Source organism: Canis aureus, chromosome 12 (genome assembly GCF_053574225.1).
Source record: "Canis aureus isolate CA01 chromosome 12, VMU_Caureus_v.1.0, whole genome shotgun sequence".
NCBI classification, from domain to species: domain Eukaryota; kingdom Metazoa; phylum Chordata; class Mammalia; order Carnivora; family Canidae; genus Canis; species Canis aureus.
Genome location: NC_135622.1, coordinates 3,945,768 through 4,204,262, shown reverse-complemented (window position 1 = coordinate 4,204,262; position 258,495 = coordinate 3,945,768). Strand labels below are relative to the sequence as shown.

The window sequence follows — 258,495 nt, the reverse complement described above, 5'->3', positions numbered from 1 at the left end:
AAGTAAGTATATTGTAGGTGATAATGGGATAGGTGCTACGGGTGGGGAAAAGGGCAGGAGAGAGGGAATTGGGAGTGTGGTACAGAGGTGTGGATGGGAAAGTTGTTATTTTATGCGGGGTAGTTGGAGAAGCCTTCATTATTAAGGTGACATTTGAACACAGACCTGAGGAAAGTGAAGCCAGTTTCAGGTTTTACTCTTAGTGAAATGAAATCATTGGAGGATTTTGAGGAGTGACATGACCTGACTAACTTTAAAGGAATTCCCTGACTGCTTTTACAGAATAGCTTGTAGGGGCAAGGAGTATATGCAGGAAGATGACTTAGGAGCCTATTGCAATAATCCAGGTGAGAGATGATGGTGGCCTGGACCGGGTGGGAACTGTGTAGCTACAACTTCAACTGAGTGAGTTCTGTAGTGTGCGGTTTGGTTCTCTGTGACCTATGTCTCTAATTTCATTTGTGCCCTAGAATATAGTTTTGGGTTTTTTTTTTTAAGACTTATTTATTTATTTGAGGGAGAAAGGGCAGTGGGGAAGAATCCTGCAGTGGGGCCTCCCCCTACTCCACTGAGCATGGAGCCTCACTTGACTCCGTGCTTGATCCCTGGACCCTGAGATCATGACCTGAGGTGAAATCAAGAGTCGGCTGATCAAAGGTCTGAGCAACCCAGGAGTCCTGCTGGGAGACAGTTTTGGCTAATAATGGCTAACAAAATGTGTGAGTGATGGTGCCCTGCCTGCCACAAAGAAATAAAGGAAGAACATTGTGCTGAATGTTAAAATGGAAGTCTTTTGGGTACTGGAGGCTCCTTTGAGGAAAGAGTTTAGGAAACAAGGGTAAGAATCAACAATCAGAGAATGTGTAAGCTCTTTGACATCATTAAAGAAGTCCTAACTATGCCAACAGCCAGGAATACTGATCAACTGTTGAATGACTAATTGTTGTAAGAAATCAATAGTATAGGGGCGCCTGGGTGGCTCGGTCAGTTAAACGTCTGCTTTCATGATTCCAGGGTCCTGGGATCAAGTTCCACATTGGGCTCCCTGCTCCACGGAGAGTCTGCTTCTCCCTCTCCTCCCCGTTCATGCTCTCTCTCTTAAATAAATAAAATCGGGGATCCCTGGGTGGTTCTGCTGTTTAGTGCCTGCCTTCAGCCCAGGGCATGATTCTGGAGACCTGGGATTGAGTCCCACATCAGGCTCCCTGCATGGAGCCTGCTTCTCCTTCTGCCTATGTCTCTGCCTCTCTCTCTCTCTCTGTGTCTCTCATGAATAAATAAATAAAATATTTAAAAATAAAATAAAATCCCCAAAAAAAAAAATCAGTAGTAGAAACATTTTATAACTTTAAAGGGTATGAAGAGAACTCCACCACCTTGCAACACTAGAGCAAATCTCTGAAAGAATTCTATAGTTAGTGCTCCCATTTCCAGAAATATATTCCCCATGCTAAAGAGGGAATGCCCATATTAATTTGGACAGTGTTAGAACATTTTGCTGTCCTCAGCTAACACACACATTTCTAGAGTGAATAGAACCCATAGCTGTGGTCTCTTATATTTGACCCATCTTGATAATGATGGGAAACCAAAGCAGCAGTGCAAATAACCTGGATTGAAACCTTAGAATTCCATTTGCACTTGCCTCTACAACATATTAGGGAGGGGTCTGAAAGCCAGTCCAGTTTGATATATTGAGGAACCCTAACACTGCTGCTAAAACTACCCCAGTCTTCGATAGCCAACTTAGAAAAATTGAATCCTCTCCTTATGGGTTTCTAAGAAAGAAGGTCAAAAGTTAACGGAAGTCCAAAGTTGGGCATTTCACAGTTAGGTAGCCAGAGACTGCTTCTTTTCTACAGTTTATGGAAACACTTAATTTGCTTCCTTGGCTTATGGTTTCTGCCACGAGTTGAAAATTGAAACCACCTGTAGCTTGGAGAGTGTCAAGGCAGAGAAACAAATGATTTCAACATGTCTTCAAAAGCAGTGATCCATGGGTGCCCCTCTGCCATTGTTTTGCTAATATCTAGACCCAATCACCAATGCTCAGATTCAGTGTGAAGCTAACCTGTACTTGTCAGAGTGGGGAGTGGAGAAGATTATGAGGTCAGTCCCAACAGAAAACAGCTTCGTGGGAACAATGCCAGGTTTCTTTAAAATGAATATCATCCTCTCTGCAACATACACTCAGGGTGGTCCAAATCAGGAACTCAAAAGAAGCTACTCGTTTAGGAAGACACAAGAGCTAGAAAAACAATGGAGAAATTTTCATCATCCGAGCATCTCCCAGCCCCAAAAGATTAACAGCTGATTGTACTGAACCTGGGAGGCAAAGAAGTCTACATGTATGGGTGGGAATATAAACATAACTTGATGGGATAAGAATGAGTAACTTGATGGGGAAATCATCATGACACAAAGGGCAAGTGATCTATGTTTGACTGGTGGCAAATAAAAAATGGGGAACCCAGAGGCTGCTGCTAGGTTTTATTTAAAAATATTTTTGCTGCGATGCCTGGGTGGCTCAGGGGTTGAGCACCTGCCTTCAGCCCAGGGCATGATCCTGGAGTCCCAGGATCAAGTCTCACATCGAGCATCCTGCGAGGAGTCTGCTTCTCCCTATGCCTGTGTCTCTGCCTCTCTGTGTGTGTGTCGCTAATGAATAAATAATACAATCTTTAAAAATAAATAAATAAAGCTTATTTTAAAAAACAAAAATAAAAATATTATTTGCTACTTCCTTAAGTTTAGAGGAGCTGAGCGTTTTCCTAGTGGCTCAGAAAATCCTCACAAGGTGAGAAATAACTGGAGGAAGTTTTCAGACTGGGTTTCTAAGATGAACGTTGCTCATCAGCCTTCAGTAAAAAGCAGTTGAAGGTCTCTGTCTTCCAGATATATTTTGCGAGAAATGTATGAGCAGCAACTTCATCAGTCAAGACTTCTCTGTGAGTTGCTGTATGATTTCATGGAAAGTAATAATTTAGTTAAACTTTGAATTTAATTAATATTATTTAAGAGACACCCAGAAGCAAAGCTACATTTGTTTCATCTGGGTTGTTGCTACGGAGTTGAGCAGGTATGATTATCAAATAATTAAATTGATTCCATAAAGCTTCATGGAAAAATTAATTGGATTGCTTTATAGACACATTCGTTATGTGGCTTTTTCACTATAATAGATTGCAAAGTAAAATTTAATTAAAATTTCCTTTTTTCTCTAGGATACATTCTTTTCTAATTTAGCAGTGTTTGTATTTTATTATAGTCATGAATAATTTCCAGAACACGACTCAGACATTAAACAACTTGATTCATTCTTTTGAAAGACAAGAGGAATAATATCATTGTTTCACAGACGAAGAGACTCACATAGCCTCCAGAATCTAGTATTAAATGTTTCTGGTGTAGATAAGTGATCACATCCTTGGGGTTTCTTCTTGTTGTCAAATATGTACAGTAGGAGTTAGAGGTAGTAAGGGCCGTCTCCTAAGACAGCCAGAGATTCATTTTTAATGTCTTTTGTATTGCCTGAGACAAAGATAGTAAGACCTGAAAATGTGAAAGTGCCAAGATTCACAAATTTAAAATAATTTTATAGGAGGAAAATGGTTTAGCCTTCATTCATCCAGGAAATAGTTCTCATTTTTACATTTGTGTGTAAATGCATTGGTGTGCAAGTCCTTGTGAATCATGTGAGTTTCTCCTTTCCTATGCACTCTGCTTCCTGGGAGCCTCTGGTCTCTGCTTCTCCTATTCAGAGATTTTTTTTTTTTTTAGAGATTTTATTTATTTATTCATGAGAAACAGAGAGAGAGGCAGAGACATAGGCAGAGGGAGAAGCAGGTTCCTGATGAGGAGGAGCCCAATGCAGGACTTGATCCCAGGATCTGGGATCATACCCTGAGCCAAAGGCAGATACTCAACCACTGAGCCACTCAAGCGTCCCCTATTCAGAGATCTTATTCCTAATCTAGGAAAATGGATCTTAACCTTTTCTGCATCATGAACCTTTTGAAAATCTCTATGAGAGATACGGATTATCTCCCTCGGAAAAATGCACATTGGTACATGTATGTAAAATTTTGAAATACTTTCAGTCTTGAAACCCATTTGTGTGCTTCTATATGAACCCCAGAGAAAGAATCTCAGGCTCTGGGTTCATTGGATAAGATCCTTCACTCCCTGTCTTTCCAGAGAAGTGATATATTTCTCAGTAATCATATGAACATGTGTGCTTCTACTCACTCTGACAAGGGGCTTGTTATTACTATCATTATTAAGCATTTATTATTATTATTGTCTTTATTTGTTTTTCCTTTATCTTTGCCCAAGACATTCTTCATATCTGGGAAAGCCCAGGAACCTCAAAGACTTGGAAGCTGACCAGATGGTCTAGCTACCTCAGCCAGTTGACTTAATACCACTAGAACTGAGGAGGTTATCCCCAGTTCTCCAAGTGTACAAATACACTGGCCCTCCTGGGATGCCTGGCCCTACCTCACCTGATTCATTGGCTGTGGCTCATTGAATATTCATGTGCTCTCTACATTTCCTAGCTCCCCTTGCAGCTGTATTAGGTAGGGCCTCAACGTTGAGTCCTGGCACATGGGAAAAGAAGTGTAAGTGATGGGTTACTCTTGGTGCAGGGCACTTAAAGGTTGGTGTGGCTCCTCTCTTCCCATTTGGTGAGATGGTAGAACAAGATGAAAGCAGCTTAGATCCCTGAGTAACCCCAGAGAGGAGAGCTGAAGGAAGTCATGAGTTGCCTAATATACCCTGGACTTCACCAGAATGACAAGAAACCTTTATTGTGCTAAGCCACTGAGATTCCAGGATAAATGTGTTAATTCAGCACACCCTGATTACACTGATAATACACTGGTATAAGACTGGATTTAAAAAAAAGAAATTGCCCCAGAACACTTTTATGGCTAAGAATGGGAGTCAATATGGTTAACTTATAGAACTTGACATTATTATTATTATTAGAGAAATGTTAGATTAGAGATATGTTATTAGATACATGGATTATTAGAGATATTACTGGTTATTAATATTAGAGGTATATAAGATGCCTAGGATGATACTTGGCTTATATAACTCCATAAGCAGTGACTTTTATTGTTAGTTCTTAAGATATCCTATATCATAATGTAAGTATTTGATGGGACATGATAAAATTTGATTACATTCATGGATAACAGTCTCCTATTCTGATTCTTTCCCAGATTTCTCACCTTAAAGTATCTCTTCAAAATAGTTTGGGTCTTGGGCAGAAGTATCTTTTATAAAATTGCTAGAAGGAATAATTTCCAGGAAATCAGTAGTTTATTATCTTTAATCATCCAAATGCTTAGTAAAAGCCTATTATTTCTTCCATATATTAATGAACAAAACAGCATAGAAAGTAACAATATTACCAAGTACAATTTTGTGTGGTCCAGACATTTACAGAATAGAATATATAAAACAATGCTAACTGTGTGAGACAGACAGTATATGGAAAGAGAAAAGAAAGCTCTCTGCAGGCTCAATTCTTCAGAGAAAACTTCTTGAAATGAGTGGGGCTCAGATCTTGTCTTGAAGCATGGGTAGAATACGAAAAAATAGGAAAAGGAAGAAGGCAGTCCAAGTGGACAACAGAATGAGCAAGGTATTGATCAAACCCATAATAGTCAAATAAAATATTAGGTTGATTAGTCAAAATCTCTGGAGGTTTTTTTGCAGGCAAAAAAAAGCAATCCAACATTGGCAATTTTCTGTGTTCAAATTAATAAAAGTGGCATTTTGGAGTGGTACACTGGAAGTTTCAACTGTATTAGTAATGTTTTCCTTTTTAAAAAGATTTTATTTATTTATTGAGAGAGAGGGAGAGAAAGAGAGAGAGAGCATGAGGAGGGGGAGGAGCAGATGAGGAAGGAGAGAGACAGAAAATCTCTCAAGCAGACTCACATTGGGTGTGGGGGCCATGCACAGGGCTCCATCTCCGGACCCTGAGCTGAGATATGACTTGAGCTGAAACCAAGAGTCAGATGTTCAACTGACTAAGCCTCCCAGACGCCCCAGTAATGTTTTCTTTTTTACACTGAGTGGTAATTACATAAGATCCTTATATTATTTCTTTTTTTTTTTTTTAAGATTTATTTATTTATTACTGAGACAGAGAGAGAGAGAGAGAGAGAGAGAGAGAGAGAGAGGCAGAGACACAGGCAGAGGGACAAGCAGGCTCCTTGCCGATGTGGGACTCTGATCCCGGATCCCAGGATCACGACCTGAGCCGAAGGCAGTGCCCCAAACGCTGAGCTATCCAGGCATCCCAAGATCCTTATATTACTTCTTATTTCTTGTGGTTATTAAATATTTTACAATTATCTCATTAAAATAACCAAAAGAAAAATAAAATAAAATAACTTAAAGAAGAGCAAAAAAGAAAGTTAAGTCTTATCAAATAAATTAAGGAATCCCATTAGGTAGCACTCATTCTCTTTAGGAAAATAACCCTTGGTTTTCTCAGTATTCTCAGACCTTCTCTTTTTTCCCCAGTTTTCCCCCAAATGGTTTAGGGGGCAAGCACAGCTTATGTAATTGTATGACAAAGGAGAGAATCCAAGAGACCCCTAAGTGCAATGTTCTTTGTTGTGGCCTTTGGGGCACCATCCCTTCCTCACCTGGCCACTGCCTGTCCTGCTGGTAATTGCAAGTGCAAGATAAGATTCCAGACCATGCGGATATAACTTGTGATCTGGCCTCCCTTTGGTTGCTCAGGCTTCATGGCTGTCTCTCAGCCTCCCCTCAGCTCTCTGGCTGTACAGATTCTACAAACTACAGTCTGTCTCTGAGGCCCATTAACTGTGGCCCTGCTTGGTGGAGGCAGGTGATTCACTCTGTAGGCTTCACTATTGTGTCACCTTGCTCTAGCTTGCTAAGATCATCCCTCCGACCAGTTCCTCAGCCAGATACCATGGCTCTTACTGACAGCATCACAGAAAAGCCAGACCTCAGGGCCTTTGGTCTGAGTACACTTTTACCTGATGTGCTATACCAGAGGAAGATGCAGAGCATCCTCTCAGGGGCTCAGATGGGAGCAAGTCCCAGCTGTTCCTACCAATCACATGATGCATCTCATGATCTCTAGACAGAAGTCTGGAAAGGAGAAATCGGGACATCTGACAGTTTTTCCTTTCCCCCTTATTCTCTCTCCTACTCTTTCATCCCATTATTCCACAGGACCAACAACCATAGGCTTCCTGTCTTTCCTCCAGTCTGTCTCCATCTACTCCTGAACAGCAAACATCACAGCCTGGCAGTCATACCCTTTGGGAGAACTTCCTGAGTTAAGCTGGTATCTTCAAGGAGTCAAATAGACCTTTTTTTTTTTTTTTTTTTTTTTTTTTAATCTTGAAAGGAATTTAGGAAGTAGGAAGTCTTCTTTCAAGCCACTAACCTGGCCTAGAAATTACTTGTTTTGCTATAAAATTCTATTTTGAATGTCAGAGCTGAATCTTTCAGTATCCTCCCCACTTCCTTCTCTAACAAGTCCTTATCTTCTCAAGCAGATGGATGCCAAGGGCCAACTAAGGATAAAGTCATTTATTCATAAAGGAACAAGGAGAGCACATTGATTTTTAAAATATTACTTTTCTAATTGTACTAAAATTCTCCACATCCCCTGTTCCTTCCTTCATAGATCTCTGACAATTGCCTCATGACAGGTCAAATTCTGTGATTTATTGCCAAAGGGTGATACTCAAAATGTTGAACAATCAGCTGAATAGCATCCCTGACCCATGATAAACATATAGAGGAAATAGAACCAGTTAAGTAAGTTCCCAGTGTTTGCTCTTCCTCTCTCACAAGGCACATCTGTGTATAGCTTCGAGAATGTTTTACCCAGGAGCTCTTCTTCCTCAGCCCGTGTTTGGAGTGACTCCCTCCTGCCTGGTAGGCAAGATCTGTGGAGTGTGCCTGGTGCACATCAGATGCTGGTTAACAAGGCATGATTTTAAGGAACATAAACTATCTCATTGATGTCACAACTGCCTTTTAGGCAGGAGGTCTTCCGGGGTAAATGTTCAGGCCCAGTACTCTGGGAGTTGGTGAAAAGAAGTGAAAGGAGAGTCTGGCTGTAGTTGAGGAATCATGCCAAGCACTAACTAGCTCCTCACTTAACCTTGTCTAAGCTTTGTGTCTTCAACTGTGAAACAGGATTAAAGAGAATTCACTGACCTAATGCATGTAAAATGCTTAGCACAGAAAAGTGTTGAGTCAATGTCAGCTATTAATGTAACCATGAGTAATGTTTATTATTATAATAATTTTATTGTTGTTGTTACTGGACCAGTGCCCCTTTATTGACTATGAGGAGTATTTCCCTGACTTCAGCACCCTTAGCCACACGTACCTGTGGGATTTCTGATACAAATATTGAACTGAATATGACATGAATGAATGATGAATGAATAAAGCATGTGTATGCCAAGCAACAGGGTAGTGAAGAGAAAATTCAGTCACAGACCACACCCCTGGTTAGCACAAGAGAGATCTTTCCCTATACTGAGAAGGACCAAAGTCAAATTCAAGTACTACAGGCTTTTTTTTTTTTTAAGATTTTATTAATTTATTCATGAGAGAGGCAGAGACATAGACAGAGACTCAACCACTGAGGCACGCAGGTGCCCCACTCCAGGCTTTCATATTAACTATACAGGATATAAAACTTTAAAAATAATCAGCAAGGGGAAAAAAGAAAAAATATATTTTAAATAAATATAAATTAAAATAAACCAAAAAAAAAGGAGTATTTGATTACATAATATCCCAGAAACCCAAGCTTTCTAGGACCGCCCTGGAGACAGGGTCTTCAGACACATTTGGAATGTGGTGGTAAGCCTGGGTCACGGAAGAGAAGAGGCACTGTAGAAAGGGGGTAGCTTGGCAGAATTGCCTTCATATTTTAAGTTACAGCTTTCTTTACTGAAGTAATAGTTTTAAGGAAATAAATCATTCACAAATCATTAATAGCAGATGCCGAGATGGGAAGATGATAAGCAAGAAAGATAATTAAAGCCTGTGTTCTTTGAAATGAAATAAGTATGGAGGCTAAATTGGATGACTTTTCAAACCTTTTCAATCTCATCATCCTAAAATAATTCTACTGTCTAGTGCAGAGGTTTTCAAACATTTTTTGACATCAAGCCCCTAAGAAATTATTCTGCATTTCGACCTGGTACAGGCAAACACACATAGTTATCCTCTCACAATACAGCTGTCATGAAAGAATATCGATCCTTACTGAGTAATACTTTTATTTTATTTTATTTTTTTAAAGATTTTGTTTATTTATTCATGAGAGACACAGGCAGACAGAGAGAGGCAGAGACATAGGCAGAGGGAGCCTGACGTGGGACACGATCCGGGGTCCCCAGGATCACACCCTGGGCCAAAGGCGGCGCTAAACCGCTGGGCCACCTGGGCTGCCCCTAATACTTATATTTTAATTGTGAGTCTTTGCTTCCCTCCCTCAATTTGTCAAACTGATTTGCCACTGGATTTTCCCCTTCCTCCCTCCCTCCTGTCATGCTTTCTCCCTCCATCATTTCTTGTCAAACTGATTTGCCACTCGCAGTTGAAAAAATATAGGTGTAGCGGGGTTTCCTAATCGTTAAATACTTCCGTAGGCTGTTTACTGTCCAGGATGCGGTAGAATTCAGCAAGCTGCCCCGAAGGACAGCTTCCAGGTTCGGATTTCGTCTCTAGCATGGAAGAAGTCATTCCCAGGGGACCTCGTTTTCCCTACAGGACAGACAGGAGCATCAACAGAAGTGCAAGGTCGAGGACAAGAAACATTTGTCTAGTGGAGTGTATCTTATGTTTGTTTGTTTGTTTTTTAATTTATTTATGATAGGCACACAGTGAGAGAGAGAGAGAGGGAGAGACACAGGCAGAGGGAGAAGCAGGCTCCATGCACCGGGAGCCCGACGTGGGATTCGATCCCGGGTCTCCAGGATCGCGCCCTGGGCCAAAGGCAGGCGCCAAACCGCTGCGCCACCCAGGGATCCCAATATCTTATGTTTTTATATTAACTTAAAAAAAAGAAAGTCTCCATGTCCAGTATTTAGCGCCACCGTGCACCTCTAACAGCTAACCCGACACACAACTCGATTCACTTCCAGGCGCGGGAAACTCCCCCCCGGGAGCCGGGATCCCGCGCTGCAGCCGACGCTCCGGCCCTTCCTCGGCCTCGGGTGAACTTTTTCCTGCAGCTTGGTGGAAGGTTACCTCGGAAGAAAATAGTCCCCACCGTCTAGAAACTTTTCAGGGGTAAAGAGGACGTCGGACGTGGGAGCGAGCGGGCTGCTCCGACAGGAGCCGCAGGCCCTGGACCGCCAGCGGGGCGGGGCGACGCGCAGGCGGGGGCGGGGCCGGGGCCGGGGCCGGGGCCGGAGCCCGCGGACGAGGCGGGGGAGCCGGCGCGGAGGGGAGGAGGAAGCCTGAAGTCCCGGACCGGGCAGCCTCTGTTGAGCGTCCGCCGCCCGGGAGGGGGCGCTGGCGGGCGGGGAACGGGGGATGGTGCCGAGGTCTCCGCCCCCCGCCCCCCGCCCCGTTTTCGGCCCCCCCACGCCTCCCGCGGGGAAGGTGTAGTCCCGGGTCGCCTAGACCCGCCTCTTCTTAATGATCATTTCTGTTCGTCGTCGTCCTCTCCGGGCCTCAGCCTGCAAGAAGGGAGCCATGTTGAGAGTGCAGAAAACGAAGTGACCTGGAGGAAAACGTGATTTAAAAAATAGTGGGGGATCCCTGGGTGGCGCAGCGGTTTGGCGCCTGCCTTTGGCCCGGGGCGCGATCCTGGAGACCCGGGATCGAATCCCACGTCGGGCTCCCGGTGCATGGAGCCTGCTTCTCCCTCTGCCTGTGTCTCTGCCTCTCTCTCTCTCTCTCTCTGTGACTATCATAAATAAATTTTAAAAAAATTAAAAAATAGTGTTTCCTACTTCCTTTTTCTCCCTCAAACGACTGTAGATGTAAGTCACACGTGGAAAGCCCCCAAGGTCAGGCTTTCCAAGTCTGTATCCCGCCTTCACCTGACACTTAGAATAAGATTTTGGTACAATGATGAGGATCCCTGGGTGGCTCAGCGGTTGAGCGTCTGCCTTCGGCCCAGGGCGCGATGCTGGGGTCGCCGGATCGAGTCCCGCGTCGGGCTCCCCGCGTGGAGCCTGTTTCTCCCTCTGCCTGTGTCTTTGCCTCTCTCTGATAATCTCTCATGAATGAATAAATAAGATTAAAAAAAAACAAAAGATTTTGGTGTGATGGTAATTTTGCCAAATGGAAGTCGACTTTGTAAAACATTACCTTGGTAAGTAATGGACATTTCCATGGGTGAAGACTGAGTTTTTGCTTTTCCTTCTAATACATGTCTCTTCTTGGAGCGGGTAAGGTTATACCTAGGTCAGCCCTGGTTAATTCAGATTATTTTTAAAAGATGTCTATAGTAGGTAATTTACCTAGTTTCTTATAGAGATTTAGGGAATTTTGCTTTATTGCTACATCCATTTTAAGTATCTTTTGCTGGGCAGCCCCGGTGGCTCAGCGGTTTAGCGCCCCCTTCAGCCCAAGGCCGGATCCTGGAGACCCAGGTCAGCCTCCCTGCATGGAGCCTGCTTCTCCCTCTGCCTGTGTCTCTCTCTGTCTCAAATAAATAAATAAATAAATAAATAAATAAATAAATAAATAAAATCTTAAAAAAGAAAGAAAAAATAGCATTTATACGTGCTTGGGTAGCTCAGTTGATTAAGCTTTGCTTAATCATGGATTAAGGATCCATGATCCATGATAAGGATCATGAGATCAAGTCCTATGAGGGCTCCATGCTAGGCAGGGAGTCTGCTGGAGATTCTCTCTCTCCCTCTCCCCCGGCCCCTCCCTGTACTCGGGGCACTATCTCTGTCCCTCTCCCTCCCATTCAAATAAATAGATCTTAAAAAAAAATAGCATTTAGAATTTCACATGTATATGGTCTATACCTTGCTATATATCATAAATCTTTATGAAATGTAAATTCCTAAAACATAGGGGCTCTGTTTTATTCTTCGGTGAAATGGAGTTAATCTCCTTGTAGTGTTATGCATTTTAAAGGGTCTAGATGTAATAGGGCTTCATTAAATGTCAGCTATTCATATTGTTTATCTTGATATCCTCCAAAGTGCTTTGCATGTGGTAATAAGTATTGGTTGGGGTCGCCTGGGTGGCTCTGCAATTGGGTGCCTGCCTCCGGCTCAGGGCATGATCCTGGAGTCCCAGGATCGAGTCCCACATCAGGCTCCCTGCATGGAGACTGCTTCTCCCTCTGCCTAGGTCTCTGCCTCTCTCTCTCTCTCTCTCATGAATAAATAAAATCTTAAAAAAAAAAAAGTACTGGTTAAATGAATTAACATGCCATGTCCCATACTATACAAAGGAAAAATACCAGGATGGGAGCCCTCTAGCACAGTGACTTCATTTCATCACTGAAGCTTGGTATGAAGGTATCCATCCTGCAGTCCTTTTACCAGATGCAGGGTCTCTTGACCTTGGAATGTGGAGCACTTCAAATTTTCAGGGAGAAATAAGCAGGCCTAATTAACTAGCAGAACCTAACCTCTTGTCAGGATGGAACTTAAGAAATTTGTTTAAATATGGAAAAGCTAAGCTCACTTGACACAGATTGTGGGGTGGGGTGTGTGTGTGCTATGTATTATTCAAGTTATGTCAAAATCGATTAGTGGACCCTGGTTTCCATTATAACATCACTCATTAGCGGAGTGATGGCTGGGAGCTCTGCAAGTCACATGATTTAATGAAGGAATTGACTGGATTTTCTTTGTGTTTCTGCCCTTAGCCATATTCAGTTTTTTGTATATTTGGAAAAGGTGAAAACAGAACGTGGAGATCCAGTTACTTTAATGCTGTCAGACTGCTAAGTGGTAGAAACTTTTTGAAGAGATTTACTGAGCTGTTGAATTAGTTGAAAGACTTTAGTGAATTAATTTAAAAGGTTCTGAGAGATAAAACATGTCAGACCCCTACTGGCTTATAAAATTGTTCTTTCCTATTGATGTGACATGACAGCTGAGCACAGTTCATGTCCAGCTGCAGGGGAATAAAATAAGGATAGTGCTGATGTGTTCAGAGACATGCTAGTGCTCAGCTCCATCTGGCCATGACAATGGAGTCACCTGGGCCCCATGCTCATTTTCTTCTGCTCAAGCACCTGAGCTCATTAGAACCAAAGTCAAGGTGCTAGACTGTTTGGTGAAATGAAGTCAGGACTACAGAAGAGCTTTACAGATTTTGATGAGTAGGTGTTATGTTTCATGTTTTAGTTGTTAACTTTTGGAATGCACACCCGGAGCTAGCCCTCAGTGGTCAAGCCAGATCTGTGCCACTGTTTCCAGAGTGACTGAACTGAAAGCAGACTATGTCTGCAAGGAGACAAATATCCCTGGAATGTTCGAGACAAGTAGATGAATTGCAGAATATTCTAAAATTTTTGACCAGTGTTTGGTCCCAGCTGGTATAGAAAGTACATTCTTTTTCAGACAACAATGAAGTCAGCACTGTCAAAAACGTCAGCCAATATTGAAGCTGCAAGCCATCATCATTAATATATACCTGTACTCAGAAATTGAATATGCTGTGGTTAAATATAACATATTCATCCAACACATATTTATTAAGTGCTAGACTTTGGAGATGCCTCAGTTCTTATAGTCTAAACAGTGCTGTTCAATAGGAATATAATTTGAACCACCTATGTAATTTTAAATTTTCTAGTAGCCACTTTAAGAAAATTAAAAGAAACCAATAAAATTAATATAATTTTTTTAAAAAGATTTTATTTATTGGGATGCCTGGGTGGCTCAGTGGTTGAGCCTCTGCCTTTGGCTCAGGGTGTAATCCTGGAATCCCTGGATTGGGAGAGAGACAGATAGAGAGAGGCAGAGACACAGGCAGAGAGGAGAAGCAGGCTCCCTGTGGGGAGCTGGACGTGGGACCCGAGCCCAGAATCCTGGGATCACGGCCTGAGCCAAAGGCAGAGACTCAACCACTGAGCCACCCAGGGGTCCATGATTTAATTTTTTAAAGATTTTATTTATTTATTTATTCATGAAAGGCACAAAGAGCGAGGCAGAGACATAGGCAGAGGGAGAAGCAGGCTCCCCACAGGAAGCCCAGTGAGGGACTCGATCCCAGGACCCTGGGATCACAAGCTGAGCCAAAGGCAGATGCTTAGCCAATGAGCCACCCAGGCATTCCAATAAATTTAATTTTAATACTATATTTATTTCACCAAATATGTCTAAAATGTCATTTTGGTATGTGACTGATACAGGAATTATTATTATTATTTAAAGAATATATTTATTTGAGAGAGAGAGCACAAGCAGGGAGAAGGGCAGAGAGAGAGAGGGAGAAGCAGGCTCCCCACTGAGTAAGGAGCCCAATGCAGGGCTCCATCTCAGGACCCCAGGACCCTAACCAGAGCCCAAGGCAGATGCTTAACCAACTGAGCCACCCAGGTACCCCAAAATTACTATTTTTTAATAACTAATTATTTGGGGAGCACTTAGGTGGCTCAGTTAAGCCTAGAATCTCTTTTTTTTTTCTTTTGAGAGCGAGTGTGTGTACAAGCAGGGGGAGTAGCAGAGGGAGAGGGAGAAGCAGGCTCTCTGCTGAACAGGAGACCAATGTGGGGCTTGACTCCAGGACCCCAGGATCATGACCTGAGCCGAAGGCAGACACTCAACTGACTGAGCTACCCAGGCACCTCAAGCCTTGACTCCTGATTGGACTCAGGTCAGGATCTTCGGGTCATAAGATCCAGCCCCGTGCTGGGTATGGAACCTGCTTGGATTCTCTCTCTCCCTCTCCATCTTCACCCCTCTCTCTAAAAAAAAATAAATAAACAAAAATAAAATTAAAAACATTTTTTTTAGTAATCTCTACATCCAATGTGAGGCTTGAACTGACACCCCATGACCTATTTAGAAATTATTAATTAAATAATTCTTTGGAATCCAGTTTTTCTAATTTGGTATTTTACACTTTGAGCACATCTCACATTATATTTGCCATGTTTCAGCTACTCAAAGCCACACATCACCAGCGGTTACCATATGGGGCACCCCAGGTCTAGAGGGAAATACAGATGAATAAACAGGTGATTTCAGTGAAATGTAGCAAAAGCTATGATAAGACAAGTATAAGGTACAGTGAACATATACAAAGGGCTTAGTCCCTTCAGTTCATCCCGAATCTCATAATTCTCTGTGCAGCTCTGCATTTTTCCTGTAGCTGTTCTTAAGCCAAGCCAGCATCTCTCTTTCCCAGACTTGCACAGCAGCCTCCAAAATTGTCTACCTGCATCCACCCATGTGCTTCTCTGTGGGTAGAATGACCTTTAATTTTTTAAAAAAATTTTAAAATAAATTTTATTTTATTTATTCATGAGAGACACACACAGAGAGAGGCAGAGACACAGGCAGAGGGAGAAGCAGGCTGCATGCAGGGAGCCTGACCTGGGACTTGACCCTGGCTCTCCAGGATAAGGCCCTGGGCTGAAGGCGGCGCTAAACTGCTGAACCACCCAGGCTGCCCTTTTAAAACATTTTTTTAAAAAGATTTTATTTATTTATTCATGAGAGACATAGAGAGGCAAGGGGGAAGCAGGCTCCATGCAGGAAGCCCGATGTGGGACTCAATCCCAGGACCCCCGGAACATGCCCTGAGCTGAAGGCAGATGCTCAACTGCTGAGCCACCCAGGCATCCCTAGGGTGACCTTTTAAACATGTGCATGTGATCATGTCACTCCACTGCTTAAAACCTTAAATACATGAAAGCCCGGTGAACGACTGTTAAATGATGGGCATAAAGCACCTAGAACACAAGTTCTGCTCACTAAGTTCAGTTCTCCCTACTTCTCCCTTTCACTCATTCTGCCTCATTCTTCCCTCTCTGGTTCCTTCTCCCATCTGCCTCTCAGCCCCAGCCCCTCTTCCTCTTTTTATCATCCAACTGTCTCTTATCAGCTGATTTTTTTTTCTTTCTTGCCTTCTATTTTTTCTCCCTTCTTTATTTTCCTTCTTCCTTCCATCCTCCCTTCCTCTCTTTCTTTCTGTAGGCTCAATGCCCAACATGGTGCTTAATTTCCACCCTGAGATCAACAGTCGTCTGCTCTACAGATTGAACCAGCCAGCCACCCCTCTTCCTCCTGCTTTAGTAGAATTTAAATTTTTTCTTTTTTTAATTTATGATAGTCACAGAGAGAGAGAGAGAGAGAGAGAGAGAGAGAGGCAGAGACACAGGCAGAGGGAGAAGCAGGCTCCATGCACCGAGAGCCCGATGTGGGATTCGATCCCGGGTCTCCAGGATCGCGCCCTGGGCCAAAGGCAGGCGCTAACCCGCTGCGCCACCCAGGGATCCCAATAGAATTTAAATTTAAATGGGGTTAAAATTTTGTGCTATGTTATTTACTTCTGTGGTTCAAGTTCTTCACTTAAAAATCAGAAGAGCTTGACCCTGGGTCAGGATTAAATTCAAGTGCTTTTTTTCCCCCCAAAATAGTCTTCAGTTCTTTTTGTAGATTAGAGACTTCTTTAGAAAAATACATATTAGGGGCACCTGGGTGGCTCAGTAGGTTAAATGTCTGCCTTCAGCTCAGGTTGTGATCTCAGGGTCCTGGGATAGAGCCCCATGTTAAGCCCCACCTTGAGCTCCCTTCTTGGAAGGAAGTCTGCTTCTCCCTTTCCCTCTCTCTCTTCTCCTCACCACTTGAGTTCTCGTTTTCTCTCTCTCAAATAAATAAATAAATAAATAAAATCTTAAAAAGAAATAAAAATACATATCACCTTCTCCTTCTGGGAAGAAAACAATCCCCTTTAACATTTTGTAGAAGAGAAAATAGTGTAGCTACTTAAAACAGGATCATCTAGTGATTTGAAACAAGTCAGAAGAATCCAGGCACTTGCCCCCACAGTACCTTTTTTTTTTTTTTAAGGTTTTATTTATTTTATTCAGAGAGAGAAAGAGAGAGCACAAGCAGGGGGAGCTGCAGGCAGAGCAAGAGGGAGAAGCAGGCTTCCCGCTGAGCAGGGAGCCCAACATGAGGCTCCATCCCAGGATCCCAGTATCAGGACCTGAGCCAAAGGCAGATACTTAACTGACTGAACTATCTAGGTGCCCCAACAATACCTCTTTTAGGTAGATTGCTGCTGACTCTTGGCCTTAGAGCAGTGAGGCAAATTAATTATGCAGTGTTGGGAGGATCCCTGGGTGGCTCAGTGGTTTAGCCCCTGCCTTCAGCCCAGGGCATGATCCTGGAGTCCTGGGATCGAGTCCCACATTGGGCTCCCTGCCTGCTTTTCCTTCTGCCTGTGTCTCTGCCTCTCTCTCATGAATAAATAAATAAAATCTTTAAAGAATAATAATAATTCAGTGTCTGTAAAAGTCAATAAATAAATGAAATCCCCAATTAATTAAACCTTCAGGGTACTGAGAGCTTGCAGTAGTTTCCTTAACTTTGCACACTTTCTTTTTTTTTTTAATAGATTTTTTTTTTTTTTTTTTTTTTATTCAGAGAGAGAGAGGCAGAGACACAGGCGGAGGGAAAAGCAGGGACCATGCAGACAACCCTATGTGGGACTCGACCCCAGGTCTCTAGGATCACGCCCTGGGCTGCAGGTGGCGCTAAACCGCTGAGCCACCCGGACTGCCCAACTTTGCACCCTTTCTTTGGAGGACTAGATCCCTTGTTTGGAGGAACAGCCAACCGAAGCGTATGGGCTGCTTCCTTTTACTTCTGAGAAAGTGGATTTATGTCTCCAATATAGAGAACTCTGCCAGGTGCCATCACTTTTTCTATCTCCAGTGAGAGCAAGAAGAAATCATGTAATTACAGAAGGAAGAAAGGAAGTTATAATTCAAGAAAGACTTCCTGCTGCCAAGCCATAGTAGACACCAACACAAAACAAACGAGGGAGGATCTCATCCTAGAAAAGATGTTTCTGTACAGGAAAAACAAACAAAAAACAAACAAACAAACAAACAAAAAAACCAACCAACCCTGAAAGGCTTGGGCATTCAGATTCAGAATCCACAAACATTTGTTGAATAAATACTATACATAGGGTGCATCTTTCTACTATTTAATATTTGAGCCTAAGAGAAACTCTTCAACTTTTTCCCAAATGGAATTCTATGCTGGAATGATATCCTGCAGAATAAGGAGCAACGACAGGAATACTTTAGTATTCATTATGTGTCAGCCACACTCAAATTTTAAAAACCCCAAACTAAAGCACCTGACTGGCTCTGTTGGTAGAACATGAGACTCTTGACTTTCGGTTTGTGAGTTTGAGCTCCATGTTGTGGGGTAGACTGTACTTAAAATAAAATTTAAGGGCAGCCAGAGTGGGTCAGTGGTTTAGCACTGCTGCCTTCAGCCCAGGGTGTGATCCTGGAGACCCTGGATCGAGTCCCACATTGGGCTCCCTGCATGGAACCTGCTTCTCCTTCTGCCTGTGTCTCTGCCTCTGTGTCTCTCAAGAATAAATAAAATCTTTGAAATAAAAAAAAAAAAAAGTGAACTTTGCTATGTTACTCTTCCATGATTCCCCATCATTTACAGGCTTGAGTTAGAGTTTTGTCATAAAAATCCCATAAGGTCATTCACATTCCAGGCTCTTCCTACCTATTGGGCCTCATCTCAGGGCCAGATGGATTAACTAAATTCAGCCTTTTGCACTTGTGTTCCTCGTCGAGTCTTCCCAAAAGAACCAACATCCATCTCTCCCTCTTGTGGCCACAAGACTCACTCTGAGCTTTGGCAAGGAGTGAGGAGGAAGCTGGAGCAGAGGGCTAAAGTCAGCAGAGGGCTTGGCTTATCCCAGAGGGCTTAGCTTATCCCATCTGTGGGAGGAAACTGGGGTATTCGAGAAGAAGGAAGGTTGTTAGCAAGTTCAAGGGAACCAAACTTAGCTTAATTTCTAAGTCCCAAGTCCATCCCCAGAGCTAGGTGTGTCAGCCTCTCATAAAAATGAGGTCCAGAAAACTCTAGGAGGTTGATAAGACTTTCCTAAGTATGATAAGGGCCTCTCAAGAGAAGAAATGGGAACATAGTCCCCTCCCTCAAGGAACTTGTGATGGAATACATCCATTGGAGCAATCATCAGGCAATATTATATATGGTTAAGAGCATGACTCTAGAGTCAGACTGTCTGGATGTGAATGCTGGCTCTGCTACTTACTGTGTGACCTTGGGTAATTTATTTAACTTCTCTAAGTTTCAGTTTCTATACTTTAAATAGGAGTGATAATGCTACCTACCTCATAAGATCATCATGAAGATTAAATGAGGTAATTTTTAAAAGTAATTAGAATAGAATCAGGTATATAATAAGTGCTTCAGTGCTTTTTAAATAAATAAACATATGTAATTAGAGATTTCTAGATAACATATAATAACACTCATTGTGTGGCTTAGCTCCAAGAGAATTCAGAATTTGGGTGCCTGAGTGGCTCAGTTGGCTAAGCTTTTGACTTTTTTTTTTTTTTTAAGATTGTATGTATTTATTCATGAGAGACATGCAGAGAGAGGCAGAGTCATAGGCAGAGGGAGAAGGAGCTTGATGCAGGACTCGATCCCAGGATCTCAGGATCCCAACTTGAGCCAAAGGCAGACACTCAACCACAGAGCCACCCAGGTGCCCCAGCTTCTGACTTTTGATTTCAGCTAAGGTCTTAATCTTGGTCATGAGATCAAGCCCTGCGTTGGGCTCCATGCTGGGTGTGGAACCTACTTAAAAACAAAACAAGAGGGACGCTCAGTCAGTTAAGCATGTCCTGTGGGCTCCCGTCATGATCCCAGAGTCCTGGAATGGAGTCCCACATGGGGATCCCTGCTCCGTGGGGAGCCTGCTTCTCCCTCTCCCTCTGCCACTCCCCCTGCTTATGCTCTCTCTCTCTTTCTCTGTCAAATAAATAAATAAAAATTCTTTTAAAAAAGATACCTTATTTAATATGTTTTTTTTTTTAATTTTTATTTATGATAGTCACAGAGAGAGAGAGAGAGGGGCACAGACACAGGCAGAGGGAGAAGCAGGCTCCATGCACCGGGAGCCCGACGTGGGATTCGATCCAGGGTCTCCAGGATCACGCCCTGGGCCAAAGGCAGTCGCCAAACTGCTGCACCACCCAGGGATCCCCTAATATGTATTATTGATTCATTAACATTGAGCTCATGACCAAGAGCACTATGATTCATGCCTGAAGGGAGCTTATCTAATATAAGCTCTATAAGACACACTGAAGTTTTCTTGGGCTTGGGAATGCTAGATAGCCCTTCAGCATAACAGTTGGGGGCTATTTTATGTTTATTTTTTTTAAAGATTTTATTTATTTATTTGAGAGAGAGACAGAGAGAGTAGAAAGAGAGGACAAGCGGGGATGGGGATGAGGAGAGGGGTAGAGGGAGAGGGAGTAGACTCCCTGATAAGCAGGAAGCCAAACACACAAGGGGCTCCATCCCAGGACTCTGGGATCATGACCTGAGCTGAAGGCATATACTTAACCGACTGAGCCACCAAGATGCCCCAGTTGGGGGCCACATTAAACAGTGAAATCACCAACAAAACCAAAAAAAAAAAAGTGAAAAACATGACACTGCAAAGGCCAAGAATAGGACACTTGCTTTGTTGGACCTCATCTGAGAACTAACCTGTCCTGTGACTCAAATTGTTTGCTGCTCTGTACATGTTTATGGATGACCATGAAAAGATTATGAGTATTGATTGGGGGCTACTAGTAACTTTTAGCAAGTAAGCAAATTGACAAATATAGAACCCACAAATAATGAGGGTGAACTGTGTTTAGAGAGAGGACTGGCTTCATGGCCATATGACCTGTGCAGTCACACAGAGCTGCATCCAGTTTGCATAGGTATAGCTACATATATAAACACAAACACTTCAGCATATCTTGACATTACTGTTAGACACTATATCCACAGTAGCATTGCTGCTAAGCCAAAGGATATTTGTATTTCAAATAATGATCATTATTGCCTTGTCGCTCTCCAAAAAGTTTGTACTGATTTTCACTCCTAGGAAGGATATTTGAGGACTATATTTTCTCACAGCTTGCCAACTCTGTACATTTCCAAACTTTAAAACATTTGCCAATCTGATCGTTGTTGTTTTATTTATTTATTTTTCATTGTTGTTTTAATTTGCATTTATGTAATCATGTGTAAAGTTGAACCTGTTTATGTATTAGTCTTTTTTCCTTTACTCTGTTGTAAATTGCCTGTTGCTATCCTTTGTTCTAATGCTAGAGGTTGTTTGCCTTCAATATTAACTAGCCCTTTGCTTATTATATGAGTTATAACTATATTATCTTTGACTTATGAGTCTTTTGATTTTATTTGCAGCTTTTGGGGGGAAATTTTTTAAAGCTTTTATTTATTTATTTTAGAGAGAGCATAAACATGAGCTGGGGGAGAAGCAGACTCCTCACTGAGCAGAGAACCTGATGTGGGGCTTGATCCCAGGACCCTGAGATCATGACATGAGCTGAAGGCAGATGCTTAACTGACTGAGTCACTCAGGTGCCCCTGGGGGGGTACTTCTTAATCCCCTTCACCTATTTCTCCTGGCAACCATCAGTTTTTCTCTATATTTATGAACTTCTTTATGTTTTATTTTGTTTGTTCACTTGGGTTTTATCTTTTAAGATTTTATTTTTAAGTAATCTCTATACCCAGTGTGGGGCTCGAACTCACAACCCTGAGATAAAGAGTCCCATGTTCCACTGACTGGGCCAGCCAGGTACCACCATTTGTTTTGTTTTTCAGATTCTACAAATAAGTGAAATCATGATATTCATCTTTTTCCAGCTGAGTTCTTTCTTTTTTTAAAAATTTTTTTAAAAGTTTTATTTTTAAGTAATCTGTACACCCAATGTGGGGCTCAAACTTACAACCCCAAGATCAAGAGTCACATGCTCCACTGACTGGGCCAGCCAGGTTCCCCTCTGTCTGACTTCTTTCACTCAGCATAATACCCTCTAGGTCCCTTCATGTTACCCCAAATGGCAAGATCTCAACCCTTTTTGTGGCTGCATAGTATTCCACTGCAGGCATATACCACATCTTTCTTATTCATTCACCTCTAAATGGACGCATAGGTTGAGAACCTTGTCAATGAGAGATATTTAAATTTTTAGTTGACAGTTTTGATGTAGAGAAGCTGGGAGAGGAAGACATCAAGGTAACATAGTGTCTTTCCCAGGCTCTTCCAGTGGGACCCTCTGAGTGGTAGGTTCCTCGCCTACCCATAAGCCTATAAGCTTAGGGAGAAAAAGTTTCAAAATCAAGAACTTAGGGATGCCTGGGTGGCTCAGTGGTTGAGTACCTAGCTTTGACCCAGGGCATGATCTTGGGGTCCTGGGATCAGGTCCTGCATCGAGCTTCCTGTGTGAAGCCTGCTTCTCTCTCTGCTTCTTCCTCTGCCTCTCTCTCTGTGTCTCTTATGAATAAATAAATAAAATATATTTTAAAAACTAAGAATTTATTAGTTTACTGTTTTTATTTTATTTATTATTATTATTATTTTAAATAAACTCTACCCCCAATGTGGGGCTTGAACTCATGACCCTGAGATCAAGAAGCACATGCTCTACTGACTGAGCCAGCCAGGCACTCCTACTTTTAATTTTTTAATAAACAATATATGAATTGTTTCAGATTTATAGAAAAGTTACAAAAAAACATAAGAGTAAGTGTTCTCATATATTCTACACCCAGTTTTCCCTACTATTAAACATCTTATATTAGTATGGTCCATTTATCACCATCAGTGAGCCAACAGTGCTACATTATTATTACTAAATCTCATGCTTTACTCAGATTTCCTTAGTGTGTAGTCTCATATTCTGTTTCAGTTCCAGGACACCATTTAATATTTATTCATAATGTCTACTTAGGCTCCTCTTGGCTGTGACAGTTGTTTCCTGCTTTCTATCATTGTCATCCCACATCAATTCATGGCTAATGGGAGCAAAACCCTCTTGGAGCCAGCTATGCCCAAGATACAGATTTAGCAAAAAGCTGACTCTAGATCCTGATCTCTGCTCTCCGTCTTGCCTCCAACCCCCTTACCCTGAGGCTCTCAGCCATTCCCACCTCCCCATACATTCAGTCCAGCACCCCATTCATTCCTCCTTTGCCTTCTGACTTCAACACACTGAAGGTAAGTCTTCCTTTGAAGTAAAAGGCTGGTTTCTAGCCTTCTTTGCAAGAGGTTGGGGTCACCCCCACATATTCGCATAAGTTTGCTTTATTCGTTTGTGTGTTTTGTTTTGTTTTGTTTTGTTTTTATCCCCTTAATCAGGGTAGCTAGCTGGTTTTCTTGGTAGCTAGTTTGTAGTAAGGTTCTAAGCAAGGAGTCTCTTCTTCAGATACTGGAGACACAGAGACAGGGAAGCAGAAAAGAGGAAGCAGAAAAGAGGTGGACTGGAGAAGTTAATGACCCTGGTTGGTACGTGTCCGAAGACTTGTGAGATGCACAAGTGCAGAAGTCCTAAAGCAAGTTAGCTTTTGCACACTGACAAGAGGTCAGCATTTACAGCAGAGATGCAGAGATGGGAGAGTGAGCTTCCTTTGAGGGTGGCAGTAGAAAGCATGAGGATGAGGGAGGAGAGTGGAGAGCAGAGGAGAAAGCGTGGTCCACAATTAGGGGACTGGGACGGAGGGCTTGTGATGGAGACAGGGGAGGGACTGGAGCAGTGGTGTGGACACCCATGGAGGAGAGAGCAAGGAAGACTAGGAAGCAGAGGAAGGAGACGGTGGAATGGCCTTAATTTTCTCAGCAGACAGTAAACATCCAGTAGACATCCAGTAGAAGGAGCTCTGAAAAGAAGTCTTCAGTTTCTGAGCTCAACTGTAGAGGGAGGACAAGGGGACTTGGAGCCATGGGGTATAAAGTGATGCAGGCAGTGGCGAATAGAAAGGAAAGGGATAGGGCAGCAGCCACAAGTTGCAAAAAGAAGGGTAAATGGTTCTCCTCTCCATCTTTGAGGGCAGAAGGAAAGTATTTCGAGAGTGAATAAATGAAGACAATAGAGGGGAAAAGGGAAATTGGTGGAAGGCAGGTTCTACTTAGATCCTTGTTGTTTCCCTGCCTCACTGGGATGTAAGCTCACAAAGGCAAGGATTTCTGTCTGTTTTGACTTCTGCAATATTGCCAAGAGCCTGGAACAGTGCCTGACAACTGGTGGGTCTTCAAAAAACATTGCTGAAGAACAGGGGAGAATGGGAATTATTAAGTCTGGACACTGGAAAGAGACACTGGCTTAAGAATGAAGCATAAATGAACACATGTATCTCTTCCTCTGAGACCACAGGGAAGATTGAGCTGGGGATAGATAAGGAACTCATGCCTGAAGCCCTGGGCTGGCAGACATGGTACCAAATGAGGACGGATTGCAGGCTTGTCAGGGAACTGAGGGCAAAAATCTCCCCTGCTTCCATCCAGGGCAACCAAGAGCTGGCCTAGGACACCAGCTGGGCTCTTTTCCCAGCCCTGTGCATTCCTGCTGAGTCCTGTGCACAATGAAGAAAGCAAACTGACAGTGCAGTGACATGATTTTGGTTAATGAACCACTGGTCACCTGCCAAGTGAATGGGAAGTTGTTTTTTTTCTGCCCACTTTTGTAGAAAAAGTTTTTTAATGAATGATTCATCTTGTCTCATTACCCAGAGTACAAATTTGTGACCTGTTAACAAGAGATTAAAACCCAGGGAGGGGGGCACCTGGGTGACTCAGTCAGTTAAGCATCTGCCTTTGGCTTAGGTCATGATCCGGCGGGAGGGGGGGGGGTTGTCGGGGAGGGAGTCGTGGGATTGAGCCCTGCATTGGGCTCCCTGCTCAGCGGGGAGTCTACTTCTCTTTCTCTCTCCCTCTGCCCCTCCCCACTGTTCATTCTCTCTCTCAAATAAATAAAATCCTTTTTTAAAAGATTTTATTTATTTATTTATTCATGAGAGACACAGAGGGAGAGAGAGGCAGAGACACAGGCAGAGGGAGAAGCAAAGAGCCCGATGCAGGACTCCAGGATCATGCCCTGGGGCCAAAGGCAGGTGCTAAACCGCTGAGCCACCCAGGATCCCCCTCAAATAAATAAAATCTTTAAAAATAACCCCCAAAAAACAAGGAGAATATATTCACCCCCATCTCCTCACCTCCAATTTCTGGTGGATGGACATGTTCATTATCTTGATTGTAGCAAGGATTTCATGGGTACAGATATAGATGCAGGTATATATATATAAATACCTGTCTAGGGCAGCCTGGGTGGCTCAGCAGTTTAGTGCCGCCTTCGGACCAAGGCCTGATCCTGGAGACCCAAGATCAAGTCCCACATGGGGCTCCCTGCATGGAGCCTGCTTCTCCCTCTGCCTGTGTCTGTGCCTCTCTCTGTGTCTCTCATGAATAAATAAATAAAATCTTTAAATAAATAAATAAATAAATAAATAAATAAATACCTGCCTATATATCTCAAAACTATCAAATTGTACATTTACATTTATGCAGTATACTGTATGTCAATTATACCCCAATAAAGCTATTTAGAAAAAGGAAAACAAAATTTCATATAAATTTTTTTATAATTACAGAGTTAGGGTATTTAATTTGTGCATGCTTACTTCCATATATCTATACAAAGAGTGTCATTGTAGGAATCCCAGAGCCACACACCAGGATAAACCAACCACTTTCTGGGGTTGTGGGTTGTGGGTGGGGGTAAAGAACTGAAGAGGAGAAAGTCTTCCATTAGCTGGGGTGAGAATGTTGTGTTCTTTTTGTAATTCCTTACTTAGCTGGCTGACTCTCTCCTTGAGATCATGCTCTCCTTGTCCCCATCAATATACAGAAAACCCTCCCTTTTACAACCTAAAGAGAAAGATGTTTTTTTTCCTTAGGGGTGTCAGTTGCTCTGCCATTCTGCTGGTCCCAGGGTCTCATGTCCTAGTCCTCCTGTGGTGAACAGAACTTGAGAGATACCAGTACAGTTCACTGAATGGATGTATCAATGACCCAGTCTCCCTGTCCCCAGGACTCAGTGATAAATGACACTCTTGCTGAGGCCCATCTAATTTAAACTTTTCTAAAAATGTTTTGGAAATTATGTCCACAGGAATCAAATTTAAGTGGCTAAGGATTTAAATTGCTCCAAACTGGAAGTGCCTGGGTGGCTCAGTCAGTTAGGTGTCTGACTTAGGCTTAGGTCAGGATCCTGGAATCAGCAGGGAGTCTTCTCTCCTTCTCCCTCTGCCCCTCCCCCTGCTTGTGTGTGCGCATGCACGCACGCTCTCAAATAAATAAAATCTTTTTTTAAAAAATAAAAAAAATGTATTATTACCAATTGGTCTCTGCCATTGCATTGCACTCTTAGGGCTTTTATGCCAGACAATATGCAGAAAACAGTGCTGGGTGTTGTTCTTAATCCCAAAGAGGCAGGATTGGATCTTGGTCTTGACTTTGAGATTCAGAAAGGTTGAAGACTAGAATTCCTGAGGCAGAGGTGACAATCAATATTTGTGAGTTGGAACTAGTCTGCTTAACAGAGTGCATTCATCAGTAGGGAGGGTAAAAGTCAACTCACTTCTTGAGCTAACAGACCCCCAATTTTTTTTTTTAAGATTTTAAAAAGATTTTAAGATTTTTTATTTATCCATGAGAGACACACAGAGAGAAGCAGAGACATAGGCAGAAGGAGAAGCAGGCTCCCTGCAGGGAGCCTGATCCCAGGACCCCCTGGGATCACGTCCTGAGCCAAGAGCAGATGCTCAACCATTGGGCCATCCAAGAGTCTCTAAAAGGCCCCAAATTTACTAAAAATCTCCAAAGGATTTCAGGGGGACCACGGAGGCAAAGGTGCCAGTAATTGCTATCTAATCCTTCAGGCTTTGGCTAGACAGCCATCTCTTCAGAGAGACTTCTCCAACTACTCATCATACCTAGTCAGCATCATGATGCCCTCTGAAAATGTTCTTTTTTTTTTTCTTTAAGATTTTATTTATTCATGAGAGACAGAGAGAGAGAAGCAGAGACACAGGCAGAGGGAGAAGCAGGCTCCCTGCAGGGAGCCTGATGTGGGACTCGATCCCGAGACTCCAGGATCACACCCCGGGGCTGAAGGCAGGCACTAAACCGCTGCGCCACTGGGGCTGCCCTGAAAATGTTCTTCATAGCACATTTCAGTATCTGTTTATCAACTAATTTACCTGTTTAGTTTCTGTCTCCCCTGACACAGGAGCAGGAATGTCACCCAAAGGTGACCACATCCTTATCCTAGGAACTCCTAAATATGTTACTTCACATAGCATAAGCAACTTTGCAGATGTGATTAAGTTAGGGATAGGGACCCAAAGGTGGGAAAGTATTCTGGTCCAAAGGGGCTCCATGTAATCACAAGTTTTCTTCTAAGGTGGAAGAAGGAGAATTACTGTCAGTGAAGGAGATGTGACAACACAAGAAGCAGTCAGAAAGTGGGAGAGAGACTTGAATATGTTTCGTTGCTGGCTTTGAAGATGGACAAAGGGGTGCCTGAGTGGCTCAGCTGGTTAAGTGTCTGCCTTTGGCTCAGGTCGTGATCCCAGGGATCAAATCCTGTATAGAGCTCCCGTTCTGTAGGGAGCCTGCTTTTCTCTCTTCCTCCCTCCTTCTCTCTCTGTCTTTTGTGAGTAAATAAATAATATCTTAAAAAACAAAGAAGATGGAGGAAGGGGCCATGAGCTAAGGAATGCAAGCAGCTTCTAGAAGCTGGAAAAGACAAGGGCATAGATTCTCTCTGAGAGCCTCTAGAAGGAATGCAGCCCTGCCAACAACTTGATTTTAGGATTCCTGATCTCCAGGACTGTAAGATGATAAATTTATATTGTTTAAAGCCACTAAATTTATAGTAATTGGTTACAGCACCCATAGGAAATTAATACATAGTATCTGATGCATAAATGTATGTTTATTGATCAACTTCCTTATATCTGGACTCCAGCCTATAATAAAAATAATACTGGGGCACTTGGTTGGTTCAGTTGAGGGGCACATTTGATTCTTGATCTGGGGGTTGTGACTTCTAGCCCCATGTTGGGTGTAGAGATTACTTAAAATAAAACCTTTTCTATGTCTTCTTCCAGATTTCATCTACATAAATACACATTTAAAAAATCTTTGTGGGGTGCCTAGGTGAGTCAGTAGGCTAGCACCTAACTTTTGATTTTAGCTCAGGTCATCATCTCAGGGTTGTGAGATCAAACTCTGCATTGGGCTCTTAGCTGGGCATAGAGCCTGCTTAAGATTCTCTCTCTCTCCCTCTTCCTCTGCTCTGCTGCCACCTTAAATCCAATCAATCAATCAATCAATCTTTGTGACTGTAATGTGTGTGTATCTGTACACACATATATACATAGTTTTCATTTTTCTATTTAACATTATTGCCTGGATGTGTTAGTTTGGGTCCTTTGGGAAAAGAGATGCTGAGACAAAATTAGGAATTAAGGAGTTTGGGGCACCTGGGTGGCTCAGTGGTTGAGCATCTATCTTTGGCTCAGGTTGAGATCCCAGGGTCGTGGGATTGAGTTCCATGTTGGGCTCCCTGCAGGGAGCTTGCTTCTCCCTCTGCCTGTGTCTCTCATGAATAAATAAAATATTTTTTAAAAAAGGAATATAAGGAATTTATTAAGGGTCACACCTGTGAAAGAGGGTGGATGCAGGACGGGGCAAAGGAGAGCCTCCAGTCACCATGCCCAGGGCAGAGGCCTGGGGCAAACACTGCCAGTACAGGAGTCCCATGTTGAGCAGAAATGGACAGATCCTAATGCCCAATCATGCTCCATCATTGGCTGGGGTTGCTAGGAAAGAGGGTGCTCTCAACTTGAATGTAATAGTGAATCCTGAAGGTGCTATAGCTGGAAGGGGGGAGATGGCTGTACTTCTGACAGCTGAACAAAAAGTTCTTTGCTATTCTCTCTCTCTCTCTCTCTTTTAAAGATTTCATTTATTTATTTTGAGAGAAAGAGAGCATGTGTGTGCTCGCCAGTTGAGGGGGTGGTTGGGTAGAGTGAGAGACAGAATCTTCAAGCAGACTCCCCACTGAGCATAGAGCCCCACATGGGTCTCAATCCCACAATACTGAGATCTTGACCTGAGCTGAAATCAAGAGTTAGATGCTCAACTGACTGAGCCACCTGGGCGTGCCTCCTCCACTTTTTTGTCTTAAGATTTCACTTATTTATTTTGAAAGAGAGAGAGAAAGAAAGTACTATCTTGAAGGGAATCCAACTGGGCACCTCCATGGCCTACTGCCCACCCCTGTGTCCTGTGGCTTCACTTCTCCCTACAAATTGGCTAAGTGTCTGTGGGCCTCTCTTCCTAAGGAGGAAAGCACAGGGCAGTTAATGGGATAAACCACTGTCCTTGTTGCTGCCATTAGTCGCAGGGCTGCAACCAGTACTCATTGTTTCTTTCCTCACCGCTGTACATCCTCCCTTGCCTGCAGCCATGGGTTCTACTGTTCCCAGTGGCATTCCCAGTGCTGTGGCTCAAGCCCTGATTCTGGAGATGTCTGAGGTCCCTTGGCAGGTCAAGGTTGCTGTGCTTTTTCATTCATGGTCACAACTAGACAAGGGAGGATCAAGAGGTGCCCAGATAGATCACCACAACACTTTTTTACTGGGATGCCGTTAAGTTACTGGACCTTCATCCTGCTCCTAGCTTTGTCAGAGCCATCCTATCTCTTCCCTGATCAGGGTCAGTTATCTCTGACACCACAGTAAGTTTCTGCCTGCTGCTCCCTGTACATATATAAGAGGCCCAGAGTGCCCAATGTGGCAGCCGTAGTGTGTAATTTAATGTGGTCCTTGTGGAAAGAGCACACCTCTTTGTGGACTAGAGATTCTAATCCTGCAGAGCCCAGGGTTCCAGGTACAGGGAACACAAAGTCCACTAGGAGGTCACTGAGAGTGATGGTAAGTGGATACTTTGGTCTAAATGTTTGTGTCCCTCCAAAATTCATAGACTGAACTCTAAAGCCCAATGTAATGGTGTTAGGCGGTGGGGACTTTGGGAGGTATTTAGGTCATGAGGGCAAAGCCTTCAAGACTGTGATTAATGGCCTTATAACAAGAAGACCAAGTTAAATCCCCTCTTCCGTCTGCCATGTGAGAACACAGTGAAAAGATAGCCTTTTATGTGCCAGGAAGTCCTTACCAAACACCAAACTTGCTGGCCTCATGATCCTGGACCTCCCAATCTCTAGAACTATGAGAAATAAATGCTTATTGTTTATAAGTCACTCAGTTGGTAGTATTTTGTTATAGTAGCATGAGCTGAGTAAGACAGTGGGGCTACTCCTTTCCTGCTCCAGAGGTAGATATCTTTTGGGTCAACCTGGTTCATGGTCCAGAGCAGTGTTTCTAGAGTAGAATGTGTTGCCTTCACAATGTGAAGAGGCCTCCTAAGTGCTGGGATTCCTTGTCATAAGAGATGTAAGATGTAGCAATTTGTCTTTTACTTCGGAGGGGATGTCCTGGCATGTTCTTAAACACTGGACTCCTAAAAACTTCTCTGGTTTTGACATCATAGGCCCCAGAATCTTTGTAGGGATTATCTTTCACACTCTGGAGCATATGTGTCCCCACATAAAGTTACTGAAGCTTAGAGTAGGCAAGCTACTCTTGCTGCTCCTGACTGATCAGCATGACGTCATTAATAGATCACAGAGATTTTCTGTAGGATGTTCCAACAACAGTCCAGACTATTTCTGACTAGATGGGCTGAATCCATTGTAAACTGGACTTTAGTCAGAATTCTACTTATTACCCAGCCCTCATAAACTCCACCCAATAGGGGGCTGAGACAATGCTTCGGGTCTCCAGATATCAGAATCAACCCAGATCATGTGTCCAAGAGTCCAACAGTTCTCAAAATGCCTGACCTGTTCTCTCCTCTGTTTATAGTCACCTGAGCAAACCATCATAAATCTCTTTTTGGAAAGACTGGAGAATTACTAATAGTATATACTCACCGTGGTATTCCCAGTCTTGGAAACCTAGCCACCTCTTTAACCAATGCATTTTGGGTTTGAAAATGGACTCCGGTTGGGGAACTAGATGAGATCAGGATTTTTTTTACTGGGACTTCCATCCTTAGGTTCCCGATTATCTATTTTTTGCTTTCTTCCAATGACATATATTCAGTAATGCCCATACCTTGACTTCCCATCTATTTTGCCCCTTGGGATGCCATGTTCTATTAACCATCTCCACAACTCTGTGTCAGGCTCCCTGGGCTGTCACTATGACCTTGCCAATCATTAGGATAATTGTAACCCTGGGCTTCTGGCAGTTAAGTTTAAGTGCTGCCACTTGGTCTCTATTGCTATTGCTTTGGGACTCCTTTATCTCTGTTGCTGTATAAGAGCCAAGCTGTGACAACATCTCCTTTTTTTTTTTTTTTTTTAAATTTTTTTTTTTATTTATGACAGTCACACAGAGAGAGAGAGAGAGAGGCAGAGACACAGGCAGAGGGAGAAGCAGGCTCCATGCACCGGGAGCCCGACGTGGGATTCGATCCTGGGTCTCCAGGATCGCGCCCTGGGCCAAAGGCAGGCGCCAAACCGCTGCGCCACCCAGGGATCCCTGTGACAACATCTCCTCATATTAACTCTGGTTTGCAGAAGAAAGCCACACTGAACTTCATAGTGATGCTGGTACTGCCCTCACCAGCACATGCCTTTTTTTTTTCCATGTTTATTTTTTTTAATAATAAATTTATTTTTTATTGGTGTTCAATTTGCCAACATACAGAATAACACCCAGTGCTCATCCCGTCAAGTGCCCCCCTCAGTGCCCGTCACCCATTCACCCTCACCCCCCACCCTCCTCCCCTTACATCACCCCTAGTTCATTTCCCAGAGTTAGGAGTCTTTATCTTCTGTCTCCCTTTCTGATATTTCCCACACACTTCTTCTCCCTTCCCTTATATTCCCCTTCACTATTATTTATATTCCCCAAATGAATGAGAACATATAATGTTTGTCCTTCTCTGATTGACTTATTTCACTCAGCATAATACCCTCCAGTTCCATCCATGTTGAAGCAAATGGTGGGTATTTGTCATTTCTAATGGCTGAGGAATATTCCATTGTATACATAAACCACATCTTCTTTATCCATTCATCTTTCGATGGACACCGAGGCTCCTTCCACAGTTTGGCTATTGTGGACATTGCTGCTATAAACATCGGGGTGCAGGTGTCCCGGCGTTTCATTGCATCTGTATCTTTGGGGTAAATCCCCAACAGTCACCAGCACATTCCTGATGGCCTTAGTAAATGAGTTCCTCTAGATGCTCCATAGAACATTCTCTGGTAGAGCTTCTGGTCTCTTATAATTGATTCTAGCACATGCCCACTTCTTTGAGCTATGTAATCCTTTCTTCTCCCAAATGCCATGGTGATCCAGGCAGATGAACTTCACCCAGCAAAGGTTCCTCTATGTTTCCAGGATGCACTGGGGTAGATCCTTACCAGGAAGTTAAATTCTCTCCCAAGAGTGCAGACCCCCGGTGAGTAAACTGTCCCTTATCCAGTCTTGTATTTCAGCTTCTTGATTAAGCACCAACCCCATAGACACTCCTCAAATCATACCAGTACATACTGGCTAGTTCTTATGAATACAGAAGTTCTTAGGCAGCACATGCAGTTCTAGGGGTATAGTCCCTTTCTTCCCTCATTGGGACCAGCATGTTCAGCATGCTGGACTATGCTGTAACTTAACCTTAAATAAGGTCTTGGCAGTCAGGAGACATCAGGGCAGATTCTGGCAGGAGAGAGGTCCCTTGTAGTGTCTTTTCACATGGAGGGAGCACTTGATCTTAACATGGAGATGCGGGCTCCTTCTTAAGGCTCTAAGGGTCCAGAGGAGTGAGAGCCCAAATTGGGTGGGTAGGGGGGCACTACTTAGATACCTTCATTCTATGTGATTTGGAGACCCTACTCTTCCACCATCTTGCTCCTCCCCCTCTATATCGATACCTTCATTCTATGTACCAGAGTCCCAGGTCTTCCCAACCAGGGCCCTGACCTTGATTACAGATCTGCCTCCTGGAACTCTGTTAAATCCTGAGTTTGGTCCTCAGCCTTTTTTTTTTTTTTTTTTTGTACTCTCTAGCTGCTATAGATAAGACCTCTTTGTAACCCATCAAAGAGGCTGTCTGGCCTTCACAGTTAATTTTCAATGTTTGGTAACTGCTCTCAGCTTTTATTATCTCTTGGCAGGGCTCAATGCAACTCAGTAACAGCCAGCCAATTCCATTGTCTCTGTATTCACTTCTACTCCTCTGCCTACCCCATATGCCTGAATTGTTACACCACAGAAACATTTTCTCACTTCACCATCAGTGAGAACAACTGGGCCACCATCTTGTGTCAGATTATCTATAGCCCACATACTATCTGGGAAGGGTTCTTATTGCCAGCTAGGCAGTGAATAATGCAGTTCCCCAACTTATCTGATTGGTTTTTCAGACCACTCCTGGAAACAACTTGAGTCAACTCAGGTGGTCTGGGAAGCAGATGCTGAGGCAAAACTAGGAGTGCAAGAGGTTCAGGGATATTAATGCCTGTGAATGGAAAAGGTTGTGAGGAAGCAGGAAAGGGTACAGAAAGCTTTCAGAGAGGATTCAGATCTGATACTCCTATGAGGAAAGGATGTAGGAAGCAAAATTGGGCAAGGAGAACTTCAAGCCATGATGCAGATCCTTCCAAGCTCGAGTCAACCAAATGGAAAGTTCCAGAGCCAAGAGTGTCTGATAGATAAGTCCAATAGTGAGCAGAAATGGCCAAGCCTTAATCCCCATATCATGCCTAGTTATCAACTAGGGGCTGCCCTGGGGAGAGTGGGGCCTTATCTCTGATACTGGTAGTTGATGACAGACTCTTTGTCAAAGGAAAATCTGAGCCATAGGATCTCCATGGCTCCTACTCCAGGTATTTTGTCTCTGATTTCAGTGCTATGTCCATATATCATCTTCCCTTTCTCTGCATTTGAGATACACATAAAAAAAAAAAAATCACATAAAAAATCTCAGCAAATCCGGCAATTGCTGGGACCCTGCTGAAACCTCTTGCCACAGTGGACTGGGAGAGGATTTGGGGCTTCAGGAAAGTGTGTACAGGTTTAAGCTGCCAAGCTTCTCTGCCTCCTTCACTGCTGAGAAAAGGAAAGCAGGATGGGAGGGTGGAATCAGCTGTTGTTTGGGTGTGTGGAGGCAAGCTGGCGCTCTCCTCAGGACAGCGCCTTGACAACTCAGAAAGAAAAATTATGCAGAATGAATCTGTTCCTTTTCATTTCACTTGGAATTGGAAATATGTAGCCTTTTTGCTCTTTTTCTTTTCTTTTCTTTTCTTTTCTTTTCTCTTTTTTTAAGGATTTTATTTATTTATTTATTTATGAGAGACAGAGAGACAGAGACACAGGCAGAGGGAGAAGCAGGCTCCACCCAGAGCCAAAGGCAGACGCTAAACCGCTGAGCCACCCAGGCATCCCTTTTTTTTTTTTTCTTTTAAATGATACTTTTATTTTGAACGTCTACTGGAGACTTTGGACATACTGGAATTTGGTTGCTCAGAGCTTTAGAGGTGGGGCAGCTAGGAGGACAAATGGGTGAGTGTAGGACTACAGGAGAAGCTTGGAGATTAGGCTCTCCCTTGTTAGGGAGTGACTGATTAGACTGAAAAGGTTGCTTGGAATTCTTTGTCCCAAACGGTTACCCTGTTAAAAATCAGATATGGTTATACATCCTCATGTTCCCAGCCCATGATAAGGGAGGAGCTGGAAGACAGAATATGACTCTTTCTCCCCCAAGAAGCTCAAAGGAAACAATGTAATTATATAATCTGGGATCATTTTCTTAATTTTTCAGACAAAGCTCCTTCCCAGAGATTTTAGGAGACTTGACTAATATTGTGGATTTCCCAGAAGTAAAATCAGAATACAGATCTCTGACTCCTGACTCAGTGCTCAGCCTCAATGATGTCCACTTATAAAATCTCTGTGGAAAGAGTGGATGGAACAGAGAAATGAAATATCTTTGGGGAACTCTTGGAGATCCTTAACCCAAAGGCTAGAAGAGTATATCAAGTGAGTACATAAAGTGACCCTTTCTTACTATCTTCCCTAACAACACCCATAATAGAAATCTTACTCAACCAGGAAAAGCTCCAAGTGTTAGTATAATTGCATGTTATTATTGCTCTTGAAGAGCAAAATACTTGTAAACAAAACTCCAGAAAGAAATGATGAGAAGTGTGCTAAGGGACATCAGGTGAGTGGTCCCTTTCTCTCCCTTTGCCACCACTCCAGTGTAGGGATTGCCACCTCAACCAAGCCTTGCCATTGCATTTATCATATTGACCTGGATTAACCCTCTTAAGTACTGTTCACCTTCTTGCTCAAAAAACTTCAACATTTTCCATTACAAATAAAGCCCACATTCCTTACCCTTATTTTTAAGACTTACCAGAATGTACCTCTCTAGTCTTATTTCTCACTATGTCCCAGTCTCTTTGATTAGCCTGTAGGGGCTCCTCTCAATTCCCACAACAAACATTATGCTTTCTTACCCCAGGGCCTTTGTGCAATATCTGGCTCTCATTCCTCCTCCCCCTTCACCTACCTGTTTTCTCAACAATCAGATTAGATACCATCTCTTTTAGTTGAAAGGGAGGCTTTCCTGGTAGTATTTCATTTGAACCGTTTACTTGGCACTTATTGTATGCTTCTGCAGGTTTGTAGATAATTCCAATAGCTCCCAAACTGGTTTACAAAATCTTCAGTCCTCAGAATAACCCTTCTTTTTGGTAGGTTGTGCAAGGTGGTGAACCAAAGTGATCCGACCCAACTTCAACTCCCCATTCCTTACCTGGTCTTCCAATTTAAGCTCCAGAACAGAGACTTCACCTTTCCCTGTAGGTTCAGGTTTGGACTGCTTGCTCACACACTCTCTCCCCTTTATTTCTTGCATCTTGCTCACTCTTTTGGCCTATTCTCAAAATATAGCCAAGTCTGTCCTCCCTAAAAACAAAATTAAACAAACATAAAACTTCCCCTTTTAGCCTGTTTATCTTTAAGTCAAGATACCTTTTTCCCTTCTCTTTTCTTGATATGCTTCTGTTGTTAAAGTCTGAGCTGAAGGTCTGCCCTCTGGTGAGATTTATATCTGGAAGATCAGTGATACATTCAAAATGTTAAATTCCCATTTCTTCTCCTACTTCAACAGCTCTCTTCTATGGACTTTTCCACCTATCTCTGAATTCTCCATCACTGACTTTTGTGTTTTCCCCATTTATCCCCTACTTCTCAAGATTTGTTCTTTGGTCCTCTTGGCAAATTTGCATATCCCGGAGAATGAGTCTTAGATCTGTTTCTAGCCTTACTTCTAAGCTTCATTTCCTACTTTGTATGTTTGTGTGCGTGTGGATAAGTGGATGTCCCACCTACTTCTCTAACACGGCAAATTCCAAAGTTAATTTATTGTCTACTTCCTCTTCTGGGTCTACCCCAAGTCCCTCCGGTCTCCAGTCCTTCAATCTCAGCCAATGGCATCACCTTCTTCCAGTTATTTATCTTTATTACTCTTTCTATGCAGTCTTCCCTGCTGCTGTTTAGGAACTGGCCACAGATTAACAGGTAATCTTTAAGACAGTAATTTCAGTAGAGTTGTTAGTGGTAGTAGTGATTGCCTGGAAAACTCAGGGTTTCCCAGGAATGAACTGTAGGACAGGAATTTGGTTCCAAAATCACTTCTTGGTGAAAACTTCTCCAATTTACTTAGGATTTTCTTTTTTTTCTTTCTTTTCTTTTTTTTAAGATTTTATTTATTTATTCATGAAAGACAAAGAGAGAGAGAGAGAGAGAGAGGGAGAGGCAGAGACATAGGCAGAGGAAGGAGCAGACTCCATGCAGAAAGCCCAACATGGGACTCAGTCCTGGGACTCCAGGATCACTCCCTGAACTGAAGGCAGGCGCTAAACTGCTGAGCCATCCAGGGACCCCTGGATTTTCTCTTTTATACCATTTCACAAAAAGTACAATTACCCACTTGAATATATATCAATGTAATTTATTCCCTCTTCTGAGTATTGTATTTGCTCTGCTTTCCTACCTTTGCCATATTTATAAACTGGCCAATTTTCCCAAATTGTAACATTTCTTTTTTTTTTTTTTTTTTTAATATTTTATTTATTTAGGATAGTCACAGAGAGAGAGAGAGAGAGAGAGAGAGAGAGAGAGGCAGAGACACAGGCAGAGGGAGAAGCAGGCTCCATGCACCGGGAGCCTGACGTGGGATTCGATCCCGGGTCTCCAGGATCGCGCCCTGGGCCAAAGGCAGGCGCCAAACCGCTGCGCCACCCAGGGATCCCAAATTGTAACATTTCTTAAGAAGATACCACAAACTCTGGAAAAAAACCCCTTAATGTTACTTTTACTACCTATGCCTGATGATGGTGTCCTTCTGAGATTGCTTTCTTGAGGAACAGATGACACAGATGGAGACTCTGGCCTCCTGGTTTTCCTCGTAATCTGTGTCCAGGGTGCTGGAGTAGGGTGTCTCCTTTGCCACCCTAACTTTATATTTACTACAAATATAATAAGTGTCCTAATTATTAAGGTGTTACCCATGAGACTTGAGGAGGTTCCACTTTTCCAATATCTGGGTCAATTAACAATCTCCCATTTCAATTTTTTTTTTTTTTTTTTTTTAAATCTTCCCAGTGGTCTGGAGATAACAAGTCCTGGAGGGATACTTCCTCTTCCGCTCCCCACCCCCACAACTTTTTGCAGTTTCCTCCCCTAGGCTCTGGCCGGTTTGGTTACTTTAATCTCGGTGTAATGATTCCCTTGGAATGCAAAGACTCCGCATCCTAGTTGAGGAACTGGTAGGTGGACTTTACCCTCCAGGACCCACACCTAGCTTCGGAAGGACGGGGGCAGAAATGAACGTCAGCATGCGCACCAGACTGCCAGCTGCATTTAAGATTCCTTTTCAACCCTAAATAGGTACACAATAAATATTTGTTAGGAATACTATGCAGAGCCCAGCAAGGTAAACTAATCCCTTTTTTACATATCTCAACGGTTAAAATCTTAGGAAGGCAACTTTAATGCTGTTTAACCACAGTCAGCGTAGTTTGCTCAGCACCCCTGACCTGACTACTCTTCTGGGGCCTGAGATCAGTTCCTCTTCTGGAACGGCTCAGCTCTACAATGGATTCACAGTCTGGGGTTGAGTCCCCTTTTGTTTAGAGCGAGGGTCATTCTTATTCGTTATAAATTTACATCCCCTTTCAATGTAAACTTACACTGATGTTTACCCAGTTTCCATTCATTCAGCAAATTAAGCGCCTCCTGTGTGCTGGTCCCAGTAGCAGGCATTTGGGGAATCAGCGAACAGAACAAGAGATCCTTTCCCTGGTGGCACTTAACGTGGGACGGGAGACAAACGATGAATACGATTTAAAGAATTTAAGTATGTAATTTGGGAAATGATAAAAAAAAAAAAAAAAAAAACCACAGAGGAAAAGGTATCAGGCTGGACCACGATCTACGGAGGCCAGAGGACTGGGGGCTGCGCTGAGGCTGGGGAGAGCTGGGGAGGAGCGGCGAGCTGGAGTGCGGGGCTCCGGCGTCCGAGGACCGGGGCGCTCCCCTGCGGAGGACAGCAGACGACCTGGGTCACGCGGGCTAGGTGAGGGCGGAAAGCGGCCTGAACGGAGGAGGAGGGCCGTTCCCCAGCGCCGCCGAGAGGATGCCCAGCCTGGGGCTTCCCAGCCACACGCCGCAGCCCCGCGCAGCCCCGCGCCCCCAAGAGGGCCTCCCGCGGCCCCTGCCCCCCGGCCCACGTGACCCGGCCTGGGACCCCCGCCGCGAGGCCCGACGGCGAGCGCCCCGCCCCTCGCGGGAAGCGGACCAACCCGAGGAAGGGGAAGGCGGGGCGGGGGGGGGTGACGGCCCGCGGGGGCGGGGCTCCGGGGGGGCGTAACAGGTAGGTGGGGGAGGGAGCGCGGAGGGCCGCCGGGGAGGGCCGCAGGGGAGGGCCCGGGCACAGCCGGTGCAGTGCCGCGGCTGCAGCTCGGCGGCAGCGGGAGCTCGGGCCCCAGCCCCGGCCCCAGCCCCAGCCCCAGCCCCGGCCCCGGCCCCGGCCCCGGCCGGAGCCCGCGAGCGCGGAGCCCGACTGGGGTGAGTGACCACGGAGGGGCGAGGGCACCCAAGAGGCGAGCGGGCCTGGGGGGCGAGGGGCGAGGCGGCGTGAGATGCCCTCCTCTGGGCACAGGTGCTGCCCTGGAGAGGGGTGCGGGGTGGCGGTGGGCGGAGCACTGACTCTAGGGACCGTGTCGGGGAGGGCACTTGAGACCAAGGCTGCTCTTCGGACAGGAAAGCGTCTCGGGGCCAGGTTATCGCTGGAGGTCAGACGCCCGTCCCAGGGGCGGAATTTCTCTCGGGGACCGCAGTGCTAGGGGGAAGGAGTTAGTTTCAGCTGGGCGAGGGGGGCTGCTGCCTGAGGGCAGAGACCTGGGGGGAAGGCGTCCAGGGGGGCTGCTGCGTGAGGCTCAGACATCAGGGGGAAGGTGTCCAGTGCTGCTGCCCTGAGGTCCCGTGCCCCCCCCCCCCCCCCCGTTCTGAGCTGGCGCTGACACCTGCTTTCAGGCTCTGAGATGTCCCCGAGTCGTGGTGGTATCTTGCTCTAACATTCACCTATAGGTGAAGAGGCTGAGGGGCAGAACAAGTAGGCACCCCCATCGCTTTGAAACTATTTAAACCTTTCAGTTTCTGTCTGCCTTTGCTTTGATACCTGGGAGAATTGTCCCTTCTTCCTCTTGAGAGAGTGCTCTCCAAGAGAGGGATATGAGGAAGTAGAGATCCCTAGGCCTAGAAATGTGTGAAAATACTTTCTAATGAGGCCTCTTTCAGGGGCTAATGTCAAACCCCCTCTCCCCAAGCACACATGCCTCCTTCTGTGGTTCTAGAATGGGGCCATTGGGTGAGGTTTGGGAGCGTAACCAACTTCCTTGAAGCCTCCCAGAAGATCCCCATTACTCCTTGAAACCCCACATGGCATCCCCAGCTGCCTGACCACGATGGCTGTCAGACTGGCAGTAGGCACCAGTGGTGTGGGAAATAGACAGGACTCCCTTGGAGACCACAGGACTAGGGGAACTAGCACCTCTAGGTCTCCAGGTTGGATGAGAGCTGCACATTGGGGCTGAGACAAGACTTCTGAGGCAGGTTTCCTTGCCTTAGGCACATAAGGAACCAGAGCCAGTCTTAGCTTGGCCCCTTTGATGCCCTGCCTGAGGAAAGTGGTTGTAATTGGGAAATAATTAGCAACCGCTATGTTGTCCGCAGGCTGCCTACACGTGCCTCTGCACCTCTTCTTTCTTCCTTGATATTTAGGAGTGGGGGGCTGGCCCTACAAGACTGCTAATCCAGAGATTTGCCTGACCCTAAGAGGATTCTAGCTTCCCAGAACCCTTTCTTCTTTCCCCAGGCTGACCTGCATGCTATCAGCCCTGTGGGAGGTGAAGAAAAGGTAGGGCTGCTTCTCTTCGTGCCAAGGAGGTGAGAACTGAGGGCCAGGGAGTTGGCCTAGGCAAGTGTGGGATGCAACTGGGGAAACTTGAGAGGGAGGGGTAGGGGACACAGAGTCTTCCTGTCACCTGCTGGCCTGTCACTCACCAGGTTCTTTTCCCTTCTGTTCCTCCCTGTTCCTCTCCACCTTCTGCCTCCTCCCTCAGGGCCTTGGCCTTGGCATCTCGGCTGGACAGTCCTTGCCCATGGTTTTGCCCCCTGCCTCCTCTGTACTGTGGAATTTCTCTGGTCTGCTTTATGAGCTGCCACTGGAGTCTCCCTGGCCCTCCCCTTCCCCTTGCCTCTCAAACCAGTCCAGCCAGTTTGCAGGGCCCAGTTTGTCATTGTGTTTTTTCCTCCACTGGCCAAGCTGCTCTAGCCTGGCTCTCAGGTTTCTTTTTTCAGTGGACTGGGCCAGGAGTCCACTTGGAGTGTTTGTGTTTTTGTTGTTGTTGTTGTTGTTGTTTTTGTTTTTATCCATGGGGAACCATCTTGTCTTTGTAACTCTTTCTGAGAAAATAGCCAACTGATCAAGGTCACTGAACTGTCCTTTTCTATTTTAACCATTTACTTCCCTTGTTACCTCTGAAGAGTCTAATTTCTATACCTCTCATTCTTCCATTTTCTAAATCTGCTGATTATGTGGCATCTAGCCCTGCGTATATCAGTTCTTCCTCTGCACATGCCAAACCACCCCACCCTAACTTTCTGCCACCCCACCCCCACTTTCTGCTAGAAGCCCAGGGACTGTCACTCCCAGTTGGAAGCCAGATGCTTATGGCTGGGCCAGAGGTGACGGAATTGGGGCAGGGCAGGCTAATGAGTAACCCAGGGAAAAGTGGCTGCCTGATACAGGTGCGCAGTATGCTTCCTCTCCCTACAGGCAGGAATGGCAAGAGGCAGACAGATGAAGATGAAGTTAAATTAACTTGTGGCCTGGGCTCTTCCTAGAGCATAGTTGGTGAGGAGTGCCCTGGTTGCCTGCCAGAGGAGGGAAGAGCAGGAGCAGGCTGTGAGAGCGAAGCTTCAGTACTCCAAGTTTCCTGGCACTAGGGCACTGTTTACCTGCCTCTGGGGCTTACGCAAGACCTTGGAGCTGCACCCCAGGCCACGCCCCACTGTCCTCTGTAACTAAAGGCGGATAGGTTTCGGGTTTTCCATGTTGAATCATTTAGAGCCCTGCTTCCCGACTCACCCCAAAGATCACTTCAACCCTCCTTCAACCTTCCCACCTGTTCTGGGACTACCATTCCCTTGGAAATTAGGGAGTCATTGGGACCTGGGGAGCACGTTCAGCCCTACCTCTGAACAACTTGGTGTCCTTGGGTGAGTGAGGGGCTATACACTCTGCTGGGCCTAGCCTGGGAGCTCCTTGACCTGAATCTGGAAGATCAGTAGATGTACTGACAGAGTAGAGCTGTATTATGAATAAATCATGTGACTTCAGAGAGCTGGCAGTCTAGGCACATGGTTCCAAAATTATGAATGGGGCAGAAGAGAGGTCTAGTTATGAGAGCAAATGATAAATGGCTGTGAGGGATCACTGGGTAAATCTCACCACTGCTGTGCAAGTCTGCCTTGGTTCAGGATACAACCTTTAACAAATATTTATTGATGCATGCTGTGTCACCAGGCCGTGGGGCCACAGGAGTCAGCTGAGAGCTGTGTTCTTTGCCCTCTGGGAGTTTATAATCTAGTAGGAGAGACAGACAGGAAACAGTCATCACTCTGATAAGTATATAAAAATAAACTGTGGCAGAGGCACACAACTCTTGATCTTGGGATTGTAAATTCCCCACATTGGGTGTAGAGATTACTTAAAAATGAAATCTTTAAAAAAATAATAAACTGAGGCAAATTCATTGAAGGACAAGTGTAGAGCATATAACATGGTTTTGACCTAGTTTGTGGGAGAAGGTCTTTGAGAAAGGCTCTAAGGAAGTGACATCCTTCTGTGAAGGACTTGAAATAAGGAAGGTCCTGCTGAAAGGAACAGCATGTATGCAGGATAATGTTGGTTGTCAGCTTTGTAACAGACATAGTCATGCTGCTAGGTATGTTTCATGTTTCATATCTTGTCGTGTTTGCCCCCTCCTTTTTAAAAGATTTTATTTATTTGAGAGAGAGAGGAAAAAAAAGTGAGTGAGTGGGAGGGAGAGGGAGAGAATCTGAAGCAAACACCATGCTGAATGCCGAGCCCAACATGGGGCTCCATCCTATGACCGAGAGATCATGACCTGAGCTGAAACCAAGAGTCTGATGCTTAGCTGACTGAGCCACCCAGGGGCTCCTGTTTTCCCTCTTTTTATTAAAGTGGAACCTAAGTAAATTAAATGCAAGAATCTGAAGTGCGGAACATGATAAAATTTTTACAGCTGAATATGCATGTAATTATTATTGTCTAATTCTCACAGATAATACCTTTTTAGGTATTATCATTATACTTATTTTACAAGTGAGGAAATTGAGGCTCAGAAAAGTTGTGATTGCGCAAGGTTGTATATATCTAATGAAGAGCAGGGCTAGGTTCCTTTTTTACTGGATGAGTGGTTTGGATAACTGATCCCTTTGCCTCAGAGCTTCTTTCTTGATCCATTCTCTTACCATTCTAACAAAGGACCCTGCCAACCGGGATCCCTGGGTGGTGCAGCGGTTTAGCGCCTGCCTTTGGCCCAAGGCGAGATCCTGGAGACCCGGGATCGAATCTCACATCGGGCCCCCGGTGCATGGAGTCTGCTTCTCCCTCTGCCTATGTGTCTGCCTCTCTCTCTCTCTCTCTCTCTCTCTCTGTGTGACTATCATAAATAAATTAAAAAAAATTTTTTTTAAAAAAAGGACCCTGCCAACCAATTATCCTTTTGTTTGGAGTATCTACGGTTGGTTAAAGTCCTCCCCAATGTTGGAATGGTGGAAGGACAGGGATCCTTTAGTTCAGGGTGGGCTTGGAGGTGTTCGTGAACCTCTTGAGAGTCTGTGGTAAAAGTCTGTGTGGACTGTTTCTTGGGGGGCAGTAGTGGGGGTGGGTGCATTACTTTCATCAGTCTCTCAAATTGAGTCTCTCGAACCAAAAAGAAGAACCATTGCCAATAAGGGCTCCTCCCTCCCGGTTCCTTTTTCTGGAGTGGAAGGGCTGAGAATGCTAGGAATGTTCTTCCCACCAACCCCATTCTCACCTGGAGCAGGGCCACTCCATCCCCTCTCACCTTCCTAGCAAGTCTATAGCCTCTGAAGGGGGCCTTGCCAAATTTTCTTGGCCCAGAGCTCCACTGGGAGATTGAACTGGGTATGTTTGTGTGTCTGACTGGCTCATTGGATGCTCCTCCTCCAGGTTGGTGCTAGGCTGTGGTGGAGATTAGTTGCAGGGCTGGGGAAGCTGGAGTTTTTATTTGCTTCAAGGAGAACCTGCCCTTCCCAGTTCTTGGAGCCAGAACATACCTGGAATATATTCCATTTGCCAACCCTAATCTTAGGCTAACACCAGCTGGAGGAGTTGGCCTGTGGGTGGTCCTGGCTCTGGCCTTCAGGTGGGACAAGTCTGCCTGTCCTAGGACCTCTTAGGCTGACACTCTTTTCAATGTTATTTAAATTTTTTTTGAATAAGCAATACATCTACATGGTTCCAGATTTAAAAGGGACAGAAGATGCACAATAGAAAGGTAGTTACTCTCCCCTGCCTGTCCTTAGCCCTTAGTTCCAAGTGGCATCACTGCTGTCCTCCCAGAAATGGGATGGCATACCTTGGGGTGGGGGGGTCTTCTGTATTTTAAATAGGCTCTGGGAGTAGAGGGCTGCTTTTCTTCATTGGGATAGCGATATGTTAGGTGGGGTTTGGGTTCTGCCTTGATTGGGTTTGGAGGAGGCACACCGTAGTATATGTGTATGTGTGAAGATCAAACAAAATCATTAAACTCTTGACAAAGCCAGGTCCCTAGGACTGTATAAGAAGAAATGGATTCTTCTAAGTCAATGGGTCTCAAAATCTGGACCAGCAGCATCAGTATCACCTGGGAACTTGTTAGAAATGCAAATACAGACCTACTGAATCAGAAACTATGGTGATAAGGTCCAGTTGTCTTGTGTTTTCATAGGCCCTTGAGGTATTTCTGCTGCTCAAATAAAATATGAAGACCACTGTTCTATGTAGAAGGAATGACAAGGCAATAAGCCACACAAAAGCCAAATAGGTGGAGGTTTCTGGGTTTCTACTACCAGTCTCTCAGCTTTAACTGTTTTCTTAAATTTCTAGGATCCCTCCCATTCATGGAGCAGGCATCCACCATGGCTGAGCCCCGGGGCCCTGTAGACCATGGAGTCCAGATTCGCTTCATCACAGAGCCAGTGGGTAATGCAGAGATGGACACCCTGCGTCGTGGTGGACGACGTCCTGCTAAGGATGCTAGAGCCAATACCTATGGAGTCGCTGTGCGTGTGCAGGGCATTGCTGGGCAGCCCTTTGTGGTGCTCAACAGTGGGGAGCAAGGTAGTGACTCCTTTGGGGTCCAGATCAAGGGGACCAACAACAGAGGGCCTCCAGGAGCTCTAAGCTCTGACTCTGAACTCCCTGAAAGCACCTACTCTCATGCCAAGGAATTTCCTGCCCGCTCACAGGGCAGCATGTCTGATGAGGAGCTTGGGGCCCATTGGAATGGAAGGCTACTCCGATCCCAGTCCCAGGCATCACTGAAAGGCCCTGCCCCTGTGAGTCCGAGCACCAGGAGCACTAGCCTGCTGCAGCTGGCCCCTGAAGTAGCTTCCCCAGGGAGCACTATTGACACTGCTCCCCTGTCTTCAGTGGACTCACTCATCAACAAGTTTGATAGTCGCCAGGGTGGGCAGGCCCGGGGCCGCACTGGCCGGCGCATGCGGACACTGCCCCCTGAACAACGCAAGCGGAGCCAAAGCCTGGACAACCGGCTCCCACGGGATACCCTTGATGAACGAGAACATCAGTTCCCTACCCATTGGACTCCTAGCACAAAGCGTGACAGCCACATGGGCAACTCCAAACAGTCATCCCAGAATCAGGGCCCTCTTGGTGGATTTAGCTGTTCCCGTCAGACCCAGGACTGGGTTCTTCAGAGTTTTGAGGAGCCACGGGGGAGAGCCTGGGACCCTGGCATGCTACAGGTCAGACCTCATTCCTCTGTGGGACCCAATAGCCCTGGAACCCCTTGCCAATTTAAATAACTTGAGGCAGAAAGTTTCAACTTTTGTCCTCCACTTTATCCATCTACTTCATAGGTGGTATTCATGTGTACAAGATACTTCCATGGAGGGATCCCTGGGTGGCTCAGCGGTATAGAGGCTGCCTTTGGCCCAGGGCGTGATCCTGGAGACCCGGGATTGAGTCCCACGTCGGGCTCCCTGCATGGAGCCTGCTTCTCCCTCTGCCTGTGTCTCTGCCTCTCTCTCTCTCTCTGTGTCTATCATGAATAAATAAATAAAATATTTTTTTTTAAAAAAGATACTTCCATGGAAATGGAACTAACTATGAAATCTGCCTTCACAGCATGAGAGTTACTTGTTACAGCTCTGAATCATGTTACTAGTATTTGCTAGGTCTGTAGCATAAGTAAGACAGGCCTGGTAAGATGAACAGCTTTTGGTGCTCTTGTCAGGAGTCTCCTACCTTTGTCTCCCACTCAGGAGTTTAAGTGAGTGGGGAATGACTTCTTGGAGGCAAAGTTAAGCCTGTTTATTTACAAATTCTAGTATGTTAACTGTCGTTAGTAATAAGTAACTTGTCCCAGAGCTCACAGCTAGTTGAAATCTGCTTGTCAAATAGAATGTGGCTTGCAGGAACAGTGAGAGATGTAGGGATGCCTGGGTGACTCAGTGGTTGAGTGTCTGTCTTCAACTCCGGGCTTCCTGCATGGAGCCTGCTTCTCCCTCTGCCTATGTCTCTGCCTCTCTCTCTTTCTCTGTCTCTCATGAATAAATAAATAAAATCTTAAAAAAAAATAGTGAGAGGTGTACCCTGCTAGGACCTCTCCTGGGCCTGCTGCTCAAGCCTCAGCGGTGTTGCCTCTTTTCCCCCACTTGAAGCTTGTTCAGCATGCTTGGAGGGCCTCGTCTCCTACCTACTGTTTCTGCGCTATCTGAACTGCACACACGCTTCTGACTTAATCTTCCTATTTCTTGGATTTATGTTTTGCAGTTCAAATCAACTCCAGACCTTCTCCGAGACCAGCAGGAGACGGCCCCACCGGGCAGTGTGGACCATGTGAAGGCCACTATCTATAGCATCCTGAGGGAGGGGTGAGTGGGGGCCCTCTCAACAGCACAGTCACACGCCTCCCTTCTTTTCCTCCTAGCTTCATTCCCTATCTTCCCTGACTTTAGCTCTTCCTTCCCTCATCTCTGCTACCTCTTCCCTCCCTTAGCCTTTGTTTCTAACCTTTTATCCTCCAGAAGCTCAGAAACCGAAACCTCTGTGAGGAGGAAGGTCAATTTGGTGCTGGAACAGATGCAGCCTCTGGTGGTGAGTGGCCATCTCCTGGTGGGAGCAGGAGGCAGGGTTGGGCCTCTGGGGTCTGGGGTCTGAATGTTGACCCATTCCTTCCCACCCTGTCTCTGGCAGATGACTTCTGGATCTGCTAAGGGCCTGACTGGGCAGAGTGAGCTCAGCCAAAAAGTGGAGGAGCTACAGCAGAAACTGGATGAGGAGGTGAAGGTGAGGGGAGATTGGAGGAGCAGGAGGCATACAGGACACGGGAGAAACTGTGGCCTCGGCTGCACTTCTAAGCAATGGGATGCACACTCGTATGTTGTGACACAGGGACAAGAGCGTGTGCTGGTCCCACCAAGGACTTCTTGGGTTCTCTGGAGCATGGGGAGAAGAGCACATTCATCGGGGCTCTGACCTCTTCCATTCATTTCCTTTGGAAGTTTTTGTCCTGGCTTTGTGCTCACTAGTTGTGGATGCCTCGAGCACATAGCTACCTCAGTCCTTTTCACTGGTGTCATGATGATGGCAGTACCATCATTAATTGAGTATACGTACTTAATTTATTTGAGAGAGCATGAGTGGGGGAAGGGGCAGAGGCAAAGGGAGAGGCAGACTCCCCGTTGAGTGGGGAGCCAGTCCCAGGACCCCGAGATCATAACCATGACCTGAGCCAGAATCAGATGCTTAACCACCTGAGCCCCTAGATGCTCCTATTGAGTATGCTTCCGGTAGCAGGTGCTCTCTGGGAATATGTAGTAATTATGGTGTTCTTGTAAAGTAGGTGTTGTGGGCCCTTTCATGATGAGAAAACTAAAGATCAGAGAGGTTAAGTGATTGCTTAAGGTAGTAAGTCACAGAGAAGGAATTTTAAAATTCAGATCAGCCTTATGCTAAAGTCTGTGAACTTCCTTTTAAAAAACATAACCGGGATCCCTGGGTGGCACAGCGGTTTAGCGCCTGCCTTTGGCCCAGGGCGCGATCCTGGAGACCCGGGATCGAATCCCACGTCGGGCTCCCGGTGCATGGAGCCTGCTTCTCCCTCTGCCTGTGTCTCTGCCTCTCTCTCTCTCTCTCTCTCTCTCTCTCACTGTGTGCCTATCATAAATAAATAAATAAATAAAAATTTAAAAAATAAAATATTAAAAAAAATAAAAAATAAAAAATAAAAAATAAATAAAAAACATAACCGTGGGGCACCTGAGTGGCTTGGTCGGTTGAGCACCTGACTTTTTTTTTCTTTTAAAGATTTATTTATTTATTCATGAGCGACACAGAGAGAGACAGAGACGGAGAAGCAGGCTCCCTGTGGGAAGCCTGATCTGAGACTTGATCCCAGGACCTCGGAATCATAACCTGAGCCAAAGGCAGACACTCAATCACTGAGCCACCCAGGCGCCCGAGTGTCTGACTTCTGATTTCAGCTCAGTTCATGGTCTCAGAGTCGTGGTATTGAGTCCTGTGTCGGGCTCTGTGCTGGGCATGAAACCTGCTTGGGATTCTCCCTCTGCCCTTTCTCCCAACTTCTCTCTCTCTCTCTCTCTCTGTCTAAAAAAATAAAATAAATAAAATAGTTTAAAAAAATACTGCTCCCACCTCTCACAGTATTGTCTCTTACATGTAGTTAGTACTCAGTACATGTCGAATTGTAACTCCTCTTATTTCCTAGAAAGCAGTATAGTGTACCAGTTAAGTAGTCAGCTGTGGAGTGAAACTGAGTTCAAATCCTGGTAACTGTTGGCTGTGTCCGTTTCGTGGGCATGTCCATTACATGTTCTAAGCCACTATTTCCTTAACTGTAAAGTGGGGATGATAATTGTACTATGTTACTTATCTGTGGCTGTGTAATGAATTACCTCAAAACCTAGCAGTTTGGAGCAGTTTGAAGCAGTCATCTCCTGGTGTCTTGAGGGCTCAGAATCTGGAAGCAGCTTAGCTGTTACGAGTTTCCAGTCAAGGTATTGGCTGGGACTGTAGTCATTAGAAGACAGTGGGTGTTAGCTGGAGGCCTCATTCCCTTGCTGTGTGGACCGCCTCATGGGGCTGCTTGAGTGTCTGCACGTTATGGCAGCTACCTTCCCCAAGGGTGAATGATCCCAGAGAGAAGGTAAGGAGGAAGCCGCAGTGCCTTTTTAGGACTAGTCACTGGAGTTCCTTATGTTTGTTAGAAGAGTCCTTAAGTCCAGCCCATACTCAAGGGGAGAGGCTTTACCCTTTGAAAGGAATGTCAGAGAATTAGTGGACATACTTTAAACCATCACAAGTCCCCAGGCTTGTTAAGAGGATTACATTGCAGATAAGAAACACCGGGTCCATAGTACAGTGCCTGTCATGTAGTAAGTATCAGTAAACGTTAGACATTTGCATCACTCCTGGTCCTTCTGAGAGGCTTTCCCTACTCTCCACCTGTTTTACTCTGCCTGCCTTTTCCAGAAACGGCCGAAGCTAGAGTCATCTCGGCTTGGGCTGGAGCGGCAGCTGCAGGAGAAGGCAGAAGAGTGCAGCCAACTGCAGGAGCTGCTGGAAAGGAGAAAGGGCGAGGCCCAGCAGAGCACCAAAGAGTGAGTACAGCTAATGGTGTGCATGGGGCTGCTTGGGGACCAAGGCCAGGGTTGGAAGTACCCCCTGGGTGAGACATGGAAAGGTATCTCTAGAAGCTAGAAGGGGCAGACAGAGATAGTTTTTTTTTTTTTTTTTAAATTCTTTATTTATTTATGATAGTCACACAGAGAGAGAGAGAGAGAGAGGCAGAGACATAGGCAGAGGGAGAAGCAGGCTCCATACACTGGGAGCCCGACGTGGGATTCGATCCCGGGTCTCCAGGATCGCGCCCTGGGCCAAAGGCAGGCACCAAACCGCTGCGCCACCCAGGGATCCCCAGACAGAGATAGTTTAAAGATAGGACCTTTCTCTCTTTACTTTCTCTATTGGTGATGATGATAGTGCCTAAGTTGGGTTACCTGGATTTGCCTCTTTACTTTAGGCTCTAAATCTGCAAAATAGGTTAATCATAGTTCTTACTTCACAGGATTGATCATTCAGCATGTATTTTTGCAATCAATACTGTGTGGCAGGCACTGATCTAGATTCCAATGAACCATTCAGATGAAGAGCACTGTTCTCTAGAAGCATAGTTTCTACCCAGGGGTGGGGGGAGCCAGACAGTAGTAAATAATGAACACATCAGGTAAGAAAATTTGTAGCATGTGAGAAGGTGATAAGTAGAGTAGGTCAAAGCAGATCAGAGGGCCAAGAGTGGAGGAGCAGGTTCCAGTATTAAAGTGGTCAGGGGTGATCCCTGGGTGGCGCAGCGGTTTGGCGCCTGCCTTTGGCCCAGGGCGCGATCCTGGAGATCCGGGATCGAATCCCACGTCGGGCTCCTGGTGCATGGAGCCTGCTTCTCCCTCTGCCTCTGTCTCTGCCTCTCTCTCTCTCTGTATGACTATCATAAATTAAAAAAATAAAAATAAAAAAAGGATCCCAGGTATTGACTGCTGGCTGGAGGCAAGCCACAGGTTCCAACTCTTTAAAAAAAAAAAAAAATAAAATAAAGTGGTCAGGGGAGGCCTCCTTAAGATTTGAACAGAGACTTGAAGGACGTTGAAATGGATGAATGTGTGTAAAGTGTTTAGAAAACTGCTTGACATGTGGCACGTGATGATATTATCTATTAATAATTATTAGGCTCCAGAACATGAAGCTCCTTGTGGACCAGAGTGAAAGGGTACGATGTGGGCTGGAGGCCCAGGTGAAGGAGCTGCAGGACAAGCTGAAACAGGCCCAGGAGCCTGAGCCTGCTAAGGAGGCGCTCATGAAGGTAGGCAGTAGGATGGCTCCTGTGGCCTCTGTTTTCTTTCAGTAGAGCACCCTCAAGTCTGCTCATCTCCAGTGTCCCCAGAGTATGTACAGTATGCAACTGATTATGGGTACCCCTTAATGTGCTTTCAGACATATTTGATAGTGGGGTGGGGTTAGAACTCAGAACAGAGGGCATCTTAGAGGGCAGAGAGCACCTTGTGCTGAGTCTAACAGGTATGAAGTGCTCAATACATATTTTTGATGGACTAAGTGAATGAACAGACAGGCAGATCTGAATAAAGTTCCTCTGTTCTTCCACCTTCATTTCCCCAGGACCTGTTAGAGGCCCGAGAGCTTCTGGAAGAGGTCTTAGAGGGGAAGCAGCGGATGGAGGAGCACCTGAGACTGCGGGAGCGGGAGCTGACAGCCCTGAAGGGGGCCCTGAAGGAGGAGGTGGCCTCCCGTGACCAGGAGGTGGAACATGTCCGGCAGCAGTGCCAGCGAGATGCAGAGCAGCTTCGCCGGAGTATACAGGATGCAACCCAGGCATGTGACCAGAGCAGGGGCTGTCAGAAGAGGGCATCCCCCCAAGAAGAGGCTTGAGGTCTCTTGGTATTTTGGGACTTTCCTGGTCGTAACTGGAACTCCCTCTAAAAGACACACATGAGATGCATTGAGAACCTTGGCCAGAAGACCTACAAGGTCTCCTTCTACAAGGGCAGAGAGGGAATGCAGACGAGGAACACCATGATAAATAAATAGGGGAGGCTTCCTGTAAATGACAGCAGGGATGGGGGTGGGGGTGGGGGTGGAGCTATAACCTGGGGAGAGCTTTCTGCTAGCATTGCACCCAGCATCACTGGGCTATCATGGTGTGTAGCTGGTGTGATGCCCTCTGGGCCTGATCCTCCCCTTCCACACTTCTACTTTGGTCTGAAGTGCGTTCTTCCCTCGGAGCCTCCTGGCCCCCAACTGCCTCCTTCCCTAGGACCATGCTGCATTAGAGGTGGAGAGGCAGAAAATGTCAACCCTGGTGCGGGAGCTGCAGAAGGAGCTGGAGGAGACCTCAGAGGAGACAGGGCATTGGCAGAGCATGTTCCAGAAGAACAAGGATGAACTTAGAGCCACTAAGCAGGAGTAAGGACTTTGCCTCTCTCCCAGTAATGCTTATCTGGGATTCCTATATCCTGCTTTTCTACCCATGCTGTGCCCTTTACTCTGCCGAGAGTGGGTGCCGAGGGTGGGTGCCGTCCATTGGCTTCTGGGGAGGTGGTTTGCATTGTCCTGCTAACCTCTGCCAGGCAGTTGGCCTGACCTTGTTCCCTTTCCCTTTGCATTCACCTGGCTGGATTCAGACTCCTGCAGCTGCGGATGGAGAAGGAGGAGATAGAAGAGGAGCTTGGGGAGAAGATAGAGGTCTTACAAAGGGAATTAGGGCAGGCCCGAGCTGGTGCTGCAGATACTCGCCAAATGGAGGAGCTTAAGAAGGTACTTGGAGGGACACCTGGCTGGCTCAGTCAGTGAACATGAGACTCTTGATCTCAGGGTTGTAGTTTGAGCCTCATGTTGGGTGTGGAGATTACTTAAAAAAAAGGGGGGGGGCAGCCCTGGTGGCACAGTGGTTTAGTGCTGCTTGCAGCCCGGGGTGTGATCCTGGGGACCCGGGATCAGGTCCCATGTTGGGCTCCGTGCATGGGGCCTGCTTCTCCCTCTGCCTATGTCTCTGCCTCTCTCTCAATCTCTGTGTCTATCATGAATAAATAAAATAAAATCTTAAAAAGAAAAAAAAAACCTTTAAAAAAAAAAAAGGAAGCACTTGGAGTTGGGGCATGGAAGGGCAGGTTGGGGTGATGGGCACTGACCTCGCTTACCCATGAGGGCCTCCACACTGTGTGGCTGCCTCCTGTGTTTGGTTTTCAGGACCCACCTTGCCTGTTCAGCCATCTCTCTCCCCAACACATTCTGATGCAGTTGGGCTCTCATCGAGTATACATGTTTCTAATGGAAAGGACTTCTGGTTGGGTTCTAGCCAGAGGCTGCTGGCTGCCTCCCAAGAAACCTCATGGGGAGCAGCATTTAGATGGATTTGTGAAACTCCAGGGTCATTTTTGCAAGCTTGGAATTTGGTCTGCACAGGGAGAGCTGATCTGTTGGAAGAGGCTAGAAGTGGGATTGGGGGGCTTAAGGGGAGCGGGCAGGGGGATGGGCTCATTAACTACGTCTATGAAACAAACATTTACAGTTAGAATGCCATTTTATTAACTTGTGCAAGCGTCATCACACAGACTGGAATATTTGCATTGGCTCAGCCAGCTGACCTACTTGGGAAGCCAAATCTAATTCAAGGGCTGCTTATAGAATCTAGAGGTAGGGAATTCAATATTATATCATACATGGGTGTTTTATAAATGACAAGGTCATCAAATTGAAGTGAATACAAATAATTTCTTCATGTTCCTGGTATTAGTTTATGAAGGACAAGAAAGCAATTCATTATTTTTGATGATTTAGAAACTTAGAAAATATTTTTGTTAGTATAGGGAACTGGCATTTATGGCCTCCCGAGGATCCTTCTAGGTTTACAGTTCTTTGATTCATTATGCTGGATATGTAGTTGGTGCCCATTTAATGAGTATTAATTAATCAGTGTGTGTTAATCATGTCTTTACCATAACACTGCCTACTTGTAATCAAGGTAATCATATTTATTAAATGAGTAAAGAAGTATAGCTCTAAGTGATGATTTTCCAGATAAATAAAAGTCCAAGCTTATGCCAAATACTTGGTGGAGAAAAAAAGTGTTAACCAAATATACTTTCAGTGATTGTGAAATGAAAAGTGCTCTTAAATTTTTACTATGTTAATATGAAGTTAACAGATACCAAGGATAGTCTGAAGTCTGTTTGCTGTATTAGTTGACATAATAAACTTGGACATTCCTCTGGACAATCTCAGTGATTTATTATGTGAGATGAAGCTTAAAAGCTAAAAAGTAATACTAGTGCTTCATTTATCTCACATATGCAGTGTATTTAATTAAGTACTCACTCAAACAACATACATATGAGAAAATATTCCCCATCCAATGTAGACCCCATGAGGTCCTGTTTTTTCCTCTATAGTTAGTTTTGTTAGTGTCATATGTTGAAAACTCAAAAAATATAAACTTTCAGCCTAATTATGGTATTTTCTGAATTTCAGAAGTAGCTAATAGCTAAAGAACTAGAACCAGAGCTCATATTTTAATTTTTAAAAAGATTTTATTTTTACACCCAATGCGGGGCTCAAACTCACAACCCCAAGATTAAGAGTCACATGCTCTACTGACTAAGCCAGCCAGGCGCCCCAATATTTTAACTTTTTAAAAAAAATAAGAGAAGCACCACTATTTATTGTGTAATATGTTTTGATTTTCAACATATTTTCTTTTGTTTTTGAAATAACCAATCCTATTTTATTCAAACTCTCATCTACTCTCACTGCGTGTGATTTCTTTTTTATGGACATTTATTTCACGTGACATAGAATTTACCCTTTTATTTTATTTTTATTTTAAAGATTTTTTTACTGGGGCACCTGGGCAGTTCAGTGGTTGGGCATCTGCCTTTGGCTCAGGGCATGATCCTGGGGTCCTGGGATTGAGTCCCATATTGGGCTCCCAATGGAGAGCCTGCTTCTCCCTCTGCCTGTGTCTATGCCTCTCTCTCTGTGTCTCTTGTGAATAAATAAATAAAATCTTTAAAAAAAAAGATTTTTTTACTTTATTTGAGAGCCAGCAAGAGCATGAATGGGGGTGTAGACTCCCCACTGAGCAGGGAGCCCAATGCAGGGCTCCATCCTAGGACCCTGGGATCATGACCTGAACTAAAAACAGATGTTTAACCCACTGAGCCACCTAGGTGCCCCGAAGTCACCCTTTTAAAGTGTACAATTTAGTGGTGTTTAGTATATACACAAAGTTATACAACCATCATCACTATTTAATTGCAGAACATTTTTATCACCCCAAAAAAGAACCCCATCTGCATTAGCAGTCACTTTTCCCAGCTGTTTGCAACCACTAATCTACTTTCTGACTCTACGCATTTACCTGTTCTGCGCATTTCCTATAATTGTACTCCTATAACATATGGCCTTGTATGTCTGGTTTCTTTTACCTAGCATAATCTTTTTTAAGGCTTCCCAATGTTGTAGCAAGTATCAGGACTTCATTATTTTTTAGGGCCGAGTAATATTCTATATGGATATATCATATTTTGTTTCTCTGTTTACCAATCGATGGACATTTGGGTCACTACTGTATTTTAGCTCTCATGAATAATGCTGCTGTGGACATTCGAGTGAACATGTTTTTTGAGAACATGTTTTCAGTACTCTTGAATATGTGTCGGGATGGAATTCATTTTTTTTTTTTTTAATTTTTATTTATTTATGATAGTCACAGAGAGAGAGAGAGGCAGAGACACAGGCAGAGGGAGAAGCAGGCTCCATGCACCGGGAGCCTGACGTGGGATTTGATCCCGGGTCTCCAGGATCGCGCCCTGGGCCAAAGGCAGGCACCAAACCGCTGCGCCACCCAGGGATCCCTCGGGATGGAATTCATATGGTCACTCTATGATTAACTTTTTGAGAAACTGTCAGACCATTTGCCCAAGTAGCCACACCATCTTTTGTTTCCCCAGCAGTGTAGGAGAGTTCCAGTTGCTGCGCAGTCTGATGGCCCTGGCTGCCTCCTGGTGCCTTGCCACTGTCCCCTTTTCCTTCTAGGAGCTGCGCCAGACACAGAAGGAACTTAAGGAACTGAAGGAAGAGCAGCAGAACCAGGAGGTGGCTGGGCGTCACCGGGAGCGGGAATTGGAGAAGCAGCTAAAGGTTGAGGCTGATCGAGGCCAGGGGTTGGAACAGCAGAACCTCCAGCTACAAAAAACCCTCCAGCAACTGAGACAGGACTGTGAAGAGGCTTCCAAGGCAAGGGGAGTGGGCCCGGGGCTTAGGAGGTGGAGGCTGAGGGGTCTGGAGGGCCGAGGAGCCAGAGGGCATGGAAAATGACCTATCATGGGTATGTACAGACCAGACCCTTGTCCTAGGTGTGTGGTTAAAGTAGCCAGGGTTTGGCAGGGAGGGGGTGGCAGGGCTGTACCTGCTGATACCCACTTCCTCTGCAGGGGTGGGATCCTCAGGGGCACTACCACTGTTGTGGGCTCTCTTTGGGGTGGCTTCCCTGATACGGTAGGTGACCTGGAGCCCCAGGGTCTGAGCTGCCACTCCCTGAACTGGCCGCAGGCTCAGGTGGCAGCAGAGGCAGAGGTGGCGGTGCTGGGGCAGCGACGGGCAGCAGTGGAAGTGACACTTCGGGAGACCCAGGAGGAGAATGACGAGTTCCGACGGCGTATTCTGGGTCTGGAACAGCAGCTAAAGGAGGCCCGAGGCCTGGCAGAGGGCGGGGAAGTGGCAGAGGCAAGGCTTCGGGACAAGGTGCAGCGGCTAGAGGTCAGTGCCCTCTGCACATCATTGGCTTCCCCCTGGCCCTCCTTCTTCTCACCCCTGGGTCAATACTCCAGCTAAATCCTCAGCTATCAGTTTTGTTTTGTCCCCGGTGTGCTTCTATTTGCCTTCCCAATTCAATGTTAAACTTGGGCTTATTTCCTAGAGTGTGCTTTGTTGCAAACGTCTTGCCCCTTGTGCTGGTATTTTTGTCTCTTATCCCCCACCCTATGCCTTTTCTTTTTCTTGATTTCTTTGCTAGTCCTTTGGAGCCTGTTTTCACTGCCTACCTTTTTCATAGCTCGCTTTCCTTCCCTTCCATCTACTCCCCTCCAAATGACTTCTGTCTCCCCTCTCCCAGGCAGAGAAACAGCGGCTCGAAGAGGCCCTGAATGCCGCTCAGGAAGAGGAGGGGAGCCTGGCAGCTGCCAAGCGGGCACTGGAGGCCCGGCTGGAGGAGGCCCAGCGGGGGTTGGCCCGCCTAGGGCAGGAGCAGCTAGCACTGAACCGGGCCCTAGAGGAGGAGGGGAAGCAGCGGGAGGCGCTCCGGCGGAGCAAGGCTGAGCTGGAGGAACAGAAGCGCTTGCTGGACAAGACTGTGTGCCAGCTCAACAAGGAGGTGGGGCATGGGGTGGCCTGGCTCTTAGGAGGAGGCCTAGCTCTTAATGAAGCTTACGTTGGGGGAGGGGGATAGGGTCGGGGTCAGAATGGTCGGTGGTGTTTGCTTTCCTCAAGTTAATTGCTGGGGAGGCAGAATCTTTGGAGAGGGGTGTCCTTCCTACTACCCCTCAGTGGACAAGAGTCCACCCCGATATCCCATCCATGGTGGTCTTGATCCTTGGGGAGTGTTTCCTGGGATTCTTCCTTACATGTCTGTAAGACCTGAACACAGGAATCTTTATTACTAGAATTTTCTGTTTGGAGTAGGGAAAGGAAGGGTCTAGGATCTCTTCCTAGATGTCTTTAAGACCTAAACACAGGATTTTTGTGGGTGAAATTTTATATTTGAGGGAAGGCAAAGAGAAAGGAAAAAAAGGAAATAAATTGCATTTTTTTCAGGTAAGGTTCTCCTCCTAATCTCTTTTTAAAGCTAGAGCAAACATACATATTTTGTCAGTTCTAAAATGCACATTGCCATCATCTCCAGAGTTGACTTGTGCCTTATGACTGTGTGTTATAGTTCAGTTGACAGGTTTGTTTCTTTTGTTTTTGGTTTTTGGTTTTTGTTTTTTTTTTTATGGTACATCTTCCAATCATTGGCATCTTGGGTTTGTTGAAATTTGGTCATTTAAGGTTTACTTTGTATCAGACACAGTTATAAGTAGTTTACATAATTAATATAATTCTCACAAACAATCTTGTGATGTAGGTACCGTTATCTTCCCATTTTACAGATGGGGAACTGAGACCCAGAGAGGATAAGTAACTTGCCTTTTGCCACATAGCTAATAAGTGGTAGAGTCAGGATTTGAACCCAGGCCATATGTGTATTATTACTTGCCATACTAGGGACCTAGGCCTAGGGGAGAGCTGGGGAGGGTGGCTTCAGCAGTAAGAAGAATCTGGGGGAGTCTGGGCTTAGAGGAGGGTGGGGAGGGGGGACTGGGTTTAGAGGAAGGACAAGAGTATAGTGCTAAAAAGGCTCTTTTCATCCCAGCTGGAGCAGATTGGGAACGATTCTAAGCAGGCTCTGCAGCAGCTCCAGGCCCAGCTGGAGGATTACAAGGAGAAGGCCCGGCGGGAGGTGGCGGATGCCCAGCGTCAGGCCAAGGAATGGGCCACTGAGGCTGAGAAGAACTCAGGGGGGCTGAGCCGGCTTCAGGATGAGGTAGGAGCAGAAGTGGCAGGGGGTAGAAACCCTTCCAACGTCCTTGGTTTAAAGGTCACTGCCTCTTTTTTTTTTTTTTTTTAAGATTTTATTTATTTATTCATGATAGTCACACAGAGAGAGACAGAGAGGCAGAGACACAGGCAGAGGGAGAAGCAGGCTCCATGCACCGGGAGCCTGACGTGGGATTCAATCCCGGGTCTCCAGGATCGTGCCCCGGGCCAAAGGCAGGCGCCAAACCACTGCGCCACCCAGGGATCCCTTTTTTTTTTTTTTTTTTTAAGATTTTATTTATTTGAGAGAGAGTATAAATAAAATATTAAAAAAAAAATCCTAGGGACGCCTGGGTGGCTCAGTCATTTAAGTGGCTGCCTTAGACTCAGGTCATGATCCTGGAGTCCTGGTATCAAGTCCCACATCTGGCTCCCTCTTCCAAATCTGGCTCCTTCGTCAGTAGGGTATCTGCTTCTCCCTCTGCCCTGCCCCCCTGCTCATGCTCTCTCTCTCTCTCTCTCTGTCTGTCTCTCTCTCTCACCCTCTCAAATAAATAAATAAAATCTTGGGACACCTGGGTGGCTCAGCGGTTGAGCATCTGCCTTCAGCTCAGGTGTGATCCTGGAGTCCCAGGATCGAGTCCTACATCGGGCTCCCTGCATGGAGCTGCTTCTTCCTCTGCCTATGTCTCTGCCTCTCTTTCCATGTCTCTCATGAATAAATAAATAAAATCTTTAATAAATAAATAAATAATATCTTTAAAATAATTTGAAAATCTCAACACTGCAATGTTAGTGGAAATATGGTAACAGAACCGAGGCATGTCTGACACAGAGTAGGTGCTTTAAATATGATGGCTAGTTTTAATGCTTCACAATCTTTATTTATTAAAAGAATTTTTTAATAAAGGTTTTACTTATTTAATCATGAGAGACATAGAGAGAGAGGCAGAGACACAGGCAGAGGGAGAAGCAGGCTCCCTGCGGGGAGCCTGATACAGGACTCTGTCCCAGGTTCCTGGGATCACACCCTGAGCTGAAGGCAGATGCTCAACCACTGAGCCACCCATGTGTCGCTCACAATCTTTTACAGTAACAACTTGTTATAATTTTGTTTTGTGATTACATAACCCTCCCTTTTTTTAATGTTCATCCCTTTTTGTTAAAAAAAAAAAAAAGTCCCAGTACCCAGCCTGTAGCCCATATCACTTAAATCATATCTCCTAGGGCTAGGACCTGGGATCCGTTGTCTAAAATCTCCTTAAGTGATTCTAGTTTGTGTAGAGCATTCTAAAGCAATAAAGAAAATGGACTAAGAGCTCCTGCCTGCCTGCTAGATAGGATGCTGCCTGATTCCTGAATTGTTGAATAAAGCTAGCTAGATCTTCAAAGAGAAGACAATGGACTAAACCTCAGCCAGCCTTTTATTATTACCGTGCTCTGGAGATTTAAAGATCATCAGTGAGGAAACATTGCTCCCCACCGGGCAGACTGTTCCCCCCACCCCCACCCCCAGCTCTCATCAGTTGCATTCTCCCTTCCACTCAGACCCAGAGGCTCCGGCAGGCCCTGCAGGCATCCCAGGCTGACCGGGACACAGCAAGGCTGGATAAAGAGCTGCTGGCCCAGCGACTGCAGGGCCTGGAGCAAGAGGCAGAGAACAAGAAGCGCTCCCAGGATGACAGGGCCCGGCAGCTGAAGGGTCTTGAGGTGACAGCACAGGGGGTGGTGGGGGAGGGGCGCAGGTGGGACTTCTGTGGGGGAAGGGAGCTGGACACTCCAAGCCCCCTTTCTATGCTAGGTACCCAAAGCAGGTAGCCCACAGCTGATGGATTTTGTTTGAGCGCAGTACTTTCAATGACTCTGAATCAATTGCCAACGTTTAGAAATTTATACGTGTCATTTATATATTCTGATTTCTGGTTCCTTTTGTACATTTGGAAAATATAGTAAGACTGAGCTTCTAATCCTGAGCTGTCTGCATGGCAGCAGTTGGCTGGAGCTGAGCAGTAGCCTCTCCCCTTTGGAGTGAATAATGGTCTTCAGTTTGCTATATTTGGCAGTAATAATATAATAATAACAGTGACAATAGCAGCATTAAACGCTTACATGTTATGCCATCTGCCAGGTACTGGAGACTCCTTTAATTTTTTTATTTTTATTTTTATTTTTTAAACATTTTTATTTATTTATGACAGTCACAGAGAGAGAGAGAGAGGCAGGGACATAGGCAGAGGGAGAAGCAGGCTCCATGTACCGGGAGCCCGACATGGGATTCGATCCCGGGTCTCCAGGATCGCGCCCTGGGCCAAAGGCAGGCGCCAAACTGCTGCGCCACCCAGGGATCCCCTGGAGACTCCTTTAATCCTGAGAATAACTCTGTGGAATAGGTAGTCTTTTCTCCATTTTATAGACTAGGAAAACTGACACACAGAGAGGTTAAACACTTTGACCATGGCTCTTCTGCTAGGAAGTGGTAGGTCTGATTTTCAGACCCAGACAGTGTGTCTCCAAGAGACCATACCCTTGGTCTCTCTCCATGGGACTGCCTGGCTTGAGTGCACTTCCTTCATCTGAATCCTGGCGCTTCGGGTTCTGACTCTCTCCAGCTCAGCTTTGGCTCAGGCACTTTGGCTTCTGACTGTTTTCCCATTAGGGAAATAGGGCTGCCCCACTGAGGAATAGATTCTGGGGCAGAGACCAGAGGAGGCATCACCACCCTTTCCTCAGTGCCACGCCTGGTCAGCAGAGGGTGCTAGCTTCCATGGTGGCTCCAGGCAGGGGCACACACCAGCTGGTTATGGGGACATGTGAGACAGAAAGGTCTGTGGAGGCTAGGAGGAGGGTCCTGGTTGGGGGTTAGCATTCTGGTGTCCAGCGTGTGGGGCAAAATTAACCTGTTGTTCCCATGCCACAGGAAAAAGTCTCACGGCTGGAAGCAGAGTTAGATGAGGAGAGGAGTACCGTGGAGCTGCTGACAGAGCGTGTGACTCGTGGCCGGGACCAGGTGAGTCCTTTCTTACCCTTCCCCCGTGCCCACCCCTGACTGCAATACCTTCAAAAATGCCTCCAACCTCCCATGCTTTGTAATCTGGAGAATTCTGGCTGCTGAATCTGTGCATGGCTCGTGCTACTTCAGGGTCTCTCTGCTTCGGGCCAGGTGGAAAGAAGCCAGGGATTTGAGTGGAACAAGAAATCCTGGTAGCCTGGGATACTCTGACCTGAGCCCAGGCTGCTTCCCTTCAGAAGGGATGCTAGTTCCTGGTGAGATGGAGGAGGCCCTGTTTCGATTCTGTGGCTCTTCCCATTTGACTAAGCTGTGATTTCTTAGTTGCCTAAGAATTGCTGGGATTCAGAAGGCATCCTACTGTTTACTCTCTGTCTCATATGGTTTACCTGGCTGGTTCATTATTAGCCCTCCCCAAATCTGACCCCTCTCATCTGTCCCTACTAGGTAGACCAGCTGAGGTCAGAGCTCATGCAGGAGAGATCTGCTCGACAGGACCTGGAGTGTGACAAAATCTCCCTAGAGAGACAGGTGAGCAGAGGAGTGAGGAGTCTTGGGGATAGACCCTCAGAGGTAGGTGAATGACCATAGGAGGGATCAGAAGTGGAGCGTGACCATGAAGACTTTCTGTCCCTCTCAGAACAAGGACTTGAAGAGCCGATTGGCCAGCTCAGAAGGCTTCCAGAAGCCCAGTGCCAGCCTGTCTCAGCTTGAATCCCAGAATCAGGAGTTGCAGGAGCGGCTGCAGGCTGAAGAGAGGTGATGTGAGCCCATCCTTCCTCTCTCCCTCTGGCCTTTTCTTCTCTGAGGTTTTCTCCATCTTGCACGTCAGACATGGCCAACCTAGCCTGATTATTAGGGGGAATCTTTTCTTTTGGGAAAGAGCAGAATGAGTTGCAGAACTTCTGGAATGTGAATGACCTCTTATCTCTCTGGTTCTTTGGATCTGCCCTGGATCCTCCCTATTGTGACAGGACTGAGAGGAGTTCATGGAGGCTGGAGGGGGCCAAGTAGGGTTTCCTTTAGAAATGGAGATAGCCATAGACATCCCCCCTATCACACCTTCTTAGGGAGAAGACGGTCCTTCAGTCCACCAACCGAAAACTGGAGCGGAGGGTTAAAGAGCTGTCCATCCAAATTGATGATGAGCGGCAGCATGTCAATGACCAGAAGGACCAGGTAAGAATGATAGCCAGGGCCAAGCAACCATATGGTAAGCATATACTGTGCTTTTGCTTAAAGGCCAAGGGAGGCCCCATCTCATAGGTCTTTCCAACTTCTACTGTCCTTGTATAAGGTCAGAGACTAGATGGGAGGCACTGGATTAGAGCAGGCATAGTGCATTGAGTGTCATGATGTGGTAGGTTCTCTTTCTAAGTGTTATATGTGTATGAGCTCATTTAACCCCCAAAACCAGCCTGTGAAGTTAGGGAACTTGCCCATGGTCATGACATATTTCTGGGGCAATGATCCCTTGTCAAAATAGCTATGGGGGAGGGTCCCAGTCCATGGTAGCAGCAGATGCTTTTCTAATGTGGGGTTTTGGTATCCTGCCCAGCTAAGCCTGAGGGTGAAGGCTTTGAAGCGGCAGGTGGATGAAGCAGAAGAGGAGATTGAGCGACTGGATGGCCTGAGGAAGAAGGCCCAGCGTGAGCTGGAAGAGCAACATGAGGTCAATGAACAGCTCCAGGCCCGGATCAAAACCCTAGAGAAGGACTCCTGGTATGGGCTGCTTTTCTGCCCCCCTGCTCAATCAGGATGGTTATGCAAGAAGGGAATGAGCTCTCCTGCACTGAATAGGGAGGAGGATCTCTGAGATGGGACTCTGCAGTCCCTCCTTCCTGGCTGGAAGCCTGGATTATTCTTTAGTAGTTCAGCCCCCAGTCTATACCCCATCTCCCCAGATCTCAGATTGGTGGGGGATCTTGTGAGTACCTTGAGGCCTTAGAACAACTGGGAGTTTCCTTAGCGTGAAAAGCATGATTGTCTGAATCTTTCTGTCTCCTTCCCTTACAAGTATTCCTCTCTCTGACTCAGGCGCAAAGCCTCCCGTTCAGCTGCTGAGTCAGCCCAGCGTGAAGGGCTGAGCTCGGATGAGGAGTTTGACAGTGTCTACGACCCTTCTTCCATTGCATCGCTGCTTACGGAGAGCAACCTGCAGACCAGCTCCTGTTAGCTTAGGTCCACAAAGGACCAGAAACTGCACTTGAGGCCTGCTCTGGCCAGGCCTGCTCTGCCCTGCCAAGCCTCAGATTCCTCATTCCTGGAGGGGGACTTGATTATTCAGCCCTAAGACCGGGAGGGGTGTGAGTGATGATGGTAAAAAAGGCATCAGCATGAAGCTGGTAGACAGGCTTGCCTCTGGAGGAGTGGGTATTTTAGGCCAACTGAGCCCTTCCCTTAAGTGCTGATCCTCCTTCTCCTCCCTCATAACAATAGGATGACCAGCATATAGGCCAAGGGGGATTGAGCAGGATAGGAAGGGATAGACATTGCCACGTACATAAAGCTTTATTTCTTTAGCCCTTACCTCTCAGGCTCAGGGAAATACCTTTGTGATTTTGCTCCCTTGACTCCTGCAACCTGTTTTCCTCCCACTCTGGAGCAAGGTAAAGAGAACATTATAGGTAATGGACACACTGGTGTGGCTCTATCCGCTTGGATGCTCCGCTTTGCACAGTCATGGGACGCATATGGTAGTCTCTGTTCCTTTCCACTCATATATTTTGCCTTCCCCAAAGCCAGAGGATCCAAGGGATCTGTTCTCCCCCTCCTATCTTCACCATTCCTACCTTCCTTCTTTCCTTTTGGTGCCTTAGCCAGGGTGAGGAGATAAGGATGCTCTTCTTACCTCTGTACCTGCACATTCATACCTCTCCAAGGACCAGCTTGTCCCCAACCAGGGCCCTCAGCTTTTCCTGCTGCCCCAGTCTAAAGAGAGCTACTGGTTCCTCGGCTGATGAGCCTTTGGGGGAGGGACTTTGGTAGGACCATGATAAAGTGGTGGGCTTGGTTCTGCTCAGGGTCTCTATCTTTCCTCCTCTTCCTCTGTGACAATGGATGTGTTTGTTTATAAGGGGGTTGCATCTGGGAACCCTGATAACTGTCTACATGAGTCTGAAAAGCAAAAGTCTTCCTTGTGGTTTCTCTGACCCAGATGTGCCTAACCTCAGTAGGGAACCAGGGGACCCTTATTATCTCAGGAGCTTGGACCTGATACGGGGCTTCTTTCTTGGTAGAAATGGGAAGAGGCAATGGAGGATTTATTCCTCCCTTGGGTTTTGGGGAGAGCCAAGCCCTGTTGGGGAGAGAGTAAGGGAGATTATTTACCTCTCATATTTCCTAAGCAGGCTCTGTAAGGAGCCCGGGTGAGGAAGAAGGCTGTTTTCACCAATGACTTGTAATTTCATGATTAAAAAAAAAAAAAAAAAAATTCTATTCTGCAAATTAGATATTTTCTCCCAAATCAACCTACCCTTGATTTTATTTTAAATAAAATATTAAAATTATATATCTATACTGAAATCCTTAAATTCTCATTCTTTTCCCTCGCTTGTTTTGAGATCTGTTCTACAAAGAAACCATTTTTACTATATAACTTAGAGGCTGAAGCTGGGGTTTTCTTTACCTCACTTTTTAGAGGGCCTTTACAACAGATTAGATGGAACCTAGGGAACCTGTGTTTATAGCACCTCCATTCTCTCCTAAACAACCTTCTGGGAATAGAAAGGCCAGTAAATGCTGTCTCTGAGGGTTAAAGGAGACAGACCAGAACTGGATTTTATGCTCTTGGGGCACAGGGATATCCCCAGCATTCACCTCCCAGTATAAAGACATTCATTCCTATCTGGTATGGGACCCAGTTCCTACCTGGGAGGTAGCAAAATTTCTGTCATTCCTGCTCTTGTGTTGCCTTGAAGAGAAAGCTAGCTGTTTGTTCATCAGAGCCTATTGCCAGATTCAGGGGCACTGCCCACTCAAGAGCGGGTCAGACCATCTGCCTGCTTTCCAGGTGGACCACAGCCCAGTGGAACAGCCAATCTGCAGAGAAAGGCAGGGTTGAAAGAGACTCCATCCTTGGCTCTCCTGTAAGACTTTAAAATGCTAATCTGGGTTTGGGGAGCAGATGCTATTGGAAATTGAGGCTCATCCTTTCTCAAGAATACACAATCCTTTTAAGGCAACGTGTCCCGCCTCTCCTAACCATATAAGTGCAACTTTGATATAATAGCTTCTACATAACAAGCCCCACCCAGAGCCAAGCTGGCTTTGACTTTGGCCTGGGCCTCCTGCCAGGGCAGGGCACCTGCCAGACTGGCTTGGGCCAGTCTGAGTAAGTTGGCCTCTGGTGCCTGCATTTCTACCGTGATGGGGGAAAGTTTTGCTCAGTTCCACAAAAGTGGCCTATATATAGGGAGAGGAGAATGTATGGAAGCTTTTTTCCAACTTGTCCTCTCAGGGGCAGGCAGGGTAATTCTCTTTCACCAACAGTGACCTTGAAGTTGAAAAGGCAGCAGCAAGATTAACGAAGAATATTTGAGATGCAAGCATATGGGCTAGGCAAAACCCCAGTTGAGCACCCTCAGGTAGCCTCATAAACACCTTTATGTCTCTGGGAGCCGACCTGCGAGTCCGGAAGCTCCCGGCCACGCCCACCCGCTCCTCGGCTCGCTCTCATTGGCGGGAGGCATCTGGGGGCGTGTCCAGCCGGCAGCCCCGCCCCCGACGCGTCTATACAAGGGGGCGGTTCCACGCGCGCCCGCCTAGAAGGCGCCGGACGGCGGGGCGGAGGGTAGCTCCGTGTGCCGCGACCCTCGCGCGAGTAGGATGAACGGGACGCGGAGCTGGTGCACGCTGGTGGACGTGCGCCCGGAGGGCCCGACTGCGGTAAGAGCCGCCGCACTGCCTGCCCCGCCCGGTGCTCCCGGTCTCCAGTTCGGTCCCTCCTGCGCCTCGCGCCAGGCTCGCTGACCTCGCCTGGGGCCGGCTTGAGGCCGTCGGCTCTCGCCGCGCTTCTCTTTCTCTTTTTCTGCCGCCGCGTGGCGGGCAGTGGGGGTCGTGGGGGTCGTGGCAGGAAGGCCGTTCGGGGACTCGGGGCATCCCTGCCCCCTGGAGGGCTCTGCGGCTCCTCCCGGGACCCCGCGCGGGGATCCATTGCGCGCCCCCCAGGCGTCCCGTGGGTCGTAGGAGGATCTCTGTGTTGGGGGCTGTGGGTGTCCGACGGGGAGGTGAGGCCTTCTGTGGTTCCTGTGGTCTCAGAGGCCCTCCCAAGAACTTAATGGTGCTTTGGGTGGTCAGTAAGAAGACAAAGGATACGGAGTAAAATCCCAGGGCTTGAACCGAAGGGTGGGGCGGCAGGTCTCCAGGTACGCCCAGGTGGCCAGGAGCTCCCCCTTTCGCCAGGAGGGATAGGGCTGCCCGCTTGCGGGTCACCACTCGGCCCCGATTTCTCCTTCCCCTTGCAGCTCTCCTGGTTCCCCAACCCCCATCGGCCAACCAGTGGCTCCTGGGACGGTTTGTTCACCTCGTTTCCGGGTCTAGCTTCCAGGCCCCGGGCAGGTGGATGCAGGAGTGGCCAGAAACCGAGGCGGAGGGAAGGGAAGTGACCCGCGGGAGCGCTTCCGGACGACGTGCGGGTTGAGGAGAGGGACGGCCTCCTGTGCTAAGTCTCACTCCCTGGCTCCCTGGCCCTGGTTCCTCTCCACCCCGGATGACCCTATGGTTTTTCCTCTTCGAAGGCAGAGGACGGTACCTTGTGGCTGCTTCTAGGCTTTGCTGGGGAACTTGACCCAGAATACGTGTGTACTGTCTCATGGATTTTCAAGCTATTTTGGGGGGACTGAAATAGGAGCCGAGGTGATGGGAAGTGTGTATCCTCCTTTCCCCCTCCCTTCGCTCTGTATCTGAGTCCCTTCCTCGCATCTAGTCTCAGCATGCCCCCTGAGGGAGCTAACCCTGCTGCACCCCAATTATGGCTCTTCAGAATAACTCGTGGGATAGTTTCTCATTTCAGGTTTAGGGTGCAGATGATCACTTAATTCTGTTCACAGTCTCCTCTCCATTTCTGTCCAGTCTATGAGTGTTTCTACCACATTACGGGTCGAGCTACTGCCCAAACCCCCAATCCTTCATTTTTGGTAGTTTGCCAGTCTCCTAGCAATAAAGAAATCCATCCTCTATTATGTCAGCCCCCAGACCTACTACATGCTCTTGCTCACTGTCTTGGAATGGTTGAGGTAGGGAGGCGGGTATGAGGAAAATACAGGAGAGGGGTGTTGGGTTTCTTTTTGCTTATTGTAAAAAAGAGATCTGGGAGGGTCTTAAGACCAAGGTATTGGTACTGTTGAGAATGATTGGACACACTCTTCTGTCCCTTGATGTTTTGTTGTTCCTTGCCTCATGGGGGAGAAGTAGTCAGTAGGAAAATAGTGCCAAATAATTAAAGAATAAAGTAAATTCTTTAATTCAGTCAGTATCCAGCTATGAATTAGTTTGAACCTAATCAGAGATGTTTAGAACAAGGGGAAATAGAAACTCCCTTTATTCCTTTTCCCTAGGCTGGACATGAGAGGTATTGTACTTCAAAGCTGCGAATGAAATAAGCATTACTGGAATCTGTTCTTGGAGACATTCCTGAGCTGTTAAGGACCGGGAGGAGATGGTAAACAATCAGTCAGGAGACAGGCTTTGTCCCTGAATTCCTCTCCTCTGAGCCAGCGCTAGGTTAGAATTTATGGCTCTGGACAGTCCCCAGGAAGCTGTAGTATATTCACACCATGGAGTGAATGGTCAGTGTGGGCACCAAGTGAGTGATTGAGTATGCAAATGAATAGATGTTTCTCCTGGTGTCAGCAGTGTAGACAGTTTAATTGATTTGTATGTCCTAGTGGGAGTCAGGACCCTGGGACTCTGTTGATGTTTCCCTATCAGCCAGGCCATGTGCCTTTTGGTGCATCACACTTGGATGTGGAAATATGGCTAATATAGTCTTTGGATTAATTTTATTGTTGGAGGCAGATGCAGGAGGTACAGTGAGCCAATGTTTTTCAAACTGCAGATCATCACCACCAGTGATTTAGGACCCTAGCATTAGAAAAGAAGTGGATTCCAATTATATGACATTCTGGAATAGGCAAAACTAGAGACAACAAAAAGATCAGTGATTGCCAGGAGTTTGGAGGGTAGACGGGAGATGATTAGAGCACAGAGGATTTTTTTTTGTCCTAATCCACAGAATGTACCTTATTCACTTTACTTGAGTGTACCCTAAGGGGAACCATGGGCTTGAGGTGATTATGATGTGTCAGTGTAGATTCATTCTTGGTAACAAATACACAATTCTGGTGGGTGATAGCGGTAATAGAGGAAGCTATGCATGTATGGGGGTAGGGGACCCTGAGAAATCTCTGTACCTTCCTGTCCATTTTGTTGTGAATTGAAAACTGCTCTAAACAAAATAAAGTCTTAGAAAAATAAGAAATAGAATCTGCGCTATCAGAGTGTTAGGGTGGATATTTTTGGCAAAAGTTTTGTCTCAGCTATATGTATGTATACATATTATATATGTGTGTGTATGCTTATTAGATCTTGAGGTAAATTTTTTTTTTTAAATCAGAGGAGTTTGCAAGGCACTGTAGTAAGTTATACTGGCAAATGGAAGCACAAACAAACCTCAGACATTTTTATTAGACATTCCCATTAAGTTCCTTTGGTTATAAGCAGCAGAGAGGAACTCTAGCTAACTTAAGCAGAGGAGGAATTTATTAGGAGAAAATGGGCAGTCACAGAATTTAAGGGAAAGCTTAAAAATTCTGAACCAAGGGTGCTTGTATTGGCAGCACATGCACTAAAATTGAACCAATATGGGGAAGATTAGCATGTGCAAGAGTGACATGCAAACTCATGAAGCATTCCCTGTTTTTAAATGGTGTTATATAATAGCGTTGTATAGTGACAGATGGTACCTACACTTAGGGTGAGCATAGCGTAACTCTAGAGTTGTCAAATCACTGTGTTGTATGCCTGAAACTAATGTAACCTTGCCAATTATACTTCAATTTAAAAAAGTGAACCAGGAAAGTCTTGGATCTGTATAAGTGGAGGGTTTCTACACCTGAGTGTATTGGTTCCAGCTCTTTTTTGCCATTCTGTTCAAGGTTCCAAGGAGAGGGTGTCATTGGTCCCTCACCCACCTTGTAGGGCAATGTAGGGTTCCTTGATTGATAAACAGTCCCGCCAGATTATCTAGTAAAGGAGGGAGATTGTCCAGAGCAAAACCAAGTGTTGTTACCAGTAGAGGAAGATGGAAGTTGTGTAGCAAAAGCAACAGAAATTCACTACATTAGACTTTGGTTTGAATGATCTCTTTCTTTTTCTTTAAAAAAAAAAAAAAAAAAAATTAGGTAGGCTCCACACCTAATGTGGGGCTTGAACTCACAACCCTGAGATCAAGAGTTGCATATTCTACTGACTGAGCCAGCCAGGTGGGCCTCTTTTTTTCTTTATAAATTGTTTTTCAGGGCAGCCTGGGTGGCTCAGCAGTTAAGCGCCATCTTCAGCCCAGGGCCTGATCCTGGAGACCTGGGATTGATTCCCCCGTCAGTCCCACATTGGGCTCTCTGCATGGAGCCTGCTTCTCCCTCTACCTGTGTCTCTCATGAATAAATAAATAAAATCTTTTAAAAAAAATGTTTTTCAACCAAGGGAATATATGTACATGATTTTAAAAATATTTAATATTATCAAAAGGCTTTAGAAAAGAAAATAGCAAGCAGTTTCCTGCTCCAAACCCTGTCCCATGGAGACACCACCTTCAACTCTTAGCACTCTTGTTTGGTGTTTAACCTCATGTTTCTAAATAATATGCTTCTAGTGATGCTTCTTGATTTATAGGTTTTAGACATCTATTGGCTTCCTGCTGTAGAAATTATAGGGAAGTTTATAGTCCCGCCCCTTACACACTCCCTTTCTCTTCTCCCATCTTCCCAGTGTATCTACATCACAATTTTTGGCTAAACTATGATTTCTATTTTAAGATTTTATTTATTTACTTGACAGAGAGAGAGAGCACACAAGCAGGGGGAGAGGTAGGCAGAGGGAGAAGGAGAAGCAGGTTCCCCACCAATCAGAGAGCCCGATGTGGGGCTCAATCCCAGGACCCTGGGATCATGACCTGAGCAGAAGGCAGATGCTTAACCAACTGAGCCACCTAGGCTCCCCTGAACTATCATTTCTGTTAGTAACATTGTGGTTAAGAGCCTGGCCCTGGGAATCTGATGCTAGAGTGGGGCTGTAGTCAGGGCTTTGATGTTTGCTTTGCCTGAGATCATTTCAGTAAATTACTTAATCTTTTCAGTCTTCGTTTCCTCACATGTAAAACAGGGCTAATAATTGCACCCTTCTCATAAGGTTGTTGTGAGGATTTCTTTTTTTAAGGTTTTTATTTATTTAAAAAAATATTTTAAAAAATATTTTTTATTTATTTATTCATGAGAGACACGCACAGAGAGGCAGAGACTAGGCAGAGGGAGAAGCAGGCTCCCAGCAGGGAGCCCGATGTGGGACTCAATCCTGGGACTCTGGGATCACGCCCTGAGCCAAAGGCGGGCGCTCAACTGCTGAGCCACCCAGGTGTCCCATGTTGTGAGGATTAAATAAAATAAAATGTATGAAACATTAAGCACCGTGCCTGGCACATGATAAGTGCTCAGGTGTTAGCTCTTATTTTCTGTTTGCTCTTCCTACTGGCATAAATGAGATTGTTTTGGCCTCTCATGATACCCCCCACCCAAGGGATGGAGGAAGAGTATGAGAACTCCCTGGTCTGGTCAAGGTTTGCTCCTTCTCATCGTGTTCACATTTATTCTTATCTGTTCCTTTCCCCTTGCCTCTGCCAGTAGAGGGTCTCGAGGATGAGAAGAGGCCTATAGTGCACCCAGATTAACCTTTGCTGGTACCATCTCAGCCAGGACTGGTCTTAGAAGAGTGATGGTTAGGGTTCCTGTTTAAGCATCCTGCTCTAGGCCCCTTTCCTTTTCCTCTTTTTCCTGACTCATGGCCTAGGCAGCTTGATGTCCCATGATGGCTCTTTGGTAAGATGATTCCCTTTAATACTAATCTTCCACAGAATCTTTGCATTTTTTCCATCTTCTCTACTTTTTTTGTCTTGATCAATCTTGGCTAGGGAGTTTCTCTCAACGCTGGGGTGGTTTGGAGTTTTTCTGTCAGCTATAGCTTGAACCTTTTGTCTTTACACTGGAATAGATATTATTCCTTTAGGATCTCAGAAGCTGAATTAGTTTATTTTTTATTTTATTTATTTTTTAAAGATTTTATTTATTCATTCATGAGAGAAAGAGAGAGAGAGAGAGAGGCAGAGACACAGGCAGAGGGAGAAGCAGGAAGCAGGCTCCATGCAGGGAGCCCAATGTGGGATTCGATCCCTGACCTCCAGGATCACTCCCTGGGCTGAAGGCAGGCACTCAACCGCTGAGCCACCGAGGCGTCCCCGCTGAATTATTTAATACCAAGTCCTGAACTCCATTCCTTAAAAAGAAAAAAAAAAAATTTTGTTTTTTAACTAAAGCTATGATTTATTGACGGTTTACGATGGGCCTCATTTTTTTCTGTAACTACTTTAATGAGCCATAATTCATAGACTGCGCAAATAATCCATTTAAAATGTACAGTTTAGTGGCTTTTAGTGTAGTCATTGAGTTGTACAGTCATCAACACAATCAATTTTAAAACATTTTCTTCAGCCATAAAGAAATCCTAATCCATTAGCAGTCACTCTTCATTTTCTCTTAACCCACTCACCCAGCCCTAGGCAACCATTAGTCTATTTTCTTTCTCTGAGATTTCCTGTTCTAGGCATTTTATGTAAATATAATCATCTAATGTATGATCGATCCTTTGTGACTGGCTTCTTTCAATTAGCATGATGTTTTTATGGTTGATCCATGTTGTAACAGGAATCAGTATTTCATTCCATTTAATTTAATTTAATTTAATTTTAATTTTATTTTTTAAAGATTTTATTTACTTGAAAGAACGGGAGCGAGCACCAGCGTGGGGGGTGGGCAGAGGGAGAGGGACAAGCAGACTCCCTGCTGACAGACATGGGGCTCAATCCCAAGACCTTGAGATCATGACCTGAGCCAAAGGCAGTCAACCAACTGAACCACCCAGGGCCCCTATACTTCATTCCTTTTTAAAACTGAATGATAGGACACCTGGATGGCTCAGTGGTTCAGCTCTGCTTTCGGGTCAGGTCATGATCCTAGAGTTCAGGGATCGAGTCCCTCATCTGGCTTCCTATAGGGAGCCTGCTTCTCCCTCTGCCTATGTCTCTGCCTCTGTGTCTCTCATGAATAAATAAATAAAATCTTAAATAAATAAGTAAACCTGAATGATATTCCATTGCATGGATATATTATCACATATGTTCATCATGGATAAGTGTTGGTGGATGATTGGGTAGTTTCTATTTTTTTGGTCTATTATAAATAATGCTGCTCTGAACATTTACTTACATGTTTTTTGGGTTTATTTAAAGGTTTTATTTATTTGAGAGAGTGAGAGACAGAGCATGAGAAGGGGGAAGAGAGGGAGAGGGAGAAACAGGCTCTCCACTGAGTAGGGCTCCATCCTAGGAACCCTGGGATCATGACCTGAGCTGAACGCAGATGCTTAACCAACTGAGCCACCCAGGTGCCCCTCCCCCCCTTTTTGTATAGATGTATATTTTAATTTCTTTTGGAGAGACTTACCTATGATGGAATTGCTGGGTCAGATTATTTGGATTTTGACAGAGGATTCCTCTGGACTCATTGAGGCTTATTCCAAAGAATGAATGAATTCTTAAATGGTGAAAATATTGGCTCTGTGACACCAGAGTAGGGAAGAAACTCCTGGGCAGAGGAGGAGCCTTTCAAGTTTGTCGACTGTCGTTCCTTCCATTCATGACACCTGTCCCAAGCTTAACCCATAAATTCCTCCTTACAACATCCTGTCTCCCCCATTCATTGCCAGGTTCTTACTTTCTAGAGAGGCCTGCCAGGAATTTGGGGCATCCTGAGCTCTGCCAAAGGATCTGGGATAGGAAGCTTACCCAATCACCTGGCATTTGGTGTTTGTCATATTTTTCTGGGGTGGGGGATGGGGTGTTCACCCAGATGGTTTCGGTTCTAGACACATGTGTTCAGAGCAGGTGAGACAAGCTTCCCCGCCTGCTAGTAATTATGGTACATGCCTCTTTGGGTCACAATGCAGAGTCTTGTGAAATACTTTTGTTTCCTAGGGGTGGGGAGGTTTAGTTAGGGGAATAAGTATGTGCCAGGAAGGCTGGTGCCTAGATTAAGCGTGGCCAGCAGGGGCAGGAAGAGGAGAAGAAAATATAGGGTATGGTGGAGATGGGTAGATGAAGGAGGAAAAAGGAAATGATCTTCTAGGGTCTGGGGGCACAAAAATGATAAATGATGAAATAACGACAGAGGGGAGGGGGAACTGCCCCTTCATCCCGGGCTGGCCGTGCACTGGCAGGTTTCCTGGAGAGCCACTGGCACAGCAGGAGTTGAGCATTCAGGAGCCCACCACCCTCCTGTACACATTCAGTGTGTGTGAGGCCTCTTATGCCCCAGCGGTTCTGTGGGCCAGGTCTCTAGGTAATGAGAAAGGCTACCCCATGTAGGGTACCACCCTAAATCCTTTTTGTCATTTCACCTCCCAATCACCCCAGCTGCCTCTCTGCCTAGTGCTCGTCCAGCCCATGCCTCTGGGCAGGTAGCTGGACAAAAAGTAGACACCTGTTTTGTTGGCTAATCTGTGGGAAGGAGTGGAATACTTCTTTGTATCATACTTAACAAAGGGCCATCTCTGGCCTAGAGAGCCCTGTAAAAGGCCAGAACCAAGGCTGCCCAAAATCTGAGAGTGTAGTGGCAGCCCAGACAGGATAAGCTCCAACCACCCCATCTGGCCCTCTGTGACTTTATTGGGGCTTTCCTTGTCCTGGCCTCTTGGGAGCTGGCTATTCTCATTACTCAGAAGGGGACACCTGAGGTGGCTGCTGTAGCCGTTTGAGACTGCATACATTTCGGGTGGGAGAGGGGATGGGACTGAGGGACAGAGTGAGGGAGGAATGGGTTACAGAGTGAAGAAGAATTAAGGATGCTGGTTTCCAGCTCAAGGACAGTATTCACTGCCCTACTTCTTCTTAGAAAGACCCTTGACCTCACCTGCCACCCATGCTTCTGGCCCCCTTAGCAGCCTGGGGAATGGGAGCAAGGGAAACATTTTCCCATAGATCTGTCCCCTGGCACATGAGCCTGGGGTGTGAGAACCTCTGGGGCCTCCCTCTTTATCTCCCTATCCTTTCTCCTCAGCGCCTTGATCTCTAACCCTTCAGCTATGTGTTTATCCCCTCCCCGCTCTGAGAAGTGACTCACAGCTGGAGATTTGTTTGAACAGAAGCAAGAGGCTGCCTGTAATTTGGAGGTGGCTGGGCTTCTCCCCGAGAATGTTTATGAGGTTAGAGGCTGCTTACCTTGTGAATAACTGCTGCTTTTTCCCTAGAGAAGAAGGCTCTACTTTCTATCTTGCCTTTTGGAGAGTCCCCAAGGAGACTACCCTGCTAGACATTTTGGGGTGTTCCTAAAGCTCCCTGGGACCTGCTCACAGCCCTGAGATCATTCCAGCTCCAGAAAACAGCTAGTAGCACCTTTCAGAGATGGGCCTGGGTTTCCCTCCTTAGGTCTGGGCTGGGGTTGTGGGTTGAAGTTCATGGCCTTGCAGACTGGCTTCTCTGGTTTTGGAGGCCAAGGTGCCAGAGAAAAAAATCCTAGATTTGTTCACAGGCTTCATGTAGATGGTCTGGCTCACCCACCCTCCTCCCCATGTCGTCCCAGAGCTCCTTGGGAAAGTAATGCTGTCTCACGTATGTGGAGTGATTTATGGTTCCAGAGCACTTTCACACTATCTTGCATCTCTACCTGTCTGCCTTAAATGTAGGCAGGGTACATATTATCACTACCATTTTGCAGATAGACACCAGGCCCTGAGAGATAAGGTGACTTGCTCAAGGACTAATAGATTTCAGTTTGACTTAGACTCCACCTCCAATTCCAAGTTTAGCGCTTTTTCTTGCCTTCTGTTTATTTAAATGTGTTACTAGACCAGGCTGCACAAACACATTTTTGTTGCTAAAGTTTAAAACACTGTGGCTTAGTCGGTTAAGTGTCTGCCTTCAGCTCAGGTTGGGATCAAGCCTGGTACCGGCTCCCTGCTCAGCCAGGAGTCTGCTTCTCCCTCTCCCACTGCCCCTCTGCCCACTTGTGCTCTTTCTCTGTCAAATAAATAAATAAAATCTTGGGATCCCTGGGTGGCGCAGCGGTTTGGCGCCTGCCTTTGGCCCAGGGCGCGATCCTGGAGACCCGGGATCGAATCCCACGTCGGGCTCCCGGTGCATGGAACCTGTTTCTCCCTCTGCCTGTGTCTCTGCCTCTCTCTCTCTCTCTCTCTCTCTCTCTCTGTGTGACTATCATAAATAAATAAAAATTAAAAAAAATAAATAAATAAAATCTTAAAACAAAACAAAAAAACTGTAGAAGTATGAACTGAAGGTTCCGTTACTCCTTTGTCCTTTTTTTAATATGTATAAATTTAGTGCTTTTTCCCATGTGCTTACATTCTAGAAATGCCCTTGGCATCGTGATCAACAGCACCGACTCTAGAGCCCCAGGACCTGGGTTTGAATCCTGGCTCTGACCCTTGTTAGTTATAGGGCCTTGGGCAAGATACTTAGTGTCTGTGCCTTGGTTTTGTCATCTATGAAATAAGGATGTTGATAATAATATTCACCATATAGTATTATTATGAGAAGTAAATGGATTAATGTATATAAAGCATGTAGAGCCCAGTAGGGCTCAGCACATAGTAATTGCTATATATGGGAGTTGGCAATTACTATGAACATATATGTGTATGTATATGTACTTAAATAGGAAGTCATATTTTATGAATTAGTGCCTTGCTTTTTTCCTTCTTTATCTTGGAGATAATTTTCTGTCAGTTCACAGAATTTTATTTATCAGCAGTGTAGTATTCCATAGTGTGGATAATTCCATACCTATGAGTGAGTGGGTACTTATGTTGTTTCCAGTTTGTAACTGTTGTTAACAGTACCATAGTCAACAGTTTTACACATCTGTCTTTGGGCAAATGTGTGTGGATTTTCATAGGGCATATTCCTAAAAGTGGAATTACTAGGTTAAAGGGTTTACAAGATGTGCAAATACTTTTTATTTTTTTTTAAATTATTTAAAAAAATTTTTTTTATTTATTTATGATAGTCACAGAGAGAGAGAGAGGCAAAGACATAGGCAGAGGGAGAAGTAGGCTCCATGCACCGGGAGCCCGACGTGGGATTCGATCCCGGGTCTCCAGGATCGCGCCCTGGGCCAAAGGCAGGCGCCAAACCGCTGCGCCACCCAGCGATCCCAATACTTTTTATTAATATTGCCAGATTAACTTCCCAAAATACTTGTATAAACTTACACTCTAACAATAAATGAGATTACTCTTTCTCTCTGCACCCTTACCAATCCTGGATATTATCAGGATCTTTAACATTTGCCAATCCATTGGTCTATAAATGTTATTTCTGCAGGGTTTGCCTGAAGAAAAGGCCACTGGTCTACTGAGAACAAGAAAGAAGGCTTGTGGGGATCCCTGGGTGGCTCAGCGGTTTAGCGCCTGCCTTCAGCCCAGGGTGTGATTCTGGAGGATCAAGTCCCTCATTGGGCTCCCTGCATAGAGCCTGCTTCTCCCTCTGCCTGTGTCTCTGCCTCTCTCTCTCTGTGTCTCTCATGAATAAATAAAATACAATCTTTAAAGAAAAAAAAAAAGGAAGGAAGGAAGGAAGGAAGGATGGAAGGAAGAAAGAAACAAAGAAGGCTTGTATATATGGGAAGTTTTAAGGCATAGCCATAAAATGGACAGCTGTGCACTGAACACTCAGCTTAAGAAATAGGACATAACCCAGGTGCCTGGGTGGCTCAGTTGGTTGGGTGTCTGTCTTTGGCTCAGGTCATGATCCCTGGGTTCTGGGATCAAGCCTGTGAAGGGGTTTCTGGTCAGCTGGAACTGGTCTTCTTCTCCATCTGCCTCTCTGCCCTGCTTGTGTGAGCTCTTGCTCTCAAGTAAATAAATAAAATCTTTAAAAACATGAAAAAGAAAGAGAACATTATCAATCTTTTTGAAGTGCCTGGGTCCTGCCTTGTTCATAACCGTCTGCTTCTTCCACAGAAGTGATCACTGTCTCAAATTTTGTGTTTATTTCTTTGCTTTTTGTTATAGTTTTCCTACATGGATAAGTGATATAGTACTTAGTTTGGCATGTTTTGAACTTTATATTCATAGTTTTATCTGTATTCTCTAGCCTTTTTTTTTTTAGGTTTATTTATTTATTTAAGTAATATCTACACCCAGTGTGGAGCTTAAACTCAGAACCCTGAGATCAAGACTTGCATTCTCTTCCAGCTAAGCCAGCCAGGTGCCCCTTCTATATAGCTTGCTTAGTTAAACTTACCATTAATTTGAAGATTCATTCATGTCGATGCATGAAGCTGTAGTTCAGTTATTTTCACAGATGAATACTAGTTCATTGTACTAATGTACCAGAGTTTATTCATCCATTTTCTTGTCAGCAGATCATCTGGGCTGTTGCCAGTGTGTAGCCACTACAAACAATGTTGCTGTGAACATACATCTGCAGGTTTCCTTTTTACACTTATTTATCTTCTTTTTTTTTTTTTTTAAAGATTTATTTATTTATTTGAGAGAGAGAAAAAGAAGAAGAGCATGAGCCAGAGGGTCTGAGGGAGAGGGAGAGAGATTCCAGGGACTGAGCATGGAGCCTGATGGGGGGCCTTCATCTCATGACCTTGAGATCACCACCTGAGCCAAAACCAAGAATCAGAGGCTCAACTGACTGCACTACCCAGGCTCCCCTACTTAAATCTTTTAGTTTAATGAAATCCCTGCCAAATTATAACTTGTTTTGTTTTATTTTTTTTATTGTTTATTTTTTATTTTTTTTCTTGTTTTGTTTTAAAGATTTTATTTATTTATTTGACCGAGGGGGAGAGAGTGCAAGCAGGGGGAGCGGCAGAGGGAGAGGGAAAGGCAGGATCCCCTGCTGAGCAGGGGCCAGGTGTGAAGCTCAATCCCAGGGTCCTGGGAGCCGAAGGCAGATACTTAACTGACTGAGCCACCCAAGCACCCTGAAAACTCATTGTTTTTATTTTTTTTATAGAGAGTAGACTTTAACTTTTTAGGTCCATTAATTTGTTTTAAACATTTTTAAAAATATTTTATTTATTTATTTATTGAGAGAAAGAGTGAGAGAGAGCATGAGCATTAGGAGAGGGAGAAGCAGGCTTCACACCGAACCAGAAGCTCCATGTGGGGCTTGATCCCAGGACTTGGGATTATGACTCAAGCTGAAGGTAGACGACCAACCGACTGAGCCACCCAGGTGCCCCACTTATTGTTTTAACCAACATTTCTGGTTACTGATTACTGATGAGGTTGACCATCTTTCATATATTTTTAAATTTTATATTAAAATTTTTTTCCAATAATATATCTTATTTAACCCAATATATACAAAGGTTATCATTTCCATAAGTGATCAGCATAGAAAGAATTCAATTTTTTGTGCTGTGGCTTTGTACAGAACATCTCTATTTGGACTGACCACATTTCAAATGGTTGATAGCCACATGTGGCTAGTGGCTGCCACATTGGACAGGATAGTTCTTGATAGTAAATGACTTGACTTAACTGACCCAATTCCCTATATTCAGAATAAACCTCTACTTCTAGTCATTGTCCTCTTTTAGTCATTACCTACTCCCATCCTTTAGGGGTAACCGCTAGAGTGACTTCTAAAGTATGTGTTAGTTTTGCTTGTTTTTATACTTTTTATATAAGTGGAATCTTAACTCTTGTGTCAGAATTCTTTTGCTTAACATTTGTGTGAAGTTTATTCACGTTGTGTACAAGTTCATTCTTTTTCATGGTTGTACACTGTTCCATTGTATGACTATATTGCAATTTAAATTTGTCCATTTTACCCTTTTTTTTTTAATGTGATTTTAGGAGGCACCTGGGTGGCACAATTGGTCAAGCGTCTAACTCTTGGTTTTAGCTCAGGTCGTGATCTCAGGATCATGGGACTGAGCCCTGTGTCCAGCTCTATGCTCAGCTCAGAGTCTGCTTAAGATTCTCTCTCCCGGGGGATCCCTGGGTTGCTCAGTGGTTTGGCGCCTGCCTTTGGCCCGGGGCGTGATCTGGGAGTCCTGGGGCGTGATCTTGGAGTCCCGGGATAGAGTCCCACATCGGGTTCCCTGCGTGGAGCCTGCTTCTCCCTCTGCCTGTGTCTCTGCCTCTCTCTCTCTCTCTCTCTCTCTCTCTCTGTGTGTGTCTCTCATGAATAAATAAATAAAATCTTAAAAAAAAAAAAGATTCTCTCTCCCTCTACCTCTGCCCATCCTCCCAGTTCATGCTTGCTCATGCACTCTTTCTTTCTCTAAAATAAACAAATAAATACATCTTTTTAAAAAATGTGGTTTTAGAGGCACCTGGCTGTCTTAGTTGGAAGAGCAAGTGACTCTTGATCTTGGAGTTGTGAGTTTGAGCCCCATGTTGGGTGTAGAGATTACTTAAAAATAAAGTTTTTAGGAGCCCCTGGGTGGCCCAGTTGGTTCAGGGGCTGACTCTTGGTTTCAGTTGAGGTCATGATCTCGGGGTCCTGGGTTCAAGCCCTATGTCAGGCTCCATGCTCAGCATGGTCTTCTTGAGATTCTTTCTCTCCCTCCCTTTGCCTTTCCTGCACATTCTCTCTCTCCCTCCCTCCCTAATAAATTAAATATTTAAAAAGTAGAATAAAATCTCTAGGGGCACCTGGGTGGCACAGTCAATTAAGGGACCAACTCTTGGTTTTGGCTCAGGTTGTGATCTCAGGGTGGTGAGATGGAGCCCCATGTCAGGCTCTGTGCTCAGCATGGAGTCTGCTTAAGACTCTCTCTCCCTCTCCCCCTCCTCCCATGTGCTTGCTCTCTCTCTCTCTCTCAAAATAAATCTTAAAAAAGAATAAAATCTTAAAAAAAATAAAATTTGGGTTTATGTGTATATGTATATATGTATTTATTTAAATAATCCCTATATCCATAATGGGGTTGAATATACAACCCTGAGATTAAGAGTCTCATGCTCAAAGGATTTATTTAGCCAGTCAGGTGTCCCTATCCATTTTATTCTTGAACATTTGGATACATTCTAATTTTTGGCTATTATGAGAAATGCTACTGTGAACATTCTAGCATCATTTTTTTTATGGGTAGAATTTTTTTGATTTTGGGGGAAACATAGGTATGCATTTCTGTTAGTAGTAGAACTACTATGTTATAGGGTTTGCAAATATTCCTCTTTGGTAGAGGTTTCCAAAGAGATTATGATAATGAGCATTCCCACCACCAGTGTAGGAGAGTTCTGATTGTTCCATAGCCCCTAGCACTTGTTTTTTGTTTTCATTTGTAGTCATTCTAATGGTATTTTGTAGCATTGCCTTGTGGTTTTAGTTTCTAGTTCTTTGATAATGATGACTGAAGATACTGAACCCTTTTCCGACGTTTATTGACCGTTTGGATATCCTCTTATGTGATGTGTCTATTGAAGTCTTTTGTCCATTTTTCTGTTGGGCAGCTCCTTTCTCTCCCTTTCTTTTCCTCCTTGCCCTTTCTCTCTTTCTTCAAATATGCTTTTTATTTTGGAATAATCTTAGGTTTACAGGAAGGTTGTAAAAATATTACAGAGAAGTCTTACACGCTCTTCGCTCAGTTTCCCCCAATGTTAACATCTTACATTAACCATAGTACATTTGTCATAACTAAGAAAACTAATGTTTTAGTTTTCTATAGTAAAGCCTTAAACTATAGGCTTTACTTGGATTTCACTGGTTTTTCCACTAATGTACTTTTTCTGATCCAGGATCCAGTCCTGTATATCATGTTGTAGTCTTTTTGTTTCGTAGGAATTCTTTTTTTTTTTTTTAAAGATTTTGTTTATTCATGAGAGACACACACAGAGAGAGAGGCAGAGACACAGGCAGAGGGAGAAGCAGGCTCCAAGCAGGGAGCCCAATGCAGGACTCGATCCTGGGACTCCAGGACCACACCCCGGGCCGAAGGCAGGCGCTAAACCGTTGAGCCACCCAGTGGTTTCGTAGGAATTCTTAATGTATTCTGAATATTCTTTGCCAGATATATATGGAATAAATACCTTCCACTCTGTGGATTTCCGTGCACTATCTTTTGATGAATGAAAGTTCAAAATTTTAATATAGTCTAATTTATCAAATATTTTTTATGGGGAGGATATTTTTATGCTGAGTTTAAGGAAAGTTTTGCCTTTTACATTGAAATCTGCAATCATTTGAAACTGATATTTGTATATAGTGTGAGGTAGAAGATAATATACATCTTTTTTTTTTTTTAAGATTTTATTTATTTATTCATGAGAGACACACAGAGAGAGGCAGAGACATAGGCAGAGGGAGAAGCAGGCTCCTTGCAGGAAGCCCGATGTGGGACTTGATCTTGAATCCTGGGATCACGCCCTGAGCTGAAGGCAGACGCTCAACTGCTGAGCCACCCAGGCGTCCCATATGACAGATATTTTGAAGAGGAGCTTTACATCGAAATTTGAGGAACTGGAACTTTTGTATATCTATGTGTTTTAGTCACTGTGTTTTCACTTAAGCATCTTACCAACTAATACACTAAAGCTGAGGGAGAATAAATCAATACACACAACAAATGAAAGCCAGGGTCAGTGTCTGAGGCCAGGTCTAACTGCTCCAAATGTGATTCTTTTTCTGCAAAGAAGAGAGAATGTCAGTTGGGCTTGAGGGGTAATGGACCAAGCAATAACTTTGGTGGTGATCTTGGTACTATTGTGTATCATCTCATTAGAAACTGTCAAAAGAAAAGTTGTTTTCTGAAATTAAAAAAATGAATATATAAGAAATAAAAAGAATTTGATAATAATCTACAGAAGTGGGAGCAGAGGAGAGGGGGCTTAGGTTGAATACCTAAGTTTAATTAGTTTATTCAGTGGCATACTAGTGGCCTTTAAAAGCCAATTAAAAAAGAAAGGATTTTATTTTATTTATTTATGAGATATACAGAGAGGCAGAGAAAGGGGCAGAGGGAAAAGCCGGCTCCTCATGGGGAGCCTGATGCAGGACTCAATCCCAGGACCCCAGGACCACGACATGAGCCAAAGGCAGATGCTCAACCACTGAGCCACCTAGGCGCTCCTAAAAGCCAATTAAAAAAAAAAAAAAAGTGTTTATTCATGAGAGACACAGAGAGAGAGAGAGAGAGAGAGAGAGAGAGGCAGAAAGATAGGCAGAAAGATAGGCAGAAGGAGAAGCAGACTCCATGCAGGGAGCCCGATGTAGGACTTGATCCCAGGACTCCAGGATCATACCCTAGTCTGAAACCAGGCACTCAACCACTGAGCCACCCAGGTGTCCCTTCTAAAAGCCAGTTTTGAAGAAAGTTTAGTGTGATGGAAATTAATGATGAAATATTAAAGGGAAAAAAGCAAGTACATAACTTTGTATGGTAGTATATTAAAAAAAATAAGTGTAGAAAAATTATGAGGAATACACTAACATTTTAATAGTGGCCATTTTGAGGTAGTAGGATTACAGATACTTATTTCCTTCATTATATTCTTTAATTTTTGTCCCTGAAAGTATTAATTTTTTGTTATCTAATTGTAGATTCATATGCAGTTATAAGAAATAATAGAGGGCACCGTGGGTGGCTTAGCGGTTTGGCGCCTGCCTTCTGCCCAGGGCCTGATCCTGGAGACCCGGGATTGAGTCCCACATCGGGCTCCCTGCATGGAGCCTGCTTCTCCCTCTGCCTGTGTCTCTGCCTCTCTCTCTCTCTCTCTCTGTCTCTCTCTCTGTCTCTCATGAATAAATAAAATCTTAAGAAAAAAAAAAGGAGGGATCCCTGGGTGGCGCAGCAGTTTGGCGCCTGCCTTTGGCCCAGGGCGCGATCCTGGAGATCCGGGATCGAATCCCACGTCGGGCTCCTGGTGCATGGAGCCTGCTTCTCCCTCTGCCTGTGTCTCTGCCTCTCTCTCTCTCACTGTGTGCCTATCATAAATAAATAAAAATTAAAAAAAAAAAAAAGGAATAATAGAGATCCCCTATACCCTTTATTTCATTTTCCTAAGTGGTAACATCTTGTAAGACTATACCATACTATCACAACCAGGATAGTGACTTCATACGGTCAAGGTAGAGCACATGTCCATCACCACAAAGATGCTTCATGTTGGAGCCTACATGCACTTGCTTTTCACTCCCATCTTCTCTTTACCTCCTGGCAACCGCTAATTTGTTCTTCATAATTTTTTCGTTTCAATAACGTTAAATAAATGGAATCATACAATATGTAACCTTTTGTGATTGGCTTCTTTCCCTTACCATAACTCTCTGGGAATTGTTGCACGCATCAATAATTTGTTCCCTTTTATTGCTGAGTAGTAATTAGTCCATGATATAAATACAACACAGTTTGTTGTCTATATAGAAGGGTATCTGGGTTGTTTCTAGTTTTGTAGTATTACAAATAAAGCTGTTGTAAACATTAGTGTACAAATTTTTGCGTTAACCTAAGTCTTCATTTCTCTTGGATAAATGTCCGGGAGTACAATTGCTAGGTTATATGGTATTTGTATGATTAGTTTTTTTAAAAGACTTTATTTATGGGGATCCCTGGGTGGCTCAGCGGTTTGGCGCCTGCCTTTGGCCCAGGGCATGATCCTGGAGCCCCGGGATCGAGTCCCACATCAGGCTTCCTGCATGGAGCCTGCTTCTCCTCTGTCTGTGTCTCTGCCTCTCTCTCTATCTGTGTCTCTCATGAATAAATAAAATCTTAAAAAAAAAAAAAGACTTGATTTATTTATTCATGAGAGACACACACAGAGAGAGAGAGACAGACAGACAGACAGACAGACAGACTTAAGGCAGAGGGAGAAGCAGACTCCATGCAGGGAACCCAGTGTGGGACTCGATCCTGGAATTCTGAGATCACGCCTTGAGCCAAAGGCAGACATTCAACTGCTGAGCCACCCAGGCTTCCCTGTATGATTAGTTTTTAAAAAAACTGCCAACCTTTTCTTTTTTGGCTATGTCACTTTACCTTCCCACCAGCAGTGTGTGAGCGATCCAGTTTCTCCACACTCTTGCCAGTATTTGGTGGGTGTCACTGTTTTTTGTTTTGGCCATTTTGATAGGTGTATAATGGTATCTCACTGTGTTTTGTTTTGTTTTGTTTTGTTTTGTTTTAAGATTTTATTTATTTATTCATGACAGACACAGAGTGAGTGAAAGGCAGAGACACAGGCAGAGGGAGAAGCAGGCTCCATGCAGGGAGCCTGACGTGGGACTCGATCCCGGATCTCCAGGATCACACCCTGGGCTGCAGGCGTCACTAAACCGCTGGGCCACCGGGGCTACCCTCAATGTGGTTTTGATTTGTATCTCCTTGATGACATTGAACATCTTTGTATGTGCTTATTGACCATCTATATATCTTGTTCAGTGAAATGTCTTATGTCTTTTAGCCATATTCTAACAAAATGTTAAGAAATAGAACCTTTATGTTCATGAGAGATACTGGTCTGTAGTGTTTTCTTTCTTTAAAAAAAAATGTCCATCTGATTTTGGTACCAGAGTAAGACTAGCTTCATGAAATGAATTGCAACGTGTTTCCTCCTCTTTTGTTTTCTGATTGAGATTATGTAGAAATGGTGCTAATTTTTTAAACATTTGGTAGAATTTTCTAGTGGAACCACCTGGGCCTGGATATTTCTGTTTTAGAGAGATTTAAAATGATGAATTTAATTTCTTTAAAAGGCTATTCATAGTACCTATTTCATATTAGGTAATTCGTGGTGGTTTGTGTTTTTTATTTTTTTATTTTTATTTTATTTTTTTTTTTTAATTTTTTTCTTTTTAAATTTATTTATTCATGATAGTCACACGGAGAGAGAGAGAGAGGCAGAGACACAGGCAGAGGGAGAAGCAGGCTCCAAGCACTGGGAGCCTGATGTGGGATTCGATCCCGGGTCTCCAGGATCGCGCCCTGGGCCAAAGGCAGGCGCCAAACCGCTGCGCCACCCAGGGATCCCTGGTTTGTGTTTTTTAATGAATTGGTCCATTTTGTCTAAATTGTCAATTTTTTAAAAAGATTTTATTTATTTATTCATGAGAGACACATACACACACAGAGGCAGAGACACAAGGAGAGGGAGAAGCAGGCTTCCTGCAGGGAGCCTAATGTGGGACTCAATCCTGAGACTCCAGGATCACACCCTGGGCCAAAAGCTGCCCAACTGCTGAGCCACCGGGCGTCCCTAAATTGTCAAATTTATGTTCATAGTGTTCATGCTTTTGCATCTGCATGGTCAATAGAAATAGTCTGTTTCATTCCCGATGTTAGTAATATGTGTCTCTTTTATTCTCTGCCAATCATGCTAGAGGTTTATCAATATCAGTGATCTTTTCTGAGAACCAGCTCTTCGTTTCATTGACTTTTCTTTATTTTTCTGTTAAATTTTATTCATTTCTTGTCTTTTTTAGTTCCTTCCTCCTGCCCACTTGGGGTTTAATTTGTTCTTCTTGATCTGAAAGTGAGAAACCTAAATTGTCGATTTGAGACTTTTTTCTTTTCTGATGTATATGCATTTATTTATTTTTAAAAGTAATTTATATGTCCAATGTGGAGTTTGAACTTATGACCTTGAGTTCAAGAATTACATGCTCAGGGCACCTGGTTGGCTCAGTTGGTTGAACATCTGGCTCTTGATTTTAGCTCAGGTCATGATCTCATGGTAGTGGGATTGAGTCCCACATTGGGCACCTGCCCAGCAGGGTGAGATTCTTTCCCTCTGTCCCTTCCCCTACTTGTGCATGCTCTCTCTCTCTCTCTCTCTCTCTCTCTCAAATAAATAAATTTTAAAGAAAAAGAGTTGCATGCTCTACTGACCAAGCTAGCCAGGTACCTCTCTAATGTATGCTTTTAGTGTTATGGCTTTCCCTCAGAACTGCTTTATTTATTTTTAAGATTATTTATTTATTTGAGAGAGAGAGAGCAGACCAAGCAAGAGGGAACATGAATGGGGGGCATAGGGGCAGGCTTCAATGTAGGGCTCAATCCCAGGCCCCTTGGATCATGATCTTAGCCACAGACAGACACTTAACTGACTGAGCCACCCAGGTGACCCAGAACTGCCTCAGATATGTCTCACAGAGTTTGACATTTTGTGTTTTCATTTTTATTTAGTTGAATGATTTTTAAAATTTTTCTCAAGACTTCCTTATTTTTTTTTATGTTACTAAATATCTAATGTGTGCGTGTTTTTTTTTAAGATTTTATTTATTCATGAGAGACAGAGAGAGGGGTGGGGGGAGGCAGAGACACAGGCAGAGGGAGAAGCAGGCTTCATGCAGGGAGCCTGATGTGGGACTTGATCCCCAGTCTCCAGGATCATGCCCTGGGCTGAAGGCGGCGCCAAACCGCTGAGCTACACGGGCTGCCTTGTTTTATTTTTTTTAATTTAATTTTATTTATTTGAGAGAGAGAGAAGAGAATGGTGGGAGGGGGAGAGGGAGAGGGAGAAGAAGCAGACTCCCTGTTCATTGATTGTGGATCTGGACACAGGGTTCAATCCCAGGACCTGGAGATCATGACCTGACCTGAAGTTAAATACTCAGCTGAGCCACCCAGGTGCCCTTGAGACTTCCTTTTTGACCCAAGAATTATTTAGAAGTATTGTTTAGTTTCCTTGTGTTTAAAATTTTTCCTTTTATCTTTCTGTTATTTCTAGTTTGATTCCACTGTGGTCAGAAAACATACTCTGTATGGTATCAATTCTTTCAAGTTTGTTTGTTTTATAGCCCAAATTACTGTCTCTCTTAATGTATGCTTTATAGGTACATGCCAGCAGTGTGTACTCTGCTGGTGAGGGGAGCATCCCATAACTGTTGATTAGATCCCTCTTGGTTGGTGATGTTGAATTCTTAGGTATCTGTGCTGATTTTAGTCTACATTCTATTAATTGCTCAGAGATGCATGTTGAAGTCTCCAAGTATAATTGTGGATTGGTGTATTTCTCCTTTCAGTTCTTTAGTTTTTTCTTTTTTTTTTTTTTTAATTTATTTATGATAGTCACAGAGAGAGAGAGAGAGAGAGAGAGAGGCAGAGACACAGGCAGAGGGAGAAGCAGGCTCCATGCACCGAGAGCCCGATGTGGGATTCGATCCCGGGTCTCCAGGATCGCGCCCTGGGCCAAAGGCAGGCGCTAACCCGCTGCGCCACCCAGGGATCCCTAGTTTTTTCTTCACATATTTTGCAGCTTTGTTGTTTGGCACCTATCTATTTGGGATTGCTATATCTTCTTTGTGGATTGATTCTTTTACATTATATAATGTCCCTCTCTGTCTCTGGCAATTCTCTTTGCTCTGAAGTTTACTCTATCTGATATTAATATAACCACTCTTGCTTTCCTTTAATAATGTTTGTATGATATATCTATTCCCATCCTTACTTTTAACTTGTCTATATGTTTAAGTATGTTTCTTTTAGACAGCATGGATTGATTCATATTTTTAATCCCCTCTGCCAATCTTTGTTTTTTAATTGGTGTATTTAGACCACTTGATATTTAATGTAATTATTGGAATTGTAAGTCTGCCATTTTATTTATTATTTTTTCTTTATTTTTCATATATCTGTTTTATTTTCCTTACCTTATTGTGGGCTACTTGAAAGCTTTTTAGGATTCTTTTTTTTTTTTTTTTTTTAATTTTTATTTATTTATGATAGTCACAGAGAGAGAAAGAGAGAGAGGCAGAGACATAGGCAGAGGGAGAAGCAGGCTCCATGCACCGGGAGCCCAACGTGGGATTCGATCCCGGGTCTCCAGGATCGCGCCCTGGGCCAAAGGCAGGCGCCAAACCGCTGGGCCACCCAGGGATCCCCAGGATTCTATTTTTAAAAAAAATTTTTTAGGGCAGCCCCGTTGGCGCAGCAGTTTGGCGCCGCCTGCAGCCTGGGGTGTGATCCTGGGGACCCGGGATTGAGTCCCACATCAGGCTCCCTGCAAGGAGCCTGCTTCTCCCTCTGCCTGTGTCTCTGCCTCTCTCTCTCTCTCTCTGTGTCTATGAATAAATAAATAAAAATAAAACCTTTAAAAAAGTTTTTTAATGATTTCTCTAGGTATTACACTTTTATAAATATAACTTACCACAGTCTACCGGTGTTGCCATTTTACCAGTTTGAGTGCAGTATAGAAACTTTACCTTCCTTTACCCTCTCTCATTTGTAATAAAATTAAATATTGCCTTTGTATATGTTTATTTTTGTATCTTTTATTTATTTATTTTAAAGATTTTCTTTATTTAGAGAGTGAGAGAGAGTGTGGGGGGACGGGACAGAGGGAGAAGGAGACAGAGAATCTCAAGTAGATTCCCCACTGAGCATGGAGCCTGAGTGGGGCTCGATCTCATGACCCTGAAATCATGACTTGAGCTGAGATCAAGAGTTAGAAGCTCAGGGCAGCCCCAGTGTCCCAGTGGTTTAGCCCCTCCATTGGCCCGGGGTGTGATCTTGGGGACCCCGGATCGATCCCACGTCAGGCTCCCTGCATGGAGCCTGCTTCTCCCTCTGCCTGTGTCTCCACCTCTCTCTCTCTCTCTCTGTGTCTCTCATGAATAAATAAATAAAATCTTAAAAAAAAAAAAGAAGCTCAGCCTGCTGAGTCGCCCAGGCACCCCTCTTCTGCCCTCTTCTGTGTACATTTAGAACTGAATCAGTGTTATATTTTTTTAAAAAGATATTTTATTTATTCATTCATGAGAGACAGAGAGAGAGAGAGAGGCAGAGACATAGACAGAGGGAGAAGCAGGCTCCCTGCAGGGAGTCCAATGTGGGGCTCGATCCCCAGACCCAAGATCATGCCCTTAGCCGAAGGCAGACACTCAACTGCTGAACCACCCAGGCATCCTGACAGTGTTTTAATTTTATCTTCAACCATCAAACATGTTAGAAAACCTGAGAGAAAAAGGAAAGCCTGTTGTATTTAATGATGTTTTTGCTATCCATGTTGTTTCTTTCTAAGATTCCAAAGTTCCTTTTGTATTGTTTTCTTTCTGTTTGAAGACCTTTTTTTTTTTTTTAAGATTTATTTATTTACTTATGAGAGAGAGAGAGAGAGAAAGAGAGAGAGAGAGAGGCAGAGACACAGGCAGAGGGAGAAGCAGGCTCCATGCTGGAGCCCAATGCGGGACTTGATCCCGGGACTCCAGGACCGCGCCCTGGGCCAAAGGCAGGCGCCAAACTGCTGAGCCACCCAGAGATCCCCCTGTTTGAAGACCTTTTATAGCTGTTGTTCTATTTTATTTTATTTTATTTTATTGATTGAGTGAGTGAGAGAGAGAGAGGGAGAGGGCTCTAGGGGTGGGGGTGGGGGCAGAGGGAGAAGGAGTGAATCCCAAGCAGACTCTGCTAAGTGCAGAGTGGCCTGTGTGGGCTGGATCCCAGGACTTGAGCCAAAGTTAAGAGCTGGCTGCTTAACTGACTGAGCCACCCAGATGCCCCATTTTTTTTTTCTTAAAGATTTTATTTATTTATTTATTCCAGAGAGAGGGAGTACAAGAGTCAGGGGAGGAGCAGATACTGAGGCAGACTCTGCTGAGTGCAGAGCCCAACATGGGGCTTGATCTCACAACCTGGAGATCATGACCTGAGTCCAAATCAAGAGTCAGACACTTAACTAAGCCATACAGGTTCCCCTACAGCCATTCTTTTAGTGTACTCTATTGATAAGAAATTCTCTGGGATCCCTGGGTGGCGCAGCGGTTTGGCGCCTATCTTTGGCCCGGGGCGCGATCCTGGAGACCCGGGATCGAATCCCACATCGGGCTCCCGGTGCATGGAGCCTGCTTCTCCCTCTGCCTGTGTCTCTGCCTCTCTCTCTCTCTCTGTGACTATCATAAATAAATAAATAAATAAAAATTTAAAAAAAAAAAAAAAAAAAAAGAAATTCTCTTAGTTTTCTTTTACCTGGGAACATCTTTTTTTTTTTTTTTTTTTTTAATTTTTATTTATTTATGATAGTCACACACAGAGAGAGAGAGGAGAGAGGCAGAGACACAGGCAGAGGGAGAAGCAGGCTCCATGCACCGGGAGCCCGACGTGAGATTCGATCCCGGGTCTCCAGGATCGTGCCCTGGGCCAAAGGCAGGCGCTAAACCGCTGCGCCACCCAGGGATCCCTACCTGGGAACATCTTTGTTGTGCCCAAGATTGCGAATCCAAGAAACCACCGAGGAGCTGACACCGATGCAAGCGCATGAGGGTTTATTAGCGAGCTCGAGCTTGGGTCCAAGTATACCCGACACAGCGGAGCAGGGACTTGGGGCCCGAAGTGGGTTACAGCTGGGTTTTTTATAGGCTGGTCTAGGGGATTTTCAGAAGGGATGGAGGAATTTCTCAAGTTCTGTTTACATTCTGATATGGGGCTTAGGGCATTGAGCTCTGTTCTCATTCTAATATGGGACTTTCTACCATGGTGTGGGCTCTGTTGTCTTTCTGATATGGGATTCCCTGCCGAGGACATTGAGGACATTCCGCAGTTTTTCCCGTAAAGTTCAGCTCTTATTCACAGGGGCCTAAGATGGCTGTACTTGTGCTAATGCTAAACTTGAGGTGGGATGGCCTTAATTTTTCTCGGCTTCCACATCTTGATTTCTTCCCTCATTCTGGAAAGAGAGTTTTTTGGTCATAGGATTCTTGATTACGAGATTTTTTTCAGTACTGAAAAATACTATGCTATTTTCTCCTGGCGTTGGTTTCTAATAAAAAAATCTGCTGTTTATTCACTGTTTTCCTCTTATAAGTAAAGTGTCTATTTTTTCTCTGACTTGAGAAGAGTTTTTCCTTGTCTTTAGTTATCAGAAGTTTAATTATGACGTATCTTGGCATGATTTGGGGGTTCATCCCATTTGAGATTTGCCCAGAAACTTGAATTTGTGGGTTTATGTCTTTTGTAAAATTTGGGAAGTTTTCAGCCATTATTTCTTTGAGTATATTTTGCGAGTTCCCCCACTTTCTCCTGTCCCTTGGGGATTCTGACAACAGGTGTGGGTGAGATGACCCCTCGGAGGCCCCCGTCTGGCCTATTGTCTGTGCTCTTTCAATTAGAGTGCCTGGCTTTATACAATAAGCCAGACTTGATCTTCATTAGCTGATAACGCCTTTATTTTGCCTGAGGGATGTCCCAGCTTTCTTTCCCCAGCTGTCTCCAGGTAGAGAGAGGTGTTTTAACAAAAAAGCATATTCTGTGTCCTGGGGGAAAAGAGCAGCTACTCTGGCTATTTTGAAATCATTTCCTCTTCTTTCTTGTGTAATGTTCTCTAGACCTAGATGTCCTGGAACATCATATGCATTCAGAAAATACCTGTGTGAGGACTATGGCAGATAGCAGCCCACGAGGAGTTAACAGAGGGAGCAGTTCCTCATGGAACATTGAAGAACTAAGAGGCAGGTGCCACGAGAGGCCCCATGATACTGAGGGAGCTCAGGGAGAGGACAGGTTGTTTCCCACTGGATGTATGGAAGTGTCACGGAAGATGTGGCTACTGTCATATAGTTTGGCGGGAAGGATATCATAGTTTAACTCTTGTGAAGTGCATCAGTAGCTTCCTGACTGTCAGGTGCAGGAATCCTGGATTGGGAGTGCCTTCTTCAGGGCTGGGGAAACAGGAATCCACACACTGTGCTTCTTGGACTCTGAGGGCCAGGGGAGCTAGCCCCTCTGGAGGTATGTGGAGCAGCATCCTGTGTAGGCTCTGCTGTGGTATAGAGAGCACTGTCAGAGGCCCCAGGGACATCCTACCACCCAGGAGTGACTGATGTTAGGCAAGCTAATGTCACCTCTCCAGACTTCAGCTTTTCTTGTCTGTTAAGTGGTGATAACAAGACCCATTCCGCAGGGCTGGCAGAGGTATACCTGTACCAGGAGTGGACTGTGAAGGTAAGGGGTGATTGTTGCTGTCCTTGTCATTATTAGGGCAGCGTGGACATTCTCAGGCTGACTCTACAGAGTGAACTGACAGGAGATGAACTTGAACACTTAGCCCAGAAGGTATCAAGGTTTCTGGTGGGGTGAGGCCTCTCCCTCAGCCAGTTCTCCTTCGCTGCTGACCTCTCATGCCAGTGCTGCCAAGAGCCATCTTTGCTGCTGTGCAGGATCACCTCCTTTCAGACATACCACCTGACCTCAGCATTGTGCACTGCTTTGGGGGATGCGGAGACCCCACTAAAAGTAAAACTAACCTGCAATTTCTGCTAATTTTCCCCATCCAGTGTTGCTGTTGTGTAGCTTCTGGTAGAGGTTCTGGAAATGAATTTTTGGAGGGGAAAATCAGACTAACCCGTTAAATCTTTTGAGGAGCAGGTATTCTGCATTGGTCAAGGGGCAGAAGTTCTGGGCTTGTCATGATTTCTGAGCCATTTCTCTCTCTTTCTCCTTCTCTCTCTCTGGCAGGTGGGCAGGAAGACCTATGCCATGGTGTCTGGCCATTCAACCAGTCATTCCCTGGCCTCAGAACTGGTGGAGTCCAATGATGGACATGAGGAAATCATTAAGGTAAGCTTAGTTTACCTCCACTCTTCCCTCTCTCCTCTTTCCCCTTGCAGGCATGTGAGAGGGAGCAGTTGGCTTTGCCACAGGGTTTGACTAGGAGGAACCAGACCTGTAACACTAGTTCCTGGGAATTTCCTGGAAAGATCTTAATTAACACCAGGAGACCACAGTCAGTGTATAGTGACTTTGGTGCAACCCAGCCCTTGGTGTGAGGATGGATGGGATGACCTTTTTAGGTGCCTATCCCACTATCCATATTTAGCTGCTGGAAATTGTCAAGACAGGTGGGAAGTGTGTTTGTGGAACTTACTTTTTTTTTTAATAAAGATTTTATTTATTCATGAGAGAGACACACAGAGAGAGGTAGAAACACAGGCAGAGGGAGAAGCAAGCTTCATGCAGGGAGCCTGATGTGGAACTTGATCCCCGGACCCTGGGATCACACCCTGAGCCAAAGGCAGATGCCTAAACCACTGAGCCACACAAGCGTCCCACTATTTTTTTTTTAATAAAACAATTTTTGTTATTTCTTTTTTAAAAGCAGCTCTTTGAGATATAATTCACATACCATACAATCGATTCAGTGAAAGTGTACAATTCAGTGGTTTTTAGTATGTTCACAGACTTGTGCAATTATTACCACTGTTAATTCCAGAACATTTCAGTCACTCCTTCCTTTTCCTGGCAATCACCAAGCTATTATCTATCTATGGATTTGCCTCTTCTAGACATCTCACATAAATGGAATCATATAACATGTGGCCTTTGTGTCTGGCTTCTTTCACTTAGCATAATAATTTCAGGATCCAGCCATGTTATAGCATATGTACTTAATCCTTTCAGTGTTTAAATAACATTCCCTTTAATGGATCTATCACGTGTTTTTACCCACTCGTCAATTGATGAACATTTAAATTGTTTCCACTGTCTAGCTATTATTTTTTTTTTTTTTAATTTTTATTTATTTATGATAGTGACAGAGAGAGAGAGAGAGAGAGGCAGAGACACAGGCAGAGGGAGAAGCAGGTTCCATGCACCGGGAGCCCGACGTGGGACTCGATCCCGGGTCTCCAGGATCGTGCCCTGGGCCAAAGGCAGGCGCCAAACCGCTGCGCCACCCAGGGATCCCTGTCTAGCTATTATGAATATTGCTGCTATGAATATTCAAGTGCCAGTTTTTGCGTGAACATATGTTTTCAGTTTTCTTGGTATATGCCTAGGAGTGGAATTGATAGGTCATTTGGTAACTCTATATTTAAGGCTTTGAGGAACTACCAGACTTTTTCTCAAAACATTTGTTCCATTTTATACTCCCACCAGCAACATAGGAGGGTTCCAATTTCTTTGTAGCCTTACCAACACTTGTTATCATCTGTCTTTGATTATAGCCATCCTATTGCATGTGAAGCCATATCTTGTAGTTTTCATTTGCATTTCCCTGATTACATGCTTTCATATGGATATTGTCTATTTGCATATCTTCTTTGGAGAAATATTTATCCAAATCCTTTGCCCATTTAAAAATTCAGTTGTGGAAAAAAAAAAAAATTCAGTTGTGGAGACACCTGGGTGGCTTAGCAGTTGAGCGTCTGCCTTCAGTTCAGGGCATGATCCCAGAATCCTGGATGGAGTCCCACATCAGGCTCCCTGCAGGGAGCCTGTTTCTCCCTCTGCGTATGTCTCTGCCTCTCTTTCTGTATCTCCCATGGATAAAGAAATAAAATCTTTAAATAAAAAAGTTAAAAAAAAAAAAGTTTAGTTGTGTTTAGGGGCACTGGGTGGCTCAGTTGCTTGGGAGTCTGTTTTTGGCTCAGGTTATGATCCTAGGGATTGAGTTCTGCATCATTCTGCATTGGGCTCCCTGCTCAATGGGGAGTCTGCTTCTCCGTCTGCTCCTCCCCCTGCTTGTGCTCTGTCTCTCTCTGATAGATAAATAAAATCTTTAAAAATAAATAAAAATAAATAAAAATTCAATTGTGTTTAAAGTGTTTATATGTTAGGTACAAGTGATAACTGTGACTACACTTTCTTCATGGTGTTACCTTTGCTATATTTGAATTTTAAAATAGCAACGAATAGTCCAAAAGGATTACTCTTGGTGATTAATTGAATTTAGCAAAAAGTTTGGACGTATGAATATTATAAATAAAACATTGTCATCTTTGTTAAAAGAAGTTATTTGTGTTTTAATTTTCAAGATATGAGAGTTCCTTATATATTCTGGATACTAACTAGACCCTTACCAGATATATGACTTGGAAATATTTTTTAAAAATTTTCCCACTCTGTGTTTTGTTTTCTTTACTTTCTTAATGATATCCTTTGAAACAAAAGTTTTTAATTTGATTAAATCCAATTTATATATTTTTTTCTTTCATTGTGCTTTCGGTGTGATGTCTGAGAAGGTTTTGCCTAACCAAGGTCACAACGATTTATTCCTATACTCAAAGAATTATAGTTTTAACTCTTACAAATAGGTCTGTGATCCATTTTAGGTTGATTTTTGTATATGGTATAAGGAAGAGCTCCAGTTTCATTCTTTTCCATGTAGATATCCATTTATGCCAGCATCATTTGTTGAAAAGACTGTTCTTACCCCATTGAATTGTCTTGGCATCCTGTCAAAAATCAGTTTAGTGTATTATTATTGTATTATTATTGTTCTGGACTCTCAATTGTATTCCATTGATTTATGTGTCTCTCCTTATGTCAGTTCCACACTGTCTTGATCACTGTAATTGTTATTTTTGTTAACATTTTCTTAATATTTATAATATTGTTATTTTTCAGGATCCTTTTACCTATTCAGAGTCCTTTGTATTTCCATATGCATTTTAGGATCAGTTTGTCAGTTTCTGCAAGGAAGCCAGCTTGGATTGTGATAGGAATTACGTTGAAACTGTAGATCAGTTTGGGGGTTTGCGGAGTAACACCATTTTAACAATATCAAGTTTTCCAATCCATGAAAATGGGATGTTTGTTCATTTTTTTAGGCCTTCTTTTTTTTTTTTTTTTCAACAGTGTCTATAATTTTCAGAATACAGGTCTTAAACTTTGTTAAATTTATTTCTAAGTATTTTTTTCTTTTTAAATTTTTATTTTAAATTCAATTCAGTTAACATATAGTGTATTATTAGTTCAGGTGTAGAATTTAGTTGCAAAGAACACCCAGTGCTCATTACATTCTGTGCCCTCCGAATGCCCATCACCCTGTTACCCCATCCCCCTACCCACCTCCCCTCCAGCAACCTTCAGTTTGTTTCCTAGAGTCTAGAGTCTCTTATGGTTTGCCTTCCTCTGTTTTTGTTTTTTGTTTTTTTAAAGATTTTATAAAGAGAGCAAGAGAGAGAGAACAAGCAGGGGGAGTGGCAGGCAGAGGAAGAGGGAGAAGCAGGCTCCCTGTGGAGCAGGGAGCCATATGCTGGGGCTTCATCCCAGGACCCCTGGGATCATGACCTGAGCTTAAGGGGGAAGCTTAATTCACTGAGCCACTCAGGCGCTCCTGCTCCTCCCCTCTCTGTTTTTATCTTATTTTTCCTTCTCTATGTTCATCTGTTTTATTTCTTAAATTCCACGTAAGAGTGAAATTATATATTTGTCTTTCTCTGACAAAATCGTTGACTTTTATCTTTTATTTCGCTTAGCATAATACCCTCCAGTTCCATCCATGTAGTATTTTTTTCTTTTTGTTGCTCTCATAAGTAGAATTGTTTTTAAATTTCATTTCAGATTGTTCCTTGCTAGTGTATAGAAATACAATTATTTTTTGTATATTGATCTTATATCCTACAACCTTGCTACAACTTCTGATAGTTTTTTAGTAGATTCCTTACGGTATTCTATATACATGATCATTTCATCTGCAAATGGAGATAGTTTTTCCTCTTTCTTTTCAATCTGGATGCCTTTAATTAATTTCTTTTTCTTATTCAAAGTCATTGCATGGCCCTTAAAGAAAGCAAAACTACCCCATAATTCTACTGATGTAATCATTATTACTACTTTATTGGGTATCCTCTCAGATATTTTTATATTTGTCTGTATTTTTTCAAAAATTAAATTGTTTTATATACTATTATATACACTGTATTCTACAATTTGCTCGCTCCCCCCCCCCACCAAACACTTTAATGATTTAATGTAGGTTTATAACATCTTCTGTGTCTATAAATGTAAGTGTCTGGTATTCTTTTTTTTTTTTTAAGATTTTATTTATTTATTCATGAGCGACACAGAGAGAGAGAGAGAGAGAGGCAGAGACACAGGCAGAGGGAGAAGCAGGATCCATGCAGGGAGCCCGATGTGGGACTCGATCCCGGGTCTCCAGGATCATACCCTGGGCTGAAGGTGGTGCTAACCCACTGAGCCACCCGGGCTGCCCAGTGTCTGGTATTCTAATGGCTGCATAGTATTCTATTATGATGTACCACAACTTAAATAATCCCCCATTGTGGGCCATTGTGCCTATTTCCATTTCTGCAATCATAAACAGTATTTTGCTGAACATATGTTACTAAATTGCGTATGTGTTTTATAATACAGGTATTAAATATTTTCTTAATTGTAAAAGATTCAAGAATGTATAGAGAAAAATGTGTAAACCTTTTTACAACCTCCTTTGTACAAATTTACGTATATATGTGAGTGTTCGTTTATGCCAGTTTGGCTATGCCAGTTTATCTCATTAGGATAAATTTCCAGAAGTAGGTTTGATAGGTCAAAGAGTAATTACAGCTCTAAGCTTCCTGATTTGAATCATCAAATTGCCACGCAGAAAGGCAGTAACAATTTACCTTCCCACCAGTAGTGTAGGAGCCTGCCCATGAGGAATTAACCTCCCAGGAGGTCCTTTTTTTTTCTTTTTTTAAAGATTTTATTTATTCATAAGAGACTCAGAGAGGGAGGCAGAGACATAGGTAGAGGGAGAGGCAGGCTCCCAGCAGGGAGCCTTATGCGGGACTGATCCCAGGCCTCCCCGCCTCCAGATCATGACCTGAGCCAAATGCAGATGCTCAATCACTGAGCCACCCAGGTGCCCTCCCAAGAGTTTCCTTAACTAAAGAGTCTTGTTTCCCTTATTGCAGGTGTACCTGAAGGGGAGGCCTGGAGATAAGATAGTTCACGAGAAGAATGTCAACCAACTGAAGAGTGAGGTACAGTATATCCAGGAGGTGGGGACCCCTCCCTTGTGGGAACCTCTCAGTTTTTTGGCTCCCATCTTTTTTTTTTTTTTTTGTATTTATTTATTTGAAAGAGAGAGTACCATTGGTGGGGATGGTGAGAGAAGCATATGGGAGAGGGGAGGAAGAAGTAGACTCCCCATTTGAACAGGGAGTGCAATGCAGGACTCTATTCCAGAACCCTGGGATCATGACCTGAGCAGAAGGCAGATACTTAACAGAATGAGCCACCAAGGCACCCTGGCCTTGTGGGATCTGGTTCTCTCCCATCAGCTTCCTTCATACCGAAACCACCACCATGCCGCCCCCTTGAGTCAAGTATCATTTGTGACCCTTCCATTAATCAACAAATATTTAACTACTATGTGCCTAGCACTGTACCCTAGCCATCCTCTCTAAACTGCCAACCTCTTTTCCTGACCCTCACCATGACTCCTATTGGCACCTGGGCACCTGTCATCATGTACCATATTACATGTTTGTTTCACTCATTTGCTTTTTGTGTCTCTGCAACAAGAATGTTGCCTCCAGCAGCACAGGGTTTTGATTTCCTTCGTGTAGGCTTTGTTTCCTGTTTGTGTAGGAGGGACTGTGCTGCAGCCCCATTTGCCTGGGGTCCCTCCTTCCCCCAGCCAGTGCTAAGGCCAGTACCTGGCTCACAGGAGTATGGGTCAGGGACAGGCCATAGTGGGTGAGTTGGTACGTGCTCTCTTTCCTTATCCCAAAGCTAAAGCTTCTTGCCCTCCTCTCCCAGGCCCAGAATTGCCTGCAGAAGCTCCAGGAGGACATAAGTAGCAAGCTTGACAGAGATCTAGGAGCTTCTCTCCATGGACAGGAACTACAGGTAATAGGAAATGGTCAATGGTTGGGTCCACAAGGAAGAGGCTGTGCTGGGCAGTCCCATTTGCTGGTCACACAGCAGATGCCGAATCTCACATCACTGCCAGGAAAGGAGAGAACACAGGCAATGTTGGCTTCTCAGAGCACTCACAACCTTACTAATGCTCTCCAGTTGATGGGCACCTGTGTTTACACGTATCAGCCTCTGTATAAGTATACCTGTTTTGAAAACAGTGTATAAAAATGGAATTTATGTAAATAAAATTCCATTAAGTTATTGGCAAAACCTCTTCTATTTGAGGATTATGGGATCAATGTTTTTGCAATCCAGAGTCTTATAAAGCAAACAATTACCTATAAATGCAAACTTCTCATAAGTCAATCCTGCTTAATTGGGGTGACACCTGTGGTGTGAATTGAAATTTTGTCTGTTTGTGTGCATAGCTGTCTCTATCTGGCACCAGAAGCTCCTCAAGGTAGGGTTCACCTCCACTGCTGTCTCTGTATCCCCACACTTGGCACAGGACATAGGATGCAGAAGGTCATCAGTAAATGTCATATTGAACTTGTTGAAGGGTCTTTTTGAGATGGATGGATGATTCTGGGATACTGTATTTCAGTTTTTCTAAAATTGGAGGCTAGAAGTGCCCTTAGGAGAACAGAACCATCTCTTCTGTTTGACCCTCATCCTTCTTTAGATTCTGAGTTATATCTCCTTCCTCTGCATTTGATTTGGGGAGTTGGGGAGTCTCTCTCCAGTAGCCCCCACCCTCATCCTCCTGAGCGAAACGATGACTGTACAGCTGGTGGCAGCAAGGCTCCTCCTTGGTGTGAGCATGCCTGTGGCTTATGTGGTCATGCCCCCTACTTCATTCTGCTGTGATCCAAGGTAGGGCTTTCATGGCTATGCTCACATCTGGCTGATGGGAAATGCCTTCTCAAGTGACCAGACAACCTGATATGCTCTGAGACTGGCCCAGAAGTCCGGGGCCCTTGTTTGCACAGACCAGCAGTCATTTCATCACATCAAGCTATGGGCTATAAAGGATTGCTGCAAAGGCCACTTCACCTTTTGCTTTTTGCTTCATCAAACCCCAGGATCTCTGAGAGGGAAGGGAGACTCGTTGTTGGTGGCAGGCAGCCTGCATGATCTCCAGTCTGTAGAAAGGTTTTAGGCCGAGGTTCCCTTCATCCTCCCTACAAAGCCGGAGTATTCCCTTTTAAGGCCACACACATGCTTCTCCACTCCCTCCCCTCTCGATTTTCCAGAGCACTCAAAGTCTTTTTTCCCCTTCTGGCCTTTCTTCCTTCCTGCCATCCTTTATTCCTTTTCTTCTTTCTTCTTCTTTCTTCCTTATTCCTTCCCCTTTTCCTCCTTTACTTCCCCTTCCTCTATCTTCTTCTACTTCTTTCTTTCTTTCTCTTCCTTTTTCTTTTTCTTTTTCTCTTTTCTTTTTTCTTTCTTCTTTTCTCTTTTCTTTTCTTTTCTTTTCTTTTCTTTTCTTTTCTTTTCTTTCTTTTCTTTTCTTTTCTTTCTTTTCTTTCCTTATTTATTCATGAGAGACACACAGAGAAAGGCAGAGACACAGGCAGCGGGAAAACCAGGCTCCCTGCGGGGAGCCCAATGCAGGATTCAATACCAGGACCCCTGGATCGTGACCTGAGCCAAAGGCAGACGCTCAACCACTGAACCACCCAGGTGTCCCTCGCCTTTTTCTTTTATTCTATCTAAGATTTGAGACCTTAGGAGATTAACATTTCGAAGTTGGTTGTTTGGGCAGTTTTAACAACATTTTACTTTTCTTTGAACAGATGGTGTTAGAAAAGCCAAATGGATTAAATCCAGGCCCCACGACCCTGTATAGCAGCCCACCTGAGGTAGGTAACAGGGGAAATAGTAGTTGACTACTTCATAACCAGGAAGCAGGATATCCTCCTCTATGATCCCTTTGTTATTCCTCTTTCTTGCTCCGTAAATATAAGAGTAATGTATGCTATAAAAATTCAAACAATGGAGAAACACACAAATCGGAAATTCTCCTTCCTCAATTCCACTCCTTTGAAGGGTCCACTGTTAACAGATTGAGGTGGGTGGATCCTTTTAGAGCAGGGCTCTTAGCCTTTGCTGTCTACTGGAATGGCCCTGGCAGCTTTAAAGGAGACAAGCCTGTGCCAGCCCTAGAGATTGTAATTTCACATGATCTTAGCCAAAAGGCCGAGAAGCGATTAGATTGTAATTTAGTTGATCTGAGATACAGACTGCTGGCTCAGTGGGTACAACATGCAACTTTTATCACATTTTATTTATTTATTGAAGAAACTGGCAGGGGGATGGTGAGGGAGAGGCAAACTCGCTGCTGAGCAGCAAGGAACCCCAAGTGGGGCTCAGTCCCAGGACCCTGGGATCAGGGCCTGAGCCAAAGGGAGCTGCTCAACCCACTGAGCCACCCGGGCACCTCCCTCATTCTTTTGAATAATGACATAGTAGTATTTCTTTCCATGGCTGTGCATATTTGTTTGTTTATTTTTATTTTTTTTAATTTTTAATTCCAGCATAGTTAACATATAGTGTTATATTAGTTTTAGGTGATTCAACAATCCTATGCATTACCCAGTGCTCATTGTGGCTGTCCTTTTTGAAAAAAAAATTTCCCCCAGCTTTATTGCAGTATAATTAACAAATAAACATGGCTATACTTGTTTAAAAAAAAAAAGCATTTGTTATATATTTTGTTTTTTTTTTATTAAGATTTTATTTATTTATTCATGAGAAACATAGAGAGAGGCAGAGACATAGGCAGAGGGAGAATCAGGCTCCATGCAGGGAGCCCGATGTGGGACTTGATCCCAGGACCCCGCGATCACGCCCTGAGCTGAAGGCAGACGCTCAATCACTGAGCCACCTGGGCAGTCCATTTTTTGTGATTATGTAATAAGATATGTTATTGTAGAAAATTTATGAAATTCAGAAACACAGAAAAGTGAAAGAAGAAAAAAAAATGTCACTCAGATACCCAGAGAAAAACCACAGTTTAAAATGCAAATAGAAAAAAAAAAAAAAAAAAATTAAAAAAAAAAAAAAATAAAATAAAATGCAAATAGTGGGCAGCCCCGGTGGCTCAGCGGTTTGGCGCCGCCTGCAGCCCAGGGCCTGATCCTAGAGACCCAGGATCGAGTCCCACATCGGGCTCCCAGCATGGAGTCTGCTTCTCCCTCTGCCTGTGTCTCTGCCTCTGTGTGTGTGTGTGTGTGTGTGTGTGTGTGTGTGTCTCATGAGTAAATAAATAAAATCTTAAATAAAATGCAAATAGTATTTCAATAGCAAGATTAAACTGTATATAGTATTTCTTTCTATTTGTTTTTTTTTGTTTGACTGGGGTTGTTTTGTTTTGTTTTTGGATTGGTTTTTTTCTGGCCCTTCAGTGTAGGGCTGAATCAGATCTACCCAATATGTTCAAGGCATATTATCATCTCATGTCATAAAGGCCTTTTACATTTTTTAGGGTTTTTGGTTTTTTTTTTTTTTTTTTTTTTTTTTGCTCCTCCCCTCCCCAGCCAAAAGGTATACATTCTAATATATTCAATGTATGATTTAAATATGCCTATTAGTATGTTTTTAGTTTTCATAATGGATTTGTGCTATATTTCCATTGTTTCCCTTTTTACCCAACACCATGTTCTTAGGATCTAGCCACATTGCTATGCCTAAACCTAGTGCGTTTCTAACTCCAATGTGTATTGTTTTATAACTTTTTTTCTCTTCAAATTTTAACATGAAACTTTTCCATGTCATTAAACAAGTTTTATAAGAGCACCATTTGAAATAAGCACATAGTAGTAATGCTCCAGGAGCCTTTTCAGTCATTCTCACTGCCCAGCAGCTTAGGTACCGATCTGGGCGAGTTGACCGGATAACATCCTGATGGCTAGATTTTGGCATGTTGTAGTTCTAGTCGTTCACGGTAAACTTGCAATTTGGATTTTTTTCCCCTCCTTCTGAATCGCCCATATTTGGCAAATATGCTGCTGGCAACAGGTTCCAATAGCACCTGGTGCTATATATTCAGCTCTTTCTTCTCAGAAGCTCTAAGCCCTGCTGGGTATTATCTTATTTTTGAGGCAGCCTATAAGGCAGGGCATGATAAGGAGTCTTCTTGCTGCTGCACAGACAGAGAAATGAAGACCCGCTGGGCTTAGTGATTGCACAGCCGCCGAAACCCTGTTGTCTGCCTCCCAGTTGAAAGTTCTGTGCTTCCTAATGTGCAAGACAGGGAGAGATGTTTCAGTCAGACCCGCTGGGAGCTGGTAACTGAAACGCCTGATGCCTGTGTGGCATGGGGGCAAGACCCCACATGCCAGCTCAGCGCTAACCACCAGCCCACGGTTGGGTGTGTCTGGGGAAAGACTCACTGTAACCTCGATGAGGACACCTTTTCTCACATCAAATCAGATTCCTGGACTCATTGGGTGCTTTTGCTCTAAATCTGCCTGTCCCGTCAGTAACCCTTTATATGCTAATCTTTGTGCCAGATGCAAGGAAGACCAAAGGTGTGCCTGGGGATGCACCTCTTGTGGTGCATATGGCATAACCCCTGCCCTGGGGGCACTATGGTCTAAAGGAGAACACGTCCCTGCTCTCAGAACACTCTAATCTATGGAAGCAGGACATATATGTGAGGATGGCATAAGCATACCTGCTAATCAGTTGACACCTGTATAAAGATTACTGAGTGTCTTCTAAAATCATCAAATGATTTGAGGCTAGTTGAGTTCCTTAGGATATGAAGAGAGTGATTTCGTGTGAATAACTCAGAGCTCCTGGGTGTCTAAGACTGACTCTCCCCCTGAGTGATGTGAGAGTGGTCTGGACAAGAGGGCGCAAGCATATGTGGTGGCGGACCTTCTCTTACACAAGCACCGTGCCTTCAGCTTCTCTTCCCTTCTCTGGTTATAGGTCGACGGCTATATAAACGAAGATGTCAAGAGCTTGAGGAAGACCGTGCAGGACCTGCTGGTCAAGCTGCAGGAGGCTGAGCGGCAGCACCAGTCAGACCGTGTGGCTTTTGAGGTGAGATTTGGGATTCAAAGAGAAAGTACCCCAAGTGTTGGGCTGCTGGATACAGGTGCCAGTGACTTTTCATGGACTTCATGTCTTTCTGGCTATGTGCCATCCACTGGAACAGCTAGGCTTTGAGGCCTGGGCACCTTCCCATCTGCTTTTTTGCATTCCTGGACATTTATAGTTTTTGCTGTTGAAGGCTAGCCCATAGTTTAAAGGTTGGCGCTTGGTTCTCTACTGAAGTTGAGTGGTGGTGCTGGTCTAGGATAGCGGGTAACTCGAATCATTTCTCTGAGTACGACAGTAAAAATTACTGGGCTCTAGGCACCATGCAGGCAGGGACTGTCGCTGTCAGGTCACCCTGCATCCCCATGTCTGACATAATGCCTGTCGTAAGGTGGGCACCTCTTAAGTGTGGATGGGATGAGAGGATGGACCAGTGTGGTTGTAGAAAGATCTGTGTCCATGGAGTCAGAGGACTTTAAGTCTAGTTTTGACTTTACTATGCAGAGCTCTGTGATCTTGAATGAGTATTTCAGTTATTACAAAAGTAATACTAAATTATTATGAAAGATTAAAAAAGCACCAAAGTCTGTAAATAGTGGAAACTCCCCATTATTAAAAAGTGTGTGAAAAAAAAAAAAAAAGTGTGTGAGATCTTCATCTTGCCAGAAAATTGAGTATAAAATGAGGTACACTGGGCAAACACTAGGCTTCTGTGTGAGGTTAACCATCTGTTATCCATTATTGTTCATCCACATGTGAAGTATTTCTGTGTCATAAATATGTGATGATAGGATGTGCCCTGCCCAGGCATGCCAGGAGCTGGTGAAGAAGAATGAATGCCTCTCTTCCCTCGGATTGAGAAAGAGAATTTCTGAGAGGGATATGGAGGGGAGGAAGAAGGCACAGGGATAATCAATTGCCTTTAGAGATGATCATTTATTTGAGCAAGTAATTTAACGTAAGTATCAGGTCCAGATTATGTAAAAATGAATCATTTTAAGTGTACCTTACAGAATTGAGTGAGGTAAGATGTGTAAGTATATTTATTACTCTGAAGGATTTTGGAAATAGAAGACACCCTGTTTTTTCCTTAGTGATCGATTTAGTTAAGTGGGTTTTCCCATCCTAAATAGTCTGGACTTAGCATGATACTGAGATGAGTTTGGTCTCAGAACAAAGTGGCTGTGCAGTGAAGGAGTTTGCTTCATGTGCTTCAGATTCCACAGCCTAGATAATTGGGTTGACTATGTGTCATTTTGGTGACCAGCTGTTCCCTACCTTCTTGGTATACAAGAGGAGGAAGGGGAGGTTGAGGCTGTAGCACTGACTAGACTGTGAATGTTGGAGAGAAATTTCTATCTTGAGAGGCCTTATGAATCACTTGTCGGTTTGGGCCATACATGGAGGTGTCTGCTAGCTCTGGGTTTCAGTGCTTGAACAAAAGGGTCCAGAGTCAAAGCCTGAGGCCAGGGGATCCCTGACAGCTGTGCTACCTGCCCACGGTTTCTTAGCAGGGGCTGCCGTTGGTAAGTAACACCTGCCTGCAATAAGAGGTACCTCTTGGGTTATTTCCACTTTTGGGGTAGGTTGGCACACACCCTCTTATGAAGAAGAGGTTCCTTCAGGGCAGTGCTGATTGGAGCAGCAGGACAGATGTGACAGAGGAGTATGTTTTTTTCCTTTGTGATCCTATAGCTGAGTGTGGGGATCAGCCCATGGCCCGATAACGCTGTGCTGAGTACACATCGACCTGGGTGCAATATTATGTACAGAAATGAGAGGTTTTGTTTTTATGTTCTTGTCCATGGGGCTGACCTGTTCCAGGCTAATATGGGACCTTTGGAGGCTATTCTGTCTTTGCTAGTGAATTAGACTCTCTGATCTACTTTTCTGAACCAGGGGATAGCAAGGGCAAGATTGTCAATTACTGAGAAAACCACCTTCCAGTAAGCATGGGTTTTCTGTTCTGTGAGCAGCAGTTTGTTGTCAGGAAGGGTTTGTGGAGAGTTTGCTCTGGACAGGGCTGGTGTGTAGCATGGACATGTCCCATCACACATCATCCTGTGCTTTGCTTTCCCTTCTGTGATTCTGACTTTGGGAGGAGTCAGACAGTCTCCTTTGGTGTTCTGTTCTCCTGGGGTTGCATGGGCTTTGGGGAGGTTATATGGCTTCTTCTTCTTTTTTTTTTTTTTTAATTTAAGATTTTATTTATTTATTCATGAGAGAGGCAGAGACGAAGGCAGAGGGAGAAGCAGGCTCCACACAGGGAGTCTGATGTGGGGCTCAATCTCAGGACCCCAGGATCATGACCTGAGCCAAAGGCAGATGCTCAACCACTAAGCCATGCAGATGCCCCACGTGGCTTCTTTTTTCGTAACTGACTGGGGAGTCAGTGTAGGGTAGCTGGGAAGAATTGAAATGGATGATGAGGTCACTGTGTTCCAGCATTGGCTCTGTTATTCCCCAGCTGTGTACCTTGGGGAGGTCAGTTGACCTTTAGTTGTGAAAATGGAAGATTGGACTAGATGAAGACCAATTCCACTTGTGATATTATCGAGCAGTAACTGTGTGCTAGGACTGTGCCAAGCTCTGGAAATGGAATGGTACTCAAGGTCCCTGCTGGTGGCCTACAGGGGAGTGCACACAAGTGACTGGGCAAGATCCACTTGGTGCTCTAAGAGGGGAGGACACACAATGGAAGGACTCCACACTGGTATAGAGACTTCTGGAAGAAAAGATATCTCAAGCTGAGACCTGAAGTTGGCATATGGGCGGAAGGGAAGGAAGGCAAGTTCTTCCTTAAGTTTTCATTCAAAAATTCTGCTTCTGTCCCTCCCAAATTGGGTTATTGTCTTTGTTAAAGAGCAGTTCTTCCTGGTGCATGGTTGCCCTTCCAAATGCCATTTTGGCCTTTATATGCAGGCTGCAGAATTGCTGGCTGTGAGGATGAGGAAGAGTGGCGACTCAGAAGGAAGGATGTGGAGATGTGCTCCCCTGGATTCTTTGCATTTGCATTTGTAGGAAAGCCACACCCAACCCTCAGCTTGGGTGGCACTGGCTGACTAGGTGGGGGGTGGGGATTGTTGAAGAAGTCTGCCCTCTGGAAGGTGCTTATGGGTTCCAGGTGTCACTCTAAGGTAAACCTCTAAGGTAAAGATCAGGGGACCTGGGGTGTAGTTGGTTAAGTGTCTGACTCTTGATTTTAGCTCAGGTGTGATCTCAGGGTCGTGAGATGGAGCCCCATGTCTGGCTCTGTGCTCAGGGCAAAGTCTGCTTAAGACTTTCTCTCCCTCTCCTTCTGCCCTTCCCCACACCCCCTCACTCTCTCTCAGATAAATAAATAAATCTTTTAAAAAATTAAAAAAAAAAAAAAGTAGAGCTTGATCAGCTATGTGCCAGTGAAGCCTGGAAATGGAGATACCTGCTGGTTTTCCAAGTCATTCTAGAACTGTGAATGAGAGAGGGTGGCTTCCCCTCTCCCATCATTGCGCACAGGGCCCTGGGGGCTTCCCTAAGGTTTTTATCCACATTTGCTCTTTCCCCTCCACCCCCTTCACGCATCCCCATCCTGTCTTAGGTCACACTCAGCCGGTACCAGAGAGAAGCAGAACAGAGTCAAGTGGCCCTTCAGAGAGCGGAGGACAGAGTGGAGCGGAAGGAGGCAGATGTCGGAGAGCTCCAGAAGCGCTTGCTAGGCATGCAGGCGGTAATTGTTGGAGTCCTGCCTTCAGGGCCTAACTCCTGGCGGGTGGGGGCCAGTTGGAACCAGTGGTGGTCCTGAGATTGACTGAGACCCCGTCGTCTGCTCTTCTGAGCAGCTCCAGGAAAACACTTCACAGATTTCTCAGCTAAGCTCAGCCCATGCTAATTAGAGTTGAATCCATTTGCATTTCATTTGAGTTCTTGTACACCTGCCCTCTATGGGCTTCTGAAGGGTGTTCTTAAAAAATGAACTCTTAAGGAGCCTCTGGACCTGGCTTCCGGGGACCAGCAGCCATAGCCGGCAGGTGGTCCTGGATAAGGCAAGGCCAAGCTGTCCGGATAGCTGGGTGAGGCTGGGAAGTTTCTGTGTGCTGAGGGTGGGAAGGGTTCTCCCTGCCAGGGGAGGGCGCCCCATCAAACCAGCTTGGCCTGCTGCTCTTTGGAAGCTGTCCCAGGCCCAGTAGGGGTTGAGTCCCAGCCCTCAGGCGTCTGTCACCCCAAACACAGAAACTGTCATCACCTCCTTATTCTAGATTCTCTTCCCTTTGGCCCATCCAGGAGCATCAGGCCTTACTGGTGAAGGTTAGGGAAGGGGAAACAGCCCTGGAGGAACTTCGGATCAAGAACACTGACTGCCAGGCAGAGCGAGAGAAGTAAGGGCCCTCTTCGCCAGAAGCTGCCAGAAGCTGCCAGAAGCTGCGGTGTGTGCAAGGGAGGGCGGGCCAGCAGCCTGCAGCTCCAGGTGGCCAGGCCTGGGGAAGAAACTGGTGCTGATGTCAGATCTTCCAGCTCTGACTCACAGTGTGGCTACGCAGGGTGGGGCCCCGCCTGCCCCGGGGAGATACTGTTGGGGAGGCTGCCATCTCTGGGGAGTTGTCTTCCAGGGAGTAGGAGCCTAAAGGAAAGGCTTGCGAGGTGTCGGAGCCAAGGTCAAGGGGGAGCTGGTGAAGTCCTAGCCGTTGTGGCACATGACTCCTCAGGTTGTCACGTTGGATGTGGATGTGGTATTACTGCACCACAGTTTCCTCCCCCCCAAACAAAGACCGGCTGTAAATTACTTGAGGGTAAATCAGATAACTTCCTCACAAGTCATGCTTCGAAAAATACAACGAGTAGCTTCATGAAGAGATTCTGAACTTCCTGTCGCTGAAGCTGCTTGAACTGAGAACCAGCTGGCAGCAGTGGCCTGCAGGGGATCCCTGGGATCCCTTCCTCTCCATGGTTTTTACAGATTCCCTCTGATCAGAAATCAGTGAAACAAAGAGCAGTAGGCTGTGTTGGACCTTTAAGAATTTGGAAATTCTTTGTGCTGTTGGCAATTAATAAATAAGATCTCAAATCATAAAGTTAACAGCATGTTGGACCTGCTCTCCACAGTGTAAGTTGGATCTTTTTAAGTTCAACAGATGTCACCTGGAGGGCCTTCTAAGGCATTCTAAGACTGCACAGTTGATGGGGCAGCATCTTCTCTCCTTTCCAATAACCTCAGTCTAGGCATGGGAAATGCAGACATTTTATTGTAGCCTCCTTTTGGGCTCAGCAACATTTCAGAATTGTTTTAAATTACTCAGCACTCTCTTTCTCAGTCTTGGTGCTCATGGGCAGGAGAGGAAGCAGCAGGAAAAACAAAAAAGACCCAGATAACCCAAAACAGAGGCATGGGAATGGCAAGTGACAGCCATGCATCAAAAATGTTAATTTTCTAAATAAAAGGAGACTGAGCAGTAGGGCACCGGAGAGCTGAGGGTGGACTCCTAGACTGTTTGAGGCTTGGGGAGGATGTTGGGGCTCAGATTGCATTGTGCCCGGCCCCCACCCTCACCGGGAGCACCGCCCTCCCTCTGGCACTAGCACCCGTCTGCTTCCTCACTTAGGAGCGAAGAGGGCACCAGCAGTGCTTCAGAGGTCTGAACTTCTGGACCCTCTGCGTAGTCGCCAGACCTCTGGGGAGCTTGGCCCAGTTTAGAAAATGCAGAGGACATAGGATTGTCTGGGAATCCCAGGAGACTTAGGAACATACTCGTGTGAAGAGACTCTAAGGATCCTTAAATATTACCTCCCTCTTGACACAGAGTCCTTTCCAACAGCTCGATGGCATTGGGTATCTATACTCCCAGCTCCCACTTTAATATTTCCAGGAATGAGGAGCTCATCACACATGAAGCAGTCCACTTTCTGACAGCTTTAATGCTGGGAAAGTCTATCCTGTGTTAGCATTAGGACTGCTTCCTTGGACATCTACCCATTGTTTCTAGTTGTACCTTCTAGAGCTTTCCAAAATAATTTATCTATTCTTACCTCTCTGAGCTTCAGTTTCCTTGTTCAGACGAGTGGATCTCTAGGGATGCTTCCCCTGTGCTCTTCCAAAGTGTCCCAAGTACCTCCTCCTCACGGCAGACCGCTGAGGGACCAGGCAAAGGGAATCCAGTTCCTGGAAGCCCCCAGGCCCAAGTCTCTATCCCATGACTGCCTCAGCTTTCTGATCTTAATCCCCAGGGCTGCTAACCTGGAGAAGGAAGTGGCTGGGTTACGGGAGAAGATCCACCACTTGGATGACATGCTTAAGAGCCAGCAGCGGAAAGTCCGGCAGATGATAGAGCAGGTAAGCAGAGTCAGGTCTTACCCGGCTTCGGTTGCCCTCTTGGGAAGCCACCACAAGGAGCCTGGCCCTGTTTTCCTGTCCAGTCCATGCTTTTGCTGTTCATTCCCCCAGAGAGCATGGCTTATTTTCTTATATGAGAACACTTAGGGCTACCAATTACTAGGTTTGAGTGATTAGAATTCGCCTTTCTCCCATCTTTCCCCTATGGTGTTACTCATTTGCCTTCTGTTTTCTGATGAGAAAGAGTTAGTCTCTCTTATACTTTGAAGAGCGCTGGTAAATGTATAATTAAGTCACAATAAACTCCCATACCTGTGTACAGATTATCAACCTTTGTACCTCATAGCAGATTTTCTGCTGTACCCCATCTGAGCTTTAGGGTAACATACTCAGGATATGCCATTTTGCAGCATTGTTTTGAGAACTTTAAATCCCTTAGCTGGGAGGGCGTATTTGCTGCATGTCCTCCACGAGAGCTAGGATTTTTCTGTTTGGTTCACTACTGTTTCCCAGTGTCTAGAACAGAGTTTGTTACATAGTAAACAGTCAACAAATATTTTCTTTTCATGAGAGAGAGAGAGAGAGAGAGAGAGAGGCAGAGACATAGGCAGAGGGAGAAGTCAACAAATATTTATTAAATGAATAAATAATTTGTACTTCCCGGGGATCATCTGGGTGGTCTTCTCACAGCCTCCCCTCACACCTGGGATAATCAGGAGCTCAGTATTGACCGAAATGAGGCTACTATGGAAAAGCCTAAGCAAGTTATGTGGGAGGTGCAAAAGTCTGCCTTATGTCTCTGCTGGCTCCACAGCAGCAGGGCAAAGTTCGATGAGTGTGTACTGAGTCATTTCAAAATGAACCCCATCGTCTCCCACATCTTTGTAGCTCCAGAATTCAAAAGCTGTGGTCCAGTCAAAGGACACCACCATCCAGGAGCTTAAGGAGAAAATCGCCTACCTGGAAGCAGAGGTCTGTGCACTGGGCAGCCCTGGGAAGGGAGCAGAATCTCAAAAGACAGAACTCTACATAGACATAGAGAGGGAGAGTTTCCAGAGGCGTCTTTGTCCTGTGTGCCTGCTGCTTAGAAGTGAGGATCTGGGATGATTGTTGCTGTTCAGTTCAGCTGAGTCAGTGTTGTCTGAAAACCTTCAGGGAGTCACAGTGATAAAATCTGTCCCCACCCTGAAGTGGCACATTGTCACCATGTGAGCCATGTGCCACAAGCTTAGCAGAGGAGGTGCCAATGGAGCTGGCTGTGAGGAGGAGGCATTCTGGAGGAGTGGTCTTGTCTTCTCCACAGCTAAGGTGTTTTTGACCAGCTCATGAGTTTTTTTTCCTTTTTTTTTTTTTTTAAGATTTTATTTATTTATTCATGAGAGACACACACAGAGAGAGGCAGAGACATAGGCAGAGGGAGAAGGAGGCTCTATGCAGGGAGCCTGATGTGGGACTCGATCTTGGGACCCCAGGATCATACACTAAGCCAAAGGCAGACACTCAACTGCTGAGCCACCCAGGCATACCAGCTCATAAGTTCTTAGTCTACCTTCTGCCTTTCCCAGAAGCTGGGGAGGACAGCAGGGAACGATCAGTATTGTACTCAGTCCTTGAGGGAAGGAGAGCAGGAGTGGCAACCAGAGGAAGAGGATGATCCAGAGTGGTGTGAAGACGAGGGATGAGGGCAGAGGGCACCCTGGCTGTGGCATGCATGGTAGGGGTGGCAGTGACAGTGGCACAAACAGAGGCAGAGAGCCCAAGTGAGCTAGTGAAATGTCACAAATGGCTAGCCAGCAAATGGCCACCCCTGCCTCCACAACTTGTATTACAGAACTTAGAGATGCATGACCGGATGGAACACCTGATAGAAAAGCAAATCAGTCATGGCCACTTTAGCACCCAGACCTGGACCAAGACCGAGAACCTGGGCAGGTGAGCAGGCATGTGGGTGCTGGGGCCTAGGTGAGGAATGATGGAAGAGGCACAGAACCATGGGCAGGGGACCTTTAGTGCTGAGGCCAGGACAAGGCTCCTGTAAATCCCACTTAGGCTCCAGTGTCTCGTCTGACCTGTTCTCCATCTGAGCCATTCTCTAACCAGGTCAGAGTAAAGCCTGACAGCACAACCCCAAGGAGGCCCACGAGCAGCCTCTAGATGAGTCTGGGCCCTCTGAAATGGTTTGCAAAAATTACAAAGGTGCAACAAGTGTGTATTTCCAGAGAGGGGCCTTTTGTTTCTAAGAGATTGACAGAAAGGTCCCAGCCTTTGGGAAAAAAACAAGAATCCCAGCTCTGCCCACTTCTCAGCTGTTTCACTGCTCTCTGTGTTGTCACCATCCCTGTTCCTCCCTCCCCCAATCGTCACTCAGACGTTGGCAGCAGGTGCTGCGCCAGAGAGGATGCTGAGGGGGGCACCCGGGGGCACCCGTGGGAGAGGGGACTGTGTGCAGGGTGGGCGACAGGCCGCACTCGCTGCTTCTGACTCTCTTTCAGTGGGAGGATATCCAAGCCCCCCAGCCCGAGTAAGCCCATGCCTCTCATCCGAGTGGTGGAAACATGAGCGAAGGAGCCGAACACTGCTGCTGCTGCCGCCGCCTCTCGCCTATGGAGAAGCCCAACACCCCTGTAGGCCGTTTCCCTGACTTTGACTTCCTGACTAGTCCCTGGCTACGCTGAGGGCTTGCGGTTCATGCGTCCTGCTGTTTCCAAACTCCTGTCCCTGGGATGCTGGGCCGACAGAGGATGAACAGCTCCTGGTCGCTACAGCCCCTGGGAGGACGTGAACCCGCCAGCAAGAGCCAGGGCAATATCCTTATTTTCTCGTTCCTGTTTTTCCCCTGTAGTGGCCTCCCTTCTCTTGTAGCCTGGGGTCAGCTGCCTCCGAACCCACCCCCTCGCTGGGTCAGGAGAGGTGACAATATTTGCCTCCCCCTAAAAGCCAGAGGCACCGATGTCCACCTCACTGGGAGGGTGTCCCCGGGGGAATGAAGTTCCCTCTACAAACACAGATCAGTTCTTAGTAACACATTGTTTGTTTTTCTACTTGCTCCACCCTCAGCCCTGCCACCCAGGCCTGCAGATTGACATGGGGGACCTGTCATGGTCTGGGCCAAGTCAGTGAGCCTCAGCTTTGACTGGCCAGCCTGGTCTTCCTGGGAGAAGGAAATGTACATTCCAGGAGTAGCTCTTAGTGGACAGATACTGTAGGGCCAAGGATAGTCGTGTATGACTTCTCTCTGCTGGGAAGGCTCCCAACATCTTTTCGGGTTTCCTCCTAAGATGCAGTGAGTGCAGGATACACCTCAGTCTTCTTGCTCAAAAGCCTAAAAACTGTTTTCGCTGGGTTATATCAATCTTTGTGAAACTCTGATTGTATTTATTTTACTAAATTATTGGTGCTTTTCCATACATCTCACAATTGATTTAATACCAGAGTCTTACAGCCTTCTCTTGTGGTGTTTGGATTTGCTCCATGCTGAGAAAAATGTGTTCCCAATGGAAGTAAACCTTTTTCTTTTTCTTCTACCTGCATCTCTTCCTTCCTCCTCCAAACCTGATCTGACCCTCAGGAGGGCAAACATATTTACCCTGAGGCTTTGGGGTCTGACTGTATGTTGTCTGGGGGAAAGGGGTGATCAGGACTCTTTGGGGGGAGTGATTGAATTCTTCCCCTAAACCCTCTGCACCCTCTGCTCCACAATCACTCTGTGTTCCCGGCTCTGAGTGACCCTGACACTCATCGTGTTTTCCTTAGGGCTCTTCCTGCAGCCTCCAGAAGGAGATAACCATCAGAATGTGGTATTGTGGGGCACAGAAACATTCAGAGTAAACATGCATCAAGTCTTCAGGTTCTACTTGGCTCAAAACCTAGAAGACTGATCTCTGTGTGTCGTGTATCAGGACGGGGCTGACGTGCTGGCACTGTCCAGAATGCTGTTCTGGTGTTCCTCACCCACATTCCTCATCTGTAAAATGAGGGGATCAGACCAGATGATTTCGATAGGCCCTCTGGTTCTGATGTTTTTTTCCCATGGCATATTCTTTGTATGGCAAACTTAATAAAATTGTTAATGTGTCTCTTTGCACTGCTGGCCTGTTCCCCTACCCCACCTCCCACCACCCCCAACTTTTCTGGGAGGATGAAAGAACATGATTTTAGTGCCCGTTGAAGATGGCCACCTGGCTGTCTGCATCTGGAAGGTGTGGACCAGACACCCGAACCACAGGACTTTGTGGCGTTCAGAGGAGTTAGAATGTCCCTCTTAAGCAGCTCAGCTTTGTGGTCTGAGTCTTCATTGTAGGAGATGGTCCCTAACTTTGAACTTGTCTGGGGTGGTGGACTGTGCGCCCTATGCCTGGCCAGTGTGAGTGCTCCTCACTGGAGGAATTGGTCACAGCAGAGGTCCTTTGACCGCTTAGAAATTCACCAGGCAGCACAGGAGGAAGTAGAGTCACTCCACATCCTTTGCAGAAACGCCAAGCACTCTGGAAATGCTGACAGGAGCCGGTTAAGGGTTTCCTGTTTGGCTTTCTCTGAGCACCGTTCAATTAGTCCACTGATCTTTTTCTTTCTTTCTGCCAAGAATGCAGTTGACTGCAGCCCCCTGGGGAATAGCCAAATTTACGTGAATCCTTTCTAGACCAAAGGAACTAGAAATGCGGCCTTTTTATCCCTGGCCACTTCCTCCTAGCTCCCCTTTCTCCTTCAATGCAGAGAATGGAAATTTTTCACTTAGGACTTTTCTTCCCTCTTCTGCTCATCAGCTGATTCACACCCCAGGTTTCAGAATGCATTGGATGGAGACCTTCCATTCCAGACCTGATTGTGTCTTCTAACTGCCCAAGGTTCTGTTCTCTTCTTTTACAGTCTTGATTGGCATGGGCCTATATAGACTGTGCTTTTCACAAAGTATGAAGAGGGTGGAAGCAGGGTGGGGTTGCCTGTGGCGCCAAGACTTGCAAGGCTGGAAGGCAGGAGTGAGTGTACTGCCATACTGGAAAGGGAGGCTCTCAACCCTGGCCTTGAGGGCTTGGTGGGGTGAGCAGAGACTTAGACTGGAGGTGATGAAGTGGTCTGGAGACCAGAACTGGAGTTCTGAGAGTCCTTGAACCAAAATATGCCTCTGCTGGACATTTGCCACAGTTTGATTGTATCACCATGTAAAGGAGCAGGGGCTTGCTCCAGGGGCTAAGGAGGGTCTATGGGAAGAGGAAGTAGTCAGAAAGGTGGTTTATTTATACCTTTTCTATGGAGAGCAGCGACAGGAGGAGGGTGATAAAGCCCAGAGCCTGAGGAAGGGCGAGGTGAGCAAGCTGCTCCTGATTTCAGCAACCTGTTTATTACCTGTGTTAGGTCACTGGTAAGCCAATTCTTCTGCGCTGCTTGAGTATTTTGTGGACGGAAGATTGAATCTGCTTGCCTGGGACCTTTGCCATCAAGGTCTGTTTCTTTGAGCTGGATGCTGAGAGCTGCCCGGACACGCAACTGTCAGCAGCCAGCTTCCTGCAGATCTGGTGCATTGGCCCCAACGTGGGAAAGCAGCTTGCAGGAGCACTCCTTGCTTTCTGAGCAAGAGCCCCTATTCCTGTGTCTCTTCACATGTCCCCTTCTGCAAATAGAAAAGGCCTGACATGGCATGTCCCCAAGAGGTGCATGGCAACTTTTTAAATTTTTACTTATTTTCATTTTTATTTAAATTCCAGTTAATATATGGTGTGGTATTCGTTTCAAGTGTTTCAAGTGTACAATTCAGTGATTCAACACTTCCATACAACACCCAGTGCTCATCACCTATTTAATGATTGCATCCCCCCACCCATGGCAACTTTAAATTTTTCTTTTTTTTTGTCCCCCCTCTGTCCGCCCACCCCACACGGACCTGCCGCCCAACTTTATTTTTTTTTTTTTAGATTTTTATTTTATTTATTCATAGAGACAGGCAGAGACACAGGCAGAGGGAGAAGCAGGCATCATACAGAGAAGCCCGACACAATCCAGGGTCTCCAGGATCACACCCTGGGCTGCAGGCGGCGCTAAACCGCTGCGCCACCGGGGCTGCCCGCCGCCCAACTTTAAAATTTTATTTTTTTTTAAAGATTTTATTTATTCACAAGAGAGGCAGAGACACAGGCAGAGGGAGAAGTAGGCTCCCTACAGGGAGCCGGACACAGGACTTGATCCCAGGACCCGAGGATCACACCCTGAGCCAAAGGCAGACACTCGACTGCTGAGCCACCAAGGCGTCCCACAGCAACTTTTTAAAAAAACTAAATTTCTAAAAAAAAAAAAAAAAAAAACAACTAAACTAAATTTCTAAAGCCCAAAGGTGATTTGTGCATCTTCATCTCTATTCAAAAGAATCTTTCACCATGAAGTGTTCCAAGATTTACCTTGGAAAGATGCTCTGATAAGATACAGCTTAAAACAACTTAATTGACGAGAAGGGTAGCATCCCTTGGGGTTCTGAAGCAGCTTTAAGGAGATCTTCGGGAGGTGTTGCTGTTTTTTGTGGGGCTTCAAGTAATCCCTGGGCTCCTTTGTTCCTCAATGCCAAGTGGCAGAGCCAGGGCCTGGGCTTCTTCAGGCTCTGACCTGACAGCAGATGTTAGCCTAGGGCGGTTGGCTTCTTTTCCATGCTTTGATTTAGTACTCTGGCTTCACAAGGAGAAACTGTGTCCTGTCTTCCATGCTCCAGTTCTAAGCGCCATGGTCTTGAAACTCAAAGTTGGAGACCTAAATACCTTCCAGACCCTCTTTCTCCAGACTGAAGACAAAGTTGTTTTTTACAGGTAAGTGATTTCGAGCTCCACCTGTGCAGAGAGTTGGCAGTGAGACTTCTTTGAACTCTGAAATGTGTGTGGCCTTTCTGCTGGAATCTTCTCTTCTTCTGGAGCCTTTCAGGACACAGGACTGAGGGTAGATGGTGACGGGATAATTAATTTCCTGACAAGGTGTTAGTCACCAAGTTGTAGAACACAGGATCTCAGATGACAGCTAGGGAGGAATGAAGCCATTCACCCTCATCACTTAATCTGTCAATTCAGTGCTGCGTAGACATCTAGGCCTTTCCTCCCACTCCCCACTATGCTGGGTACTATGTCTACAGGAGTCTGGGGACCCTTCAACCTATTTTACGTCTATTTACATGTGTGTGAGTGTGTGTGTGTGTGTGTGTGTGTGTGTGTGTGTGTTGGTTGGTGCGTGAGCTGAGCCATCCAGGTCCCCCAGGACACTTCACTTCTGACACTCCTGGTCACCAAACGTGTAGGATTTTCCCCCATACCAAACCACTGAGGACACCTGCTGGGTGTCTTGCAATTTAACTCCATTCTGACATGATTTGCCTGGAGACACGTGTCCATCCTGTCCCTCAGGATAAGGACTCAGTCCACAAGGCTGCCCCCCACTGCAGATGCCAGTCACAAGTAGCAGGTCCCCCAGGTGCCTACAACTTCTGTCTGACTTGGCTACAAACTGGAAGTTCCCACAACCCCCTCATTAGCTTCGATGAATTTGCTAGAGTGGATCACAGAACTCAGGGAAACATTTAAGTTTCCAGTTTATCACAGGACATGATAAAAGATACAGATGAACAGCCAGGTGAAGAGAGAGATACCTAGGGTGTGGTCTGGGAAGGTCCCAAGTGCAGAAGCCTCTGTCCCCATGGAGTTGGAGTGCATCACTCTCCTGGTGTTTGGCAGCCTGAAAGTTCTTGGAACCCTATACTATTGGTTTTTGAAAGCTTTCTCAAATAGGCATGGTCAGTTATTAATTCCATTTCCAGGCCCTCCCCTCTCTGAAGAATGGGGGATGAGGCTGCAAATGCTAAGTTTCTAATCATGGCTTGGTCTTTCTGGGGACCAGCCCTCATCCATGAGCTTGCCCAGAGTCGCCTCACTAGAACAACGATGCTTCTGGTGTTCTTTTATCCCTTAGGAATTCACAAGGTTTCCAGGAGCCCTGTGTTAGGAGCCAGGGCCAAAGACCAAGTAATTAGAGCAAGAAATATTCCTCATGCTCTTATCACTTAGGAAATTACAGGAGTTGTCAGAGCTCTGTGCCAGAACTGGGAGCTGAGACTAATATATATAATTTTTTCTATTATCTCACAACTGGTCTAGAGGGCTGACCTCTCTCCTTGAATATATTGTAATCTTAGGATAAGGAGGACAGAAATTGACTACCTTCCAAAATATCTCCCCTATTCTATACTTTATGTTTGTAAACAGTCACTCTCTTCAGTGATTCAGGCTAGAGACTTGAGATTTTTTTTTTTTTTTTTTTTTTTTTTTAATTTCCTTGACAGAGCACAAGCAGGGGGCGCGTCAGGGAGAGGGAGAAGCCGACTCCCTGAGCAGGCAGCCTGATGGGGTCTTGGGATCATGACCTGGGATCATGACCTGAGCCACCCAGATACCCTGAGACTAGAGACTTTAAAGCCATCTTTGATTCTTCTTTCCATTCCTTTGTCCTTTGTGTCCAGTTGGTCAACATGTCCTAATGTCTCCTAGTTTGAAAAATCCCTCAGACTTGCCTCTTCTTGTGTCTACAGCCTTGTCTCAGCCAGTCTTGAAGGCTGGATTGCCTCAGAAGCAACGTCTGCCAGTCCTCTAATTTCCCAGTCTTTCCTACCCCAAGCCCATCTTCCTTACAACCATCATTTGAATCTTTCCCAAATGCTAGGTTCATCCTATCAGCTGAGGTTATTCAGTCCAGATAAAAAGAGGCTGTTGGGAAACAAGACAGTCTCCAAAGATGAAAATCTCTTCTGTAGGGAGAGGGGCAGTTTTACCTACCCTCCTCCCCGCCTGGCTCCAGAGGGCAGAACTCAGGTCTGTGTGTGGCTTTGGTGGGACACAGCCAAGAAACAAAAGGATGCACTGACAGAGAGTCAACTGGACTGTGATATCCAGTTGGCAAGTTTCCCCCATAGACACCAGTAACAGCCCAATCGGAAAACACCCTGAAATATAAAATACCTGGAAGTTGGGGTGCCTCTGTGGCACAGTTGGTTAAGTGTCCCGACTCTTGACTTCGGCTCAGTGGGCTCTGTGCTCAGTGCAGAGTCTACTTGGGTTTCTTTCTCTCTCTCTCTGCCCACCCCACCCCTGTGCTCACTCTCTCTCAAATAAATAAATCTTAAAAAAAAAAAAAATAGAAATCGTCTTTATTGGAAATGTCAATTATCAATATGAAGACAATGACCAAATTTTGTTGAGAAATATGGGAAAAGTCAATGAAGAAAAGGTTCTCTGGGTGGCATAGTTAAAATTGTAAAGATGTCAATTCTTTCTTATTTTCAGGCTTCATGTAATACAGTGAAAAATCCCAACAGAATCCTATTTAGAATTGGGTATAATTTATCTGGAAGAATAAACAGGGGAGATGGCAAAGAAAACGTTGAAAACAGAACTTAATTGGGAGGAGTATGAGCCTTGGCAGATAGTAAAACATATAGCTCACACATCAATTAAACAGACTGGCTAAGCAAAAAGACCCAATTTTATATTAGGATTTAAAAAGAAAAATCAGGAGAAAGGCATTTGAACAGTTGGTTAAAATTTGGGGGATGAAAAAAAAATTGGGGGGATGGGGGGAAGGGGAAAGGCTCTATTCTTGAACAGTACACCTAAATAAATTCCAAGTAAAGTAAATATTACAAGCTAACTAGGAAAAAAAAACTCTGAGAGGAGATCCTCAGATTTAAAATTTAGAATTTTAAAAGGTCGTGAAGGTATATGTCAATTACACCTCAATAAAAAAATTTTAATTCATATAAATGTGAATTCTTAATTAAACTAAAGAAAGCCAAAAGAGGGATGCCTGGGTGGCTCAACGGTTAGGCGTCTGCCTTAGGCTCAGGGCGTGATCGCGGAGACCTGGGATCGAGTCCCACATTGGGCTCCCTGCATGGAGCCTGCTTCTCCCTCTGCCTGTGTCTCTGCCTCTCTCTCTCTCTGTCTCTCATGAATAAATAAATAAAATCCTAAAAAAAAAAAAAAGCAAAAAGAATGAGGAATTATTAGTGACAAAGATGATGAAAATGTAGGATTTTTATTGATAAGCTCAAAAAATTGATAAAAATACGAAGATCCCATTAGACCACGGGTCAGTATAAGAATGGATAGTTCATACACATTAAGCTCCTACTCTGTGCAAGCCACCTAGCCTCAGACTGAGGATTCAGGTAGGGTGATAGCAGTGAGACAAGTGTGTCAAGTGGGATAATGTGGGTTGCAAGTCCAGTTGGCTTAAGCAATAAAGGATCAGTCTTATGGTTCAGGTAACAGGGGGTGGAAAGTCAGAGATGCTTTAGGCCCTGGCAAGTGTTCACAGAGTATTTTGAGGTCTCACTAAAGATCTGGGGGATCCCTGGATGGCGCAGCGGTTTAGCGCCTGCCTTTGGCCCAGGGCGCGATCCCGGAGACACGGGATCGAATCCCACGTCGGGCTCCCTGCATGGAGCCTGCTTCTCCCTCTGCCTGTGTCTCTGCCTCTCTCTCTGTGTCTCTCTCTGTGACTATCATAAATAAATAAAATAAAATAAATAAAATAAATAATAAAAAAAAAGATCTGGGTTGTTCTCTATCCTCTCTCAACACAAGAGGTTTGTTGCCATGCTTCTTCTAACAGTGTAAAATGGGAAGTGTGTCCGACAAGAGAGAAACGGGTTAAGTACGTGAGGATGCAACCCCCCTGGAATATTGTGCATGCACTACAAATGGCCTTTATGAAAACTATGTTGCATCAGGGAACAGTGCTTAGAATGTTAAGTGACAAAAAGTAGGGCACAAAATTGTATGGGCGCTTACTACAGCTTTGCAAAGGGCTAGCAATAAATACTCTGAAACACTCACCAAGCTAGGGCAGCATGGTTTTTCTGTTTGCTTTTTATTACCTTGACCTTTCATTTTCCAAATTTCCTGTGGCCTTCATTCTTCTCCCTCCAGCAAGGCTGCTTCCCATGCTGCCTCTGCTCATGCGAGGACCATTCCTGTCTCTGTATGTTTTCTGGTGTTATTTCCTTCACCTGGAATGTCTTCCTCTTTTTTTTTTTTTTTTTTTTGTAAGATTTTATTTATTTATTCCTGAGAGAGGCAGAGACACAGGCAGAGGGAGAAGCAAGCTCCCTGCAGGGAGCTTGATGTGGGACTCCAGGATCACAATCTGAGCCGAAGTCAGATCTGCCTTCCTCTTTTGACCTGTTAGCCCATTAGATATTTCCTGACACAAGAATATTGTGTTAGCATCTGGAAGATAATGTACATGAAAACACTTTATAAAGTGCTTTACAGATATTAGTTTTTGTTAGGAATTAAAAAAGAAGGGAGGATGATAAAGAAGCCTATCATTTGTACAGTATTGTGCCAGGTGCTAAAAGGGAGGTCAGAAAGGAAAAATCCAGAAGCTTACAATCTTGCCAGGTGGATGCAGGGGTCGGTGGGGTGAGGGTGGGGGTGGAAACGTGGAAAGTTAATGTGAGAGGCAAGTAGTGCTGTGAGAGAAGGGTAGGGAGGATGTGGGGTTAGAAGCAGACCCTGGGGGCACCTGGGTGGCTCAGTGGGTTAAGCATCGTCTATCTTCCTTCAGCTCAGGCCCCACATCAGGCTTCCTGCTCAGCAGGGAGTCGGCTTCTCCCTCTCCCTCTGTGCTCTCTCTTTCAAATAAATCTTTTTTTTTTTTTAAGATTTTATTTATTCATGAGAGAGACAGAGACATGGACAGAGGGAGAAGCAGGCTCCCTGCGAGGAACCTGATGGCGGGGACTCGATCCCAGAACCCCAGGATCATGAGCCGAAGGCAGACGCTCAACCACTGAGCCACCCAAGCATCCCAATAAATAAATAAGTCTTAAAAAGAAGCAGACCCTGAAGGATTTGAGCAGGTAGGTTCCAGGAGAAAGGGCAAAAAGAAAGCCGAGTTAGAAAAAATCAGCCTGTGTGGGGGATGGTGAGCATAACTGAAGAGTCTGGCTGGAAAAGTAGTGGAGGATTAGAAGGAGGGAGAAGTGGCTAGTCTGGACTCTAACTTCATAGCAACAGGTCTCCAATGGAGTTTTGTTTGTTTGTTTGTTTTTTCCAATGGAGTTTTTTAAAAAACTAGTATGTAGGTTTCAGGTAGGGGGAGGGCAAGGATCTTCCTCGCCTGTCTTGTTCAGCACTGAATCCCTATTGCATAGAAGAGTAGTACCTGGCATACAGTAGGTGCTCAATAAAGATTACTTGAGGGATCCCTGGGTGGCGCAGCGGTTTGGCGCCTGCCTTTGGCCCAGGGCGCGATCCTGGAGACCCGGGATCGAATCCCACATCGGGCTCCCGGTGCATGGAGCCTACTTCTCCCTCTGCCTGTGTCTCTGCCTCTCTCTCTCTCTCTGTGACTATCATAAATAAATAAAAATTAAAAAAAAATAGCCTTAAAAAAAAAAATAAAGATTACTTGAAGGGAAGTGGGAATGAAGGCTAATCCCAAAGAAGCGGATGACACAGATTGAAAAAGTAAAGGCTGGTGGCAAAGAGACAGGTTAACAGACCGTGAGGGCCCTCCAGGCATGAAGTAATGAAACTGACCTGGAATAATGGCCATGGAGCTAGAAAGTAAGGAAGGGACTGCTGTGAGAGTCATTTGGAAAGATCAGATAGTTCTTGGTGACTGATCAACTGAACGCAGGACGTGGCAAGAAAAGAAAGATAACATCAAGGAAAGTCACTTATGCTTCAAGAGAGCCTGGGTTCCTCTTCCAAAATGTCTTCCCAGAATTCTCAAGCCTGTGCTGTGTATTCCCTTTCTGAACTCAACACAAATAATCTGTATCACCCTGTTTTAAGGTGTAAATATTATATTCCAGAGAATGCATATGTCTGTTTCCCCAACCAGACTGCAAGCTTTTATTTATTTATTTTTTAAAGATTTTATTTATTCATGAGTGGCAGAGACAGGAGAAGCAGGCTCCATGCAGGAGCCCAATGCGGGACTCGATCCCAGAACTCCAGAATTATGTTCTGAGCCTGGGGTAGACACCCAACCGCAGAGCTACCCAGGTGTCCCAGACCGCAAGCTTTTAAAGGTCAGAGGTATCTCTAATCCCTTCAATGCCTGAATCTACTACTGCCACAAAGTAGATAGATGCTCAAGAAGTCTTTACTGATTTAGAAGAAACCTGTATTCTCATCTGTGCTGAAGAGGGCGCTTTACTTCCCTTGTGTTTTCTTTTTTTTTAATTGTTTTCATCTTCTCTTAGTTGGCTCCAGGGAGTGAGAAGGAGGCACATCCTGAGTCCTAATACTTTCCCCATGGAAAAGTCAAGTGCCAGCTATTGGCATTGCCACCAGCAATGAAGGATTTCATTCATTCATTTGTTCTTATACTGGGTTAGTCATAGGGGAATATTGTAGCATAGAATCTAAGCTCAGTGGGGGCTTTGGATCTTGCTTATAATCTTAGATCTATCACTTACTGGCCATGTTGATTTGGAAAACTTATTTAACCTCTCTTAGCTTTAATTTCTTCATCCATAAAATCAAGATGATAATGTCTACCTAGTAACATTTACTGAGTGCTTACAGTGTGCCCAGCACTGCCATTAGTTCCCACTTTACAGATAAGGAAGAGGATATACAGAAAGAGTAAGGATGTATAGGTAGGAGATGTAGAACCAGGGGTCAGTTATAGGCAATCTGATCCCACAGCTCTTGTGCTTTGGTGCTGTGCTTTATAACCTCACAGGTGGGGCAGTGGTCAACACAAAGCCATGTGGGAGGATCACATGTCATGTGTCTGGCACACAGTAGACACTGAGTATGCTAATTATTGTTAATATTTTTGAGCATCTGGGCAGGTCGGGTGGCTCAGCGGTTTAGCGCCGCCTTCAGCTCAGGGGGGGTGCCATCCTGGAGACCCGGGATCAAGTCTCATGTCGGGTTCCCTGCATGGAGCCTGCTTCTCCCACTGTCTGTGTCTGTGCCTCTCTCTCTCTCTCTCTCTGTGTGTCTCTCATGAACAAATAAATAAAATCTTAAAAAAAAGACAATCTAAATAAAAAAATATTTTTAAGCATCTAATATGTCAAAAGTAGAGACATGGGCTTTGGGATGTGAACAGGAAAAGATACAGACTCTGCCCTCAAGTGGCCACCAGTTTAGTAGTGCCACCACTATTTGTGGGCCAAGAGGCAGACAATCATAAACCATCACTGCTCAAAGAGACCGCAGAAAACCATAGAACTTCCTCACTTTACAGGTGAGAAAATTGAGGCCCAAAGTGGAGGTGGGAGTGGGGGTGAGTCACTCAAGGTGAAAGCTTGGACAACAATCTAGATCTACACTGGAATGCTGTGTCCTTGGCATAAGAAAATGTCAAAAAAAAAAAAAAAAAAGTAGGAGATGGTCCTTATCCAAGGCCTGTGTGCACTTACGAAGCAATTTCCCTTGGGGAGCAGAAGACGGGGTGGGGGAGTCACTGACAGGTGGAGAGAAATCTATTAGATCTTCTCTGTTCATCTGGCTCACCAAGTCTGCAAATTTTTTTTTAATTTTTTTAATTTTTATTTATTTACTTATGATAGTCACAGAGAGAGAGAGAGAGGCAGAGACACAGGCAGAGGGAGAAGCAGGCTCCATGCACCGGGAGCCCGACGTGGGATTCGATCCCGGGTCTCCAGGATCGCGCCCTGGGCCAAAGGCAGGCGCCAAACCGCTGCGCCACCCAGGGATCCCAAGTCTGCAAATTTTTAGTATCATCATGTCTTTCTAAACTTCAAATGGCTACTCTTCTCTTCCTTCCTTGTCTTTCAGTGAGGATGGGAGTTTCATTCCAGACTATTTCCCTAACTGGGATGTGTCATTGACCAAGTAACACAATCTCTCTGATCCTTGGGCTCCTTCTCTTTAAAAAAAAAAAAAAAAAAAAAAAAAGCCAACAAAATTGGGGTTGGACTAAGGTCCCTTTCAGCTCTAAAATGACATGGATCTTGTGGGGAACGCTTTCAGAGCAGCACATTCACTCAGTAAACCTGAAAAATAGAGGATGTTTTGTTTGCTAAGTGAAGGTAGCACTGCACCGCATGTTGTAGGCACCAGAGGGCAGCAGGTCCTCCAGCACCTGGGCAGGTGGCCATGGTGGGCCCCACAGGAAGAGAAGCAGCAGCCTTTCTCCTGGACCTTGCCTAGGGCCCCAGAGTTTCCCTGTTGTAAAGGCCAAACTCACTTCTTTTTTTTTTTTTTTTTCAAACTCACTTCTTTAGCTAAGGGCAGCCAGCCAGGTTGCCAGCCAGGTTGGGGTGAGACGAGGGAGCAATTTTGCAAATTAAGTCTAGCACCAAAAAGATGAAAGACCAGGCCTAAAAAAAAATTGGATTCTAGGAAAGTAAATATTTTATGAAAAATTTTAAATGCATCCCTGTCCTAGTTTAAGTTGCCTAAGCTCACATCATCAGAGGCAGAATTTTGAGAAGAGCTGGGAACATTTTACAGGCTGATAAAAAGTTTGGCAGGCTAAAAGGTGATTTTAAAAACTTATTTGTGAGGCTCATGGGTTAGATCAACATTTCCTAAAGCTACTTGAGAAGTTTTGGTTTATTTTGCTCATGTTTAGTTAGGCCTTACTCAGGAAAGAATTAGTTCTGGAAGTTTCCAAAGAGCTCAGCCAAGCCATCACTATTTTTTTTTTTTTTTTCTTGAGAGGGTTAAATAACCCAGATTATCATGTGTCATTGGGTGAAGAGTACCAGCCTGGACACATTAATGTGTGGAAAGGAGAGGAAGTTTGGTGAGGGTGTTGAGGAGAGCTGGGTGCTGGCCTGGCTTATCCTCCAGAGTTCCAATCAACAATAATCACATTTCATACATTTTTAAAAAATTTTATTCATTTATTCACGACAGACACAGAGAGAAAGAGAGAGGCAGAGGGAAAAGCAGGCTCCATGCAGGAAGCCCAATGTGGGACCAGGTCTCCAGGATCAGGCCCTGGGCTGAAGGCGGTGTTAAACCGCTGAGCCACCCGGGCTGCCCTCACATTTCGATCACCACAAAAGCCTGTAGATTCCAGATGACCTGCCCAAGGGCCTTTTCAAATGTATAAAAGACCTTGATTCCTTGAAAAGAGAGTTCCCATTGTAGATTATAATTTTGTAAAACTTCTAGACCACCCATAGAACAGACTTACCTGGAAAGATTACCTTGCTTAATTACCAGCAGTAGAGGTAGAGCTTCAATTTCTTTTGCCCCCACCCCAGGGCCATGAAGGGGTGATGGGATTAAGCTGCCCACTGCCTTACTCATTCAGCCTCATTTCTGGACCTCTACTACCCTGTGAGTTTCCAAAACACACTGTGTCTTTCACCATTTCTGCTTTTGCATATGCTGTTCCCTCTTCCTGTCATTCTTTCCCTCCCCTTATCCTTCTAACAAGCTTCTATTCAACCTTCAAAACCTCACTCAAATGACACTGTTTGGTGAGGTCTTCCCTGACTCCCCAGAGAATCCCCAGACTGTTAATCAGCACTCCCATAGCAGCTGGCACAAAACTTATCCCATTGTACAGTAATTGTTTTCATGTCTGCCTCTCCCCCCAGACATGAGAATTCCTAAAGGGCAGGGCTGATGATTTATCTCTATGTCCCCAGCCCTGGCTCAGTGCCTGACATGTTGTGGATACTCAGTCAATGCCAGCTGAACAGAAATGGATTCTCTTTCCTGTAACTGGCAGAGTGTTTTGCAAGATGACTAACCAGGATCATAGAACTAAACAAAATCATTCCTGAAGGGAGCCCTGGAGCACTTGCCTGGTATCAGGAACTAAATGCAGAAAACTGCTAACGTTCAATGTTTGTGCTTTGGAGGGCACACAGCATTCAAAGCTTAATGGAGGGCATTTGCCTAGAATCTATTTTAAGAAGAAGATTACATGTAAGGAGAAATTTTCTGATCATGTGATTACGCTCTGGGACATGAATTTAAGGGAATGGCGGGTGCTCCTGTTGAAGATCTTCACAATCTATATTTTTTGGAAAAGACTTACGAGTGAGTAGGTTAAATATGAACAGAGACTTCTGATTACAAGTTTATATAACAGAATTGCCCAGCTCTGGGCACTGGACATGGGGTGGGGCTTTGGTAGCTTCCAGTGGAATGACGTGGCCCTCCATGAATGGGTGTTGGGGTTGGAAACAAAACTGTCACTTCTCTGCACAGCTCCTCACAGCTTTGCCTCATTTGCAAACATCTGAGAGATTAGTAAATATTAGTAGATACGTGTTGTCAGTAAATAGACTTTGTTAGAGCTGTCGACACCTGCTGGTGCTAAGTGTGCTTCTCTCTGGCTCTGAGTCTTTCTCTCTGCCTCCTTGTCCCAAAGGCTCTTGGCATGGATGTGGGGAGATCCAGCTGTACTAAAGAGGACTGAGAGACAAAGGAAGAAAGGTGCAGGTAAACTCAAGGGGAAAGTAAGTGGGTATTGCAGTTGGTTGCATTCTGTGCAGGGGATTCCCTTGCAGGAAGCTTTTGGGGGATGGAATTTCTTGATCTGTATGTCAGTCAAAACAACAGTGTGTTTGAGAAAAGAGGGAAGGATGACACACGAAAGGGAAAGAAGTGATTGCTGAGGCTAAGAAATGATTCTTGGGGATCTCTGGATGGCTCAGCTGTTTGGCACCTGCCTTCAGCCCAGGGCATGGTCCTGGAGTCCAGGATCAAGTCCCACGACGGGCTCCCTGCATGGAGCCTGCTTCTCCCTCTGCGTGTCTCTGCCTCTCTCTGTGTGTTTGTCATGAATAAATAAATAAAATCTTTAAAAGAAAAAAAAAAAGGAAATTATTCTCACCCACAAAGTGGGCAAGAGTTCAACATAATGGTATCAGAGAGAACCATGAATTTATATTGCTTTTCATTATAGGCTTTTTCAAGTTTAGTGCAATTCCTTCATTGTATATCTTAAATAGCATATTAGATTTTTTTATTGTGATAAAATAGACATAACATAAAACTTATCATTCTTTTTTTTTTTTAAGATTTTATTTATTTGACAGAGAGCAAGAGAGCACAAGCAGAGGGAGGGGCAGAGGGGGAAGCAGATTCCCCACTGAGCAGGGAGCCCAACATGGGGCTCCATTCCAGGACCCTGCAATCATGACCTGAGCCAAAGGCAGACGCTTAACCTACTGGGTCACCCAGGCGCCCCAAAACTTACCATGCTAACGACTTTTAAGTGTACGATTCTGTGGCGATAAGTATATTTTCATTGTTGTGCGACCATCACCACCATCCAAGTTGAAGAAGTTGAACTTCTTCAACTTCCCAATTGAAAGTCCATACCCATTAAACACACTAACCCCCCTCATATCCTCTTCCTCCAGCCACTGGCAGCTACCATTCTGCTTTCTTTCTTTTTTTTTTTTTTTATTTACTTATGATAGTCACAGAGAGAGAGAGAGGCAGAGACACAGGCAGAGGGAGAAGCAGGCTCCATGCAGCGGGAGCCCGACGTGGGATTCGATCCTGGGTCTCCAGGATCGCGCCCTGGGCCAAAGGCAGGCGCTAAACCGCTGCGCCACCCAGGGATCCCCCATTCTGCTTTCTGTATAAATTTGACTACTCTAGGAATCATATAACTGGAATTATACAATATTTGTTCTTTTGTGACTTGTTGGTTTCTCTGGCTCTTCTTTGAGACTCATCCATGTTGTAGCATGTGCCTCACTGTTTATTACTATTATTATTTTTAGAGAAGAGGGAGAGATGGAGGGAGAGGGAGAGAGAGAATCTTAAGCAGGCTCAATATCCAGTGCAGAGCCCGATGCAAGGCTCGATCTCACAACCCTGAGATCATGACCTGAGCCGCAATCAAGAGTCGGATGCTTAAATGACTGAACCACCACTGTTTTGTAAGTGTACCCTACAAAATCTTATTTCTTAAAGCATCTCCATGTGTAGATTGTGGGTAGCATCATCTCTAGTTTACAGTCAGAGAAATCAAGTTGAAGAGAAGTGCATCAGATACAACTGGCTGCTTCTCTGAATCCATATTCCCCTGTACTCTCTCCCTCATACCCTTCTTTCTTTCAGCAGAGCCCCAATTGTGTTATCATATTTACTGGCAAGCCATGCTAGGGACTATTCTTAGCTCCATGAGTAACTCCTGATTAGTTTGGATCAATCTAATTTTAGGTCCTTTGCCAATGATTGGTTTAGACGATACACCTTCGGCCAATGAGACATGAGAGAAAGCTGATGCAAGACTTTTACAATTTCTTTGCTTTTACAGATAGACACAAGAAGAAATTTCCTATTTTCTGCTTCTCAAAGTGGCCGTGTGCCTGCGTGATGCTTGGAGCTCAGCAGCTATCTTGCCACCATGGGAGGAGTTAGCCAAATGTTGAGGTGGCAGAGAGAGATGGAAGGAATCTGATCCTTGATGAAATGAATAAGCTGTTGAATTAATCAACATGGAACTCCCTACCTTAATCTTGCTATTTGTTTGAGGTCACAAATTTCCTATTTAAAGCACTTTACTTTTTTAAAGATTTTATTTATTTGAGAGAGAGAGAGAGAGAGAGAGCGCGCGTGCACAAGGTGGGGGAGGGTCAGAGGCAGAAGCAGACTCCTCTCTGAGCAGGGAGCTTGACACCAACACTGAGTGATCATGGGACTCTGGGATCAATACCCGAGCCAAAAGCAGACGCTTAGCGGACTGAGTCACCCAGGTGCCCCTTGTTTAAAGCATTTTTAAATTTTCTCTACTTGCAGCCGAAAACATACTGAATGACACGTTAAGGATTACAGCTAAACAGGAATGCAGAGGACCCAAGTCTCACTCCCCTTTTCTACTGGATGATGCTAATGACTCAGGATTGGTCTTTTTACTATGCAATCTCCCAACCTATTGTATTATTTCTGAACTGTTGGCTCTAGGAAGTGATTTCTGGGGAAAAGGACCCCTGGAAAATTAAGTTTCGTTTTGAGGAAAGAGTGGGGGGCACTGGAGAAAATTAAGAGAGACACAGATAACAGAGTGACAACTGCCTAAGGAGTTACAACTGGAAGGATGGTGTAAAGTGTTATGTGGGAATGACCCTCTGAAACATAGTGGTCGGGTGTGGTGAGAGGGGATGACAGAAAAAAGCCAGCCAGTGTGGCTGTAAGAGCCATGGAGCTTTTCTTTCCAATGGGAAGCCCAGCAAATCTGGGAGAGGTGGTATGTAGCAAACTGGACAAGGCATGATAAGAAGATGGCCGGGTGAAGGGCATGAACCACCACAACTACAGGACGCTAAGAGAGAAGTAACATAACTACATACCAAGCTGATACCAGTGCTCACTTAAGCCTGTGGTAGATTGTACTGGCTACTTTTTATAGTTTACCCAAAAGCTTTCTTTTGACATGTGCCCTGGGTATGGGATCTAGGTTTGGATATAGTTTTCCATTCTCCTGGCAACTTTAATTGTTCCAGGTGATGGGCACATGACTCAATGGAGGGCCAAAGTCCTGCCCTGAGATTAATATATGAATTCTGAGAAAAATAAGGTGTTTTTTGCTAATAGATAAAGAGAAGCAGAGATGAACAAAAATGAAAGGCAGATGAAAAAGAATTAGGTCGCCCTGAGTTCTGTCTGACCCTGAGGCATTGGTTCCTATGGCACTTGGCTTGAATCCAAGAGCCATCCCAATGCGGAAGATTATATTTTTCAGGGATGGCCATGCTGATATATCCCAGCAGCCATACTCTGATTAAGCTGCAAAATTGACACTCTTCTCATCTAGTGGTGGTTGTGTCTGTGTCCCCTTCATTGTACTTGGGCAGAACTTTGTGACCACTTGGACCAAAATAATATGGTAGAGTGATGTCATGTGACTTTCAATGCTGAGTCATAAAAATTTCATGCACTATTGTTTTATTCTGGAACATTTGATTTTGGAACCCAGACACCATGCTTGAAGAAGCCAAGAAGAAATCACATGAAGAGGCCATGTGTGGGAGTCAGGTCAACAGCTCCAGCTGAAGTCCCAGAAGCCAACCAGTCTCAATTGCTAGGAATAAGAGATTCCCAGATGACCTCAGCCATCCAGTCACCCTTAGCTTTTGAGTCTTCCCAGCTGAGGCCCCAGGAACTGTGGGGGCAGACATCAGTCAACCCTATGTGTCCTATCTGAATTCCTGACTCATAGGGTCCATATGCATAATAAAATGATGGTTTTATATGCCACTAAGTTTTGGGATGGTTTGCTATGCAGCTACAGTTAACATGAATACCCAGTGTCCTTCTTAGTTATGTGCAAAAAATTCTCTTTTTTGCTTAGGCTGGTTTGAATTAAGTTTCTGTCACTTGAAAAAAAAAAAGTTTCTGTCACTTGCAACTAAAAGAAATTTGATTCATAAGCCCTCTAGTCTGTAGATGTTATTCACTTGCAAATCAGTTACTCAATTTACAAAAAAATAAATAATTTTTCATATGGTCTTTCTTCATGGAAAAAATACTCTGTAAAACAGTGAGGAGGATAGAAGAGTCAGAATTAGTCTGAAAAAAGGGCCCTCTTTTTGTTTTCTTCAACCCATGAATCTGTGGGTAATGACATAGCCTTATTGCCTCACGTAAGCAATTTAATTTTTCTTCTTACTGTTGAGGTCTAGCCACTGATCTGCTGAGTGACCTTTGATGTCATGATACATTGCTGAGTCTGTTTCTGTTTTTAGAGGGTGGTAGTGGAGAGAGCTATTTCTTCATCAGCAAAATGAGGGAATGGGGCTAGATGTGATATCTATTAGTATATGTATCAAAGATAATAATGTACTAAGCATTATGTCAGGTGTTTTCCACATATCACTCATTTTACTCCTATACAGCAGCTGTTATTAGCCACTTTCTGGTTCTTCTCTAGACAAGACTCCATCAATATTCCTCTTGTGCCTCTCACTCTCCTACCCTCTGAGGACACAAGTCACATGTGACACATTCCTTGTTTTCCAGAAACTTAAAGGTAAAGCTAGACTAGATATTAAATTATTTTGGTCTAAATTGAGTGGCACACCATAAATACAACCAGAGTTACATTTGTTATCTCCTGCCATGTAACAGATGACCACAAATTTAGCAGCTTAAAACAACACACCACACATTTATTATTTCATAGTTTTTGTGGGCCAGGAGTCTGGACCCAGCTTAGCTGAGTCCTCTGTAGTCTCACAAGCCTACAACCAAGGTATTGGCTGGGCTGTGTTCCTTAAAGGAGCTCAGGATCCCCTTCCAAGCTTATGTGGTCATTGGCAAAATTTCTTGCAGGCACTGGACTGAGGGTCCTATTTTCTTGTTGTCAGCTGGGGGCAAATCTCAGCTTCTAGAGGCTCCTGCAGCTCCCTGCCGTGGGCCTTCTCCATAGGCAGCTTTCTTCTTCAGAGCCAACAGGAGACTCTTTCATCCTAGTCTGCTAAAAAGAAGTTATATAACGTAACTTCAGCATAAGAGTGACACACATCACCTTTGCCACATTCTATTTCGTAGAAGAAAGTCACAAGTCCTGCCCACAGGCAAGGGGAGATTACACAAGCGCGTGACTCACTGGGAGGTGGTGGTGGGGGGTGTCACTGGAAGGTGTGTTTGCCACAGGAATTTAGAAAAAAAGATAAGTCAGAGTGAATTGGAATCCTCAAGGGAGGCTTTATGGAGGGCCTTAAGCTAGAGCTTAAAGGATAAGTAGAATTTAGACCCAGAAAGAGGAAAAGAGAAGAGGCTGACCACCCAGGATCAAAGGACTATATACATATGAGCAAAGGTGTGAAGGTCAGGTACTCATTTAAGTTAATGCATATACAGGGATCCCTGGGTGGCTCAGGGGTTTAATGCCTGCCTTCGGCCCAGGGCATGATCCTGGAGTCCTGGGATTGAGTCCCACCCACATCAGGCTCCCAGCATGGAGCCTGCTTATCCCTCTGCTTGTGTCTCTGTCTCTCTCTCTCTCATGAATAAATAAATAAAATCTTTAAAAAAAATGCATATACAAAAACCTAATGGAAACCTGCTGACTTTTTACATCACAAAGGATAGGAGGAACTTTTTCTTTTTTTCTTCTTAAAGATTTTATTTACTTATTTGAGAGACAGAAAACCCATGAGCACAAGTGGGAGGAGGGGCAAAGGGAGAGGGAGAAGCAGACTCTGTTGAGCAGGTAATGACCCCCAGGATAGAGAGCCAAAGGCAGATGCTAAATTGAGCCACCCAGGTGCCTCCCGCCTTTTAAAAAAAAGATTGGGGATCCCTGGGTGGCTCAGCGGTTTGGAGCCTGCCTTTGGCCCAGGGCGCAATCCTGGAGTCCCAGGATTGAGTCCCACGTCAGGCTCCTGGCATGGAGCCTGCTTCTCCCTCCTCCTGTGTCTCTGCCTCTCTCTCTCTATATATATATTTATCATGAATTAAAAAAAAAAAAAGATTTATTTATTTATTTATTTATTTAATTTATTTATTTGAGAGACAGTGAGCCAGGGGTGGTGGGGGGAGGGAAGGGCAGAGGGAGAGGGAAACAGAGTCTTAAGCAGACTCATGCTGAGCACACAGCCCAGGCAGGGCTTCATCTCATGACCCTGAGATCACAACCTGAGCCAAAATCAAGAGTGGAATGTGTAATGGACTTAGCCACCCAGGTGCCCCAGAACTTTTTTTTCTCTTTAACCGAAAAGAAACTGCGTAGCGAAGAGAGTACTGGCCATAGTGTCAGAAAATTTGGGTTCATGGTTCAGTTATGCTATAAACCAGCAGTATGACTGGGGCCTTCTGGTTAGCTAAGGTGGTTCCCTGTGGATGATTCTATTAACACGTCTATTGTGAGGACTAGGTAAGTAAGCTCTAGGGTGGGAAGTGCTCTGCAAACATCCTGGGTCCCATTTCCAAAGGCAGCGTCAGTGAGTTCCAAAACCCCAGTCTCCCCAAGGCTCTCACTCTTGGAATCCTCTTTATCACTCTGTCACCAGGTTTCTCTTGAGGTCTCCTGAATGTCTCCAGGGAGGCACTCTCCAGGTTCTGGCCTTGGCACCCCAGTCACTTTGTTACCTGCTCTGCCTTGGTGCACTCCACTTCCACCACCCACCACCTGGAGCCCACGCTCACCAATGCATGCCCTAGCCATCCCCTTCCCCAGGGCCAGCCTCACAAGTCCAAACCATTACTCATCCATCCCTCCTGGATGCCCCCAAGACCCCTCAAATCCTTTGTACCAAGAACTAAACTCATTGTCCTCCCCACAAGTCTCTTCCTCTTCTGCTTTCGCCTGGTCTTGGGAAATCACACCACAGAATCTGGGCCCTTAGGCCATTCTTTTCTGCCCTGCCCTCACACCTGAGCTCCAATTGGTGCCAAGTCCTCTCCGACCAGTGAGGCCTCTCCCACCACAACTGCCAAGCCTCATTCTCGTCAATTCCCGGAAATCACAGCACTTCGGTCTTAACTGATCTTCTGGTCCACACTTCCTTCAGGATGAACTTCCTCAAGCACAAATTTAATGTCTGTTCTGCTTAAAAACATTCTCTCTCTCTCTCTCTCTCTGTGTGTGTGTCTCCCATGAATAAATAAAGTAAATCTTGAAAACAAAATCATTCAGAAGGGGATGCCTGTGTGGCTCAGCAGTTGGGTGTCTGCCTTCGGCTCACGGCATGATCCTGGGATCTGGGATCCGGTCCCACATCGGGCTCCCTGCATGGAGCCTGCTTCTCCCTCTGCCTGTCTCTGCCTCTCTCTCTGTATCTCTCAAGAATAAATAAATAAAATCTTTAAAAAAATAAAAAATAAAAACATTCAGAGGCCTCTAAATACTTGAGAATAAAATTCAAACTTCTGGACACTATATTCAATATCTGAAATCCTCTCAGATCTGATTCTTGGGGGCACCTGGGTGGCTCAGCAGTTGAGTGTCTGCCTTTGGCTCAGGTCATGATCCCAGGGTCCTGGGTCAAGTTCCACATCAGGCTTCTCTTGGGGAGCCTGCTTCTCCCTCTGCCTATGTCTCTGCCTCTCTCTGGGTCTCTCATGAATAAATAAACAAAATTTAAAAAGCAAGGGATCCCTGGGTGGCGCAGCAGTTTGGCGCCTGCCTTTGGCCCAGGGCGCAATCCTGGAGACCCAGGATCGAATCCCACGTCAGGCTCCCGGTGCATGGAGCCTGCTTCTCCCTCTGCCTATGACTCTGCCTCTCTCTCTCTGTATGACTATCATAAATAAATAAATAAAAATTTTAAAAAAATTTTAAAAAGTAAAAAGATCTGATTCTTCCCCACCTCCTCTGTCCCTGCTGCTTCAGTCCTACTGAAGTGCTGGCAGTTCTCACATTGCATGTTCTTTCAAATCTCTTCGTTTGAATGCACTGCTCCCCTTGTCAGAAATACAGGACCACACCATTCTTCTCTGCCTTGCCAACCTTTTTCTTTTTCTTTTTCTTTTTCTTTTTTTCTTTCTTTCTTTCTTTTTTTTCTTTCTTCTCTTTCTTTCTCTCTCTCTCTTCTTTCCTTCCTCTCTTTCTTCCTCTTTCTTTTTTTTTTTTTTTTTAATTTTTATTTATTTATGGTAGTCACACAGAGAGAGAGAGAGAGGCAGAGACATAGGCAGAGGGAGAAGCAGGCTCCATGCACCGGGAGCCCGATGTGGGATTCGATCCCGGTCTCCAGGATCGCGCCCTGGGCCAAAGGCAGGCGCTAAACTGCTGCGCCACCCAGGGATCCCTTCCTCTTCCTTTCTTTCTTTCTTTCTTTCTTTCTTTCTTTCTTTCTTTCTTTCTTTCTTTCTTTCTTTCTTTCTTCTTTCTTTCCTCTCCCTTCCTTCCTTCCTTCCTTCCTTCCTTCCTTCCTTCCTTCCTTCCTCCCTTTCTTTCTTTCTTCTTTCTTCTTTCTTTCTTTCTTTCTTTCTTTCTTTCTTTCTTTCTTTCTTTCTTTCTTTCTCTCTCTCTCTCTCTCTTTCTTTCTTTCTTTCTTTCTTTCTTTCTTTCTTTCTTTCTTCTTTTTTGCCATTTTCATCCATGATTGCTCAGCCTATTTGCTGTTCCGTGTTCAAGGCCCCTCCTGTGGACACTCTTGCCAGCTTGTGTGGGCCTCCATCACAGCTCTTATTACTCTGGAGACCCAAGGCCTCTGTTGTAATGTTTTTTTTTGTTTTGTTTTGTTTTGTTTGCTTTTGCTCTCTTGCTAGATTGAGTTCTCGAGAGCAGTAATGGTATTTTATTTTAGTTTCTTTTCTGATGCTCTGATCACCTTTTCTTCCAAGCTGATCCTTTCTACATATTTTATGCATTTATTTTTTGAGTAGGTAACACATTCATCTGTCTAAAAATTCAGAAGTTACAAAAAGTTACAGAATGAAAAGTCTCCTTCCAACCACTGTTCCCACTCCAGCTGTCCAGTTCCTCTCCCCAGGAACAATCAAAATGATCAGTTTCTTGTGAATACTAGAGATAGAAATACTTTAGAGATAAAAACATATCATTCCCCTTTTATACAAAAATGCTATGATATTCTACAGACTGTGCTGTACCTTGTTCTCACATATGTACTGTATCTATGGGATCATTCCACTTTAGCACATAAAGAGCTTCTTTTTTCTTTATTTTCAGTCTTCCATTGTGGTTGCATTCCAAGTTAACCAATGAGCATTAGGTTATTTCCAGTCCTTTGCAAATACAGAAAATACTTCAATGACTATCTTCACAAAAATGTCACACTTCACACATGTACAAGTGTGACAGTAGAATGAATTCTAGAAGTGGAGCTGCGCCAGATCAAGAAGTATGTGGTATTTGTGAGTTTCACCATGTCCTATTGCTCCTCATCGAGTTTGTAGATAACATCTTCTTTATCTTTGTATCTCTAGCCACCATTGCAGAGTCTAGAACAGAGCAGGCATTCACTACATTTTTTTTCAAATAAACAAATGAAAAAAATAGCTCTTTCAGTGGAAGCTCCCTTTTTCTTTTCTTTGAGGCCTTTAGTGGATAAATTCCATCCCACTCAGAGCTCAGTTCAAATCAAATGACTGCAGAGTATTATTGTATAGCAAAATCCTTATTCCAATTTGTATTAATTTCCCTATTTGTGCAATTAATTGAGACCCTTCTTCATTAGGTTGCTTACAAAATAAGGTTATACTAACTTTTATGTTCCAATAACGGAATCCTCATTCCACATTTTAAGACATGTCTTAATTATTCTACTACTCTCTTCCCCCACATTCCAAGCAATTACTAGAAACCCATACATAGTCCATGAATTCTTTCAGGGGGTTGTTTGCTGCTTTTATTTTTATTTATTTTTAATTTTTATTTATTTATGATAGTCACACACAGAGAGAGAGAGGCAGAGACATAGGCAGAGGGAGAAGCAGGCTCCATGCACCGGGAGCCTGACGTGGGATTTGATCCCGGGTCTCCAGGATCGCGCCTGGGCCAAAGGCAGGCGCCAAACCGCTGCGCCACCCAGGGATCCCCTGTTTGCTGCTTTTATAAGTCACCAGACCTCTCTGTGCAAGGTAACTTTACTTTTCTTTTTTTTTTATGACTTTATTTATTCAGTTTAGAGGTCAGAGAGCAACAAAGGAAGAGAGGGAGAGAATCTGAAGCAGACTCTGCACTGAGGAAGGACACCCACCTGGGGCTTGAGACTAATGACCTCAAGATCAGGACCGCAACTGAAATCAAGAGTTAGATACTTAGGGATCCCTGGGTGGTGCAGCGGTTTGGCACCTGCCTTTGGCCCAGGGCGCGATCCTGGAGACCCAGGATCGAATCCTGCGTCGGGCTCCCGGTGCATGGAGCCTGCCTCTCTCTCTCTCTCTCTCTCTCTGTGACTATCATAAAAAAAAAAAAAAAAAAAAAAAAAAAAAAAAAACGACTGAACCACCCAGGTGGCCCACTTTTACTGACTTTTTAAAACTACGAATCCGTTACTTCTCCTGGATTGTTTACTAGCTGTGTGGCTTCTCTACGCCTGGTTTATTCATCTATAAAATAGGGCACATTACTGAGTTGTGAAGACTAAATAAAATTATAGATGTAAAGTGCTCAGAATAATGTTTGGCACACAGTAATGTTGAGAGAAACAGTCCTTCATGGGTCTGTCATGCTTCTACCCATCTTCCTGGGTATGCCAAAATGCAAGACCCTGACTGCTTTTTACCAGGGTCATTTCTCAAGATTGTGTTTATAGTGAGCAACTTTAAGGAATAAGGTAATGTCTCTCTCCAGCACAAAGAATAGGTTTGCTCACTGCTTCCTATAGAGGACAGGTTTCCCAAACCCAGTGTTCTTCAATTGCGACGTAAATCCACCAAGTAAGTGCACATTCATGTGAGCCCTCCCTGTCATCCCCATAAAACGTGGGGGAAGAGGAATTGACACCAACCTGCTGAAGCTCATGTCGCTTCCTGTGTCATAATAGTCCTTTGTCTCTCATCCAGGAATTCTGTCTTTTGTTAGCATCCACAAAACAGTAACAGACTAACTAACTCACTAGCCAGTCAGGAGGGTAAAATGAAATACCAGACTTGAGTACTACATGCTTCAGTAAGCTATTTTCATTATTTTTGCTCTAGCTCTTCTTGTCTTTGCTAGGCATCCTACACACACTATCTGTGAGTGTGTGTTTGGGTAGGTAGCTGACAAACATCAACTGCAGCCATTGCCAAAGATTTCTACTGTGTCTGTTGTGGGAAACAAAATGAATTAGAAATAAAGGTAACTTGGGGCACCTGGGTGGCTCAGTTGGTTGAGCATCTGCCCTCTGCTCAGGTCGTAATCTCAGGGTCCTGGCATATAGCCCCACATCAGGCTCTCTGCTCAGTGGGGAGCCTGCTTCTCCCTCTGCTGCTCCCCCTGCTTGGGTTCTGTCTCAAATAAATAAATAAAATCTTAAAACAACAACAACAACAACACTTCAAAATCGTTGCCCAATTTAAATTACTGGACTCCTCTAATATCCAGTTCTACATCACTAAGGCCATAGTCTTTTTTGCATATACACACACATATACATATTTTTTGTATAGTTGGAACATAGTTTTTATGTAGTTGCAATACATGAAAGTTGCGAAAAAAGCAGCCCGGTGGCTCAGCGGTTTAGTGCCGCCTTCAGCTCAGGGCGTTATTCTGGAGCCCCGGGATTGAGTCCCACGTCGAGCTCCCTGCATGGAGCCTGCTTCTCCCTCTGCCTGTGTCTCTGCCTCTCTCTCTCTCTCTCTCTCTCTCTCTGTCTCTCATGAATAAATAAATAAAATCTTAAAAAAAAGAAAGTTGCGAAAAAATAACCGGGCCTTAGTTCCTGTTACCTAACAGCGGGATGACTTTGGGCTCTCTATGGTTCAGTTTCCAAATAACTGAAGTAGAGAAACGAATTCATGATCCTGCCAGCTCACAAGGTTGTTGGGGTTGTTGGAATAAAATAATGGATTCATGTGAACACAAGCTATTGAACAAATGAGTTGTTATAATTTAAGGCTGCAACTTAAAGCTGTCGTCACAAACATCAATTTATGCACATATTATTGTCTTAGAGGCTAAGAAATGAGTTAGGAAATGAAAGAAGCAAAAACGCGCCCCAGGTCAACAGGTTCATCAGTCGGCTACAATCGGTGCTGGCTCAGCGGCTCAAACTACAACTCCCGGCAGGCTTTGTTCCTCAACGCGTCACGTAACCTCCGCTCGGGCCCGGGCCCTGCCCTCTCCCCCGCCCCCACCGTCCAGAACTCCAACTCCCAGGAGGCTCCACTGGGCGCAACCGTCAGTCTCCCCTTTCCCCCCGCCGGCAGCTCTGTGGCCGACTCCGGTCCCGCGGGCGGCGGAGCGGGCGCGCGCCTGGGGGTCGCACGGCTGCTGAGCGGGGCGAGCGCGCTCGAGGAGGGAGTGGAGGCGTAGGAGGGCGGGGGTACGGCTCGCTCGCTCGCAAGATGGCGGACGAGGACGGGGAAGGGATTCACCCTTCAGCCCCTCACAGAAACGGAGGCGGCGGCGGCGGCGGCGGGGGGTCCGGGCTTCACTGCGCGGGGAACGGCGGCGGGGGAGGCGGCGGCCCGCGGGTCGTACGCATCGTCAAGTCCGAGTCCGGCTACGGCTTCAACGTTCGGGGCCAAGTGAGCGAGGGCGGGCAGCTGCGGAGCATCAACGGGGAGCTGTACGCGCCGCTGCAGCATGTGAGCGCCGTGCTGCCCGGGGGGGCGGCCGACCGGGCCGGGGTGCGCAAGGGGGACCGCATCCTGGAGGTGTGAGTATCCGGCTGCCCGCCGCCCCGCCCCCTCCGCCCGCAGCCCCTGCCGCCCGCTGGCCGCCCCGTCCCCGTCCCCGTCCCCGTCCCCTCCCCCTCCCCACGCGCCCCCGAACCGGCTGGGTCCCGCTCAGGCCCTTCCGCCTCCCTCCCTGTGACCCGTCAGAGCTCCCCCGCTGCTCTTACCTTCCTGCCCCCCCCCTCTCCCCCCCGCACGCTGCCCTCTGCCCCTTCTGCCCTCGCTGACAGCGTCTCTTCTGAGTCCGCTCCCGGCCTCCTCCCCAAGTTCCCATCTTCAACGTCGTAGTTTCTTGTCCACCGCTGCCGTCCGCCCCGCGGACCGTCCGTCTGGCTTCTGCACCAAGCAGCCAGGGCCTGCGCCGCCGCTTCTCTCCTTTTGCTCTCCTCGGTTACCCTCGCTCGGGGCTAAGCACCCCTGCATTTTTCTGCCCTGCGGAGTGTCCTTTCCCCTCCCTCTTGGAGCCACGCTCCCGCTCCCGAGAGCGCACCTCCTTCCCCGACCCTTTGTGAAGGCACGCCTTTGCGTTTGTTTTGTTTTGCCGGTTGGGGAGGGTGTCTGGCCGCTGGTTTCTTTGCCCCGTTGTACCGTATTACACCGGGATTTTGCACCCAGCGTCGCCTGTCTCCACGTTCCTGGGAGGGCAGCATCCCTGCCCTGGCCCATCTTCACTTCTGCACTAACTCCTACTTCTTTTTAGTGAGATTTGTGGTGGAGCTCTCCTTCGTCCCGACTTCCCCCCGAAACTAGACCCGTCTTTTGGGTCTTTGACCTCCTCATTTTTTCAGGGCATGCCCCTCTATTCTCTCTTTCGCTCTGTCCTCTTGTGCTCCCACGCTCGACTTTCTTCATCCTATTCTTTATCCCCTCCGGGCTGCTTTCCTTGCTCTTCTTAGGTTCCTGCTGCAACCCATCCTCTTCCTTACTGCAGCCTCTCCCTCCCATACTCCTTCATCCTTCCTTCCCCCCAGCATCCTAAAGCTCTAGCAGGATGCTGCCTTGTCTTGCAGTTTCTGTGCACACCTCCGCTACTCTCTTACCGGTGTTACCTTTGTGGATTTGTACTTTGTATTAAAATTTGTATAGTGGTGGCTGGTAGGTGGCATATGCCCTCATTACCTCCATTCTCCTCAGCAGCCCTCAATCTTGTATCTCTTGCCTTTTTACTGAACCTTATTTTTTCACACTTTGGCCCTCTCCCTCAGTACTTGGATTTGCCCTCATGAAGTCTTCCTTATTTTTTGTAAATGTTATTTTAGTTATAATTTCTACAACCTCCAGTCTCCAATAAAATAGTAAGTTTGCTCAAGGTTTCAACAAGGTTAGTATCTTGAACATCTGGCCTATAGAGGAGTCCATCCCTTTTTATTTACCTTATTCCCCCTGCCCTTACCTTGACATTCTGTTTTTTTAAAGATATCTGTCTATCTATCAGAGAGAGTGTGTGCACAAACAGGGAGAATAGCAGGCAGAGGAAGAGGGAGAAGCAGCCTCTTCACTGAGCAGGGAGCTCTGAGCTTGGGGATTGATCCCAGGACCCCGGGGGATCATGACCTAAGCTGAAGGCAGACGCCTAAGTACTGAGCTATCCAGGTGCCCATTTGACCTTCTTACTCAATGATATTCACTCATTCTCTTTCCTCTTACCTTTCACCTGAAGAAAGAGTAGCTCACTAAAGTAAGTTTGGAGCTATTAAAACTTCCGTTTATGCTTTCTTTTTTCCTTTAATGTTCTACATGCTCTTTTCTTATTCTCTGGTAATATGTTCTTAATCTTTGAGAGCCAGGGTATTCAGACTAGAATGCAGTAGTGACCAAAATTTTGCTCTGTACCTGGGCATATAATTCTTTTTTTGCTAGATAACTCAAAATCTGTGGCTATTTCCTTCAGATAGAAGCTCTTGGAATTGTCATTTTCCTTTTCTTTTGCAAGTTAACTTTGGATCCAGCTGTTTATTTTTAAATTTAAAATTCAAGTATTGGGATCCCTGGGTGGCGCAGCGGTTTAGCCCCGCCTTTGGCCCAGGGCACGATCCTGGAGACAGGGGATCGAGTCCCACGTCGGGCTCCCGGTGCATGGAGCCTGCTTCTCCCTCTGCCTGTGTCTCTGCCTCTCTCTCTCTCTCTCTATCATAAAAAAATAAAAAAAATAAAATTCAAGTATTTATTTGAAATTATAAATTTATCATAAAATTATAAATAATTTACTCTTTATAAGAGTTAAAAGAACTAAATGAAAACAACTCTGTAGGGGCAGCCGGGGTGGCTTAGTGGTTTAGCGCCACCTTCAGCCCAGGCGGTGATCCTGGAGACCTGGGATCAAGTCCTGCATCGGGCTTCCTGCATGGAGCCTGCTTCTCCCTCTGCCTGTGTCTCTGCCTCTCTTTCTTTCTCTCTCTCTCTCTCATGAATAAATAAATAAAATCTTAAAAAAAAAAAAAAGAAAACAATTCTGTAGATGACTACAACTAACATCAACCATTTCAAATATATATATATATATATATGTTTATATATCAACTAACATAGTAGCTTCTTGCCTTTATTATAATTTTGTAGTGAAGTCTAGATATAAATTAGGTATTGTAAGGGAGACCTCAGATGTTCCCCTAGGACAGATGGAAGGACTTGTGTCAGGCCCATGTTCCAGTTCAGGCCCATTCTTCCTTCAGGGGAGAAAATAGTGAATTTTGGCACATACTTGGTGGTGAGCAGAGACTGTCTTGAAAAAGACCACAGAGTGGCCAGGACAAAAGAATACTCTTTGCTTAGAGAACCTTACTCTGGAAGGTTGTGATGATCAGACTTCTTCCTAACAGTGGTTTCTCACCTTCCAACTGTATTTTGATTCCAAATTCTATGAAGCTTCTTTGCTACTATAGTGGAAATGGTGGTGGTTACAGTATAGAGTCAAGCAAGTTGGCAAATTCTCAAAAAAAAAAAAAAAAAGTTGGCAAATTCTCTGAGACCTCAGCTATACAGTCTCTTTCCTTTTTCTAAAGTCTGCATCTTCTCCTTAGGTTTTCTTTTCTTTTTTTTTTTAAATTAATTTTAGAAAGATTTTATTTATTCATGATAGACACACACACACAGAGAGGCAGAGACATAGGCAGAGGGAGAAGCAGGCTCCATGCAGGGAGCCCAATGTGGGACTCCATCCCAGGACTCCAGGATCATGCCCTGAGCCGCAGACGCTCAACTGCTGAGCCACCCAGGCATCCCCTCCTTAGGCTTTCAAGTGAGAGGAGGAAATCCGTGATCAAACATGATTCTTCAGAGATATCTGGGTCTGCTACTTGTTTTGATTTTGGTTAGGTTGATGCTAATTTTCCTAAAGCATTCTTTAGTCAGCACTCCTTAGGGCTTTTCTGTCTCCCACAAATTCGTAAATTAATCTCTCTGTTGTCTCAGGAAAGTTTTGCATGTTATTGAAGTGCTAAGTGGGGTCAGGGTTAGGCATAGGTAGATTATTATTGTGTAGACATAGTTTGCATGAAGTCATAGGTGGATGTCTGGTCCTTGATGATTGCTGCTTAAGACTTGTCCCTATTTTAGACACTTTCCTCCTGTACACAAATTATTCCAACTTTTTTATATTGTGGTCCTTTGGACAACTGATTGAGATGTGAAAAGAATAGAGTAACTTTGAGATTTAAGAGACTAAAATCTTGGACAAAAGTCAGAGCTTGTATTTCTTTTAAAGTCTGCCTACAAAGGCCTTGTCCTCATTGAATCTTAGAACAGTCATTAAAGGGGGATTCCCCGGGTGGCTCAGCGGTTTGGAGCCTGCCTTCCGCCCAGGGTGTGATCGTGGAGTCCTGGGATCAAGTTCTGGGATCGAGTCCCGCATCGGGCTCCCTGCATAGAGCCTGCTTCTCCCTCTGTGTCTCTGCCTCTGTGTGTGTGTGTCTCTCATGAATTAAAAAAAAAAAAAAAAAAAAAAAAAAAAACAGTCATTAAACTAAATTCAGTATGGTTCTGTTTGTCCTTTCTCCCTTCAAAACTGACTAGACTTTAACTGGTTTGGGAAAGAGAGATGTTGCAGGGCTTAGTAGGGTATGAACAAGCCCTCTGGGCTCTAAGTTTTACTGCAGATGGAAAGTTTTGTACTAGCAATGTTAATCTCCACCTTGTAATTTTTCCCAGTATAACACATCGAGAAGGTTTCCCTTTGATGTGTATATACCTGGAGGTATGCTTTCAAAAAGTAGAACCAAAATAAATATGTCTTTGTACTAATTATATAGTATATGAAGTAACATTTAATTAACTTCAGGTTAATTTTCTTAAGGTAAAGTATTTCCAAGGGCTCTTGATTGATTTCTTGGGTGCCCTTAGTAGGGGTTTAACATGCAGTAGATATGGTTGTGGTACCATCTATATTTTTAAGGGATTAGGTTTGTGTGTTGGCTAGTTTGTTTTATCTCTTTGGTATTTGGGTAGTGTGGTCTTTAACAAGCCAGTAAGATTGGCTTGCAAGCGTTTAAAATCATCATATATTTGTGCAGGGTAGAGTATGTGCTTTCCCTCTTGATAGCTACAAGATAATATACCCATCAACTTTCCCTTGTTAAAGTTACACTTGCTCTTAGCCAAAAGGCCAAGAAGCAATTCTCTTGTTAAAGTAATCCATAAGAAAAATTAATGCTATGTATATGTATGTATGTATATGTTTATTGGGAGTTCAATTTAATAACAGGAATATCTCATGGTCTTTTTTTTTTTTTTTTTTTTGGCTTCATTTAATGTGAAGTTTGAGATAAAGAGCGTGGTGCCACAAGAAGCATTTTTACAAGTTAAGTGTAAGTCATTTAATGTTGACTGCTAAGTACCTTCTCAGGAGAAAGCATTCTCAATTGTAGATGAATTCTGTTTGGCCCAGATTTTCCAGGTAGGTTTTAGAAATGGTGTTTGAAATCATGGTTATTGGTCAAAGGAAAAGTGTATGGTAGTGATTCTTAAGCTTTAGGGAGCATAAGAATTACTAAGTATGTTTGTCAGAAACATAGTTTCTTGGGCTTACTGTTTATATATGATTCAGTAGGTCTTGGTGGAGATTGGCTAGAAGTCCTTATTTATTATTTTTTTAAAGATTTTATTTATTTATTTGACAGAGAGAGAGAGCGTACACAAGTAGAGGGAGGGGCAGAGGGAGAAGCAGAATCTCCTCTGAGCAGGGATCTGGACACCGATCATGGACCCTGGGATCATGACCTAAGCCAAAGGCAAACTCTTAATTGACTGAGTCACCGAGGCGCCTCCTAAAAGTCTTTTTTACTCCCTTTGCAACCTGTGTACCCAACCTGTACCTGGAGCAACCCTGCAGTCTAGGCCTTGAAATCTTAGTCCATTTTATCTTTGTGGTTATATTGAGAGTCATGAGCTAAGACTGTACTAACAAAGAGTAATTTTAGGCTCTTGAACTCCAGCCCTTAACAAAATCATTTCAGTACGATAGTGGACTATTTATATGTGCTCATCTAGATTTTATTGAATCTTCCTTAATGTAATAAAGATGTATGGTGAAGAGGTAGAACAAGGTAATAAAAATCATTGTATCACTTTGCAATTTTTTTGGTTAAAGATTTATTTATTTATTTATTTATTTATTTATTTATTTATTTATTTATTTAAGAGAGTGCATGAGAGAGTGGGTGTGAGCTCGAGGTGGGGGTAGTGGTGCAGAGGGAGAGAACATCAAGCAGACTCTGCTGAGCACAAAGCCCAACTCAGGTTTTGATCTTACCACCCTGAGATCATGACCTGAGCCAAAATCAAGAATTGGACATTGAAAAACAACAGTGGGATATTCAACCAACTGACCCACCCAGGCACCCTCACTTTGCACTTTATGTAGTGTGTTAAAATTTACACAGTATTTTTACATTTGATTTTTACATTTTTACATTTGATTTTCACAACAGTTTTGTGAGATTGGGAAAATATAAATTCCTTGAGGATAGGAGCTACATACATCTATGTTGTTTTCCCAGGCAAACATCTAGTGGCCCATATGGAGTATTAGTCAATAAATACTTAATGAATGTATGAGTATTATTTGTCCCTTTTTCATAAGAAAAGAAACTGGTGTTGTAGTAGCGAATGTTAACCAGAATTAAACCCAGGTCTTTGGATTCTGAATCCAGTATATTTTGTATATCTTTGTTTTCTCAGCTTTTGTTGACTGTTAATAGTCAACTATTCTTGACTGAATAGTCACTTAAAATTCAATCGCATCCCTATAAACTTGGATAGCAGTTGAGCTTTGGGGTTTTTTGTTTGTTTCTTTCTTTGTTTTTTAAAGATTTTATTTATTCATAGATAGAGAGAGAGAAAGGCAGAGACACAGGCAGAGGGAGAAGCAGGCATCATACAGAGCCTGACGTGGGATTCGATCCTGGGTCTCCAGGATCATGCCCTGGGCTGCAGGCGGTGCTAAACTGCTGCGCCACCGGGGCTGCCCTGAGCTTTGGTTCTATTGTAAAATGTAACTGTCTCATATCTTTATTAACCTGGTCTCTCTGATTATTAAATTGGGTGGGTGACAGGGAACCAAATCGGCTATTCTTTGCCCTTGTTTGTTGATACCTTTATTGGTTATCAGCAAAGAGAGCCTGACATAATTGCAGCCCCAGGAATTCCTTTTAATTCCCTAAGTAGTTGAGGTAGCAAACAAAACTAAATTTGAAAATAGCATTATATTCCCCTTGGAAATCACTTCCACAACATTGCTGTTACCAGGAAAAGATGTTGTTAGCACCATGAAGATGTGGCTAGGTCATATAAATTATTGTGAAGAAGGGTTCTCTTTAGCCCACACAGACTGGTTTGTTTTAGGTGAGGGTTTGTTACCATGCTCTCAAAGATAATTATTTTTTAAGATAAATCCCGTTGGGAGTAATTCTTATGATAAGCAAAGAGACTCAGTTGACATGCAGACACTTAAAATTTATGATCAACTGTCCTATGCTTTGGGAGCATGACCTGTGGTGAGTTTGTTAGATGATGGCATTACTGACACAGTGGATATTGTGGTGGTTTAGGTTAGAGCCAGTTGAGATCATTCCTTTTGACTATCAGCTGTATAGATGATTTCTGTGCTTTACTTGGGCAATCCCCTAAAAACCTATGTATGGGTGGTGCAGTTCCAGCCCCACACATGGAAAAAAATATTTAGAATTTTTTTTCAAAGTAGGTTCCATGCTCAATATGGGGCTTCAACTCCATGATCCTGAGATTAAGAGTTGCATGCTCTACCAACTAAACCAGCCAGGTACCCCCAAAATAGGCAGCTGTAAAATATTTTTTAAAAACTTGCAACTTTCTGTAAGAGATACATTTTATATTAGAACCAATATAAATGCAAAAAAACCCCACCTGAAGCAAGTTTCACAAAACCATATGTAGTAGTATCTTGCTTCCTGCCATTTTTTTAGTCTGTTCAGTATTTCGGAGTTTTTTGTTTTGTGATTTGAAGCTTGATGGTGGTCTACATTAATTTCATGACTATTAGGTTATGATCCATTGTTTGAAAAACAGTGATACAGGGCATCACTTATCTGGTGTTTGCCCACTATCACTTCATATTCAGTCTGGTTTCGAAATTAAGTACAAACTATGTGTAAATTACTGTTAGGCTTGTATGAGTCACAGAGTCTCTGCATCTCTGCCCTTGAGAAGCTTACACTGCAGTAGGGAAGTGTACAATTTACTGTGTGTAAAGCAAATGAATTGATGAACATAAAAGAAAAACAATGGGAGTTTTAGTTTTTTTATTAGTTTTTAAAACATTTCTGGTTCAAACTTAAGGCATTTATTTATTTATTTTTAAGATTTTGTTTATTTATTCATGAGAGACATAGAGGCAGAGACACAGGCAGAGGGAGAAGCAGGCTCCCCACGGGACTCAATGTGGGACTGGATCCCAGACCGCGGGATCACATCCTGAGCTTAAGGCAGACATTCAACTGCTGAGCCACTCAGGTGTCTCCACATTGGAGTTTAAAGAGTGAATATAGTTGAGATGATTGGTGGATAGATAGGTCATAAAAGACTTTTAAACTGATTGAAAGGACAAGTGTAATTTCAGGAGGCAGAGAAGGGGGAAAGATTTCATAGGCTGAGGGAACTGATTGAAGGGAGGAAGACATGCAAAGTTCTTGGGATAACAAAGAATCTAAAGTTATTTGTAGACAATTGTGCTTGAAGTTAAAAAGGGTTTTGAGTGCAATACTGTCAAGTTTGGATTCTGTTCTGTTTTTGAGGTCAGAATATAATTACATGTGCATTAATACCTAGGACTCCCTGTGAATTTAGTTTTTATTTAATTATTTACCTGAAGAGGTTGAATAACTTCCAAGGCCAAAAACGAAAATCACTATTAGAAGAATTTCAGAGCATCAAGTCTCTTGGGCTGTCTTGTACTATATAAAGAAGGGAACTAAGAACAACTAAGCTCTTAACACCCAGAGCTGGGAACAGCTGCTAAGGAGCTGGTTGCCTTTAATTTGTGTATGTTTTACCTCACAATCTAGTCCAGCTTGTTGAATATCCACTCCTCAGGTTTTTTGTTTTTTTGTTTTTTTGTTTTTTTAGATTTATTTGAGAGAGAGGCGCAGGGTAGGAAGGGCAGAGGGAGAGGATCTTCAAGCAGACTCCCTGCTGGGTGCAGGGCTCCACACCAGGCTCCCCCCCAGATCTCATGACCCTGAGATTATGACTGGAGTCCAGATCAAGAGTCAAATGCTTAACCCACGGAGCCATGTAGGCACTTCTCTTTAAGTTTTATTTATTTATTTTTAAAATTTTTATTTATTTATTTATTTATTTATTCATTCATTCATTCATGAGAGACAGAGAGAGGCAGAGACACAGGCAGAGGGAGAAGCAGGCTCCATGCAGGAAGCCTGATGCGGGACTTGATCCTGGGACTCCAGGACCACGCCCTAGGCGGAAGGCAGGTGCTAAACCACCGAGCCACCCAGGGATCCCCCTCTTTAAGTTTTAAATGAGCATACTTACTGTTGTGTTCACAGTTGATTAAGTTTGATCCTTATGTGCTGCAGGCCCACTGTGCTCTGCCCTATGATGTTCTGTTTTAGCTGTTCTAAGAATTCCTACTCTGCTCCTCTGATTTGAAGATGCCTCCTTTAATTTAAAGCTTTTGTTTCTGCATACAGTATATTGTTGGGAGTTGAGGGGACTGAAGACCGGCAACTTAAGATAGTACTAAGGTTTATACCTGCTGTCTCCCTTCAGAATGAAAATCCATATGAAGGTCCTTAAAATAAGAATCAGTGATGACCACAAAGTCAATTTTTGCTTTCTCTCAGAAGTGTGAGGGGTACTTCAGGATTAAATTGTGTGATATGGTATTAGTCAAATAATAGGTAGTATGTATGTAGTCTCTTTTGTTTATTACTTAATGCGCTCCCTGCTAACCAAGTAAGGTTCTCATATTAGTTGAGGAAATACACCTTTCTGCAAGGTATTAAAGTTGCAGAGTAAGGAACTGTATTTGAGTACTCTTATGTATACTTTCTTCCATGAACTTAATGTTATTATGAAAACATCTTTTAAAAAATGATTTATTGGGACGCCTGGGTGCCTTAGTGGTTGAGCATCTGCCTTCGGCTCAGGGCATGATCCTGGGGTCCTGGGACCGAGTTCCACATTGGGCTCCCTGCATGGAATCCGCCTCTCCCTCTGCCTATGTCTCTGCCTTTCTCTCTCTCTCATGAGTAAATAAATAAAATATTTTAAAACAATGACTTATTTTTGCTTAAGCTATCTAAAACTGTAGCTTCTTATGTCAGACCTCAGAGCAAAACTAGAATGACAGATTTATGTATTCTGTGGACTTGAAACAAGTAATGAGTTTCCTTCTCTTTGGAAAAGTACAGAGTGTCTGTAGAGAGTCAGCTGCTTGTGTGGGTATTCTCCCAGCTGTGTTCGGGCAGCTGATTACTCTCCGAGAACTATTCAAGGAGCTTAACCCGGAAGTTGTCTTTTTTTCCCCCCAAATACTGCAGTACTTTTGTATTTATATGTCTGTCTAGTTTTAGTTATGTTTATATAGTATGTTTTAAAAATTGGGTGATTGATTAAATTAATTTTTGGTGATCTTGAAAATGTCAAAGTTTTGGAAACTTCTTCCACTTCTTTGCTGATCAGTTTAATCATCTATAAATTCTGTAACTTGTAAAGTGTGTTGTCTACTGAATGTACCATGGATTACTTAAAATTTTTTTACCCAATATTATTGTCATTTTGATTTTGGTAGGGTTAAAAACAACTTTCTGAATCCATTTTCTCAAGGTATGTAACCTGCGTCTGTCTTAGCAATGAGTTTTGTTCTCTGGCTGGTATTTTGAACCCAAGGAAATGTGACACTTTGATGAGTTATGTGCTGGTAGATTATTTTAGATTTCCCTACCCTGCCCAGTTATCCTTTATATTGCTGATTCAGAAAAGTTCTTACTATACCTTTTTTTCTTGTTCAGTGTGTTAAAATAGACCACAACTTAAACTGTAGTTTGTGTTCCTCAGCTTCCAGGAGAAAATTGCCCATATTTAATTTGGATTAAAGGGTAGTATTTGGTTACTAAAGGACTGTATCCCTTCAAAAGTATATCTTTTTTGTTTTTTAAGATTTTATTTATTTAGGGATCCCTGGGTGGCGCAGCGGTTTGGCGCCTGCCTTTGGCCCAGGGCGCGATCCTGGAGACCCAGGATCGAATCCCACGTCGGGCTCCCGGTGCATGGAGCCTGCTTCTCCCTCTGCCTGTGTCTCTGCCTCTCTCTCTCTCTCTGTGACTATCATAAATAAATTTTTAAAAAATTAAAAAAAAAAGATTTTATTTATTTATTCATGAGAGACAGAGAGAGAGGCAGAGACACAGGGAGAAGCAGGCTCCATGCAGGGAGCCCGGTGTGGAACTTGATCCCAGGACTCCAGGATCACGCCCCAGGCCAAAGGCAAGGCGCCAAACCACTGAGCCACCCAGGGATCCCCAAAAGTATATCTGTTGATATTAATTGTTGTTGTTATGAATTCTTAAAGGCTGGCTATCATAGATGAAGGTATTTTTGAGCTTTTTTTTTTTTTTTTTCTTCCAATAGTAGTGATCTACACTTTTTTCTGTATACTTATGTATAGTACCTCTTGAGAGTAATTGACTATTTAGGAAATAGGTATTAGGATTCAGGGTGTAGGCTGTTATCTTAGAACAAACTTACCAGATCACAGGAGTAGTTATGCTTTTAATTACATTATGTAGTAATCCAGAAATAGTAGTGAAATAGAACTTTTAAAAAATTAAGATTCCTTCTTTGGTAATTTATGTCAGTTGCAAGCTAAGGTTGTTGATAAAACTGGTAGATTTTATTCTTTAATTAACTTTCACTGTGATCAGTATACCAAATTAAAAGCATTTTGGGGATTGTATTTAACTTAGCCATGTAGGCAGTGGTTCAAAATAGAGCAGATTTCAAACTCTTTGAGTTGGTGTTGGGAAATGATTTAGAACTGATTGTTTTCTGGTGAATAACTGAAGGAGGGGTTCTCAGCAACAGTAGTATATGTAGGAGGCAGTGTCAGTTTAGGGAAACCATATGGCTAGTAGCAACTTTCTTTTATCTAGCATTCATTATCCCACAGTGTAAAGAAGGAACCCATTTTCATATCCAGCCTTACATTTAAATAAAACCATGAATTGCTACATGCTGATCAAATATTTAAAGACAAAAATTGAAAAACAAAATCCTATCAAAACAGAATAAGTTAATGTTACAATTTTATTTTATTTTAAGATTTTATTTATTCATGAGAGATACAGAGGCAGAGACATAGGCAGAGGGAGAAGCAGGCTCCATGCTGGGAGCCCCATGTTGGACTCGATCCTGGGATGGTGGGATCATGCCCTGAGGCCAAGGCAGATGCTCAACCTCTGAGCCACCCAGGTGTCCCAAGACTTGAGCTTTTTAAATGTCAAAATGTTTATTTCTTACTCCTTTTCACCTCATTTGACTATCCTTGGAGTTAGTATTTATATTTAAACATTAATATCAATTAAGTTACTTTTATTTTCAACATCTTTGAGTAAAAGAAAACAGCTTCACTTTGAAATTGCTTAAGTAATTGAATGCCATATTTTACTGAAGCATTATTTCTACTACCTTCCCATAATAGAAAGCAAAATGATCACTAGTACTAAAATTTGAAAAATGTAGAGCTTGCATAATGTTTTTAGTACTTCCCCCTAAACAGTGAAACCAGTATAAAAGTTAAAAATAAGGAGTGGAATTAAGAAAGTGCATGAAGGAGAACCATTATTGGATGTTTTTTGTGCTAGCCTTAATAATTTTTTCATACATTCAGGGAAAAGTTTGAATGAATGCTTACTACCTAATGAACATGGGATTAGACACTGGGGATAGAAAGCTGAATAACATGTAGTCCATGCCCTTAAGATATTTATGGTCTGGTGAGGAATGGGCAGAACAGACAATTTGTTGTTGGAGTAAACCCTGGGGAGGCTGAGGAAATAGAGATGGCACCTGACCAGACTGGGGTTGGCAGGGAAGGAAAGATAGAAGCCTCAGGTCATCCCCCACCCCAGGACATTTTTAAAGCCCAATTGACCTGATGTCTCAAACCTCCTCTCCTCTCTCCTCCCAATGGGATGAACAAACCTAATTCCTTCGGTTCCTAATAAGTACTTTTTTGCCCCAAGTTATCTGAACTAGTAAATGCAAGTACCCAAGAACCATGTGCATTTTAACAGAAGGCTCCCAGACAAAATGTACTAAAATTATAAGGACTATATATAGTTTATCACCCAAACCAAGACACTTGAAAATGACAGAGGACTGTGAATTATGCCAGGACAACAGATATAAAATAGGTGTGTCCTGGCAATCTGGAACATAGGTCTGTATAACTTTAATGATTTAAATATAGAACGCTTCCTTTTCTTTTTTTTTTTTTTTTTAAGATTTTATTTATTTATTCATGAGAGACACAGAGAGAGAGAGAGAGAGTCAGAGACACAGGCAGAGGGAGAAGCAGGCTCCATGCAGGAAGCCCGATGTGGGACTCGATCCCGGGACTCCAGGATCGCGCCCTGGGCCAAAGGCAGGCACTAAACTGCTGAGCCACCCAGGCGTCCCTAAAGAATGCTTCCTAAGTGGAAGTGAAATACTCTTTTAACTCTTTTAAGCTGTGGCATTTTTCTTTTCTAGCTTTTTATTTTATGTTTTAAGTAATCTCTATGCAGAGTGTGGGGCTTAAGCTCAACCCCAAGATCAAGTCCTGTGCTCTCCTAATTAACCAGCCAGGCACCCCACTAAGCTGTGGCATTTTTCTGATTTGAAGATTTCAGATCTTTGTTTGATTTTCATAACACAAAATGGAATAGCTCACTCCATCTTGTTATTGAATTATTTATTTACTAAGGAGTCATGATAAAGTCCTAGTCTTTTGGTTTAGAATTTTAGTGTTTGACACCTGAGGTTAGACCCAGTTTGGTATACATTCTTTTGAGATTTCATTCTTGATTTTTTAAAATTTAAAACACTTAGTAGGTTTTTTGTTTTAGAGTAGTTTTAGGTTCACAGCAAAACTGAGAGAATATAGAGATTTCTGTATACCTCCTACCCCTACATGTGCATAGCCTCCATTATAAACATCCCACTAGAGGGGTTCATTTGTTATAGTTGACGAACCTACATTGAAACATCATTGTTACCTGGAGTCCATAGTTTACCTTAGGGTTCATTCTTGGTGTTGTATATTCTGTGGATTTGGACACATTTATGACGACATATATCTACCATTATAATATACAGGGTGGTTTCACTACCCTAAAAATCTCTGTGCTCTGCTTATTCATTCCTCTCTTCCCCTGAGGCCTGGTGACTACTGATCTTTACTATCTCTGTAGTTTTGCTGCTTCCAGAGTTTTTATATAGTTGGAGTCATACAGTATGCAACCTTTTTAGACTGTCTTCTTTCATTAATATTATACATTTAAGTTTACTTCATGTCTTTTCATGGCTTGATGGCTCATTTATTTCTAGTGCTGAATAATACTCCATTGTCTGGATGTACCACAGTTTATCCATTCCTCTAATGAAGAACATTTGGTTGTTTCCAAGTTATGGTAATTATGACTAAAGCTTCTATAAACATCTGTGTGCAGGTTTTTGTGTAGACATAAGTTTTCAACTCCCTTGGGTAATACCCAGGAGCATAATTGCTGGTTCAGATGGTAAGAGTAAGTTAGTTTTGTAAGAAACTGCCAGACTGTCTTCCGAAGTGGCTGTACCATTTTGCATCCCCACCAGCAATGAAGGAGCATTTCTGTTAATCCGTGTTCTTGCCATCATTTTGGAGTTGTCAGTGGTCTGGATTTTGGTCATTCTGATAGGTGTGTAGTGGTATAAAATTCATTCTCTAAATTATAAAAGTATTGTAAATATGTAGGAGAAAATTTGGAGACTAAGGAAAAGAAAAATAATCCCCCACTTTATCATCCTAACAAAACTACTTTGGGTATTTTGGCTGTTTTATTTATGCATTTTATATGAAGATGAAATCATACCATCATGTATAACCTGTAATCTAATTTTTAAAATTAATACTTTATTTTCCAGAACAGTTTGATTTACAAAAAAAATCAAACAGGTCCCATATATCCTTCTCCCACCTCTGCCATATAATTTCTCCTTTTGTGAACATCTTACATGAGTAAGTCCATTTGTTTAAGTTAACCAGTACCGACATGTTATTACTAACTTATGCCCATAATTTATTCACATTTCTTTGGTGTCTAGTCTAATGTCTCTCTGTTCCAGGATCCCATCCAGAATACCATAGTACATTTACTTGTCATGTCTTTTTAGACTTGTTTTGACTGTGACAATTTCTCAGTGTGTTTTTGATGACTGACAGTCTTGAGGAGTATTGGTCAGGTGTACTATAGGATGCCTGACTATTGGATTTGTCTGATTTTTTTTTTTTTTTCACAATTAGACTGAGGGGTTTTTTTTTGGGGGGGGGGAAGGAATATTACAGAGTTGAAGTACCATTTTCATTAGTTCATACTATCATGATTTGTGATGCTGATCGTCTGACTGGTTTCTACACTGCAAAGTTATTCTCATCCCCTCTGCCCTACTGTACCCTTTGGACAAGAGTCACGCTTTGTACAGCCTACACTTGAGGAGTGGGGAGTTATGCTCCCCTATTCTAGAGTGCAGTACCTGTATAATTTATTTAGAATTGTTCTGTGTAGGAGAAGGATGTGTCTTCTCGCCTATGTATTAATTTTTTCAGTCATTTATATCATTATGGGCTCATGGATACTTATTTTATAATATGGGCTATATAATCTGATATTGCTTTATTTTATTGCTCTAGTTGTTCCAGCTTTGTCCATTGGTAGCTCCTTTCAGTTGGCCCCTGTACATTTTTGCCACAACCCCCATTAATGTTTTGTTTTGTTTTTGAGTACTTATTTACTCTGTGGCACTACAAAAGGCTCCAGGCTCATCTTGTATATTTTCTTCCCTAGTCCCAGAATCAACCATTTCTCCAAAGGGTCCTAGTTCTTTTTATTGGGGAATGGTATTAGAAACCAAGATCTGGGCACTAGGTGTGGTGGTTGCTGCTAGGGGATAACTTCTTTCAGGTCCTCTCAGCTGACAGCAAAAAATATATGTGTATATATTAACCCCTGTATATCACATATCTATAAATATTTCTATATGTAACCTTCTGTATCTATATTAAGTTAAACATGACTTCTAATTCCATTACCATATGGATCTTTTTGTCACTCTCCCTTGTAGACCTGTACCAATTCAACAGTTAGAAATTTGGCTCCCCACATTCACCATTCATTTACCTAATTGTTCAATTCCAGTATACATGTATAGCAATTGTTAATATGTACCCTGGGGAAGCAATTTTATCGACTAGAGAATAGTACTTCTGTGCAATCCCTTCATTCCAGTTACTTAGGTCTGTACCTACCTCCATCAATGAGGTTGTTTGAAATACGTTTGAAATACAGTTAGATTCTTTTTTACAGTCTGGGATTCTCTCAACCTCCTAGCTGATTTTTTAAAAATTTGCGTACATTAAGGTTTACTCTTTGTGTTGTAAAGTTCTGTAAGTTTTGAGAAATGCATTATGTCGTGTTTGTGCTGTTACACTGTCATACAAAATAGTTCACTGTCCTAAAAATCCCCTGTGCTTCACTTATTCATCTTCCCCCTCCCTGGCAACACAGTGATCTTCGTGTTTTCCAGAATGTCTTATAACTGGAATCATACTATATAGCCTTTCCAGATTATCTTCTTTCCCTTAGCAATATGCATTTAAGGTCTCTCTCCTTATACCATATCTTTCTGTGACTTGATAACTTATTTCTTTTTATAACTGAATAATATTCCATTGTCTGGATGTACCACAGTTTTGTTTATCCATTCACTTATAAAGTAAATCCATTCACTTATGGTTGCTTTCAGTTTTTGGCAATTATGAATAAAGGTGGTATAAATACTTACGTGCAGGTTTTTGTGTAAATATAAGCTTTCAAGTCAATTGAGTGAATACCTAGTAGTGTGATAGCTGGATCTTGTGGTTGAGACTATGTTTAGCTTTTTAAGAAACTGTCAATTTGTTTTCCAGAATGGCCATACCATTTTGCATTCCCACCAACAGTGAATGAGTTGCTCTTGTTCCACATCCTCATTAGTATTTGGTGTCCTTAAATCTTTTTTATTGTAGCTATTCAAATAGGTGTGTAGTGGTATCTTGTTTTGATTTGCAATTCTCTAATGATGAATGAAGTTCAATAACTTTTCATATTCTTATTTGCCATCTATGTATCTTCGTCGGTGAGGTGTGTCTGTTCATATCTTTTGTCCAGTTTGTAGTTGGGTTGTTTTTTTTAATTGTTGAGTTTTAAGAGTTCTTTCTGTATTTTGGATACAAGTCCTTTATCAAATATGCATTTTCCATGTTTTTCCCCAGGCTGTGGCTTTTCATTCTCCTAACAATATCTGTCACAGAGCAAAAGTGTTTAATTTTTTTAAAAGATTTATTTATTTATTCATGAGAGACACACACAGAGGCAGAGATATAGGCAGAGGAGAAGCCGGCTCCTCACAGGGAGCCTGATGTGGGACTCAATCCTGGATCTTGGGATCACGCCCTGAGCTGAAGCCAGAGGCTCAACCGCTGAGCCACCAGGCGTCCCAAGTTTTTAATTTTAATGAAGTTCAACATAGCAATTTTCTTTTTCATAGATCATGTTATTGTTGTTGTATATAAAATCTCTTTGCCATACCCTAGATATTCTCCTTGTTACCTTTTAGAAGTTGCATTTTATAATCTACTTTTTTTTTTTAAAGATTTTTTAAAGATTTTATTTATTTATTCATAGAGACAGAGAGAGAGGCAGAGACACAGGCAGAGGGAGAAGCAGGCATCATACAGAGAGCCTGATGTGGGACTCGATCCAGGGTCTCCAGGATCATGCCCTGGGCTGCAGGCGGCGCTAAACCACTGCGCCACTGGGGCTGCCCATCTACTTTTTAAAACAATTTTTATTTATTTATTCATGAGAGATACAGGCAGAGGGAGAAGCAGGCTCCATGCAGGGAGCCCGATGCAGGACTCGATCCCAGGACTCCAGGATCATGCCCTGGGCTGAAGGCAGGCGCTAAACCGCTGAGCCACCCAGGGATCCCCTATAATCCACTTTTTAAAAAATATTTTATTTATTTGACACAGAGTGATAGAGCAGCATCAGAGGGAGAGGAAGGAGAAGCAGGCTCCCTGCTGAGCAGGAATCCTGATGCCGGGCTCAATCCTGGAACCCTGGGGCCCTGGGACCCTGGGAGCATGGCCTGAGCTGAAGGCAGATAGTTAACCACTGAACTACTACTATAATCTGTTTTTAGCATAATATTGGCTCAAACATATTTCTAGATTATTTTCTTCATTTCTGTAATTTTAAGTGATTGCTTTATGGTTCATTTGTGCTATAATTTTCTTAACCATTCATCCCTCTATTATTGACTTTTTATTAGAACAGAAATTTGGAAACAGTCCAACTTTTCTTTGTTGAGTATTATTTCATTCTTTCAACATATATTTGAGAGTGGTCTACATGCCAAGGTAAAGTTCTTGCCCTCTTAGAGCTCCTATTTTGATGTTTTCCTTAAGATAAATTTTTAGTAATGCCATTTTAGTTGAAAAGATAAGAACATCTTTATGACTTCAGATGCATATAACCAGTAAAATTGCTTTCCAGAAGAATTTTACCTATTTATGTAGTTATTGTTTCATTTTCCATGTAAGTTAACAGTAAAAGTACTGAGATAATCGTTTTGAACTTTTTAAGTTGTTGATAAGATTTGCTGTTGATTAGAAAAAGCTCAAACATTTTAGAAACCTTTGGCCATTTACATTCTCTTTTCCCATCAATAAATTGTTTTAAAATGTAGGATGCAAAATGTTATTATTTTTGAAACAGATTCCAAAAAATTTCTTTAGTGGTCCAGAATAGTAATTTTGCATAGACATATCCAAGCTTCACTTCTTGTGACTATGTTCATGGCATATGCGCTTGTTTGAATATCTTATCCCAAGAGTTAAGGGCAAAGTACAGCATGATTGCTAAGACAATTAGTCAATAAAAATATTCTCTGACTTTATTGTTTGCCTAAGTAATATAGCAAGGAGGCCGACTTAGTTGAAAAGGAGCCAATCTAAGCCAGTCAGATGACTTAACTGCAAAATTGGAAAGGACAGATTTTCACATTTCAGTAGAGTAGTTCCTTATTTTTATATGGTCTAGTGTCTAGTATTGCTGTGTACCCACTAAGTGACAATGAACCAGTGAAAAGTCAAAGGAAATGTCACTCTTCTGATGTGTCAGGAGTCTATTTTTCTCCAACTTGTGAGTCTTCACCCACCCAATTTCCAAAAAGATATATTGTGGAGAAAGTAGGGAGGTTATTTAAAAAGCTTTGTGTAATTGAAGATATAACAGGTATGTAAAATTTTTAAGAATTACCCATAGTTCTAGTCACTCTAACTCAACTATTTTCTTATTTTACACATTGTACCTTTTCTTGGGCAAAAATATATTACATGCTTATAATCACTATAGACAATATTTTGCATTTAACATAATGTAAGGATTTTTCCATGTTATATTGCACATAGTCTTTATAGATATTTTTTAAGAATAACTGGTCAAGGGTGCCTGGGTAGCTTAGTCAGTTAAATGACTGACTCAGGGCTCAGGTTGTGATCTCAGGGTTATGAGATTGAGCTTGCACCAAGTGCAGAGTATGCTAGAGATTCTCTCTCCCTTTCCCTCCCACTCTGTTCTACCCCATGCTCGCATGTTCTCTCTCAATAAATAAATAAAATCTTAAAAAAAAAAATAAACAAAATAAAAAGCCAGAAAAAGAATTGTATGGTCCATTTGCTTGATGTACTTCAGTGTCTTTATTCAGAGTAATCTAAAGTAGTAGAGGGATTATGATGGACGACTGTTTCACATTTATAAATGAGGATATTGTAGAATAATTTTTAATTTTTTAAGATTATATTTGTTAAGTAATCTCTATACCCAGTGTGGAGCTTGAACTCACGACCCTGAGATCAAGAATTACATGCTTTAAAAAAAAAAAAAATCACATGCTTAAAGATTTTATTTATTTAAGGATTTTATTTTTAAGTAATCTGTACACCCAGTGTGGAGCTTGAACTCACAACCGTGATATCAAGAGTCGCTTGAGGCACCTCGATGGCTCAGTTAAGCGTCTTTTGGGTTCCCTGCTCAGCAAGGAGCCTGCTTCTCCCTCTTCCCCAGCTTGTGTTTGTTCTTTCTCACTCTCTCTCAAATAAGTAAATCTTGAAGAAAAAAAAAAGTGTCATATGCCCCACCGACTGAGCCAGCCAGGTGCTCCAGTAATTTTTATTTTTATATCTACTTCATTGAGGTTTAATTTACATACAGTCAGATGCACACATCTTGAATGCAGAGTTTGAGTTTTGACAAAGGTATAGACCCATTTAACCACCACCCAATCAAGATATAGAACTCTTCTATAGTTTTTGAAAGCTTCCTTGTGTTCTTTTGCATTCAGTATTTACCCGTCTCCCAGACAGCCACTGATTTGATTTTTACCACTGTAGAATAGTTTTGCCTATTCTGGAACTTCAAATAAGTGGAATCAAATAAATCAGACCCTTTTCTGTCTCGCTTCTTTTGCTCAGTTTTTGAGATTCATCCAGGTTGTTGTGGATACCAGTAGTTGGTCCTTTTTATTGCTGAGTAATAGTCCATTGCATAAATATGTCACAATTTTTTTTAATCTGTTCACCTATTGAGAGATATTGGGCTATTTTCAGTTTTGGACTTTTATGAATAAAGCCTCAGTGAATACTCAACTGCAATTGTTTGTGTGGATATGTTTTCACTTCTCTTGGATAAATACCTAGGAATGGCATTATTAGGTCATATAGTAAATATGTGTTTAATTTTATAAGAAATTGCCAGATTGTTTTTGCTTTATGCTCCCATCAGCAATGTATGAGAATTCCAGTTCTTCCACATCTTTGGCAAAACTTGATTTTGTCCTTTTTTTTTATTTTAGCCATTCTTGTGGGCATGTAGCCACAGTGTTTTAATCTACATAATTGAAAACAAATCATATTGTTTGCATTTATAGGAATTTATTGTCTATTTTTTTAATGGACTGCCTTTGAGGGACTAATTGCCCTTTAATTTACTTTCTTTGGAACACCTGGGGTGGCTCAGCGGTTGAGCATCTGCTCTTAGCTCAGGGTGTGATCCTGGTCCAGGGATCAAGTCCCCGCATTGTCTCTGCCTCTGTCTGTGTCTCTCATGAATAAATAAATCTTTTTAAAAAATTTACTTTCTTGAATGTCACAGGGGGTCAAGATAATATTCTGCTTACTATCCAGAATGGCTCCTTGCTGTGGTACATTAAGTGATTAGCTCTGTCATATTTCCATCCATAGTTTTAGTGTATACAGCTTCCTTCACAGTATACAAATCCTGACTATTTAGAACTTTTTTTCCCCTGCATTTTGGGGTGTTTATATTAGCTTTACAATTTCCCCAGCTGGCTAACTTTTAGTTGAGTAAAAGTCTTAATCTAAAGCCACTCCCATTAGCTAGCTAAAGGCCCCTAATTGGGCCAGATTTTGGTCTTATGTAAAAAATGAGAATTTTATTAAAATTATTAGGTATATTTTTATAATGCTGAAGACACAAAGAAAATTTTGGGTATCATCTACTTACAGAAACAAGATTTTTGGTTTTGCAGCACCTGGGTGGCTCAGCAGTCGAGCATCTGCCTTTAGCTCAGGTGGTGATCCCGCAGTCCCGAGTTTGAGTCCCACATTGGGCTCCCTGCCCAGAGCCTGCTTCTCCCTCTGTCTGTGTGTCTCTGCCTCTCTCTTTGTGTTTCTCATGAATAAATAAGCAAATCTTAAAAAAATTTTTGGGGAGTCTTATTTGTGGATTGTTGGGAGTTTTTTTACTAGCCTTCTTTTTTTCCCTCACATTTTATTATGAAAAATTTCAAACAGAAAAGTTGAAGGAAATGCACAGTGAATACTTGCATAACTACCACCCAGATTTTATAATTAACATTTTGCTGTTTTTGCTTAATCACATATTTGCTGAAAATGTTTTGATAGTGTGTTTAAACCATGCCCTTTCTTTATGGAAGAATATAAATGAGTAGGACCCATTGGGCAGTAGTTACTTTTTGTGTGGTGTATGGTTAGCTGATTCTCTGATGCAGTGGTCTTATAAAGGTGATTCCCTTCTTGTAATGGATCAGCATAAGTTGAGAGCTCAATCATTTCCTTTAAAAAAAAACAAAAAAAACATTTTATTTATTTATTCATGAGAGGCAGAGACATTGGCAGAGACAAAGGCAGAGGGAGAAGCAGGCTCCATGAAGGAAGCCCAATGTGGGACTCGATTCCGGAACTCCAGGATCACGCCCTGAGACAAAGGCAGACGCTCAACTGCTGAACCACCCAGGCGTTCCTCAATCATTTATTTTCAAATGAATTCCAGCTAGATTATATTACAAAAACAGAAGAAAGGCAAAGGAGGTTGGTGGTAGAAAGGATTTGTGTCATCATGAGGCCAACATACTACTAACCTGCTTGCTCAACTGATATATGAGTAACTATCATTTATTGAGTGGTTACCTTCTAGAGCTTTATCACATTTTAGTTCTCATTCTGTTAGTCATAGGTATTATTAGCACCATTTTATGGATTGGGAAACTATGTTAGTGAGATTGAATAATATCTGTTAAATGGCACAAGTGATACTCAAACCCAAGCCTGTCTAAAACCTGTGCTTTGAACCAGAAGTCTACTGCTGAAAGTTCCCTTTATTGCAGAACTTACAGTTTACATTTATGTCTTTAGAATTGTCCAAATTGGACCACACTTAATTTGAGCTTGGTATAGTGGCATTCTTGTGGAAAAGAGATCACAGAAACATTTTTATGATTGTGAAGGCCTCTTAATTCTTGAGGAGGGAGGACCTTTTTTGAAACTAGACGTCCTGGGGTTTTTACTGACCTCATTTCATTCTCTGAAGAATGAAGGCATTTCTAGCCTTCTGTGAAATTGTGGAATGTATAGCATTCCTTCTGTAGTTGAACCATATAAACATTAGCAAATGTGCTTAGAATGTGACACTGGTAGTTACCTTTCTCTCTCTCTCTTTCTCTTTCTTTTCCCGTTTATAAAGAGGTTCTTGGGATGATAGCCTATTTGAAGCTTGGTCTTACTGATAAAGAAGTGAAACTAAGCAAGCTCCCTTGCTCCCTGGCTCTTGGAATAAGACTCACTTAAGTTTCTCTGATGACTTTCACGGCTTGTTTTTGTGACTTTAAGAACAGTGTATTTTTCTAACTTAAGTGAATGGGTGAAGGAAATGTGCATTGAAAGCAGTAGTTCTTCACCTTTCTGGAGGTTATATGCCCTCTTTTGAAGTCAGTGGAAACTGTGGACCCCATCCTCAGGGGAAAAAATATGTATATGCACAAATACAGTTTTACATACAAATGCTATAGGTGTTCACCAACCCCTGACCTATTGACAGAGTACCCAGATTAAAGATCCTTTAAAGGGAAAAATTGGGGAGCTGGAAATGAAGATTTGAGCATAGTTAAACTTTTTTTCATAAATGTGCATCTCATAAAATTAATTGTACTAACATAAAAATCTTGTTTTAGTATCCAAGATGTTCAGTTTCTTTTTTTTTTTTTAAGATTTTATTCATTTATTCATTGAAGACACACAGAGAGAGGCAGAGACACAGGCAGAGAGAGAAGCAGGCTCCATGTAGGGAGCCTGATGCGGGACTTGATCCTGGGACTCCAGGACCACGCCCTAGGCGGAAGGCAGGTGCTAAACCACTGAGCCACCCAGAGATCCCCTGATGTTCAGTTTCTAAAGCGAGTTTTCCCCGCTTTGTTGAAAAAATACTGAAGATATTCATGTGTAAGCTAAGATTTTTAGGGTTGGACGAAGTTCTCTGTGTTGATTTCTAATTTTTGCTTTTTCAATTTATTACTTCTACCAGCAAAATATTTTCTCAGAACTAATAAGGCTAAAGATTTAGATGAAATCCTTTGGCAATCCCCAACTTCAAGTTTCCATTTCTTCTTCAGCTAACATTTCTTCAACAGCTTCACAGTACTTCCTTATACCTTCTGATGTAAATGTTCAGGTATTGTTCCCAGTGAGTTAACATGTTTCATTACATTAATCCTCACAGCAGTCCTTGTAGGGGCTTATTATTGTCCCCATATTACAAATGCAGAAAACAATTATAAGAAATTTTATTTTATTTTTTAAGATTTTATTTACTTATTCATAGACAGAGAGAGGCAGAGACACAGGCAGAGGGAGAAGCAGGCTCCATGCAGGGAGCCCGATGTGGGACTTGATCCCGGGGCTCAAGGATCACACCCCAGGCTGCATGCAGCGCCAAACCGCTGTGCCACTGGGGCTGCCCTATAAGAAATTTTAAATGACTTAGTGAAGACCAGTGCCTGTTCTAAAGGCAAGGCCAGGATTTGAACCCATAGCTTCAAAGCCCATTTTCTCTCTCTTATCATCTGGCTCTGTGATCAGAGTTGACCATTTTTTTCTGATTTCTAGTTTGACCTGATACAAATTTTAAATATTCAAATTTCCATCAGTGGAAGGGGTGCTTTTATTTTCTTCTATAGCTAGCCAATTGTAAAATTACTGAATATTTTTGTGTTAGACTTTAGGTTGTGAAATGTCTAGAGTGCTGAATTTATTGATTAGATTGTTAAACCCAAGTAGAAAGAGGCTTAGCTGAGTCATCTCCTGCCTGTTCTGTTTATATAAATGGATGTTTCAGATACCAGAGTCTGATAGAGACAATTCTAGTGACTGAAAAGTCTGTGGAAAACTTGTTACTAAATTTAGCATCATTTTCAGGAAGGAAAAAACCTAATGGTTTGGAACTGAAAAGAGCTTAACTCTAAAGGGTAGATAAGCTTTTATCAAATTGACTAAAGGCCAGGTGTATGTTTCCTAACTCTCATGGGATAGCCATGGAGGGAACCTGCAGGCCAGGTAGCTGCCTAGTGGTTTTTGCTGAGACAGCAGGAAGGGGCAGCATTATAGGAAAGTAGTTCAGTTTGCTAAGTGAGTTTTGTGAGACTCAGCATCTTTCTTGACAGAATTACCTTTCTTAAACCTTGTACTTTTCCTAGTTGCTGCCTTTTATCCAGTGAAACAGGGAAGACAATGAGTAGGTTGATTTACTATATAATTTAAGATGTAGATTTTTTTTGGTTTAAACTGATGACACAGGGCTTTAAGTGAGATAGCACAGAGGCGAAAGAAGAGTAGGTAAAATGCTGAGAGATGTGATTGAGAGGACAAAGGAAGTTGATTCAGATAATGACATTTCAAAATTGCCTTTTTAAAAACCAAGTGATAGAAGAAATTGTGTGTATGAAGATAGATAACATTTAACTCCCAAGGTGATGAGACTTGGTATGAAGGTAAATTAAGTTGACTGATTTGGAGATAGACAGGGTGAAATCAGATCTAAATATAAGAATGATCTTAAGTCATACTTTTTGAGTCTTTACAGATTATAGGAATGCATTTTGTAAAAAATTTCTTCTAACAGAAATTTCAGGAGGTTTAAAAAGAACTTAAGTACAGTTCAAATAGCAGCATTGTTAAAAGCCACTTTGTGTTGTATACATGCTTGGTTAGGATGAGGAAATTAGCTTTGAAAGCTTTGTTTCCTCTGCAGCTTCACCATGTGCTTTCCTGAAGCTATGTGTGGGATTCTAGCATAGAGGAAGGGCAGGTCCTCTCACCTGTTTCCATTTTTTCTTCCTGCCATAAATTCACAGACACTTTTTTACATTATGATCTATAAAAATATAAACAGCTTTTGTGGAACCAAATTAATCTTGATTTTATAGTTCATATTGTGTGACACTAGAGTGGGGGCAGGAGGGTGGAGATATAAGGTGTTTGGACCCTTCTGGTTTATGGGATTGTTTTTTTCCCTTTTTCCCCTTAGGAACGGCGTGAATGTTGAGGGGGCGACACACAAGCAGGTGGTGGACCTGATCCGAGCAGGCGAGAAGGAATTGATCTTGACAGTGTTATCTGTACCTCCACATGAGGCAGATAACCTAGATCCCAGTGACGACTCGTTGGGACAATCATTTTATGATTACACAGAAAAGCAAGCAGTGCCCATATCGGTCCCCACATACAAACATGTGGAGCAGAATGGTGAGAAGTTTGTGGTGAGTGTCAGCCCAACTCAATCCTCAAAACATTGAGCTTTTATTCCCCCCCCCACCCAGTCTTGTCATTTATAATATATATTAGAGTGCTAAAAGTAATCACCACAACCTAGGTCAGCTCATCTACCAGGAAGGTGGGTTCACACATAAATAAAAGACACTGACCATGATGTTTTGCAAGGGGTAAAGTACACTAATGGAAACAATTTCTATTTCTGCTTAAATATAAATTCGTTTTCTTTCCAGACAGTTTTATGTTTGCATTCTGGTCTTTTGTAAACGTGCAAGTTGGTTTTGTTTGTTTTTATTTGATCACCATATCTATTTGCTAATAGCAGTCTCTCGCTTACTGTTGACTCTCTAGAGCTATAGAGCTAGTTTTAAAAGATGGTGTCTCCCAAAACATTTGGGTAATATGGAGTTTGTCCACATCAGAATCTACAGGTGCCCTACACTCCTCTCCACCACATCTTGTTCTTTTTCATTTTCTTTCAAGATACCTGTGTGAATGATTAATTTGAGTTTTCCCCAAGCTCCTCATTATACTCTGAATACAGTTCACATGAACTATTCTATATATTTCCAACCTGTTGCTATTGTAGATATGCAGGAAAGTCCACCCTGAGTTCTGGGTGATATGTGCCAGCCCCTTTTTTGAGTGCCTTTGCTTGTTCCTCAAAACCTAATAGCTGCTGGTAACCTACTCTACTTACTTTTTCCCTTTCTCTCTCTCTTTTTAAACTTTTTCTCTTGACTGAAGTATGCTTTATTTGCCTTTGATTATTTGAGGATTGTTGATATAATGAGAAATTCATTATTCTTTGTAGACAGTGCAGTGAGTTCTGTTGGATATTGGCAGACAGACTACATGTGTTTCAAGCTGAACTACTGATTGAAGTTGCAGTCTTGGAAACTGAGATTTGTTTCCCATATAGGAATGAGCCACAGGACATTTATGGTAAATTCTTAGTGGGGAGATGAGAAAAGCGAGCAAAGAAGCCAGAAAAGTTCAGAAGGATGTAAAAATGTTCGACTGCATTCGTAATTTAGCTGGTGATGATAGCATGTAGCACAGTGTTCTCCAGCTTAGTCTATGGATTCCCAAAGCCATTTACCCAAAGTTTAGAGTTTTGTGTTTTGGAGGTGCTATGTTTTGAACCATAAGGCATGTAAAACATAGAAACCAAGGTCAGCTCCTAAAAGTAGAACAGATTAGATGCTGAGACCTTGGGAATGTATGTAGACTTGAGAAAAGGAATGAATTATCCCTTTTAAGAAAATCAACGTTATTGAGCATAATGTATCTGCATTAACATTCACCTACATAGGGGATCCCTGGGTGGCACAGCGGTTTGGCGCCTGCCTTTGGCCCGGGGCGCGATCCTGGGGACCCGGGATCGAATCCCACGTCGGGCTCCCTACATGGAGCCTGCTTCTCCCTCTGCCTGTGTCTCTGCCTCTCTGTCTCTCTCTGTGTGACTATCATGAATAAATAAAATCCTTAAAAAAAAAAACAAAAAAGGGATCCCTGGGTGGCGCAGCGGTTTAGCGCCTGCCTTTGGCCCAGGGCATGATCCTGGAGACCCGGGATCGAGTCCCACGTCGGGCTCCCGGTGCATGGAGCCTGCTTCTCCCTCTGCCTGTGTCTCTGCCTTTCTCTCTTTCTCTCTCTCTCTGTGTGACTGTAATAAATAAATTAAAAAAAAAAAAAATTAAAAAAAAAAAACCTTCACTTACATTAAATGTCCAGTTTCATGAATTTGGGTAAATGTACGTAGCTTTATTTTACTTTCTTTTTTTAAAGATTTTATTTATTTATTCACGAGAGACATACAGAGACAGGCAGAGACTCAGGCAGAGGCAGAGGGAGAAGCAGGCCCCACACAGGGAGCCCGATGCGGGACTCGATCCCAGGTCCCCAGGATCATGCCCTGGGCTGAAGGCAGACACTCAACTGCTGAGCCACCCAGGCGTCCCTGTACATAGTTTTTAATCACCATCACCACAATCCAGATACAGAATATTTTCACCACCACAGGAAGTTCCCTCTTGACCTTTTGCAGTCAGTCCTCTCCCCATAATACTACCCCTATTGACCGCTATCAGGTTCCTGTTAGTATATTTTGCCTTTTCTAGAATGTTAGATCAACAGAATCACATAAGTGGTTTTTGGTGTCTGGCTTTGTTCATTTAGTGTAGTCTTTTTAAGGTTGATACGTGTTGCGTATATCAGTAGTTTGTTCCTTTAATTGCAGTTAATTTTTAATTGGATAAACTTTACTGCAATTTATTTATCCAGTGACTTGTTGATGCATGTTTTGGTTGTTTCCAGTTTTATTATGACTGAAGGTGACATGAAATAACATTAATATATGGGGCTTTATGTAGATGTATGTTTTCATTTCTCTTGCATAGCTAGAAGTGGAATTGCAGGATCCTATGACACATGAAACTTTAACCTTATAAATAACAAATTGTCAAACTTTTCCAAAGAGGCTTTACGATCTTAACATTCTCATCTGCAGTGGAGTTCCAGTTGGAGTTCCAGTTGTTCCATAACCTCTTCAACACTTGGTAATATCAGTTTTTTAAATTCTAGGCATTCTAGTGGTATCTCTTTCTAGTTTGTTTTTTTTTTAAGATTTTATTTATTCATGAAAGTCACAGAGAGAGAGAGAGAGAGAGGCAGAGGCACAGGCAGAGGGACAAGCAGGCTCCCCACAGGGAGCCCAATGCGGAACTCGATCCCAGGACCCTGGAATCGTGACCTGAGCCAAAGGCAGATGCCCAACCACTGAGCCACCCAGGCATCCCCCTCTTTCTAGTTTTAATTTGCATTTGCCTAATGACTCATGATGATGAGTTTTTTTTTTTTTTTTTAAGATTTTATTTATTTATTTATTTGAGAGAGAGAGAGGGAAAGAGCACAAGTGGTGGGAAGAGGCAGAGGAAGAGGGAGATAAGCAGACTCTGTACTGAGGAGGGAGCCTGACTTGGGGCTCCATCCCATGACCCCAGGATCATGACCTGACCAGAAGGCAGATGCTTAATAGAATCAGCCACCGAGGCACCCCAGAGTTTATTTTCATGTACTTAGTAGCCATCCTTATATTTTCATTGGTTGAAGAGTTCAACTTTTTTTTCCCATTTTAATTAATTATTTTTTTAATTTTTATTTATTTATGATAGTCACAGAGAGAGAGAGAGAGAGAGAGAGAGAGGCAGAGACACAGGCAGAGGGAGAAGCAGGTTCCATGCACCAGGAGCCCGACGTGGGATTGGATCCCGGGTCTCCAGGATCGCGCCCTGGGCCAAAGGCAGGCGCCAAACCGCTGTGCCACCCAGGGATCCCCTCGTTTTAATTAATTTTAATTAATTTATTTTTAAAGCTCCTATCTATTTATTCATGAGAGACAAAGAAAGGCAGAGGCACAGGCAGAGGGAGAAGCAGGCTCCATGCAGGGAGCCCGGTGTGAGACCTGATCCTGCAACTCTGGGATCACGGCCTGAGCTGAAGGCAGACACTCAACCACTAAGTCACCCAGGGGGATCCCTGGGTGGCGCAGCGGTTTGGCGCCTGCCTTTGGCCCAGGGCATGATCCTGGAGACCCAGGATCGAATCCCACATCAGGCTCCCAGTGCATGGAGCCTGCTTCTCCCTCTGCCTATGTCTCTGCCTGTCTCTCTCTCTCTATGACTATCATAAATAAATAAAAATTATTAAAAAAAAAAAAAAACTAAGTCACCCAGGCATCCCTTTATCCCATTAAAAAAAAAAAAAAAGATTTTATTTATTTGAGAGACAGAGTGAAAGAATGAGTGGGGGGAAGGGCAGGGGAAAAGGGAGAAGTGGACTCCCCACTGAGTGTGGAACTGATGGCAGGGCTTGATCCCAGGACCCTGAAAACATGAACTGAGCTGAAGTCAGACGATTCATCTCTTAACCATCTGAGCCACACAGGTGCCCCTCCCAGTTTAAAATTTAAATTGTTTATCTTCTTATTTTGTTGTTAAGAGTTCTTTATATATTTGGAGTCTTTTTTTTTTTTCTTTAAGATTTTATTTATTTACTCAGAGACACAGAGAAAGAGGCAGAGACCCAGGCAGAGGGAGAAACAGTCTCCATGCAGGAAGCCTGATGTGGGACTCGATCCTGGGATCCTGGGATCACACCCTGAGCTAAAGGCAGACACTCAACCACTGAGCCACCCAGGCGTCTCTGGAGTCCTTTATCAGAGAGATATTCTTTATTTACTCATGAGACACACAGAGAGAGGCAGAGACACAGGCAAAGGGAGAAGCAGGCTCCATGCAGGAAGCCTGATGTGGGATTCGATCCCAGTACTCCAGGATCACGCCCTCAGCTGAAGGCAGACGCTCAACCACTGAACCACTCAGGCATCCCCTTTTTATTTTCTGTTTAGCAGTATCTTTCAAAGAACAGAAATTTTAAATTTTGATGAAGTCCAGTTTGTCTGTTTTGTTCATTTATGGATAATTCATGTTCCAAGACATCTGTCTAACCCAGGGACACTATCTTGTAAAAGTTTTATAGTTTTTTTTTTTTTTTTTTTAAGATTTCATTTATTTATTCATGAGAGACACAGAGAAAGAGGCAGAGACACAGGCAGAGGGAAAAGCCAGCTCCCCTAGGGGAGCCCGATGTGGCACTCAATCCCAGGACTCAGGGATCACGCCCTGAGCCAAAGGCAGATGCTCAGCCACTGAGCCAACCAGACATCCCAAAAGTTTTATAGTTTTATTTTTGTTTTTGTAATAGCTTTACTGAGGTGTGATACATACTAGCAATTGTATACCTTGAGTGTATATAATTCAGTGGTTCTCCCTTTGTTAGAGTAGTGCAGCCATTTACCATAGTCAATTTTAGAACATTTTCATCACCTCAAAAAGAAACACTATACTTTTTAGCCACAATCCTCCAAACCTCCCATCTGCTCCCTATAAATCTTTCTGTCTCTATAGATCTGCTTATTCTGGACATTCCATGTAATGAAATCATTTGTGTTCTCAGAGTTTATCCATGTTGTAGGATGTATCAGCCAAGTAACATTCCATTCTCTGGACATACCACATTTAATTTATCTCCAGTTGATGAACAGTTATTTCTACTTTTTGACTGTTATGAATAATGCTGTTTGGAGTATATGTATACAATTTTTTATGTGGATACATGTTTTCATTTCTCTTGTATATTACATAGAAGTGAAATTACTGGGTCATATGGTAACTCTTATGTTTTAACCTTCTGAGGAAATGGCAAACTGTTCTCCAAGAAGTGGCTCCGTCAGAGTTTTCACTATTATGTTTAGGTCTGAGGTCCATTCAGAGTTGATTCTTGTATCAATACTGTATGGTATATAAGTGTTAAAATTTTTTTCCCCCATATAGATATCTAGCTGTTTCAGCAACTTTTGCTGAAAAAAGAATATCCTTTCCTCATTGAAATACCTTGGCTTTATTGTTGAAAATCAGTTGAACATATATATATATATAGTTCTATTTCTGTATTCTGTTCCAGTGGTTATATCTGAACTTTCTTTTTTTTAAGATTTTATTTATTTATTCATGAGAGACACAGAGAGGCAGAGACACAGGCAGAGGGAGAACAGGCTCCATGCAGGGAGCCGATGTGGGACTCGATCTCCGGACTCAAGGATCACGCCCTGAGCCGAAGGCAGACATTCAACTGCTGAGCCACCCAGGCGTCTCTATATGTGAACATTTCAATGTTTATGTTATTTTGAGATTGTCCTTTGTTTAGTGTCTTTTCCCTTAAAAATGAGTAATAGCCTCCTGGTTCTTTGTACAGAGAGTAACTTTGGATTGTATCTTGGATATTGTGAATGTTGCATTGTGTAGGCCCAGAGTTCTATGATGGTCCCCTGGGAAATGTTGATGTTTTATTTTACCTGGTGATTAACTGTAAGCTATGCCCCTAGTTCAATTCTTTCAGACTTTTCTGTGCTAGTTTAAGTCAATTCTGCATGTGTATTATTCAGAGAGAGATCAGTGTGAGAAGGATGTGGTGTTCATTCACAAAATTAAGGCATCCTTTTCTCTGTTTCTCTCCTCTGGAATACCCTATTCATTCTGGTGGCAGTTACAGTTGCCTAGAATCTTTTCTCTCTTCCCTTCAGTCAACAAATGTCAGAATTTCTGCTGGAATTTAGGTTTCCGAACTTAGGTTACTTTGTGACTGCTGCCTACTATCAGGACAAAGGCCCTGAAAACAGGAACTCCCCCCACCCCACCCAGCCCCGTGGGGGTCTCCAACCCTCTGCAGCCTGCCTGCATTTAAGTGTAGTATTCAGAATTCTTAAGTAATTGATTTTGCATTTTGTCCAGAGTTTATAGTTACTGTTACTGGAAGGTTGTTCTGTAGAGGACTCTTCAGTTCTATCAATGTTTTTTGTTTTGTTTTGTTTTGTTTTAATGTATAAGAAACTTGCCTTCTTGATGAATTGGCCCCTTTAATGTTACAAAACATCTCTTTAGCTTTTGTAATACTCTTTGTTCTGAAATCTCTCTGATATTATCATATAGCCACTAACCTCACCTTTTTCTTTTTTTTTTTTAATTTATTCAGGAGCAGCCCTGGTGGCTTAGCGGTTTAGCGCCGTCTTCAGCCCAGGGTGTGATCCTGGAGACCTGGGATAGAGTCCCACGTCAGGCTCCCAGCCTGCTTCTCCCTCTGCCTGTCTCTCTCTCTGTGTGTGTCTCTAACAAAAAACAACAACAACAACAACAACAACAACAAAATTCATCTGAGAGAGAAATAGCATGAGTGGGGTCAGGGGGGAGCGGCAGAGGGAGAGGGAGATTCTCCCCCCCCCCACCAGCAGACTCCCCACTGAGCATGGATTCCCAACACAGGGCTCCATCCTAAGACCCCAAAATCATGAGCTGAAATCAAGAGTCTGCCACTTAACCGACTGAGCCACCCAGGTGCCCCTCACCTTTCTTGTAGCTATTAATTTTCATTGCCAAATTGCATAAAGAAGCAAGACACAGTATATGCTGTCCTAAGACACTCACCTTAAGTACATCTATTTAGATAAGTAAAAATTAAGTGAATGGAAAAGATATCCAATGAAAACAATAATTATTTGGAATGTATAGTCTACTTATAATTTCATTTAATTATTGTATAGTCAGCTTTAAGTCTACCATATTACTCTTTATTAACTATATCTTATGTTCTTTATTCCTTTTTTCCTTCTTTCCAGCCTTCTTTTTGATTAGTGGAGTATTTTTTTAGAATTTTTTTTTTTTTTAAATAATCTCCACATCCAACATGGGGCTTAAATCTACAACTTTGAGATCAAGGTCGCATGGCACTACCAACTGAGCCAGGCAGTCCCCCCAGTGGAGATTTTTTTTTTGTTTTCATTTTTGTTGTTTTTTGTTTTTTCAATATTTAATTTATTTATTCATGAGAGACACACAGGCAGAGACACAGGCAGAGGCAGGAGAAGCAGGCTCCACGCAGGAGCCTGATGTGGGACTCCATCCTGGAACTCTGGGATCACATCCTGAGCCAAAGGCAGAGGAGATGCTCAACCGCTGAGCCACCCAGGCGTCCCTGTGTGGTTTGTTTTGTTTTTGAGAGAGAGAGAGCACACAAGGAGGGGCAGAGTGAAAGAGAATCCCAAGCAGGCTCCATGCCCAGCACAGAGCCTGATGCACGGCTCGATCTCACAACCTGGAGGTGACCTGAACCAGAATCAAAGTCAGACACTCAACTGACTCAGCCACCCATGAACCCCTGGGGTATTTTTATAATGATTCTGTTTATGTCCCAATATTATATTACAGATAAACTTATTTTATTAGTGGTTGTTTCAGGTTTATGGTATTCATCTTTAGAAGTATTACCTTTAAATAATACAGTATTACTTCTCATATAATAAAAGACTTTTACAACAGCATATATCATTTCCTTCTCTCATCATTTGTTCAGTTGTCATATATTTTACTTCCATGTGTATTATAAATTCCATGTTACTTATCATTGCTTTAAACAATTCAAGAGATTAAAAATGAGGAAAGAGTTCTTTTATATTTAACCACATATTTACCATTTCTGGTGCCCTTCATTCCTTTGTGTAAATTCAATTTCCATCTGGTCGCCTATTCCTTCTGCCTGAAGAATTTCCATTAATATTCTCATGGTACAGATTTGCTGGCAATGAATTCTCTTAGCTTTTGTTGGTCTGAAAAAGTCTTTATTTTGCATTTATGTTTGAAAGATATTTTTACCTGGTATAAGATTCTGAGTTGATGATTTTTTTTCTGTCAATACTTTAAAAATGTGACTCTGTTGTTCTGGCCTGCATAGTGTCTGACGAGAAGTGAGAGGCCTGCTTGTTTTAGTTTTTGTTCCTCTCTATGTAATGCTTTAGCCCCTTTTAGTTACCTTCAAAGTTTTTAAACTTCAAAACTAAGTCTTTCTTGGTATTTATCCTGCTTGGAGTTTCCTAAATTTTATAGATCTGTGGTTTGATATCTTACTATTTTTCAAAAATTCTCAGTATGTCATCAGATATTTCTTTTTTTTTTTTTTTAAGATTTTATTTATTCATTCATGAGAGACACAGAGAGAGAGAGAGAGAGAGAGGCAGAGGGAGAAGCAGGCTCCATGCAGGGAGGCCAACGTGGGACTCGATCATGGGTCTCCAGGATCATGCACTGGGCTGAAGGTGGTGCTAAACCGCTGAGCCACCGGGACTGCCCTCACCAGATATTTCTTTAGCTGTGTTCTTTTTCTCTTGTCCTTCTGAGATTCCAATTACATGTATGTTAGGCTGTTCAATATTGTCCTACAGCTTTTGGATGCTTTATTTATTTTTTCTTTTTTTCTTTTTTTGCTTTATTTTTATTACCCTGTTTTGTTTTCTTTTTTTTAATAGGATCCTATTTAATTATTTATGAGAGATACAGAGAGAGAGAGTGAGAGCAGAGACATGGGCAGAGGGAGAAGCAGGCTCCTTGCAAAGAGGCCGATGTGGAACCCAATCCCGGGGCCTGGGATCACACCCAGAGCCAAAGGCAGACACCCAACCTCTGAGCCACCCAGATGTCCCTACCCTGTTTTTTTTTAATGCAAAAATTCAGGTTTTATTTTTACTTACTCTTATGTTGGTGGGAGCTGATTTTCAGGAACTTATAGGCAAACAAGAACTTTTCTACCTCTTAGCTGAACAAAAACATGCACAATGTGGCATTATCATTAGGCAAGACATGCTTTTTTACATTTCACACAAGAATACAAATGTCCAGATTACTAAGGAAACCATCTTTAGAGGAAATGTTTAATAAGCATATTTTATTTAAATAAATCCTCCAGGAGGAAATGGGAGAATTCACTGTCTTTACTTAGAAGGCAGCTGTTAAGTAGTTATCCGTGCAGCTCACCAACATTTCTTTTTTGGAAACATCAATATTTCCACATCACAGTTCCCAAAATGACTTTAAGAGTCTTAAAATTCTGTGTCTCCTTTGGCTTGCTTCTCTTTTGATGTTCACTTCATATGATCATCTCCATCTTCATAAATTTCTTTTAGCAGGTTCATCAGTCCCTCATTAGGATCTATTTCAGTGTCATAGGAGGGCTTTTCTTTCTCTTTACATTCTTTTTCAATCTGAGTCAGATAGTCCCACTGTGTGTTTTCTGCTTTCTTTCTACATTAAAGAAGAACTGTATCTGTCCTGACTTTTTTTGAACTGCCTTCCACAGAGCTGGGTTTTAAGAGATTGTTCACTATCATGGAATAACTCTCTTCCCATTTAGATTCTTTACCAAAAGATCAAATCACTTCTCTGTGAGATGCACTTGCACATTCTCAGTGGGGACTTGAACTCCAGTTAAGGTAATTTAATTTTCACAAATTTATCTGATTGATCCTATCTGTAATTACTGATTTTCACTGTATATCCTGTTGTAATGGGAGCAACCATAGCAGCTGGCTTTTCATTGTCAAAAAGTTCTGCCTTTCTCTGTGATTTCTGCTGCATCTTGTTCTTGATTTCTATCTTGATCTTGGATTTTTCAGCTTTAAGGGCATCACATACTCTTTTTCTATTGGCCTTTTCTAGAAGTACCTTCACCTCTTCTAGATCTTTCTGTAGCTCTTCCAAAGCTGAAGCCATGATTGAGCTGATCAGGCAAGGCCCAAGCTGCAGCCACACAGGGGAGAGAACTGTAAACACTGCACAGAATATGTTCACCCGGACATAGGCCCCAGCTGCACGAGTCACATTGCCCAAGCTTGCATGCACACCCAACCTAGCAAGACCCGGCCTGCCTCCCCCCAGGCCTATTACCCTATTTTCAAGTTCACTGATTATTTCCTCAGCTATGTCTAATCTACTGTTGAACTTGTCAGAAAAATCCTTCAGTTCTGATGTTGAGTTTTTTACTTCTATCATTTCCTTTGAAATTCTCCATCTATTTATACATGTTGTCTGCTTTTTCCATTAGATCTTCTAATGTATGAATCATGGTTATTTTAAGGTCCCTGTCTGATGGATTTGACACCTATCTCTGAGATTGCCTGTCTCTTGACATAAGTGGGGTTTTTTTGTCTTCCTTTTTTGTCCTATAAAATATGAATGAGTTCCAGGCATCATGTGTAGAAAAGTAGAGACTGAAGTAAATAGTATTTGAACCCAAAAATATGCATATGTCTTCTGTTAGGGGATTGAGTCAGTAGGTTCAATTTGGGTATTGTTTGGCTTTTGGTACCTTTATTGTGCCATAGGCTTCAAATCCCTTTAATAATAGGCTGCTTTGTGCTTAGAGTAGGAGCTGGGATTAGAGGCTCTGTTTTTCTGTGTTCTGCTCACCTTTCCCTCCCAGCTTTTAGCCACGCCTGCATGCCTGCACCACAGACAAGTTCTCTCCGTCTTTGCCTCTCCGTCACTGGTGGACTGTTCTTGCTTTTTATTTAGACCAGATTTGTAGTAGGGGTTCTCTGTTGTCTGGGCCAGCTTCCATTTTAGACAGGTCTACAGATACTCTCTGCCTATGTCTTGGGAGTGAGGCTTTTTTCATTTTTCTGCCCTTCTTCCTTATCACAGTGAAACTCTGCCGTGTGTCTGTGGTTAGTCTTGGAATTGTTGCTTGTCCCTCCCCAGCTATAGCAGACCTCTACTTAGTATCAATATAGGAACTTGGGCCTACAATAATTTCCTGCCTCTCACCAGGAGTAAGGAGTAGAGGGGTTTTGCTTTACTTTTTTCCAGAAGCAATGGATCTTTGCCAGTTGCCCTCTGTATGAAAAGATTTGCTGCCCATCACCTTAAGACTTAAGGCTTTTGCTTAATAGAAGAGAAAGGGTCTAGGGGAGATAGGGCATTGTGTCTGTCCCCCAACAATTGCCAATCACCTCTCTCATGCCTAGGCTGCCACAGTAGCCCATTTCTAATGTCCTGCTCTGTCCCTAGTCTTTATTGTGAGCACAAGAGGCCCAGGGGGAAGACTTGCACGTGCATGGGAAATCTCTTATATCTGGTGTGGGATTACTGTTCTTGCAGTTTCCTAAATCCTAGATAGAAGCAGCCAAAGATAACTGCTTGATATATTTGTCTGCTACTACTTTTATTTCTGTCTGTTCTGTTTCTATTGCCTGGAGTTTTCTCCTGCTTATAGGTCAAATTTTCATGCTTCTTTATATGTCTGATAATTTTTGATGTGATATTGGACCCTGTTAATTTAATGTTATTCTGTATTAGATTTTGTTATATTCCTTTAAAGAATCTCCCTCCCTCCCTCCCTTCCTTCCTTTCTCTCTCTCTCTCTCTCTCTCTCTCTCTTTCTTTCTTTTATTCTGGCATGCAGTTAAATTACTTACAGATTACTTTGATCCCTTTTCAGGTTTGTTTTTAAGCTCTTTTAGGGTGAGCATAGAGTAGCTTTTACTCCAGAGCTAATTCACCTCTACTTGTAAAGCACGACCCTTTTGAATTCTTTTGAATGCCCTGGAGATTCAAGGGAGTTCTCTTTATTCTAGCTGGAGGGAAGTCAAATGATTCCAGATGCTCTTTGAACTCCAGTAATTGTTATTTTTATAGCTCACCCTTAATAGTTCTTTGTTCAAATTACTATTTAACCAGAATTCAAGGGGATCCTATGCAGGTTTCTAGAGCTCTTGTCTCTAGCTGCCTCCTCTTGTGTATTCTGTCCTACAAATCCTACCTGCTTTGGCCTATCTGAACTCTACCTAGACTCTTTTCTCCACAACTCAGTGAAGTTGCCATAGTTTGGATGCCCCTGTCTGAGCTGCAGTGCAGGCGTTACCTCTAGACAGAAAGCCTGGGTTATGGTTAAGGCTCATCCTGTTTGTTTCTCTTTTCTCAGGGAATCACAGTTCTTAGTTGCCTGTTATCCAGTATCCAAAAATAGATGTTTCCTATGTTTTCCCCAGTTTTCTAGGTGTTTACTGTGGGAGGTTAATTCTAGATCATTCAGAATTCCCAGATTATCCTATAAAAGCAGAATATTTTTATTTATAGGTAATTCAATTTAAATTTGATTTTCAGTATTCTTGATTTTAAAAGAAATACCAATAGAACCCTGCTTCATACTATTTAGAAAAATTGATTCCAGATGGATTAAGGACTTAAGTGACAAAATAAAAAAATTAGAATCTCGTAGTAGAAAGTATAAGTGAATAGGTTATTGATTCTGGGTATAAGAATTTAATACAGAAAACAATGGCACTAAAATATTGATAAATGAGACTCCATAAAACTGAGAAATTTTTTTTTAAAGATTTATTTATTTTATTTTTTAATTTTTATTTATTTATGATAGTCACACAGAGAGAGAGAGACAGGCAGAGACACAGGCAGAGGGAGAAGCAGGCTCCATGCACCGGGAGCCCGATGTGGGATTCGATCCTGGGTCTCCAGGATCGCGCCCTGGGCCAAAGGCAGGCGCTAAACTGCTGCGCCACCCAGGGATCCCAAAACTGAGAAATTTTAAAAAATCAAGTCACTTAATAAAGTGAGATGACAAATGATGCAGGAGAAGATACAACATACACACATGAAAAAGATTATTTCAAGAATTTATAAAGAACTCTACAAATCAATGAGAAAAGCACAAAAACTCGATGTAGTACTGGGCAACATATATGAATGTGTATTTTGCAGAAGAGGACACTTACATGACCAAATAAATATGTGAAGAGATGATCAACATGATGAGATGAAACTAGAGAAATGTAAATTAGGACCACAGTGAGAAATCTTTTCACACTCATTCCCCATTGGCAAGAATAACAGGATCTTTTTATGGTTTACTGAAAGGAGTATAAATTGATGTAACCATTTTAGCTTATAGTTTGACATTATCTCTTTAGGTTGGTTATTCACATACTTTATAACCTTGCAGTTCTACTTTGAGTATACCCAAGAGAATCTCCTACAGATGTACAGCAGGGGGCATGTGTACAATTTCATAGCAATATTTGTTCAAGATCGCAAAAATCTGGCAACAACTGAAGTGCCATCAGCGGAATAACAGAGACTTAAAAAGCAAAACAACAGGGACACCTGGGTGGCTCAGCGGTTGAGTGTCTGCCTTTGGCTCAGGGTGTGATCCGGGGTCCCAGGATCCGGTCCCACATCGGGCTTCCTGCATGGAGCCTGCTTCTCCCTCTGCCTGTGTGTCTGCCTTTCTCTCTGTGTCTCTCATGAGTGAATAAATAAAATCTTTAAATATATATATATATATATATATATAAACAAAACAACAAGCTGTTATATACAACAGAATAAACCACACAGGTATGTAACATTGTGGATGAGACCAAGGGAAAAGATAATCCATGGAAGGTCTCACTCTGCATGATAACCTTTTTATAAAACTAAAATACCCCCTTTGTAAAAAATTAGTTTCAGAGGTAGAATTTAGTGATTCATCAGTTGCATATAACACGCAGTGCTCATTACATCAAGTGCCCTCCTTGTTGCCCTTCACCCAATTATCCCATCCCCCACTCCCCAGCAACCCTCTGTTTATTTCCTAGAGTTCAGTGTCTCTTATAGTTTGCCTCCCCCCCAATTTTTATCTTTATTTTTTTCTTCCCTTCCCCCATGTTCATCTGTTTTGTTTCTTAAATTCCATATAGAGTGAAATCATATGACATTTTTCTCTGACTTATTTCACTTAGCGTAATACCTTCTAGTTCCATCCATGTCTTTGCAAATGGCAAGAATTTTTTTTTGTAATATTGCAGTAAAACTAAAATACCTCTTAAAAATTAAAATAAAAAAGTACAAATTTAAGAATTACATATAAATACAGGAAAGTACAATAAAAAGAAAAGCAAGAGAATGATAAACATGGTTGAGTTTGGGGGTCAGGGAAGCAGGGAGAGGGGATGATGAAGTTGGTGGAGACTATGGTTAGAAATTATCAGGGTCTTAGCTTACAGTTCACTTTTTACAAGGCCAAGAATAACTAATTAAATATCCAAATAAAGAGCTTGCCATAATGAGACTGTATTGTGAACCAAGGATTATGATTAATCCAGTTTGGTCCAAATAAAGAAAAAAAAGTAACAGAGACCATTTATAATCCTTCTTAGGGAAATACACATATGCGTGCATGTGTGCACACACAAGGAACCTAAGTTATTTAAGAGCATATTGTGGCCTTTATGCTTTTTTATTTCCAAGAAGGAGCCTTTGGGAAAAACCCCTGAGTTAAGAAATCTCCCCTGATTTACCCAGAAATCAACTAAGAGTACTGTATTTCCTTTTGCTTAATAAGCAGCTTGTGAATGGCAAATAATGTAGTCTTTTTAAAGATGAATTTTCAGCTAAAAATAAGATTAAATGGCAGGGTGGTGTTGGAAACAATTTGTTGGTCATAATGTACATTGAAGATTCATCTAGATCAATAGTAGGAACCAGGACAGCTTATATTTTACTTTTGGAAGCTGAACCTGAGTGGTGGTATTGCCATGGCCAAAATGTCGTCATGCTATTTTTTTTCCCTAATAACTTTTGCATTATATAAGGAGATCCTCTTTTTGTGTTCAGTAGCACAATTCTGTTAGTTACTAGAGATTTGAGAAAATAAGAACTTTTTGAATATCAGAACCTATATAGGATGAGGCATTATCATTTAAAAGCCTTAAGAAATCTATAGGTGGGGGTTAAGGAACTAACAAAATGAAGATCTCTGATATCTGGGATTTTGGTTTTCCTACTGAATGCAGAGGAATAGAATCCAGATATTACTAGAATTGCTTTCCCTGTTACTAGGGTTGTGCTCATTGTAAGATTTTATCAGTTACAGGGCTCCTGGCTGGCTCAGTAGAGCACGAGACTTGATCTCAAGGTTGTGAATTCAAGCCCCACATTGGGCATGAAGCCTATTTAAGAAAAAGAGAAAGAAAAGAATGTATCAGTTACCATCTTCTGGCATTCATTACATAGAATTAAATCATGAGGCTAGAGAGAGAAACAGCATGGCATGAATTTTCAGCATTTACATATTAGAAATTATTTTGAAGCTGAATTTTTAAAAATTATTTATTTATTCATGAGAGAGACCGAAAGAGAGGCAGAGACATAGGTAGAGGGAGAAGCAGGCTCCATGCAGGGAGCCCGATGTGGGACTCTATCCCAGGACTCCAGGATCACGCCCTGAGTCGAAGGCAGACAATTAACAGCTAAGCCACCGAGGCATCCCATAAATTTTGAATCTTAGACTTGCAGAATCCAGAGAAACAAGATTAGACCACTGATGGATGAGTTTTACACTTTCCCCACCTATACTATACGTCATGCCATTTTCCTTTTGGGTTCTTACTAAGCAAAGAGGAACTCAAGAGGACTGAAACTTGTTGATGGCACTAGGAGCGGTGCTGAGCATGCTGGGTGCAGCTTGTGGGCTGCCTCCCTGCTCAACACGTCCTGCCTGCCCTCCCCAGGAGCCTGAGGGCAGGTGCTGTCTGGACTCTGTGCACAGGCTCTACTCTGCTCTCCATGTGTATATTCACAGACAAACATGAATAGGTAGCAACAGATAATGGTATTGGAAGGGTGAGATTCAGCAGTTTTGCACAGAAAACTCTGGTAGATGTTGTTTAATGTAGTCTTAACCTGAAATTGGGACAAAATTGAACAAATGATGAGTTTGGTGCTTTGGAAAGTGGAAACTGCTAGTGAACTCTATTCTCTATCAGGAGAAGCAACTGAAATTAATGAAACTCTTGCAGAAAACCCAGTACTTGTCAACATACCCTTTTATGAAGAAGATTGGGTGGTCAAGATAATACTCAGTAATCTTTAAGAATTGGATGAATTAATGAGTGAAGAAGCATATGAGAAATACATAAAATCTATTAGCAGTGAAAATGGTACCCCTAAACAAACTAGTATGAAACAAAAAAAAAAAAAAAAAGAAATTTGTTGCTTCAGACAGCTGGCATTGTAGTGTGAACACCCCAACTTTTGAAGTCTTATAGGATATAGTCAGATCAGAAAGTGACCAGTGATCATTAAATTCAGTGTACTGTCACAAGCTAGAATAACTTCATCTATTCCATTTATAAGCCAGCCAGTCTTAGGGTTTAAATTAAGGTGGAAGCACCCAGGTGGCTCAGTGGTTGAGCATCTGTCTTTGGCTCAGATCGTGATCCTGGGGTCCTGAGCTGGAGTCCCACATCAGGCTCCCTGTGGGGAGCTTGCTTCTCCCTCTGCCTGTGTCTCTGCCTCTCTGTGTCTCTCACGAATAAATAAATAAAATCTTTTTTTAAAAAAATGCAAGTGGAAAGATCCCAGAATGCATTAAGTGAATCAGTCTTTTTTTTGTTTTGTTTTGTTTTGTTTTGTTTTGTTTTGTTTTTGGCAAATGAGTGTGTCCAAACCAGGGAAATAGGAATACTAATAGATCTTGGTTAATTTTAAGGACCAGTGAAGAACAATGCAGTCTCTGTTGGTACCTATTTTAGTATGTTTTTCATTTGCTAAGCACAGTTAATTTAAAAATGGTTTGGCTCCTGTGGAAGCCATTCCTATTTACATCAAAGTACTACAGAATTGTCAGATGCCTGGGTGGCTCAGTCGGTTGGGCATCTGCCTTTGGCTCGGGTCATGATCTTGAGGTCCTGGGATCAAGCCCCAGTTGAGCTCCATGCTCACTGGGGAGTCTGCTTCTTCCTCTCTCTCTGTGTGCTCTTTCTCTCTGTGTCAAATAAATAAGTAAATCTTAAAAAAAAAAAAAAAAAAAGACTATCAGGGCATACTATTTATATTTCTGTACCCTTTGATGTCACATTTAAATTGAGAGTGGTGAGGACTTAAGTGAAAGTCTATTTGATGTTACTCTTCTCACTTTATAAGAAGTTGAAAGTTGAATCTTTTCAGGTTTCTTGTTGAAATTATCACAAAGGCCTCTCAGGCCGTAGGGTTCTTTTTGCCCTAAGGAAATGTTTTACTGGACTTGAGATCACTCATGTGATCACCTTTGAAGAAATGCAGTCATAGTCTTCATGTGCATCATCAAAGACTTAACTCTACTCTTCTTTGGAAAAAGACATTGAGGAATATCTTTGAACCGAAGTGTCATTAACTAGTTTTACCTCCCTCCCTTCCTTCCTAGTATGAGGAACTCAGGCTGATATATATCACCCTTAGTGTTATAGACTTCTTTTTAAGCAAAGGAATGACGCTGTTATTGAGAAATTTGGATAGCTTAGTTTGAGAAGGAAGTATACAAGACCAGGTTGACTGAATAAGACTTTCTAAGACTTCCGGCCCTGAAGAGAACTGTGGTATTGTTCTAAGGGGAATGCTCTTCTTCATTTTATGCATTTGTACCTCAGGAGGCAGTGATTGGAGTGCTTCATAATATATGTGATCCATGACAATGACAACTTTGAGTGATAATCACAGGAAGAAAGCTCATTGATCAGGATCATACTCCTCTCTGGAGACTGTTGCATAGTGATTAGAGGCTCTGCTTTTAATTGAGGAAGGAATCATAGGTGGGGTATTAGGGGAGAGGAGTCTTGAATGAATAAATTATTTTATGTTTGCATTTAATTCATGCTTCCTAAATCACAGAAGCATGGGAAAGATAACTTCTTGAGCTTTGAAGGAAAGGCTTTGGCCTATGCATTCTCGGTGATTAACTCTTGATTCCATGAGTAGATGATCTGTTTTTTCCACATTTGAAATTTGGAATGACTTTTGCAAAACCAGTAAATATGATTAGGGGCCAGTTTTTCCATCTCTGCCTCATTTGTATGTTCTAAGAATACAGAGGAATTATTAGATGTTTTTGGATTGCACATTCTCTCCCTTTCCTTTATGAGGGTACATATTCAAGAATTTCACGTATATCCGTTTATTTCTTCATCAAATATTTCCTGAGTGTCTGCTATGTTCCACACCCTGTTCTGGAAGCTTGGCATGTATCTATGAACAATAGACAAAAATCTCTAACCATTTCTTCATGAGGATTATTAATTCTTTGTAATTACAAGGTGGTCCTTAAAATACGTTTATTCTTCAACTTTTTGTTAACCCTGTTTTAATGATGGAAGGAAGAACAAAACTAAAGATATCTGACTTCAGGAAAGGAGGTTTTTTTTTTAAGATTTTATTTATTTATTCATGATAGTCACAGAGAGAGAGAGAGAGAGAGAGAGAGAGAGAGAGGCAGAGACATAGGCAGAGGGAGAAGCAGGCTCCATGCAGGGAGCTCAATGTGGGATTTGATCCCGGGTCTCCAGGATCGCGCCCTGGGCCAAAGGCAGGCGCTAAACTGCTGCACCACCCAGGGATCCCAGGAAAGGAGTTTTTGCAACAAAGACACTTTGCTAACAAAATACTACTGTTACTTAGATCATTTTTAGACCTTCCTCTGGATGTTTGGGCTACACACAAGTATCAGTCACATTGCTTTATAGTACGTCCTCACTAATAAAAGTCCACTCATAAAAGCTGATAATTGCCTTTGAAGATATTTAAAACAATGTATCGGAGGTGATTTTAATAGCAAAAATAAGATTATGGGCCACTTGAAAGGAGTAGCACTCTTTTGTACATATATCATTTCTGGCATGTTAATTAAAAGTTAGCCTTATTTTACAATGACCTTGAACACATTGTCTGTTAAGTACATAGCAGAATATACCTCACCAGTTACCGGTCTGTGTTTTATTTTAGATGATTCTGTGATTTAATTTGTAGTAAGTAGGCTTTTTCTTTTCTTTTCTTTTCTTTTCTTTTTTTTTTTTTTTTTTTTGTTCTTTCCCCTCACCAGGTATACAATGTTTATATGGCAGGGAGGCAGCTGTGTTCTAAGCGGTACCGGGAGTTTGCCATCCTACATCAGAACCTGAAGAGAGAGTTTGCCAACTTTACATTTCCCCGACTTCCAGGGAAGTGGCCATTTTCTTTATCAGAACAGCAACTAGATGCCCGACGTCGGGGGTTGGAGGAATATCTAGAAAAAGGTAAGCTGGCTACTAAACTCTACTATTTTAAATAGACATAGAGTCTAGGTATGTGTTGCAACTCCTAAACTTCGTAGCTAAATTTCCTGAAACTCAGTAGTGAAAGCCAATCACATATCTGACCATCGGTGTTGAATGATCTGAGCTTTGAAGCCAAGACTGAAATGTCCAGTACAAGGATTAATAGCCTATTTCACTGACTTGTTGAGCACTTAACAACAACAGAAAAATGTGTAGTTTTTGGTGCATTAGGGACCTAATTATTTATAGGGTTATATTATTTGCCAGCAGACACATACAGACTCATCAACATGCTAAATTGATGGGAACTAAGTGGGCAGTATTTAAAACATTTTTATTAAAATGATTCTCAGTTCACTAGCCTATCCTACTTGAAAACTCGTTTTTCATCCTACAGGTGCCAAGTTGTAAGTAACCTAAGGTCCCATTGATATAAGCAGGTTATAGGTTGAAGTATTGAAACTCACTTGTTATCTTAGGACTTCCAGATAGTACATCAGAAGTCTGGAATGTGGATGCTGAAACATTTGCTTATCTGAAAGGCAAGGAGAAATGACCCAGATTTCCAGAATAAGATAGTCCATTTTGTGGCTCAGAGAAGAGATCTTGCTTCACTATATTACAGAGTCATATAATTTGTCATCTGTGCAGTAGGCTTTTCTTTAAAATACTAATTTAATAGAATAATGGTCCTTTGTGATATTTATTATGTCCTTGTATAAGAACTAATTGACCTGGTTGAATTTTTTTTTTAAAGATTTTATTTATTTATTTGGGAAAGAGGGAGCATGAGTGGGGGGAGGAGAGAGGGAGAAGGAGACTCCCTGCTGAGCAGGGAGCCCAATGCGGGACTCTGTCCTGGGGACCCGAGCCAAAGATGCTCAACTGACTGAGCCACCCAGGTGCCCCTGAATTTTTTTTTAAACTTTAGTAGAGAGCCTTATCCCTGAAGAAAAACTATTTACCCTGTAGAAGGTAGTAAGACTTTATCTGTTTTTAGCTTTCTTCTAACATGGGTTGGCCTCTAAACATACTCCTTGAGAAATGAAAAAGGAGATAAATTTTTAAATAAAATGAAGTAAAATCATCAGTATAACTCAATATCCACATGAGAGTGTCAGGAAATTAATTTTCTTAAATTTAAACAATTACCTACTTTCCTTCCTTCCTTCCTTCCTGTTGTTTTGAAGCTAAAGTTAGTGAGGTGAGAAGATGTGCTGAGCTTAGTGCTTAATTACCCATCCATTTTTTTTCCAAAGTAGTTCTAACTGCTTATGGTTCTCTGACTGTCCCGGTTCCTAAGCCAAGTAGACATTTTTCCTTTTGTATTTTAGTTTTGTGTTTGCTTTATTACTTTTTAAAAATATTTTATTTATTCATGAGAGACCACAGAGAGAGAGAGAGGCAGAGACACAGGCAGAGGAAGAAGCAGGTTCCATCCAGGGAGCCCGATGTGGGATTCGATCCCAGGACTCCGGGATCACGCCCTGGGCTGAAGGCAGGGCGCTAAACTGCTAAGCCACCCAGGCATCCCTGCTTTATTCCTAATTGACCTTACCCTTGCTCTATTGTCTGATTTGTTCTTAATTCACATGAGATCACAAAGTTAGATTTACTCTAACGTTGTTTTTTGGGGGTGACTTCCTTTGGCTATGTTTAATATTTTTAGGAAGCTTGGGGATCCCTGGGTGGCTCGGTGGTTTGGCATCTGCCTTTGGCCCAGGGCGCGATCCTGGAGTCCCGGGATCGAGTCCCGCATCGGGCTCCCGGCATGGAGCCTGCTTCTCCCTCTGCCTGTGTCTCTGCCTCTCTCTCTCTCTCTCTGTGTGTCTATCATAAGTAAATAAATAAATCTTTAAAAAATATTTTTAGGAAGCTTCATCTTTAAACATCCTCTTATTCCCCTCTTCTAGTTCATATTTATAAGAATGTTTGTTGTGCCTTAACATGTCATATGTCAGGAATGGCATACCACCTCTGCATTGCCTGCTACTAATGATTTACACTTAAACCTTGATATGTTCTTGACTTTAAAGTCTTGATTTTAGGGCCTCATGCCAGATTCTATTTTTATTTTCTACAGTGTGCTCAATACGAGTCATTGGTGAGAGTGACATCATGCAGGAATTCCTATCAGAATCCGATGAGGTAAGTCCCTTCAGTGACTGTTTATCCTTTGGTTCCATGTGCAGGAAAATAAGATCAATTATAGATGGAATTGCCATAAATTCCCCATATGACTGTTTTTTCAACTTTCCCTTTCTTCTGTATCTTGCTTGTCTTTCAAGACCAATGCTAGGTTCACCTTTTCTTTGAAGCCTTCTCTGATACTCAAGTCATTGGTTTTCCATTCCACCAAGAACTTATATAGTCAGGACTACTCAATCATCACTTTGTTGCTCTCTCATTCTCTAATTTTTTATACATTTAATCAAATTATCACTTTATATTTTTAGTTCACTATACTGTGAATTACCTATAGATAAGAGCTAAGTCTTTTTTTTTTTCAGTCTTCAGGTAGAATTGACAAATAAGAGTTATCTATATTGGGCAGCCTAGGTGGCTCAGCGGTTTAGTGCTGCCTTCAGCCCATGATGTGATCTTGGAGACAGGGGATCAAGTCCCATATCGGGCTCTCTGCATGGAGCCTGCTTCTCCCTCTGCCTCTGTCTCTCTCTCTCTCTCTATGTGTGTGTGTGTGTGTGTGTCTCTCATGAATAAATAAATTAAAAATCTTAAAAAAAATCATCTATAAAATGAGGCATACAACTTGGTGTTGTATATATATACATTGTATGATATATGTATACATTGTGAAAGATCACCACAATCATGCTAGTGAACATATCCATTACCTCATAGTTACTGTTTTTCTTTCTTTCTTTTCTGTGTGTGTGTGTGTGTGTGTGTGTGTGTGTGTCTGTCTGTGTCTGGTGAGAACACTTAAGATCTACCCTCCTAGCAAAATTCAAGTGTATAGTATAGTATTGTTAACTTTGGTCACTGTGCTCTTATACATTAGACTCAAGAACAAGAGCTAAATCTTGGTCATCTTTATATTCCCAATGCCTTACCACAATGACAAGCATATTGTAGGTGCTTAATAAATATTTATTAGGTAAAAGAATGAATATGTAATGCTGCTATATTAAATAATGTGTAATCTGCTAATTAGTTTATATGTATATGTCTTATTTTCCCAGCTAGATTATAAGTTTCTTGCAGACAAGGGTATATAATGAGTAATGCTTAGGACAACTAATCTAGGTTTTAGATGATAAAAATTTTTTAAGTGGTAAATGAAGATGGACTTGCTCTTAAATAGTTGTTTCTTGCTAATAAAACTTAGAAGGTCAAAAATCCGTTAGAAGAAGGGCACCTGGATGGGTCATTTGGTTAAGCATCCAACTCTTGACCTCAGCTCAGGTCTTTTTTTTTTTTTTTTTTTTTTTTTCCAGCTCAGGTCTTGTTCTCAGAGTCATGAGTTCAAGCCCCAAATTGGGCTCTATGCTGGGCATGGAGCCTACTTAATAGAAGTCTGGGGGATGCCTGAGTGAGTCAGTCATTTAAGTGTCTGCCTTTGGCTCAGATCATGATCCTAACTCAGTAGGGAGTCTGCTTCTCCCTCTCTCTCTCTGCCTGCTTGTGTTTTCTCTCCGTCAAATAAATAAAATCTTTAAAAAAAAAATCTGTTAATCATCAAAAGCAATAAGAAAGAAGGATCTTTTGAAATTTTTAAAAAATTTTTTATTTATTTATGATAGTCACACACAGAGAGAGAGAAGCAGAGACATAGGCAGAGGGAGAAGCAGGCTCCATGCACCGGGAGCCCGACGTGGGATTTGATCCCGGGTCTCCAGGATCACGCCCCGGGCCAAAGGCAGGCGCTAATCCGCTGCGCCACCCAGGGATCCCAGGATCTTTTGAATTAAGGGATAAGACTTGTTTACTCTTCCCTGGAAGAAAATTGGGCGTTACATTAACTCAGATTTCCTGCATTTCATCAATTTTTCCTGTCAGAGGTGTCATGATGACTTCAGGGTTCAGAAAGGAGCTTGGGATACTACTTGAACCAGTTTAGCATGCCTAACCATTTAAACCCAGAGAATATTTGTCAAAACTACTGCTTTCAGTTGTATCCTTTTCTCATTTGCAAGTTCCCAGTGTTTGGAAGTAAGTCAAAAATCTCTCCCTGGGTGTTTGACCTAAACTGCTTTACACAAGTGTTCTGTTTTAAAATGTGAACACGGGCAGCCCCAGTGGCGCAGCAGTTTGGCGCCGCCTGCAGCCTGGGGTGTGATCCTGAAGACCAGGGATCAAGTCCCACGTCAGGATCCCTGCATGGAGCCTGCTTCTCCCTCTGCCTGTGTCTCTGCCTCTCTCTCTCTGTGTCTATGAATAAATAAATAAAATCTTAAATAAATAAATAAAATGTGAACACATTGGCTTTAACATTTCTTTCCTCCCTCTTCTTAAAGGTTAACAACGTCTGCTGTAGCCTGAAATCAGCTTTTTGATTTATAAAATATATTGACTTTAATTCCCCCCCCCTTTTTTTTTTCCCCCTTTTCATTGGAACATGTTTAGATTATTGCTTAGCTAGCATGTTACAAGGAGAATGAGGATATGCTGGCTCATAAATTCTGTCTCTCTATCTTTTCCCCCAGAACTACAATGGTGTCTCCGATGTAGAGCTGAGAGTAGCACTACCAGATGGAACGACTGTTACGGTCAGGGTTAAAAAGAACAGTACTACAGACCAAGTATACCAGGTAAATTAGACTTGAACAAGTAGACTCATCATTAGATGGCTTAAAGCTACGGAAGATGGATTACATGAGTTAGTACATACAAAATGCTTAGACTGACATGTAATAAGTTTATTAAATGTTAGCTACTATCAGTGATGTTATTATTAATGTGAAAGTATTTTGCTCTCCTTGAAAGAAAGGTACAGTATATATCCTGGGCCAGAGTGGTTGTGATTAGCCCTCATTTTAATTGTAAAAAGTTTTAACATACATGAAAACAGAACAGAACCTCCATTTTTGCATCATTCATATTTAATTATCATCAAGATTTTGCCACATTTGCATTATATCTTCTTTTTTCCTTTTCCTTTGTTTAAATATTTTAAAGCAGGTTCCATTTTTATTGGGCCTGTGTATATTTCAGTATAAATCTCTAAAAAAATAAGGACATTCTTATATAAACACAAAGCCATGATCAGACCTAAAAAATTGACAGTAGCCCGGGTGGCTCAGCGGTTTAGTGCTGCCTTCAGCCCAGGATGGGATCCTGGAGATCCGGGATCGAGTCCCACGTCGGGCTCCCTGCATGGAGCCTGCTTCTCCCTCTGCCTGTGTCTCTGCCTGTCTCTCTCACTCTCTCTCTCTGTCTCTCATGAATAAATAAATAAAATCTTAAAAAAAAATTTAATAGTATTTCCTTGGCATTAACTAATCCATTGTCAAATTTTCCCAGCTGTCTGAAAATGATTTTTTATAGTTAATTTGTTAAAATCTAAATCTAAACAAGGCTTGGTTTTTATGTTTGTTTTAATATAAAGTAATCTCCCTTCTCTTCCCCAGCTTTTTATTTCCATGTTATTGGTTTGTTGTGGAAACTAGGTCTGTGTTGCACAATGTCACACATTCTGAATGTATCTATTTCTCTTATCTATGTCATTTAATACGTCCATCTTCTTACATTTTGCATAAATGGAAATTTGCTCTAGAGGCTCGATTAGATTCAAATTCAGTTTTTTTTAATAGACTACTTCATAATTGGTGATATATATGTACATCCTATTGCTTCTCAACAGGAGATATCCCACTTTTAATGATTCTAAGATTAATCAGTGGGTTTAGGTGGTGATAACATGGACTCTTGATTGTAAAATTCCCCATTTATCTGTAATCAGGTGAGTGTATCATTGATGGTTGCTGCCTTAACCAGTGATTTCATTAAGGGTTGCAAAATACTGATTGTCTAATTCTGTCATTTATTCATATTGGTTAGGTAGAATTCTTCTGTAAAGAACTTTTCCTTACTAACTAAGACTATGTAGTTATCCAAAAATACAGTTTATAGGAAAGGGAGGATAAATATTTAATTTTCTTATTGCCAATTTCAGAGTAAAGAATTAGTGTCCTCGTTGGTTCCAGTGATGTCCAATGAGATAATTATTTTTGTTTTGTTTTATATTATTTTAATATTGTGGGTTTTTAGATATTCCATGTGATTTAATCAATAGCATATATTATCTTTGATGCTCACATTGTTCCATTTTTGGCCAGTGGAAGCTCCTTCATGTCTGCTTCTGTATTTTTCTGATGCAACTTATTTGTTTGTGATATAGCATTCTTGCTTTTTGGTACAAGATGTTCTGCCCTCACCTTTGTATATTTCCCATCCTAGTTCTAGAACCAGCTACTTTACCCAAGGAGTCCTGGTTTCTTTCTTTTTAAATTTAATTTTATTTAGGGATCCCTGGCTGGCGCAGCGGTTTGGCGCCTGCCTTTGGCCCGGGGCACGATCCTGGAGACCCGGGATCGAGTCCCACGTCGGGCTCCCGGTGCATGGAGCCTGCTTCTCCCTCTGCCTGTGTCTCTGCCTCTCTCTCTCTCTCTGTGACTATCATAAATAAATAAATAAATTTTTAAAAATATTTAAATTTAATTTTATTTAAATGCAGTTAATTAACATATAATGTATTATTAGTTTCAGAGGTAGAGTTCAGTGATTCATCCATAGTTTATAACACCCAGTGCTCCCCCTACGTAATGCCCATCACCCAGTTACCCCAACCCTGTACCCCTCCCCTCCAGCAACCCTCAGTTTTGTTTTTTTTTTTTAAAGATTTTATTTATTTATTCGTGATAGACATAGAGAGATAGAGAGAGAGGCAGAGACACAGGCAAAGGGAGAAGCAGGCTCCATGCCAGGAGCCCGATGTGGGACTCAATCTCGGATCTCCAGGATCACACCCTGGGCCAAAGGCAGGAGCTGAACTGCTGAGCCACCCAGGGATCCCCCTCTCAGTTTGTTTCTTATGATGAAGAGTCTCTTATGGTTTGCCTCCCTCTCTGACTTGGTCTTGTTTTTCCCTCCCTTCCCCTGTGATCCTCTATTTTGTTTTTTAAATTCTGCATATGAGTGAAATCATACGATAATTGTCTTTCTCTGACTGACTTATTTAATTTAGTATAATAGTTCCATCCACAGCATTGGAAATGGTAAGATTTCATCCTGTTTGATGCTGAATACTATTCTAGTGTGTGTGTGTGTGTGTGTGTGTGTACACACACCACTTTTTTTTTTAAGATTGTATATATTTATTTGACAGAGATAGCGCTAGTGGGGTAGGTGGGAGAGGGAGAAGCAGGCTGCCTGTTGAGCAGGGAGCCTGACGTGGAACTTGATCCCAAAACCCCAGGATCTTGACCTGAGTCCAAGGTAGACACCTAACCAACTGAGCCACCCAGGCACCCTCTACCACCTCTTTTTTATCCATTCATTGTCAGTGGACATATGAGCTCTTTCTATACTTTGGCTATTGTGGACATTCCTGCTATAAACATTGGGGTGCAGGTGCTCCTTTAGATCACTACATTTGTATCTTTGGGGGAAATACCCAGTAGTCCAATTGCTGGGTTGTAGGGTAGCTCTATTTTTAACTTTTTGAGGAACCTCCATACTGTTTTCCAGAGTGGCTCCACCAACTTGCATTCCCACCAGCAGTGTAAGAGAAATCCCCTTTCTCTGCATCCTCACCAACATTTGTTCTTTCCTTACTTGCTAATTTTAGCCATTCTGACTGGTGTGAGGCAGTTTCTCGTTGTGGTTTTGATTTGTACTTCCCTGATGGCAAGTGATGTGGAGTATTTTTTCACGTGTCTGTTGGTTGTTTGTATGTCTTTGAAGAAATGTCTGTTCATGTCTTCTCATTTCTTGATTGGATTTTTTGTTCTTTGGGTATTGAGTTTGATAAGTTCTTTAGAGATTTTGTATACTAGCCTGTTAGCTGATAAGACATTTGCAGATATTTTCTCCCATTCTGTTGGTTGTCTTTTGGTTTTGTCGACTTGTTTTCTTTGCTGTGCAAAAACTTTTTATCTTGATGAAGTCCCAATAGTTCATTTTTGCTTTTGTTTCCCTTGCTTTTGGAGATGTGTCTAGCAAGAAGTTGCTGCAGCAGAGGTCAAAGAGGTTGCTGCCTGTGTTCTCCTCTAGGATTTTGGTGGATTCCTATCTCACATTTAAGTCTTTCAACCATTTTGAGTTTATCTTTGTGTAGGGTGTAAGAGATTGGTCCGGTTTCATTCTTCTGCATGTGCTGTCCCATAATCCCAACAACCATTTGTTGAGGACTGTCTTTTTTCTTTTTTTTTTTTTAATTTTTTTTTTTTTTTTTTTTTTAATGATAGTCAGAGAGAGAGAGAGAGAGAGAGAGAGAGAGAGAGAGGCAGAGACACAGGCAGAGAGAGAAGCAGGCTCCATGCACCGGGAGCCTGACGAGGGATTCGATCCCGGGTCTCCAGGATCGCGCCCTGGGCCAAAGGCAGGCGCCAAACCGCTCCGCCACCCAGGGATCCCTCTTTTGTCTTTTTTCTATTGGTCATTCTTTCCTGCTTTTTTGAAGATTAGTTGGCCATAGTGTTGAGGGTACATTTCTGGGTTCTCTATTCTGAGAAATTATATTTAAAGGTTATAATCTGGGTGCTGGATATAATCCTTGCTTTTAGGCCTTTTTATTTATCTTTAATCTGATTTGATTAAGACTTTCAGTGGGACTAACAGGTTTCTGGATATTAATGTTTATTTTTCCTTTGTAGCAAACAATGTTACCCGTTCATTTTTTAAAAGATTTTATTTATTTATTCCTGAGAGACACAAATAGAGAGGCAGAAACAGAGGCAGAGGGAAAAACAGGCTTGCTCCAGAGAGCCCGATGTGGGACTTGATCCCAGAACTCTGGGATCACGCCCTGAGCTGGAGGCAGACACTCAACCACCGAACCACCAAGGCGTCCCTGTTCCCCATGCATTTACTCTTGTACTGTGTACCATGGCAAAGGATATATGCAGAATGTGAGGTATTTCTGAAATTACAAAATGCTGTGATGATTGTAAGGAAAATCATATGAGTGATGCTCATATGATTGCTCATATGGTTGCTGATGTTTTGTTTTGTATTCTTTTTTACTCCCAGTATTTCTCTAACAAGGCCAATTAATTTTTTGGCACTTTTCTCCTTTCCCGGAGACTTGTAGTTATAAGCCATTTTCCAGATCTTGAAAGCATTTCAGTTTCTGTTCAGTATAGAATGATGACTTAGAATATTTATAATCTCTAGTTTCTACCTCACATTAGGGATGAATTTAGGTTTGATATGTGAGCAGATCTGGGAAGCAGGGTATAATTGTGTTTGATTTACTGAGACACTAATATTTAACAATTTTATCTTGTTCAATTAATACCTTATGTATATTGCAGTTGATCTTGAAGAAGAATTGTACTATTTTGTGTTTTTTTAATTTTGCTGTTGTTTGTAATCTCAGTTTTCATTTATTTACATAGTCTCTTTCAATTGCTTTTTGTCATATGAGCTCCTAGAAAGAAGGACTAAAACTTGTTTAATATGCTCTGTTGTCCTAACATTTTGCTGTTTTCATGTAGATGTTCATGATGATAATTCTTAGGAAATGGAGGTCCCTAACCTGAGGCATGGATCATCCAAAAAATAAATGAGAATAATTTGTGAAGCATGAACAAAACTGACAAACTATTTTAAACTCAAGAACCAAAGACATAGACTTTGTATGTTAACAGACTGTATTAAATGTAGGCTACATGTGTGAGAGTGGATATTTAAGAATTTATTTTCTTCTTAAGATCTGTTCTTAAAAAAAAATTTTTTTAAAGATTTTATTTATTTATTTATTTATTTATTTATTTATTTATTTATTTATTCATGAGAGACACAGAGTGAGAGAGAGGCAGAGACACAGGCAGAGGGAGAAGCAGGCTCCATGCAGGGAGCCTGATGTGGGACTCGATCCCGAGACTCCAGGATCACACCCTGGGCGGAAGGCAGGCACTAAACCCAGAGCCATCCAGGGATCCCTTAAGATCTGTTTTCATCAAGCAGATGACTTAAAAGTGTTGTTAAAAAAGACCTTTGTGGGATGAAGTCATATTTCAGAGAGGAAAGATGATATTTAAGAAGAGATTACTATCAGCTTGAATTGGAGGGGGAAACTCCTATTTAGAGATGATAGCTGTTTGGGTCAAATACAGGTATTTTTTTCCCCTTTTATTTCATATGTATGCGTGCATGAGTACATGTACACATACATACAAAGAATAGCTATCGGTCATGAATTTAGTTCATTTGAAAGTAAGATGGCAGAAGTCCTTCCTCTCCCCCAACCCCTCCGCCCCCCGCACATGCACACATCTGTCTTTTCCCACAGCATTATCTGATTTATTTACCCTGAAATGCATCTATCCTGTTTATACAATAGGCTATTGCAGCAGAGGTTGGCATGGACAGTACGACAGTGAATTACTTTGCTTTATTTGAAGTGATCAATCATTCCTTTGGTAAGTGCCAGTCGGCCAATTTTAAGTTTTGTCTGTGGGTATTTTATTCTAATACATCAGTCTGAAGCACCCAGATTGAAACTATTTGCCTAGAGAAGAAGAGCTTGCAGAAGGGGAGATCCCACTTATTAGGACTATCTCCCACAAGTGGACCAGGCAAATCCTATTAAGCCCAAGTCAAAAGGGTGTCTGATCACTGTCAATCCTTTTTCTTCTTTTATAAGTCCAACTTACTTACACCTAGTACTAAAACAGATACTTCATAGTTTTTTAAAAATCAGAGTTTCAAAATTAAGATATTTCAATGAAATAGCCAAAAAGAGGGATGTTTTGTTTAGCCACAACTTGGTTTAGTGTGCTTTTATGCTTTTTGTAGATAATTAAGAATAGCTTTTTATTTTCAGGAGTTAGAAAAAGCCTTTGCTTTAATGCATGTATTGAAGTTTCCATGTAAATAGATATTCTTTTTCTAGGAAATTTTATTGCATAGTGACAGGAAGTTTCTCATATTATTTTATAAAAACTAGAAACAGTGGTGACATTGGTTGCATTGAGATCACAAAGAGAAGGATGTCTGAGTGCTTGCTGTGAATGTTGTAGATTTCCTATAGTTTATGGGTCTTTTCCACATCATATATATATATATGGGGCTAAGTCCAGAAATAACAGATAATATTGATTGATCACACCTTCCTCATCCAGAAAGGGGGAAAGTTTGGTAGGTTTGGGTCATCTTGCCATCCCTGGTCAGGGTAGAACAAGGTCGGTTTCCTCTGAAGCAGCCATCTCATTATTCTTCATCTTCCCAACTCCCTGTGGTCTAACTAGGCAGATAGAAATGTGCAGAAGATTGCTAAACCAGGACACTTGGATTCTAATCTTATCCTTTTTTTCTAAGCTTTAGTTAAGAAATAAAATGGGAAATACTAAATCTTTTTGCAGTGTGACAAAGTCAAGTAAACATTAAGAGAAGAAAACTCTGAGCCTTTCCAAAGTGAAGTAACATAGAAATTAAACGTGGTAGTGTTTTATCCTGCTTGTGCATTGTTAGAAAGAAGAAGAAACATTAGTGGAAAGATACTTTTCTCTTTGATGAATGTCTTAGAGTTGGGGGTGGGGAATGGGAAGAGCCTTTTGGCTCTTAACAATAGAAGCAGTTCATTGAGAATTGCCACCTGAGAGACTCTGAATGAACCATAGCTGGGTGGGTAAGAGGAGAGGCTTGCTTTAAAGATGTTCAGTGGAAATTGCTGTAATTTACCAGATAATGAGTAAGATATCTTAATTGACTTTGGAATAGATGCTGTCAGCACAGTCAGCATGTTAACTGAAGGGCGTGTCATACAGGTGATAGATTTCTGTCACTTTGAGGCTCAGTTGGCCATAGTTATAGTTAGAAGGGATATATTTGGCTAGAGAAATAGTTATTTTGTGGTCCCATAGCAGAGCTCCTTGATGACTCCAAGCTGATGTTCTGGTTAAGGATAGCCTGTCATTCTTGATCTGCCTCACACAATTTGTGCTGAGCTAATTCCTTATGTATCTTTTCACTCTAGCTTTCTTTCTTTCATTCTTTTCTTTCTTTTTTTTTTTTTTTTTTTTTTTAATGTCTTCCCTTCAGTACGTAAGCTGGCACCTAATGAATTTCCTCATAAACTCTACGTCCAGAACTACACGTCAGCAGTGCCAGGCACCTGCTTGGCCATTCGAAAGTGGCTTTTTACCACAGAAGAAGAAATCCTCCTAAATGACAATGACCTTGCTGTTACCTACTTTTTTCATCAGGTGGGTGAATTGATCTTCCTGGAAAGGCTTGATTTCTTTTTTCTGTTTATATGTAGTGAATAATTTGCCAATTCAGTGTGAATGCTTAGATAAAACTGCTTTGCCTCCTGGATCGTAGTTAAGTTGCATTTTTAAAATATTCTAACATGGGGCGACTGGTTGGCTCAGTCAATAGTATATGGTGTTGGGTTTGTATATTTGAGCCCCATGTTGGGTGTAGAGATTACTTAAAATCTTTTTTAAAAAAATATTTTACTTATTTCAGAGAGAGAACGCATGTGTACATGGAGGTGGGGAGGAGAGGCAGAGGGAGAAGCTCCCCGTTGAGCAGGGAGACCGATGTGGGACTCGATCCCAGGATCATGGGATCATGACCCAAGGCGAAGGCAGACGCTCAACCAACTGAGCCACCAGGTGCCCAAAAATAAAATCTTTAAAAAAATAAATAAAATAAAAAATGTTCTATCCTATTTATGGAAGATAAATAAGTTTAAGAAGTAAAGATGTCCTGGAGTTAAGAATAAATTTATTAGAATGGCTCAGTGGTTGAGTGCCTCCCTTCGGCCCAGGGGTGATCCTGGAGTCCCAAGATCGAGTCCCACATTGGGCTCCCAGCATGGAGCCTGCTTCTCCCTCTGCCTGTGTCTCTGCCTCTCTCTCTTTCTCTCTCTCTGTCTCTCTGTGTCTCTCATGAATAGATAAATAAAATCTTTAAAACAATTAATTTGTTATTACTTTTTAAACAACAGGAAATGAGCATATGGCTATGTACCTATTAAAAATTTTTCATCAAAATTATACATAGAATTTAAAGCATCAAGTAGGGGATCCCTAGGTGGCGCAGCTGTTTGGCGCCTGCCTTTGGCCCAGGGCGCGATCCTGGAGACCCGGGATCGAATCCCACATTGGGCTCCCAGTGCATGGAGCCTGCTTCTCCCTCTGCCTGTGTCTCTGCCTCTTTCTCTCTCTCTGTGACTATCATAAAATAAATAAATAATAAAGAAAGAAAGAAAGAAAGAAAGAAAGAAAGAAAGAAAGAAAGAAAGAAAGAAAGCAAGCATCAAGTAGTTCTACACAGGTTATTATGTATTAGTTACTCCACTTATCTTTATCTCCCCTCCCCTTAGGCAAACATTTTTCACCTCCCTTAGCTTTTGTTTGTTGTTTGTTTTATATTTATTTCCATGTCTCTGTTATAATTTGGTTATATTGCTCCTACTTGAATTTCCAGATTCAAGCAGTATCTCTTAATTTCCCACTATCAAAGATGTACTCTAGCTCCATTTCCTTCTCCTTTCCCACTACATACCATACCCATACTGAAGTGTATTTTGCTAGATCATAGAGCTAGAACGTTGAACTAGTTTCTTGACTTCAACTCTGAATTTATTCTATTATGTAAATATTTTCCCTTAAAAAGGCTATGGGGAATGATTTCTACCTTACCAGTCTTCTGGTAAAAGTTCAAGTGGCCCCTGCCTAGTGCTTGCAAAAGTTGTCCTTGTAGTAAATCACTGCAATTGGATTCTGAAATGCCCTGGACAAATGATTCCATTTGTTCTTTCCCTTCCTTTTTTCTCTCTCCTACAGAGGAGTTTTCCCTTCTATTAGAATTCAAAAGTTTTTCTTGGGGTAGAGTGAGGTGGGGAAGGGGATGTAGCTAAGTCAGGAGTAGTTTAGAATTAACATATTATATCTAGGTACCTTCATGCCTATATCAAGTCCTGTTGGGGATTTTTGTTCTTGTGCAATCTCAGATTTATTGACTCTCTTCCAATTGCTGCCACCCTACACTTCATACTTAAAGCACCATAGCATCATCAGTCTCCCTTATTTTATTCTCTTTATAGCTTGATTCATTTGGCACTCATGTATAAATCAGTCTGTCTTTTAAAAATAACACAAGTTTTTATTGCTTATTTTACCTCTAGTAGTCCTTAGTGCTATCCTTAAGTCTAAATTTCTGTGCCTGTTTTCTGGGATCCTTCATAATCTGTTAATTTACCCACCCAGCATTATATTTTGTTGTCCCCTGACATGTACCTTTTATTTAAATCAGGCAGATCTGTCCTCTGAGTGTATATAAGCTCGGTTGCATTCCTGTTTACTGACTTTGGTTTGCAGTTTCTTCTGTTCAGCCTAACCTTTGGGGTCCAACTAAGGCTTCCCTGATACATATAATTAGCAAAAAACTCTGCTGTTCTTATTGAGTGTATTACTTACTATCTAAACCATACATCTTTGCTACCTCATTGTTACCTTTAACAATTATATACTGTTTCTCAGTGTTCTCTCATTGTTTCAACCTGTATAAATTAACTGGAATTTAAATCTCTTAACAGGAGAAACAAGATCCCTGATGTATCTAGAACAATTCTTGAGTACATTTAAGGCACTCTTTAAATGCTACTTATTCCAAAAAATATATCCTTGTGGCAGAGTTCACTGGTGATGATGATGATGGTCCAAATGGTTAAGAGTTGTTCTGAAAATGAATCTGTATCTCTTTATTTTTTATCAAGAATGTGCTTGATGATGACTTTAATGTTCCTTTCTTCCCTGCCCTTGTTTTGGTGATAGGCTGTTGATGATGTGAAGAAAGGTTACATCAAGGCAGAGGAAAAGTCCTACCAATTACAGAAGCTGTATGAACAAAGGAAAATGGTCATGGTAGGTTTATGTCTCCATAATCTCTTTATAAAATCCCCCTTCTTATCTCTTAAACCTGTTGTTCCAGTCATTTTTGAAAGATGTTACAACTGGTCAGTGGCTTAATTAATTAAAAATAAAAAATAAAAAAAAAAGGAGGGGGGATATAGACCTTCATGTAATCGCCCCCTATGTTCCTCCATTTAGCATATAAGAGGATATTTTGCTATATATAGATATAGAACTTTATTATTGACAATAACCAAACAGCATTATTTTTTGATTAAAAGAGTTCTAAAACAGGGGATCCCTGGGTGCGCTCAGCGGTTTCGCGCCTGCCTTTTATCCAGTCCCGCGTTGGGCTCCTGGCATGGGGCCTGCTTCTCCCTCTGCCTGTGTCTCTGCCTCTCTCTCTCTCTCTCTCTCTCTCTGTGTCTATCATAAATAAATAAAAATCTTTAAGAAAGAAAAAGGTTCTAAAACAAAGAAGTGCAAAACATTTAATATCAATTCTCTTAAGAGTTGATTTTTTTTTTGTTTGACTTTTTTAAGATTTTATTTATTTACTTGACACACAGAGCACAAGCAAAGGGAGTAGCTGGTGGAGGGAGAGAGAGAAGCAAGCTCCCTGCTGAGCAGAGAGCCCAACTTGGGACTAGATCCCAGAACCCTGAGATCATGACCAGAGCTCAAAGCAGATGCTTAACCAACTGAGCCACCCAGGAGCCCCTAAGAGTTGAGATTTAGATTTTTAACATTAGAAATTCTTTTATTTTGGCTCAGATCATGGTTTCAGGATCATGAGATAGATCCCTACATAGGGCTCCATGCTCATTGGAGAAACAGCTTGAGATTCTCTCTCCCTCTCTCCTCTGCTTCCCCGACCCCCTGACCCCCTGCATGCATGTGCGTGCTTATGCGCTTGCTCTCTCTCTCTCTGTCTCTCTCTCTCTCAGATCTTTGGGGAAAAAGTTATTTGTGGTTTAGCAATTGCAAAATTATGTGTCTTTACAACTTCCTTCTCTGCAGTTGCTTAAAACATGTATACTCAATGGTGTTTTTTGGTTAGTGTGATATCTTAGAGCTGTTCTGTTTGATTTGATAGCTGCTGGCCTTATGTGGCTATTTAAATTTAATTTTAAATTCATTTAAATTAAATAAAATTTAAAATTCAATTCCTCAGGTGCACTAGCCTCATTTCAAGTGTTGAGTAGCCACATATTGCTAGTACCTACCATGTTGGACAGCTCAGATACAGAATATTTTCATCATCATAGAAAGTTCTATTGGAGAGGGCAGTCGACAATAGTCCTTAAATGTTTTTGTTTTTTTTTTCCTTCCTTAAATGTTTTAAAATGAGTATTCAGTTGCACTTGCCATAAATACAAGGATGGAAATTGTCAAAAGTAAAATTTGTAAAGAACAGTTATGTAGGAATGCCTGGGTTGCTCAGTGGTTGATCTGCCTTTGGCTCAGGTCGTGATCCCGGAGTCCAGAGACTGAGTCCCACATCAGGCTCCCTCTGCCTATGTCTCTGCCTCTTGTTCTGTGTCTCTCATGAATAAATAAAATCCTTAAGAAAAACACAAACTTTCACTCATAGCATTTTAAAATTTCTTTCTTGACAAATTCACATATAGTGGAAAGTTTTCCAGTTACAGTTTTTCATGATTTCACACAAGGCAGCTACTAATAGGTCACTTGAATTTCTTTTGTACCCTCTGTGTGAGCACTTTTTTTTTTTTTTTGAGGAAATATTCTCTTTCTAAATTAATTGGCTTGGAATAAGAATGCAAATAAGTCAGTCATTGAACTCAGCCCATAATCTTATGTCTAGCTGGGATAGTTATTTTATCACTTATATGACAACAAGTAATAAATCTGTTTGTCTTAGAAAACTGCCAGAGATCATGGAACTATTTACCAATGTTCATACCAATAGGCTAAAGTAGACAACACAAAAATCTTTTAAACAGAATTAATTCTTGGCAGAATTTTGGTAAAGAGAATTTTACTGTGTGAGAAATAGGATTTTAAAACCCATTTTGGGATGGCTCAGTCAATTGAGCATCTGATTTCCACTCAGGTCATAATCTCAGGATCCTGGGGTTGAGCCCCTGTGTCAGGTCCCATGCTTAGGGGGGAGTCTGCTTTTCCCTGTCCCTCTGAACTACCCCCCCATCTTTCAAATAAATAAAATCTTTATTTAAAAAAAAATTGATTTCCACCTGTTCTTTAAGATCATGGCATTGTCTTCTGTATATTAACACATGATTCTGACCAGCACATCTACATCTTTTTGGTGAAAAGGACCAAATGCTAAAGGACCATCAGCCTCTGAAATACTTTGCCTTTGCCAAAGGCAACAAATATTTCATAAGGGCATTTGATAACAGCAGTATGGAATAGAAATTGTTTTTTTGCACATGTGGTACTCTAGACACACTATCTTTCATATATGCATTCAACAACGAATATTTGTTGAATACTAAGTGTGTGCTAGGCACAGTGGAAAATGTTTAAAAAATATAAATAGGTTTGAGTTCTATGGCAAAATATAGAAGATCTGAATTTAACAAGTATGGTAATCTACTAGAAAATTACTTTTAAGCTCAAATTTATATCCTGTAATCACTCAACTGAGAACTTAAGTACAAGAGCGCTTGGGTGGTACAGTTGGTTGAGCATCCAGCTCTTGGTTTCAGCTCAGGTCGTGGTCTCAGAGTCTGTATCTAAAGGTCATGAGCTCTGAATGGGTGCCTCTGCTTAAGCTCTCACTCCCTCTCCCTCTGCCCCTTCCTTCACCAAGCTCATGCATGTGTGCTTCCTCTCTCTCTCAAAAATAAAAAAATGAATTAAAAAAAAAAAACAAAACTTGTGTACAATTGATGTATCCCCCTTAGATCATTGGAATTGAGTATAAGATATGCTTAAACATTTATGGAATTCTGTTGTCTTGAAAACCTAGTGACAAGTGTGTACTAGCCCTATAATATTGCAATTAGATTTTAAATAAAATCCTACCAAAGTTTGAAAAGCTTGAATTTCATTCAAGTATAATTTCATGTATTCAAGTATTAGTGTTCAAAGACATTAGCCTACGCAGTGGTCATGTTCAGTACATTGAAACTTCCCATACAGATGGACCCTTCTGAGCCCATGCATCTTGATACTATATTATCTGTGGCAACTTAATATGGTTGATAGGCCTAAGATCAGGCCAAATCACTACTATTAGTTGCCAAATCACCGTGAGACCTTCAATTCAGTCCACTTCTCAGTTTTAAGTTTTTTTTTTCTATAAAATGGGAATGTTCAGATTGCCAGCAATATATCAAGTACTCTTGACAAAATACTCCAAAATTCTGAAACATTCTGTAAGTTCCCTGTTTTCCAAATATAGAGGACAGCTTATATCTTTATACTTTGAGCGTATCTAGGAATATAGAGATTTACTGAAAGCTGAGAAATACTACGTGAAAACCTTACATTTCCCATACGAGACTTTACCTCTGTCATCTGACCAAGGCCACAGGTGAAACCTGTTTTCCACAACAGTGGAAACCTTAAGTTTCCATTCAGGTTATTTTTTGAACTTAACACCGTTAGAAAGTCCCTTGAAGGTCCTTTGCTTTCAGGGACTACATTCTTGAATATAGAGGGATAAATCAGGATTTTGATTCAAAGGCAAGAGAGAGGGGCACATACTGTGTGCCTGATACTGTTCTAGGCACAATATGTACATTCTCATTTCCTCCTTAGAACAACCATGCATGGCATATGTTTTTCCCTCTAGCAGGGAAACGAAATTGGCAGCAGTGTCCTTCATTTCCAGATGGCAGAGGGGAAGCCCCCAGGCAGAGTAACTTACACAAGGTCACAGAGATAGAGTTCAGGGTATGCATAGCTTCATGCCTCATCTGATGTCTTTTCCTAATCCCTCCCTTTGTCTACAGGTTTCTCGTTTTGAGAAATAAAATAAAGCTCCCTATTAGGAATATGGCAGAAATATTTTTTAAACAGTATTGGTGCATTTCAGAGAGGAGAACTCTCAGCAAATGTGTCATATGTGAGGTTGTTTTGGTAAAGGACTCAAGCAGAACCAATTCCAAGGCTATGTGATGACACCTCCCAGCATTTGCAGAGATCCTAAGCACCTTTGAGCAGAATTTGCTGCTTACTGAGGATGCAAAAACTTTCCCATGACTGTTAGGGGAATGCCTTGGATTGAGCACTGGAGGGCTGCTTGCAGGACACTCTTCTTTTTCTCTTTAATACTTTATTGTAGAAAATTTCAAATATGTAAAGAAGTTGGAATAATAGTACATTTAGCCCCTATGTACTCATTACCTAGTTTCAGCAACCTTCCACTTTTCTGCCATTCATGTTTCATCTGTCTCACATGCATGCTTTTTTTCCCTTGGAGTTTTGAAGAGTAATTTCCATACACATCACTTCACAGGGCATTCCTGAGAGAGAAAATAGTTGAGCCCTCTGGCTAAGGATAATGGAGCCTTTAAAATTATTTTTTTAAAGCTATCATTTATTGAATACCTAATTATGTACTAAGTATTATGCTAAATACTGGTCACAAATAACTGTGATATAGGTTTTATTATTTCCCTTTTCACAGGAGAGGAAGCCAAGGCTCCTGGGATTTGGTAATTTGCTGAAGCGCAAGTACCTTGCCCAAGGTTACATAGTTAGGAAGTGATGCAGCAAGGATTCAAGCCCAGGGTAGTCTGAGCCCAGGCCCTTGACCACTCTTTATCCTGCCACCTATCTCAATTTTTGTTTCTGCTTATAACCCCAGAAGAGTTCGGTTCCATGGCATGCCTGTTCTATATACCAAAATTTAGGGGCCAGAGATATCTTTTTGCTCATAATGCTAATGGCAGGGCCAAGCAGTATCTACTTTTAACCCTAGTACAGGAAGGATGATGAGATATGGGGTTGGAGTTGGGGTGATGGAGAAATGAGAAAAGAAATGATGCAAATCAGGTATTGTGGCACTTTTGAATCGACTCTGTTGCTATGTTCTTGCTATCATTTTATTTTCCCCTTCAAAGATGCCATTATTTTATTTTACTTAAACAGAAATAAATACAAAATAGGGAAGGGAGCATGTGGTGTGATTTTTTCCCCCCGTGGGCCTTTAAGTCTTTCCAGATAGGGACGCCAGGGTGTCTCAGTGGTTGAGTGGCTACGTTTGGCTCAGGGCATGATCTTGGGGTCCCGGGATCAAGTTCCACATCAGGCTCCTCACATGGAGCCTGTTTCTCCCTTTGCCTATGTCTCTGTCTCTCTCTCTCTGTGTCTCTCATGAGTAAATAAATAAAATCTTTTTTTAAAAGTCCAGATAGGGGATCCCTGGGTGGTGCAGCGGTTTAGCACCTGCCTTTGGCCCAGGGCGCGATCCTGGAGACCCAGGATCGAATCCCACGTCAGGCTCCCAGGATCGAATCCCACATCGGGCTCCCGGTGCATGGAGCCTGCTTCTCCCTCCTCCTGTGTCTCTGCCTCTCTCTCATCTCTCTCTGTGTGACTATCATAAATAAAAAAATAAAAATAAAAAAAATAAAAGTCCAGATAGGGCAGCCTGGGTGGCGCAGTGGTTTAGCGCCGCCTTCAGCCCGGGGCCTGATCCTGGAGACCCAGGATCAAGTCCCACGTTGGGCTCCCTGCATGGAGCCTGCTTCTCCCTCTGCCTGTGTCTCTGCCTCTCTCTCTCTCTCTCTCTCTCTCTCTGTGTCTCTCATGAATAAATAAAATCTTAAAAAAAAAAAAAAGTCCAGATAATCTCCAGGGCAGTAGCAGTGGTCTTGGGTACCATTCATTGGTACCAGAGCTACAAGTTGTCCAGGGTCCTTTTTTGTGCCTCAGTCCCTTTGTCTCTTCTCTCCTAGGCAGGTGACTCTCTGGTGTGTTCCAGTCTCCCTTCCATCTAGTGCAAATCACCTAGTGTGCTGTGCCTCTGTCTTCTCTCCAGCACTTCCCACATGTCCCCGAGTGCTCTGTTCTCCTGTGTGCTGGGCAGCTGCGGGTGTGGGGACTCAAGGCTCTTTGCTTATTTCATAGTCAGTGCCTGAGAGGAAACCGGGTCAAGAGTCCATGCGTCTTTTTTAATATATATATATATATATATATATATTTTTTTTTTTTTTTTTTTTTTTTAGTGGCCAAGAAGTTAAACCCGGCTTCTAATCCTGATTGCACCATTTATTATTACCTGTGACCTTAAGCAAGTCTCTTGTGACTCTGGGTCTAGCTTTAACAGTTTTTTTCAACTTAAACATGTTATGAGTAGGAGATTTGGGGTAACCTATGCCTTGTCACAGAGATCCTTATAACTTTTGATTTGGGAGGAGACATGAGTTCCCTTTCCTTAATCATGCAGATTGGTTTGATTCCCATCTGGGAAGCAAGTGAAAGAAGAGACAGACCTTCAGGCCTTGTGAGTTCCTCTAGACAGAGCACCTCTTCTGGCTTCGTTTGTGTACTTTTTGAGGTAGAGAAAAGAGGTGGGGTTGGAAGTCTGAAGATAGAAGCTGGAAGTGGAACAAAGGATCAGCTCAGAGTCCTGGTTCTTCTTAGGGCTGAGACCAGAGCATGGTCTTCAGGTTACTGGGTGGGAGGATTCTCTTTTTTCTTTCTCTGTTGCCATACCAGGAGCCCTTCATGGTGGTTTAATACCACAGTAACCTGTTTCACCTTTTTTTTTTTTTTAGTACCTCAACATGCTAAGAACTTGTGAGGGCTACAATGAAATCATCTTCCCCCACTGTGCCTGCGACTCCAGGAGGAAGGGGCACGTCATCACAGCCATCAGCATCACGCACTTTAAACTGCATGCCTGCACTGAAGAAGGACAGCTGGAGGTGACAGTTCAGCATGGGGCTGGGACCGGGAGCACTAGGGACACTCTTGCTCACTTACTTGCTGAGATTTTTGTTTCTATTGCGAGGGGAGATTAAATCAAAGCTATTTTGATGGGGTAGGTAAAACCATACTGTATCCACACTAATTCTTATCTTTCTGGCTACTCACACTGACTCTTACTCTTCAAAGTCTTTTCTTTGGAATGATGCAGACAAGTCACTCATTTCTCTTCTGCTGTCTGGTTCAGAACCATCCTAGCTAAGCTCCCCAGCATTCTCAGACTTACACTCTTGTTCTTCATTTGTTTAGAACCAGGTAATAGCATTTGAATGGGATGAGATGCAGCGATGGGATACAGATGAAGAAGGAATGGCCTTCTGCTTTGAATATGCACGAGGAGAGAAGAAGCCTCGATGGGTTAAAATCTTCACACCATACGTGAGTGGTAGACAGGGAAATACTCTTGGGGAAGGTAGATTGGGTTTGAAGTTCTCAGGCCTAATGCATAAATGAGAGCTGTAGAGATGGCAATTGTGTTTTGAACCCTAGAACCCCCAGGTATCTTCCTGCCTTTCCTGGAGGACCGATTTGACTCACAACTACCACTAGAAGGAGCCAGAGAATAGTAGATGAACCAGGCTTGTTTTGGTTGGTTGGTTGGTTTTTGGTTTTTTGGGTTTTTTTTTTTTTTTTTTTTTTGTGGTGCTTGTCAGGGTTTTTCTCTAGGCTGAGCAAGTTTGGAAGGTGGGGTTACTGTGGGCAAGAGTTCAAAGGCATGGCCCTGTGGTGCCTGGTCTTGAGAAGTCAGTGTTGCTATGCTGTTTTTGTTTTTGTTTTTCAGTTTAATTATATGCATGAATGCTTCGAGAGGGTGTTCTGTGAACTCAAGTGGAGAAAAGAGGTAATTGTAAACAATCTTGAATTGACTTTTCATCTTTTTGTTTAAAATAATAGGCCTATGGCCAAATACCTGGAACCTTCACCTCATCTCAGTCTTTTTAGGAATATTAGTTAGAGACTGTTTATTCTTCTAGAGAGATTATTCTTCTAGCCTTTGGATGCTGAATAGACTGTGCAAAAGAAGCCCTGCTTCTTCCCTAATCTGATGGGTAGCCATTGGCTGCAGGCTGTTCTATCTCCTGTGATTTCATGGACCCTCCTCTGCTGGTTTTTTTTTGTGTTTTGTTTTGTTTTGTTTTTTAAATCAAATCACTGCCTTGTTGTTCCTGACCCAAAAGGGCAGCTGTCCTCAATGTTAGCTGTTCTGACTAGAACGGAGTCATGACAGAACCTGTCTGGGCTAATCAAGAATGCATACGCGTGGGAAAGTTTCTGCTCCTGTTTTACTGTTGCCCATATATGCCAGTGGCGGAGCAGAATTTGGAAGATTATGAATAATTGCTACTTATTCTCAAAGACAGTGTTTCTGAAGTTCAGAAGGTAAAGTCAGGATTATGAAAATTTATTTTTTTGGTATAGTAGGAACCACACTGGTCTCTGAGAATCAGATCAGGATTCTCTCTCAGCTTTTTTCTTCCCTGCAACATGGGGCAAATGAGCCTCCCTAGATCTATTTTCTTGTCTTTTCTCATTTATAAAATGGGAAAGCTGATCCAGATAATTAATATCTAAGCTCCTTTCTGGGTCTAAAAGGCTGTGTTTCTAGATGGGAACTTAGAGGAGAGGCCAATCAGATTGAGTAATCTAGCCATACATTTTTCTCTTTCTGTCTGAGGCTGGCCTCCAGGTGGGAGGAGATGCAGACACCTCAGGCTTCCCAGTAACTGTTCTCTGTTTTCCTTTCAGAACATTTTCCAGATGGCGAGGTCACAGCAGAGAGATGTGGCCACCTAGCCTTTCCTCACCCCCTTCTCTTCACCTTCATCCTCTCACCCCTTTCGTCTTCTATGTCAGACAGAGTAACCATTAACATAAAAGAAGAGAAAAAAGGAAAAAAGTCATTATGTTCAAAAGCCCTAAACTAAATACTATTAATAATCCCTCTGAATGTCATGTCTCTGGAATTGAGCTGGTAGAGAACAACAAATTGGTCAGCACGAGGACTCAGCTGAGTTAAGACAGGAAAATAAGCCCAACAACGCGCCAAAGGTATCTTTGTCCTTTCACCTGGGCCTCATACCAACAGACTCTCCTTGTACTATATTTTTAAAACTGGAACTATGAACTCCATCCATTTGCACTGTTCAGACATATATATGTATGTATGTAAAAATTATATATACACAAATTAGCTGCACGTATATACATATATATATTTCTTTTTAAATTTCATATTGATGGCAGTACCTTTTTTAGCTTGTGTTTTTACACACCTTTCACTAGAATTCATGACTTCTCTCTTGCTCTCTTTATTTTGAAACAAACTTTAAAAAGGAAAAAAAAATATTTTACCAGGAAAATACCTCTCCTCATGAAGGACTCAAAAAGTTTACAACCTGCTTGGGTTTTTTCCCCCCTTTTTTGTATTGAGTGAAGATTCTGGCTCATGGGTTGCCATAGAGTCTGAGGAGCAAGGAGCATAGTTTCTTTATCTTCCAAGAGGCTGCTGAGGAGGAGAAAGAGGAGTGTCTCTCAAGGGCAGCAAGGCTTACAGATCTGCAGGGAGAGTCTAAAGACTTGGTGTGGTCCTTGATTCCAAGACAACTTTCCTGGTCCATCTCTCTCTCTCTCTTCCACTCATGGCTTTCTAGCCACATTCCACATCTCCTCACTTCCTGAGGGCCCCACTCACTTCTGGGCCTCCACTGGCCTAGAATGGAAGGGAAGGCCAGCTCAGGAGGTGGATGCCACAGGAAGCTGAAACATTTTGTGGTTGTAATTTCCCATTTCCCTGCCATTTCTGAAGCTGGCTGAGTACTAGGGACCAGAGTTAAAGCCAATACCTTTAGGCACAAAGATTGGACTTAGGTAGTTTAGGCACAGAGATTGGACTTGGGTAGGGGAAAGGAAGGAAGAAATGCCCCAAGTACCTAAGCTCTTCCCTATCCATTCCTGACCAATAACCACCCATAACCATTACATTCTCAGTGATTTCCTTAAACAACCACGTTGCGGAGGGATCTGACAATATCCCTCAAGGCCTTGGGGAAACTTGGAATGAGTCAGTAGTCTGTGCCAACCAAACCAGTGCCCATCCAAGCCAGCTGAGGACCCAGGAAGGACCAGTAGGAATATGGTTGATGTGAATTGGATCTCAGCTTTGAATGAAAAGGAAACTGAAGGGAAGCCTTTTTGTCCCTCAAAGAGCTCCTCATCTCACCTTGCGGTTTGAGCTTTTGAGACCTGAGAGTTGCATTCTAGGACCCGAGGGCCGGGCTGACCAGGCGGGGCAGTACTCTCAGCCCCAGGCTCTGTAGATACTGCATTGTGAGCTGAAGTTGGGCTCTGATGCAACAGAAACACATCTGTGAGCCTTCTTTTCTCTTCTCTACCTTCTAAACAAAAACCTCCATTGGGTGGCAGCTTTTGTCTAACTGGGAGGCAACCATACTTGGTTTAACCACTCCATTGAGCAGTGGTAGGGTGGTTTGAAGTTTCTTTTTTGGTAATTTGTTTTTGCAGATTGTTGTGAGGCCACTTTTATTTCTCTCTCACTCTGTTATCCTGGCAGCTGCTTGCCCCAGGACAGTGTGGCATCGTACAGGACACTTGTCTGCCCTTTCCTTCTCCAAATCTAGGTAGAATCACAGAATGCAGAACGTAGGAATGCTGAATGTTTAAAGATACAGAGAACGATCCTTGATTTGAAAGTTTTGATACAGGATTAAGTTCTTTTGGCTTAAATAAATTTAATAATGAGTCAAAGAGCCCTAGAAAGAAGATATGCTGATTCTCACTCCAAGATGCTAAAAGAAGCTTTTGGCACCAGTTTTGTTTAAACTGTAAACATAGCAGCAGTTTGCCCCTATTCCCTCATAGTAGGAGAAGAATAAACAAATCTGGAGGCCATGCAGTATCCCAGTTACTGACCTCCTGTTGTGAGATGTGAGATGTGGGGGAATGCCGTTAGGATGGATGCCCTTGGGGTAGGTGGATGCTGCTCTGGTCCCTTCATGGCAGAGCATTCATTCACTTGGTGCTTTGGAGACTGGGCGAGAGCCCTGTAGGTATTGGCTTGTTGGCAGAATCTGTTTAGGAACAGCCCCTACTGTGGCTGTACCACTAGCAAAGCACCCATTTGCAGCAAGGAGGGGGAAGGAGGGAGCCCCTAGGACAGCACCTTCTCTTCTTCTACCCACAGCAGGCCTCCTGGACCAGGGCAGAGGTCACTGTGGCTCCATAGGGTCAACATCTTTTTTTGCATGAAGCAGTGTTAGTGTGACACTCCTTTCCCACCTTGCTCTGTACTTCTTTCCCTAATCCCTGCTATCTTTCTTTGTCCTGGGTTCTGTCCAGCGAGCCATCTGCCCAGTTTTCTTTTGCAGTTTGTCTCTGGTGAATAGAGGGGCTTCCATGCCCCTCTGCTTTGCCCTTGCAGAGCCAGCAGGATCTTCCTGATCTGTTGTCCTTCCCCTCTGCACCCAGTTTCTATCCTTTTTGGTAAAATCTCCAAGTTTTGTATAGATCAGGAGAAAATGCAGGCCCTGAGAAACCTGTCCCTGCAGAAAGGTTCCCTTGGGTCATTCTTTGGGCTCTCTGCTCTTTATATTTTTGTTCTACTCTTCCATTTTCTTGCCCTCCCCTAGCCCTTCGCCTAAGCTCAGCCCAGGTGTGTGCTCAGGGCAGCTCTTAGGCCTGGCCCATCTAGTTTCATTCTGTCCTCACCCAGGCCGGTAGCTAGGTTATCCCCTCTTGTAGCTCCAAACCTAGTGCTTAGAGCAGCAGTATAGGGCATTGACAGGAGGATACCTCTCTCTCAGAAGTTGCCAACCTATGGCCTGGCTCCTAGGAAGCAGTTTTCCTTGAGGGGAACTGCATCCTGGTTGACCTGGAGTCTTCAGACCTAGAAGGACTACTGTGCCCCCTTTTTCTCTTCATTGTGCTTTCTGGCTAGATCAGTTCAGCATAGAGACCATTTGGGCTGTTGGAGCCCAGTACATTGCTAGGTTTCCTTGTCAGGCTGATTGTGTCCCATTGGCTTCCTTTTGAAGGGAGGACAATGAAGTTGATACTCAGGAGAGAGGCAGTGGATTTGCTTCTTCAACTCCTGTCTTCCAGTTCCACCTCCTGCCTTCCTTTCCCCTAACCTGAGCATGTCATGCCAGGCCTCACTTCTACCAAGACAGCAGCTCACTCCTCAGCAATAACCTCAAGTGTGGGGAATGCTTAGGGTTATGGGAAAGGACAGGAGAAAGAGGGGAGTGCTGTGGGCTCGAGGCACTTGGCCAACTGCTAAATTGGACACCAGTTTTATATCATGCCCCCTTTTTAAGCCGGTGAGCTGGGCTTCAGTTTCCCCCTGGCCATGCATACTTTTAATTTATTTGAGAAACTCTTAATTGTATTTTCACTGCAGTATCTTGTATTTTTTATTTGTGATTTAAGAAATGTGAAGAGAAAATACACAGACACATAATGGCTAACAGTGTTTCTTTCATTCCTTGTTCTAGAGCTAACCACTCTAAAATTGTTTGGTAATGTCACTTAGTGTAATTAATTGTAACATATTCTTTTAAATAAATTGATTTATTGATGAAACTAGTCTATGCCGTCCTACACTACACATCCTTTGGGTTGCATGGAAAACAGTGAAGAGGGACCTTTGAGATTGGAGTTAGAAACGTCAGTCTGAAAATGGGAAGGAACACCTGACTGCTTCTCCAAGTAGCTAGAGGGGCAGTTTTTTGAGGGCAGAAGAAGAACCTAGGAGGTCCCTCGCCTAAAGTTCAGTTTCCTGTGGCTCCTTTGAAAATGCCTTCTCCTCCTCCAGATGTCAGAGTTGATTGTGCCAGAGCCTCCAAATCCATGGTAAGACTCACAGGACTCCTCTTCCTCAGCCTGGCAGAGTCTTTGGGACAGATCTTAGTACTGACCCCCTTCCCCAGCAACATGATACTATTATTCAAGTACCTCAGGAGGCTGGTCTCCCGAATCTGAACCTTGTGAGTGGCGGCATTATAACAGGTATTCTGGGTGGTTCGTAGTCCTTCCTCTGCCCACACCCTGAGAATGAAGGTAGTCCTGAATGTACTTTTATTTTACAGAGAAATCTCAGGTGCTGTGGCCTAATGACCTACTCCAAAGAGTACCTGCTCCTCTCTATACATTAGCTCATGGGCTGAATCTGCTCTGGAAAGCTTAGTTGTGTAAGGTCAGATATTTTTGTTATTTTTATAAACATTTTTTATTTTTATAACCCCTGACCATACGTTTTTGCTCCTTGATTGAAGACTGTAAAAGCAAGAACTAGTTTGACATTTCTTTTGGCAGTTTAGGGAGAGAAATTTGTTCTGGGTCTCATTTACTCAGCCATCAGCATTAAATAATTGGAATCTGATAATGATGAAATAATTTTTTTTTCTTTAACAAGGAAAGAATCTGTAGAGAAATAGTGGAATCCCAGAGTTGGATTACAGAAGTTTAAGTCAACAGACAGGGATCCCTGGGTGGCGCAGCGGTTTGGCGCCTGCCTTTGGCCCAGGGCGCGATCCTGGAGACCCGGGATCGAATCCCACATCAGGCTCCCGGTGCATGGAGCCTGCTTCTCCCTCGGCCTGTGTCTCTGCCTCTCTCTCTCTCTCTCTCTCTCTCTGTGACTATCATAAATAAATAAAAAAAATAAAAAAAAAATTTAAGTCAACAGACATTTACTTATTGGCTATCTGCCACGCGTAGGGCCTCATGTTCCATAGCACAGCAGATACAAAGGCGAAGTAAGAGCCATTGTTCCAGCTTTCAGCCCAGCAGAGAAATGAGAGATTTATGGAATGACACAATATGCAGCAGTGGAGGGTTGAAGTGCCATAAGACTAGGAAAAAGAGAGGGAAAAAAAGACCTATGGATGAAAGAAACTAAGGAAATCTTCATGAAGAAGGTGGCATTTAAGCAGAATTCCAACAAAAAGGTTTTCTGCAAACTTTGTTGAGCTGTTAGGTGCCTAACACTTGTAATTGGGAATGAAGAGCCGTGGTGGGGAGGGGAAGGATCAGACATGTCCAGATGAACAATGAATAGTCCTATTTGTTTTTTTTTTTTTTTAAAGGATTTTCTTTTTAATTTTTATTTATTTATTTATTTATGATAGTCACACACAGAGAGAGGCAGAGACACAGGCAGAGGGAGAAGCAGGCTCCATGCACCGGAAGCCCGACGTGGGATTCGATCCCGGGTCTCCAGGATCGCGCCCTGGGCCAAAGGCAGGCGCCAAACCGCTGCGCCACCCAGGGATCCCGAATAGTCCTATTTGATTAGACCTTAGGGATGTGTAGGAATAATAAGATGGAAGATGAGGCTTTGAAGAGCCTTGAATGCTAGAGTGAAGTGTTCTACATTTTTTAAAAACAGCATTGTTTTTTTTAATCAGCTGCACTTTAGAAACATTAGTGCTTCAGAATACATACAAAGGATCAATTAGGACACTGCTATGATTAGTTGATAAGTGGAGGCAGTAATAATTGAAAGGAGGGACATTGGATGTGAGAAAAAAATTGTGGAAGTAAAACCTTTTGTGATTTAATAACATTGAATGAATGTGTCAGGAGCAAAACACTCCCAAGGTTTCATGTCTAGATGGCTAAAAAATAGAAGTATTTAAGAGTTGGAAATAGGGAGAAAATATTTTAGCTTTGTACCTATTATGATTTAGGCATGGGTGAGAAATCTATATAGATCTAGAAATACAGATATATAGGTATATAGATATATAGATATAGATATATCTATCCAGAAGTTACTTTTCAGTTCTTCGCTGAGGGCCTTCTAATGTTCTGGGCACTGTTGAGGGTGATGCAGATATAGTTGTAAACAAGGTGGAGGATGGACTCAGTATCCATCTGTGAACGGATCTATAGAAGACTCCCATGTAGAAAACAGGTTGTAGGAGGGCAGGAGGGAAACAACAGAAACATGAGGATACCACAGGGCTCTGGGGTGACTTTGGACTCTGTGGCCATGGAGATGGAGAGACAGATGTGCGAAGGTCAACAATATATTTGAGAGAGAGGACAAATAGGGCTTTGCAGCTGGGTTGGCTAGGAGGTGTGAGAGGGTAAGCAGTAGTGCTGGATACCTCTGAGGAATACTGAGGGAGAAAGACACTACTCTGACTGAGTTCAGGACAGAAGTTCAGTTAGAAACGCACTGGTGGGAGTCCTCATCAGTGGATGAGAGGATGCAGTGTATTGGGAGGGAGACCCCATCCATGGAGGGCAAGAGGAAGCTGCCTCATTACTCAGGGAAGAAGAAGGCCCAGAGGACGGGAATCTTGAAAGGACCAGATGCTTGGCTCAGGGTGACTCAAGTTGTCAGACTTGGAGAAGAGGGAGTCTTGGCCACAAGTGGAAACGCCTACAGTCGCAATACTAGAAGCCAAGGCTGCGAAGGCTTTGACATTTTAGCAGGAGAGTGAGAAGACAAAGGAAACCCTCCAAGTTGGGCTGGTCCTGCAGGGTCTCTGCCTGAGGAAATGGAAACACCTTGCCTGACGTTTGTGCATTTCTCAGCTCTCAAAATCTGGCCAGGGCATGGGGCTGCATTGGAGGAATTATCCAGAGCTTTTCCTGGCCACACTCTCATCCCTGGAGCCCCCCTGACTCAGGAGGATATTTTTTTAAATGTCTCTTTTCGTTTCTATAAATTGGAAGGCTTCTCCCAATCTCTGCTATGAATCTGTCAGCTCCACTCTTCTTGCCTTAAATTCTTTTCCATTTCCCTTCTCTTTTTTTTGCTGCCATTGAGCATTTTAAAAGTAGCTTAGTTTCATGCTGCTTGGTCTGACTTAGGGGATCCTATTGTCCTCATTTCTTATTTCTACTGCTGCCCCATTTCATTACTGCTCAGAAGAGATGGTAGTGAGCTTTGAGGGCTAACAGAACTACCCTACTTTATACCCTTCCTACTCTTTTTGAAGCTAATATGATGCCTGAGAAATTTGTTTATTCAGAATACAAGTTCGAAGTTTCCATTTCTGTCTCCAGGTGCCCTACGTTTTGCCATTAAAGTACCTGGAGATGATGGGCACTGGATGACGTATGGAATTATTGAACTACTATATTGTATACCAGAAACTATATAACACTGTTAATATACTGGAATTAAAATAATTTTTAAAAAGGACCTGGAGAATCCCTGCCCCCAAAATGTTTTCTTTTCCCAAAAAAACCCCTCTGTGTCTCCATCTTCATCATTCAACTTCACTTTTCTCTCCTGCTTCTCTGGAGAAAATCTGGCTAAAGTGTGTTGCAGGGAGGGGTGCAGCAGTGAGCAGTGAGACAATAAGTAGTTTCCAGTGTTTGGGGAGAGCTGCCTGAGAGCAGGGAGGATGCCAGGAGGAAGAGACTTCTGAGTCCTTTTGCCTCCCAACTCCCACATCCTTGGAGAACCCATCAGTCAGTATGCCATTCTGGGAGATGCTCTTCAGTCTAATATTCACCTTCTATCTTTCTGTCCTGACCCAGAAACTGCAGTGAGGCCATGGCAAGACAGTTCAAGGGAAAATTCTAGTGTTGATACCAACTCCTGCTATCCTTGCAAACATTTTTGCCTGTCTGTGACCACACACACACACACACACACACACACACACACACATCTGTATTTGAGATTTCAGATTCTCCTAGCCGGATTTTCTTCCTTCTGAGTAAGGCCCCATCCCTAATCTCTGCCAATCTAAGAGACTTTTTTTCCTGAAACAATGTCCACAGATATGTTTCTACTGCACTTCACATGTTGCTTCTCTTTTTACTACTCTCAGTTTGGGGCAGTTTAAGAGGTCAAGGTACAGGTCTGAGGTGCGGGTGAGCAGTGAGGATTTACACAGCTTTGTGCTCTGGTGGAACAGCTCTGGCCTAAGGCTGGCCGGGCTGGAAGGTAAGCAGGTGGGGGGGGTGCATAATAAGGGTGGGGGTAGCAGATTGTTGCAAAAAGCAAATGGCCCAGGTGAAGAATTTAAGAACCAAACCGGAGGGACCTTAGGGTTTATGCAATCCACTTTCCACTTGGTGGGACTCACTGCCACAGCCTGCTTGATACTTGTTGGGATCTTTGCCTTGGGTCAAAAAAACAGGTTGTTGACAACACCTGCTTGACAAGACCATCATGGGCTCTGGAGTCTAACGTACTGGGCCTCCTTCCTGCCGCCCATCCCTTTGTAGTTCTAGGACTCTGGGGAAGTTGGTTACCCTCCAAAGACCTTATTAACCTGTCTGTAAAATTGTATCCTGCTTCCCAGAGTCGTGGCAAGGTTAAATGAGGAAATGCACACTGACAGCCTGTAACAGAATCACAGAGCAAAAGCTTAGTTCCCTGTATCCCCACTGGTAGGTGCAGGGGCAGCTCACCCCCATGAACAAGGGAGACCTGGAGATCAGGAACAAGAGAGTCCAGTCCCAAGCCTTCAGAGGGGCAGGGCCGGATATGGGAGAGGCCTGCTGCCCTGTTTCCTTCCCTGTGCCTGGCGTTGCAGAGCATGTGGAACTAAACCCCAAGGAAGGGTGAAAGAGTGCCATCATGAGCCATGGTTAAGGTCTCTCTCCCAAATCTCTCCCCTCCCCTTCCCAGCACGCAAAAGTCCCTGCCCTCAACTCTCCAAGACTCTCATTTGATGCTTTTAAACTTTTTTCTTTATTTAGACAGAAAAGACCAACTCTTTAAAAGTAAAATGCAATAAATAAATAAGTTAAGCATAGAGAAGTGTCTGAAACAGACTCCCAGTCTCCCCTTACCACTCCCACCCCCCCACCCATTTATGTCCCCTAAAACCTCTTCCTAAAGAAAATGATCAGGTAATAAACCCTTGTAACCCTCCCCACACCCATCCTCCCAAATACCCAATTACCCCCAAAGCAAAGGGAGAAATCAAGAGAGAAAAAATCCAAGGGAAACATTGTCTAAACTCCCAGAAAGAGAGATGGCAGCGTCCGGGCCGGGCCGGGCTGGATAACGCACGGGTGGTAGTGGTATTTACACGGAGGGGACCAGCAGAGACTGTAAACATTTTTAAGGGTTTGGGGAGGTCTTTTCCTCATATGAAAGGAGGAGGGTCTCTGTGGCTGACTGGTGGCAAGGCAGCCCTCAGGGCTCCCCCACACCCTCCTTAGAGGGGGCCCATGGGGGAGGCAGTGAGTTTTAGGGCTGGGAGCCCAGGGTTCAGGGATATCCTACCTCTAACTGAGGGTGGTAGGGAGTTTTGAGAACCAGCTTCTGAGAAACCCCTAGTATGGGGAAGAGGCTAGGGCGAGGGTGAGGTGGGGAGTTTGTGGGAGGCCCCTCTACCCTTCCAGGGCCACAAGCCCGCTGGTGGGGAGGTGAGTGTGAAAGCTGGGCACAGGAGGTCACCGCAGGAGCCCCAGCAGAAGGCAGATACCCCGGAGCCTTCGGGCCTGTCCCACGCTCCCTCACAAAGGCCAAAAGGGCACCTGGGAGCAAACAGGCCCTTCAGGAGGGCGGGGTGGTGGGAGTGGGCCACGGTCCTGTTCCCCCAGGGCTGTGAAGCAGCTTTTGCCCCAGAGCCCCATCGAGGCCCGAGCAGGTGTGCAGAAAGGGCTGGGACCACGTGGGGCGAGGGGTTTGGTGCCCCTTCCTCTGGTGTCTCCAGACCTGTGAAGGAAGGAGACACGGGTGACGCTGTGGCCACAGTCCCCGGTGGGGAAGAGTGGCTGGGCTGGTGGACGCAGCCCAGGAGGGAAGGGGACCGCCCAGAGAAGGCAGGGCGGCGGCAGAAAGCCTCAGCTGCTGGACGGGGGCAGTGGTGGCTGGCGGGGACGGGAGGGAGCGGCCCACCATATGAGAAACCCAAGGATATCCAGAGGAGATATTCACACAGCCCAGGAGAAGGAGAAGAGCTGGAAGGTACGGAGACAGGGACTGGAGGGGACGAAGCAAAGGAGTGAGACAACAGGCAGGCAGGCAGAGAGAGCAAAGAGAAAGGAGAAGGGGCAGCAGACAGACGGACACCTGGAGGAAGAGCAGGGCAGCCAGGCTGGGACCTGGGGCTGGGCTTGGGGCCGCAGACTTGAGGGCCGGGATCCCCAGCCCCTAGACCGTGCTCTCATTCCTTTTCGGAAAGGAACAAAGAAAGCAAGAGAGAAACGCACAGAACACAGAGCACAGTCACCAACCACTGTTGACCAAGCACATCCCGCGAGCTGCCCCCGGCCCTGACCCTGGGCTGAGGGGCGCTTCCCTCCGCGGCCCCCTCCCCAAGTAACGAACAATCGGCTGCAAAGACAACACGCTCGTTCCATGCGACTTACAGGGGCCCGGAGCGGGGGTCCGGGGTGGGGGCTTCGGCCGACAATAGACACGGGCCCTGGGCAGGGGGGCCCCCAGGGTGGGGGGGATTAAGCAGCCAGGATTGGGGGGAAAGGGGGAGAAACAAAATGTGGGTATTGTTCTTGGGTTGTGTTTTTTCAGGGGTTTGGTCCAAAGGAGATCAAACAAACACAAAAGTCACCAAAGCTCACAGCTCTGTGGCCATGAGGCCAGGGTCGTGTGGGTAATGGGTAGAGGGGACCCAGTTAGTGAAATGCAGGCCGTCTAGCATTTTGGCCTTCTCCACCTAACTGGAAGCTGCTCCCAGGAGGCCTGAAGCTTGGATTTCCCCAGTCTATCCTGTACACTCCGCACTGTCCCGTGGCTCTACACTACAGAAGAGTCCACGGGCTATGCTCCCCGGAGTCCAGGGCACGGAGGGCCCGATGTCCCCACCTCTCAGGAGGATAGACAGTCCAGGAGCTATGATTCTAGAAACCAGCCTCCTTACTTCCCCAACTCTACTCCCCTAATTCCACTCCAACCCAAAGGAAAACCAGAAAGAGAGAGACGCACAAACACATGGACACTGACCAGACAAGACCAGACACAGGAAGACCTGGGGAGTGGACACAGATATAGACAGACTCGGCTCTCTCTGGGGTCACTGTGTGTGTGTGTGAGTGTGCACACATGTGTGTGTGAGAGAGAGACTGACTTGGGTGACTGAAACATGTACATGTGTGTCTGAGAGAGAGACTGACGTGGGTGACTGAAAGAGCAGGAGGAGCTATACCAGATCCCTTCAAGAGCCCAGACTCAGGGGTGGGGTGGGCATCCCTGATGCTGGGGGGACGTGGGGTAAGGGACAGTCCAAGTGAGAGCCCTGGCTTCAGTGTGAGGGAGATGAAGAGGTCACAGGATGGGAACAGGACCCACCTGGGGGGCCCTCAGTAGGGCCGGTTGGCATCCTTAGGCCGCTTTAGCTGGACTTTGAGGCGCTTCATGCCAATCTGGAAACCGTTCATGGCCTGGATGGCAGCCTGGGCACTGGCCGGATTGTCGAAACTCACAAAGCCTGAGATGAAAGGGGCATAAGGCCCAGCCCAACCCCACCTGACTCGCCTGTGCTTAGGGCCAGAACCTGCTTTTTGGTTCCCCGGCACTGCCCGACTTCCTCTCGGGATCTTGGATGGCTGGCACACAGCAGGCATTTGATGGGCAGCTGCTGATGGGTAGGTTGAGTGAATGAATGCAGTGCAGCCACTCACATGCACTGGGACATTCTTTCGGGCACTCTTTGAGGGGCAGCCCTTCTCAGCCCAGAGAACTGTGAACCTGCCTTTTGGAAACACCCCTTGTGGCCCTTCACGACTTCCCACACAGGGAGGACCAAGGCTCCTCTCCCCTGAAGCAACCTTTCAAGACGAGGCAAAATACTATGCTCCCTAGGCCTTCCTCTCGGAAGCCAGACCTCTCATTCCCGAGCTTCTCCCAGGCCTCACGGAGCATGAATTTGACCAGTGCTCATAGAGAAGAGTGAGGCTGCAATTTTGGGAGAAGCTGGGCCTGGGCAGCAGCAGTATGTGATGCCAAGAGGGTAAGAAAGGTTCTTTCCCACTCTTGATTATCTGGATTTCAAAGTTTGGGCCCACTGTGACCAAAAACGCCTTCAGATGTCTCGGACCTTGTCCACATTTGGAGTTTGTCAAAAATGTGCCATAGTTTATCTTTTGGATCGTCATGTTCTTACCAAAACACTTGCTCTGATTGGTGGCCCGGTCAACAAAGACTTTGGCTGAGATGACGTGGCCGAAGGGGACAAACATCTGGAGGATCTCTGAGTCTGTGAACTCCTGGGGCAGGTGGTAGATGAAGATGTTGCAGCCGTCAGGGCCTGGGTGGCAGCAGAGACAGAGGAAGAGCTCAGTGATTGGGCAACACTCCTGGGGCCTGGGCCCCACAGGGAACGGGCCGGGAGGACCCTCCAAACCCAGCCCATGGCATGCAGGCCGGGGCACCAGACACCTCATCCCCACTCGCTTTCTTTCCAGGTGTGGAGCGAGCGACAGGGAGCCCACAGCCCATGACAAGGGCGCTCCTATCCCTGGGGGCTCCCGGCCAGGAGGAGCACTCTGGGAGGAGCGCTCAGGTCACACCTTCCCGTTGCTGCTGCTGCTGCTGCTGCTGCTGCTGCTGGGGAGGAGGAGGGGGTTGCTGGGCGACCAGGGCAGGAGGCTGCGGGAACGCGGGTGCCACCAAGCTGTAGGCTGCTGGGTAGGCTGCTGGGGTGGGAGAACAGAGAACTAGTGAGGGGGTCTCGAGGTTCCTAACCTGGCCCCCAGGAACCCCTGACCAGTCCCACAACATCCAGCCCAGGCCAGCAAGGGGGATGGGCAGAGAGGTGCCACGGAAGGAGCCGCTTGGACTCTGGGCACATGGCCCCTAAGAGTAGGCCCCATAGGACCAGGAAGGAAGCCCCAGGAGGTAGCTGGTGCCAGGGGCAGCTGGCAGGGAGCCTGGAAAGCCGGCCTGTCCCACACAGTCCCTCCCATCAGGGCTCGGGCTCCTCACCTGTGTAGTGCTGCATCCCTGCGTAGGCCTGCTGCAGGGGGTCCACGGGGGCCGCGGGGCTCTGGGCTGGGGAGAGCAGCACCGACTGTGAGGGGGGGCAGGATGCAGAGCAAAGGCCAGGCGGAGAGGGGGGGTACTGCCTCCCAGGGCCCGGGGGTGGCAGGAGAGCATGCAAATGCACAGAGCCACAGGGAGGAGAAGGCAGAGCGTGGAGTGTGTGATTGGCTATGCAACTGCGGACTTCCCTCAGCCTCAGCTTCCCTGGCTGATGGCGGGCAGGAGCATCCCTGCCCTAGGATGACAGGGCAGGAGAAAGACCTGATGACCCCGAGGCCTGGAGACGGAGGCTGTGTCACGGCTGCCCACCGGCAATGGGAGCGGAGGCTGGGATAGTTGCTGGATGGGGGGGGGCAGGCAGAGACCCCCACCTGGGTAGGGGTGAACCCCGTTGGGATACAGAGCATCAGGGGCAGGCTGCCCGGTGGGCTGGGTAGGCACGGGGCTGTAGCCGTTGACGCCCAGGGCAGCAGGGATTGCAGACACGGGCGTGGCAGCGATGGCAGGAGGGGTGCTGGTTCCTAGGGAGGAGAAGGCGACAAAGACAGAGCAAAGAAGCAGGCAGACATGCGCGCGCGCACACACACACACACACACACACACACACAAATGCAGAGGACCAGTCAGCAAGTCTGAGGGCAGAAGGGAGGAAGCAGGCCACTCTCACCCCTGAGTCCCTTCCAGACCCTGTGGCTTCCCTGAGCAATGTGCCCCCCCCCACATACCATGTGGTAGTTCATCTCACCTGTCCTGTTCACACCCAACCCAGCCTGCCTTGCCTGGGCCTTACCTGAGGATGGGGTGATGGGAGTGGCGATGAGGCCATTGGCATTGATGGCAGCCATGTGCTGCATCTGCACGGCAGCCATGGTGGCCATGGGGCTGAGGTAGGCACTGTGAGCCGCTACCAGGGCCGCCTGCTGCTGCATCAGCTGGGGGAAGGGGAGGAGAGGAGGGTGGGGCCGGGTATCCCACACCCAATCTGGTTCCCCTCCCAACTCTGGGTGTTGGCCTTGGGAGAGTGGGGACTGGTCCTGGATGCCAGGAGGAAACGGGGATGGGCCAGGCCCAGCACCCCAGGGGTCAGTGCTCACGGCCTGGGTGTAGGCGCTGTAGGCTCCAAACTGCAGTGCGATGGGGCTGAACATGCCCAGCTGGGTAGCCACCTGCTGCATTCGGCGGAGACCTCGCTCCTTCTCCGTGTCAGCAAACTTCACCACCAGGCTGGATGAGGCACCCTGGGCATGGGCCACGCATGTGGTCAGAGGGACAGGATCAGGATCTCTCCTCCCAACAGCCCTCAGGGCCTGGCCTCAGTTCTACCCCTCCTGGCCCAGCTTCTTCGGGAGGACAGCCACATTGCACCTCTGTCACCGGGAGGATTTTAATCCCAACCTCCTCCTGTGCCAGGATGTGTGAGAGACTAGAAAAAGTTGAGAAGCTTGAAGGCGTGTGCTTGAAAAGGGAAAGGCCTACTGGAATCCAGAGGGCATCCCTGGCTTCTCTGTGAGGATTCTGAGCTGGAAGTTATCTCCAAAGAGGATCAAGCCACAGCAAACGTTTCATCTCAGGCTGGTCTGCCAGGGAGCTGCCCTAGACCTGTACCGTGACTTCTATCCCCACACCCCAAACCTCACAGTGTGCTCAGAGGAGAAGCCTTAAATTGCCATACCACCCTGCACTAAATAAAAACCAAACCGAAGCACAGGGATTGTTGTAGAATCCTAGAGTCTAGAACGCAGCTCTCTATTCAGTGTTGCATCCCTTTGCCCGAGTTCCTGCTAAATGCTTGCTGGGCATCTGCTGAGGGAGCTTCAGAGTCAGCTAGCTCCGTAGGAGAAATTTATTCTGCAGGAAAGCCCTTCCACAGTGCAGTCTGCTCATGTGCAGAGAGCATAAGTGTTCAGATGCCCAGCCAGGGAGGGTGGGGTGGGAAGATGAGAGAAGAGACCGGAGACGGAGTGGCCAGAGAGGAGTGCAGGGTATGTGGGCTGGAGGGGATGGCTGAGGTAGGGGTCAGAGGTGGGGAGCGGGCATCTAAAACATGGATGTGAGTGGGGCTCACCGGCAGGGTCCGGCTGCTGTGAAGGGTGTTGATGGCCGCCTGGGCCTCAGCATGGGTCTGGAACTTCACAAAGGCGCAGCCTAGAGCATCCAAGAGCAAGAAGGAAAGGGTGAGTGCTCCCGTCAAGGGCCCCCACGTCCTGTTGCCCAGAAGCCAGTGGAGAAGGGGAAGGAGGGCCAGAAGGCCTGTCGAGGAAGGGGCAGCAGGCAGGTACCTTTGCTGGTGCCATCTGGCCCCCGGAGCACAGTGCACTCGTCTATGGTCCCAAAAGGCTCGAACATCTTCCTGACGTCCTCATCTGTCTGCTGCTTCCCTAGCATCCCCACAAAGAGCTTCCGGTCTTCTGGGGGGTAGGGCACAGGATGAGGGGGACATTCAGGGTCCCCTGGCTGCTTTCCCAACTCCATTCCCCCTGGGACAGGCTGAAATCCTGCCCTTTACCCTCAGCAACTCCCTGGAGCTCCAGGCATTCCCCTCCCCCGGGACTCATGCTTCCAGTGTGTAAAATCTGTGATGTTGGGGGAAATGGGGTACAGTTACAGAGTCCTCAGCCCAGTTCTGAGGGGCTTGCACTTCACTCCAGCTTCCCTACAATGGGCTGGATGACATCCCCTCTGACCACACTGACTTCAATCCCCACCTTGACTGGGAACCCTTTGGAACTCTCAGATTTTCTTTTTCAAGAGAGGCTGCCCCTCACTGCTCCGAGCCCTGGGCCTGGGTTCAAAGTCCAAAGGTACAGAACCTACCTCCTCGGCTCTCGCTGTCGGCTGGCTTGACCTGGATCGGCCTGTTCATCTAAAAGGAAAGAAGAGAAGGCACTGCTGGGGATCTCCCCTGAACACCACCCCCCAAGAGCCCTCCCTAGGCCCGCAGCTGCAGAGGGGCTAGAGAGAGTGAACCCCAGGCCCTAAATTGCTGATGGGAAGGAAGGGATCGGGGTTTCATCTTGTTTAGGATTAGGACCTGAGGGGATTAGAGGCATTGGAAGGTGAGGATGTAGGGAGGATGCTCCTGGGGCCAGCTCCAGGCTGTGAGGCCCCAGGTGACTTGGCCAGGGGTAAGTGATGTTCTCTTTAGGGGGAGAACGGAACTTCCTATAGGACATGGGTCCTGAGGCAGAGCCCAACTGAGGGGCTATTCAGCAAGAGCTGCCTCAATTTTACAAAGTAGGGGCAGCAGAGGCCACTCCATGAAGGAGCCCCAAAGAAGACTCTCAACCCAGGGGCACTGCACAGATGCCCCGACTTCCTTCTGACCCCCAGAGGTGTGTCTGCTTCTCTATCTGCCCCCCTACACCCCGTGACCCCAGGGGGAAGGCACTCGGGCAGCACAAAGGGAGCAGATGCCCAGTCTCCGTGGCAACGGGAGAATGCGCGCCATGGCAACCGCCCACTCAGCCTGATTTATCCCTCCCGTCGCCCTGGCGACCGTGGTGACGTCATCACTTCTGTTGCTCCACACACCAGGAGAAGGAGTGGGGGGGTGGTGGGAACAGGGTATGCTGGGGGTGGATTCGGTAGGACTGGGAGGTGGGGGAGGGGCTCAGGACAAGCTTCCTGATTCGTGTGGAGCAGGCTCTGCAGGGCCACACTGTCCCCTCCCTGCCTTCCTGCTCCAGATCAAATCCTTGGAGTCAGGCAGCTGAGAGGGCTCTGAAGGAGGAGCTGCTGTCCCATGCTCCTTTGACATTCCCCCTGTACCCTCAAGTTCTCCAGAGCTCTCCCTTCTCTTTGCTCCTGCAGCATCTCCCTTTGTTCAGTCTCCAGTGGAAAGGCAGACGCCCCCCAGTTCCACTCTCCGTTCTTGTCTGGTGGGAGGGCTCAGCAATGACTCCAGCAGGTTGATTTCCTTAACTAGGGCAGGGGACATCTTCGGAACCGGAGGGAGGGGAACGACTCAGCATTTCGCGTCTGAAAATACTTGGCTTTTGAGGACTAGGACCCTGGGGGCCGCACATGGTCACCCCACCCTCTCATTTGACGGTGGGGCAGTCCGAGCTCCAGTGACCAAAAATTGATATTAAACAAAAGCAACCATTTATCTACATTCTGAGGGGGGCTACGGGCATCCTCAGGAAAAGCACTGGGTTGCGGGTCAGGAGACCCTGCTTCAAGAACTGGCTCTGCCACTCTCTAGCTAGGTGACCTTGGCCAAGTCACTTCTCTCCTGGGGCCTCAATTTTCTCATCTGTAAAACCGTGGGGCTGGGATCCCTGGGTGGCTCAGCGATTTAGCACCGCCTTCAGCTCAGGGCATGATCCTGGAGTCCTGGGATCGAGTCCCACATCGGGCTCCCTGCATGGAGCCTGCTTCTCCCTCTGCCTGTGTCTCTCATGAATAAATAAATAAAATCTAAAAAAAAAAAAAACAACAACAACAACCATGGGCAAATCAGGTGGTGGCGAGTCAGGTTCCCTTCAGTTCTAGAGTTCCAGCTGTGGGTCTTGTGTGTCCGCTTCACACAGAGAAGTGCCCCCTGCCCCTTCTCACACCAACCCTTTTCTCTGGTACGGGCCATTCCAGTCAGTGTGACTGACTGGACTCTGGTGAGGTATTCCCAGCCCTGGATCCAACCTAAGCCCCACCTCCGCGGACACTCCTGTCCTGCCCCACCCCCACTTAGGGATCTGAGAGCAGCTGGCTGGGGGAGGTGGGGAAGAGTCACCCAAATCCTCCAACCAATCCGCCCCCAGCTTTATCCTCCAGCAATCTGGGATTATCCCATGGAGGTTCAATCTCCTCAAGAGCCTGTGTGTGTGTGTGTGTGTGTGTGAAGCCCAGGGCCCTCAGTCCTGAACCCTCTTCCTCTCTGTATTCTCCCTAAAGCAATCAGGAAGTGCCCCTGGGTACTCAGCACCAGCCATAACCCCTGGATTAGGGTCTGTCCACAGCCTCAGGGAATTCCTTACTTGACCCTAAACCCTTCCCCAGATGCCCCTAGGTATTTGCTATTCTAGTCCGGGTGGGGACCCTGAGGTCCAGAGAGAAACAATGCCATTCCCTAGCTGCATGGCGGGCTCCCAGGCACAAAAATAGCACCTCAATAAATATCCACAGCTGATGGGAATTTGCACAAAGACACACACAAGCGCATAGGCCGCAGCGCAGACCACAGTGACAGGAGGCTCCCCTCACTCCCTCACAGCCAGCCTCCCTCGGTGGCCCCTAGTGACCCAGGCCCAGGCTCTCCTCCTTGGCCTGGCACTTCCTGTGGGGAGCTCGGTCTTTGTTAGCTCAGCTCGGCACACCTGCCCCCTCCCCTGAGTCCAGCTGGGCCCTGTTTACCTGGCAACATGGAGTCGGGCACCTCTGCTCCCTAGCCACCACCAGCCAGGTGATAAGCCCTCCCCAGGGCCTCCCAAAGAAGAGGCTATTTATATTCCACGTATCACTGAGACCGCTCCCCACCGCCAGCCTGGTCATTCCTAAGGCCCTCATCCTTCTCACCAATAGCAAAGACCCCACTGCTCTTCCTGTAAGGAAGAGCTCACATTCCAAAAAATCTAATTCTCCTGAGGTCACAGGTCTGCTGCTCTGCCTCCCTGGCTTCAGGCTTCCTTCCGCCCAGTGTCCCAGACACACACAGAGTCCTTTCCACCGGGTCAGAACTCACTGACCAACAGTAAGCCGATGCAGCCCATTCCCCAGAGTGGGATTTTGGCCCAAGAAGAGCACCTCGGGCAGGCGAGGCAGAGGTCCCTCCCACCACCACCTCAAGGAGGCCACACCCTTGGGACAGGAAGAATCCAGGGGCCTGTGGCACAGCCCCTCCTGGGAATGCTCCACGGAGAAAAGGAAATGGGGCTTGACAGCCACAGGCCCAGCCTCCATTCTTCCTTTCTGCTGTGGAAGCATCATCCTGATATGGTGGCACTGGTGACAGAGACGGGGAGAAAGGAGAGAGGGCTAAATGCCTCCACTAAAAAAAAAGCCTGTATTAGGGCAGCTTGCTTGGCGCAGTCAGTGGGGTGGGTGACTCTTGAGCTTGGGGTCATGAGTTTGAGCCCCACGTTGGGTGTAGAGATGACTTAAAATATAAAAAAAAAAAAAAAAGGCCTATACTATATTAGGAGGGTTTGGAGATTAGACAGCAGGAAGAACTTCCCACAGGGCTGGCACACTGAACCCACATGTGTGCGCGCACGCACACACACACACACACACACACACACACTGAACAATTGAGGAAATAATGCTGCCAGGAGGGCAGGTGGCAGAGAAAAGACCTGGGGCATACAAAGTGTCAGGGAGAGTGGGCGCTGACATCTGCTCCCCAAGACGGCCGGTCTGCTCCCCTAGGATCCTGGAGGACAGGAGCTCCATCCCCTGCTGGAGGCCCTGTCAGACCACTCTGGATCCTGCCCCCAGGCCTCGGTGTCACCTGGGAGCTCACTGGCTGATCATTAACCAGGCATCCTTCTCCCTAAGCCTATATATGTTTTTTTTTTTTTTAATTTTTTTTTTCAGGAACGGGAGGCAGAGCCTTTCCACGTCGCCAGGCCTGCCGCTGCTGACCACAACCAGAGCCCTGCCCAAGCACGGGTACAGCTGGGGGGAGGCCAAGGCGGCACCCCTGCTAGCAAGACCAGGAAAAGCCGGGATGGGGCCATGGAGATGAAAACTACCGATTTGTCAGGGTCTCCACAGAGAACAGGAAAGCAAGGAAAGTTGAGATGTGACGTGATCGAAACCAGGCTTCCCAGGGCTGCGTGTGCCCACACCCACACACCCGGGCCACGTGCACACGCACGCGCACACGCAGGCTCCCCAGATCCTGAGCCTACTCACACACACCGAGGGTCCTCGGTTCCGCGGGCAAGGACCCTTCAGCTACCCTGCCACCGGCTAGGACAGGGTGAGCTGCGAGGGTTGAGGGCCACAGGGTAGGTGTCACAGACCTACCGAAGGCTTGAAGTTGGGAACAGCTGAAGTGGTCTCGATTTCCCTGGATGCCCCCACCCTTGTTGCCCATCTGTTTGGTCTATTTCCCTCCCAGGAAAGAATGGAGAATCAGCCTTTTTTCTCATTTCCCACACAGGGGAAGGGGTAGAGGTTGTGACACATGTGTCTCCAGCACCCAGGCTGGGCTCAGGAAATGTTTGCTGAAGGGACGGATGGGGTTAGCTCTCAGGACTACTTCCTGGGCCTGAGGGGCAGGAGACAACAGAAGCAGGTAGACGTGGAACAGAACAGGACAGCCTTCCCCCTGGCTGCATGGCTGGAGGCATCTCGAGATTCTCTCTCTCTGTCAGCCCAGGCCTGGGGCAATCAGCAAGGCTGTCCCAGAAGAAAAGCAACAGAGCTCAGACTCTACAGGAGAGAGGCCACGTCAGAGGGCACCTCTGCCACCTTGGACACCTTTGCGGGTCAGGCCTGATCCTCTGCAATGATGTCCACCCATGCCCTTGCTCGCACCCCCAGCCCGGGCCGGCCCAGGCCCTGCTCCACCCTGATGCCCAAAGCTCTCCCTGGGAGGCACCAGGTGAGTCCATCAGAGCCCAGCAGCCAGCACAGAGATGCTAGTCCAGCAGGCACCAGCCGCCCCTGTCACAACCAGACATCCCACCTTCAAGAGTGCCTGGGTGCCTCCTGCTTACTTTGCCACACACTTGGTGTTCAGAGTCTGTCCCCACGCCTCCCAACCAGCTCCGTTCCCTAAGTGTTGAGCGGGTTGGGAAGTGGGGAAGGGGCTGCATCTGCTCCTTACAAAGGTCACATTTGCTCTGCTAACCACTGTCTTTCTTCTCTCCAGGTAAAAGACATGAATGGATCTCCAGCAAGAAAGAGGAATGTTAGAAGGAGAGGGGGCTTCCTGGTGATGAGAGGAGGTAGGAAACAAGCTCCATGTCTCAGGAAGGTGGTGAGCCCCTGACCCCTTCCAGGGCCCTTCTCAGCCCTCTTGCCCTATAAGTATAGGACTCACCCCTGGAAGCGTCTTCTGTTCGTGCAGGGCACTCTGGGCCTTCAGGGCTGAATCGCGGGCACAGTATGTCAGGAAGGCACATCCTGAGGAGGAGCAGGGGCAGAGGAGATGGGGTTGGGATGAGTCCCCAGTGTCCCCTCTCTAGAAGATTCCCTCCACCATGAGACTGAGGACGGATTGTCTCTTCTTGCCACCTTCTGCCTGCTGGAGTTGGGAGGTGTCTGAGAGGGAGTCTCTGGGTTGCTGAGCTCAGGGAAGAGACCCAGAGCTGGGAGGTTTGTGTGGTGGTGGCATTGGGAGAGGGGGCTTCGTGTGGGGGCAGAAGGGGCCTGTAGTTGCCAGACAAGCATGTGTGCCCTGTGACTTCTTTCCTCCTTAGCTGGCCTCTTCCGTTTCGCCTTTGCCTCCACCTCCCTCCATCTTGCTCCCTGTCACCCCTCTCCTCTCCCATTTTCCCTATTTCTTCATCTCTCTACAACTCCCCAGGAGGCAGGTACAGGGTGAAGCATGGGAGAGAGGGAAGGAAAGGGAAGAGCAGTTCCCTGCATGTTCCCAGGCCAGTGGAGGGGGAGGCAGTGCCCCCCAGCCCCTCCCCCCAGCTCTCCAAGTCCTGACCAGGGCCTGACCTGGCTTAGCAGGAGCACACAGCCCTGGACAGGCCCAAGGAGTGCCTCTGGCTGGCTCTCTGAACTTCCTGCCCCACACTTCCAGATCCACACCCTGGAGCTTCCCTGCAAAGTCCATGTCCATTCTTGCCAGGTTGACCCCCACCCCAATAGTGTCTAAGGCTACTAATAATCTCAGGCATGTGTGCACACACACGCATGTGCACACACACACACACACACACACACACACACCTGCCTGGCTCCTTATCTCCCAAGCCAGATCTCTTGGTCCCCCATCTTCCTTTGAGTTCACCCACAACATCACCCCCTCATCCCCGGGATCTAACATCTCTGTGTCCCCCAGGAGGCCCCCCTGAGGCCTGCATCAGAGTCCCCGCTTGCTCACCCTGCTGCTCTCTCATGGCTCCTCCATCCACTCCTTATCCCTGAACTCTTCCCATCCACATCAGCCCTTCCCAGCCGCTCCAGCCCTGCAAGCTGGCTTCCCTTCCTCCCAGTCTCCTCTCCCAGCCCTGCTGCCTCCGCAGCCTGGCCTGACCCCTCACCCTTGTGCAGCCCGGTGTACTTGTCCTTGATGACAGTCAGCTCGAAGATCCGACCAAACTGTTCGAAGATGGGCTTCAGGTCCTTTTCCTCCAGATGCCTCGGGATCTGCCCCACAAACAGCTTGATGGCATCCGGCTCCTTCATTGGGGCGGCCCAGGAGGAGGGGCCCAAAGGCCTGGGGGAGCTGCCCAGCGAGGAGGCAAGTGGCGGGGGCCGGAGCCCAGCCGGGGCTGGCTTTCCCTTTGGCCCCAACCACAGTGCTGAGCGGAGGGGCAGCGCTTCACACAAAGGAGGCCCAGGGAGTTGAGGGCTAGGGGTCAGGGGTCTAGGCAGACACTGTCATGCCACCAGGGGGCATAGCCCAAACAAATGATCTTCCTCCCTGAGATCTGGCAAATATCCCAGGATGGGGGGCAGTGTGCTCAAGATCTGGGGGGTGAGAGGGGTATCAGGGACGCTGGGAGCTGGGGTGAACAGCTGGAGTCGGGGAAAGGGCCTGAGGAGGGTGATGGAGAAGGGGGCTGGGGGTGGCCAGCAGCGTGGGGGGGGGGCACTCCTGATGTGGGGCAGGTGGAGCTCTCGTCGGCTTTCCCGGGAAGACACCTCCCCTGTGGCCGATCCTTCTGCTGGGTCCGAAGATCCCTGATGCCAGATGCTTGGTCTCTGATGGCGGCAGGGCTCTGGGGTTCCCTTTCGCCCTGCCGCCCCCCTTCGGGTCCTCCCCTCAGCCCCCCTCCCACCCCACCCTGGTCCCCGGGCCTGTGCTGCTGCTGGCTGCTCCCGCTGCTGGGGCTGCCTGCTTTCCCGGTCACCTGGGTCCCGGAGCTCTGCTCTCCGGCCGCGCTCTCCTCAACAAAAACCTCCCCCCTCCACACCCCCCTCCCCACTCCCACCTCCTTTCCCCTGACATCAGTGATGTCAGTCTCAGGGGTGGAATACAAATTCTCCACCCTGGAGAGGGACGCACAATCCAGACGAGAGCCACGCCCTCTTTCTATCTCCTTCCTCTCTGACTCCTTTCCCGCCCCCGCCCCCGCCCCCAGAAGAGCAGCTGGTCCTGTTGATAATAACCCTTCCCCCATCGTACTCCCCAATCACGAGTTGGGCAACACACTAAGATGGAGAATTTATAGAGGAGCCCTAAGGTGGGGTCCATTGTTCCGGGGGCTGGAGCTGTCCCCGGTGCTGGAAGCGAAGACCCAGGAGAGGGGAGCAGGGGGAGGAGAGGGGAGCCGGCATCTGGGGAGACTGAGTGTGGGGAGCCAGGGAAAGAATCCAGGGACGAGAAAATAGCTTAGAAACGGTTGGGCAGGTTGGGGGTGGGGAGAGGAGGGAGATGTAGGTGGGGCGGGAATCAGGTCTCGGAGCCTGGGGGAAAGGGCAGAAGAGGACCCGGAGAGGAGAGGTGGAAAGGGGGGCGGGGAAGGAGCGAGCGGGTGAAATGAGCACAGAAAGAGAACTGTGTATTTTCCAGAAAAGGATCCAAGTAAAACTATGTCTTGCTGGCATTTGCCAACGCCCCCTTCTCTCCCTCTGGGTGGTTTGTGTGTCGAAGTGCGTGGGCAGGGAGGCGGTGGTGGTGACGACTTCCAGAGCTAGCACTTCTAAGCTCCTTGAAGACCAGGGCACTGGTTAATTCAACATTTCACTGTTTGGGGTCTAGCACAGTGTCTTGCTCAGACGTAGCTGCTCAACAATTATTTCTTGAGTAAACAGCTGATGCAAAGAACCTCTGAGAAGAGCAGATTCCTGATTCCTTTAGGGGAAGGAACCACAGTTGGCAAGCTCCTGTTTAGGGCAGAGGAAACCCAATTTCTCTTCCCTTACCCTCCCCCCCACCAAGTTAGGTTCCTTGAGTGGGACTCTCAAAGTGAGTCAGGTAGCCAAAAGCGGTGGGGGGAGCACATTTGGGGGCCATTATTATCCTAAACAACTATTCCTTTTATGGAAAATCTGTTTCCCCCATAATCCCAAGGGAGCTTAATTCCTCCAGGCGCTGGACCCACTCACAGTACCCTTCCAGGCAGGGAGTACCTGCTGCCATCAACTTTCCTGAACAGGACAGTCCTTGTGGGATGCCCTGTCTCTCGTCATTCCTTCTTCACCCCAGAGTGGGGCTGATGTCTCCACAGTGCCACTGGTGTCTCTGAAATGCATCCCAACTGGATCCCAGCAGCCGCCATTCCTCAGCTATCACAGCAGGCAAGCTTCTCTTCAGGAAGAAAAGTAATAGTAATAGCCCTTAGATGACACTTAGGGTGTCCCAGGCACATTGTTCCAAGTGCTTTATATTTACTGATTTGTTTAACCCTCAGCACCACCCTATGATGTAGGTTCTACCATTACCTCCAAATAAAGACAAGGGAACCAGGGCACCAAGAGAGAAAATGGGTTGCCTAATGCCACACAGCTAGAAAGAGGTCTCCATGAGGCTGGGGTCCCGTGAGACTGGGGTCCCTGGCAGGCTGGTTCCTGAGTCCTGACTTTAACCCCCACACCAAATGCTCCCTGTGGGAATGGGAGGAGTTGTTAAGCCTGACTTTCTTCCTCTTATGTCTTCATTGGAGCCCCGTGTGAGAGATGGCCTTTCAACTGCTTGTTTCTCTGTTGAACCACCTTCCATCCTTCCTTAGTCTGGTTTTGAGTGTGTGTGTGTGTAAATACAATTACACTTCATGATATGGATGCCCAGGTCCCCCCAGTTGGGCCACTAAGATGGGGGTGGGGTGGGAGATGGTAGAGGACCCAGTACTGGGTGGTCAGAACACGTGATGGCAGTGCCAGGGAACCAGGAGTGCAAACACATCTGGAAAGTAACTTTCTACTCCCTACTCCACCCTCACTGCTCCTTTTCTTCCCTCCTAATCTGATCTTAGTATTTATGGAGATGCTAAACAGATCGCACCCTCTGAGGATGGAGTCCAGGAAGACCCCACAGCCCTGTTGATCTTGTTACTCTGTGTCTTGTCAGCAGATCTGCTGCCCTGCTGCTCATTCTGGCTTGAGGCTAATCACATTAATTGAAATATTAAACATTTACAAAAATGAATTATAATGAACTCTCCTCGTTCTTCCTCCCAATCAGCAATGGGGGTGGGGTGGGGAGACAGCTGCAGGCAGCAACATGCTTCCAACCCTTTGCTTACTTTGTGTTCCCCAGATGGAGGCTTCCACCTGAAAGGAGAGGCAGGGCTAAGGGAAGAGTGGGAGCTTGTGGCAGGCCATCCTTGCTGGGGACTGGGGGCACATCTCTGTCCTGTGCTGTAACTCCGGGGTGGGGTTAGGGGAACCTTACAACTCAGAATCTGGGAGATGCTCTCCAGGAGGAAATGAGGATTCCAAGCCCTAGTTCTCCCAAGGTCCTTTCTCTTTCTGCCATCCCCAAGCTCACCTTCTTTCTTACTCTTCTGCACTCAATGCTAAGCTGCCCTACATAAAAAGATTGACTTTATGAAGGCAGAGCTCTACTCCTAATTTAGATTCTTAGAAAATGAATAATTGGGATCTTTTTCAGAAAGGCAAATGTAGTGGTGATTTATGTGGGCAGAGTGGCTAGTACCCAAACACTTGCTGGCCTCACCAACTGAAAGCATAGTGAAGCCACATGCAGCAGAAACCATGAGACTACAGAAAGAATCTACTCTATGGTCTTCTTTTCCTTAAGTGGCTTCTACCTCAGATAGCGAGTAAGACAGGCCAACACCATGTGGAATAGTGAGGACTGAGGTGCTGTAAGAAAACAAAAGTAAGTGGGATCCCTGGGTGGCGCAGCGGTTTGGCGCCTGCCTTTGGCCCAGGGCGCGATCCTGGAGACCCGGGATCAAATCCCACGATCAAATCCCACGATCAAATCCCACGATCAAATCCCACGATCAAATCCCACGATCAAATCCCACGTCGGGCTCCCGGTGCATGGAGCCCGCTTCTCCCTCTGCCTGTGTCTCTGCCTCTCTCTCTCTCTCTCTCTGTGACTATCATGAATGAATAAATAAAAAAAAAATCTTAAAAAAAAAAAAAAGAAAACAAAAGTAAGTTAGAGGTAGCCTCTCTTATTTACACATAGTGGTATTTGTGTCATGGGAAGTGCTCAGTCAAGAAAGGCTTGGTTGATTCTCAAAGTGTAAGACCACAGACTAGCAGAAGAAGGACATTACTTATTTTATGCACAGGGATGGGAAGATGGAGAAATTTTACATATTTATGTTATGCATGTGTGTGTGTGTATAGATTTGCCAGTCCAGACCAGCAGTGTTTAATATAAGGCAAGCCATAGATAGAATTTAAATTTCTAGTAGCCACAATAAAAAAGAAGTGAAATTACTTTTACTGATAGATTTTATTTAACTGATATATCCCAAATATTACTCAACGTGTTTATATGATATATCCAAAATATTCAACATCATCAATATAAAGATGAATAAGATATTTTACTTTCTTTAAACTATACGTTCAAAATCCAACGTGTATATTTTACACTTTTTTAAAAAAAGATTTTATTTATTTATTCATGAGATACACACAGAGAGAGATAGAGAGAGGCAGAGACACAGGCAGAGGAAGAAGTAGGCTCCATGCAGGGAACCTGATGCGGGACTTGATCCTGGGTTTCCAGGATCACATACTGGGCCAAAGGCAGGCGCCCAACCACTGAGCCACCCAGGCATCCCAAGATGGTGCAGCTCTTTTTTTTTTAGATTTTTTAAAAATATTTTATTTATTTATTCATGAGAGACACAACACAGAGAGAGATTGAGGCAGAAGCAGGCTCCATGCAGGGAGTCCAATGCAGGACTCGATCCTGGGTCTCCAGGATCCCACCCTGGGCTGCAGGTGGCACCAAACCGCTGCACCACTGGGGCTGCCCAGATGCTGCAGCTCTTAAGCTAGTTGGGTTGTCCCAGTAGCTTTTCTGTGGGTGGAGGGGTGCGAAGAAAGAAGTCTGGCCAACAGGAACTATCACCTCCAATTAACCTTTGCTCCTGCCTGAAAAAAATCACTTGTGACAGATGGCAGCTTATCTACCTCTCTATTAACCCTTCCTCCTAAAAAACCAAACAGCCACAATGATTACTAACTTGGATGCGGTTTCTGGGAAGAGGCCTGTAGCTCGCTACATAATCTATCTTCCGTGGTTTTTTCCTGGTGTGGGTACTGCCAACATTTTCTGTTCTCCTCAGTGTTTGCGGAGGATAGAGCTATACCACTGAGAGACCCCCTCCAAAGCCATGGTCTAAATGCTAGGTTTGTTTCTCCTTGGGCAGTTGTTCTCAAACCTGAAGGACCTGCCTCCCTTCGGAGGTCTGGTCCCTGTCCCAGGGGCCTCTGCTGGGCATGGTCTGGTGTGTGTGTGTGTGTGTGTGTGTGTGTGTGTGTGTGTGTGTGTGGACAGACAGGCTCCTGCCCTTTCCAGGCCTATTTTCAGTTCCCTTTCTTAGTTAACTTCCCTTTCTTGGTTAGAAACTCAAAGAACATACCTTGAAGACCAACTGTCCTTCCCCTCCTCTGTTCCACTGGGAGTGGGAGAGAGAATTGAGCTTATGAGGAGCAAGTGAACCTATATATAGTCAGTTCAAGAGGGAGAACCTTTGGCAGAATGTCCCCTAGGTCCTTTCCCGTTTGGTCAGTGCAAGGACCTTTCTTCCTTTGCAGGACTCCCCTCCATCCAAGGGATGCCTTCGTGTTACTAAGTATCAAGTTCGGGGGCGGGGGTGGGGGGGGGGTGGGGGGCGGCGGGAGTGGGGTGGGGTGGGGTTGGCTACTAAGCCTTCTGAAGGGGAAGGAGCTGGGTTTCTGCGGTCTGGCGTCGTCCCCCCCGCAAGCCCCGGCCAATAGGGCTTCAACAGCTGCCAGAGAACCGACAGGGTCATGAATCAGGTTCTGTGAGACTTTGCCTTAGGAATTCCTTCGCCAGTTTTTCTCTGGAGTCAAGAAAAACAAAACTATTTGTGGCTGGGTGGGGTCAGGAAGGAGGCCTCCTTCCGTGCAGGACTCAGCCAGGAAGTGCGCCCCCCAGTCTGAGGGAGGCGATCCCACGGGGGCGCCCCCAGTCTCGTCTAGAGCCTCCTCCCCGGCTTCTGAAGGCCCCGCTCACTTGTCCCCCAGGGACCACCCCCTGCGAGCCGAGCAGCCGAGGCCCCGACCGGCCGGCGCGGGGGGGAGGGGAGCGGAAGGGGTGGAGGGGCGGGGCCTCCGCGCCCGCGTCCCCGTCGCCCTGACGACCCGGACAAGATGGCGACGCTGCAGGGCGGGCTCCTGGGGCCGGACCCCGGGGCGCTGAGCCCCGCGCAGCAGGAGCAGCTGCGGGACTTCAAGGTGGGCGCATCCCGACCCCGCGTCCATCCAAGTGCAGCCGCCCGGGGCGAGGGCCGTAGGCCGGGGGGGGGGGCGGAGGGGCGGGGAGCCCGTGCCCAGGTGAGGGCCGGAAGGCCGTGGGGGGGGCTTGGGGGGCTGGGGGGGGCCCGGAGGAGGGCTAGGAGCGGGGAGCCCGTGCCCAGGTGAGGGCCGGAAGGCCGTGGGGGGGCTGGGAGGGGGCCCGGAGGAGGGCGAGGAGCGGGGAGCCCGTGCCCAGGTGAGGGCCGGAAGGCCGTGGGGGGGGCTGGGGGGGGCCCGGAGGAGGGCTAGGAGCGGGGAGCCCGTGCCCAGGTGAGGGCCGGAAGGCCGTGGGGGGGCTGGGAGGGGGCCCGGAGGAGGGCGAGGAGCCGGGAGCCCGTGCCCAGGTGAGGGCCGGAAGGCCGTGGGGGGCTGGGGGGGCTGGGAGGGGGCCCGGATGAGGTCGAGGAGCGGGCCCGGGGGGAGCCCGTGCCCAGGTGAGGGCCGGAAGGCCGTGGGGGGGCTGGGGGGGGCTGGGGGGGGCCCGGAGGAGGGCAAGGAGCGGGCCCGGGGGGAGCCCGTGCCCCGGCGAGGACCCAGGCGGAGCCCTACGGCCTCTCGCGGTGCGGGAAGGTCCCAGGCACCTGGCGGGAACGGCCCGGGAGGACTGGCGGAGACGGTGACTCGGACACGGAGACGGCGCCCGGACCGCGCAGAGCAGACACCGGCAGTTAGCGGCGGGGCCCCGAGCCCGACAGAGCTGGGCGGCCTGGGGGGCCTGGGGGGCCTGGGGCTGCGGGGCCGCGGCCGGGCGGGGCTGCGGGGCGGGTGAAGGCGTCAGACCTCCCGCTCCGGGGCGCGCCCGGGGCCCGCGGCCTTACCCCAGGGCTTGCCCGCGAAACCTGCCTCCTCCTTCGCCCTCTTACCCCCAGATTCAGACTCGGATTGCTAACGAAAAATACCTGAGGACCCACAAAGAAGTGGACCTGCTCATAAGCGGTTTCTTCAGGTAGGTGGGTGTTCCCAGTCGGCCTTGACCACCAGTGGAAGATGCTACGAAAACTTGCTGCAGAGATGAGCGCCTGCTGCCCTCAGGGTCAGAGGTGGCGGACAATAAGGTAACATAACAACTAAATAAACACACACACACACACACACACACACATTTTGGGTAGACAAGTATTTTAAGATTGTTTTCTGAGATCTGTATCATCCAGGGCATTCTTGAGTTATCTCTAGAGGTTTCCTTCAGTTAATCTGTAAATTCTCAAAAATTAATATTCAGTCATTTTCGCTGTTAGGGTAAATATATATCTTCTGACTTTTGGAAGAGGTAATTTGGCATTGAGAAACTCAACAGGCAGCCATTGGGTGTAGAACACTATTTCTGCATCAGAGGAGCTTAACAAGATCACTAGAACTTAAAAAAAAAAAAAAAAAAAATCAGAGTCTGGCCCTTCTGTCCCTGAGAGCTTTGTTGTGGAAAGGCACCAATGGTTGGAAGCCATTCGCCTGTAAGTCTTGGGGAAAAGACTGTTTTCCACCATATCCTGGGGCATGTTTTTCTTTCCCCTACATTGCCCTTAAGTGTGTCATTTGTTTCAATGGAAAATTCTCCTGATGGGATGGGATGAAAGGCAAAGAACTGTAAAAAAAAAAAAAAAAAAAAAAAAAAAAAAAAATCTAGCAGCAACAAGGATAAAAACAATAGAACTATTTCCAATACCGTTTGGCTATAGATAAGTAGGCAAGGTTTAAATGTTAATAATGGCTTCCAATTCCAGGCACTGTGCTCAATTTCATGAGCCCTTATCACACTGAACTGTAATTTCATTGTCCTCTTCTGCTTCTGTCCCTGGTCAGAACGCCAAGCCAGCGGAGCCATGTCTGTGTCTCTGGCACGTGCATAGCGTGCATAGTGCATAGCGTATGGCGTCTTGGTACTTGGGCTGATCTTCCCAGCAACGACAAAACACAGCTCATCTTCACTTCCGTTTTATAGGTGGAGAGGTGAAGTACCTTCCCCAGGATGCTGAACCAGGATCCAGACCCCTGGTATTTCCACTGTGTTGGGTTGAAAGCTCACAGAAGGGGAGCCAGAGGCAGGGCTCTTCTTTATCTTCTCAACAGTAGACCTGGAGCTGTGTCTTTTTTCCAGGCTCCTTTCTTTCCCGGATCTCACTGTCCTTGATCTCCTCGTCATTTCTCCAGAGGCTGCAGATTCTCACAGGGCAGATAGGGGATAGAGAAAGGGAAGACAGAAACTTCTCTGTGAAGGTTGGTTTTGTTTGGCTCAGGGCTAAGGCTTAGGCAAAAAGATGGTGTAGGGGTCTTCTGTCAGTGTCAGTCCTGGGGATCAGGCTATCATTTTTTGCACTTTTTCTTCTAAAGGGAAATAAAGGTTGACCTCATTCCTATCGCGGGGAGCTCCAAGTTAGGAATGATTCCAGCAGGGAGGTTGAGGATAGATATTAAAAGCCTGAATTAAATCACCATTTGCATTGTTCACAAACACAAGGAATGGGTAGTGGTGGGGACAGTGGTGAATGAAGAGGGTAGTGTTTTTAGTTACATGTCAGGGATGGCCCAGCTTCTCTGTCCAGGAAGTTTCCAGGAGGAACTGGGTGTCTGCTCCTGGCTGCCTCGAGAACAGCTTTCCTCCCTTCCTTATTATCCCCACTACCACCACCCCACCCACCCACCCCTCTGGCCAGGTAGGCCACCAGGCTCTCCCTTTGCTGTTCTTGAAGCTACCTACGGGAAATTCTCCTGCCCCTTTCAGGCTTTTTCTCTTTCTGAGGTGGAGGTGGGAGGGGGAGAAGAAGTGTTTAAAGTTTGAGGGTTTGCTTTTGTTGTTTTTGGGGTTCCTGTTACTTCTTCAGAAGAAACTGGGATGAATTAGAATCAGCCCCCCATCATTTATACTGGATACTTCAGATGGTATTCCCCTTAGGAAAAGAGGAAAGGAGAATAGGGGACAGAATTCTGGGCGGCATACCTGCCCTTACCTCTTCTGCAGGTCCCTGCACTAGACTTACTCCAACCCATTGAGGAGCTCCAAGATGTTTTTGTTGGGAAGCGAGCCCCCTACTTGGATTTTCCAGATCCTATAGCGATTCACTTACAGCTCTTCAGGGTGTTCTTGTATACACAGTGTATGAAACTCTTAATACCTTGAATTTTGGACCTGAAAAATAGAAAGGGTAGGGATCTAACTTATTTTAGGCACCCAGGGATCTTGGGTTTTAGGCTGGAGATATGATCGCAAAGTATGAAATTGTAGAAAGACTTTATTAGTTATTTTTCTAAGTAGCCAGGCAGATGAACCTTCCCTTAATTAATTAATTAATTAATTAATTAATTTTCCTTCCCCAAATTTATTTATTTATTTATTTATTTATTTTTTTTAAAGATTTTATTTATTTATTCATGATAGTCACAGAGAGAGAGAGAGAGAGGCAGAGACACAGGCAGAGGGAGAAGCAGGCTCCATGCACCGGGAGCCCGATGTGGGATTCGATCCCGTGTCTCCAGGATCGCGCCCTGGGCCAAAGGCAGGCGCCAAACCGCTGCGCCACCCAGGGATCCCTCCTTCCCCAAATTTAGAACTGATTATGTCATTCCTTAGCCAGAAAAATCTTCAGTGGCTCTACAGCATTGCCCCCCCCCACACTTTTTTTTTTTTTTTAACATTCCGTTGAAATATAATGAAAAATGGCATATCCTAAACTGGGTGAACTTTTACAAGATGAGAATATATATGGTACGAGGGTCCAGATCAAGAAATAGAACCTGACTAGCATCACAGACTGTCTGTGGCCTCTTCCAGGCACTTCCCCCCGAAAGGTAGCCAGTATCCTGACTTCTCTTGTGGCACAGATTTGTTTTGCCTTTTTTGTACTTTATATAAGTGGAATTCTGCAGTATGTACTCTTTTTGCCTGGCTTCTGTTGCCCAACTGTGTCTTAGAGATCCTTCAATCTTGAAACTGCTGGGGATGTTCCACTGTGTGACTAGTGTGAGCTTTACCCATTCCCCTTGCCTTTTGAATTGATATACATGTCTCTCCTTGGCCTTCCAGGCTCTCCATAGTAGAGCCCCTTTGCTCCCTACTGCTCTCTGTGCTGGCCCCCCATTCCAGCCAGATGGAAGCTCTGATCACTCCATGGACCTCCCCACTGTCAGGGACACTGACACTTTAAGTGCTCCTCTGAACTCTGGGGATACAAAAGGTGGATATTCTGGTTCCTACCCTTGAGGAGTTCACCATCTATAGGACACAGGCTGTTTCCTTTGATTTCTTGATCTTTATTCTTGCCACTTCTCTGGGTCTGGGATGCCCTTATCCTGCCTGCCGAAACCCTGAGTGCACGGGGTACCAGCTGCTCTGTGAAGATTGCTGGGTCTGTGCTCTCAGAAACCATCCTCCTTGTCCGTAGCACAGTGTTAACACCCTCTTAGAGCACTGCCAGGAGGTTCCTTGGCCTTTTGGACATTTGGGAACTTACCCGTTCCCTTTTACTTGACTAATTTCTTTGAGGTGGTGCTGTATTTTATTTATTTATTTTTTAAATCAATCCCTCATATCTAGTATAGTCACACAGAATTTGTGCTCAATGATTATCAAGTGGAATTCAAGGAGAAGGAAGGCAAATTCTTAAGGCTTGGGAGGTAGGGGCTTTCAGGGCCAGGAAGCCTTCTTCCAGGCTGGTGGGCAGAGCGGCCATGGCCAATTGGAGGTGTTGTAGAGAACACTGGCCTTGGAATCATAAGACCTGGGCTCTCTGCCTTTTATTTACATGCTTTGTGAACTTGGGCAAATGATTAACCTTTTGAAAGTTTGATTTCTTCATATGTAAAATGGGGCACAGTCGTTGCTGTTTCACAGGGTTGTTGTAAAATGAGATAATATTTGTGAACATTCTTTATGAACAATAAAACTCCATGCGAGATAAGGCAGTTCCCCTCCCCAGTGGCACCAGCGCTGCAGGCCTTATCAGTGTTCTGGTCAAGGCAGGGAAACAAGCAGCCTAAGTCTGCCCTCTCAGCTCTGCTGATGGCATTGCTCCCCCCACCTCGCCACCCCTTTGGGCACCCGTGGCTAAATGCAGTCACCAGCTGTGGGGTCGCATATGTGTCCGACCACACAGGAAGCCCTCGAGGACTAGGCAATGTGTCCTTCATCTTTACCTCCTGTCCCTAGCTTGGTCTCTGGTTCTGTGAAAATGTTTGTTGAATGAATGACATGCTTTGCCTGTCTGTGGCACAGCTGTCTTGTGAGGTGAGCTTGGTGCCATTTTTAATGTTTTGCCCTTTGCTTCAGAGCCTGACCTGAGGGAAAATAACGAATGCAAGGGTCTTGGTCAGGAGGTCCCCGGCTTACTGACTCCCAGAACGCTGTGTCTCAGGCCAATCTACTCCCTGAGGGTGGGGACCTGTGGCTGAGGCTGAGCGCAGCCTGCCTTCAGGCCTGCTTTACTCTTGCCCTTATTCCTTATGTCTTCCAGAGAAATGTTTCTGAAAAGACCAGACAACATCCAAGAATTTGCTGCAGGTGAGTGAGGCAGTGTGCGTTGTGGGTGTTTGAGAAACCAGCCTAAGGGATATTGTTGCAGATGTAGACTCGGACAAGCCCCAATTCTCCCTGCAGAGTCTGGGGTGCTTCTTCACTCCATGTCCCCTTAAGGAGCTTTTTTCAGAAGGCTACTTCCTCCATTGTCATTTCCTCAAAATGAGGACAGATGAAAAATGAGACAGAGCTTCCTTGTGGGGAGGGTTAAGAATTTTGAGATTCCCAAAGGAACACATTGGTGGCTCTTTACCTGGGCATCGTAAAGCAAGGTTCCCCAACCTGGCTATACCTGGGGAGCTGTTAAGGAATGCTGATGCCTGGGCCCAGCCCAAGAGGTTGGTGTTTCAGTAGCTCAGGTGGGGCCAGGCCCCACAGTTGAAAAAGTCCCCAGGTGACTCTAAGGGGTTCTGCTGCCCCAGCTGCCTTAGGTCAGTGGTACTGAGAGGGAAGGGCTGAGCTGGCTGCTTCCTTGGGTCCTGTTGGCCCAGGGACGTAGTTCTGGCCTTGCACCATTTCTAACTGAATTTGATGTGTCTGCTGCCACAGCAGATGACGCCTCTGGTTCACATTATGCTGGGTGTATAAAAACTCTCCTCTGTCGTCATCATGTGAGAGCCTGGCTCTCCTCTGAGAGGATATTCTCAGAGAGGAGAGGGCGTGATATCTCAGAGATGAGCTGGCAAGCTGAGCTGAGATGAGAATAACATTTGGCATTTATTTGGGCCTCAGGATGGGCTGGGAGCAGAAAACCCAGAGATCCCTCGGCCCTCTGATGGCTCTTGTGCATCAGGAAGCTGAGGAACTGCAGGATAGTGAGGAAGGGACAGGAGCCATCCTGTGTAAGCCCCTCTTGGGAACGCTTGAGCTCACAGGCTCAGCACCACTCCAGGCGGGGACAGTGACCACGGGATCTGCTGTGACTTCTAGTGTGTTGGAAAGCAGGGCCGCCTCGAACAGCCCTGCGAGGCTGAGCCATCCTAGCTCTTGAGCAGAGTAAGTGATCTCCCTCCCTGCCTTTCCCCTTTGGGTTTAGATAATTTTTTCTTTTCGATTCTTATCCCAGACTATTTCACAGATCCAAGACTTCCCAACAAGATTCACATGCAGCTAATTAAGGAGAAGAAAGCAGCTTAATTAGCAGAATCATGATGCTCAGCTGCCGAGAGAGACCAGAAAGAATCCAGCCTTAGGGTGGGTGTTAACCTCACTTACAGACAGAGGCTTCTTTACTCTTGTCAAAATAAGCACTGGCTTCTCAGCCCAGGGTGTGAAAGAAACCAAAGGGAGAAGCTGCAGAGAAGTTTCATGCAAGTGTTTCGTTTTCTTGACACTATTTTGGGGAATTAGGGGCTGTGAAGAGCAGCCCGGGGTTTGTCTGGCATGTCCGTGGCAGGAAGAGACAGCTGTCTTCTGAGCCTAGTGAAACGTAGTCAGAGAGTGGAAGCGGAATCGTGTGGGAGTGAAGGGTGGCAGGGAAATGGGGGTGGGGCCTGCCAGCATCCAGACCCCGCTGTCAGACTGCAGAATATTGAGTGCTCCCCGCAGATGGCCTTTTCCTTCTTCCCTGGTGCTGGGAGCAGAGGGGGTTCCCGTTGCTTCTGGAAGGGGCGGGAACCATTTCCCTCGTTGTATCTCTTGGACTAGGGACTTTCCTGCTCCCCCTCATCTTCAAACCAGGCTCTACTGTGAGAGCCATCTCACATATCTCAGGATGATTTCTGAAAGGATTCTGCAGATTGGGAATTTTTCACGTGAGGTGGGCAAAAGCCACATTCCTGATTTCATAGCACCATTTGTATTTTGCAGGGTCTCCTGGAAGCAAGGGAGCCCTTTGTCATCATCAGTGTGTGGTTCCAAGCCTCCTTGGGCCGTGTCTGCTGTTGCAAAGGCTTTTAAAGATATTCATTAAAAACAGACCTTTCCACTCTTTCTGCTGTATTTCACTCCAAAGGAGGAAGCCATCCAGCACAGAGGGCTGTTGTGCCCCTCCTTTGACCTGAGAAGCCACAGGGCGGGTGGGCTGTCTGCGGCAGCCCATGGGCCTCCGCTAGGTCAGGGACTGCTCCCACATGTGCCTCAACACTGTGTCCTCTCTGCCCCTCCAGGCCACTTGCTCCCAAAGCCAAGGCTGGACAAAAGAATGAGGGCGGGGATCCTGCGAGGACCACAGTTGATCAGGGTGGTACTGAAGCCCTGTCTACACTTTAGCATGGCTTGTTTGTTGTTTGTTTTTCCCATCTTCCCTCCTGGGTTACTGTATGGGGTGTACAGGTGGTGGTTTAACTCTTTTCTACCAGCGATAACAGCAGCTGGGCTGGAAAGACAGTAAAAAAATGAGATTGGACAAAGAAAACCCATTCAGGGCCATGCCACTTGTAAAATATGAATCTAACAGGTGACTCAGAGGTGGTGGACTTTGTTCTTGAGGATTTTTACCAACAAGCCACCCGTCCATTTGGTTTTCAGCTAACAGGCAGGGGAGTGGGCCAGTTGGCCTTTTGACATCCTTTTCAGGCCCAGAAGGCATCCATGTCTTCTGTGTTATGCCCCGTTTCTTTGGCCTCCATAATCCACTGTATGAAGGACCTCTCACCTATGTGTGTCGTCCACATCACCATGGCAACAGAGGCTTAGCCCAAAGCAGGGGCTGTGTTCTTTTTCTTTCCCTTGTCCCTGTCTGTCTCATTCCCAGCTACCAGCCCCTGCCATGGTGGAAGGGCAACAAAACCAGGTGGCAAGAGAACTATTAAATCTATGCATAATAAGCGATGTAGCAGGAACCGAAGAGTTATTTCAAGTGCTTTCAGAATTACACTTCAGTGGCTATGGCTCTGACAGTGAGGTATCCCTGTTTAGAAAATCCAGATGAAGCCTTCAGCAGAAAACACATGTACCAAGGACCTCTGATGAGATGTGTTAAATTAGTCTCTTGAAGGCTTTCCTGGGAAGAGAGGTCTGCAACAAGGTGGGGGAAGAACAAAGTGTTTTTCAGATGCTTGAGTGCATGATATGATACTGCAAGAGTATAGTGACTCATTCTTGGGGGGTTCCTGGCAGAAATAAGAAATGCATTTCAAAACAAAACAACAACAACAACAACAAAAAGAAATGCATTTCAATTAGAACATATTTCCAAGCCAAGGAAAGAAGGCATTTGGCACACGGTCCAGAGAGCATCTGTTCTGTATGACATCGTGTGCCAGGTTCTGAGGGTAAGGTGGGGAGGTCATCCTGCCACGCGGTGCTGTATGGTCTGGGAGGAGATGTGGAACTTATCACCCCAAACTTTAACTGTCCAGATAGCTCACCTTTTAGACTGAAAGCGCCATCAGAACAGGGACAAAATCTAAAAATCGGACCTGTTCACTGTTGAATTCCTGACTGCTGGCCCGGTGTCCGGCGTAGAGGAAGTGCTCAGTGAGCATCTGAAGAGAATGAATGCTCATATAATTGAGTGAGCAATCATGTTCTATCAGCCCCTATAAAGATTATAAAGCAGGATGCCTGGGTGGCTCAGCAGTTGAACATTTGCCTTCGGCTTGGGTCGTGATCCTGGGGTCCTGGGATCGAGTCCCACGTCGGGCTCCCTGCAAGGAGTCTGCTTCTCCCATTGCCTGTGTCTCTGTCTCTTTATGTGTCTCATGAATAAATAAATAAAATCTTAAACAAACGAACTATAAAGCTACACAGCTCTGATGGATGTAGATACATCTACAGGAGGGGTAAGAAAGAATACCCAGTCTACCTGCAGCAGGAAAGAGAGGGACCTCAGGGAAACTGGCATGTGATGGGTGGGAAAGTACTTGCCAGGCGATGTGAAGGGCAGTGTGGGGGGAGCCAGGGTACGGCAGGTGCTTCCATTTTGCTGAGCAGGGTGGTGGTCGCCGGCCCTGTTTGTCACCTGCCCATCCTCCTTACCCCTTTCTTCCTTGCTGACTGAACACCAGCTTTGTTGAGGGCAGCAGTGGGCTCAGCCCCAAGTGGTAGATGGTATTCTAAGCCAGCCACAGCACCACTTTCCCTGGTTTCCCAGCCTGCCTTGCAAGGGGCAGCCATGTGTAAAAGTGTGCTGCAGGTTTCTAGGAAAGCTTTTGCTTTCTTAACAAGAATAAGGGGAGGGGGGATGATAGATTAAGTCGGTGTAGCCTTCCCTTTACCCACCTTTCTGTTGTGACCCTGAATGTAATGTCTAGAGTCGAGTGGCCATGGTAAGGCCATGAAGTGACCAGCAGGAGGGAGACAGCCCGTCCTCCAAAGTGGCAGAAAGGAAAGATAACACTGAGGCCCTGGTGGCGTCTTTGAGTACTTGAACAACCCAGCAAATGCCTGCCTTCAGACTTGTTGACAAGTGGGAAAAATACATCTCTAATTTGTTTTGAAAGCATACCGGTGTTTAATCCCGACCCACCACTTACTAGATGTGTGGCCTTGGCCAAGCCACTTTTCTTGTGAGGTTTCTCATAGGTAAACCAAGACATGTAATTACCAGCTCTCAGGGCTGCTGGGTTAGGAACAAGGAGGGGCAGTGCCTGACACATGGGCAGTGTTCACAGGGGCTCTGACTGGAGGTGGGCATGATGCAGGGAGAAGAGGCCAGACAGGAAGATGGGACCAATTGTGAGGAGCATCACACCCGAGGCACAGGAGGTTGATTTTTATCATCTAGGCAATGGAGAGCCAGCACAAAATTTTAAGCCAAGAGGAGTTCCTGAAGAGATTTACATTCAGAAAATGCCAGAGTGTGGAAGACAAACTAGGGGAGACTTAAGCTAGAAGTGGAAGAACCCATGGTCCAAGCCATCACCAGCCTCTCTCTGCATCTTGTCACTCACGTCTCAGCAGGCCTGTGCTGACTCCTGCCCGCCCCAGCTGAGAGCCAACTTCACTGCCTGGAACAAAAAACCCAGTTCATAGCTGCTTAATTTTTCTCACCTGATAGAATGTCTGGCTGTAGGCAAAATTCAAAGGTTCAGTGGTATCAGTAAGGACCCAGACCAGGCTTCCATTCCCTGCCCCCCTCCCGCCTCAGCTGGCTCTGGCCTGTGGCTCACCTCGCAAGGGGCTGCCTCTGTCCTCCAACAGGGAGAAGGAAGTGGCCATGCCCGCCCCGCCTGTACCTTTTTGTCAGGAAAGAAAGTTTCCCTGAAAGTCCTTTCCACCTGTGTTTCACAGGGCCAGATCAGGGTCCTGTGGTCCACCCAAGTGCTCCAGAGACTTCTGGAGAAGAAGGTGTCCAGAGGAGAGTGGGGGCTGCTGGTGGGTCAGCCCCAAAGCTGTGCCTGCAGCTTGCTGGTTCCTTCTCCACGTCTCAGAATGGTTGCTTTTAAGGGGTGCCTGGGTGGCTCAGCAGTTTAGCGCCTGCCTTCTGCTTAGGGTGTGATCCTGGAGTCCTGGGATCGAGTCCCACATCGGGCTCCCTGCAGGGAGCTGCTTCTCTTCTGCCTGTGTCTCTGCCTGTCTCTGTGTCTCTCGTGAATAAATAAAGGTTCAGAATAAATAAACAAAATCTTTAAAAAGGGGGTGCCTGGGTGGCTTGGTTTTTGTCTGCTCAGGTTGGGATCTCATGGGTCCTGGGATTCTCTGTGTTGGGCTCCATGCCTGCCAGGGAGTCTCCTGGAAGATTCTCTTCTGCCCCTCCCCTGACTTGTGCTCTTTCCCTCTCAAGTAAATAAATAAATAGAAAAATAAATAGAAAACAAACCCAAATCAGAGCCTGCCTGAAACCCTACCAGTGGTCTTCCAGGCACTTAAACCAGATGGCTCTCCGGGCTTTTCAAGACCCTCTCCATCCCTCAGACTTTTTCTGCCCCCTGCCTCCCACCTGCCCGTGTTCTAGACACACAGGTCTTTCCTCCCTTCTTCAGGTATACCAGGGGAATTTGGGAGTTAGGGCCTTTGAACTGTGCCTGGATTTTTCTTCACAGGTCTTCACAGGGCTGGGGTGCTCTGCTCTGAAAGGAAGCTTCTAAGGGAGCAGGCCATGCTTTTCTCACATGGCACAACTCACATGGTTGGTTTAGGACCTGCCTCTGCAGCTTCCTCCTTTTCCCTCATGGCCAAAGGATGAGCAGGAAGGACTGCAGCAGCGATACTTGTCTTTCTTTTCTGGAAAGCAAGTCTTCCCTGGTACAGCCCCTCCACCTCTGCCAAGTCCCCCTCAAATCTCATTGGCCAGACCTGTGTGCATCTCCCCCTTTAAGGGAGGCTGGGAAGTTGAGTCTCCAGCCAGCCAACAGTGCCCTAGAGAGCTGCTTGTCGCTTCCTCAGAGTCCTTTCCTAGGGATCTAATTGAAGTAGCCTCACCCACATATTTTTAATACTTAATTTAAAAAAATCTAATTAAAAAAAATCCACCCCCATCAGCCCTGGTCGTCTTCTCTCATACACTGTCTTCTTCACAACATCTGTCACTGTGATCTTGTCTGCTGTCTGTGGCCTGGAGAATGCGAGCTGTGGCGAGAGCTGGCCTGGTCAGCCGTGTTTGTCACCCGGGGCCACGCAGTGGGGCCTGGGACTCAGCTGCCCAGAGTGCATTTGCTGTGTGAAGGCTGACCTGCATGGGGGCAGGGCTTCAGGAGATGGAGTCTTGAATTTAGGAGGAGAGCTGGCAGGATTGTGGTTCCAATGGGCTAAGTCATTCTAGATTCTAGAATGACTTCTCAGTTTCCTTCACAGGCAAAGGGAGAGGTGTGGGGTTATATCCGTTAACACAGAGGGAAGTGGATGGGGAGATGGATTTAGACTGAAAGGTGTCTTCTGGGTTTGTAATTAGGTTTTTTTTTTTAATTTTTTATTTATTTATGATAGGCACACAGTGAGAGAGAGAGAGAGGCAGAGACACAGGCAGAGGGAGAAGCAGGCTCCATGCACTGGGAGCCTGACGTGGGATTCGATCCTGGATCTCTAAGATCGCGCCCTGGGCCAAAGGCAGGCACTAAACCGCTGCGCCACCCAGGGATCCCTAGTTTTAGGTCAAATTAGGATGAATCACTGTGCTGGGGTCAATAGGAGTTGGATTGAGTGGACTTCTAGTGGTTGTGAGATGGGGATGTGGGTGTGGATGCACATGGCTTTCTGGGAGGATGGTCATTAGAGGAAGGGCACAGGTTAGAAGGGGAAGCTGGGTCAAGGATGGGCTTCTGTAAAGGGAGGTGCTGGAGCATACAGGGGCCTGGTGTCTTTCATCTTTTGAGATCTGTATTTTTAATTTTTTAAAAAAGATTTTATTTATTCATGAGACACACAGAAAGAGGCAGAGACATAGAGGGAGAAGCAGGCTCCATGCAGGGAGCCTGATGTGAGGCTCCATCCCAGGACCCCGGGATCATCCCCCAAGCCAAAGGCAGATGCTCAACTGCTGAGGCACCCAAGCATTCCATGAGATCTGTTTTACCCTCAGGCTAAAAACTGTAGGAGCTTCTTGGAAATGTTGCACAGGGCAGCCCCGGTGGCTCAGCGGTTTAGCGCCGCCTGCAGCCCAGGGTGTGATCCTGGAGACCCGGGATTGAGTCCCACGTTGGGCTCCCTGCATGGAGCCTGCTTCTCCCTCTGCCTGTCTCTCTGCCTCTCTCTCTCTCCTCTCTGTGTATTCTCATGAATAAATAAATAAAATCTTAAAAAAAAAAAAAAAAAAAAAGGAAATGTTGCACAGATCAGACCTGATATCAGAGGTAATGGGGACCAACAGGCAGGCCTAACTGCCACCGTGTGACCTGCAGTGACCTGTGTCAGCTGGGGCAGTGGCTCTCCCAGGCCTGCAGTGAGAATGCCCCGGTCTCGTAGCACAGGTGGAAGGAAGGGGGAGGAGCAGCATTCGTGCGAGGCGCGCTTCTAACCAGACGGGCCTCTACTGCCCTCTGCTGGCCATGGCTGCAAAGCTGGAGGCCGCCTGAGGGACAGCATCAGCAGGAGAGAAAAAGGGCTTAGGAAGAATGAAAGTAGTCACCAACTCACAGATTCTCCTAGAAGGAAGTTTCTTCAGAAGTTACAGCATCCAGGGCCTTGTCTCTAGCAGTCCTGCCCTATGAGCAGCCTAGATGTTTCCTTTTTTCAAAAAAAGATTTTATTTGAGAGACAGGAGGAGTGAAAGCAAGAGAGCACGTGGAAGGCAGAGGGCAGGAGGCAGAGGGAGAGGGAGAAGCAGACCCCCCACTGAGCAGGGGGTGGCTCAGTGGGTTAGGCATCTGCCTTCCTGCGTAGGTCATGATCTCAGGGTCCTGGGATCAAGCCCCACATCAGGCTCCCTGCTCAGCAAGGAGCCTGCTTCTTCTTCTCCCCACTGCTTGTGCTCTCTCTCGGTTTCTTGGTCTCTTTCTCTCTTAAATAAATAAATAAATAAATAAATAAATAAATAAATAAATAAATAAATAATCTTTTTTAAAAATGAGGGGGAAAAACCTTGCAAAGTTGATTATTCATTCATCCATTCATTTAGTCACTTACTTGCCTACTCATTTATTCAACAAATATTATGGTACATTATGTATTGAGGATGCAGTTTTGGGAATAGGATATTCTTTCCTCAGGGAACTCATGATCTAGTGACTAAAGACAGATACATAGATAATTATAATACAGCTTCAAAGGTGAAGAGAAACACACAAGGCATGATGGGTGTGCAAGACAATGCCTCCCAAAGTGGATGCAGAATGTTAACAGATGGATCAGGACCAGGACAGGGCCTAAGTTCTGCCTAATACCATGTTTCTCATTGTCAACTCTGAGGGGTGATTTTCATTTTCTACAAGGAAAGTTCTTCCTGAAGTCTTCCTTCACTTTTATCTCTCTGATACAGTTGTTAGGGCCTTGCTTTTCACATCTATAGAAAGAGGGATGTACTGCTAGATGTTAAGGTTGAATATCATTGACATGACTGAACTCTATGAATGCTAACATTGATGTGTTAAAACATCTCCCGGGAGCAAGGTGGCATGTGCCTATGGCCATCCTTGGGGAAATTCAGCTTTAGGCCCCCGGAACCAAATGTGCCTTACAAACAATTGCCTCTGCCTAAATGCTTGTTAAAAAACAACAGATTCTTAGTGTTCCTAAACCATTCCTGTTCTCTTGGGTGGCTGAGTTTCTTCATCTTTAAAGGGGATAAGATGTCCCTTGTGGATTTTGTTGTGAGGGCTGATACTGCACACCTGGGCATCCATACTTGTGTCCGGCCCATGGCAGGCCTTCATAGATAGCAGCTACTATTTCAGTGAAGGGCAAAACCCAGTGCATTATTTTCCTAGAGCCGGGGCAGCCCCTGAGGAGAGGTCACAGGTGTGGGCACCCTGGCAAGAAGAGGGAATAAACTAAAATTAAACGCAAGTTGACATGTTGGAGTTTAGGACTATTTCATGTAGACAAAAAACTTAGAACTTTCTCAAGAAAGCTTCTTCAGGCCTCCGGACTTTTCTGGGGCCAGCAGCCACCTGACCAGTGGCCAGGAGCTGCAGGCTCAGCTAACTACCATGGGCTCTGTGTCAAGCCAGCAGTTTGCAGGTGGCTGTGCCAAGGCGCTGGAGGACGCTGCCCGGGGAAGCAGAGGAGCCGCGGCTGCTGCATGGTGCTGGCATCTGTAAGTGGTTCAACTTGCACAAGGGGTTCAGGTTCCTGTCCATGATCACCCACGCCAGGATCGCGCTTGACTCCCCAGTGGATATCTTTGTGCACCAGAGCAAGCTGCACATGGAGGGCTTCCGGAGCCTGAAGGAGGGTGAGGCAGTGGAGTTCACCTTTAAGAAGTCTGCTAAAGGCTTAGAATCTATCAGGGTCACCGGGCCTGGTGGGGTATTTTGTATTGGGAGCAAGAGGTGGCCCAAAGGGAAGAACATGCAGAAGCGCAGATCAAAGGGAGACAGGTGCTACAGGGGCCCAGACCACCATGCCGAGGAATGCAAGCTGCCCTCAGCCCAAGAAGTGCCACTTGTGCCAGAGCATCAGCCATATGGTGGCCTCATGTCCACTGAAGGTCCAGGAGGCCCCCAGCTCACAGGGAAAGCCAGCATACTTTTGGGAGGAAGAAGAAGAGATCCATAGCCCTGCCCTACTCCCAGAGGCCCAGAATTGAGCTATAGTGAGTGAGGGTAATTCATTTGTGATCAGGAAGTTTGGAGGAGCAGGCATCAATCGGCAGAGTGGAGAAAGTGGGGACAAAGTGGGTAGGGGGCAGCTGGCTCTGCCGTACATCTCAGGCCAGGGTCCCACAGCATCACCCCCTCTTCCCTCTTGGCAGGGTTGGGGGGAAGGGGTGAGGCAAATGAACTACAACCGTGCTCTATCCAAATGCTTGTGGAGAGTTCTGGAGAAAATCCCTCCCAGTGTGCTTTACCTGAGTCTCCACCCTCAGATTTCCAGCTTTTGAAAGTGGCCTGGATAGGGAAGTTGTTTTCCTTTCAAAGAAGGACATGTAATAATAATTTTCCCATGCCAGAGTGTGGAGATGAAGCATGAGACCAGATTGATGGGCCCAACCCACAAACCACTATATTCTGTGGGGAGGGAACCTCTAAGGGGTAAGGCAGGGTTTTTCCACATCTTGTCCCATAACCCACTCTTGGGATAGGGTGCTGAGGACTGGGTTGTGACAGTAGCCACAGGGATTGTTGGGGGAATAGCTACAGACCTTCTGCTCCTAAGCTTAATCCCACCCCATTCTGGGCCGATAGGGTTTTATTTATTTGCTCCCTTGGACAACCTTCCCTTGGGCCCCACTTTCTCCAGGATGCCAACTGCACTAGCTGTGTGCGAATGACGTATCTTGTGCATTTTAACTTTTCTTTTCATAATATAAATATTCTGGTTTTTGTATTTTTGTGTATTTTATTTATTTATTCATTCAGAGAGAACGAAGAGAGAGGCAGAGACACAGGCAGAGGGAGAAGTAGGCTCCCCGCAGGAAGCCCGATGCGGGACTCGATCCTGGGTCTCCAGGATCACACCCCGGGCTGCAGGCGGTGCTAAACTGCTGCACCACCGGGGCTGCCCTATTTTTGTGTATTTTCATCTTAAGGCCCTCGTTCCTGCACTGTGTTCTCAGGTACATAAACAATCTCAGGGATAAGTCAGCAGCAGCTCCAGGTCTGCACAGGAGGAATACTTTTTTGTTTTATCACCAGGAAGAACAACTATTTGGAGTGCATAGCCTATTGAACTGCCTCATTTTTGCCAATTAGAGCTGGCTTTTCTGCCATAGTGTTCTCTTGAAACCTCTCTTACCTTCAGTGTTCCACGGGAGATGAGGTTTTGTTTGTTTGTTTTTAAATATTTTATTTTAAAAAAGATTTTATTTTATTTATTCATGACAGATATAGAGATGGGGGCAGAGACACAGGCAGAGGGAGAAGCAGGCTCCACGCAGGAGCCTGATGTGGGACTCGATCCTGGGTCTCCAGGATCATGCCTTGGGCTGAAGGCAGCGCCAAAATGCTGGGCTATCAGGACTGCCCGGGAGATGAGGTTTTAACTCAGTTGCCCCATGACTTAATCTCCTTCTAGTGGAATATTGGAAATTGGTCTGAACAGGAAAAACTGGTACAGGAAGTAACATTAGGAGAGGCCGCACCAGCTGAAAGGTGTGGAGGGGAAGCCAGGATTAGTCAAGAGGTGTCTATACGTGTAATAAAGGATTCCTGTTCCAGACTTCTAATCCCAGGGTACAGGACTCACTTTACATACCAGATACATCCTTCACTGGATTGGGCTAGGCCTACCATGCACAACAGAGAGTGTGCATGTGTGTGCGTGCGTGCATGTGCGCGTGCATATTTTAAAGATGAGTTGGTAAGGATAGGTTTAAGAATAGTAACTCTGGAACCCATCTTGAGCTGCCCAGGGATGGAGTGTATGAAGCTAACTTTCTTTTTTTTTTATTTTTTATGTTTTTTTTAAAATTTTTATTTATTTATGACAGTCACACACAGAGAGAGAGAGAGAGAGAGGCAGAGACACAGGCAGAGGGAGAAGCAGGCTCCATGCACTGGGAGCCCGACGTGGGATTCGATCCCGGGTCTCCAGGATCACGCCCTGGGCCAAAGACAGGCGCTAAACCACTGCGCCACCCAGGGATCCCTGAAGCTAACTTTCTTAACCTTTATAAATTCCGGGCTTTTCTTGTTGACTTCTAGAGAGACCATAAGCCATGGCTTCTTTGCAGTGTCCAGAACCAGTGTCCTGCCCTTCTGCAGCAGTGATTAGTGTCATGGTAGCTAAAGGATAAAAGAAGGTTTTACTTAATATGCTATGAGATCACCACAAACCTACCTCACTGTGTTGAAATGGGGCAGATGTAATAGAACATATTGAGTGATGTGTGTCTGATCCTGGGTTCTTGTCTTCCCTGCTTGCTGCCCCCTCTAGTGATTGTATTTGGGTTTTGTAGGTTTTCATGAATAGCTGATTGGGTGATTGCTAGGTGGCCTGGTTTGTATAAATATAATGTGTTGATCTTCTCCATGTTCTTTTGGGGTTTTATTGTTTACAAACTTCTTTTTGTATTGAGAAAAAGAGCCAAAGCATCTTTGACAAAAGGTTCTGCACCAGGAAAAGAAACTGGAACATAGCTTGGTGACCCCTCTTGAAGTGTGGCAGCCTTGGACTATTATTTTGTGTTCCCTTCCCGTATTTCCTTTTTTGGGCCAGATCTTCTGTCCTAAAAACTTGACTCCTACCCTATCCCCCACTCCCAAGAAAAGGCCCCACACATACACATTTCACATTCTCCCTTGTTCCCAATCTCCTGTGTCAAGTCCATTCCTTGATGTGATTCATACTAATACACTTGTATTTGGATGGAACAAACCTACTTTAATCTCTCCAGGCTGAGGGTAGAGAAGCAACAAGGGGGGCCGAATGTAGAAAGTAGGGTTGGGAGACCAAGAAAGGAAGATGAATGTATATCCAAGTCACTCAGGAACTCTTATGCAGGTGCAAGAAACTTCTGTCAAAGTGGCCACAAGATTGTTTAATAGGAGATGGACGAATGTAACTCCATGTTTACTGCTAGAAACCAAAGCTTTGTGTGAAATCTTGAATTTATTGGGGTGGGGGTGGGGGTGGTAGGAAAGCTATACCTATCTGTTCTTAACCTGATCCCTTCCCCTCATTTCTGAACTGCAGGAGACTGAGCCCTCTTGGGCTTTAGTGACTCCATCTCTGGGGAGTGTTTATTTGATGGTTGGTGTTGCTGTGCCAGGTACTTCCTTTCCCACTTGCTATTGTCTTGTAATGCACATGCTGACCATTTTCCCTTCTCTTTTTACCTTGGGAAAATACAATGAATAAAAACTTATTGGTACTGAAAAAAAAAAAAAAAAAAGAAAGCTTCTTCAGAGCCCTATACAGTGCTTCAGTAGTCATACTTCTGACACCATCTCTCACAGCCCCCAGGTGGACTGGAATCAGGTCCTGCAGAAGCAGGACTTCACAAAGTACCTGATTCTTTTCTCATCAGGGTGGAGAAGTGAGAGCACAGATCCCTCAAAGAGTTACAGGGATGAGAAAGATTCTGGGGGCTGGGAGAACAGAATGCCAGCAGTTGTCTGGTAGCTGGAGGGTAGCTTTGATGTCCAATTAGCAAGTACCTGAAAACAAAATCTGATGGAGAGGCTAAATCCATTACTGGATTGGAGAGGCAGTCAGGGTCTGGGTTTGACCAACGGAGTGCCAGAGGTCACTTGTGGAACATGGCTTTCCGGGTAACGAGGTAGATGGCACTCCACAAGGCTATTATTGCTTGATCTGTACAATAAAAAAGAAACCAAGAATGGATGATAGGGAGGCTGAGGACAGCTACCTTGATAAAAAGTTACAATTCCTTTCTGTTTCTACACCCTGAACCAGTCAGCTTTATTTTTTTTAAAGATTTTATTTATTTATTCGAGAGAGAGAGAGAGAGAAAGAGAGAGGCGAGACATAGGCAGAGGGAGGAGAAGCAGGCTCCATGCAGGGAGCCTGATGTGGGACTCAGTCCCAGGACTCCAGGATCATGCCCTGAGCTGAAGGCAGACACTTAACCTCTGAGCCACCCAGACATCCCAACCAGTCAGCATTAAAAAAGAATTCTTTATTGAGGTATAATTTACTTACATTAAAACACCAACTTAAAATGTACACTTTAGGGGCACCTGGGTGACTCAGTTCATTAAGTATCTTCAGCTCAGATCCTAGGCCCAGTGATGTACCAGAGCCAATTTGTACCATCTAGTGAGATCCAGTTGTTAGCTAGCACCCTCTTCCATACTCAGTGTCTAGTGATGTTGCACTGGATATGTGACATTGTCAGTGGAAAGGATATTATACAAGAAACTGGCAAATGTGGGGCACGGGTGGCTCAGTCGGTTAAGTGTCCAACCTTGCTTTCGAATCAGGTCATGATGTCAGGGTTGTGAGATTGAACCCCACATCAGGCTCCGTACT

At 44.6% G+C, this 258,495-nt stretch overlaps 5 protein-coding genes, 5 long non-coding RNA genes and 3 pseudogenes across 28 annotated transcripts; 8 read left to right on the top strand and 5 right to left on the bottom strand.

Moving 5' to 3' along the window:
- Window positions 1-37,349: 37,349 nt before the first annotated feature.
- Window positions 37,350-39,763, bottom strand: LOC144280340 (uncharacterized). The gene is made up of 3 exons (XR_013348770.1): window positions 39,669-39,763; window positions 38,459-38,576; window positions 37,350-38,148 (listed from the first exon to the last, which is right to left on the bottom strand). It is a non-coding gene; the product is annotated as an uncharacterized LOC144280340 (long non-coding RNA).
- Window positions 39,213-64,804, top strand: CGN (cingulin). 3 transcript variants are annotated; one of them, XM_077916237.1, is made up of 22 exons: window positions 39,268-39,335; window positions 40,645-40,715; window positions 44,971-45,851; window positions 46,882-46,982; window positions 47,136-47,205; window positions 47,305-47,397; window positions 49,603-49,730; window positions 50,854-50,986; window positions 51,301-51,513; window positions 51,956-52,104; window positions 52,323-52,455; window positions 55,735-55,935; window positions 56,251-56,457; window positions 56,813-57,070; window positions 58,109-58,279; window positions 59,821-59,982; window positions 61,190-61,279; window positions 61,727-61,810; window positions 61,920-62,038; window positions 62,350-62,458; window positions 62,838-63,001; window positions 63,317-64,804. In XM_077916237.1, the coding sequence occupies exons 3-22, from the start codon at window positions 44,985-44,987 to the stop codon at window positions 63,453-63,455; spliced, it is 3,591 nt and encodes a 1,196-aa protein (XP_077772363.1). In that variant the 5' UTR covers window positions 39,268-39,335; window positions 40,645-40,715; window positions 44,971-44,984; the 3' UTR covers window positions 63,456-64,804. The 3 variants fall into 3 exon arrangements, with proteins under 3 accessions (XP_077772365.1, XP_077772363.1, XP_077772364.1); XM_077916239.1 differs by lacking the exon at window positions 40,645-40,715 and having other exon boundaries at window positions 39,213-39,335; XM_077916238.1 differs by lacking the exons at window positions 39,268-39,335; window positions 40,645-40,715 and adding an exon at window positions 41,876-42,050.
- Window positions 64,805-65,870: 1,066 nt separating this feature from the next.
- Window positions 65,871-114,545, top strand: TUFT1 (tuftelin 1). 3 transcript variants are annotated; one of them, XM_077842257.1, is made up of 13 exons: window positions 66,011-66,166; window positions 92,497-92,571; window positions 92,974-93,075; window positions 98,157-98,225; window positions 99,007-99,096; window positions 100,905-100,970; window positions 104,047-104,160; window positions 107,735-107,863; window positions 108,418-108,512; window positions 110,356-110,461; window positions 111,350-111,433; window positions 112,293-112,393; window positions 112,954-114,545. In XM_077842257.1, the coding sequence occupies exons 1-13, from the start codon at window positions 66,107-66,109 to the stop codon at window positions 113,018-113,020; spliced, it is 1,158 nt and encodes a 385-aa protein (XP_077698383.1). In that variant the 5' UTR covers window positions 66,011-66,106; the 3' UTR covers window positions 113,021-114,545. The 3 variants fall into 3 exon arrangements, with proteins under 3 accessions (XP_077698382.1, XP_077698383.1, XP_077698384.1); XM_077842256.1 differs by lacking the exon at window positions 92,497-92,571 and having other exon boundaries at window positions 65,871-66,071; XM_077842258.1 differs by lacking the exon at window positions 92,497-92,571 and having other exon boundaries at window positions 66,012-66,166.
- On the top strand, window positions 69,102-69,201 carry LOC144281417 (U6 spliceosomal RNA; annotated as a pseudogene).
- A 12,938-nt stretch (window positions 114,546-127,483) lies between the features above and the next one.
- LOC144280339 (uncharacterized) lies at window positions 127,484-131,659 on the top strand. The gene is made up of 3 exons (XR_013348769.1): window positions 127,484-127,881; window positions 129,716-129,933; window positions 130,198-131,659. It is a non-coding gene; the product is annotated as an uncharacterized LOC144280339 (long non-coding RNA).
- An 886-nt stretch (window positions 131,660-132,545) lies between these two features.
- On the bottom strand, window positions 132,546-140,740 carry LOC144280341 (uncharacterized). Its single transcript, XR_013348771.1, has 2 exons — window positions 138,819-140,740; window positions 132,546-132,874 (listed from the first exon to the last, which is right to left on the bottom strand). It is a non-coding gene; the product is annotated as an uncharacterized LOC144280341 (long non-coding RNA).
- On the top strand, window positions 140,345-213,694 carry SNX27 (sorting nexin 27). 2 transcript variants are annotated; one of them, XM_077916240.1, is made up of 13 exons: window positions 140,345-140,672; window positions 166,362-166,593; window positions 185,903-186,095; window positions 188,200-188,264; window positions 190,784-190,888; window positions 196,645-196,723; window positions 198,345-198,508; window positions 201,089-201,178; window positions 207,555-207,611; window positions 207,886-208,035; window positions 208,346-208,474; window positions 208,878-208,937; window positions 209,843-213,694. In XM_077916240.1, exons 1-13 carry the CDS (start codon window positions 140,359-140,361, stop codon window positions 209,888-209,890), a joined length of 1,686 nt encoding a protein of 561 aa, XP_077772366.1. In that variant the 5' UTR covers window positions 140,345-140,358; the 3' UTR covers window positions 209,891-213,694. The 2 variants fall into 2 exon arrangements, with proteins under 2 accessions (XP_077772366.1, XP_077698381.1); XM_077842255.1 differs by lacking the exon at window positions 207,555-207,611.
- Window positions 176,018-176,851, bottom strand: LOC144324603 (calcyclin-binding protein pseudogene; annotated as a pseudogene).
- A 5,444-nt stretch (window positions 213,695-219,138) lies between the features above and the next one.
- On the bottom strand, window positions 219,139-233,120 carry CELF3 (CUGBP Elav-like family member 3). 9 transcript variants are annotated; one of them, XM_077916236.1, is made up of 14 exons: window positions 233,015-233,120; window positions 232,202-232,307; window positions 231,028-231,110; window positions 225,852-225,900; window positions 225,317-225,445; window positions 225,103-225,182; window positions 224,132-224,275; window positions 223,828-223,969; window positions 223,409-223,558; window positions 222,981-223,046; window positions 222,566-222,691; window positions 222,160-222,303; window positions 221,346-221,484; window positions 219,139-219,752 (listed from the first exon to the last, which is right to left on the bottom strand). In XM_077916236.1, the coding sequence occupies exons 4-13, from the start codon at window positions 225,898-225,900 to the stop codon at window positions 221,357-221,359; spliced, it is 1,158 nt and encodes a 385-aa protein (XP_077772362.1). In that variant the 5' UTR covers window positions 231,028-231,110; window positions 232,202-232,307; window positions 233,015-233,120; the 3' UTR covers window positions 219,139-219,752; window positions 221,346-221,356. The 9 variants fall into 9 exon arrangements, with proteins under 9 accessions (XP_077772362.1, XP_077772353.1, XP_077772356.1 ...); XM_077916227.1 differs by lacking the exon at window positions 233,015-233,120 and having other exon boundaries at window positions 232,202-232,937; XM_077916230.1 differs by lacking the exon at window positions 233,015-233,120 and having other exon boundaries at window positions 222,566-222,688; window positions 232,202-232,937.
- On the top strand, window positions 226,562-235,214 carry LOC144324829 (uncharacterized). Of its 3 annotated transcripts, none has more exons than XR_013390238.1 (6): window positions 226,562-226,601; window positions 226,848-226,915; window positions 229,572-230,586; window positions 230,857-230,932; window positions 234,335-234,404; window positions 235,079-235,214. It is a non-coding gene; the product is annotated as an uncharacterized LOC144324829 (long non-coding RNA). The 3 variants fall into 3 exon arrangements; XR_013390237.1 differs by lacking the exon at window positions 226,562-226,601 and having other exon boundaries at window positions 226,623-226,915; window positions 229,572-229,959; window positions 230,357-230,586; XR_013390236.1 differs by lacking the exon at window positions 226,562-226,601 and having other exon boundaries at window positions 226,623-226,915.
- LOC144324828 (uncharacterized) lies at window positions 233,298-237,906 on the bottom strand. The gene is made up of 3 exons (XR_013390235.1): window positions 237,680-237,906; window positions 234,237-234,414; window positions 233,298-233,958 (listed from the first exon to the last, which is right to left on the bottom strand). It is a non-coding gene; the product is annotated as an uncharacterized LOC144324828 (long non-coding RNA).
- A 235-nt stretch (window positions 237,907-238,141) lies between these two features.
- On the top strand, window positions 238,142-247,194 carry RIIAD1 (regulatory subunit of type II PKA R-subunit domain containing 1). 4 transcript variants are annotated; one of them, XM_077916226.1, is made up of 6 exons: window positions 238,142-238,517; window positions 239,447-239,523; window positions 240,673-240,791; window positions 244,022-244,068; window positions 245,162-245,277; window positions 245,893-247,194. In XM_077916226.1, exons 1-3 carry the CDS (start codon window positions 238,434-238,436, stop codon window positions 240,758-240,760), a joined length of 249 nt encoding a protein of 82 aa, XP_077772352.1. In that variant the 5' UTR covers window positions 238,142-238,433; the 3' UTR covers window positions 240,761-240,791; window positions 244,022-244,068; window positions 245,162-245,277; window positions 245,893-247,194. The 4 variants fall into 4 exon arrangements, with proteins under 4 accessions (XP_077772352.1, XP_077772351.1, XP_077772350.1 ...); XM_077916225.1 differs by lacking the exon at window positions 245,893-247,194 and having other exon boundaries at window positions 238,147-238,517; window positions 245,150-245,240; XM_077916224.1 differs by lacking the exon at window positions 240,673-240,791 and having other exon boundaries at window positions 238,364-238,517.
- Window positions 247,195-252,460: 5,266 nt separating this feature from the next.
- LOC144324824 (protein lin-28 homolog A pseudogene) lies at window positions 252,461-257,364 on the top strand (annotated as a pseudogene).
- The last annotated feature ends 1,131 nt before the right edge of the window (window positions 257,365-258,495 follow it).

Coding starts and splice junctions, on each gene's coding strand:
- CELF3 (XM_077916227.1), bottom strand. CDS start 232,346: ATGAAGGAGCCGGATGCCATCAAGCTGTTTGTGGGGCAGATCCCGAGG. Junction 231,111..232,201: donor GTACACCGGGCTGCACAAGG/GTGAGGGGTCAG, acceptor GCTCCTCCTCAG/GATGTGCCTTCCTGACATAC. Junction 225,183..225,316: donor GCCAGATGGCACCAGCAAAG/GTACCTGCCTGC, acceptor TGGATGCTCTAG/GCTGCGCCTTTGTGAAGTTC.
- CGN (XM_077916239.1), top strand. CDS start 44,985: ATGGAGCAGGCATCCACCATGGCTGAGCCCCGGGGCCCTGTAGACCAT. Junction 50,987..51,300: donor CTAAGGAGGCGCTCATGAAG/GTAGGCAGTAGG, acceptor TCATTTCCCCAG/GACCTGTTAGAGGCCCGAGA. Junction 62,459..62,837: donor TCAATGACCAGAAGGACCAG/GTAAGAATGATA, acceptor TATCCTGCCCAG/CTAAGCCTGAGGGTGAAGGC.
- RIIAD1 (XM_077916223.1), top strand. CDS start 238,434: ATGGCGACGCTGCAGGGCGGGCTCCTGGGGCCGGACCCCGGGGCGCTG. Junction 238,518..239,446: donor AGCAGCTGCGGGACTTCAAG/GTGGGCGCATCC, acceptor TCTTACCCCCAG/ATTCAGACTCGGATTGCTAA. Junction 244,069..245,149: donor CATCCAAGAATTTGCTGCAG/GTGAGTGAGGCA, acceptor TTCTTATCCCAG/ACTATTTCACAGATCCAAGA.
- SNX27 (XM_077916240.1), top strand. CDS start 140,359: ATGGCGGACGAGGACGGGGAAGGGATTCACCCTTCAGCCCCTCACAGA. Junction 186,096..188,199: donor GGAGGAATATCTAGAAAAAG/GTAAGCTGGCTA, acceptor TATTTTCTACAG/TGTGCTCAATACGAGTCATT. Junction 207,612..207,885: donor GAGACAGACCTTCAGGCCTT/GTGAGTTCCTCT, acceptor TTTTTTTTTTAG/TACCTCAACATGCTAAGAAC.
- TUFT1 (XM_077842256.1), top strand. CDS start 65,886: ATGTCTCTGGGAGCCGACCTGCGAGTCCGGAAGCTCCCGGCCACGCCC. Junction 110,462..111,349: donor TCCGGCAGATGATAGAGCAG/GTAAGCAGAGTC, acceptor ACATCTTTGTAG/CTCCAGAATTCAAAAGCTGT. Junction 112,394..112,953: donor AAGACCGAGAACCTGGGCAG/GTGAGCAGGCAT, acceptor ACTCTCTTTCAG/TGGGAGGATATCCAAGCCCC.